This window comes from Carcharodon carcharias, chromosome 21 (assembly GCF_017639515.1).
Source record: "Carcharodon carcharias isolate sCarCar2 chromosome 21, sCarCar2.pri, whole genome shotgun sequence".
In the NCBI taxonomy this organism is placed as follows: Eukaryota; Metazoa; Chordata; class Chondrichthyes; order Lamniformes; family Lamnidae; genus Carcharodon; species Carcharodon carcharias.
The window spans coordinates 67507875-67796232 of record NC_054487.1 but is presented as its reverse complement, the minus strand read 5'-3'; the positions used below and the strand labels follow the sequence as shown (position 1 = coordinate 67796232).

Genomic DNA, 288358 nt, shown 5'->3' with positions numbered 1-288358 from the left:
CAGTCCTTTCTAATTTAATTTCTTTCAGTCAGTTTCGTCAGAAGAGACTAGGTCTCTCGCCTGCTACTATCATCAAGGCTAATTTCACTGTTTGACCTTCATAGTTTACTGTGACTTTACATGCGCTCTAGACTTGTATGTCTTCTCCTGTGTAAGTTTTTAATTTTACATCAGTTCCTTCTAAATTCCCCATGATTCAGGTATTTGAACGTATGCTCACCTATCACCGTAGTGGCTGCTCCAGTATCCACTTCCACTTTGAAAGGCTTCTAATTCACTCTCCTGGTCACTTAGATAGTCTCCGTTCTCCCTACCTTTAAATTATACAGTGAATAGATATCAGCATCTATTACTTCAGGCTTTTCAATACTGTTTATCTAATTGAGTTTTTGCTTTTGTCTGAAAGTCTGCCTGATTCTGTCTTTACAATGTCTCATGAGGTATCCATTTCGATGGCAGAGGAAACATTCAATCTTTTGAAACTGTTTCTCATTACAGGGCCGTCTGCTTTCACCTCTGTCACTATTATGCCATGTTTTTGGTGCAAAGTTTCCTTTCTTAATTTGTCTGCTAGCGGTGGCTGCTTCCCGCTTCAGAACAAAGCTCTGTCCTTTTATGTTTTTTTTGTTGAAGCCCCATGCCCAAATGGAGCACAGCGCCATTTTGCACTTCTCGAATGGCTTCTGAGTCTCGCACTGCATCTTCCATTGCAACAGCGATTTCCATTGCCCTCTGAAAATCTAGATTTGATTCAGCCAACAGTCTCTTTTGAATCATGTTTTTGTTTATACCACACACCAAATGATCTCTCAGCATATCATTGATAGAAGCAGCAAACTCGCAATATTCAGTTAATTGCTTCAGACTCGCCACATAATAAGCAACTGTCTTCCCTGCAGTTCTACTTCTTGAGTTAAATTTAAACTGTTGCATTGTCACCGACGGCTTGAGCTGGGAATGACTCCTTACAAGGTGCACTAAGTCATCAAAACTTTTCAAGCCTGGGGTACTGAGCGCCAACGGATTCCGAATTAGTCCATATGCCTCACTCTCAAATGTGGACAGAATGATCTGGCGCCTCTTCTCCTCCCCCACAATGTCGTTCACCTGGAAGTGGGCAGAAAATTCACCCCGTCGGGTGGGGGGGGGTGGGGGGGGGGGGGGGGTTGTGCAAGGGTGGGCAGGGGTGGGCACAAACCCGATCGGCGCCCTCGATCGGGACCGCGCCACCATTTTACGTGGGCAGGCCAATTAAGGCCTGCCCAGACTAATGCTCACCCAGAAGCGCTGAGCACTCCCTGTGCGGGCGGGGGGCGATTCCCTGAGTCAGGGCCTGAGCTCTTTTGCGCATATGCACGAAAGAGCGCAGAAATCTCCCTGAGGCACAGAGAAAATTTTTATTGAACTTTTAAACATTTCATGAAACCTCATCCCGCCTGTGGATGAAGGTTCCATAAAAAAGGCGAAGGCTGCCTGGGCTCTTTGCCTGTCCGCCAACCTTAAGGTTGGATGGGCAGCTCATTTAATTATTTCAATCAGTTTTTTAACTGGCCTTAATAGGCCTTTGACAGTTTGGCAGAGGGTGCAGCCGACTCGGTTGTGCGCCCGCCGAATTAAAAATCTAAATGACGCGCGGTGATGTCGGGACACCCGCCTGACATCACCGCGCATCATTTTACGCGTTGGCGAGCGGGCCCCGCCCCCGCTCGCCGACCTGAAAATGCTACCCAGTGAGACCTGTCGTCCGAGGTTGAATCAAAAGGCTTCACTCTTCCAAATTGCGGTGTGGTCTGAGGGGATTACTTCAATGCTCAGAATGAAATTTTCTTTTACTTATGGCTACCGTACGAGATACGGCCTGACTTTGATTCTCTCGAATTCTTTTGTTTTTTTACACTTTTTATCTCGTTTTTCCATGGCTTTTTGTGATTTTACTCTCGTCTCCAGTTTGTTGGCTCCAGTGCTCTTGGTTTGTTGGGGCTAAAGGATTCGGGTTGCACACTTCTTTCAGGGTGACCAAGTTGGTACGGAGACAGAGAACTTCAGGAGATCGTTTTTAGAATAAACGTGCTGTTAATTTACAAACTAAACTTTACAGCTATACTTGTGTGCTCACTAAAACTCTCTCTTCACTCATTAGTGACTAACTTAAGACTCTGCACATAGAGATAGCACACTACTCAGCTATTGGATATTAAGATCATGTGCCCTTACATTACATTGCTTGTCTTAAAGGTATTTAAAATATCAGATTACTACAGTTTCCTAAGGGCATTAGTGAAGCAGATGGGCTTTTGCAAGAGGCAATGATAGCTGTCATAGTTACCAATAGATTCATACTCCAGATTTATTAAGTGAATTTAAATTCCACCAGCTACCATGGTATGATGTGAACCCATATCCCCAGAGCATTAGCCTGGGCATCCTTAAATACGGGGCCTTTAAAACAACGTTGCTCAATGTGCAGAATACAACCATGATCCTTGGGTACCTCGTAGGACTATATTGCAGGCTGTCTCCATATTCATCCAAGAGCTTAAAGCATATGTTCAGCACACTAATGATGTGCTTAATTATCATTCAGATTGCTTCATGGAGTTCCTTGTACCAATGATCACCTTGTGCCTTGGGAAGATGCACAGATGTTTTCACTCATTTCTGCAGTGGATCATCTTCATCTCCCAGGAATTGCCAAAGTTTTCTCAGTGGATACTGTTGACATATTGGTTTCTCTAAAATAAATGCTTTTTGGCAGTTACAAAGGATTGCTGGCAAGCATTGTTGAGAGAGATAGAAAGATGGACAGCTCTACTCATCATTGCTGCCCTTGTGAAGTAATTGAATGCCTTGCTGCACTGAAACTAGGTGTTTGGGGCGATGCTGACTGAGGGTGATGCTGCTGGGGGAGAGAAGGGCGGGAGGGGGATGAAGCTGGCACTGACCCTTTCAGACATCTCTGCCCAGGCCTGCTGGATAGTCACCCTAGGTAAGCTCCTGCAGATACTGGAACAATACCACCATCCTTGCACTGCCCTCCTCCAAATCCTCCTGGAAGGCATCCGAAAACACGAGCTTGCTCCTCCACTCATTTCAGAGAATTCCCCCCTTGCAGCAGTGTGACAGCAAAATACAAAAGCAGAGAATTGGGCCTCGCTTTAAGAGGTCCTTCCCTGCTTTAAGTAGGTCCTGGGAGCCCCACCATAAACTGTGCTGAGAAAATCACAGGCTGCCCGCTTCTCAATGTGATCGAGTAGGCAGCCCATCAATACATCACTTCAAATAACATTGTCGAGGGCAAGATTGTTTGCCTGTCAGCCTCAGCCCTGGCCTGCCTGATTCCCACCCTGACTTAATATTGGGGGTTTTGTGCTTCCAGTGGTTTTCATCTGGACCTGCTGTGAGCCTTCTGTCTCTGTTTCCAGTTTCCTTTAGTCACCTGCCTTTTTCCTTAACTCACTCACCATTTTAGCTTTTGCTTGCTGTTATGACTTTTTAATGTCTCCAAAATGCTTCACTTCCTTATCAGCTGCTTTTCTTTGGTGTAGTTTGCAGATTATTCGAGCTACTAACTTCATCCATTGTGATTACAATACCTGGCATGGCCTGATGTCCCCTCCCCCATTTCGATCCGGATTCCCCTAAAGTCCTACATGACTTTCAACTTTCAGTTCTGAAGGAGCGTTCTGCCCAAAGCACTGACTTTTTATTCTCTACAGATACTGACTGATCTGATGTCCATTTCTAGCAGTTTTAGCTTTCTAGCATTCTCAGTGTTTTTCCTTTTTAAGTGCACTTATCAACAGGGCTAACAAGACAACCAGACATGTGTGTTTATGTAATAGAGCAGTTTATAAACCTGCTCTGAGCAAGTCTCTATTCCCCACATGATAGAAGTCTTCAGTCATGGTTTTGAGCTGACAGTTGCTTTTATTGCGCCCACTCTCTAATAATTGGCTAAATTGTTAGATTTTGATACTGTGCTGAAATGGGGTTGCACTTAACCAAACATAAAAATCTAAAACATAAATTTCCTCATAATTTCCCATTTCCTACTTGCTTCAACAAGTTGAGGTGTTGACAAGTGAAAGATGTTCTCCCGATCCATCCTCTATACTACTGAATTATGCCTTTCATGGTATATGATTCTACTAGAATTTCACCATTAACTACTTGCCAGGGTTCATGACATCTCTTGCTGCTGCTTGATGTCAGCCATCTTAGAGGCAGTTCACCTGAAGAACAGTCAATCGTTTAGCAAATCGAGACAAAATTGTGAATAGGGCACCAGTGGGAAATAGCCATTCAAACAAATTGGGGAAAATTGACAAGAAAGAAGGATGCTTTTCTGGATCTGGGTGAATTAATATAAACACTAATAGCCCAACAAACAATAGTTGAATATACTCCAAGATGAGTGGAAATTAAGATGTGTAATAAAGATGTGATCTCTAGAAGGACAAGAGCAGGAGATGTATGAGAACACCGTCACCCTCAAGTTCCTCTCCAAGTCACTCACCATCCTAACTTGATGATATATCTCTGCTCCTTCATCATCATTGGCCCAAAAGCCTGTAACTCTATACCTAATAGCATTGTGGGAACACCTTCCCAGCTCCAGTGGTTCATGAAGAAGGTCCACCAACATCTTCTCAAGGCTAAGTATTGATGGGCAATAAGTGTTGGACTTACTAGTGATGCTCATATCTCAAGAGCAAATTTTTAAAAATTGAAAATTTCCCTAAACTATTGAATTCAAGAAACTATGTGGGGCTGGATTTTACTGGGCCACACCCCCATCCACACCGGAAGGAAAGTCGGCTGGTAGAGGACTCTGATTGGTCAGCAGCTCCAGCAATCCTAGCGCCAATGGCTCATTCGTGGGCACTGCCAGGACTGCAAGCAGGAACAAGAAGAAGGCCCAATGGATCCCGGAGTGAGGTAAGTCTGGCGTATTGGGTGGGGAGGCTTTGCCAGCTTAGGGAGGGGGAGCAGGGTGTTGGGGGTGGTGGGTTATGGAGAGCAGGTGGGTGCGAAGAAAGTGAGGGTACTATCTTAGGGGGCTGCCCCCTAATGCACAAAGGGTTCCCCCCGATGACAGTAACCACCTTCCTTCACACCCTTTTAAAAACATTTTTCCAAAAACGGCCTGCCCACACCTGCCCGACTGCTCACGCTAACTGTATTATGGCATGTACACCACATTATTGAGGTCAATTGGCTAGTTAACAATTGATTAACAATTATTATTTACACATGGCAGGTGGGCCCACATACTGTGTTTTGGGGATGAGCTCAGGGGTGGGTGGGTGGGTGCCTCACCCCACACCTGCACCCCTGCCAAAAATACACTCGGCAGGGGCACATTAAATTCAGTGCTTGTTTTCTGGATTGATTCCAAAAGTAATAAGTACAGGAAAGTTGCAGACATATAACCAATTTTCATCTCCATGGGTGAACCCAGTGGGAGGCAGATACAGTGCACTAATACCTGGTATAGTGGATATACTGAATTATATCGTGGACTATATAGTGGATATAGTCGTCTCAGATATAGTGAACTAGCATCTGTCTATGCCAATGAGCTGGATTTTTCTCTCTGGCCCCATTCATTTTTGAATAATTTTTGGCGAGTGGGAAGCTTTTCCACCGGGCTCCTAAAGTCTGCTATCAATTTTGAGATTTTCTGCAAAACATGATGGAGGTTGGAGTATGCCCACTCATATTTGAGCGAATATATGAAAAATGGGAGAACATTATGAGGTCGGTTTTCATTGCTTTTGTCTGGCATTAACGGGGAATTCAGGCTCAAGTTGCCTCCTGTGGAGATAACTTGGTCTAGGGCCAAGTGGTCCTAGAATAACCTAGAGTGAGTATCTGAGAGCAAGTTATCAGTGAATAAATGCTAAGATAAAAGCAAAAAACTGCGGATGCTGGAAATCCAAAACAAAAACAAAAATACCTGGAAAAACTCAGTGAATAAATGCTGCTTGATACGACTGTTGATGATTCCTTGCAGAGAACATAGAGCTTGAGCACACTCTCCATTCTTATTCTGGAATTGTAAGATTATGTATTTGCTGCATCAATTTTTAAAAATTCGTTCATGAGGTGTGGGCAACATTGGCTAGACCAGCTAGGCTAGGCTAGGATTTATTGCCATCACTAATGTTCAGAGGGTATTTAAAAGTCAACCACATTGCTGTGGACCTGGAGTCACACAAAAGTCAGAAGGTTCCCTTCACTAAAGGGCATTAATGAACCAGGTGGGTTTTTATACAATCAGCAACGGTTTCATGGTCATCATCAGACTTTTAATCCCAGATTTTTATTGGATTAAAATTTCATCAATTGCTGTGGTGAGATCTGAACCCCAGTACCCAGAGCATTACCCAGGGGGTCCCTGGAATACCAGTCCAGTGACAATACCACCTCACCAGTAACTATCCCTGTCATTACTGATCCTTAGCTTAAATGTAAATTGCACTAAGACAAGGTTAATTAAATGATTAAATTTTAATATACATTACTAATGAGATAAACCATCAGGCCTTTCCGAATGTACTTGATATATATTTTGACAGTGAAGGCAACAAGTTCACAGGAAGACCTCATTATACCTAACGTAAATGATATTAATTTTATGAACATTTTTGGCAGGTGGTTTAAAGTACCTTCCAGAGAGGGTCAACAGATGACTTGAACTACTATAATTTGCAAAATTAGCTAAGTCACTTGAATGGCTAAAAATTCAATAGCTCCCGTTTTTCTCATGGGATCATGATACATGAGCAGTCTGTGCCCAGTCCCTTTGAGAAAGGCAGAACACAAATTTCATTTTACCTCCTCGTTTTCATGATTAAAGCATTCAGCAGCGCGTAATCTATGCTGCTGTCTGTTTCAACGTTGAGCAGGGACCTAGGAGAGTGCATAGCTACCATGTGTTTCAGCTACCCTACACCTTTTAAAAGCAGCCTGCCCCTCTTAAAGGACACTTGTTAGAAGGCGCTGCTGCTGACTGTCTGTGGGGCAAGTCGTTGCAAGCAGAAGCGAAATGTGAAGCAACAGGGAAGAGTGCAGTTCTGGGGTTTATGGTGTGGCACTAGAGGCCTCAGTGATGGTGGTTGACAGGAGGGGAAAGGTGACAATTCCACAGGAGGCAAGAAGGCCCCGAAGGAGCAGTCTCAGAAGGGAATGGGAGCAGGTTTCCAGGACGGTCAACTCTCAAGTCTGGCCCTGAGGACCTGGCAGCAATGCTGCTCAATGATCTGACGCGAGTGGTCAAGGTTAGTTAATGCACCTTCAAAGGAACTCTCATACTCACCCCACCGCCAACCTCTCACATTGCTCTATGCACCAGATACCCATTGCTCACCCATCAGCAGTCCCTAGCAATCAGGACTCAGGCATAACATTTGGATACTGCACCTCATTCTCACACAACTGCCAATGAGGCAAGTCTCACAGCCTCCACATATGTGCAGCTGTGGCAGACACAGCATAGTGATACAAAATTACTAACATTCTTCCCCCTCTCTTGCTGGACTTGGCCACATACAAATCCAAGGAAGAGCACACAATGGGCATTGGACACAAATGCCTGCATCTCCTGAGCCTTATGGGGCACTTGATGTGCTGCATTATGGGGCTGGTGACAATACAGCCTATTGCATTTGGCATTGCTAAGAACATTTGAGAATAATAATATGTTCCTACCATATGCCCTTTCTTTACTTCCATTTCCCCTTCATCCTGCTATCTGGTATGAAGTACAAGCTGCTGACGTTGTGACCATGGACGTCTTGCTTTCCACCCCGCCCCACCTTTCCATCAGCCTAACCCTACCCTTCTGATTTTCCGCTTTCAGACACCCAAGACTTGCCGACTGCTCAGCCATAGGACCTCAGGCGGAAGGGAGGGAGAAACCCACATCACCAATGAAGAAGCATTATCATTTACTCTGACACTCTCAGCCACCAAGCTCAGGTTCTGGCACTGCATGAACTTCAGAGGGTGGTATAGGGTCGAGATCAGCATTGTGGTGAGCCACTGGCATGAGTGGAGTGCAGCAAAGCCAGGGGAAAGGGTAGTCTGTGAGCCCGCTCACTGATCACTGAAGGCACAGGCACATTCTGCTACAGGAGACTCAGATGAGGATTTTGATGGAGCAGCCGACAGGCGAATGCACACGAGGCTGTTTGGTACATTGGCAGGCCTGGCAGACAGACTCTTGTCACTGTCAGGTATTGTGAAGGAGACCAGCTCTCTATATGGCACAGGGTTTTATTTGGAGCCCATCCTTTCCACAGTGGAAATGGTGGCTAATTCCTCAACAGCTCTGGCAAGACCGGCCATGATGCAGCATCTGGAAGCCACCTGATGTGCGAGTGCTGCAGTGGAAGCTCATGAGATCAACATAGTGCTGCAGCTATCATCATTACTGAGGATATCTGTGCTGAAAGGGGCTTGCAGGCTCTCACAGTTGACCACCAGCCTGTGCTCCAACTATGACTGTTGAGGTGCCTCGGTGTGGCAAAAGCTTTGCGGTGCATGAAGCTGTTGTCCTCTCTCAGAATGATAACATTCACACTCCCACTACTGCCATTTCACCAGTGCACTTGCTATTCTTTCTCAACCGGCCAGCCCTGACCCCTGCTCCCATGCTCAGGTGGCGCTGTCTAACTTTGGGCTGCTTAAGGATGTCCTGCACGTCTCCTCCACTGAAAGTCAGCAGCCTTTCACCAGCCATGCTGTAGCCACTGGAATAACACTGCACAGGAGCACTAGATAGGCAAATGCACCCAGGCCTAAGGAACCAATGGCTCTGTCATCTTTCTGAACATGGTAAATGATATGTAGTGTTTCCTTATACGAAGAGTATAATAATTTTGATAATTTCTTTAATACGTGAGCCAGGAGTTTTCAGAAAAGTTTGTGGAATGAGCAATACCATAAACATTAAGCACCATCAGTTTAGCATATGAATGTAACAAAAACCTTCTGTTTTTTAATACCTTGAATTTATTTCAATTTAACTAATAACGCATAGGGTGAAATTGATTTTTGACAGTAATGCAAAACGAGTGATACACAATGGGTGGCTTGTTTTATACACCACCCAATTTGAAGCCAATGGTAAAGGAAATCAGGCACATTGACCAATTTCACCCCCACATTCAAACAAGAGACAAAACCATTTATGAAACATCATCGGTGTACTCCACAAGCATCTAAAATGAGTCACCCCTTCGCACAACCATAAAACTGCCATCATTGATTCTTCGGTTACCTCAAAGGATTTAACATTTTTCTTCATCAATGTAAGGACTAGATATTTTTGTGGAATCACTTTCATGGACAGTCTGAAAATAATGCACAAAAAGCAAGACTTCACATATCAATAGATGATTTGTATCGGCATTTGTCACTTGATTTTTGTTCTCCCTGTACCACCTTCAGTTGCAAAGGCCACTTCCACCATCTTTGTTTGCACAATTGGCAGCTTGGTTCAAGAGGGCATAAGAGAGTAGAGTTTATACTTTGGTGCGATCGGTAATTCTGGTACTGTCCCCATTTAAAAAAGTGTATCCTCAATGCAGGCTTCCACTCAAACTCACTCGCATATCATCAAAGGCAAAATCTGCCATGAACCAGCACAACTATAGCAGCATTTGAAATGATATTCTTTATCGAAAGTTGCTTTAAAATATTCCATGGTATATTTAAGAGTGGTAACTTAGTAACGTTTGATTAATACAGACGAAAGTGCATTTACCACAAAAAGTAAGCGTTTTAAGTCAGTGTCAATCCTGCATCTGATTTTAAGTAATTGAAAATGACTTTAAATTAATAAAATAGATATTTTCTAGTTAGGAAAGGGTGCAACAGTTAGTTCTTGTTTTGATTTTAAAAAAATATCATTCAAGATCTTCCATAATGTAGCTGTTAGTATTGTGCCCCAAGTTCCAGCTTAATTCTTCAGAGCCTTCTCAAAGGCCTGTAAGTGCGCACAATCTGTGGAAACTCGCAATGGTGATTAATTCACCCTGGAGGCATGGCCAATTTTGTGGTTGAGATTTGCTTCGAGTGCAATTTTATTTTGAACTAGCACAAAATAGCATAAAAACTTGATTTGCACTGAATGCAATCTGCACTTAAAATTGCGTGATCTCTTGTATCAGTTATATTGATATTGAGGGAATTGCGCTGAAAGAAACCACTACCGTCAAGCAGAAATTCCAGGTCAAGCTGTTTTGTCGGGTTTGACATTCAGGTACAGTTTGACGGAGGATGGAGGATAAGAAATCAAATTCTATGCGGCCAACATGTGAAAGATCTGGAGAACTTTGACATTCAATTTACATACTGGCACGATTGTGACTGACTAAGGATGTACTCAATTCATAATGCATCAGCATATACTGTAACAAATCAGATAGCGGAATTTGTTTTTATATTCTTTCATGGTATGTGGATGTCACTGGCTGGGCCAGTATTTATTGTCCATCCCTAATTGCCCTTGATGAGAGGGCATTTGAGAGTCAACCACATTGCTGTGGGTCTGGAGTCGCATGTAGGCCAGACCAGGTAAGGACAGCAGATTTCCTTCCCTAAAGGACATTATTGAACCAAATGGGTTTTTAAAACAATTGGCAATTGTTTCATGGTCATCATCAGACTTTTAATTCCAGACTTTTATTGAATTCAAATTCCACCATCTGGCATGGTGGGATTTGAGCACAGGACCCCAAAGCATTACCCTGGGCCTCTGGAATACCAGTCCAGTGACCCCGACCTCTCCTAAGAATAAATTATTTATTAAAGCACACTGGTATAATTCCTTTCCTGTACAGTGTAACACACTGTAAAACTGTCCGCAGGTACTGTGGGGACAGCTGACAATAGTTAAGTGGGAGAAGTGTGCCTGTATTATTAAAACCCAGTGTGCAAGTTACACCTTCGTATCTATTTTTGGGCCATTTTTGATGCACACTGGTGTAGCTAATACAACAATGCAATGATGCAAAAGGATTCAACAGGGTAGCTTCAGATAAACTATTTTCTCTGGAGGAATCAAGATTGAGGGGATATAATCTTAAAACTAGAACCAGTTTTAGTTTTTGGACTTCAGAGCTGCCTCAGGGAGATTATTTTGATTTTTTAAAATTTAATAAAGAAAAAAAAAATTAAGACATGTCCCCTCAAGTGCTGGGACATGTCAATGAATTTTATTTAAAATTTTAATTAAACTTTAAAAACCTTCATGAAACCTCATTCCGCCCAAGGATGAGGTTTCATGATAAATGTGAAGGCCGCCTGGGCTCTTTGCCTGCCCCCCCCAACCTTAAGGTTGGACGGGCAGCTCAATTAATCATTTTAATTGGACTTTAAATGGCCTTAATAGGCTTTTGACAGTTTGGTGGGCGCACAGCCGACTCATGTGCACTCCCACCAAACTGAGGGTCTGAATGATGCAAGAACGACGTCACGGCACTTCATTTTACACGTCAGCGAACGGGGCCCACCCCCGCTCACCGACCCGAATGGCCAAAGGGTAATAGAAATCTGGAATTCTTTTCCCAGTTGATGCTGGCACAATTGCAGCTTCAAGACAGCCATCAATAGATTTTTGTTAGCTAAGGGTATCGACTGGTGGTCTTGTGGTGCGGTAGTAGTGTCCCTATCTCTAGAACAGAAGAATCACAGATCACAGAATCACTAAATTGTTACGGTGTGGAAGGAGGCCATTCAGCCCATCGTGTCTGCACCGGCTCTCTGAGCATTTTAACTTAGTGCCAGTCTCCTGCCTTTTCCCCGTAACCCTGCACATTGTTTCTATTTAAATAATCATCCAATGCCCCCTTGAATGCCTCAATTGAACCTGCCTCCACCACACTTCCAGGCAGTGCATTCCGAACCCTAACTACGCACTGTGTGAAAATGTTTTTTCTCACCTTGCATTCACTTCTTTTGCAAAACACTTTGAAATTGTGCCCTCTGATTCTCGATCCATTTACGAGCGGGAACAATTTCTCCATATCTACTCTGCCCAGTAGATCTTGGACACCTCCTCTTAGCCTTCTCCTTTCCATGGAAAACAGTCCCAACTTCTCCAACTTTTCCTCATAACTGGGCCCCACTCCAGGACTTTATGGCTAGGGAAGGTATGTTTATAACGTGGCTAAACAGGTTGATTATCAGCCTGTAAATCCTTCCATTATTTCTACTGGCAGGCAATAAGACCGGGGGGGGGGGGGGTGGGGGGTGGGTTCCTGGTCAGCCATTCTGCAGAAGGCAATGGCAAACCATTGCAATACTTCGCCAAGCATAATCATGGACCAATCCAATGGAAGTCCATTGTCACCAATGCCCTCTTAGGACATGGTACCTGAAGGAGGATGAAGGGTTTCAAGGGGCATGGAGCTACGTTAGGTAAATGGAGTTTGGGTATAGATCAGCCATGGCCTAATTAAATGGAGGAACAAGCACAAGGAGCTGAATTAGCCCTCCTGTTTCTGTGATGCAAAAGGAACCCTCAAATAGCTTTTCTTTTAGCAACATGGCAGCCCAAACCTTTGAACATACTAGTCCTTCTCTGCAGCAACAATTTCATGGCATATTTTAGAAATTACAATAATAACATATTTTTGTAAAATACCAACTCATGAACAGTTGTTTGTTTTTACACAGGTGCATCCCCGGTGAGGAACTTTCTGCATCAGTTTAACTTTTCTCCCAAGCTTCTAGGATTCTCTCTGGTTCTGTTTTTCAAGTTCCTTAAAACTGTCTAGGTGAGTAAAGTGAGAGGACAGTGGGTTGTGCGCATTTTATGGTTTATTTACCTGTCCATGCCAGTGTTACTGGAGGATTACTTTAGAAAACTACTTGTAGAAATATCAGTCACCAGTTAGGGCCAGATTTTCATCTCCCAATGGAAATGCACAATGAGTCATGAAACGCTGGACTTCGATTTTTTGCTGGGCAAACAATTTCCCTCTGCTTTCCCGAAGACAGACTTTTGTCATGCAACCGTTTCGCAGGTCAGGAAGGCCTTCAATGCAAAATACATATACACCCCTTCTGGGGTCAGGGTCCCCACTGTGAGGACCACAAGAAAATTGCAATTCATGTGTTATGTGGGTTTTGGAAGTCCTAAAAAAACAAAAATGCCATAAAGTTTGTGATATTTGGGGGAAGTCAGGGGCAGAGTCAGGAACATTCTGAAAGGTAAGTGTAAAATGTTTTGACACCTTCAAATGTCACTATTCTATCCTGTATTGTAATGTAGGTGTGGTTTTAATGCCATGATTCAGCATAGGCTTCTCTCCTGCAAAGGTTGAGCCTCACATTGACCACCATTGTGTTGTCATGCATTACAGTACTTTTTCCATTGAAGAAAGTGCCATAATGTGCATTAAAATGTATTAAAAGGTTGCCCTGTCAGCCCCTGCTGTCAGGTTTTGTGCTGTGATTCAAATCAACTGACAGCTCTAGCTGTTAAAAAACACATAATTTTGAAAGTTGAACTAGTTCTCTGCACCTGTTCCTCTCTGTTGATTGACAGGCACTCTGCTTTGAAATGGAAAAGGGACACATCCTGTTCTCGGTTTCAGACAATGTAACTGGAAGCTTTTGTTATGCCAGCTGTTGCCACCGTGAATGCTTGGCTGGGTTTCAAAAGTTTGATAATGACTTCAGCTTAGCAGTTGGTTTAGTGATCCTAGAATGATTGACACTTTTAAGAGGCTGTAATGATGGAAATATCTTTGACATGGTTTCTTGTTAGGTTGGTAAACAATAGGCATTTAAAAGATTACAATTCACTTTATACAGGAGTAAGTTTTTGTTTTCTTCCCTCTATCAATGGGTAGAATTTTCCATGTCCATTGGTGTCAGGTGGGCTTGAGCAGACAACATGGTGGAAAGGCCAAAAATCAGTTTCACAATGTTGTGAAACCAGTTTGTGATATCTGGCCAGGAAACTCTCCTGCTCTTATCGCCTGCCAATAAAAATCACGCCGAAGCGTTTCGCAGTGGAACATAAGCGACGTGCACCTAGCGAGCTGCACTTCGTTCTGGATTTGAGGTTTGGTTACTGACTTTTCTTCGAGCAGCGCTCGCAGTTATCAGCGCCAGGCTTCTCAGGCAGCACCACATCACTTTTAGGGGGGCTCACGGGCAGGTCTCTATCTACCAGACCCGCTTTGCAATGGCTCTAGGGCTAGGGCTTGCTTGGAAAGGGGGAGAGGTGGCCTCAGGCAAGGGAAGATCCGGAGGGAGGCATCTGTACTAGGGAAGGGGGGCATCCCAGGGTTTGTGTGGGGACACATGTTGATCTGTGCAAGTGGCATCAAGAATGCAAGGGCTGAGGAGACAGTCTTCAGAGGAAATGAGGCCAGATAGAGATGTGTGTGAGAGAGTGAGTGGTGATGTCTCATGAGCTGGTAGTAAGTAAGATGCCAGTGAATGTGTGATGGACTTGCGAGTATGTGAGTTTAGAGTGATGAGATGGTTGCCTTACCCTGGCAACACGGATGAGATCGTTCATCCATTTACAGCACTGGATGGTGAACCTCTTGTGTGCAGAATTGGCACTGACGACCTTTGCCACCTCCTCCCAAGCCAGAGTGGTGAGACTGATGGGCCTCCTACAGCCAGAATGGGGCTAGGGGACATTACAGCGGGCCACCACAGCGTTCCGAAGGCGTCCCAGGGATGTGTCACTGAATGGAAGAAGCTGTACTCTCCTTGGCTTTTGGGGCCATGTCTTCTCCGGTGCCCTCCTGGGTTGTATACATTGAGAAGTGTGCGAGCAGCTCAGTTTACATATGGCACCCTGCGTGAGGAACCAACAAGATAACGACATGGCAGGCAAATTGGAGGGTGCCTGCCAGTGAGCTGGCATGTTTCCTGTGGCTGCATAATTATCGAGGCGGGAATGGGATGATACAGAATGAAAACCGACCTTTTTCCCACCCGCTACTGCACTTAGTGCAAATCTGAGGTGATTCCGCCCAAAGATAGCGTATTTGAATTCAGGGGTTTATTAAATTATTAGAGGTTTAATTTTCCCAATGATTTTAAAATAATTCCCATTGTTATTGCATGGCTCCTCAGGATTGTACATAGTGCATACAGATGAGTGACAGTGGATGGTGCATGAGGATATAGCGGTGGCATGGAAGTGCCATGGTTAATCTGAGGGGGCATGGACTAACATGGGAGTGGGTGGGTGGGGGTGTGAAGGGGAATGGGGTGGCGTGGGCAATCTGAGGTGTCATGGGGTGGAATTGCAGAGTGGGCACGGTGGGAGAGAGGTGAGGTTTAGGGGGCCTTTAAATAATGTTAAGAGCTGGGCTGCTGTGTTGGAGAACCAAGGCAGGCCTTCTAACCAGCCTAACTCCACACCCACACTCCTCAGGCATTCCATCGCGGCTCACAAACTACAATGTGAGTCTGGTCCCTGTGTGAAAAGACAAAATTCAAGGACGATGTCACTCAGGAGTCGGGTGTGCACATCAGTTGGTGCAAATGTCCGCAGGTCAAGTTTTCCCAGGCTAACAGGAAAATCCTACCCCTAGTCTCCCATTTAATCTCTGCACCAGAAATAGTCCTACATGTACAGGTAAGAGTGCTATATTAACGTTCAGGCTTCTACTAGAAGATTTGTTAACGTGCAAAGAGCTTGCTTTATTTACTGTGAGTTACATATCGCTATTGATTTAACTTACAGTTGCCAACAATTTGCTTTTAAAGGTAAACTAACAATCAATGGCACTTTGCAGTGATTATTATAAATGCTTCAGACACAATAAATATAATTTGTAGGGTTTATTGTAGGATTAGGCTTTCTTTTAGTAATTATAGTACTATTAGAACTTAGTTATCATATCTTTAAATATATCTGTTAACATTGTATTATGTATGAGACATAACTGCAAAGCATGATGGGGAAGCTCAGTTGTGTGTTAGCTAAAGTTTTGTATAAGTGATATGAAATGCTGAGAAGCAATGTAAAATGGTTAATTCAATTAATGCAAAACTTTACCAGAAATGCTTTAAACTGTGGACAACCTCAGGGAAACTTCCGACCCTTTGTCCAGTAAAAGACTGTACTTATACCTCATCCAGTGAAGAGCTGTAGAAACAGGCTCTGTGCATATTGAACATTTTAACATTTTAAGCTGCCATTGTTAGGTAGGTGGCCATGGAGCCATAGCTGCAGGAGATGTGAAAGACAAAAGGCATGAAATGCATAGATAAAAGCAAAATACTGCGGCTGCTGGAAATCTGAAACAAAAACTGAAAATACTGGAAAAACTCAGCAGGTCTGAGAGAATCTATGCACAGAGAAACAGAGTTAACATTTTGAGTCCGTATGACCCTTCTTCAGAGTTCTGAAGAAGAGTCATATGGACGCTTTTTTTATTCATTCACGGGATGTGGGCTTCGCTGGCTGGGCCAGCATTTATTGCCCATCTCTAGTTGCCCTTGAGAAGGTATTGATGAGCTGCCTTCTTCAACTGCTACAGTCCATGTGGTGTAGGTAAACTCACAGTGCTGTTAGGAAGGGACTTCCAGTATTTTGACCCAGTGACAGTGAAGGAATGGTGATATATTTCCAAATCAAGATGGTGAGTGACTTAGAGGGGAACTTCCAGGTGGTGGTGTTCCCATCTATCTGCTGCCTTTGTCCTTCCAGCTGGTAGTGGTCGTGGGTTTGGAAGGCGCTGTCTAAAGAGCCTCGGTGATTTCCTGCAGTGCATCTTGCAGATGGTACACACTGTTGCTACTGTGCATCAGTGGTGGAGGGAGTGAATGTTTGTAGATGTTGTGCCAATCAAGAGGGCCACTTTGTCCTGGACAGTGTCAAGCTTCTTGAGTGTTGTGGGAGCTGCACTCATTCAGGCAAGTGGGGAGTATTCCATCACACTCCTGACTTGTGCCTTGTAGATGGTGGACAGGCTTTGAGGAGTCAGGAGGTGAGTTACTCATTGCGTGATTCCTAGCTTCTGACCTGCCCTTGTAGCCAGAGTATTTATATGGCTAGTCCAGTTCAGTTTCTGGTCAATGGTATCCCCAAGATCTTGATAGTGGGGGATTCAGTGATGATAATGCCATTGAACATCAAGGGGCAATGGTTGGATTCTCTCTTGTTGGAGATGGTCACTGCCTGGCACTCGTGTGGCACAAATGTTCCTTGCCACTTGTCAACCCAAGCCTGGATATTGTCCAGATCTTGCTGCATTTGGACATGGACTGCTCCAGTATCTGAGGAGTTGCGAATGGTGCTGAACATTGTGCAATCATCAGTGAACATCCCCACTTCAGACCTTATGACTGAAGGAAGGTCATTGATGAAGCAGCTGAAGATGGTTGGGCCTAGGACACCACCCTGTGGAACTCCTGCAGTGATGTCCTGGAGCTGAGATGACTGACCTCCAACAACCACAACCTTTGTGCTAGGTATGACTCCAACCAACAGAGAATTTTCCCCCAATTCCCATTGACTCCAGTTATGCTAGGGCTCCTTGATGCCAGACTCGGTCAAATGCTGCCTTGATGTCAAGGGCAGTCATTCTCACCTCACCTCGGGAGTTCAGCTCTTTTGTCCATGTATAAACCAGGGCTTTAATGAGGTCAGGAGCGCAGTGGCCCTGGCAGAACCCAAACTAGGCGTCAGTCATCAGGTTATTGCCAAGCAAGTGCTGCTTGATAGCACTGTTGATGACCCCTTCTATGACTTTACTGATGATCAAGAGTTGACTGATGGGGCGCTAATTGGCCTGGTTGGATCTGTCCTGCTTTTTGTGTACAGGACATAGCTGGGCAATTTTCCACATAGCTGGGTAGATGCAAGTGTTGTAGCTGTACTGTATCAAAACATTAAGTCTGTTTCTCTCTTCACAGATGCTGTCAGACCTGCGGAGTTCTTCCAGCATTTTTTGAATTGCATAGAGTTAACAGTAGCAAGGAAGTGTGAGACTGAAGCCCCTGCAAACAACAGAGACACGAATCCTGGTCATGAGGGCCTGGAAATACATGCTAGCTCAAGGTGTAGCCTTCACAGAACAGGAGTTTTACTTAATATGGCTCAGAGCCAGATCTGGAAAAGGGTAAAGTAAGAACTTGTAAGGTCCCAAAGCAAGCATTATCGAGAAGAAGAGGTCAGAAAATAGACTTCAATCAAGAGATAAGCACCACAGTCAACCGGAGGACGAAGGCTGGTGTCTACAGTGAATGTGAGTGCTACCATTGCCTGTCATTAAGTATTACATTTTTGTACTTATTGTGATACACTTAATAAATTCTGTAAAAGACTGTGGAAATACACTTGTACATAACATGGTCTGAACTGAAAGTCCCTATTAGATTTGCTCTCCCAACTTAGTCTGTAATTGTACTTGACCTAAGTATTACAATTAAATGAAAGCAAACCCAGATCGATCCTACATTATTACTTAGCTTTATGAAATTTTGAAGACAGATGTGAATGTCATATTATTATTTTAAAACAAATGCCCTGAGAAAAGAAGATTTGTTATTGCATTTGGTGACTGAAGATTGCAATAAATATGAGAATGTTATATGCTTTGAAGGCACAAACTGAATATCAGCATTTATTTTTCTAACTTTTTAAATATAAATCAAAACTTCCTTTTCTTGGTTTATGGATACTGCAGTTAAATTAAATGCTCCATCAATGAAGAAACAGTTGGAAGTCATCTGAGTGTAGGCATAATATGTCCATCAATTCACAAAGTGAAGCAAATATCAAATCTCTAACAGTTGATGTAGCACTCATAGTTACGACAACAACTTATATTTGTATAGCATCTTCAACATAATAGAACATCCCAAGGGTCTTCACAAGAGAATTTTAAAACAAAACATGACACCAAACCACATTCGGAGATATTAGGTCAGATGGCAAATGCTTGGTCAAAGAGGCAGGTTCTACAGTGTGTCTAGAGGAAAGCATTGTAGGGAGGCAGAGAGGTACAGGAAGGGAATTCCAGAGCTTAGGGCCCAGGGTGCTGAAAGCACAGCCAACAATGGTGGAGCAATGAAAATCAGGGATGCTCAAGAGGCTAGAATTAGAGGAATTTAGAGACCATGGAGCTTTGTGGGAGATTACAGAGATAGGGAATGGCGAGACCATGGCGGGATTTAAAAACAAGATTGAAAATTTTAAAATCAGGACATTGCTTGACAATCAACATCCAATTTCCTTGCAACTCTAAACTGGAAAAATTAATCAGCAGTGCTGGTGATGAAGAAGATAATCAGCAAGTAACAAACTGTGTAAAATTACACTTTGTAAAATTAAACCGTTCCACCTACAACTGTTCATGCAGAAGTAATTAATTCAATTAGCACATCTGTTTTTATACCAGTAGTTAGATAGCAAAAGGTATAATGCTATGGGGTTTTTTTGTTTCTTTAATCACATGAAATAGTATTGGATATAATGCTTCCATCACACCTCAATTATCCCCTGACACAAGGTGAGGAACAGCATTTGTTTCTTTATTCAGACAGTGCTTCAGGTATAATAGAAATTCAATTATCTAAAGTGGTCTCCCTTCTTCCATTGGTTCAGTGTCATTTAAATGTAGATCAAATAGTACCATCTTTTCTTTAACTAATTTTCATTCAACTATGGCTGTTAGCTTGTACTCTCAATCCTCTTGAGACACATTTTAATCAGCATTTTAAAAATCCAATATACCACAGCTGAAAGATAGATCAAATAATAAGAAATGGATGAGGCATAATGTTCCATTTCAGCAGCATCAGTCTTTACTGATGTATTCAGGCTCAATTATCAGTCCAGACAACGAAGATAAAAAAATAATTTAATAACTTTTTTCATGAGGTGAAGAGTGTATTGAAATTGGCAAATAAAACACAAAAGAAAATGAATTTGAAAACCAGACTTAGACATGCCAAAAAGGAAGTCACCAAAAATATTTGGTTCCCAGTATCACAAGCAACACTAAACTGTTACTGAAATCCTATTTCATATAGTCATTTTGCAATACAGTTCTATGCCATATGTAAAGACATATATCAGCACCTGAGAACCTACCAAAATGACCTCTCTCTTGTTTCTTCTTGGGCACAGAGATGCAGCGTGTATCGGGAATTCAACAATTTATTTTTCTTATTGAAGTGCACATCGGAGGTGGAATTTAATGGCACCCTAATCAGCTGGCTGGGAGGCAGTGGGGTGGGGGTTGTGGGGTGCAGGTGGGGGAAGGCCTGTAAAATGGCAAGGGATGGCGAGGGAGTGTCAGTCAACACCCTGAGGTTGTGAACTTTTATCAGCGGTGAGGAAGGTGGAAGTTGGTTTTCCTATCCAGAGGTCAATTGAAGCCCTTAAGTGGTCAACTTAAGTGGCCTCTTCCAGCTGCTATTGGCATTGTACCAGAGATGGTTGGTCCCTCTGCCAGTAAAACCTGGCAGCCTCCCTGCAGGCTCAATTGGGGAGACCCTTCTAATTGGGCACTGTTGGCCCACAAAGACCTCCCTCCACCCCCAACCCTGACAGCAATGGCCGCCTCTGCAGCAACGATTCCCCTGCCCCCACCAACCACCCAACTCACCAACACCCTTGCTACAACCTGCCTGACTGGTCCCAGTAGCCTCGACCCCACTTACCTTCTTCTTAGGGCAGCGTCCATGCTGCTCCCCTGGGCTGGGCGCAGTCCCAGCAGTAGTCACCGTTCCCAGCCTCCCAATTAGCCACCAGCTCTTGGAAGTGGGATCTGGTCTGGGAATGCCGACAGTAGCTCGTTAGCTACCTGATTGCCACAGAAACCATTTGGGGCTCCCAGAAACAGTTGCTCCCAACTTTCTAGCCCATCATCAGGATTACTACCACCCTGACAAAATCCAGCCCGGAGTTTAGGGGAGTCATTTCTCCCAGTTCTGTGACTACTTGCGCTTGACCTATTTGACTCAAGGGTATCTTTTATATTCTGAATAAAACATTAACAAATTACTGTTATAATATATTTCGGAATTATAATTTATCCCTTTCCAAAATATTTTTTACCAGCTAAAGAGCAGATAAATTAGAGGGAAGTGCTTAAAATAATCTTTCAAATTCTAACTATGTTTAATATCTGAAAAGTTATTCACTGCTTTGATTGCATTTGCAGCTGCAATCCGTTTTAGTAATTTAATTACTAATTCTTTAATACATATTCAAAGCTATGCATCAGTTGTTAATTTTAAGTTGATTTAAATTGCTTTCCCCCACAGACTAAGGGACCAAGGCAAACGTAAGGCTGCAGCATATTTCATTTGTGCCTGTGGTTTTTGTTGAATTCAACATTGTGGTACCAGGATTGATAGGTATTTTATTCCAGCATCAGAATGATATGCTGGACTGGAAAACATCATTGCAGCCAATTTGATTGTTCCAAAAGTTCAATCAAAACATCATGATATATTTTCTGAAAGCCTTACCATCTCAAATATGACCTTGAGGAATTTGTTCCACAAATTAATACCAACCATGAGAAGACTGTTTATTCACCTTCTCCCTTCTCAGCTTCTATCTGTTGCGGTTGCACCAAACAATTTATTAGAGTCCAAATTACCGATACCTCTTACAATCTGGTAATTAGCGAGCCCTCATTTTTCCAGTGCAAAACGTTTAAAACTCACATTATTTCCTCATAACAGAGGTGCTTCTCCTGGATATTAGAGTTGTTTGCCCCCCTCTATACTCTCTACAAATCCAGTTTTACTCATTGTTGTAAAATTGTACATTGTACTTTAAATAGGGCTGAGCCAGTGTTCCAAACAATCATTACAACTTATGGCTCATCCATCTGGCTTTACCATTTAATTCTGGTTGCTTTCTTTATTGCTGCAACACTGAACATTGGTGGTTAACAAGCTGTCCAGCTTTATCCTCACATCCTTCTCTTGTATTGAATTCTTTAGTCCATTACTATGCATCTTAATACTTTGGCTGCTTATTCCCTTTTGCTAGTCTCATTGGCTTTGCATTTTACAGAGTAAACAACATGTCAGTTTAATTATACAATATGTCTGGATGCTTCAGTGTTTGGTACCTAGAACCTCTAGGAAATGGATGCTGTAAAGATCAAATGACATGTAGATGTGAAACAGCCAGTTGAGAAGCTAACTGTATGTGTATCCCAAGAAATTCTGAGAACCAAAATGTGCCACTTTCAGAAATCATCCATCAAAAATATTTCACTGTTCAGTTGACATGTGGGGCTGGATTTTATGCACCTTGGGAGTGGGCAGGAATCAGTTCTGGAAGTCAGTGGCTCGCCCCCTCCAGCCCTGACAAACATTGCGTAATGTGAGAATTGGACAATTAGCGGCCGCCGGGCGGGTTGCTGGCCAACAGTGTTAGGGGATGGTGGTCTGTGCACCCAATGGACCAATGAGGGAGGGACGTCTGGGCATAGAGGTGGCAGGCCGTGACACAAAAGGAGGTCATGGTCACTCATTTAAAGGGACCCTTGGCATGGGACTGTGTCAGGTGCACCAGGGGTCATTGTTTGCAGAGAGAAAGAAATGTCTGTTGGTGATCATAAAACTTTGGAGATATTGCAGGAGGTGAGAGATTTAAAAAAAATATTATGACTGTTTTAACTGTTGGGAAGCTCTCAGGACTTTTGGTAGAGAGCAAATAGTTTTGGAATGCTGCTGAACCGTAACCCGTATGAATATAAACTGTGTATTTAAACATGGAGCATTATCTTTTATTCATTCATGGGATGTGGGCTTCGCTGGCTGGGCCAGCATTTATTGCCCATCCCTAATTGCCCTTGAGGAGTTGGTGGCGAGCTGCCTTCTTGAACTGCTGCAGTCCATGCAGTGTAGGTACACCCACAGTGCTGTTAGGAAGGGAGTTCCAAGATATTGACCCAGCGACAGTGAAGGAATGGCGATATATTTCCAAGTCAGGATGGTGAGTGATTTGGAGGGGAATCCCCATGTGGTGGTGTTCCCAACTATCTGCTGCCCTTTTCCTTCTAGATGGTAGTGGTCGTAGGTTTGGAAGGTGCTGCCTAAGCCATCAGGTTGTACACAATCTGTGTCTCTGATGGCCGAGAGTAGGGAACCAAGTGATGGGGAGGGCAGAAGGTACAGGATGGCTCCCAGGTTTTACAATGACTCTCTGCAAGCCCTCCTCCAAGCTGTATGTCATGGGAGGGAGGTCCTCATGACAGGAAAATGAGACCTCCCAGCCAGAACAGAACAGAATGACCAGAGATCATAGCAGAGAGAAGCAGCTTTGGGGTCATCCAGTGAACCTGGATTCAATGCCGCAAATGCCTGAATGACCTTCTAGGTCAGGGTGTGTGTGTGTGTGTCACCATAATGGATATGTGCACGCATGGAAGGCTTTATAAAGGCTCTATTAGGGGCTTGGTTTGTGTGCTCCCCAAAGGTGGAAGGCAACATGATGCACAAATACCACTCTACATGCCACCAGAGACTAATGAAGGGATTTTTGGGGAGGGGGGGGGGGTGCGGTTGGGTGGTGGTGGAGGGGATGAAGTACAAAATGTTCATCAGTTAGTGTGAACAAGTCATTGTGCAAATTGTGCAGATTTTAGAGTTCTCATAGGCTATACATGGGAGGGAATGATTGTACAGGAGATTAAAAATCATTAAAGGGTCGCACTTTAATTGCAGGAGAAGAGGGGGCACAATGCCAGGGAGAGAAGCAAGACCAGAGGCAGTGTTCCACACTTGACCATCCTCAAACACATCGAGGAGGACATACAGGAGCTTGCAGCGAATGAGTGCAGCTGGTCCATTGGCAGAGGCGAGATAGGAGGATGCTCCGGGATGGTGAGATTGCAAGGGGCATTATTTACAATTGGAAAAAAGACATGTTTAGAAGACTGGGGAGGGGTAGGTGCATGATGTCTGAAATGCTGTTAGGAAAGAGCCTTTGATGGTTTGTGATTTTGAAGGCTCTCATGCGTCTGGGAGTAAAGAATGACTACGCATTGAAAGTGGTAAAATGCAAGCAATGATCAACATCTCACAATGCTTGCAATGATGCCAATGAGGAAGTTTATCTCTGCGTACTCACCTTGGAGGCCTTAACCATCCCTGTTTTTGTCTCCTGCATAGGTGGAGCATCAATTGCTGCTGAAGCAAGCCCTGGGTGGTTTGAGCAGGAAGGGGGAGCCTCAGAGGGTGCAGTGTCACTTGCTCTGCACCCAACAGCAGTGCAGACACTAGCACCTCGGTGTGTATGCGCACCTCAGAACTAAGGAAACCACAAACTGATGAAGGCACATCACAGTCAAACATGCAGCTGCCGGAGACTGAGCAGGCCTCTGGAAAGCAGAGGAGTGCTGGAGGCAAGCAAGATGCTGAGACCCAGTCTGATGATGAGCCCATGGAGTCGTCTGTAAGATGGCAGATGCTGGAGATCCAGCGAGGCGCATGGAGACGTGGCAGAAATACCAGAGCAATTGCGCATTCTGGTACGGACTATGGAGGAGTCCATCCAGGCCATCAGCACTGCCATCACCAGCCCTACAGAATGTACGGCTTCCTCCACTGACAGACTGACGACTGTCATGGAGGGCCAAACCCAGCAGATCACTGAAGCGAAACTGGGTATGCATTCTGCCCTGCACTGCATCACCTTGTCTCTGAGCTCAGGGACCCAGAGCCAGGGTGATATGGGAACAAGGTGCCTGGAATCACATCCAACTCCTGGTCTCTCTCAGGAAAGCTGGGAGGGCCAAATGAATCTCATGGTGGGGGGTGAGCAGCAACCGACACCACCTGTGGACACCTCTCAGAGCGCTTCTGCTGTGGACAGCCTCTCCTCCACCCCTCAGCCATTGGCACAGATAGATTTGTGTGTTGCATTGACAGATAGGTGTCCATCCACTGTGCAGAAGACTCCCATCGCGCCAGGACACACCTGGAGAGCAGAGAACAGCCACCAAAGTCATCGCTGACAAGGGGGCACAATGGTCAGAAAGCTGCCTCCAGTGCAGCAAGGGGTGAGTACCACGCCTCAGCACCCGACAAAGATTCAAGGAAACCCCACACGAATCACACTTAAGGGTGCACATAGGTGAATTTATGATTTGTATTATTTGTACATGTTAGTGCCTTTCTGTGTTCATAAATGATTTATTCTTTCAACACCTTCCAGAAGATCACTAGTTTATTTATTATGTGTGAGAGTGCCCGGGGGGGTTGGATTGTAATGATGCCGCTAATTGAATATGTAATGATGTGCATCCAAGTACATGACATGGTTTGGATGTTTGAATATGCTCAGGATGATGATCTGGTTTTCTCCTAATGAAGAAGAGAGAAGAGGGAAACACTGGCCCAGATGTTGACGTATTTGGGTAGACTCAACTATTGGAATCTTCTCAAGGTTGGAGCCTCGTTTGTCTTGCGCCCATCAAGATGCTCCCTGGCAGGGGCTTGCACATTTTGCTGTAGCAGTTTACCCTCCCCTTCCTCCAACTCCTCATCAGAGGAAGGGTTTGACTCCTGCGACTCATCCTCAGAAAAGGGATTCCCTCTCTGTAGTGCCAGGTTGTGGAGCACACGACAAACAACAGCCATTAGGTGTGTATGAAGAGATCCGCCAGATCAGTCGAGGCATCTAAATCTAATTTTGAGCAGACCTGTGTCATGAACCACTTCTTCAGAGGGTACCCTTTGTCACCCAGCAGCCCTCCTTCCAATTCATCCAGTCGACAAAACATTCCTGGCACCTGGGAGTGTCTGACGATGTAAGAGTCATGGCTGCTTCTCGGGTACTGTGCACACACCTGCATGTCTGGACATTGACTGAGTGGTGCCCCTTTCTGTTAATAGGGGCCCCTGGCTGCCCTGCTGGTGCTTTGATGGTAAAGTGGGTGCAATCAATGACGCCTTGCACCCTTGGAAAACCTGTCTTGGTTGCAAGGCCTCTGGTTCTTTCCATCCCACGAATGTTGTCAGTGGTGAGGGAAATGAATTGCTTGGCTCGGTGAAGGATAGCATCCGTAAAATCCTAAATAGAGTGGTGTGCTGCAGGCTGCATTAGGCCACTTAGGTCTCCAGACGTGGCCCAAAATGACCCTGATGCGAAGGAGTTTCGCGCCACTGTAACTTCCAATGCCACAAGCATGCGGTGGCTACCAATACAATTGCTCTGGGACTAGCATGTCAAGCAGAGATGCCACAGTGGCTTGCAAAAGGCAAAGTCTCCACAGTCACTGTCTCTCCGTCATTTGAGGATATGTCATATGGACTCTATACACACAATTGGCAAGGTACGGCCTCCGCCTGAGTCTATGTGCTTGCTGCAGCCAGCCCTCAGCAGCCCTTGGTCCTCATCATGTTCCTCCATCCTCCAGTTCATGTGGCTCCTGTCTCTGTTCAGCTGGCCTCCTCCCCCTCCTTCCCCTCTCCTCTTCACTGGAGGAGGTATCTCCAGGAGAATGCACTATGCCGATATTGGACTTGGCACCAATGCAGCCGTGATATTAGCTGACATTGTCAACAATTGTGCAGATACTGTACTTAGTAATACCCCTGATAACTACCAAAGGTTCATGCATATCAAAAATCTGCCAAAAATCGACCAACAGCCTCCCCTACAGAAGTCAGGGATAGACCCACCTCCAGCCTTTATATTCGCCCTTTCCAGTATCAATGAAAAAAATCTAGGTTCCCACCTGGCGTGTTTCACGTGCAGACAATGTAATATGAGTTTCAGGGCCGCGGGTTTTGGAGCCCACCCGCCCACCGTATTATTACCAGCTGGCCTGAAAACATCGGGATCGCAATCCAACGTCGTCACGCCAGACATTACGCTTCTGCGGGACCTCAACAGACCGCTTTCAGGGTGTAACATTCAGCCCGTGGCGTTCAGAGGTGTAAAATCGCTATTTTGAAAATAAGACTTGCCAGAGGTTTAAAATTCAAACTGTAAAGTTAATTAAATGAGATATTCATCTAAATTTTCATCTGACGCGGTGGATCATGCATTCGCTCAATTTTCATCCCAGTGGGATAGATGGAATGAAGTAGAATCAAGTGGATTCTACAACAAGCAGGCAATCTCCTCTGACTAGATAACCATCTGTGCTGTGAATGCAAACATCTATACCACTGGTTTCTGTGCAAATGGAACAACTTTATGGAAGCGATGGTTAGTTATTTTGTTTTTTTTTAATAAAAATGTACAATTTTCATTGTTATTCAAGGAAGTGGAATATATTGTTATAAGTCCCCCATCTATGCAGTCACTGTAACACAGCCCAGATCTTCCAATTATTGAATCATAAAATGGCTACAGCACAGAAGGAGGCCAGTTGGCCCATTGCGTCTGTGCCAGCTCTTGTCAAAGAGCAATTCAGCTAGTCCCATTCCTCTGCCTTTTCCCTGTAGCCCTACAATTTTTGGTTTCTTCAGATAATCATATAACTCTCTTTTGAAAGCCACAATTTGGATTTGCTCCCACCACACTCTCAGGCAGTGCATTCCAGATGCTAACCACTCGCTGTGTAAAACCCTATTTCCAACCCTGATCAGACAAAGAAAATGCACACTTATCTTCCCCCGATACTTCAGGGCATCTTCTGTGGGCGGATCCTTCACATCCAACCTAGTGCAGCAAACCCCCGGGGGGAGCAACGCAAAGAGTCCGTGCAGAAACCACGCCCATTTTTATGGCACTAGTTGACTTATTCCGGTAAGAAAAGAGTTTAAATGTCCCAAAGCTTTAACCAGCTACGGAGAGAAGGTATGTGTGTAAGCTAAGTGGGTAAGGGGATAGGGTGGGTGAGGGTGTAGGGTGCTAAGAGGATAAGATGGGCGAGGTAAGGGGTAGGGCGGGTAAAGTAGGCGAGTAAGGGGTAGAGTGGGTAAGGAAGTAGATTGGCAGATGGGTAGGGTGGAGTGGATAGGTTGGAAGATGGGTAAGGTGGCAGGTGAGTAGGTGGGTGAGCGGATAGGTGGGTCAGAGGCTGATTGGGTCAGAGGGGAATTGGGTTGCGGACAAGTCAGGATGAGTCGGGGACTGCTCAGCTTGGGTTTCAGGACAGTTGGGTAGTAAGGGCTGTCAGGTTGGTTGGAGGGTTGCAGTTGGCGGCCGGGGCATTAGTCAGGGGGCAGAGGGGAGTCAGGGTGGTAGTTGGGTGGTTATGGGGTAGTCGGGAAGGTCAGTTTGAGTGATTGGGCCTTAGTTGTATAGTTACCCAGGTGTTAGACTAGGTTTTTTCCTGTCTAACATTTCTGTCCGAAGCCTCAGAGCTGGAGACTTTCATGAAGGGTCTCAGGAAGCAGGGCAATTGCTCACTGGAAGTTCAAACTTCCTGGGCAATTAACCGAGTCCTTGCATCAGGACTCCTGAGGGGTCCCGTAGCACATCTCCCAGGGTATGTTCGGTCTCCAACTATCTGGGGACTGGAAGATTTGGGCCAATAATATTGTTTCTTGCAGACTCAGTTAAATCAATGTGAGCAATGAGTGCTTGAGGCCTTGCTCATTCGTGCTGCCATTGTAAGGCATCAGAAAAATAAACATAATTCTAGTTGTCAGCTTAAATGTGCATGACAATTGGTGACAGAATCTCAATGCCATAGTTTTTAAAGGCTTGACTTCGGTTGCCTCACCTATTAACTGATGTTTCATTAACTTTTCGAATGGGATAAAAAATGATTCATCAGCTCACCTGTAAATGTGATAAAAAATGACTCACAAAGCTACTCAGCTTGATTCCAAAGAGTTTGCATTACAAAATGTGAAGGTTATCAATATCTGATACAATGTCAAATATTAGACAGGGAGATAAAGTTTAGTAATGTTTGTCTCTGTATAATAGCTTTTAAATGTAGGGCCAGTGTAATGATGTAAATGAATGGAATTTCATCTCATTACGTTCACTCTCTGAATATCTAACAACCCAGGTAGATTCTCTAAGATCGCCCAATTCAATCTATCATACAGATTAAAGAATTTATTAAAAGATGTGATTGTGTGATATGATTAGGATCACTTAAGCCTCTTTAGTTTAAATCAAACTCTGGGGGTGGAAGGCAATGCGATATTATGAATATCTTATTAACATTTGACAATTTGTTATGTTTTAAATATATTATTCTGGATGATATGGTCAGTGCAAGGCAATGGCACTTGTTCTTAACTGAATTATCATTGTATTTAATAGTGTGCAGGTTGTCAGTACTAACTGGGGATTTGCTTGGTTCAAGTTGAGTGGGATGCCTGGGGTTACGGCTAAGGGCGCTGCATCCCGCAAGGCGTCAAAACCGTTGCTGACTAAAGACACTAAGAAGTGGAGGAAATCTCGCAAGCAGAGCTATTTCACTTACATATACAGGGCGCTGACCCAGGTCCACCCTTCCACCAGGATCTCGTCCAAGGCTATGAATGTTATGAATTCCGTTGTTGTCAACGTTTTCGAGCGCATCGCCTCCGAGGCCTTGCACCTCATTCACTACAACAAGTGCCACAACAGCTCGGCCAAGGAGATCCAGAGTGCTGGCTGCCTCATGCTACCAGGGGAACTGACCAAACACGCTGTTTCCAAGGGCACGAAAAGGGTCACCAAATACACCAATTCCATTTAGGTCGATCATTCTAAAGATTATAAAAAGGAAGAGAGAAACTGTGGTTGTTGGAGGACATGTATGCTTGTAATCCGGATCTCTGAAAATAAATGCTTACAGATGCATGTAAAGAGTGGCTCCAGTTGTAGCCTTCATCACATGGCTTTCTGGACTATGAAATGGTAGCAAAGGATGGTTGCCCGAAGGTGAAAGTTGGAAACTAAGGAAAAACTTTCAGACAGCAAGTTAAAATCTTAGTGATTATTGTGCCTTATAAGATGAATGACACATGATGAAGAGAATTCTGAGGAAGAGCTTGAAAGCAATGATGAATCTGAACAAATTATACTGGTCACAAGGAGCTTTAGTCCTGTGATGAATGTCCTGTGGTGAATGTGTTAGTCACAGACTCCTTCAATTGTGCAGTACAAGATAGTGCTTGCACCTTTAATAGTATGGGACAGATTGGTTAAAATTTTATCATGATTCACTAAGTAGTGAGGATCAATGTGAGGTTAAGGAACACAAAAGTCCTAATTGCTATAAGTTTGGTGATGACAACACATTGAGGTCACTAAAGACATTTTTAATTTCTTACAAAATAGCTAGAGTAAGCCATTTTATAAGTACCGATGTAGTCGATGCTTAATGAGATAACTATGCTGTTGGGTAAACCTTTTATGAAAAAGGCTCAAATGAAACTTGACATGCAACATGATAAAGCAATTATTCTTGAAAAGTCTGTTGACCTTCAGTTTACCCAGTCAGGATGTTATCGTACTTCCTTAACAAATCTTGAGGTCTCTCACCAGAGCATAAGAAAAGTATGATTAATATCAGGTGATAAGAATCAGAGAAGTAAAGTAAATCAGAGAAAAAAAGTACATTTTCTTAAAGTTACATAGGCAATTTGCTGACCCTTCTTGTCAAAGGTTAAAAATCTGATAATTTATTAATTGTAAAAATGCACTATTCTCTTAACTGTACTTTCCTCAAGTGTGTGTGCATGCGCGTGCGTGTGTGTGTGTGTGTGCGTGTGTGTGCGTGTAGCTGAGTGAGTGATGTAGCATTAGATTTTCAGGGTAAACGTGTGAAGAAACAATCCTCTTTATTTAAACCCATGGAAAGAATGCTGCTGGCTTTTCAAATGGACCACGCACTCAAGGATTAGGAAACATACACTTCTTTTAACACACTGATTTACAGATAGTTAGAGAAAAGAACAGGAGTTGCAGTTCTCTCTCACCCTTGTCCATAACAGAGACTAATAGATTAGTGAAAAGTGTGAAATCTATAAAGTGCATCAGACGGTGCATCATACCACATTGTAAGCCTTCCACTGGCATATGAATTTAACAATGTAGTTGCTGTGGATCTAAAGGTGTCAGACAGAGATAGAAATATTTTATAGAACTGGTAACCAGATTTAGTCTTTCTACAATACTACTTAGGAAGGACAAAAGGGTTATTTTAGATAAAATGATGGAGAAATGGAGAGGAACTGGACTCGGGACACCAGCAAAGTCCTTGACTTATAATAGAGAGGAATTTGCCAATGTGTGAAATTATGAACATCAAGGTCATGAATACTGCAACTGAAAGCCTTTTCAGCTATGGACTTTGTGATAGGAATTACACAGTAATCAATGAAATGGTGCATGAATTTTAGCTGATCAGCTAGACTGCAAGGTGACAACTGCCCATGCAAAGAGTTCACTCCAGATGGTTGGAGGTTATAGTCCCTATCAATTCGTCCACGGGCAAAATCTCAATTTGCCTTTTGTTGTGTGATAGTCCTCCTGTGCTAGAAGGTACTACAATAAGTTCATTTTTTTCCACACATTTGAATGCTCTACACACAGGGAGACAGGCTTTTGTCAAGGCTGAGGTCTCAAAAAAACTCAACCAGCATTGAGGCATTGTATAAGACCACCTGGGACAAACTTCAATTCAGAAGATTTGGTATTCTATAACAAGAGACAAGATTAAATATGAGTTGAATATTCTGGATGATGGCCAAGAAGTGATGCCCATTGGGTGGCAGAATGGCATGAAAGCGTGGAGAGTAAGAAAGCACAGTGCAAGAACTGATAATGAGTCCTAAGTGACCCTTTAGTCAGTAAACAGTCCAAGTAGTAGAGGAAGAGCCTCTGATAATGCAAGAGGAAGGTCTCAGAGTTATAGTACCTTGAGACATAAAAAGCAACATAAAAGCTGTATTTCTGCAGGGCGATACTTTTCAGAGAGGTGCTCCTGAAATCATCAAAAGAGGCAGCAGATGTATAAAGAAAATGATGGAAGCCAAATAAATAGATCTATAGCCTGAATGATGCCTCTGGCACGTGGTATTTTTTGATGATAGATGTCTTGTTGAAAATAGGTTGTGTTCAACTAGAATCAGATCTTACAATATTTTACTGGTATCAAGAAGGAAATCTTTCAGGTATTTTCATAATACAAGTTGATTTCTTATGGGGTACCACCGCAGAATTTGAGAAATGTGCTATTAATATGATTAGAGTATAATTTAAAACTGAGAATCAGGCTTGTGGGGCATTTAAATATATTGGTTGGTTATTAAGCAGAGTAGGCCTGTCAAACTTTAAATCAGCAATCTTATTGAGAGAGTGTTACTCTCATCCCTGCTAGTCGTACGAGGTAATTACAGAAAGATGATGTTAAAGCTAAAGAAGAGACAGAGCAATTGAAGAATTTGATTGGTCAGCTGAACTAGTTGTGCCCTCAAAATAGACCAGATGTTAGTTTCCTCCTCCATTGAGATAAGCTTTCCACATCTGCACTTGATACACTACTTCCTCCTCCCCTCTAGGTTCCTTTTCCAATTGTCCCCTTTCTCTTTTAGTCACCTTTCTGAAGTTTGGTATTCCTGTCTCCACTTGCCAGATTAGAAGTTTAAAACCCAGATTAGAACATTAGTGATGGGGTAGGAGGCAGGAATGGTGGCAAGATGGCATGGGAAGGCAACGGGGCATGTGCCAGAGGTATTTCTGTTGTTATGCCACTTTGCAGGCAGTGGGAAAGGTGGCAGACACACTGCCCACCTGCAGACCAACTGAGCACTTAAGTGGCCAGTTAAAAGCCTCTTCCAGCCTCCGTGGTCCTTTTGCCAAATCAAGGGTGGACAGCTGTTGTCGCTTGGGGAGACCATCCAGTAAGTCAGCTGGCTTCCCAGCAGGCTCTAGGGTTGGTAGAGTGGGGGGGGGGGGGCGCGGTGGGTAGGGGGCTGATTTTTGGCACCTCAAGGCTCACAGAGGGGACCCAGGCTGGCAATGTCCGTCCCGATGACAATGGCGGGCCTGTGTCGAATGACATCCCCCTACTCCTCCACCGGTTGCCAGGGCCTACCTGCCTGGCCCCAGTATTCCCCTATCCCAATTACCCTTCTTCAAGAGTGCTTCAGCCAATGCGGGGCCCTCACCTCACAGCTGCTGCCTCAGCTATGGCCACTGCTAACAGTGGCACTTTTGAGGTTGCGGAGCAGCTGGCCCACTGAATGGGCTGGCAGCTCTTGGGAGGTGTGCCGCTGCCCTAAATATATTAATATATAATATATATTTATATATTATCCCTGGAGGGATGGCAGCCACTTAATTGGTCACCACCTGGAATTTGCCTCCCTGGGTATCTCTGCCCCTTTCAGCCTGCGTAGCACAACTACAACTGCAATAGAAAAATTCAGCCTGCGAGACAGCATCTGATCTGCCGGAGCTAATCTTACATACTGCAGGGAATGTAAGCTTCGGGGCCTTAAGAAACATTCAGGGAATCTCTTGAATATTTGCAAAGTCTATTGGCAGCCAGAATGCACTAAATACTTAAACCTTAGTGGGTGAGAAAGGAGCCCTTCGCAAACTCAGACGGAGACATGAGCAGAGCTTTCCTCCAACACTTAGAAATGTAATTGTTTAGAGAACAGAGAAGTAAGATGGAATGCACATTTTTTTAGACATTCAGATTAAATGAAAGTAGGTTCTGTTTAAGAAGTGCCAAGAGGTCCAATCACCACTGTAGTAAAGTGGAGAACCATGTACCTTTAAGAGAGTGCAAGTGGACTAACCATGCGACAGTACTGACCAATCAATGTACAGCGCAGGCTACTGGTTAACTGTAAGTCTAGAGCTGGAGGTGGTTGTGGGAGCATGCAAGGATTTAGTACTCTGCCCTCTGTTGCAAAAAACAACCACAGTTTGCTCTCATGTCGGTCTCTCTCCGTTATTGATAACGAGCATCAACTAACAAGTGTAAACAAAGGCATGCAATTCGTGTTTATTCAACTAGTGAACTCATAGACTTAAGACATAAAACTGGCAACGAGGATGAAAATAGCAACATTGTAAGAGCCCTGAGTGAGAATCCACAAGATGGGTGAGCAAAACATTAGAAAGAAAATCTGTACTCATGTTGTCAAATAGGCGGCAATCGTAGCAGAAAGCAGTGCTGCAATTTTAAATTTGGAAAAAAAAAGAGAAAAGAAAAGATCCCTGCAGAATAACGATCGCAGAGATGCCGCCAAAACTCGAAAAGAGCGCGAAACACAGCACAGAAAAGCCAACAGCTGCAGAGACACAGTTAAAAAAAAGGTGACTGCTCTTAAAGCAGCAATGCATTTAATGAGGTACACGCAAAAAAAATGGCTACGGACAGAAAATTATAAGAGACCCCAGAGAGAGGGCAACTCTGTGGAAGGCAAAACATGAATCGATCGATGGCAGTCAAGAAAGCTGCGGTAAGCCAAATACCTGAATTCGTCATTAACCGGGAAGTGCAGTCTCCTTGCAGTCGTTCATGATGCTGCGGCTCAGGTGTGTCGATCCATTTGACCCCATTGCAGATGACTGATCTCAGTATGTCAAACGCCTAGCGTTCTTTTTTACCACTAACGACATCATGAGGAGGAAAAGAAGAGGGCGATTCTTTTGTCCACTTGTGGGAGCAAAACACACAGGCTGATCCGCAGCCTCACATCAACTAACACGCCAACTCGAAGACTTTTGACGAGCTAATAAAAATTGTACAAAACTACCTGAGAGGAAAGCCCTCAGTCAATATGCATCGCTTCAAGTTCAATTCAAGGAATAGGCTTCTGGGGAGATAATTGCTGACTATGTGGCCACTTTAAAGGCATTAAATAAACATTGCAAATTCAGAGCGTCCATTAGTGATATGCTAAGAGGCCGACTGATGTGCAAGATTGGAGATGATACTATTCAAAGGCATTTGCTAGCCAAAGCTAATCTAGACTTCAATAAGGCATTATAATTAGCCACAGCCATGGGGAGTGCTGTCAGAAATCCGGAAGCTATAAGAGATGCACAAAATGGCACCGTCCATCTGGTAGGGCAGGACAGACCGGCAACAAAAGACACAAAAACATCGGACCCCACAGAAACATGGGAAACGCCCCCTATGTACAGATCAGTTAAAAAAACAGCAGTACTACAGTGTAAACCCACAAAATGAATGAGAGAAATGCACCTAAGCATCCAGTGGGCGATCGACAATTCAAACAAGTTGAACACTTTTTCTGCTATGGTCACATAATGCGGCATTGCAGAGATAGACTGAGACAGTATTTTAAAGACAAAGCGAGAAATCATGAAATATGTCTCATGGAAGAACCAGAAGAAACAGAATCAGACATCCATTCATTATATAACCTGAAGGTGGGTAGAACCAGTCCAATCCAAGTAACCATTATAGTCAATGGACAACCCATTAGGATGGAAGTTGATACTGGAATGGCGATGTCTGTCATTGGAGAACATACATTCGGATACTTGAGTAAAGGAACTCATCCTTCAAGATTGGAAGTTCTGGACGCTAAGCTGAAAACATTCACAGGTGAAGAAATAAGACCAAAAGGGATATGTCAAGTCATGGTGCAGTATGAGGAACAGCCTGCAAAACTACTGCTATTTGTAATGTCGGGGAGGGGACCGTGTCTCATCAGAAAGAACAGGCTGGGAGAGGGAAACCTTGAGGGCCCACTAAGTTCCCAATTGGAAACCAGAAACATTCCTGCAGAAAAAAATGAGTGCACCAAGGCCCAATGGGAGAAGCCCGTGAAAGTGTTACATCAGGACAGAGTTCAAACTGAAGAAAGCATCTTTTGAAAAGAAAAGGAAAACCTATTGAAGGTCTTTCGTGTGCTACAAAATTCAATCAGCTCCCAATTTGTGCCACTGAAAAGATATGAAGAAGAAAAGGAAGAGTTAAACCTGTCTCTGGCTGAGTTAAGGAATGAATTAGCTGAGAAGGGGCAACGATATGTGATTCTCCAGGAAACTATTAATGAGAATAGAAAAGAATTGAAAGAGCTGAAGCAGCAGCTGCGTAAAAGCCCTGAAGTTTTAAAGCTAGAAGGCCCTGAATTCTCAGAAAAGCTGTCAGAAAACCCAACTATTCAGCTCACTCATGTTCAGCTCGTGCCTGAGTCTAGTCCAGCCAATAGAAAAAGTAAAGAGGAGGCCAAGATGTGGATCAGTGCTACCAAGAAAAGGACATGAAGGAAGAGAAAGAGGAATTATTGACAATCTTTGAAAAGAAAAACAAAAACTTTTTTTCTTCCTTTTCCTCTTTCTCCTACCTTCACATCTCATGCAGCTTACCCATGTGTTGCTTTGTGCTTGTTGCTCTTTATCTGTTTCAGCTTTGGGGCAACACGAGTAAATGTGACCACATGCAGAAGATGGCAAAATCATCCACTGAGGGACATAGTAGACAACTGTCCCCTGAAGAGGAGGTCTCAGAAAAACCAGCCAAGGTTGTTGAACTGCGACGCTCAACTCGTCCGAGAAAGCCTCCTGAGAGATATGATTTGTAAATAGTTACTACTGTAAATAGTTCCCATTATTAAGTTTGTCAATTGTATTTTTTAAGTAAAGGGGGAGGGATATGGTAAAGTGTGTACCATGTACCTTTAAGAGAGTGCAAGTGGACTAGCCATGTGACAGTACTGACCAATCAATGTACAGTGCGGGCTACTGGTTAACTGTAAGTCTAGAGCTGGAGGTGGTTGCGGGAGCACACAAGCATTTAGCACTCTACCCTCTGTTGCAATCACATCTTGTTCTTATGCCCGTCTCTCTCTGTTATTGATAGCGAGCATCAACTAACAAGTGTATATGAAGGAGTACAATTCGACTTTACTTGACTAGTGAACTCATAGACTCAAGACATAAAAACCACTTTGTAAATCAAAGGTAAACCGAGACTGCTGATTTCAAGACGTCTCATTTCATGTTGCTCCTGAGCTGGGTCAATGACCAACTTGCAGTATACATTTATACAAGGACTAGGTCTAAGGTTTCCCAAGCAATGAAATCATGCCACACTATAACTCGGAAAGGATCAGAAGGATCAGAAAATGCTCTAGCCCTGATATTTGTCATCTTGCTGAACGTAAAATTAATTCAAAATCAATAAAAATAGCTACATAATAGTGATGCAGTTGGTAATATTTTATTAAAACGATACAACCATGTCATTTAAACATTTATCAATTGCATAACAGTTTGAACATTTGTTCCAAAAGCTTTTGAATTACCCACTGTCTGCTGTGCATCACAGTTTTTCATTACTGAAAGTCTCCAGGGGCAAAATTTAATCATCCCCCTGCCCGTCCAAAGACAGGCATGGGGATTGCAAAGTGTGATTCATTCCTTCCTTTGCAAGCAGCACATGCATATCCTGCTGCCTGCTAATTTAAATTTAAATTTAGTGTACAGTCCAACACTAAATGTGCTGCTGAGTGGCTGCATGCCTCAGCAGGGGGTCCAAGTAGAGCGAAGCTCACACCATTTAAAGTTAGCATGCACCTCTTAAAGAGGAAGCGCATTCCTGTCTGGAGCAGGTGCTGGAAGTGGCTGTGGAAGGAAGTCTGGCCGCCAAGACCGATTAATAGTGCCACAAGGAGCCAGGAATCCTCTCAATAATTTTGATAAGGCAATGGGAGCTGATAACCATCATTGTTAATGCAAGCAAACCATCACTGAGGACCTAGTGCTGCAAGAAGTGTAATGATCTCACACAACTGATCAATGCCAATGAATTCATTTTCAAACACTATATCCTTTAACTGAACTATTTGGCTCACAAGCTGCTCCATTCACCACCCTCCACATTACTTATTCTACCAAAAATCCCTGCCAATCAAGACTCACATTCATAGTTTCACCTCACCCTCGCTCACTGAGCACAGTTGTAAGTCTCACTCATATATCGGAGTTTGCACATGCTGCCTGCTATTCAACCACAACAGGTGCACCATCTAAACAGGCAGAAAACCACACTTACTGACACAATTTCCCTTCTGTTGGAGGACAAGGTGGCACATCAGCAGCACCTAAGTGATGGGAGCCAGGCACACCTGCATGTCCTCACCCCCACGGGGGGAATGGTGGCTGCCATAATTGGAGCAACAAAGCACTAAGATTGGCAAAGTCACTGAAACAGTCACTAAGGGAGTGCAAAAGGATAATTGGTTGACTTTTATATGGAGTATTTGATGGTTTAACTTTTCTATTTGGTGTGGAATATTTGTTTTGAGGTATGTTTTATTTGTGGTATATGGTATTTGTTTTATTTTAGCACTGTGGCCAAGAGGATACTGTGATAGTCAGCAACAGGGGGAAGGTAAGGGGTGGCAGTATTGGTGAATGGGGAACTGGGATTGCACTGGTACTACAGACAGAGAAGTCAATAAGGAGCAACAAGGGACAGGGTGTGTTGGTTGCTTCATCCCTTCCTCCCCCTCTTTGTCCTCAGCTGTTTGCCGTATACCTGGAGGTAAGGGCTCTGCCCTCATGATGCTGAGATTATGCAGTGTGCAGCAGACTATAAAGAATCTCCTCCACTGTGGTCCAGGCAGTGGGAGTATAGTTTATGCACCCCAATGGTCTGCTCGATTATTTTGTGTGGCGGCCTGGCTTTTGTTGTATACGTACTGCCTATGTGCATGGGTTGCACACCAGAGCCAAGAGCTAAGTTGTCAATGGATAGCCCTTGTCACCCCTAGCTTGAATGCAATTGGTACAGCAAACTAGCACAGAATGGAGACATAGGGCGGGATTTTCTTCTCCATGAACTAAGTATGGTGGGCGATAAAACGTTTTTTCCTTGCCGACCGCAGTGGCATGTTTTCACACCCAATTGTCCACCTGTCGCCTCAGTAAATATGCATCAGCGGGCTGCCTGTGTTTTGGCCACCCCGCTGTACCCTCAGTGGATCCTCACTCTGGATGCCATATTTAAACCGTGCCCGCACACAGATCTTTCAATGTCTGCAGGTCAGGGCTGCTCCAGGCGAGATGGTGGCACCCAAAAGCAGGAAGAGTGCAGCCCCCAAGTTTACTGACGCCTTGCTGGACCATCTTCTGGACACTGTCGAGGCCTGCCCTGACCTTCTCTACCCTGGGGAGATGGCTGGTGGAGGGCAAGGTCACCAACCCAGCTTGGGAGGAGGTGGCTGTGGCAGTGAGCGCCAACTCAGCCCACAGAACAGCGATACAGTGCCACAAATGGATGCATGTAAGTCAACTTTCTCATCTCTCTCAGCTCACACTCTCACAAGCCCCTCGCACATTCACAGGATGACAGACCACAGAGATCCTGCACACGACCAGCACAAGGGCCATCACCACTCACTCTCCCACACACACCCTGACAACTCCATCAGGGCTCACACCCTGTGCTGCTCACGCCTTCGTCCTCTACATGGCTCCACTCAGCACCCACACAAGGCAGGCGTCCTTATCATCTGCCTTGGCATGCTTCCTGCTCAAACTCTCTCTATCTGTCTTAATGCAGGCCAAACTCATCTATAGTGAAGGAGAGATAGCAGGATGCCAGAGATCAGGGTCGTCACCAGCTATGAGGAGTGTGCACGACACCTAGTCGGAGAGGTCCAGGGCCATGTCTGCAGTGACGGTGAGGTCAAGTGAGGGCACTGCACCAGCTGATCCTTTAGACAGTGAGACTGTGAGTGCAATGTTATGTCCTGAAGTCTATTGACATGTACGAAACATCTCTACTCTCTTTCATAGGCAGCACAGCCAATTGCCCCAGGGACACTGGGAGCCAGCCACTCATCTCCAGACCTGACGACGTCTCGGATGAGGATCTTGAGGGCCCACTTGTGGAAGACCCATCACAGTGCTCATCCACACCCACCACTGCAGAGACACACCTAGATCTAGAGCAGGCTCGGTGTCACAATCTGGTGAGTACAGCACAGATTCTGGCCCTCACAGGTGGAGAAAGGGACATCTAAGGTCACTGACACTCGGAGGACTGCTCGAGGCCAGGATTCTGCTTAGTCCCAGGTAGACGGTGAGCCGGTGGACTCGGTCTTAATGCAGGTGTTAGAGCTGCAACGATAGATACAGGAATATCAGCAGGGTTGTCAACTGCATTCTATAGATTACAATGCATGATGGAGCAGTCCATTCATGTTCAGTCTGAGGTAATAGTGCAGGTATGCCAGCACAGAGGTCAACACTGGTAGGATGGTGGCCACCATGGAGACATTGTTCCAGGACATTGCGCCTGGGCTGCACTCCATCACTGCTGGCATTGGTGGCACCCATCAGTGGCTAAGCAAGAGGGGACCAGGGCACCTAGATCTTACTCCAGGTACTCTGTCCTCAAGGAGTCAACCAAGGATCCTCGAGCACTCAAAGGGATGAGGACCAGCAGCTGGACATGCTGGGCCATCCACCCAGCTGACTCTGAGGCTGTCCAGCCGATCCCAATGTGACCCCATGGCCTGCAGCTCCACAGGCTGAGGAGGGTGCACCTGCCTCACAGCTGGAGGCCCAAAGCAGGCCTCCAGGTCTCAGCACTCCAGGGGGCACCTACCAAAGTCATCATAGACAACATGACGTAGCAGTCAGCAGGCTGCCTGTACCTCTGCTGTGGATGTGGGGATGCACCAAGGCATAGCAGTGGGGTTAGGAGGACCAAGAAATATTAGGAGCACAATGGTGGCTAGGGTGTTCACCACATGAATATACTTTCCACCAATGTAAATAGAATTGCACCCATTCCACATCTCTTGTGTATGTATGCTGAGTTGCGTTGTGCTCGATTAGATGTCACACTATGTCCCCTTGCCCCATTTATCGCAGATTTCACATCATGTGCCTCTGGTCGATATTGTGTGCAGCCATCTCATCACAGTGTGTGTCCCTTCTCAGTTCACTAACGACATCAGTTACTCCCCCTCAATGTAATGTGTGCTGGTACAAGGCATCTCGTTGACACGCATTGCAGGTTCAAGTGATGTCCATTCTTGGCTGTGTAAGGTGGAGGCTCATGTGGCTCCCCGACTCATCTACATTGTGGAGAGGTGAAGGTGTAGTGTAGAAGCAAAGATATAGGTGCACATGGAGAAAGGTAATCTTTCCTTGAACTCCATTCTCTCTGTCATTCATGAGGGTTTTCAATCTATATGCCCACACTCAGAAGTCATGTATGCTCCTGCTAGCCTCGCGCGTTGTCAACTCTACATGTGTACATCTGCTAAGCTGACTAATAAGTGTGCAAACCTTTCCACCTCAATGTGCCGGTGCTCTGTCCCTTGTGGGCACCATTTTGTTCTGGTACACAAAGCTACAGCTTTAACTGTTTTGCACCTTGGAACTTCCTTCATAGCGCCCACAAGGCTATTGTCGAAGAGAAGAGATACAGCACTGTCCCATTCATTCTGCTTAGCCTCCCCTCCCCTAAACACTCGCCGAGCTCAGTGATTCTACATCCATAAGGAGATGTGTTGCAGTCAATGGAACCATTGAGCATGGTCTCAATGCTCACATGTTAGCTTGATGGTAAGCAATGCTCAAGGCAGAAATGGCTAGGAGCTGGGATGTAATGCAGCTGATATATGCTCTTTATTATCAATGAAGCAGAACCTTAAGGGCCCCACGGGTGTGTCTGTATTTTTGCCAGGGCTGACCATTATGGGAAACTGATGATGTCGAAAAGGAGGCTTTTTCATATCTGTCTAGGCAAATGTGTGAAGATGGCCATCGTGAGGTGATTTATGTCCACCGAGAGGTCAGGCTAACTGGAGCCCCGCATCCCTGAGAATGGAGGGTCTCAATATGTTAGGGATTCAGGTAATGCTGGGGACTGCATGCTTTGAACAGGCGTTAACACCAGTTGGAGCTCCTCGCCTGCCTTGGCCCAAGTCTAGCCAAGCAGTATCACCACTGAAGTGACAAATAAGGAGTTTTTCTGTTGCTGGAGATGGATCTCCTTGAGGCACTTTGTTAGACTGAAGGTATACTGCCATGAGTCCACTGAGAACTGCAGTGCAACACCTGCCTCTTGTAAGCTGCCGTAGTGATTGGGATGCTGGAGAGACACTTGAAGAGGCAGCACCTTCTGTTGAGTAATGCCAGAACAACCTCTAGTTGGTACCTTATCTCAGCAAGGACACATGTCCCTTAGGCTTCATCATCTTTCAAAGGATGAGGACATGTTAAGCAGAATGTGTAAATACTCAATCTCAGAATGAAGAGGATGATTGAGAAGACTATCTACACCCATGGTGATATGGGTCCATTATGGAGGACACGGGTCTGACAGGATAATCACTGCTACTCATCATCATCCTCCTGGAGTCTGGTGGCTTTTCAGATGCCTGCATCATCTGGCCATGTGCTATGGCTTCTTTCCCTACAGCCTCAGCTTCTTTGACCTCATTGCCCTCATCCCTCTTGTTGTCCTTCTCATCTGAGGAGACATACAGCTCCTCCATCTCAACATCTGGTAAGTCCTCCCTCTTTTGCAGCACTAGATTATGCAGGGCGCAGCAAACGACAATGATCCGTAAGACCTTACTGGATTGCTCCACCAGATCTGTCGAGGCATCGGAATCGCATCTTTAAGATGCCAAAGACCTAATCTACCAATGGTTGGGCAGCAGAATGAGCATCATTTTATCTTCCCTCAGCTGGAGTTTGTGGCTGTTGGATGGGCATCGTCAACCTCAGCAGCCTTTGTCACCAAGGAGCCAACTCGGAATGTTGTGTGACCTCTCGGAGGTGTCCAGGATCTGCGACCTGCTCAAGATGCAGGAGCAGTGACAGCTTCCTGGGTATCTTGCACAAACCTGCATGATGTGTCTGGGGTCACAGACCAGCTGCACTTCGAGCGAGCAGAAGCCTTTCCTGTTGATGTATTCCATTGCCTGTTGCCAGGGAGCTGTCACATGAGTGCACCCTGCACCTGTGGGAATCCAGAAATAGCAGCAAAGCCAAGTGCTCTGGCTGCCTGGCTAGCTTGATCTCTAGTGAAGTGAATGTAATTGTGGGCCTTAGCAAAGAGGGTGCCTGTTACCTCCTGTATGCACTTGTGAGTGGAAGCTTGACAGATCCCACAGAGGTCCAAAGTGGAGCCCTGGAAAGAGCCACTTGACTTTCAGCGCCACTGGCAATGGATGTCCTCCCAGTCCCGGTGGTGTCAATGCCTGGAGAATGTGGCAGATGTGAGCCACCAGATCCCTGGACATGTAGAGGCATCAGCGACACTGCCTCTTGCTCATCTACAGAAAATCCATGTGGCCAGGATTTTACGCTGTGTCCTTTAAATCTCCATTCAGTTCGGCGGGACCATAATATGCCACAGGCTGGAGGGTCTGTAAAATCCTGGCCATGTGACTTCTGTACACCCTCAGTCTTGAGAGGGCCTATGCGCAATGTTTCTGTGAGCCTCAAACTCTGGGTCCGGAGGGGGCCCTGCTGTCCCTTGCTCATCAGGGTGGAACTCCTCCCTTTGTTGAGCCAGGTACCGTCATAGCACCCTTCTCTGCCTTTCCTCCTACCTGCATGCGATGATGCAGGCAACATTAAATGCACCCTGGGGAAACCCGAAGGTTTCCACTCTGCAGGAACATTGAAGGAAAGACGTGACTGAGTATCAGCCTCCAAAGGTTCTCTTTCTGTTGTGACTCGTGAGTGACTGTGGGTTCAAGGGTTTTGTGACAGCCTAGACACCTATTCGGCGATACAATCCTAGCCATCGCATTGACCATTCTCAGTGTCACAGTATGCTTCCCCCGGTCCCATTTCAGACCTACTGCTATGAGATAGATGTGGCCAGGCGCTTGGAGGTCCTGCATTTATTTGAGGCAATAAATTACTCATTCAGTGGACTGTATGACTATATCTTTTGGATTACACATGAGGGCACATGTTCTGTGAGGGGATGAGACTCTTTTATGGGGGGCCTGTGAGTTCCCATCTCTGAAGCTGGCAGCTGCAGGGTTCTGAGGTGGAGTCTCCAAGAAGCTTCTCCTCTTTGCCCAGGTGCCCACTTGTTTTTGGAGGCATTATCACTCTGGGGAATTACCACGATTGATACAATGGACTATTGCAGCGAGATCGATGATTATTATGCATCGGAATTAATCTCACATGAATGCTCTATTACATTGGAGGCTCCATTGAAGGTTGCCTCTATAGTTATTGAGTTGCTTCTAACATATCTCAGATGTGTGTTCCTCCTCATGTGGTAATACAGATCCCAGATGAGGGCACCTTTAATCACACCCTCCCACACCCCACCCAGTGCTGTGATCCACTCCTCCCCAGAAGCCCTAACAGCCCCTCTGCAGCAATGTTTTTTCTTAGTTTCTTTCTGCTGCACAATTGCTGAGGACCAAGATGGTGGTCCTCAGGTTTTATTACCAGACCAGCTTCGACCCTCCCTGTGTGACCTGGGAATCAACCCCCCCACCCGCCCCCATCATCCTGGAGGAGTATAATGTACAGGTTGCCCTCCCTCCAATAACTTTCAGTCCTCCCCCTGTAATCGTTGATCCCATTGTAATTGTGGTTGATGTCCCTGTTTTACCCCCTGAGTCATTTGAGGTGGATGTTCCAGTGCCCCATGTAGACCTTACCACTCCCCGCCTTGAGCCCTGCTTTTAGGGTCACATATAGGGATCCTCCCCATGAGACCTTTGAATGCCCACCCTTACACTACCTGTTCCCCATTTACAGGCTGTAGATGCCCCCCTGACTGTGACTGTACAATCTGTGGCCGAGTGTTATGCCAGAAACCCACCGGAACACTGTGCGTGAGGTGATGACCATGCCCCGCACACTATGCTGGGCGCTACGGACATGCAGTGGACGGACATGCCATCCATTTCCCTGGACAGTGACAAGGTCTGCCTTTGGAAGCTCAGCAATGTAAGCTGAAGCATTTCTTCACAAGCCAAACCTCCCAATTCTGGTCCCGACTTGCTTCTGTCCTTCTGTAACAGACTGTCTCCTAATTCCGGCCCAGCGGATGCTTCCCCCGCCTCCCCAGTCATGTGTCTGAGTGCAACCTTCCCCAGTCCTCCCCCTCCCCCCAAGTCAAGCCCTTGCCCCCCCCCCCCCCAAGCCCCTCCCCTTGCTTCTGTCTTGTCTCCCCTACTGTCACCGCTCCCCCCTTGCCCTGCGCCACAATACAACCCGCCCCCACCTTACTGCTTGTCTGGTATATAGAGCCTTGCCTCTGGACCCCGCTCCCTCACATGAAAGAGTGAAGTGGTACTGCTTGTGAAGCCAGCGTGGAGTCTGAGCTGCTGCAAGTGCTGCGCCAGGCAAGGTAGGCAAATAAACCTCAAAGTCATTGGTGAAGTGCAGGTTGTCACTTACATGCGGTTGTGAATGACACCGGTCTAATTAGATGCTGGCGCAGCCTTTTGATCCAGCGTGGGGGAATGATTCTCATGCGCTGCCTTCATAATGAGCACTCATCATACTCTAACATAGTCAAATAATGTCCCAGACATGGCCTGGCGAGAAAAGGATGCCGCTATTGAGGGCGGGGCATGGACGGTCACAAAGCTGTTCTACACCGACAGGAAACTGACCGTTTTTTTGCTGCCGCGATATTTGTCCCTCCCGCCCACCACAGAACATCCCAGCCATAATGACTGCGGGCAAGACACAGAGCCACTGGCAATGCCGTACCCACTCTGCCCTGAGGCTGCAGTCCTGAAAGTAATTGACGATCTCCTTGAATAAAAGCTGCTGAAGGCATGCTTAGCTGTGTGTGGTTAAGAGAGGGCACTGGCTGAAGCATTGAGCTCCAAATGGCACCACTGGTCTCAAATCAGCAGGTAACGCTGATTGACCTCACAATCTGCCTACTCCGTGTACTTCTGGTGTAAGTTCCCTGCATTCACATTAATGCCTTACCCATCAGGTGTGGCTCATACCCAGAAGCATGCACGTTGTGGATGCCATTTTGGAACCAAAACGGCACCTGTAGCACTGAAAGTATCTGTGCTGTATCACTCAATTTTGCAGCCTCGGTCTTTGAATGACCTCCAACTATGTATTTAATTTGTGTGTCCTACCATTATTTGCCACTACTCAGAATAACTCCACATCATAGAATCATCGAATGGTTACAGCACAGAAGGAGGCCATTTGGCCCCTCGTGTATATGTCACTCTCTGCAAGAGCAACTTAGCTCCTTTTACTCCCCTGCCTTTTCTCTGTAGTCTTCCAATTATTTTTTTTTCCCTTTCAGGTAATTATCCATTTCCCTTTTGAAGGCCTCGATTGGATCCACCTCGACCACACTCTCAGGCAGTGCATTCCAGATCCTTCTCCTTCTGCTTTAGTTGGCATCACAGACTAATATCCGTAATTCTGCCAACATTTATATGGGTAGCGCTAGCTAAACCAGGCATGATCTACTGAGATGGCAGTCCTGATAATGAAAACTCTTAAATGGAAATAATCTAAAGATGGATCTTGAAGATTTCAAGTGATGGATTGTGGCTATTTCCTTTGGCAGCTTGTTCCATTGTGGGATCCTAATCACTTGCTGCATACAAAGGCTTAACCTTATGCTGTCATTGCTTCTTGTACCAATCACAAAATGTGTCCCTCTGCTTCTTGATCCTTCCACCAAGGAGAACAGTTTCTCCCTATTTGTGCTCTGTCCAGACCCCCTCATGATATTAAACACCCCTATCAATTCTATCATCCAGACTTATTGTAGTATTCTTCCTGCAGCCTGATTAGCTTTGTAATGGCTTTTTTATTTCATATAAATTTTGTGCAAAATTAACAATTGGAAGGGGATCTTCTGCATCCCAGTGATACCCAACATGTACCTTAATCACTCTCGTGGCTATTTGCTGCCCGGTCTCTTATCTACTTATTATTCCTCATCTCAATGGCCAAGATTGACCAAGGTCTCCATGGCCGAACCATTAACTTCAATTAATTAATTTTGCTTACATTTTCAAACAGGTTATAACTGGTGTTAAAATTACTAAGATATAAGAAAAAATGCATTTTCTGTTAGGCCCATCATCAATTAGCATCATAGGGCCAAATTTTTACCTCAGTAGGCGGGCATGCGCCTGATCTGCTCGAGCGTAAAATGACACGCATTGATGTTGGGCAAGCATCCCAAGTCAATGCACGTTCGTATGGTATTTCAGTTCGCGGACGCGTGCAGGAATCGGCAGCACACCAGCCGACAATTAAAAGGCCGTTAAAAGTCTCAACAAACTTACATTTTTCGCTGCCTGTCCAGGTGAAAAGGCCAAATGGTCTTTGTACTTTTTTAGGAAACCTCATCCATTTTAATTTCAAAATGTAATTAATAACATGTTATTGATTGAGGGCACATGTTTTATAACATTTTAGGAGCCTTTATTTATTTTAATGAAACAGATAACTTTATTGCAGAGCTCATTTAGAAGCTTGAACCAGGTCCATGCCTAGAAATTTGTTTCTTTTTCCGAAACCCCTTCATCTCCCTGAGGCAGCTCTGTGTCCCAGGGAGATTCTCAAGTATGCACTCACAAGCCCTCCTCCCCCTGTCTGCACAGGCAGCACTGAGCGCTGCTGCTCGCTTTTCACGCTGGGCGGGCCTTAATTGGCATGAAATTGCCTTCCAGCCTTGAATGCGGGCAGTGGTTGGATTCCCAACCAGCCCTGCCCACCCTGTCCACCCCCGCTTGCTCCCCCGCCGAGCATGCCCAACAAGGACTAAACTCTGCCCACAGATTTTACAACCAAGGTTGTATTGCATCCCCTTCTGCCTGTTTTTAGCACAGATTAGCTGCGAACCAGGAACCAGATACCAACCAAAAGAAAGCAAGATTGACATGGTTAGATTTTTGAACGTTTATTTTTCCACATAAGTTTCGTTAAATTATCTCAGGGATAATTTTAAAATCAAGAAACCGGAGGCTATGTAAGAGTCACCACATCATCAGCCCAATCATCTGTGCAAGCCAGGTTTATTCTCTGTGTAATTGTAGTGAGTGTAGGGGCTGTATCTTCCGGTCGGCGAGTGGGGGCGCGGGTCCCGCTCACTGATGTGTAAAATGATGCGGGGTGATGTCGGACGTGCATCCTGACCTCACGGCGCGTCATTCAGACTTTCAGTTTGGCGGGCGCACACCTGAGTTGGCTGCACATCCGCCGACCTGTCAAAGGCCTATTAAAGTACTTGAAGTCATTAATGGACGTGCCCATCCAACCTTAAGGTTGGTGGGCAGGGCGGGAGCCCAGGCGGGCGTATGAAAAAGCATGAAACCTTATCCACGGGTGGGTTGAGGTTTCATGAAGATTTAAAAACTTACAATATTTTAAAGTAGAAGTTATAGACATGTCCCGACTCATGTGACAGTGTCACCTGAGGGGACAAGGCAGGGAAATTTATTCCTCAGCTTACTGAAAATGTGGGCTGATCTCCATGAGGCAGCACTTTGCCTCAGGGAGACCAGTGTGTTCTTCCACACGCATGCACAAAAGAGCGCACTCCCAGCTGAAGGAATCCAAACCCGCCCGCACAGGGAGCGCATAGCACTTCCTGGCAGATGTCATGCTGGGCGGGCCTTAATTGGCCCACCCACGTAAAATGGCAGCGCGCCCCCAACTGGGGGCGCTGTTTGGAAGCTCACCCACCCACCTGCACCCGCTCCCACACTTCCCCCCACCAACGGGGGGAGAATGTCGCCCTAGGTGTAATCTTTCCTACTGCATTTAGGGGTCACGTGATTGCACTGACGAATGAGCCTTAAGCACGGGTAATTCTAGTCAGGGACCTGGTTCAAGCATATTGCTTCTAAACAAGCTCTGTAATAAAGTTATCTGTTTCAAGTAAGAGTACAACACTTTCATTACATTTGGCAACAAGGATAAATAGCTCCGACACTGCACCTCACCCTGTCACTGTGAGTACATAATTCTTAAGGAAAGAAAGAAAAGTTTACTCACCAGTCTTGCCACTCTTTGGCAGAATCAATCCTCATGCAAGAATTCAACGTTGGGCTTTGATTTTATCGGCATATGAGTACACCTTTCTGCACCGTCCTGGTGTGCATCTTGCAAATGCAGAAGCACTCAGCCGCCTTTCGTTACCAGAGAGCATCGTACATGCCCCAATGCCACAAGAAGTTGTGTTTGTGTTGAATTTCTTGGACCCTTCGCCAGTCTGTGTGAAGCAAATAAGGAATGGGACAAACAGGGATCCAATTTTGTCAAAAATCCAAGACCAGGTATTGCAAGGATGGTTGAATGCACCAGTCTCTGAAGAGATGAGATCAGTCCATGCCCCTAAAACAGAGTTAAGTTGTCAAACTGGAATCTTGTTGTGGGGTTCAAGAGTCTTCATCCCTACGTAAGAAAGAGAACCACTCTTGAGCTTCACAGTGCACACCCAGGCATTTCGAAGATGAAGATGCTTGCACAAAGCTATGTCTGGTGGCCAGGCATTGACAGTGACATTGAATACACGGTCAAGCACTGTCTCCAGTGTCAGCAACAACAGAAGTTGCCTGTTTCAGCTTCACTGCATCCGTGGGAGTGGCCTGGTCAGCCCTGGGCTAGACTACATATAGACTATGTAGGTCCACTTTTGGGTTACCATGTTTTTATTGATCATCAATGCACATTCTAAATGGATGGATGTGTATGAAGTTAGATCATCGACATCGTGTGCAACTATTGAAAAGCTGCGCCAATGTTTTATTGCACATGGCCTGCCAGGAGTCATTGTTTTGGGTAATGGTACTGTCCTCACTAGTGCAGAATTTCAGAGATTCATGAGTTTAAATGGAATTAGGCATATTACAACAGCACCATAACATCCCTCATCAAATGGTTTAGCAGAAAGAGCAGTGCACACTTTCAAATTAGGAATGAAGGAATTATCTGAAGGTACTTTAGAAACTCGACTTTCATGTTTTCTTATCAATTATTGCATGACCCCTCATGCAACAACCTAATCCTGAACTGCCATGGTCTAAGGATGTCCCTGATGCCGCAGTTCCTGATCATGTCAATCCAGTGGGAGAATCTCAAGTGGTAGAGCTTTGCCGCTCTAACTGAATTAGAAAACCACATCAGAGACTGACCCCAGAACCTCACGTTGATTGGGCGAGCATGCACCCAAGCCAGAATGCATGTGAAATTGCATGAAATGATATCTGATGTACATCCCAATGCCACCAGGCATACGAGCAAAATTGAGGTCGGCAGGCACGCACGGGATTCAGAGCTACGCCCGCTGACAATTAAAGGGTCAATTAAGGCCATTAAAAACCCTATTGTCCATGATTTTACATTGCCCGTGCAATTTCATACTCATTGCACAGGCAAAACAGGCAGCCCGTTTTTAATAAAACCTCATCAAGGGCAGGATGAAAGATCTGGGGTGAAATATAATAAAAAATGATTTCTGGGGACTGATGTTTTTTTGAGTTCTGCTGTCAGGTGCTTGAATGCGCTGAATAGACACAGGTTGATACATTTATTTTCTTGTCATTTAATCCTGCCCAGGTCTGCAGCTCCCTGAGGCAGCTCCACAGCAGCTGTCTGCCTTCGAGGAGCTCGCTAGAAGCGCTCACCCGCACCTTCACTTTTGTTGGCGCCCACTGTCTTCCTGCCCCCCCCTCGGCAGCGCTGAGGCTTTCTCGGCACGTGTTTCCTGCTGGCTGGCCATTAATTGGCCAGTCGGCGTGAAATTGCATTCGGAGGCCGATTGTGGGCGGAAGGTCATTTCGTGCCTGCTTCACAGCCCACTGGCTTGGCGTGCATACCAAGGGTGAAATTCAGGCCTTAATCTCTAATTGCATGACCTGTGTATATATATATATATATATGTTGTGGATTAATTATATTCTTTGTAAGTAGGAAATTAACAAAAAACTAAAGGGGGAGGAAATGTAGTGATAATAGGTATAAACTTTCCTACTACCTTTAGGGGCCATGTGATTGTACTGACGAATGAGCCCTAAGCAAGGGTAATCCGAGGGGCAGAGCTTTCTAGTCGTGGAGCTGGTTCAAGCATGAGCTCTGTAATAAAGTTACCTGTTTCAAGTAAGGAACCTGTTGGGTGCCATAAGTTCTTTACAATAATGGTGGTACAAATATTGAAATTATTGAGCCATTCACTGACAAAATCACTGTATGAGCAGATGAGCAGATGACAGGCTATTTTTTTTTTCAGAATTGATAGAGGCATGTGACAAGTTTGCATCTGACCATCCAGATTATTCCATCTATATCTAAAATTAATTTTTGGGGTGAAATAGAAGACATTGACACTGGTATGTATGTGGGAGGAATGAAATTTAACCATCTGTGGTATGCAAATACTGTCATACTCCTTGCCAAATTTTTTTTTAAAAACGCACCCAGCTTCATAGCAGGTTCTGGACAATATCAGTGATCAAATTTAGCATTTGGATTATGACCGAATGCACAGAAAATAACGATACAGCCAGTTAGGAAAGTGCAACTGAAATCTTCAAAATAAGTCAAACTCATAGGCCAGAATTTTGCCCTTGGTGGGCGGGCGGGCCCCCCCGGCTTGGCGGTGGGCGGGCAGCCGAACTCCGCCGCCGGGATGGGGCCCGCCGCCATTTTGAGTGGGCGGGCCAATTAAGGCCCTCCCAGTGGCCTGCCTGATGGGAAGCGCTATGCCCTTCTTGTGCGAGGTTGGAGGGATTCCCCATCTGTCAAAGTGCGCTCTTACGCACATGCGCATGAAAGAGCGCACTGCTCCCTGAGACTAAGTGCTGAGTCAGGGAGGGCGCTGAATGTTTAAAAAAACTTTAAAAATAGAGAAAGAAAAACATTATTAACATGTCCCCCTCATGTGACACCGTCACACGAGATGGGACATGTTAATAAATGTGAGCGAAACTTTAATAAACTTTTTAAAAGCTGAGATGAAACCTCATCCCACCAGTGGATGAGGTTTTATCTTTTATCAGAAGCCCGCTGGGGCTCCTGGCCTGCCCGCCAGCCTTAAGGTTGGACGGGCAGGTCTTTCAATGAGCTTAATGATCCCGTCAATGGCCTAAATTGGCCATTGACAGGTCGGCGGGTGAACAGCTGATTTCGCTGTCTGCCCACCTTCCTGAATATTTAAAAGGACCGGGATGACATCGGTGGTTCCTCCCCACGTCATCCCGCGTCACTTTCCTGTCGGCGAGTGGGCCCCGCCCCCAAATAGCTGACAGGAAAATTCTGGCCATAAGTCAAAGCCTCAATTAATCTGGGGTTTTCATAAAGGGTTATAAACGCATAATCTTGGAATTTAAAGTAAACTTGGAATGGCGGACATTGCTTTTTGGGGGCTGATAAGCTCTCCATATAGTACAGGACAAAAAATGACTTTGTTAAGGGCAAATTGTGTTTAATTTGATTGAGTTTTTTGATGAGCAAACAGCTTGTCTTGATTAGGGTAATGTATAGTAGTTAATGTGGTGTATGGACTTCCAAATGATTTGATAAAGTACTTGCCAGCGAAGTTGAAGCCCAGGGAATAAAAATGACAGTGGCTGCATGAATATGAAGTTGGCTGGGTGACAGGAAAGAGAGTAGTGGTGACTGGTTGTTATTCAGTCCAGTGGAAGGTATAGAGGTATATGGGTTGCGGAGTCAGTACTAGGGTCACTGCTTTTCTTGATATATATTAATGACCTACATTGGGTGTACAGGGCACAATTTCAACGTTTCCAGATAACACAAAATTTGAAGTATTATGAACTGTGAGGAGGATGGTGAAAGAATTCGAGAGGACTTAGACAGGCTGATGGAATGGACATGTGGCAGATGTAATTTAATGCAATGAAGTGAGACATTTTGGTAGGTGAGGCAAAACAAAATGAAAAATATAATTCTAAAGGGCGTGCAGGAACAGAGAAACTTACAGGCATATGTGCACAAATTGTTGAAGTTGCCGAAACAGGTAGAGATAGTGATTAAAAAGGCATATGGTATCCTGGCTTTATAAATAGAGGCATAGAGTATAAAAGCAAATAAATTATGATGAATCTTTATAAAACACTGACCTGGCCTCAACTGGAGTGCTGTGTTCAATTCTGGGCACCGCTTTTTAGTAAGGATGTGAATGAGTGCAGAAAAGACAAGTGAGAATGGTTCCAGAGATGAGGGACGTTGGTTACATGGGTAGAGTGGAGAAACTAGGGCTGTTCTCCTTATTAAGGAGAAGATCTGATAGATGCTCAAAATCATGAGGGGTCTGGACAGAATAGATAGGGAGAAATTGTTCCCATTAGCGAAAGGGCTGAGAAGCAGAGGACACCGATTAAAGGTGAATGACAAAAGAAGCAATGGTGACATGAGGAACATTTTTTAATGCAATGAGGTATTAGGATCTGGAATGCACTGCTTGTGGGTATGGTGGAGGCACATTCAATCATGGCTTTCCAAAGGGAATTGGATAAGTGCTTGAGGAGAAAAAAATGGCAGGGTTACAGGGGATAGGGTGGGTGGGTGGAACTGGCTGAGTTGCTTTTGCAGAGAGCTGGCACAGGCACTTCCTCTGGCGTTGTAACCATCCCATGATTCTACATTTTCTTTAACATAACCGCGCATATGTGGCATCTTTCTGAGGGTAACTTGCGAGTGGCCTGTGTGATGCCTTTCAGGCTGCTGCACGACACTGAGCTTACAGGGATCTTAGCCCCCTCCATAGTTTTGCACAGTCAGTTTGGGGGGGACCTCATTAGCAGGAATAGGAGGGCACAAGTACAGCAATGAGCAGATGATAACCTGAAACCCTAATTCTGACCCATCCTTGGTTGTTCCATTGCCCAAAACACCCTCATCACTAGCCAAGTCCTTCTCATGCAACCTCCCTTTTATTAAAAAGGATTGGAAGCTTTTCTTGTGGGCCCAGGAAGAAAAGCAAGAAGTCCATGGTCACACTCCCTGCAACGTCTACTTCATGCTGGAGAGCAGGTTGGGGCTGAGGTGAGATTTTGGAAAGGATATAAGGCAAGACCATACCGTTATCTCGAATGCTCTTGGTGATATCAGATATGATAGACTCTGTCATAGATGTCTCTATGATGTGGAGTAATGTCTTCTCTGGAGATCTCAGGTGATGTAGGTATGCCTGTTCCCTCTGGTTCTGCTGTGCTCCCTCCTGTTATGGGCCACCTTGTTCTGCAAAAGTGAAGGACAGGTATTAGTGATTGGGTTTGGGTAAGGTGCCTGTTGCGAATGAATAGCTGAAGATATAAGGAAGCAGCGAGATGTGGATGAAGGACTAATAGCATTAGAAGCCGTGTGAGGGTGAAGGGGAGCATCTCTGACCCATTAGGCCTGATTGCAACAAAATGGCTGATGGGTGTGTGATATGTGTGTGGTGAACAGTGCAGCATGAGGGAGCAGTTGGTGGTGAAATGAGTAGGATTTTTTTATGAAGGTGCATTCACTGACCTTGGTCACCCATGTGAGGTAATTGAGCTTCTTGCAGTAGCACTGCCATGTCCTTATTGCCAGACTCCAGGAATTGATTTCCCTGGCCACCTGCTCCTATTCCCTTCTCAGGGTTTTCCTTAAGGATCTACTGGCCCTCTGCAGTAACATTACTTTTCTCCCTCTTTGCACCTCCTGTACTAATGCTTCCAGCACCACATTGGAAAATCTGGGAGCCCTCTTTCTAGACTGTTGTTCTGTTAGGGATGGTTCTTCCTACAGCCAACTCTTGTACAGTCATCAGCAGCTTCCATTTAATAACTGCAGCTCCCCTGTAAGAGGGGCAGGCTGCCTTTAAGAGGGGCAGGTTAGCTGAAACACATGCTAACCATGCATGCTGCAGGGCCTCCTGTTGTGCAGCCAGCCTCAAGTGTTTTTATTGCCAGGCTGCATGCTGCAATCACTTAGGACAGCAGAAAGTTTCCTCAATGGGACAGCAGTAGTTATGAATTGCGACCCCCCCCGCCACACCCATAAACAGGTGCAGTCAATATTTAGCCCATAGGATCTCAGCTACTTCAATAAAAGTCAGTAAAGAATTGAATGAATATTTATAATTTATGAAAATTTTGACATTATTAACCAATACAAAGTTTTCTGATGTTAGTCAGCCAACATTTTTCATTCTGACCATTTTACAAATCAAATATTTTCTTTGTTTTATACTTACATCCTCTGACTTTTGGCCATTATTGTCCCTCAGAGGCACCGCTACTCTGTTCTTTCCTGTGTCCTTTCCCTCACCCCTCAAACAAAGGCAGATATAACCTGGAGGATTTACAGTGCAATCCTTTTTTATTAGTGTGACCTAATGGGGACAACTATCTATTCTGCTGATTCATCTCTCAATTCATCTCAACAGTTGCCATAGCAACCGTCTGAAACAGAGTAACTGCAGTAATTATGACAATAAGCTGCATTTTCAACACTTATCAACTTTCCTGGAAGAATATATTTGTGCAAATTATTAATACCTAGATCTACATTATATAAAATTACATAGAATGCAGAGCACAGAAACAGTTCACTCGGCTCAACTACTTTATTCTATTTACATTTTTCAAATTTCTTGAACTGTTATCATGCTACTTCCCTAAATTTGTGATAATTTTTAGTTAAATATATTTAAAACAACGTTAATGATTCATTTTTATAGAACTGTATCATGATGCTATTGTTATAACATTCCAAAATTTTTTACCATCTTTGGCATGTATGTGTTCAACTGATAAATACCTATAATGCAACAAATGAATGTCAAGATCACATTTGGAAAATGATGCATGATATTTATGGTTCCCTTAAATTTGCCAAGCTGAAAGACTGTGATTGATAAGCTGCACTCAAACTTAAATGCATTTTCCTATCAATATTTGTACAGAGAAAATCTACACAGAAGAGAGTAGCTACAGTGGTGAAGCATTGAGGGAAAGTTATAAATATTCATTTGGTTTTATAAATTTGCAGCCATTTCAGTAACATCTATTCAACTTTATTTATGGAATTTTCAATGTTAAAATGCAAGGCCTTGTCAAAACAACTTTATCACTTATGGTGTGAAACAGGGAGCCCTGGAGGCAGCTGAATATGTTCAGAGCTCTTTTTTGCGTTGTGTTATGTTTTGAGTGTAATTGAATGGACTGCACGAAAAAAGCTCTTCGTCAATTATTAAATTAAATTGAATCTTTTATAATTGTCCACATCAGCTATCCTGTTGTTCCACAAGAGCATAAAAAGGTTTTTAATTGTAGCAGGACCATAGGGCGCAGAAAATGCAACACAAAACTAAAAGTTATAGGGGAAGATGGTGGCGCATTCATAATGTCACTGGACGAGTAATCCAGAGGCCTAGGCTAATGCTGTAGGGACACAGTTCAAATTCCACTCCAAATTTTAGTGCAGGATTATAACAGAGAACGGAGACCAACTGGTCTCCTCTCAAAATATTCATTACCAAATTGATGGTTATCACAACAGGACACTTTCATTTGTTAAGGCAGTTTTGTCATTAAGCTGCTTTGATTTACTGCAAAATTTTAGATTAAAGTATGTTGATTATTACAGAAGTAAAAACGCTCTGAAATTGTAATTACTAATCTACTACTTCCATTGATATAGATCAGATATGATAGCTTTTATCAATCACAGTTTACATACACATGTGCAGAGAGTAGATACTTCCTGTCTCCCTTGATGAACTAAAGAAAACATTCCCTATTGTCAAGCATAATGTGCCCTAGTCAGGCTGGATAAATTTCAATCTATAAGGTTAAGAAGTGTTACCTTGGAGTAAATGCTGACTACAAAGGCACCCAGGTTTCACGGTATGCATTGAAGTAATGGTGCTGACCTCAAAGGAAGCTGCTCACAAAGGTCTAGCGAGCTCTGTGCTGTGGCATTCCCCGTTCCTGAAGTTGCTTTGAATCTGGTGCCAAGTCAAGGGGATCTCCAGGTATCCAGCAACTGAGATGTTATCAAGCAGGTGAGTAGGCAAATACATTGAAGTATTCTCACAGACAGCAAAGCAGGATGTTAAGTGCACTGATTATCCTTTACTTTGAATCAAAATTTAATAGAGAACAAAATAAATGATTGGGACATACACATGAGATTAAGGTAGAAATCAAAATATCTCAAGTACACTTAAAATTTTAATTTATTTTCAAAATGTTTTTTTTTATCATAATAGAGAAATTTGGCATCCCACAAGCATAAAATTAGTTTTTCAGGGCCAGTCAGGTTGTTCAGCAGTAAATATAAACGTATTATACTATCAAAAACCCAGTTAAACTTCATTCAATAAGGTGTGACTTTTCTAAAAATTTCTACAGTGAGGCTCCTGGCTTAAAAGGACAATTCCACATCAGTTCAGTGATTTCTACTTGATTGCAGTCTGGGATTTTTAACAGCTCACCATATGGAGAAGCACAGAAGTACTAACAGCAGCTCCTGGACTTCCACATTTAACTGCATCTGTGCATTCTGCAGAAGTTGCTGTTAGTTTTACAGGAATAACAACAGAGAATGCCAACATTTACCATCATTACTACCACAAAATTGGGAACTTGTTTTTTAGGCTCATCTCAGGGCACACAAGGCCTACCAAATAGGTAGTAAATTGGAGGGTAAAAGATAAAAGCTAACCTCCTGGGCACAGATAACCGTTATGAACTAAGTTATTTGTAATGCTACCTGAACCCCATTGTTCTGCTACCTTGTAAATTACTCATATTTTTCAGTCTATAAAGGGGGAGTTGACACCCTTCAATATGTGGTATTAATATGAGAGACTCATTTTTCATGCCTATTATCAGATAAACCAGATAAACTTGGCCAATTTCAATTTGATTGCACTGAACTTGATTAGTTAATCAATGTGTGTGTGCCATCAATTCAGCAAAACAACTGAAAGGAAGCTGTCTGACATGAGAGCAGGAAAAGGTGTGTACTCCAAGCTGTCGATATTTATCTTTTAGTTTAATGCATGTTTGTAGAACAAGAGGGCATGAATGCAAAACTTGTAAGCTCGAAGCAAGGGTATATATCACATATTTTTCCCCACAGAATAAGAGAAATGTAATTTAACTCATGCCTTCAATTTTCATAACAGAAAGCTTGGAACAGCTCACCGACACCAGGGACGAAATGGTAAAGCATCATTGTGGGCTTTTCAGTTTGAAGGCCAGGCCTCACATACAGGTATGAAATTATGTTTCCCATTAAATACGTCCCATCATGTGGCATTGAGCTTGTAGTAGAACAGTAATATCTTACATTTTATACCAATGTTAAATTAGAAAATATCCCAAAGCAACCTACAGATAGTGAATAGCAAGGAAAACAGAAACTAGAAAATAAGGTGGAAGGCATAGCTAAAGAAACGTGTTTTTAAAAATGTTTTTAAAGGTAGAAAAAGAAATGGAGAGGTGAAGACGCCTGTGGAGGGAGTTCGAGACAGCAATACCAATATGGTGGAAGGATCTACGTCAGATGTGAGAGTCCCGATATAGCTTACCAGATTTAGTTCCGTGCAAAAGCAAAGCAAGAAAATGGTGGAAATATTCTGCAGGCCTGGAAGTATCTGTGAACAGAGAGAAGGAGAGTTTCCTGGTCACAGACCTGAAACGTTAACTCTGCTTCTCTCTTCGCAGATTCTGCCTGATGTGCTGAGAATTCCCAGCATTCTCTGTTTTTGTTTCAGGTCTGTCCAACACTGGGTGTCCCCGCATGATAAGTTCTGGGGAGAGGAGGCTCTCAATCACAGAAGCAGAAAGGTGCACTTTAGGCAGCAACGGCCTAGATTATTTTTGTGTGAGCTAAAGGACCACTGTTGCTCCTCCTGACTCCACAAAAATACTTTTTTAAAAATCTAACTTTGATGGCCTCCTTGTCTTGACTAACAGGTTCTACTGAATGAAGCAACCACAGCAGATGGTCTTTGTTATAGGCCATAATACATAAATGAGAAAAGAGGTTATGTTAAACTTGTATAGAATAATGGTTCAGCCTCAACTGGAGTATTGTATCCAGGTCTAGGTGCCACGGTTTCAGACAGATGGGAAGGCATTAGAAACAGTGAAAAAAAAAATCACAAAAATGGCTCCAGGAAGGAGGATCTTGTGTTACGTAGATAGATTGGAGAAGTTGGGGCTGTTTTCTTTGAAGAAGGGAAGGTTGAGAGGATATTTGTTAGATGTATACTAAATCATGATTGTTCAAGACAGAGTAGATAGGGTAAACTGTTCCCTTAGGTGGAAGGATTAAGAATAAGAGGGAACAGATTTAAGGTAATTGGCATGAGGAAAAACTTTTTATGCAGCGAGTGGTTGGGATCTGGAATGTGCTGTCTGAGACTGTGGTGGAGGAAGGTTCAGTCAAGGCAGTTAAGAGGTAATTGGATTATTATCTGAAAAGGAAGAACATGCAGAGCTTTTGAGGGAAGGACTAGTTAAATTGCTCCTTCAGAGAGCCAGCGGAGGCACAAGAGGCCAAATGGCCTCCTTCTGTGCTATAACCATTTCGGGATGGTTTCAGGGTTCGATCTGTACATTCAGACCCTATTTAAATATATTCATGAGGTTCCTGCCTGAGTCAGACAGGTGTCTCAGCTATCTATTAAACCATTGATGAGAATATTCTGATAGTGACGAAAGGCATCTGAAGTTCTGCCATTTTGATTTTAACTCTTGCACCACCCTGACAGGCAGAGAGTGATAAAATCTCACCCCTGACACCCCTTCCTTTAATATGGTATAGGATATGGGCAGAGGAGTTTGGAGCAGTTACATTTTATGAAGGAATGAATGAAGGACGGGAGGTCAGTTGACAAGCATTGTGGCAGTTGCATCCAGAAGTGATGAAGGTGAGTCTAAGAGTTTTAGGGCAGCTATTTCCCCTTTAAGAGAGAATCTTCTGGAGAGCAAAAGGTTCCTGTGATTTTGTAAAACAAAATTGGAAATGTGAAGTTTTGCTAATAACACAGTTGATAACCGAGATAAGCCTTAGGTTAATTTTATGAAGTAATATCAGAAAGTGAAATGAGCCAGAATAAATTGGTCACGTAAAGAATATATCCAGCATGACTAACTTTGATCCCTTAAAGATCTTCAATTTCAACAAAATTGAAGTGTCACAATTGCAATAAGGTACCATAGAGAATGTTGAAAGGTAAGGTCTCTCGTTTTTGAAAAGGGAAAGGAAGTGGAAGACATTCTAAAAACATTCACATTTGAGATAGATTCATAGAATGGTTACAGAACATAAGGAGGCCATTTGGCCTGTCATGTCTGCAAGAGCAATTCAGCTAATCCCACTGTCCTGTCCTTTCCATGGAACCCTGCATTTTTGTTTTCTTCAGGTCCTGATCCAATTTCCTTTTGAAGGTCACAATTGAATCTACTTCCACACATTCTCAGACAATGCATTCCAGTTCCTAACCGCTCGCTGCTTTGAAAAATATTCCATTGCCAATCATCATAAATTTGTGTCCTCTGGTTCTCAAAGTGAACAGCTTCTCTCCATATATGCTTACAGCCCGAATAATTTTGAACACCTCCAACAAATCTCCTCTCAAACTTCCCTCCCCTAAGGACAGCAACCCCAGTTTATCCAATCTTTCCTCATAACTGAAGTGCCTCAGCTCCACACCATATTGGATCCAGAGTGAGATCCTTACGATGGTGCCGTAGCCAATGTGACTCAGGATAAATTCAATGAACTCTTTGCATTGGATGCCGAAGACATGATTTTGACAGTTTTAAAATGTAATGATTGTGTTTCCAACTATTCTTGCAGAATTATTTAATTCAACAAAACGTGACACATTGATTTGAATGACCAGTGTTATATATTTTGTCACATTTCAAAATTGGCAACCACCTAAACCAACAACAGCAGTTTACATTTGATGCTCAGCATATAAGTTGATCCCCATTTTTGGAAGGATTTTTCAAAGCTTTGAAGTTCGACTTAGACAGGACAATCAACAGTACCTGGAAAAGCTCGCTAAGGAAAAGATTTTCCAAATATGTGTTCTTAGTCTGTCACTAATTTGGAAAATCACAGGCATGTTCCTCTGATCTATTATAGATGGAAGATTGTGCGAGTGCATCCAAAATTTCTATTGTAAGATGTCTTTGATAGTCAGGCACAATACAAGACCTTTCCTTTTTAAGAGCAATTCAGGCAATGGAGAAGGAATGCTAGCAGGTCATAAGGAGGGGAACCAATAACAGCCCATTTGGTAATTTTATCTAGTTTCATGCAAAATCCTGGAACTCCCTTCCCAGCAGCAGTATGGGTGTATCTGCACCACATGGATTGCAGGAGTTCAAGATGGTGGCTCACCACCACCTTCTCAAGAGAAATTAGGGATGGGCTAAAAATGTTGGCCTTGCCAATGACACCCACACCTCATGAAAGAATTTTTAAAAATGAGTCCACTAAATGTTGCTTGGTCATGTTTCTGTGAAATACCTTGGGACATTTTACTATGTTGAAGATGCTATATAAATAGCAGTTACTGCGGTCAATCAGAAGAGCCAGTACATGGAACTCGGATATTTGTACCCAACCCTGCCACTCCCATCTGTCCAATACTAGTGGACGTCTAAGGGGCAGCTGAAAACTCGTCCCCACAAGGGCTTGCCTGCTGGCATTAAACAGTGGAAAACTGCGAAACATCGTCCAAATTTCCAAAGCATGTTTCCAGTGGGTAAGGCTGGTAGCACTAAGTTGGAAAATTATCCTGACAACATACCATGTTGGTTATTTCAATGACCTAATGCAGGTTCATCCAATGCATACGCAAGTGAGCAAGAATGATATTTAGACAAGAGGTTGAAATATAATCTCTAATGATTTTTTTTTTCCAGCTTAAAATATTTAGGAAGCAACATAATAAAATCTAACATAGCACAACTATTTGCTATCCAAAAATCTTTAACAATCAGAATCAAAACAACTATTGCTAATGGGTGTAATTGTAGCAAATGGGAGCTTCAGTCTTTGTAAAGGTGGTGCTAGAATTGAAGAGGGAAACTGGCAAAGCCTTAGGAAGGAAACTGCAATATCTGATTGAAGTAATTGTTTGCACCTCAGGAGGGAGGTGATGACTCAGAAACAGGGCAGGAAATGGATCCTGAGATGCTACAATTTCAGCTTGTTAGAACCAGATGTTTCCTATATTTCAAGGATATTAGAGATGTCCATTGTACAATGTTTCAGCAATAGAATAGGATGAAATGGAAAGAAAGACATCAACATCATTCAATGTGCGCAATCATATTGGCCAGGAACCAGCAGAGAGTAATCATGCCATAATTGCATACCGAAACCTAAAATGTGCATAGAGGCTTTAGGGCTGATTTTCAGGCCCATTTGTGGAGTCAGTGGCTGGTGAGCAGGATTCATTACATGACCAGCTGGATAAACTGGCCAGCAAGGATGCTCAGGGTCTATTGTATTTTAATAAAGATGCTAAACTCCTGCATCTTTTGGGTCTGTCAATGGGAGCTCATCAGATTGGGTTAGCAAATTGTATGGCAAAATTCTTAAAAAGCTGCTTACAAACGATGACTTGAAACCTTACAGATAAAAGGCAAAAAAAGCATTACGCTTGCCAAAGACTGGAAATATTTTTAATGCATATTTGAAGCTTTTGAACAGCTTTATCGGACAAGCAAGTGATACGCAACACCCAATGGTTGACAAAATTAATATATAATCAAAGTTTTTGCACTAGCAATAGAGTAATACAGGTACCTGACCCCGAACTAGGGAAGCTCAGGACCAGGCATGTGCCAGATTTGGGGATTTTATGAATTTTGGATCCTGCGTATAATGAAATATGAAAAATAAAGAATCAAAGGGTTTTATTCTAATTGCTATCGAGGGCACCAGCTTCAAATGTAGTCAGTTTTTGGGTCTTTCTCGATTTTGGGAGGGCAGATAAATGGTCCGGTACCTGTATGTTGAAGCCATTGGCTAGCTGGTGAAATGGTGGTGCTGCTGCTATGTGAAGTGGACATGAGGCATTTATCCCTATGTGCCACAGAGGGCAATATACCGTGTAGAAAGAGGAAGCCACGTCCAATACTACACATAGTGGAAAACAGGATAGCTTATTATTTAAAGCCTTGGCACACCCCAGAGTGTATTTCTGTGGGAGTTTTTCCTCTCATCTGCAGTAACTTTGGCAGAAGAGCCATAGAAACCCAGAAAAATTGCAAAAGTTCAGGGTCAAAATCCTAAAATTTCCTATCTAATACCATTGTGAGAATACCATTACCGCAAGTACTGCTCTAAGGAGAAGATTCACCCATCATCACCTCAGGTCATCTATGGATGAGCAATGGAACTGTCTTTAGAAACATCACCCCCATGCTGAGAAAAAGGAAAAAAAACTCATTACTTGGTGTCTGGGACTTGCTGTGAACTAATTGGCTGCCACAATTGGCTACATATCAGCAATGAGTACACGTCAAAAGTATTTCATGAGCTGTTAGCTCCTTGGAAAATGCTACTGATGTGAAAGGCACTTTACCACCCAGTGCTTACATCTTGCCTCCTGTTTTTCACTCAGTCCCACAACAACAAAAACAACCATTAGTATACAATGTTGCAAGCTGTGTTAGAAGACCAGTCTTGGAGAGAGCTTTGTAACATTAGTCACATGTTTGTCACATAGTCTGGGACAGTAGCCTGCCAACACTGACAACAGGCCATGACAGGACAGAGCCTCACAGCATCCTGCATCTCATTCACCAACATTACAATGTTGCAGCACAATTAACACATCCCAGGGGATCCAAGTGGTCGGCTTCAGGAGGTAGTAGAGGCTTTGTCAGAGGGCACTGATGATGGGGAGCAAGTAATTCTCCAAAAAAAGAAGCAGCAATCTTCTGATTTATATCAGGGCACCTCTATGTTGGGAAAATTCAAGAATGCGGTGATAGTAGTTCACCACTCTACACTCATATTACTTGTCAACAGAAATGCAGATGATAGTTGCACCACGTTCCATAAATCTGCACAATGATTACAGTGCAGATGATGCTAGCTTGGTAGGGGGCAGAGTCAAAATATGTGCGTGCAATAGCAACATTGTCTGTCAGTGTTGGTGTCAATCCCATGGCGCAGATTAGTAGCAGGTTCCTCCCAGCATTCGGCACAATTCTGTCACAACTTCCACTGAAAACCTTAGCCTATATAGACACTGCACCTTGTGTTATTCCAGGTATATCCACCTCTGCCTGCTTCTGCAGTCTGGATGATGATGGTAACTAGTTGCAGTCCTCCTCTGGTGCAATCTTACCTGGCATGGCAACCTTCCATTCCTCCTCTTCTCCCTGCAGAAAACATAAATATAGCAGATTCCCATAGGGAAACATATTGTCACAATCTGCAGGACCTATTATAGTATAGAATCATGATACAGCACAGGAGGTCATTTAGCCCATTGTGCCTGTCTCAGTTCTTTGATCCAATTAGTTGCACTCCCCTGCTTTTTTTTCATAGCTCAGCAACGTTATTTCTCCAAGTCCCTTTTGAAAGTTATTGAATCTGCTTCCGTCACACTTTCAGGAAGTGCACGGCAGATCATAACAATTTGCCTCATCATTATTTTTCCTCGTTTTCCTTTCTCCTGGTTTTTCTGCCAGTTAATTTAAATCAAGGTTTTCCTCCGCCACCAGAAGCAGTTTCTTTTTATTTACTCTGTCAAAACTTTCCATGATTTTGAACACCTCGATCAAATCTCCCCTTAACCTTCTCTGCTCCAGTAATCTCAGAACCCATAGCATTAAATCTTTTTCACTAGCTCAGTGGATCAGAAACACTTACAGTGTTCTTTCAAGCCTAGCCTTCATCATTCACTCTCCCTTTAACTGAAGGCTTTACATTATATCGTTGCCCAGTATTTTAGATCCCCATTGTAAATTAAAGGAGAACACCAATCTGCCATGAAGGCTGAATACTGGGATGTTTAACTGACACCATTAAAATGCTGAAATGAAGGGTCTGCCTGTTTACAGCAGGAGCTCAATGCGTCGTGCACAATGCTCATGAGAAACAGCATACAAACAGGTCTTTTGGCCCATCATGTCCAAACTTTGGTGGTTTTCTCCATGTGAGCCATCAAGATTCAACACTGCTGCCTCCAGTACATCCAACGCATTGCACATTGGCAAAAAGCAGATATTCAATACTTCACACTGACACAAGTGCAACCCAACAAAGGGGCAAAAGTCAGTTTTGTAGCATCAGTTGGTTGCAAAGTGACTTCTGAGAAAGAGCCTTATTTCTGATCTTTGCTTTCATCTTTTATTAGCTCTGCTATGCAGCTGTTGGTCTCGCTAGGTATTCCTGCCCCAGCCACTTAGCAGCACCCAGCTGTGCTGAGAGTGGCACAACACCCCCACCAATAATGTGCCAATCATTTCAACCCGGAATCCAATGGGGTAAGCTACAAAGGAAGTGAATCGGTAGGCGGAGTTGGATCATAGGTTTATTGACATATAGCGTTTTTATTATTTAAATTAAAAATAGCTAAATAGACTCACAGTTGCAACCTTTAGAAAATAATCGCATAAGGCTGGGATTTTCCCTAACAAAAACAGAATTACCTGGAAAAACTCAGCAGGTCTGGCAGCATTGGTGGAGAAGAAAAGAGTTGACATTTCGAATCCTCATGACCCTTCAACAGAACTAGGTGAATCCAAGGAAGGGGTGGAATATAAGCTGGTTTAAGGTGTGTGTGTGTGGGGGGGGGAGGAGGGAGGGGGGTTGGGTGGGGGGAGAGAAGTGGAGGGGGGTGGTGTGGTTGTAGGGACAAGCAAACAGTGATAGAAGCAGATCATCAAAAGATGTCACAGACAAAAGAACACAGAGGTGTTGAAGTTGGTGATATTATCTAAACGAATGTGCTAATTAAGAATGGATGGTAGGGCACTCAAGGTATAGCTCTAGTGGGGGTGGGGGGAGCATAAAAGATTTAAAAATAATGGAAATAGGTGGGAAAAGAAAAATCCATATAATTTATTGGAAAAAACAAAAGGAAGGGGGAAGAAACAGAAAGGGGGTGGGGATGGAGGAGGGAGTTCAAGACCTAAAGTTGTTGAATTCAATATTCAGTCCGGAAGGCTGTAAAGTGCCTAGTCGGAAGATGAGGTGTTGTTCCTCCAGTCTGCGTTGGGCTTCACTGGAACAATGCAGCAAGCCAAGGACAGACATGTGGGCAAGAGAGCAGGGTGGAGTGTTAAAATGGCAAGCGACAGGGAGGTTTGGGTCATTCTTGTGGACAGACCGCAGGTGTTCTGCAAAGCGGTCGCCCAGTTTACGTTTGGTCTCTCCAATGTAGAGGAGACCGCATTGGGAGCAACAAATACAGTAGCCTAAGTTGGGGGAAATGCAAGTGAAATGCTGTTTCACTTGAAAGTAGTGTTTGGGTCCTTGGACTGTGAGGAGAGAGGAAGTGAAGGGGCAGGTGTTACATCTTTTGCGTGGGCATGGGGAGGTGCCATAGGTGGGGGTTGAGGAGTAGGGGGTGATGGAGGAGTGGACCAGGGTGTCCCGGAGGGAATGATCCCTACGGAATGCCGACAGGGGGTTTGAAGGGAAGATGTGTTTTGTAGTGGCATCATGCTGGAGTTGGCGGAAATGGCAGAGGATGATCCTTTGAATGCGGAGGCTGGTGGGGTGATAAGTGAGGACAAGGGGGACCCTATCATGTTTCTGGGAGGGAGGAGAAGGCGTGAGGGCGGATGCGCGGGAGATGGGCCGGACACGGTTGAGGGCCCTGTCAACGACCGTGGGTGGAAAACCTCGGTTAAGGAAGAAGGAGGACATGTCAGAGGAACTGTTTTTGAAGGTAGCATCATCGGAACAGATGCGACGGAGGCGAAGGAACTGAGAGAATGGGATGGAGTCCTTACAGGAAGCAGGGTGTGAGGAGCTGTATTCGAGATAGCTGTGGGAGTCGGTAGACTTGTAATGGATATTGGTGGACAGTCTATCACAGAGATTGAGACAGAGAGGTCAAGGAAGGGAAGGGAAGTGTCAGAGATGGACCACATGAAAATAATGGAGGGGTAGAGATTGGAAGCAAAATTAATAAATTTTTCCAAGTCCCAACGAGAGCATGAAGTAGCACCAAAGTAATTATCAATGTACCAGAGAAAGAGTTGTGGAAGGGGGCCGGAGTAGGATTGCATTTGGATTTTCCATGCCCACCAGTGTCGGGCATGTTCAGTGGGGAGACAGTTCAGGCACAGCCATTGATATGATTGGATTCAGGCTTCCAGCTTATCTGCCCACTCAAGCAACGCAGAGGCATCAAAGTGCCACCAAGCGTTCCAGGGCTTTTCACTCCTCTGGCACAGACTGCAAACTAATGAGCATTTTAGTGGACTGCAGAACAGTTGTATGACTGGGCACATTGTACAATCTCCTTACTAAAGCTGGCCATGGAGCATTCACTGGTGGAAGTGCTCACAGCCCCTTGCAATGTCGGCATCCTGGTTTGGACCAGCCTCCCACATGGTTCAAGCTAACAGCGCAGCCTTGCAGTGAAGAGGAGAATACCTGCGCCTGAGCTTGGAGCACAGCATGCAGTCCAGCGGGCGAAGCTGTTGCCAATCAGTCGGATGGATTGGCACAGAGGTGGGTGAGGTCTCAGGCAGCCATGCAGTGCACTAAACTCTGGCCATCCAAGCGGTGGCCAGCACTCTCCAGGTTAAGGGGCCTTCGGACTTAACCAGGACAACTTCTCTATATATTAAAGCTTAACCCGCACATCTCTCTCTTTCATCCTGCAGGAGGAGTACATCAGGATCGTGGAGCCTGGTGAATTAGCTGTATGCCTATGCCTACAGAGAGCGAAGACAATGGGGGAGAGAACGACTGATGTTCCTGGCTGCACAGAGGGAGGAGCAGCAACCTCAGGAAGAAGGGGCGGCTGGGGCCAAAGAGCCACAGTGGGCTATTGCTGGTCAGCGCCTAGTGATGCCCAGGGTCTACAGACACTGTCTATCATTCCTGCAGATGTCTGAGAACCAGTATCGCTGAAGACTGCGCATGTCTAGGGAACTGGTTGGTCACATCTGCCAGCTACTGCAGGATTTGGTGCCATGGGGACTTGGAGGGCCTTGAAAGTGACAGTAGTGCTCAATTTCTAGCTCCTTTCAGTGCTTCACAGGTGGCCTCTGTGGGATCTCACAAGCCTCCACCCACAAACGCATCCATGAGGTCACGGATGCCACCTTTGCGAGGGCACACAGCTTTGTGCATTTCACCTGGGACCAGGAGAGCCAGGATGCAGGAACGACTGGATGTGCCCAGATCTTGGGTTTCCCACAGGTGCAGGGTGAGATTAACTGCACTCATGTGGCGTTCAGATCTCCATCACAACACACAGTGGACTACATCAACTGCAAGGGGTTCCACTCACTGAATGTGCAGCAGGTATGTGACCACCAGAAACCCATCCTGCAGGTGTGCGCACGGTTTCCAGGGAGTGTGCATGACTCGTACATCCTCAGTTGATCACAGATCCCTGGAGTCTTCCAGGGTCCACAGAAGCTGCAGGGATGGCTCCTTGAGGATAAGGGCTACCCACAGAGGCCGTAGCTGATGATACCCGTGCAGCGGCCTCAGACTGCAGCAGAGCAACGGTACAATGAGGCTCATGCAGCAGCTCGCAACTTGGTGGAGCAGACCATCGGGATGCGGAAACTGAGGTCCCAGTGCCTGGACTGGTCTCATGGAGCCCTGTAATATAGTCCACAGAGGGTGTCACACATTGCCATCATCTGATTCGCCCTTTACAACCTGGCACCGGAACGGGGAGAGAAGCTGGGCTGAGGAGGAGATGGAGAAGCTGGAGGTCACCTCCAATGAGGAGGATGCCGATGGGGTTGAGGGTGAGGAGGTCCTCGACGGTGACGATGATGGGGATGAGGCTCTTGCACTGCCTAGATGAGGCAGGCGTGATAGATTTGTGGAGGATGATGACAACATGCCTCGAAGAGATACCATAGATCCTCACGTTGCATCTGTGAATGTTTGACTCCATTCTGGCTTATGGCAGCATGAATACCCTCTGTGAGAATGCTCCTGTCATGGAGACGCAGTGGAGGCCCAAATAGTCGCTCGAATCTAGAAGGATGATGACGACATGCAGTGGGGACACTCCATAGATCTTCACATAGACTCTGTGAATATCTGACTTCTGTCTGTCCAAGGGCAGCTCGCTTGCGTTCTGTGATTAGATTCCTATCATGAAGATGCAGCCACGAAACTTTAGAAGCATCTGATCCTTTGTCTGCCTTCAGCACCTGAGCAATTCAGGAGCACAGCGTCACTGGTCACAGATGCTGAAGAGATGGGGGCCAGTCCCATCTTAAAAGTGCTGAGAGCACACAGAGAGAATGATGGAATTCTGTGATGCCTGCCCACTACATTCTGGCAGCAATGACAAGAACCATCGAGGTGCAGGCATCAGTAATGTATTCAGTGTGTTTGAAGTCGGACCATCGCTTTGGCCTGAAGGTTGTATAGAGCATAGGGAAGAGGCCCTGGACTGTGACACCTGCCTTTATCTTGTGCAGAAAGGTTTCACATCTGAGTGACACAAACACTGCTCATCAGAATAGGGAGTCATAGGCAGGGAGATGTTCTTGGGAGTTTATTGACAATAGTGAACATTATGTACAAGTGGTTAACACCTGTTTCCAAACTGTGCAAATAATTCTTCTTAACTTTCCTAACCCTGTCACTATGCCTTGGTGCTCTCTGGACATCCACAGCAGAGGTGGAGGCAGCCTGCTGACTGCAATGCCCTGTCTGCGATGACCTTGGTGGACATCCTTTAGAGGGCTAAGACCTGGAGGACACTGCTGTGTGGCAGTGGCACCCTCCTCGGCCTGTGGAGCTGGAGCTGCTGAGGTCACAGGAAGAGGGGATTCGGATGAGCTGGACGCTCCCGGAGTCACCTGGATGGATGCCCCAGGGTGTGCACCTGCTGATCCTCCTCTCCGTGGGTGCCCAAGGGCCCCAGGCTGGTTCCTTGAGGAGAAGAGATAGCTGGACTGAGATCCAGCTGCCCTGCACCCCTCACGCGTACACACTGTTGGAGGCCAACTATGACATCAGCGACAGATTTGAGCCTGCGCAGCAGAGCAGGAACAAAGTCCTGGACCAAGGTCTCCATGGCGGCCGCCATCCTGCCAGTATTGACGTCGATGTGTTGGCATGCTGGTGCTATCACCTCAGCCTGAAGACGGACAGACCCCTCCAATGCCTTGCAATCTGAGGAGTGCAGCGGACATCCCTTCCTGATGTTCCCTCGCTTGCCTTTGCAGCTTCAGCAACTGTGACATGACCAAGTCCAGAGGCTCATCATCTGACTCGGACTCAGCAACGTTCTGGCCTCCAGCAGTCCTCCGAGTGCCGGGGACCTGGGAAGTCCCTGCAACCGCCTGCTGTGGATTAGACAGTGCGATGTTCTCACCAGATTGTGATCCCGACGTTATTCTAAAGCTAGGTCCCACCGAGGTGTGTGTCTCTGAGCTGGTGGAGGGTGTGGGTGAGAGCTGTGACGGGACTTCAGGGAGGGTGCCTCCAGATTCCTCTTCAGAGGTTTCTTTGGGGCTTGATTGGAGGCCTTGGGTCATGGACTCCGTTGGCTGTTTCCCAGATGTGCCTGCGGAAGCAAGAGAGATAATTAGTGTATGGCAGTGGCCTTTGAAACAGGACACATCAGTCAAGGCATGGTTGTTTGATGTATGTTGCATTGCTGGATCCTCACTTGGTAGAGCACTGCAGACCTCATCGTCAGAACAGGAACGGTCCAGATCGTCACCGGCCAGTTGGATAGCTCTGTTTTCAAACTCCCTGAGGGCCTTGATTTCAGGCGTTCCTCCACAAGTCTGCACCCTTCCCTGTGCTAGCTTGTCCTGCATGAATAGAGATGGAGAGAGTGTAAGCAGGACGCTTAGCGGACCAAATGCTAAGTATGCCTGGCCTGTGTGGGTCGTGAATGGTCCCATGGATGGGATAAGGACAATGACGGTGAGTGCGAGAGAATGAATGGTGATGTTCCTTGAATGAGCAGTGAGTGAGATCCCTGTGGGTGTGTGAATAGCTTGTGAGTGTGTGAGTTGAGAGTGATGAGAAGAGTGACTTACCTTGGCGGAACGGAAATGATCAGCCATCCTCCTGTAGCACTTGGTGGCTCTCCTCTTTTGAAGGCCATTAGTGCTGACCACCGCTGCCACTGCCTCCCAAGCCTGGTTGGTCACGGCACTGCCCATCCTGCGGCCAGGGTGGGGTTAGAGGACATCCCGACGGGCCTCCATGGCTTCCAAAAGGCGTTCCAGTGACCCATCGCTAAACCTGGGGGCTGCAATCTTTTTGCCTTTCGTGGACATCTTCCCTGCAACAGCTGGGGGCTGGAAGCACTGAGATGTGGTGTGCACAGCAGGACTTTAAGCATGGTGCCTGGCGTGATGAAGCAGCAAGGCGATGGCGAGCGAGCGATGACAGCCTGCCCCCCATCAAAACGACGTGTTTCCCGGGAATGCATAAAAAACGTGGTGATTTTGGGACAATATGGCAGGAAAACCCGCCATCGCAGCCAACGGGTGAAATGTCGTTTTACCTGTCTGCTACTGCACTTAGAGTGGAATCATCCGAGATTTTCACTAAGTTTCCACGAAATGTTTAATAATTGCCATAACAGTGTCCTTATCAAGCCTGTTTAATATTAGTATCCTGCCATATACAGAAAATTCAATTTGCAAAACAATATTTACTCTTACTGTCAGCATTAGTAGCATTGAAAAAAACACAAAATTGGTGGAATATTAGCGGACAAAACAATGCTATGCACCACTTTTAATCTTTAAATTTCATTTGAGACATATAGTAAAGCATGTAAATTCCTTTGTGGATTATGTTAATTAACTGGGTATTATGTAAAGAACAGATCCTCAGTTTGCTATTTAAAATGTTGCTAACCTGTTTATGGGTTCATGATTCTGTTAAAATAATGTACAAAGGAATTCCACTGCCTAAATGTTATTTTATGTTTCATTGGGCCATGTTTACTGATTTTTTCTTTTGTAGGATGGATATTCTCACAGTGCATAAGTAAGGGGGCATTCTAGCCAAATAATCTCAAAGGCACATTTTCAGCATTGTCAGTCATCACCTCAGAAGCATCTGTACAGATGAGGGAAGCTATACTGCTCATCTAGTTCATTTTGCACAGAAACCTAAGGTCCTTCTATCACAGCATTTAACTCCCTCTTGGACAGTCCGAGAGATTCTTCCTCTGCTACCCTACCATGGAGACATCCAGATATTGACCAGGCATCGCATGAAGAGATGCTTCCACACATCGGTCCTGATTGTGCTGTTTATAAACTTATATCTTAGTTGCTTTTTCTTTCAGCTGCGACGTAATGCTCCAAATAGCATTCCACTTACTCTATCACATCCCACTCTACATCCCTCTCATTTGCCTTGTTTCTTGTTATTCTGGGAATTCTTACTTAAAAATCTTAGTTACATAAGGGGAAAGCTTCAATCCGACAATCTCAGCGCACGGCTGGAGTGTCTGTGTGACAATGATGTCAGTTACGAGGGTCAAACTAAAGTCCTAGGCCATCGAAACATTTCTACCTGCAGGGTTGTTTACTCCAATCAGAGAGAAGCTTAACTCATGAGCTTAACTGGGCACCAACTAAGTGGATGCTTGGCTGGCAAAAGGTCAGGGGACCATGTGCTGTAGATGCCCTGACCACCACATTCAAACGATTACCTCTGGCTTGCACCTATTGCAAGCACAAGTCACCTGCCTCCTCGGAGGAAGCCCTGGGCACTTTGGTGCAATACAAACAGGCCCAACATCAGGGGGCCTGCCTCTAATACTGGGGCACAAGGGTCTGTACTCGCTTTTGGGCACTGGAGCTGTGAATCAAGGCCTACCCGCGCCTGTCCCTGTTGAGGGAGGCAGCTCACAATGTTGCATCTTTAATGGACATCTCCTAACCCCTGCACCACCAACCTCTCATGCTGTTCAACGCACCACAGTCCCATCGCTCGCCCATCTGCGCTCCCTAGCAGTCAGGACTCTTGCCTAACATTTAAATATTCCACCTCAGCCTCACATGTCATCCAATGGTGTCAGCCGCACACACAGTTCTCACTGCTTCCACATACCTCCAGCTATGATCAGTGCACCACCGCCACTCACATTCAACCTCTCCCTTGCAGGAGAAGGGTAACCGATACCCAAGTGCCAGTGGTAGGGTGGTTCACAAGCCTGTATCCTCTCTCAGGATGATGGCATTTGTGTCCTACCACGGCCACTTGGCCAGTGCTCCTGCTGTTGCCTGTCAGCCAGCCACCCAGACTGCTGATGTCCATGTCAAGGTGGCGCAGTCTGCATCCTTGCCCTGAGGTCCAGGGTTGCTCAAGGGTGTCCTGCACAGTCACCTGCAGTCTCCCCCAGTGAAAGTCAGCAACATTTTACCAGCCTTGCAGCAGCCACTGGAGTAGCACTAGGACAGAGAAGGGCATCCGAAAGCAGGCTCTAAGAGAACGCAGGAAGGAGAATGGCTCATTTTTTTGCTTATATAATTGGATTTATTGCTTGATAAGGCTGTTCAGCAAGGTTTTTGGTGGTGGTTTTTATTGTACGATTCTGATCAAGAGGATTCTGTGATGAGCTGTTGCAGTCAGGTGTACTGGAGAAATGGTAGTAAGAGAAGCTGTCCTAAGGGAATAGGCAATCATGGGGAGCCCATCACACAAAGGCATCCCAGATGCCTCCTCCCTACCTCTGCCTCTTTCTCCCTCCACACAGAGCTTCTCCTGTCCACAGCTCTGCTCCATCTCCCTGTTGTGTTGCAGGGCAATGGGCACTGTAATTGTAACCCCCATTCCAGCTGCAGCCTTTCTTTGTGTGAAGAGGTCACCAAATCCTCGGGCCTCCCTGTGAGGATGCAACACTCCCTGCCTAATCTAGCAATTTACCCTCCAAAACACTCCACAATACTGCCATAAACTTTGCAATACCAGAAACTAGTCTAAATTACCTTACCTGAAAGTTGGATAGCTAGTCATTTAAATAGCGTTAGTTGTATGGGCTGGGAGTGTGGGGTCAAAAGGAGCAATAACTTTTGCAACTGAATGTGTCTTTTTGTGAGTGACAAGCACATGTATTGAGTGGACCTGTGTAGTCCATTGGAAACACAATCAAATCAGATGGACAGGCTGTTTGATATCACAATCTGGGAAGTTTCGAGCACTTGTATGGCATACCTGTTCGAACGTCCTTTCCAGCATGGGAAACTACGTGGACCATGCCAGAAGTGACCAGGAGTGCTGTGCGCTCCCATTGAAGGCTTCTGGAGCTTTGCCCCCAGCAGTGTTACATCTGTAGCATGGTTCCAGCTCAAGCACTCTTTGAGCACAAATCACTGGAAAATTGGTCCTAAATGTCCTGAGATTTGCATAGAATTGATATAAAATAGCAATTAATTTAATTAGAGTGCTCAAGCTAACTCAGACTTCTGTTAATATATCTATTACTTATTATGTACAATTAGTATGACACATTTATATTTAACTAATTGAAAAATTATTCTTATGCCAAGCAAAGGTTTATGAGAATTTGAAATGTAACACTGCAGCGATGATTTCAGCTGAATTAATCCGGACATTTCAGAGGGAATTGGAAAAATATTAAGGAGCAGGGAATGGAATTTGAGTAAGTAGTCCTGATGTAGAGTTGGCACTGGCATGGGCATAATGGGCCAAAAATAAACTTATCTATGTGCTGGGATTGTCATTGATTAACATTACCACATCACAAAATATATAGTCAATTGACCAGGACTGTTAACTGGGAAGGAACTGAGTGCCTGTAAACGATGAAGATGAATGTCTTGTTGTATTTAAGATGCCGCTGTTGGGATAAAATAAAAATAAAAAGACAAATGCTGGAAATCCAATCTCAAAGTTTGGATGAACAGCCTGCTGCAGCCGAAATGTTCACCTGAATTTTGATTTTTTTAAAAAAAAATTCAGGTCTATGCAATGCCAGCATCAGATTAATCACGTTTGTGAAACAACTCCAGCATAATGGATAGCAGACATTATGCTCCAGGGCTTGATTCTTTACCACCATCAACTGAACTTGCCATCTGTTATAAATTTTCAAAAATGTGTTATTTTTTTGTAATATTTGTATAAACCAAAAGAAAACTCACCTCATGATGAAATTCAGATGTAATGAGCTGAGCAGTAGTGAGTTCTAGAAGCCCTGATTGGCACAAACAAAATGCAATCACAAGTGTACCATATAACTCTAATGAAGTGACAAGAACTTTCATTTGATTAATATAAGGAATTAACATATCTTGATTAAATTAGAGAGAAACTGCACAGCGAGTAAATACTGTATTTGGAATTATTATATTGCACAGTACAATTCAAACATTGTGAACTGCAAAATGCAGCATTGAAATACAAAATACTTTTTGTATATGTTGAAATATGGGCACTGGTTAGCTCCGTTGGCTAGTTGGCTGGTGTGTGGTGCAGAATAGGGCCAACATCACAGGTTCAGTGCCCTTTCTGGCTGAGGTAGATGTGGGTGCCTCCTCTCTCTGTCTCTGAGAGTAGAAGGCAATGGTAAGTCACCACTGACAAAAAGTGCTGAGGGGAAAACAGCTAATGGTGAAGCATCAGCAGACAATGAGCACAGATGACTGAATATTGGAATATACTGGGGACACTGTTACTAACCTTTGCCCACCAGGAAGCATCTATTCCTGAAGTGCAATAGTTAGGAACATAGGGATAAAGTTAATTACACCAATTGCCTCCCTTATAATTCTTCAGGGGCAATGGTGGACTGCAGTAGATACTGGCCCAGTGTTGCTAGGGTATTAAGGTAGGAGATGGCATTCCCAACCCCTCCCTCTATTTCCTAGAGCAGATACATGGGACATCATACACCAAATCACTGTGAAAATTTGTCACTGTGCTGTGCTAAGACACTGGCTAGGACTGGATATCTGAGGGTGACCCAGCAGCAGCAAACTGATGATCAGAATAGAAATTTTTTATGTTTTTGCCAACTTACTCCTGGATCTTTGACAGGCAAAGAAGCCATTGACCAGCTAGGATTAAAAACAGGAAGTGCTGGAAAAACTCAGCAGGTCTGGCAGCATCTGGGGAAAGAGAAACAGAGTTAATGTTTCAAGTCCAATTTTACTCTTCTTCAGAAGCCATATTGGACTCAAAGCATTAACTCTGTTTCTCTCTCCACAATTGCTGCAAGACCTGCTGAGTTTTTCCGACACTTTCTGTTTTCATTTCAGATTGCCAAAATATGCAGTATTTTGCTCTTTGCGCAGGATTACACCTGCAGGCCTCTCATTCCTGGAGCTGCAAGCCTCTTTCCTCCCATAGCCAGTGGAAGACCCTGCCAGGGAGTGGGCCTGCATTGAGATGAGTCTGGGCCAAAGTACTGTTACATTTAATGCCGCACAAGCTGGACAAGTGCTGCACATTTCAGGTCAACTGAGCCAGACTGGTGTCAGGAAATATCACAGCCAAGAAAATTAGCCTCTGGATGTCGGTAATTTTCTGATGAATATATTAACGGCAAAGAACGTCACCTGATGACAGTGTTGGAAACTTTAGAGCAAAAACCTTATCTTTATCTTGAATCTAGCTAACTTATCTTGCATTATGCAAAGCAAACAATGGCACCTTAAAACCTTGTCACGTCCAAGCTTCCTTTTTTTTAATATTGCCGAACTGCATGAATAGTTTGGCTTAGTTTGTTGTTTTTAATTAGTTGTGCTGCTATTGTTAAATTAGGACAATCACAGGCATCAGTATGAGGAAATGTTAACAATTATCAAACACAAAGCTCTGGCATTTAATAACAAGATTGGACGTGAACATGTCTGTTTGTACATGTTAGGGCATATGAGTGTTTGTTGCAGCTTTGCCTCACAATTCAAAAACCTGTAGATGATTTTTCTGTCATTAATCTCCTTAGCTGGGGCTGATTTTTTGGATAAACTTTGAATTCAGATTCAAATTGCTCCAGAATTTGGATTATTTAAATCTGAATTTAACCTTGGAACAATAATTGATTGGAATGGGCAGAGGTGTGGAAGACTATTTAAAAAAAAATTGACAGGACCATAAGAAATATACATCACAAAAATACAGGATGGACCATTTGAGAAAAACACATCATCATCGAGAATGGGGATTGAAAACTTTTGCCGACCCACTGGGCAAATTAGAAAGTGCAAAGAACATTTGTAAACTATGTGCAGCAACACAAATGTAATTATTTCAGCCCCGTTTTAATCTATAAATTGACAATTCCCCTCACCCACTGAATTACTTACTGGACAGCTGGCATCTTTAAGTAACCATTGAAAGAAATATCACAGATAGACATCCCCACCTTCAGGAAATGGACATTATAGGAAAATTTCCCTCAAATCATCATGGAAGTTGATGCCATGGGTAGTTACCAATATACGACAGAAATGTGGATACTACACTAGACTGCCACAGACATACAATGCACTAAACATCACTATGAAATTCAAATCTAAATATGCACATTTTGTTTTTAATCACCTGCTATTCTTTTACTGCCATGCAGAGACATAAAATTGGAAGGACAGTCAAGCAAAAATTGTGTTGACATGCTGCATGATTAAAAAAAAAATTAGGCAGCTGAAATTTATTTAGGGCTGTGGGAACTTCCAGCACAGAGGGAGGCCATGTGGCTCAATGTGTCAGTGTTGGCTCATTGCCAGCGCTATCCAAAATGAATTCCACTGCCCTGCTCTCTCCTCATAACCCTGTATCTATCTCAATGTAATCTCGCTGCCTCTGCCCTGATCTCATCACATAGCCCCATATTATCCCAAATTAATCTCCCCCTTAGCCCTGCATCATCCCAAAAATAATTCCATTGGTCTAGTCCCCCCGTACCCCATATCATCGCAAACTAATCCCATTAGTCCACTCCCCCCATACCATGTATGATCGCAAATTAATCCCAGCGCCCCAGTCTCTGCTAAAGCCCCATATCATTCGAAGATTAATTGCTCTGTCTCACTTTCTCCCCATTGCTCAGTATCAATTCGAAATGTATCACCAACAGCTTAAAATTGCACAGTGCCTTTAATGTTGTAAAACAATATTTGACCTGAAGCCACAAAAGGCATGAATTTTAAGACTGACGTCAGGGTGAAGAGCGTGTCTGGAGCCTGCATTTGCTGGCAGCAGGACCTGTTGGGCAATTTATCACAGGCCATCTCCAGGTTGGCAGGCAGAGGGCTTGCCATCTAATTAAGGATGGCGGCTGGGCTCCTGATGCTGTTGGTCCAATCAGAGGCCCAGCACCTCTGAAGCCTCAGCAGCCCCACTGGGTGAGATGGTCACTCTACTGAGGTAGGTGAGAAACCCCAGGAGCCAGCTAAGTTTGAAAAGGATATTTAAAATAATCAGGCTTGGGCAAGGGTCAAAGGGGAAACCCCTCTGGGGAGACGGTGGAGGCAACGGGTGGCTGCCTTCCCTGCTTACGGCCCCCTTTAGTCCATCGAGCTTCTGGCTCCAATGACTTCCCGAATGATTTTAGCTAGTGGCCTCTCTATGTGGCAGGGGTGATGTCATGCTCTCAGCAAAATGCTGATGGCACCGTACAAAGACCAATAATTATGTCAATTGGCTTTCCACCTTCTTGGCGTGGGCAGCCTCTCTGCATCCGGTCCCACTGCTGGTAAAATGCCCTGGTACCAGGACCACATTGGTGCGCCAATCCAACGCAGCTCCCTACAATTTTACTGGCCCCTTGCCTCCTAGTCTGCCTCCTGAGGACCAGTAAAATCCTGGGGATTAGGAGAGAGAGGTAGGATTTTAACAGCATCATAAAGGTGGAGAGATAGATTTATTCAAAATGTATGTATTTCTACATAAAAGGTATGGTAGGTGTCTGGAAGTTCTTCAATTTATATATGCTGATATGCAGAGAGGCATTTTAACAAATAAAGGATTGGGGGTGTGGTTAAAGTCCTAAATAGCTGATTCCGAACCCAACCTGTTGGATAGAGGCCAGGCAGTATGTGGGTGACTAATCTACTCCCAAGGAGGCTCATGGTACCTTAACTATAATAAGAAGCTGTGGGCCTCATGGTCATTCCGATTTTTGAATTCAGCAGTTGCCAGCTGAGTTTCCTGAGCCTAGGATAACCCGGCAGTGACATCCCGGTGAGGACTTGGCGGATCCAGGAAGTGGATGCCATTACATCTACTGCCTGAATCCAGTGCATCTATCTGAGGAACTCCCATTACTGGCCACCTCCCCTCACCTTCCCCAAGAGGCTCCTATTGCACCTCACCTCCTGCCACACCTCCCAAAACAACCTGCCCTAAAAGGTGTCGGTTACACCCGTCTCAGGCCTCAGGCTTCCTCCTCAGGCCTCTGATTCCATCCTTTCCCCGGGCTTCACTCCCCATGCCAGGACTTGGAATTTTACCACCTCCACACACCTCTGATCCTCCATGCCCCCAACCACCCACCCAGGCCTCTGATTCCAGCCCCGTCCCCAACCATTACCCTGAATTGCCTGATTGTCTGCACCACCCTCCCTGTACTGATCCCTCCCCTGCACCCCCACAACCCACTGGCTCCCCTTCTGCAGACTCACCTGGTCTGGTGGCCTTAACCTCTCAGTTCCCTATCAAATTGGAAGCCAGCCTGTCAATATGGTTGACTTCTGGGTGGAGCACTGATCAGTGACATCACACACATGCTGTGGAGTTAAAATTCCACAACGTGATGGGGAATCCTGACTGCCAGTTTCATCATGACTTTCTGACCCATCCACTCTCAGTGGGCCAGCTGGGTCCAGATCATATCCAGACCATATTTATTTTAATGTTCCATGTCTATGTGCATTCACCTATCCAGAAAAAGAAAGCAACAACAAAAAAATCCTTGCTTGCTAAATTCCATGTCAAACATCTTATCATTAATTATTATCAAACGCAGATTATTATCAATCTTAGATTTTGTGCTACAATACAGTAATTATTGCATAATATCTAATCTGTGGCCTCTTATGCATCTCCAAGGCTGCCTTGACCCTATGCTCCGGAATTCCCTCTCTAATCTCTCCGTCTGTCCACCTCCTTTAAGACCCTCCTTAAAACCCACCTCACTGAGCAAACTTTTGATCACCTGTCCTAATATTTCCAATGCAGCTCAGTGACAAATTTTGTTTGGCCACACTCCTGTGAGGTGCCTTAGGGCATTTTACTATGTTGATGGTGCTATGAGTGCAATTTGTTGTTGATTTCTGGCAATCAAGGAGTTTCCTTATAAAGAACTGCAAGTAACTTCCTGATGAATTGTGATAATAATGTGCTGATCATTAATCTTCTGTGTGAATTTCACAGAGGCTTTAATGACCAGGAGTATCCCTGTTAACAACTCTTGCCCTCACTAAACTGGTCCCAGTTTAGAAAAAAAGTGATTCCTAAAACGTTGTACAGCCAGTCTAATCTTCTATGACATTGCTCATAGATAAAAATTGCATGCCTGTCATTTCTATTCTTCCAACTTTTATTTTTTGTTTGGCTTCTTTCTTTCTATAAGCCTGCTCTTCCATGTGTGTCTTGCTCTCTCCTTTATGCTTGAAAGAAGTGTGTTGAGGCCTGAGGTATGAAGCTGAGACATTTATGGGCACATGTGGGTTTAGAGAGCTGAAACCAGAAAAGGACAGGGGTTCTCCTTAAATTTGTAACTTCTTTGTGTTCAGTTACTAATTGGATCTGGACTAGCTGTGCTGGGTTTAAAAAGGCTCATTGTCAAATTGGGTTTGGAAACCAGCTGAATTCCTGAGTTGCTCCTTTGCTTAGATTTTAGAAGCAGCATGAGCAATGTCAGGGAAATCTCAATATTTTAATCCATCCCTTCAAAACTATTCTTGGTCTGCATCATTTTGCACCACCAAATTTGCAGAGTGGGGTTTGAAGCCAAGGGTACCAAGATGGGGACAGAGGTTTTTTGTGCCCGTTGGCATCGGGCATGTTAGCTGGCATGAGCAGACAATATGGCGAGAAGGCCAAAAATCGGTTTGACGATGTCCGCTTTCCCTGCCATCAGATGTTGGGAATCTCATTGTAATGCATCAGCATATCATTATAAGGTCAGCCCGTCGGACTCATCCCCCACCCCGTTGGATTGTTCACCCACGTCGGTGGGAAAACACTCCGACATTTAGCAATATCACATATAAGGCGTGCACTCGGCAGGCTGCACTTTGTTCGAGGACTTGAAGATTTGTTTGCCTACCTTGCTTCAGGCAGCACTCGCAGTCATCAGCGCCAGGCTTCACAGACAGCACCACATCACTTTTAGTGGGGCTCACAGGTAGGTCTCTACCTACCAGATCAGCCGTATGTGAGTGACTTTTCGATGGCTGCTGGGCTAGGGCTTGCTTGGGGAAGGGGGAGAAGTGGCCTCAGGCAAGGGAAGAGGATTCAGGACAAGAGCTGTACTGGGGGAGGAAGGTATCCCAGGGTGTGTGTGGGGGCACATGTTGATCTGTGCAAGTGGTCTCAAGGTGGTGAGGGCTGAGGAGGTGGTCTCCAGAGGAGATGAGGCCAGGTAGAGATGTGAGGGTATGTATGTGACAATGGATGGTGATGACGTTTGAGCTGGCAGTGAGTGAGATGCCAGTGAATGTGTGATGGGTTTGAGTGTGTGAGTTTAGAGTGATGACATGGCTGCCATACCCTGGCTGCACGGATGTGATCATTCATCCTCTATCTGCATTGAATGGCCAAACTCTTCTGTGCAACATTGGCACTGATCACTGTTGCCATCACCTACCAAGCCGGAGTCGTTATGTAGCTGCCCCTCCTGCGGACAGCGCGGGGGTAGAGGGCATCACAACAGTGCTGCACGGCATCCAAAAGGCGCTCAAGGGCTGCAGTCTTCTTGTCTTTCAGGGCCATGTCTTCTTTGCTGCAGCCCTGGGGCTGGAAGCACTGAGTGCAGGTGTACTTTAAATGTGGTGCCTGGCGTGATGAATCGGCGAGGTGATGGTATGGCAGGTGAATCAGAGCCCACCCAACATTGAAATGGCATATATCCCAGAAATGCTTAATTAATGTGGTGGGTTTGGGACGATATGATGTGAAGAGCCACCGCTGCAGCCGGCGGGTAAAACGTCATTTTACCCGCCCACTGCCGCACTTAGTGCAAATCTGGGACGATTCCACCCAGGGAGTCAGCTAGTTTGAAGAGTGATGAGGGGAAACAGGACTATTGACTTGATGGTAAGATAAAAATCGCTTATTTTTTATTATACTTCTGTCCTCTTATCCTTCATACATGATTATGTAGTTTAATATTATTCTGATCACCTAAAACATAAAATCACTGAGGGAGGACTGCCAGATAAAAGAAACCAACCATAATTTAACTGCCAACAGTTTACAAAGGGATTCAGCATGTTGAGAAGACAAGTCAGCAAACACCTTCAATTATCAATTACTTCTCCATTGCATTTAGTGCCGACTGTTTTTGGTGTTAGTTTTCCTAACTGGGACAGGGATAAATAACCAGAACTAACCTTCCTGTCACTAATTTTGCTTTCTGAGAATCTCTCTGATGATAATTTATTGCTATTACAGGCAAATAAAGTTATATTGGATTGGCCACCCTTTATACATCATTCCCAAATTACTTTTCTATTTACTTAGCCTATTGCTGAAAGTTGCAATGATTCTCTCTCACTTTGTTCAGAAAATCGTTCCTCAGCGGCAATTCAGTACCTCAATATTTTAAACACTGTTCATCATGAAACTGTTTCCTGGGGCAGAAAATATGAAATAACCAACTGGATTATCACAGTCAAGTTTTGGAAGTTTCAAAGTTTTTGTCAGTAAATTAAATTTATAGCTGACAACAACACAATAAATCTGGGGCAATTCAAACATCGAACTAATCTGCAAAAATGAAAATGTAGCAGCATTCTTGTTACTCCAGTTATTATTTAACTGATGTATCATCATCTCTTTTGCTATACAGCTTGATTTCCTGTGTAACTGAATGAATGTGTTTGCAGCTCCTACAGCACAACTTATATGTCGAAAATATCCATAAAGTTGTAGTGGTGGCCACCCTAACAAGTGATTTATTTATTTCATGGAAAAATGGCTTATTTTAATTGCATCTCAGAGGAAAATTTCATAGTACTAATGTGAGGCCCAAATAGTGTCACCACCACCCCCCCCCCCCAAAATTAAAAGTGATAAAAAAAAGCTTCACTATCTCGCAACGTAACTGTGATCTGAAAACTTCCAAAACATAACTGGGTCAATACTCTACTAATTAATGGAAGGTGAACACAATCAAAAGAGAACAATTGATCCTGGTCAGACCTGATCGTTGTATCTCCCAGCACAGTCTTTAATATGATTAATCAATCTATAATTAAAATTAGTTATTAGTACCTTCTTTAAAGCTATTATCACTGATATTTTGAGAGTCTGTATTTTGAAAAAGATCTAACCAAGTCATACTTAGATCATAGGAAGACGTTTCGAGTCCTCATGACCCTTCGACAGTTCTGTTGAAGGGTCATGAGGACTCGAAACGTCAACTCTTTTCTTCTCCGCCGATGCTGCCAGACCTGCTGAGTTTTTCCAGGTAATTCTGTTTTTGTTTTGGATTTCCAGCATCCGCAGTTTTTTTGTTTTTATCATACTTAGATCATGATGAGCTCAATTGTTCAACCCATTTTATAACTCACATATTACACTGTACTATTTTAATTCCACCATGAAGGTAATAGAACGTCCTGACTATTTAAATCCAGGTATCTATCTTCCTTTCAGTTATGCCAGAGAAAATCAAGGCACTGAAAAATAAATCCTTTAGGAACTACATTGCCAACAATGAACAAGAGATCTAAACTAACCAACTGGAATGGTTTCTTCAGTTACAGCCATGGCAATAGCGACAAAACCAATTATTTTGCTTTGAGATATCACATCTTACTCATCACATTACTGTAAAGTGTCACTTCACTAAAACACTAGTGTAAGTCTATCTCAGTTTTATTTCTATTTTTGAATATATTCTGATGTAAAGAAATAAAAATATATATTTCTGTCACTGCCTCTTGATAGTTGACTTGTAACACACTTGCAGTTGTTCATGCATACACCATTTAGTTCTACTTGCTGGATAAACACTGTACCAAATCGGCCTCTAATGTATATCCTCTATTTATATTTTGGCAGCGCTATGATTTATTTTTTGTTTTAAAAAGGGTTACGGTTAGTGCATTGGGTCCTCCACTAGTTTATGTCACCTGATGCTACAAAATAACAAGTTAATTTCATAAGATTACAGCACAAAATGAGGCCATTCAGCCCTTTGTGTCCCATCTTTCAGAAATAGGACTATGCAGTTCAGTTAATTCAAGTCACTAACAAAGGATGGCATATTCTCATTTATCTTAACACTACTATGAATCTGAGACAAATAATTTAAGGATTTGTAGACTGTACCCAGATCATGTACATTACAGACCACAAAAACATACAGTAAATTAAAAAATAAATGTTTAATATGTTCATATGTTCACAAACATAAAATATTGAACAATAACAATAGGTTGTAACAAAATTGCACAAAAATATTTTATATTAACGACTTCACAAAAATAGCAGAAAATAATTCAAGATGGATATGATTAAATGCCAGATGATTTTTAAAATTTTATTTTATCCAGCAGTGTTTCCTGTATTTGCGTGCTTGTACATGTCTATAGCACTAAAGTGTAGACTTATTGCAGGGAACAGAGTTAATACAGAAAAAAAACATTGCTATTATCAATGATATACATGTTTATATACAGTTTCAGTAATGACCGATTTCAGCATAACTAGATTCTGCCTCAGTAAACAGCCAAAGCACCCCATACCGCATATACACAATATTTATAATTAGCTCATCCACTTTACCACTTATTCACTTCATTGACAACTGATTTCAGATACTTACATTTTTAAAATGATATTTTAAATCAATTTAAGTCTTACCAGTGACACAAGCTATGCTTAACACAACTTCATATGCAGCATTTGTCCAGAGAAATCCTTATTATGGCTAAAATCCCTTTACCTTTTCAAAAGTCTAAAATCCTTGATACCAGTATAACACTGCAGTAAGTAACAGCAGCACCATTATTATATTAAATCCATTGCTGAAATCTTTAAAATAAATATATTTTCTGATGATGTTAACAAAATTGAACAATGTACATCTCTAAATATCAGAAATGTATATTTCCATTGATACATATTTTACAAGAAGTTATCATGCAGATCATGCTTATTGGAATAGAACTATATACACATAGTAACTCATCTAGTTAACAGGTACATATATAAGTTGATAATTAAGACATGAATATGAATGTCCAGTATGGTTTCAGCTAAACCAGCTAGGCATTTCTTGTTGGATTGAAATGTTACCCCAGATGATGGATATGTTACCTCTTTTCATGTTTGTGCCTTCCTGAAGCCATTAAGAATGAGCGCTTGTCTCTGCTTGCGTGTAACCAGTAAAGACAACATCTTTGCAGTTATCTGCATGTAAACAATTGGAAACACTCAGTTCTATACACTTCATTACTCATCTGCTCTACAGAACAGTAATAAATCCCAACATGCAGGACAGTTGGCCAATGTTTTGGTCAGCAAATGGTGCAATACACACATATATCCAGAGCCATCCATGTTCCAGAAAGTGCACATTGCTTGCAGACGATGAGACAGAATGTTCCATGCAAATGATTTAACCCAAGCCACATTGTGTGGACTCAGACAGAAGTCAAGACATCTTCGAAATGGATCAAAGTCACAGAAATGAAGTTCCAATGGAGTGAAATCATTTGGAAGCACATGTTTGTATTCAGTATCTCCCTGAAAAACACTTGTCATTGAACATAGTGGCTAAGCAGATCTTCTAAATGCCCTTAGTTTGCAATGGTAATGCAGTAAAATTAACATAGAAGCAAGAAGCATTACTTTGCAAAGATTAAATGCAAAGGTCAGAAACTTCAGCTATTGCAGTATCTTTATATTTACAGTTATATCATGCAGGTTTTAAGTCTTATTAGTAGGTCTACACTTAAAGCTGCTGTCTTAATTATATTATAATGCGGCAGAAGTTAACTTGAATAAATTATTCTATGCTTGTTTACAATATAGATGGAATGGGAGATCGAGAACGTCTCAGGGGACAAGGTGAGCTGTAGGGTGAAGCTACTGGAGACAGTCTTAGAGCATTACCAGCCAAGCCAGCTATGTTGTTTAAGCTTCTGGACTTTTCATATCCTTATACGGAAAGAAAAATGCACAGATATCAGTTTGCATCAGTTAACAGCCATGAAAACAACATTACAAAATGCAGTGCAATCAAAAGTGGTTTTCTTTACGACAAGCTGGTTTGTTTATAAACTGTCACATTAAGAGTGAACTAGGGTTCGTAGCTCCTTCTGTGCTAAAATGCATTAATGAATGTGCTAAAATTGTGCAGAGAGCAATTTAGTACAAACATATTAACTAACGTGCTACAAGTAGAGCACAATGGAAATTACATGTCTAGCTGTCAAAAGGACACTAAATATTAGTAGTAATTTTTATAATATGGTTAATTCTGACCACTGGATTAAATATGGTCAACACATAGAAACAGAAAGGCACTTACAAATTTAATAGCTTTTGGAATAACTTCTTTGTATAGAAATTAGAAACATATAGTTTGCATTTTTTACTTCAAAAATATACTGAGGTAAAGGCAAATAGGATAAACAAAATTTGTTTGGCTAAGGATACTTTGCTATTTTAAAGAATCAATTTAAGTAACAAAACACAGCTTTAAGGTTAAATATTAATGGTGAACTACTAGAATATGTCTGTGCTAATTGAGGCATTGATGGACTTATATGTGTGAGAACTGACTGTAATTTGATTAAATTTTAAACATACACAAACGCACACTTAAAAATGTATACCAGGATGTTCATTAGCTAATGTATTACAAGAAAAATGACTGCACAGGAAAGTATGATATGAAAAATGCACAACATTTTCTAAATTAGCTTATGCTATTAACGTCAAAACTTTTTTTTAGATGTCTAAGTAGAATTGCATACCTTTCCTGATCCCTCCATCAGTATTACACGCATAATCACCCGTTGTCAGCAAGAAACATGTTCCCCCTCTTCTGTTTTTGTCCCTGGTGCTAGACCGTCTGATTGGAAGCCTCTCTTCAGGTGATAGTGGCTGGTCACTTCCTGCACTCTCTTCACCTGACAACACTGTTCACATCACCATTCTATTTATTGTTTCTGAATGCATACACTAGTTCATAACAACAGTCCACAGTCTGATTTCATAACAGAGACATGCAAGTTTATGGATGATATGGCCTTTTGAAATCCTAATTTCTTATCAATAAACAAACTAATGAGGCATGGCAAAGCAGCGAAAATGCCAAACACATTAGGTAGAGTGATGAGGTGCTCACTGGGGAAAAGGATTCCTTCAAGTTATTAAATGAATGTGCATATTCACATATATCTCAATGCAGTTGCAAAGAGAGAACTGACACCATGCACTACTGTTGCAAATACTTATTATTATATAGACCATTCCTTCTCAAATGCATGAATACATCATGAGCACAAAAATAACAATATCCCTCAGTACAGCAATCAGCAAGCTAATATTTATAGACTGGAAGGCAGTCTCCCAAGAATGTTGGTTTCATTTGATTGTACTAAAATCTGGTGTTCGGTAAACATGCTATGTTCCATTCTCCTTTCATCCAATGACAAATTTGATTATGTTGATATCTTGCTTGTATAGAATTTTCACGAAAGAACATTTTAAGATGGTAAATAAAAATGATATATTGTTTAAGTTTAGTTGAAAATGTACAGTTAAAACATAAAAGTTTGTTGCTGAGACTTCCATGTAAATGCGATGAGAAAATATATTTTTCAAAACATAACACATTAACAGAGTGCCCGAGAGATCTGTGTGGCAGGTTTATATCAGTCTTACATTTGTTTTCAAGGTTGTATTTAATTTTTAGTTACGCTTTAAATCAGATGTAACCAACATTCTTTGGTATAAGAAGAGCTAGTGTTACATTCATTCAAAATTCTCTAGGATTCTTGATAGCTTATATAGAACTGGAGGGTCACCTCTTCATCTTGTGTGGGACTGCACAAGGTTGGCTGGGCACAGAGCATCAAGGAAGCTCATGTAATGGAGTCAGACCATTAAATAGATGGAAAGTCAAACAGGTTCCAAATGTGCATGGAATCATCTTCAGCAGATATCCCTCTATGTTTTTCATCCCAGTGATCATTTATACCTAACATGGAAATGCACTTTAAGACTTCCATGTAAACTTAAGGGGAATTAAGTTCATTTTGGCAGCATTGCAAAGTGGGAAATAACAATTAATCAGAAGCCTGTTTGTCATTCTGCCCATGTTTTCCTTTCCATGCCATGCTAAGTCACTACTGCCAATTTTATGTTAATTCATCCAAAGTGAATTTTATAGCCCATTTTTCAAGCACTGAGTGTAGGCACAGTTGTTGTTATTTTGCAGTTGATGATATTCTAGATTTCAGAACCAACCTTAACATTAGTGTGATGTTTTGCAGGAATAAGTTACACAAAATCTTGGGTCATCTCTTAGAGCAGCAAGCATTTCTCAGCTTACCACAATTGCACAGTGGGGAGGGGTCTGGACCTACATGAATAATTTCAAACCTACTTTGCTCGGCCTCTTTGGCCCTGGGACCCCAGTTTACCTTTTGAAAGGGGACTTTTGACTTTAAAACAGGCAGATGTAAAATTGGCATAAAAACCACAAAAAAAAAATGCTGAAAATACCCAACAGGTCAGCCAGCATCTGCGAGGAGGAACAGTTAACATTTCAGGTGGATGACCTCCTCCTCAGTCCTGATGAAAGGTCATCGACCTGAAATGTTAACTCTGTTTATCTCCATAGAAGCTATCTGGCCTGCTGAGTATTTCCAGCAATTTTGTTTTTATGTTAGATTTCCAGCATCTGTAGTATTTTGTTTTAGTATAGGTGTGAAATGGCACCCAGCTATAGGCCCTTTCAAAATGGTGCTGGCTACAATGGTGGGGTTAACAGAGAAATAAGGACACCAGCCCCATTTTGAGGCTATCTACACCATTAATGCCAAGCACAACAAGTCATAATCACAACTGCTATGTATATAGGTATCAAGTACATTAAGACATTTCTTCATTTGCTGTATATGTCTCATAACATTGCATAGTGGATTTCAATCCAGCAAATAATTTCGCAGCCTGCAGAAATTTTTTTTTTCACAAAATAGTGAAGCTGCACTTCTTTAATGACAAAGATATCTTTGAAACTCATTCCAGGTATAGCTGCATATTCAACTGCAAGGCACACCATGGGCGGTTTTCAACATCCTCTTGATATGGACATGAGGTTGGCAGAGAGTGTTTGTGCTGAGTGGCCAAAGCAGCCGCTGAAATACAGGTATGAAACAGGAAGAACTGGCACCTCCTGGTTTCCCAATAATAAGCATTAAAACTTTGCTTGGCTATTTTTTTTAAGGAGCCTTCAACTGTCCCTCTAAGGACCCACTGATTGGACCTCTCAATGCCTGGTACAAAACTGCAAAGGGTGCATAGTGCACACATACCATTTACAACTGGAAGTGGAAACCCATAACCGTTGTTGGACTTGATGTGGATGTTTAAGCAGCCTCCCAATGGAAACATGTGCAAATTGCAACAGGTGGGCCTTGCGTACCAACAAAGCACCTGAAGCACGACCTCTATCCAGTTTTGCCGGCCTCCAATTTTTCAGGTGAAGAACAGATGGATAACAATGAAAATAGCCTGTCTCCCATCCCAATATTGAAATTAAGGCTAGTTTCCTTTCTTTTTGAAGAGATGAGTTTCGATAAATGGGGCTGTTACTAAAAAGTAACATTTGGTCAAATATTGATTTAATCCCATCAAATCTATGTTGTTGTTTTCATAGGGATACTGGGTAAAATGCTGTTCATCACTTAGATATTTCCATTAGGAAGCTTTAATTGGGCCTGAAATGATCAAGTTAATTATTTTAGACCAATTCTATTGTATAGACCCATGTACTGTGTCTTGCTCGTGACTGAGGTTAAAAAGTTAGACAACGTAACTTTTTAAATTGACAGCTGTACGCTCACTTTTCAACTACATTGAGTGGACCGGTCAACTTCCAGAGATTACCAGGTATATATCTTCCATTCTCTGCAGGTTTGTCTTACCTGTTCTGTTGCACTCCAGCTTATCTTTCCCAAAGGGACACACATCACTTTGAGTGCTGTTGCAAGGTGTATTCAGATCTGTTTTGCAGTAAGTTGGAGACCCTGCTTGAGGAGCTTGAGAGATGTGTTTCTTTCTCTTTCTTGGAAGCTTCTGTTTTGCCATGGCCAGTGAATAGTACATTCCAAAATTATTGACAATAACAGGTACAGGCATTGCTATTGTAAGCACACCTGCAAGAGCACAGAGGGCTCCTACTAACATGCCCGACCAGGTCTGAGGATACATGTCGCCGTATCCAAGTGTTGTCATGGTGACGACTGCCCACCAGAATCCAATAGGGATGTTTTTGAACTTGGTGTGGTGGCTGGCTGTTGGGTCATTTGGGTTTGCTCCGATTCTCTCAGCGTAGTAAATCATTGTAGCAAATATCAACACACCCAGAGCCAAGAAAATGATTAAGAGTAGAAATTCGTTAGTGCTAGCACGGAGAGTGTGTCCAAGCACTCTTAATCCCACAAAGTGACGGGTTAGCTTGAAGATTCGCAAAATTCTGACAAACCTTACCACCCTGAGGAAGCCCAGCACGTCTTTTGCAGCCTTTGAGGAAAGTCCACGGAGTCCCACCTCCAAGTAAAAGGGTAAAATTGCAACAAAGTCAATAATATTTAGAAGATTTTTGATGAATTCAAGTTTGTCAGGGCAGAATATAATTCGAACTAAAAATTCAATAGTAAACCATACTACGCATACACCTTCAATGTACGTCAATGCCGGGTCTGTTTCAATCTCAAGGTGTTGGATTAATTGAGATGAATTCCCGTTTATTAAATGTTCTGTTTTGTTAACAATCTTGTTAAATGCCTCATGTGTCTCGAGGCAAAAGGTGGTGATTGAGACGAGGATGAACAATAAGGAGGCAAAGGCAATAAACTGAAAAAGAAAGGACAAAAATGCAATTATTTACATTTTAAATAACAGTTTCAAGTGAGTGTTTTTAGTTAAAAAACCATAAACAGACAAAAGTATTCAGCAATAATTTACACTAATTAAATCTGTAGATGGCAATATTTTTACATCTAATATTAAATCTTTACAATATTCACTCACTGATGAAGAAACCATTAGTACTATATACCTTCTCACTTTATTTTACAAGTAACAAGTCAAATTTGAGTGCATGTAATTTCTTTTCAAACTAAGAATGCGGTACTGCAGATGAATTGTAATCTTGTATAATCAGTTTACAATCACAGCCTCAATTTACAGTACACGGATTTACAAACTTCATTACGGTTGTTCAATTTCATTTTAACCATTTCAACACTACCAATTGCATTCATGCAATCCAATATCTAAATACCTTTTTATAATCTATCAACATTCAAATGAGGTGTGGTTTCTCATAATCTGCCTTACTGATGCCTTTTGTGCTAAAGGTTTCGGAAACATTGGCCTGAATTTTTAGCTCGGAGGGCGGGCATGATCAGCGGGCTTGCTATTGGCCAGGAAATGGACTGCTGACCGCAAATGGCTCCCGACTGCGATTTCATGCTGCCTGGCCAAGTGACAGCCAGCCAGCGTGAAATGTGCGCTGAAAAGCTCAGCGCTGCCGGGGTGGGGCTGGGAGGAGGGCGGGCAAAGAGGTCACCAAGGGCAGGGGTGAGCCACGAAAAATTGGAGATAATTGCACCGTTAATGGGCTTAATTGCCCACTTAATTGTCGGCGGGCGCACTTCCAACATTTGCGCGCTCCCACCGAGTGAAATATCGTGTGAGTGTGCGATGGCGTTGGGACGCTCGCCCGATGTCATCTCGAGCAATTTTACACCTGACTAGGTCGGGCACACGCCCACACGGGGGATGTAAAATCCTGCCCCTTGTTTGTATTAGCACCCATTGTACTTTATACTTACAAAAGTATGAGCCTGTATCAAAGCAATGATCTGTAGAAATTCTCCTTGTTGTCCTTTTAATTTGACTACTTCTACCACATAGCAATGCCTGTTTGGATGACTAGGTTTTGGAAGAGGCAGCAGGCTACAATGATTTTGGAGACCTCCGGAGAACTATATACATCCACCTTCAAAACTTTTGCTTCATTATTCTGATAGTCTAATCAATCATGATCCTGTTGGACAAGTATTAATATATTGTTCCTCAGATGTTGCTTATGGCTATCCCAAATGAGTCACAAGCCATGACTAAAGGTGGTAACCCATGAGCACCCACCTGTCTTTTCTTCTTGGCCCTTTAATTAATGCTGGTACAACTGAAGCTTATAAAAGAAAGGAACATGGCAGTTGCTAGGATAGCAGTTAATCAAATGTACAGTTTTATGACAGTTGTGACAGATGAGCTGCACATTAATGGAGCCCAAACGCTTTCTTTAAAGGGATTAGATTAGTTTATACAGCTACAGTCCCATACTTTGAGGACACCTGCTACGCTGCATTATTCTACATTGAGTTGGCATGGATGAGGCATGGGGAGTATGTCGGGGTGTGGTGAGAAGGTGAGGAGGGGTGAAGGCTGTTTTCTGTTTTATTCTTTTTTCTTGAAGCGCCAAGTCCAGCCTTTCATGCAGCACCTGTGGCTGCCTCCGCACTGGTTCTGGGTGGCGGGCCTGACTCCCGTTAACACCTGCTCCCTCGAAAATGGAAACTGGGACAGCTAGGGCACTTTCTCCCGAGTCAGGTTTGTGGAGTTGGGAATTTTCCCGACTCTGCGTTGCCCGACTCGGGAGCGAAAACCCAGGCCCGGGACTCCACTGCTTTTCCATCAAGTGTTCCTTTCTGTGGAGATGGTAGCTTCCACCTCAGGTGTATAGAAAAGACATCTCATTTTATCAGGGAATGAAGCTGATTTTAGGCCAGTTCTGCACTGCTCTACTTTTTATTTAATTCCCATGGTGTCCATTACTGTCAGCCATTGGAACACCATAAATATGTGGGTTTTTTCCACGAGGAACAAGAGGGAGTTCAGTGGAGAGATGCCATTTTGGTATTCTGGGTCCATCTGATTGCAAGCTCATTACTTCAGCTAAAAACACAAGGGCTTATACCTTGTTTTGGAAAATCATTACCCCTGTCCCCAAAGGAATTTGGGAGAGCGGGTGCAATGGTGCAAATAAGATATATGAAGATCTTGCTAATTATAAAACTGGCTAGAATTTTGGAATTGTTTAATCATAATGGTACTGAATGAAGGAAAGGGTACAGCAGTAATCAAACATCAATTCGGTTTGATTGTCTGAATCCATCACAATGTCACTGACCTTACCTACAATTATTAGAGCACCTATCTGTCAACGAACATGGAGAACTGCCTTCACATAGTCCATGCCAGCAGGAAGGCAGAGGCAGAGTATAGGCATCCATTGAGAAAGGTACCTGCAGTAAGATTTAGCAGAGGAGGGGCACAACCCGTGATGATAACAATCAACATTTGGGCATGTTCCAATATTACCAATGGGGATGATACTAAGCCATGATAAAGAGGAATCCAAACTCTCATCTGCCTCATTCCCCACTGCCTCATTTCAGTAGCCATCAAGCAATGGGTTGGATGCTGAGATGCTCTGTTTCATCTATCAGTACAGTGAGTTCCCTTTCTCTGCAATTTTTCCTATAATTTCTTCATCATTTTTCCCATTAGCCTTGGCAAAAGTAGTGAGAAGTCTATTGAGCCTTTTCTCAAGGTTGTTAAAATATTTGTTCCAATGTTCTGATATTTCTGCTGAATTGCTTGCATCCGTTTACACTTCACTTAAACAATTTCAATTTCTGGGTGGCCAATCAGTGGAGTGAGTTGACTGGAGCCTCACTTGAGTCCGACTGGTGAGCTGCAAATGTCAAATGGATGGCTCCTCAGTGTTAAGCCACAGGAAAGGCTTTAGGAAGTTAGTGACAGCTGCAGGTAGGGTAAGGGAGGCAAAGTCAAAGGCGGTGATCCTGGGCAAGCTGTGGTCTGTAGTGAGCAGCAGCACTTGCTCCTTCAGTCTTTACAAAAATACAAACTTTTGCACCCATCTCCTGACTCCCACTTAGGCCAGTCAGCACCAAGATAAAAGAATCACACTCCATCCATGTGTACCTAAAATAATGGCAATAGGGATCCTAACTTCATCATCAGGATTCTGATTTGCATTGGTAAAATCCCTATCACCTATTTCGAGCAATAGCTGGGGTAGGCCCCAGTCAAAATGGTGGCAGCCAAAGCATAGCATGATGGGGCACTAAAACTACCAACACTATTTTGAGGCCCTCACTGCCCTGTTCAGTCAGATTTGATGAGTTACAATTGACCTCAGGTGTATTCTAAGCAAAGGTCCAAAATTGCACCTGCAGTTGTGAATAATTTTGTGAATGGTCTGACTTACGAAAATTGAGTGTTATTATTACATCACCTTTCTGGCAGGATTTGTACCCGTTATTAACTATTTGAAACTGGCTTATACCACTGAATGGAGGTCACGCTGCTATTCAGAACTCCGAGGGCAAATTGACCATTTTATAAATTCCCTGACATTAGGAGCAGAATAGAAATATGGTCTACAAGTAGAGAAATGTTATATATCTGATAGTCTGAAGGACATTTGACATAAATGAGGAAAAACCATCCAAGCAGAAATTGCAGCCTGAAGCAAGACTGTAGTCATTGCCAGCCTCCTTGGAAATAATAAGATGATGTTTAAAGGCAAAAATCATGGAACAAGAGGCATTAACAGTGATAGAAATGAGTGCAGCTAAATTGGATGAAACATCGGTGCATATTAAAAATCTAAAAATGGCAGTGTGTGATTATGAGACAGAGGACTGTGCCTTTGACAAGAATTTGAAGTAATGAAAATTTGAGAGAGAAAGAAGCTGAAACCACTGAATGCAAAAACTAACAATCGGGCGACTCACTATAAATCATTCCAATGGGGTTCTCAGAAGGAGCAGAAAAAACACCAATACACTTGTATTGGTAACTGCATCGGTGATTTCAAATCCATCTGCAGTGTGAACTATTGGATACATGCAGCTTTACAATGGCAAAGGCAGGGGGCAGTTTATATGCCATGGAGGATATGTTTGTTGCTGTTGGGATGGGAGGGTCTCACTGCCCTCTGCAGGCTTAAAGGGAAAGAACAATTCACAGAGAAATGGCAGGCAAGAGAAGTCAACGAGGCCCCATGACCAGCGACAAGACGATGAAGGATCAGTTCACTCACACCAGCTTTTTATTGGTGTTAGTGTTGCCAGGGCATGGGGCGGGGAAGTGTTTTACTTGTTGCACAGTTGTGAGCATGTGTCGGTAGGATCTACCAATCTGTCGCGCAGAGGATAGTTTATATAGTTGAAAAATTTGCAATTCAAGGCAGAAGATTCAGTTTCTTCCCAGAAGGCAGTTATATCAAATCATTCAGAAATGTAGCCAGCATCTTCCATTCTGGAGTCTAAGTTCGGGGGCAGGTGTGGAAGTGAGAGTGGTTTCTATTGTGGGGTGGGTACACACGATCTTGTGCTGTTAAGCTTATTACATACGTGAGGAGCATGCTGATTCTCATGGTGGGGCGGGCAGGAAATTGCCATTCCCACCATTACCTCATGGGGTCAAGGGTCCAGGTGCTATATTTAAACGGCACCTGGACAGCCTGCACTATCACTTCCACTCGGCCACCATTCCACCTTTCTCCGCTAACCCTTACTTCCTCCCTTGGTCATCCTCCACACAACTTGCACTGCCACCACCCACCCTCAAGCATAGGCTGAAATTTACAGATAACCACCCCCCCCCCACCCAAAGAGGACAATGCAGCGGCAACTCACCATTAAGTATGGAAAACGTCTACCTCGCTATGTGATCGCCACTCATGTGCAGTCGTGAATGTGAACGTGCTAATTTCTCACTGGCGGGGAACTTAATTGCTAATGTCCATCTTGCCATCGGGAAACTGATTTTTGGCTACCCGCCAAATTAGGTTCCCCCAGGCCCATCAAACCCCGCTGCTGGCAGGACCGGAAGATTCCACCTGTAGCTTCTATTGGTACATCAGATGTGAAATCTATACTTTTAACCAAGATGGCAACTAGACTACACTAGTGGTCAGGCAGTTCTTTGATGATAGCGACAGGAGGAAATGGTGACTGCAACATATCTAAATGTTTGACACAGTGGTCATTTTGTATTTTACTGTGTCAAAAAGAGTAAAAAAAAAAGCAAAATACTGCGGATGCTGGAAGCTCTGAAGGAGAGTCATACGGAGTCGAAACGTTAACTGTTTCTTTCTCCACAGGTGCTGCCAGACCTGCTGAGTATTTCCAGCATTTTCTGTTTTTATATATTAAAAAAAAGATTTTGTGCCTTTCATGACTTCAGGAAGTCCCTAAGTTACAAGCAGTGAACGTAAGAAATACTTTTGAAGTAATTTTGAAGTGCAGTTACAAGAATAAGGAAACAAAACAGCCGGTTTTGAGCACAGCAAGGTCGCTAGCAATGTAATAATGACTAGCAAATGACTGCAAAATCCAATCAGTTTCGAAAATGTGGGGATCACAATGAGAGACCAAACCGTGCCTATCCCTTCCAATGCAGGCAGTGTATAATCTTCACACTGCCTGTCCATTATCATGATTGTAGCATGCAGCCTGCATTAAGCATGCTGCTGAGTGGCTGCAGTGGGCTCAAATTTGTGAGAGGCTAGCAACATTTAAAGAAAGTCTGAACCTTTAAAACAGGACGTTCAGTTTGATGGCAGCAGGTGCGTGAAGTGGCTGGGAAGGTAGATATTGGCCAAAACAACAGGGAAACCACCCCCCCCGCTCTTCGTTCAAGCAGTGTCATAGGATCTTTTATGCCAACTCTAGAGTACAGACAAGATCTTGGTCTAATGACATATGTTCAAGACAGAATCTCCAACAGTACAGCATTCCTTCAGACAGCACAGCACCCCTTTAGTACTGCAGTGGAATGTCAGACCAGATTTTTGTGCTCAAGTCTCAGGAGTGGGACTTGAACCTATGGCTTTCTGATTTAGATGTGAGACTTTTACCACTAAGCCAAGGCTGAAAATATGGCTTGGAAGCCACAATTCATTTCTGTGGTAAAATAGGACTATTATATGAGTGAAGAATTAAATACAGCCTCATCAAAGGGACATATAAACATTAAGATAAAAGCAAAATACTGCAGATGCTGGAAATCTGAAACAAAAACAAAAATTGCTGGAAAAACTCAGCAGGCCTGACAGCATCTGTGGAGAGAAAGACAAAGTTAATGTTTCGAGTCCCGCTGACTCTTCTTCAGAACATATAAACAGATTGTGCTTCCCAAACATTTACAGATGTCATTGTTAGTTTGTGGACATTTTCTGATTCTACAATTTTCCTTATTATTTAGATTTTCTCCCTGTACATCACTTTCAAAACTGGAACAAAGGAACCTTCATTTATATAGTGCCTTTGGATGCCCCCAAGCCAATGAAATACTTTAGAAGTGTAATCAATGTTGTAAAACAAGGAAACATGTGCACAGCAATGAAATAAATGATTGGACAGTCTGTTTTAGTGGTGTTGGTTGAGGAATAAATATTGGCTAGGATATCAGTACAGTTCTTTTGCTTTTCTTTACAGGATCTGCTATATCCATCTGAGAGTGCAGATAAGCCTCAGTTTATCAGTTCATCCAAAAGACAATGGGTTGGATTTTTGCTGAGTCAGGCAGACTCCATAGGCCTTTAAAAATGATGGGCAGGACCCAGATGCAGATGGCCGGCCTCCATTTCTAGCAGGAATCACAATGAATCACACAGGTGAGAAACCTGAACTCAGCAGGGCCATTTTAAATTAGCGCTGAGTTCAAAAAGACCTTATTTTCTCTATTGCAAGGACTTAACACACAGTATGGGGGCACAAATTTATGGAGAAGATGTAAGCAATCTTGAAAAGTGGATAAATTCTGCTAAGTATGATGATCTGAAATTATTTAAATCCCCAGTCCATTACACATGAAAAAAACAAGCTGCAGCTGTCAATTAGAGTAAAAAAAAGAAACAAATGCTGTTAGAGTGCATTGAATGACAGGCCATCTGGTGTACTTTAGAAAAGAAACATTCCCATCCATTCCTGCAGTTTCAGTAGAGTGCATTATTAACATTTCCAAAAGATTGTTAATGTAGCTGAGCCCATTATGAATGTCTGGCTGAGTTACAAAAGCTCCAAAACCTCTTAGCTGAGGGACTGACTTCACATTTTGAATGACAGTTTTAAGAGGCTATTAAAAGATTTGTTGTCTTTGTTGTAGTTACTGAATTTAAGTTTGTTTATTTTTATAACAGATTAACCACTTGAGGGGATTTAAAATCTTTAAATGGGTTTCATGAATGAGAGTTTCTTTTCTACATCAAGTATGTATGGGTGTGAGCTCTCTTAGATTGTTAGAAGTTTAATTTGTTTTCATCTCCACATGGATCCTGAGGTCTGCCCATAGTGAATACTTGGTGAGTAGCAAAGGAGGTGACATGGATGGTAAGTTGTGGCATGGGACTAAGTGTGGGGTGATGGGGTAGTGATGGGTAAGGGCTACAGGGGTTAACAGCCTTTTATAAAACTGGATCAATGTCTCAGAGAACTGAGGTGGTTTTCTACCCAGTCTGCCTTGGAACCTGCTACCTTTGTGGTTGTCTCCAAACTGCCTCCAGAGCTGGCAGGTCCAACTTGATTTTGTCGCCACCCCCACTGGAGCAAAAATCATGCGTGCAGGGGTCATTTCCATGGAGATGGTACTGCCGAGTCGGAACATCTCCAGACTCAAGCTTCCTACCTCCATGGCGAAAAATCAGCCCAATATCTTTGATAGTGCAGCACTCCTCAGTACTGCAATGGAGTGCCAGCGTAGATTGTGTGTTCAAGTCTTCGAACCTTCTGATCCACAATCATATGGGCTACCACAGAAGCAAGGCTGGTAACTGCTGCTCAGATTTCTCAAATCTCTTCTCATAATTCCTCTGACACTTCCTTCCATCGTAAGGTCAGGAGTTAGGATGTTCACTGATGATTGCACAATGTTCAGCGCCACTCGCAACTTCGCAGACACTGAAGCAGTCCATGTCCAAATGCAGCAAGACCTGGACAATATCCAGGTTTGGGCTGACAATTGGCAAGTAACATTCGCGCCACACAATTGTTAAGCAATCTCCAACAAGAGAGAATCCAACCATAGACACTTGATGTTCAATGGCATTACCATCACTGAATCCCCCACTACCAACATCCTGGGGGTTACCATTGACCAAAAACTGAACTGGACTAGCCATATAAATACTGTGGCTACAAGGGCAGGTCAGGGGCTAGGAATCCTGTGACAAGTAACTCACCTACTGACTCTCCAAAGCCTGTCCACCATCTACAAGGCACAAGTCAGGAGTGTGATGGAATATTCCCCACTTGCCTGAATGCATGCAGCTCCCACAACACTCAAGAAGCTTGACACCATCCAGGACAAAGCAGCCCGCTTGACTGGCACCACATCCACAAACATTCATTCCCTCCACCACCGATGCATAGTAGCAGCAGCATATACCATCTACAAGCTGCGCTGCAGGAATTCATCAAGGGTCCTTCGACAGCACCTTCCAAACCCATGATCACTAACATCTAGAAGGACAAGAGCAGCAAATAGATGGGAACACCACAACCTGGAAGTTCCCCTCCAAGTCACTCACCATCGTGACTTGAAATATATCACCGTTCCTTCAATGTTGCTGGGTCAAAATCCTGGAGCTCCCTTTCTAACAGCACTGTGGGTGTATCTACACCACATGGGCTGCAGCAGTTCAAGAATGCAACTCACCCCCACCTTCTCAAGGGAAATTAGAGTTGGGCAATAAACGCTAGCCCAGCAAGTGAAGCCCGCAACTCTAGAATGAATAAAAAAAGACGAGGCTGGATTTTTGCTCCCAGGGCCCGGTCAAGTCATTGGGATGAAATGCAAGTTGGGAACCCACAGATGCTGATGACAGGACACACAGGCCTAGAGGCCAATTGTCTATTCAAGGACATGAGCTCATGAGTCTGGAGGCCGTCCAGCAGTCACTGATCAGCAGCCCCACTGTCAGAGATGGGCACTACTTAAATATGTAGGTTGGCGTGAGGGAGCCTCTATTCCTGGTCGCTGCAAATGGAGTAAATGAGAAAGTTAGGTTGGGTTGGGACTGTCAGGCATGAGGGGAAAAGCCCTCCTGCAGTGAACAACATTACTGCCATGCCTTCCACATTGAATGGAGCCTCCAGCTGCAATGCCTATCTGGCCTTCCCCTGGGAGGCTGCCACCATTTCACGATGGCCTCCTGTTGCAAGGGGCTTAATTGGTTACCTGCCTACTATTCCCACTGTTAACCCGAATCCTACATTATCCCATGGAGGTGGGAATGTGTTGTGAAATTCCTCGTGATGTGTGCCTGAATGGCCAGAATGGGATAGAACATGCAACACCATATCACTATTCAGTTTGAGTATAATTTCTTCTAACTTGTACTCGACTGTCTTGGCTATATATTCAAGAATTTTGGTTACTTTGTTGGTGCTGCTCTGCCATGATTGGATATGGTGAGCATTGAATCCACTAACACATTTACATCACTTTCAACTTCTCTATTATTTTGATATTATCATGGAAAATAGAAATCATTTTAGTATGCAATACTTTACAGTTGTTCATATTATGCTTCATTTACCATTGTTCCATCATCTTTTGGATCATTTATTTTAGTGCTGTGAATTGTGGATATTTGTCTGGCCTAGTTTGTAAGTCTTTAGTCATCTCCATATAAACAAATGCTCATTCTGGTTTGTTAGTATCTGCAAAGAGTTGCTGAATGCAGGTCGTTAACGTAAATTCGAAACAGGAGGAAAGCTCCATTCAATGTCTTTACTGCCCTGATGTAACACCTCTCAGCAAGTATACACTGTTTCTTATCCTTCAGAAAACTTCTGATCTTTTCTCAAGTTTCATACTACAGACTATAAGAGTCTACAGAGGGATAAAGACAGGTTCAGTGAGTGGGCAAAAACTGGGCAGATAGAATGTGAGGTTATGCATTTTGGCAGGAAGAATAGACGAGCTGAATATTATTTATATGGAGAAAGACCACAGAAAGCTATAGCACAGAGAGATTTGGGAGTCCTCGTGCATGAATCCTAAAAAGCTAACATACAAGTTCAGCAGGTAATAGGGAAGGCAAATGGAATATTGGCCTTTATTCAAAGGGAATGGAGTATAAGAATAGGGAAGTCTTGCTAAAACTATACAAGGCACTAGTTCGACCACACCAAGAATACTGTGAACAGTTTTAGTTCCCTTATCGAGGGAAAGATACACTGGCATTGGAGGCAGTCCTGAGGAGGTTCACTAGGTTGATCCTGGGTAGGGAGGGATTTTCTTATGAGGAGAGGTTGAGTAGGTTGGGCCTGTACTCATTGGAGTTTAGAAGAATGAGAGACAACCTTATTGAAACATATAAGATTCTTCGGGGGCTTCAGAAGGGAGATGCTGAGAGGTTGTTTCCCCTTGTGGGAGAGCCTACGACCAGAGGGCATACTCTCAGGGTAAGGGGTCACCTATTTAAAACAGAGATGAGGAGGAATTTCTTCTCTCAGGGGGTAGTGAATCTATGGAAATGGGTTGTAGAGGCTGGGTCATTAAGTATATTCAAGACTGAGATAGACAGATTTTTAACAAGTAAGGGAATCAAGGGTTATGTGAAAAAGGCAGGAAAGTGGAATTGAGGATTATCAGATCAGCCATGATCTTATTGAATGGCTGAGCAGACTTGATGGGCTGAATGGCCTGCTTCTGCTCCTAGATCTTATGGTCTTATACCGAATCCCCATTGCCTCGAGCTTAAGAAGTAATCCTTTCTTGTGGACCTTTTCTGAATGCTTTTTGGACCTTCTGCTGGGATATCAAAATAACAGAAAATACTTGTGAAATTATGTTGATTTCAGACCAAACTCTGAAATGGCAAACCTCTCTCATACCCTCACAAGATTAATTAGACCTTTAAAACCCTGTAACGGAGATTCAATAATAACTCATTGATAAGAGAAAAAAACCACTAAGATAATCTAAAAGGAAATTAGTGGATTGCTGTCTGCCAATTTGTGGAATCAGATGTTGCCATCTGGGAAATTCTCAGGGGGACTATAATTAGCTATGCAGCTGGAACAAAAGAGCTGGTGGTTTAGACATAAATATTCCAGAGGAATATATGAGAGAAAAGGATGCAGGGATTTGTTTTAACAAATCAACTTGGTTTGGCCCAAAAATTCAGGAATTTGTATTTCATATGACCTGCCCATTATTTTACAAAATGAAAGCTGGAATCAGCTAGAGATCTTGAGGCAGTTAACAATTTTAGAAACAGATTTAATAGGACAGCTGGACATTGTCAGATAGAACCCTGAGGAATCTGAGAGTGTTTGAAAAGGTGAATTACCAGTGTTATAGCAGTCTGGGATGTCAATGGCTAAAGTATTTAGCCTAGAAATTTGGACGCACAGCAAGGTAAAGTTGAAAACATCATTAACAGTAAAGCTTAGTTATACTGAACACAGCTTGCAGCCACTTTGAATGATCAGAATCTGACTTCTAAACCAACAAAATTTTTGATACTGCAAATTCTTAGGACAATTGTACGGTGTTCCCAAGGTCCACTCCTAGGACCACTACTTTATTTTGACGGTGTGACAGACAGTGAGGGTGATACCAGTCAACTGCAACAAGGCATGGATAGGCTAGCAGAATGAGCAGACATATGGGAGATGGAATTAATATAGAAGAGTGTGAGGTGATGCATTTTGGCAGAAGAGTTAGGGAGAGGCAATATTGAATAAATGGCACAGTTTCAAAGAGTGTGGAGGGGCAGAGGCACCAGGGGGTTCATGTCCATAGATGGTTGAAGATCGAGGACACATTGAGACGGTAGTTAGCAAAGCCTGTGGGATCTTGGACTTCATAAATAGAAGCACTGGCTAAAATTTTTCCGTCGGTGAGTTGGGGGTGGGGCCCGCTCACCGATGTGAAAATGACGCGGGATGACATCAGGGGGAACCCGACCCATTTAAATATTCAGGAAGGCGGGTGGACAGCGAAATCAGCTGTGCGCCCGCAGACCTGTCAATGGCCAATTGAGGCCTTTGACAGGATAATTAAGCCAATTAAAGGCCCTGCCCATCCAACCTTAAGGAACCCCAGCGGGCTTCTGAAAAAAGATGAAACCTCATCCACTGGCGGGATGAGGTTTCATGTCTGTTTTAAAAAACTTTAATAAATTTTATGCGACATTTATTAACATGTCCCATCTTGTGTGACATTGTCACATGAGGGGGACATGTTAATAATTTTTTTTATTTTTTAGGTTTATAAAACTTTCAGCACTCTCCCTGAGGCAGCACTTAGTCTCAGAGGGATGTGCGGTCTTTCATGCGCATGCGTGAAAGAGCGCACTTTGACAGTTGGGGAATCCCACCCCCGCACAGGAAGCGCATAGTGCTTCCCGTCGGGTGGCCCGCCCACTTAAAATGGTGGCGGGGCCTGTTTTGGCGGCGGCGATCGGCTGTCCGCCCACTGCTGAGCCGGTGGGGCCCGCCCGCCCATCAAGGGCAAAATTCCGCCCACTGAGTACAAAGGCAGGGAAGTTATGCTGAATCTTTATGAAGCTCAACAGGCCAGAACTATATTATTACATCCAGTTCTGGCCACCATACTTTAGGAAGGACATGAGAGTCCTTGAGACAGTGTGGGAGAGGTTTACTAGAATGGTTTCAGGAAAGAGGAATTCTAAATAAAAGGGTAGGTTAGAGAAGCTGGGGTTGTTCACCTTGGAGCAAAGAAGGTTGAGGGGAGATTTGAGAGAGGTGTACATGATTATGTCAGGCTTAGAAAAAGTAGACAAAGGAAAGCTGTTCCTATTAGCTGAAGGTAAAAGGATGGGGGTGGGATGGGGGGAGGGGTCCTTGATCCTGAGTTGTGATGTATCACAGCTTTAAGGTTTTGGAAAAAAACATGCAAGAGGGATGTGAGAAAGAATTGTTTTTTACATACAAGGACCTGGAACCATGAAGATGGTGGAAGCACAAACGGTGAATGATTTCAATCGGAAATTGGATGAGTGCTTGAGGGAAAAAAACGCTCAGGGTTATGGGGATAAAACGGGAGGAATGGAACCGGTTGGGGCTTATCCTACAGGGAGCCAGCATGGCCTCTATGGGTCAAATGGCCTCCTTCTATGCTGCAATGACTCTATGACCCAAGTGGTAATGGTATCACTAAAAGGCTTCTAATTATGCCGAACTAGTCTAAAGGGGTTAAGTGCAAAGGATCCTGAAGATCCTGAAGAAAGATTTGCAGTTCTTAATTCAGAATAATGTTTGGATCAAAAACGATGAATGAAACAAAAACAGTAACATTCTTTTTATAGCTCCAGTATTTGAGCAGCACATTGAAAGGCTCAGTCAAGCAGAGGTTTAATCAGCTGACTGAAGTGTCAGTGAGCACTGAGTAACATTGCTCATTTGTACAGTGTGTATCTTGAGGCTGTGTTTCTGCTGCAGGCCCCCACCATCTGTCACAACTTTGATGGAAGAACCTCAGAAACCCTGGAAAACAGGGTAAACACTGATTTCACAGTGGGTGGAATTTAATGCCCTCCCCTGTGCAGGTTTTGTGGTTGTGTTCATTTAATGTGGCGGGTGGGGACCCCACCGCCTTCCTATCTCCACCCCAATTAAGTTCATGGCGGGAAGGCCCGTGGACAGCTTTACCACCCCACTGCCAATTGAGACCCTTAAGTGGGCAACTAATGTCCACTTTAAGGCCTCATCCCACCCCAGCTGGTATTAAGCCAGTGGAGGTAGGGACCTGGCGATGCAGGGAGCATGACAAACAAACCCTGCCGAGGTTGCTTGCAGGATCTCAGGGGATCCCTCATTCAAAGGCACACAGCGTCTGATCGAGGGCCCAGCTTCGGGAAGGTGGTGCCCACTGAGAGCTATTCCCTCGTCCTTGCTGCTGATCCCCCTACCCCCATGACACGCTTCCCTCCATTAATCACCTGTGGCCTGGGATCCGGCGATGATGCTAGGCCTCAGGTGGGTGTCGCACTGGCAGTAGCCACCGCCTCCCCATGGCACTGCTATTCAATAGAGCTGCCAGTCTCTGATTAGCTGGCAGCTCTTTGTGGGTGGGACTTCTGTCCCTGGGGTCCTTGATCCTGGGGAAGGCCCACCGCTGTCCAGTTAAGTGCCTACATGGCACTTAATACAGCAGGTTTTAACTTAAAGCAGGCAACAGAGGGCTCTCATCAGCTATCCAGCCAGTGGATGAGACCCCCATCAAGTACAGCCTTGCATTTCTGGGATTCCAGTTTATGTTGTTTTTCTAACTGCAATTTCGGTTTACACCTTTTTTTTTGCTATTTCTATGACCCTCCCGCCAAAGTTACAGTGGATGAAGGGAGATTCCCCACACAACCTTTGTATGTCACTGAAACTCATTCAACATTAACTCAATCCTGACTACTATTAAACAAATGAATACAAACAAACAGGATTATTTTCTTCAATACATCTATTTATATGTCATATTTAAAGTTTAATATGGAATTCCCGGTGAAAATGTTCATAAAGAATGCATTGCTGGCTACATTCATGGTACAATTTATAGAGTGTTCACTTAGAAATAAATTGCTTTCAAGTGAAGTAAATTTTATTCAATAGTTATACATTCTAGTACAAAGGAATTGGGTGAATAACCAATTTATCTGTTTTTGGCAGTATTGATTGATGGAAGAACCAAAGCAAATAAACAACTTTCTGTTTCCCAAATTCATGTGAACCACTGGACCAGATAAAGTCTCAGTTAAACGTCTTGTCTAAAGATTTGGCATTTTTTATTGGTTCTCTGTGAATCTTCAGCAGGTCTACATCAATAAATGTGGCAACAAGTACTCCTACATTACAACAGTGACTACACATCAAAAAAACTACTTCATTGGCTATAACATGGTCGTGAAAAACTCTGTGGGCTGGATTTTATGGCCCTCCCACCCACCGGCTGAGTTTTCGGTGGGGGGGGGCCGTTTGGGTGCACACAGAAAATATGTTGGATGGCTAGCTGACTGCCTTCCTGCCCACCCTCAACCGGGTCCCCATAAAGTGTGTGTGGGGGGGGGGGGAAGAGTGGGGGGAAGGTGAGTAAGGCGCCCTCTAGCGCGCCACCCTTAGGCCTATTGAGGTTCTTAATTCATAATACAATGTCATAATACACTGGGTACTGGCAGGTACCAGGCTTACCAGGGTCCAGTGTCAATCTTCAATCTCCATGGGCCTTCTTATAGTCCTGTGTCCAGGACTAGGCATGCAGATAGAGGATGAATGATCTCACCCTTTCTCTCTCTCTTCCCCTCTCTCTCTCTCTAGAGAGGTCGGGATTTTCCATGCCCGTCGATGTCGGGCATGTTCGGTGGCATGAGCAGACAATATGGTGCGATCGGTTTCACAACAGCGTGAAACCAGTTTGCGATCATTTCCTGCCATTGGATGTCAGAAACCTCATCGTAAAACATCTGCATATCACTTTTAGGCCGCCATCCCACTGAAATCATTCCCCCCCTTTGTTGTCCGCCCTTCCCGCCGATGTGTTTCACAACAGCACATAAGGGGCGTGCACCTGGCGGGCTGCACTTCGCTCGAGACTCCAAGGTTTGTTTGGCTACCTTGTTTTGGGCAGCACTCGCAGTCATCAGCGCCAGGCTTTGCAGGCAGCACCTCATCACTTTTAGGGGGTCTTATAGCATGTCTCTAACCACCAGATCAACCATAAGTGGGTGGTTTTTCAATGGCTGCAGGGCTAGGACTTGCATGGGGAAGGGGGAGAAGTGGCCTCAGGCAAGGGAAGAGGCTGCAGGGTGAGGGCTATACTGGGAAAGGAGGGTAACCCAGGGTGTATGTGGGGCACATGTCGATCTGTACAAGTGGCCTCAAGATGGTGAGGGTTGAGGAGGCAGTCTCGAGAGGAGATGAGGCCAGATGGATATGTGTGAGCATGGGTGGTGATGTCCCTTGAGCTGGCAGTGAGTGAGATGCCAGTGAATATGTGTGAGTTTATAGTGAAGAGATAGTTACCATGCCCTGGCTGCATGGATGAGACCATTCATGCTCTATAGGCATTGGATGGCCAACCTCTTCTATGCAGAATTGGATACAAAATGGTGATCGCCACTGCCACCACCTCCCAAGCCTTGTTGGTCAAGCCGCTGCCCATCCTGCAGCCAGAGCAGGGGTAGAGGACATCATGCCAGGCCTCCACGGCATCCAAAAGGCCTTCCAGTGACGTGTCATTAAACCTGGGGGCTGTAGTCTTTTTGTCTTGCGTGGACATCTTCCCTTCAGTAGTCCTGGGCTGGAAGCACTGAGATGTGTGCCCACGCCTGGACCTTAAACATGGCGCCAGGCGTGATGAAGCGGCGAGGTGATGGCTGCTGGGTAAATGAGAGCCCACCCGCCATGGAAATGGCACGTTTCCGGGGAATGCATAACTAATGCAGCGGGTTTGGGATGATACAGCATGAAAACCTGTTATTGCAGCTGGCGGGTAAAATGTAGTATTGCCTACCCGCTACTGCACTTGGTGCAAATGTTGGAAAATTCCACCCAGCAAATTTAGTACATGACTGACTGATGTTGGTGGTACATCATCATCTACATCATACATCAGCAAATCCCATCTGTTAACCATTTATACTACACCTCAGCCAAAGTATACTATCCTACTTTTCACAAGGACAGGAAACTATGGCCTGGATTTTCACCATGGTGGACAGCCTCCCCACCTTGGTGAAAATCCCAGAACTAGCTGAGAATTTTAAGTCCCACCCCAGAACCCGGAACTTACCATCTTTGCAGGGGCAGGACTGGATTCGGGCTGAGGTCCATGCAGGTGTGATTCGGGGAGGCAGTAGGTCATTTAAGTCACCAGCTGACTCCACTGCAGTGGGAGTTTGGAAGAATGGGGGTATGGAATTTGGAGTGTGCCGAATAGAAGAGGTAAGAGGTGGTCTGAACTTGGTGGGTGTGTTTGATAGCTAGGGTATCCCTTTGGAGAGGTAAGGCACCCTTTGGGAGAGTTAACACACACTTTAAGAGGGGTAAGGCATCCTTTAGGATTATTAAAAGCGAACATGATTATGTACTTTTTACACACAAAATCATTGGAACTATCAAGCTGTCAAGGAATTGCCCAGCTGTCCAGAAAATGTTAAAGAGCTGTCCAACTGTCAAACCTGTCAAACCTATACAGGAATTATCAAAGCTGTTAAACCTACCAAAGTTATCCAGGAGGTGTCAAAGCTATAAAGGAACTGTCCAAGGATACTAGATGAGTTGTCATGGAAGGGTAAAGGCAAAGAATGTTTGGAGGTGGCATGGATAGGCATGAGTTGGCATTAAGTTGGCATAGGGGATTTGGGGCAATTGGAGTTGGGTAGAGGAGCACTAAATTGGCACAGGGGCATGGGGGCCATGAGGTGTGGGTGGGGGAACATAGGTTGGCATAGCAGGTATGAGGACCATAGGAATATAGGTTGGCATAGCAGGTATGAGGACCATGAGCATCATGGGTTAGCATAGGTTGGCATGGATGGGGAATAGAGTATGCTTGGAAGTAATTTGGGATGAGGGGTGAGGGCTGGAGGAATTTTTAAAAATTATTTAAACACAATACCTGGGCACAGAGTCATTCTTTGCACCAAGCCCACCTCTGCACCCGGCAGCCTGCACCTTCGTTCAGGGTTTGCCCGCCCCGACTTCTCTTTAAGCCCACTCCTGCCCTCCCACCCCACCTCCGACAATGATCGAAAATTCAACTTGCAGGCTGACAGTTTTGAAGGTTGGATTCAACGAGCTGGAAGATCCCCCAACCCAGTGAACTCAACCAAGGGGTGAAAATCTGGGCCTATGTCTTTCATTATTTACATTGCATTTCTGTAACTCCCTTCTTTAAAACTTCAGATTTTACCTAGCTCCAACTCCTACTCTTCCCCTCCCCAAGTCACAGTCCTGGAGAATTCAATCTCCCACAATATTCTCGGCTGTTAAAGAAGGTGCCTTGGAGTTATGAGAGCTTTCTTCTGGATCCGGTAGGACCTCATCATCTGCAGAATAGGTCCGCACTTTAGCAACATTGCTTGGAAACACAGTGTAGGTTGCAAGATGACTGAACTGTAATGACAATGAAAGCTTCTCAATGAAAAACTGATCCAAAGGAGAAGACTGAAGAGCATCAACCTTTGGGCCCTCTGGAAATAGAAGAGAAGAACTGAGGACATTTTGAGGAATTTGTTGCTCCCTCAAAGCAGTCTGGGAAAGGCCTTTAGAAGAAGAATAATCTTAAACTCCAGGGAAGATTGTCACAGCTGTATCATTCACTGCTGTATTGCAAACTGAAAAGGCATTGCAGATTCAAGGTTTCACTGAACTTACAAGATGAAAGGGAAAAAAAACGACCAAATTCCTGTAAGACTGTCAGGAAAAGAAGGAGAGATGATTTCCCAATGATATTTCTGGAGAACCATCTACTTTGTGTAGGCAGTGGTTAGAGAGCCACACTTCTCTTTATGTGAGGTTGCTCCATTATGGGCAATGGGAAGAACTGCTGAGAATATGGAGACATGACAGTGTCAACTTCTGTCATGAGATGAATTTCCTGTAGACAATTAATTCAGGGATAAGGTTGTTGTATAGGATTCTACAGTTTCAGAAATGTTCAAGATTCTGCTACAGCTTCTGTGCTGACCTCCAGCTCTGGAGGGAAAAAGGCTTTCAGCTGGGACTGAAGTAAGGGTGTTAATTGACTTTCACCCTGGGAAGGTACCAGTTCTTTTTTTAGTGTGACCCTCTATAGACTCTGACATGGACTCAGGCAAGGCATTCTCTGTGGAAGACTCTTCATGAGCAACAAAAGATAGGCTAAGCAATACATTGTTAGGTTCAGTGGAACAAAGATCTGAATGCTGCTCAACCAATAGAAACATAGCTAGCCACCCAGCAGTATGTCCCACATGCCTGAACCACTACCCACCACCCCCCAACCCCCAGCCTCCCAGCAAAATCCAGCCCTATATAGATGCAATTTTTACTTTTTCTTTCTACTGATTATATCTTAATTAAATATTGCTTAAATGCTATTACAAGACTATCCTTCGAAATAGGGAAACTACAGGCTATATAAAACATATTTTCTTTTTCTTAGGAACAAAATGGTAACAGGATCAATGCCTTTTTGGTACACAAAGAAACTTTGTCAGCATTCATATTTTCACACAACATGTCTTCAAAAATGACGTTCTTTTAATTTTGCACTGATAAATGTAATACAGTAAGAATTACAGAAACACATGTAAAATAATAATATTATTTAGTTTCATTGTTGTGTTGGCAATATCCATAAAATTGGTTATATATGCTAAGGCTTTATGCATGTTAATTTTCTTGAAGCTAGCTGAATGATGGTGAAGGGTACTTTATGGAGTTCTTTTTTTTGAATGGGAATCATAACTTACACAAATGTCTCTTTCACATAAGATTTCACAGTAATGGGTAAAAAGTTTGTTAGGCTTTGCATTATTTTTAATTTTGGTGTAACAATATTTCTACACTATTCAAAAGATATAGCCTTTATAGATTATTCTAAAATGACTTTAATTTTATGCATTTTTATCATATAACATATTAAAATGTCATTAATTTTTGGAGAATATCTTACAAAAGGTATCACATGAAATTGAGATGCACAATTTGGAACATAAATACTGAAATGGTTAACTAAGTTAGTTCACACAACTTAAGACTTAACTAGGTTACGTATTGAAGTATCATCAGTATTATTTATATCTCACAATGAAGCTATTAATAAGCTTGTAAGTTAGTTGGAGGTACACTTTATTAAAAAGTACTTCATCCTAATGCTTTGACATATGATGAAAATTTTTATAATATATTTAGAGTATTTTGTCTTTCAGTGTCTTTTGAAAGAAAAATGGTAATGATGGTACAAATTACAGTACTGCGTGGAAATACATTATAACACATCCTGTATTTAGTCTCCATCTACTGTCCTTACATGACCTGGCATCCATCTCTCCATAATGTTATATTTAGCCCATCAATGAAAGACAACTTGAAAGAGATGGCTCCTGGCACTAAACAACACATGCTCAGAAAGATGAATGATGTGCAGAAAAATGACAAAGTATTTCTGCCTTTAATAATTGACATTTCTAAATTTAGATCTTGCAATTTTTATTTTTTATAAAAAATTTCAAGTCATCTGATATTGCTTCACCAAGCAAAAAGAAAACCAACAAAATGTACTTTAGCAGAGCAAGCAGCATATACTTTGTCTCTGTTATGTCCTTTCATTTTTTTTTATCATTTTAACCACAGAATGATAAAATTGACAATATAGTTTTGAAATAAAGATGTAGTTAGTTCTTCACAAAGCAATGGCTGTATAATTTGATAGAAGGCAGATAGAGATCTAATGAACTGATGGGCTCTGGGGTGTCATATCTGCTGATAAGCAAGGCAAATTGTTTTCAAAAACAAAACATTTAGGAGAAAAAATACAGCAACATTTTGCTGAGAGCAAATTCCTGCGGTGGTGTAAAGTGAGAAATTTTAATTTGTTTCTTTAAAGTCAGTCAAGGAACAGATAATGTGTGTCGAATGACTATTTTAAACAGCATGTTTCCCTACAACTGTTAGGCACCAGCTCCTTCAGGCTGATATATGAAAGGTGCATGGTGGGTTTTACTGATTTGCTGAAAGATTAAGATACAAGATAATATTCGCTATATCATTCATGACACTGTGTCATTCTGCTCTAATTGGCTGGGTTGTCCCCTCAACCCCCCGCTGTAAACCACTGATTTCTGTTGCACATGTTGCATTGTAATAAATAAATAAATAAATAAATAACCATAGTTCATAAAGGGCCATAGGCATCTCTCTAGGTATCAGAAAGACATCTAGGCAATTTACAATTAACTAACTGTAGATTTTAACCTCCAAAAATGGGTGGATTCTAGTAAGTCATTTGTAAAAATTTTTAAAATTTCTAACCCGATCTCAATTGTCTCCGAACCACTTTGGTATTTAATGGAGGAAGAACAAGGGACAGGCAGCTAACCTACCCCAAGGAGGTGGATTGACAATTGAAATATTTGCAGGTTTAATAGTAACCGTCTGGGCTTCCCAGGTCTGAGCAGCTGAAGGAAGGTGAGGACAACACTTCAGTAGGTTAGAAAAAGCTGAAGTTCTTCTCCCCAAGCCATCAAGAACCACATATCCCCATCAGGTCAGACCTCCACCCATACAAAGACCCGTGGGGCTGAAGTTTGCCCTCCCTCAACTCTTGGGATCAAACACCTCCTGGGATAGGGCAACCACTTTGAATTTGACCCCCTCCCACCGGTATTGGGGATAAGAACCCCTTCCTAGATCGAACCATCCCTGAGATGGTATCCACCCCCCAACGCTGCTAATAGAAGCAGCAGGCTCCCTACCTGCTTCTGCAGTCTGCTCTGGAGTGCTCTCTGCCTGACTGGAAATCAAGCTTGTCAATGAGGCTGACTTCCAGGCAAGAAACCTGTTAAAGTGAAAAGTTGCATGTTGAGGACTTTGTGGACAAAATCCGTTTCACCTACACAACCCTGTCAATATTGGGGCCTACATCTTTAGTTGGATTAATTTTGTATCCTACGTTACCTGATGAGACAAGTTTAGTTACCCAACTAGCTGATGTGAAACCAGGAGTCCAAACTAGGAAAATAAATGTTCAGGTAGCCTTTTCATTGATCACTCAAGAGTTAAGCTGTAAGATGAACCCTGAACCTGTGCTAATTAAAGGACCATTCCACAATTTGCCAGTAAGATGGAATGTGCTGCCTGAGAGTGTGGTGGAGGCAGGTTCAATTAAAGCATTCAAAAGACTGTTATATGAAAAGGAAGAATATGCAGGGTTACGGGGGGAAGGTGGGATAAGGGTACTTGGTGAACTGCTCATTTGCAGACCCAGTGCAGACACAATGGGCCAAGTGGCCTCCTTCTGCACTGTAGCAATTCTGTGATTCTGTAAGTTACATTATTTTTAAGATTCACGTAACACACAGGGGCAATTTTAACCATTATTGTTTGGACTAAGGAAGCGATTGTCTGCTTGTCATTGAATCAACCTAATTTCCATTTCTAGTGATCTGAGAAATAAGCCAACAAAACACGCCAGGAAGTTTTTAAAAAAAGTTTGCTTTTTGTCTCCTGTCACCATTGCCATTCCATTTGGGTAGCTGGAATCCAAGTTGTCAAATAAAGTCAAAGAAAGGTATGCACTAATGGACAAATCATCTCCTTTAAACAAAAAAAGAATGATCCTGGGCAATGTGGCTTGTGCTGTTATCACTATAAACTCAGTCAGGTGGAATTTATGATACTGTTGCATTTTCCATTAGAAAATCTCCAAGGGGAAATCAGACTTTTCCTCAGATGTTCCTGGGCATTTTGTGTTGCAACAATGGACTAGTGCAATGATGAGCAAGTTTACCAATTTATAAGCCTTTTATTTGTCGTAGTGTAGAGAAACCTGACAAATATTTAACTGTAAATTGGAATCTGTCAATATATCCTCAGTAACATACCCATCCCCAAACCTTCACCTATCCACCCCCCCCGCCCCCCCCACCCCCGGCCACCGAAGGCAGTGGTTTCTGCTGGGGTTGGGATTTGTCACCTCGCCAGTTCATCATTCTGAGTTCAACTGAACAATGTGCGTCCACAAGCAGTTTGATGCGGCCTCAGGTTTTTGAGAGTTTAGGATCGAACTAGGACAAACCTGCTGCTGTCCCGTATGGCATCCACACACACACGCGGTTTCCAATAGGAATTCTGGATTGAAATCAGGGGTGGGAAACCAACAAATGAATAACTTGAAAAAGAACTGGCCTTGGAATCAGGTGCTCTGCACTACAAAACCAAACGCTTTATCCTGTTCCTGTATCAGGAGGTATTCCTTTGGTTGCAATCATAAATAATGTAATCTAATGATTCCCAAGGAGCAAGTCGGAAGTCTGAAGAATAACTTAGCATTTTGAATTAAATTAACAATAGCTGAGTGGAGAGCCAGTAGTTTAAAAATGCTTTTAAATTTTAAGCGTTATTTAATGTAATACATTTTAAATATTGTATGACATTATTTGAACACATTCAGAAGAGAATGAAAAATTAATTTTTAAAAAATAATCTCATTAAAATGAATGAGTCTACTTATACCATTTTAACAAATAACCAAGTAGTTTCCAAATGATGGTCATCTTAAAATGGTTTGGCGGTGAGGGGATGGAGTTGCAAAGATCTGCAAACATGTCTCTGAGTATAAGTGCCAAGGTAGATCCACCACGAACCTCCACTGCTTAGTCCAACAGATATTCCTCATTACTATTACAATAGAGGCTGCCGACAACTGGGCTATCACCTGATAAAGGTGGTCGTAAACTGTGGCTGGTTTCTCAATTTGGGCAAGTGCCAGCTTCACCTCCACAAAGTCAAGAGAGTTGCTCTCCCTGTAAAGGGCCAACAATACCAGTTTTACAAGATCGAATCTTCAGCAGCTCAGGCCATGACCTAGGCCAAAGTGCATGTGTGAGGTGCACATCCATCCAGTGCTTCCAGTGTTTTCTGTGGCTACCAAGAGATCGGAGGTACAGGAAATCTAGACAGTGGGGCCGGAATTTAATCCTCTCCTCTCCGTGATGAGTTTGGTGGCGGGGGGCAGGATCCCACCTGATCTCCAATTAATTCCATGGTGGGAAGCTCGTGGATGGCCTTCCTGCCCCAATGCCAATTGAGGCTCTTAAGTGGGCAATTAATGCCCAATTAAGGGCCACATCCCACCACTTGTATTCGCCTGGCAGCAGGTAGGGGACTCACCAAGTGGGAACTCCAAAAAGTGCCAGCTTCCGGGAGGTGAATCCCTCATTCAAAGGCACTCTGTGCCTGATTTGAGGGCCTGGCATTGGGAAGGTGGTGGGGTCCTGCTGAGAACCACCCCCTACCCTTGTTGCCGACCCCTATCCTCCCTCCCACCGTAACCCCCACCCTGTGATCCCCCTCCCGGCATCACTAACCTGTGGCCTGGGTCCCTTGGCAATCCCGAGCCTCAGGTGGGTGTGTTACTGGCAGCAGCCACCGCCTCCCTGATGGTGCTGCCAAGCAATGAAGCGCTGCCTGTTGAGTGCCTCATTGGCACTTAATGCAATGGACATTTCTGAAAAGAGGTGATGCCAGCAGGCAAGATCCTCATTACTTACATTATATGTTCTGCCTGGGAATTTCCATTCCCGGTTTCCCACCCACCCACCTCCCCTACTAATTCAGTAGGCATGATTAGGGTAGCCTGAGGCTCTTGCCTTTTACAAGGTCCATAGCGTTCTCAGGTCCCATCTATTTTCTTATTTATTATTTTCACAGGATGTGGGTGTCGCTGGCTGTGCTGGCATTTATTGCCCTTCCCTAATTGCCCTTGAGAAGGTAGTGGTGAGCCTCCTTCTTGAACCGCTGCAGTCCATATGGTATAGGTACGCCCACACTCACAGTACTGTTCTGGGGGGGAGTTCATTCCTTTTAGGGTTTGTAGTGGTTTGATACAACTGAGTGACTTACTAGGCCATTTCAGAGGGCATTTTAAGAGTCAACCACATTTTAAAAGTCAACCTAATTTGTACGCTTTCCTACCAGAAGGCCCACTGATTTTTGGTCCTACAAGTTTCAGTCCCTTAGCATGACTCAATAGACAAATACGCTATGGAATATGGCACTTGGCCATATCAACCTAGACAATTCCAAGTTTAATCACTAGTCCATTGAGTTAGCTGGTCTCAGCAGAGGCAGTGGAGATAGGAGGAGATTGGATGTAGTTTACATACAACCATTGTTCCGTATATCTACAGCCAAGATTGGGGAAAATGTTAGCTAGGCTTTCCGCTCCTGTTTGCAAACCCAGAACATTTATTGGGAGGCATCATACAAAATGGCATTATGCTCCTTTGTCACGTCCTGACAGCCCCAAGCCAAATAAAGCTGCATGTGGACACTCATTGTTTAGCTGAACTCAGGAGAAACAGTATTTGGATGAAGAACTGGTTTGTTGCCAAAGGCCAAACTCCAGCAAAAGGCACTGCCAGTCAGGATGGAAGGGAAGAATTAGGGACGGGTGTAAGGGGTAAAATATTGAACAAAGGTTTACTCCCTGACACCAATTTGATGTTAACTGCTTATCAGTTATTCTTCACAGCAACAGTGCAAAGGCATGTAATTGGTGAACTTGATTCTAATTGGTTCATGGTGGGATGATAAAATGGCCAGGAACATCTAAGTTTAATTTTCTCTTAAAATTAATGGAAAGTACAACAGCATCATAAATTCTACCTCACTGAGTTCATAGTACCATCAGCACATCAAAGCCACATTACAGGCAGATCAATCAATATTTTTGCTTTTTATCAGAAAGATCTACCACATTGCTTGCGTACACTGTAAACTTTTGCAGCATCACTGTCAAGCACCTACTGTGATTTGACATTTTTTTTAAAGAGTATTTCATCACACGGAAAGAATGTAACTTTGTATGTTAAAACAGAAAAATAAAACCTCCAGAGATGTGTTTATTATGCACAAGAAAAACACACATATATTAATAAATTATAATGTGGTTGCCCAGGAGCAAGTTACAACTCTCATCTAAGAGTTCCAAATGAAATTACTGGAAGCTGAGAGAAGAGCTGGTAGTTTTAAAAAATGTTACTGTTTAGAAGCTAATTTATGTAACATCTAAATGCTGGGATATGCCTATTAAGAACATTGGGGGAAATGGTGGTGCAGTGGTAATATCACAGGACTGTAATCCAGAGGCCCAGGTTAATACTCTGTAGGAGATTGGTTCAAATCCCACCATGGCAGTTGGTAGAATTTAAATGCAATTAATAGAATCTGGAACTTAAAGCTTGTGGTAATGGCCACTGTGATAACTATCATCTGATGGTTGTAAAAAGCCATCTGATTCACTAATGCCCTTTAGAGAAGGAAATTTGCCATCCACACCTGGTCTGGCCTGCATTGTGACTTCAGACTCACAGCCATATGGCTGACTCATAACTGCCCTCTGAAATGGCTGTGTAAGCCACTCAAGGGCAATTAGGGATGGGCAACAAATGTTGGCTTGGCCAGAGATGCCCACACCCCATGATAGATAAAGAGGAAAAAATAATCACTGCTGACTCCCAAGTATGCTTTGGCTCAGTGGGGGTGGGGGCAGTTCCTAATTTTAATAATTTGGGTGGGTGCCTGTATCATTGGGTTGCTTGTCGGTGACACTGTAAAATGTAACTGAGAATATCTCCTTGGTGGATGGAAGGCCACTGGATTATTGCTGAACAACCCGCTTTATAAAGAGGAAGAAGAACCTTGCAAACTGTTGAATTTTGCAAAGGTGCAAGTCAATGTCTGAATAGTTTTTTTTATGCACTTCCTTCCTTGCTATGTCAATATTACAATACCTCACTTGCTCTTATTTGTTCTGTCCTCCCCAAATTATTATAACTAGAGATGTTTAATTTCCTCTCCTGCCCTTGGATATTACATCAACTTCAAATTATTTGAAATAAGCAAGTAAACTGTTCACAGATTACTACTGCAATTATACCCACTGAGAAGTGGCAATAAGCTTCAGGACTGTTAGAGATTTTGAACGGAATCGGTACTGTGACATTTTAGTTTAATTACTTCAAGCTGTGGGGCTAAACATTAGATTTCCTGAAGTCTGTAGGGGTCTGTAAGCCTGTAGCAGTAGAGATTAAGAATTTCATGTGCTGAAAGTGCTTCAGGCATGTATCGTATTAGAAACCAAATGGTCGGTTTAACATAGGGGGCAAGGATGCAGCCTAGGAAGTGGCCAGCTATCCAGGAGGGGCAGCCGCGTTTAATGGTCAGATAATTCTGCAGGACAGACTGTATCCAAATCCAATGGGCAAAGCAATCAAGGGCACAAATGAGTCAGTGAGGGAATGGCTCCTTGCATAAATTGTGGTCAAAATTGGGGAGAGGCTGGGTCCTGGTGTGTGGAATGTGTTTGGAGAAGAAGAGAAGCTTAGGGTAGGGGAGGCTGAAGGTTCCCTTTTTGGGCCTGAGGAGTAATCTTACTCTTCCTGACCCACAACTGGTTGAAAAAAAGAGATGGATCATCAATTGCCAGGCCAGGAACACTAGTCTGCATTGCTATTTTTATATTACTTACAAGTATCCTGAATATGTACTTGCACAAATAAACTCAATATTGCAGTTGAAAGTAAAAGCTGAAACTCATAGAAATACATAGCAGACTTATCAGTATCTCAAAGAGGAGGGTGAAACCATTTCATGTAGAATCCCTTCATCAGAGCCACTGAAAGACAGATTCTTCCTGAAGCCTTAATGTATATTTTGTCATTTCAGACACTGATGCACCTGCTGTATATTTCCAGAATCTTTGCTTCGATTTCAGACTTCACAAGTTTGTACTGTTTTCCTCTTAAACATATCATTGCATCTCCTACATATGATGGTAGAACATCTTTCAGTTCTGACGCATACTTCCCATTGAAACAATAACAACTTGCATTATGTAGTGCTTTTAACATAGTGAAACATTCCAAAGTGTTTCTGCAATTCCATCCTCGCATTTGAAAAATAACAGGCCTGTTCCCTGCAATAATGTTGACATGTTTTTGTAAATCATAGGAAAAAGACAGCACGGAGCTCCCTCAGTCACTTTAAAAAGTGTACACAAAAGTACCCATCATGCCAGATATGAAAATTAGTGAACCGTTGTAGGCTTGAGTTCATTAATTGCATTGTTAACAGTTTTGACAATGGCTTGGAAGTATTATTGCTGACGCAGGCGGCTTGATTCCTCAGGTGTTTGTTGCAATACACTATCCTCATGTTAAGTGCACTGAGTAAAATTCACAGACCTTCCAATACCCGCAAAAAGAGGGAGTAGAGTTTAACTCTTATTTAACACCTTCTCGCTTTGGTAAGAGAAAATCAACCCTCTCTAATACTTAGCTGTGAAATATAACACATTTAAACAAAACAATTAAATGATTTCTACATCATACAAGTTGAAATCCATCACTGTACTATTTTTAGTGCACTGTTTGATGTATTTCATGGCAATTTTCTATGCTTTATTTTGACAAATTCATCAAATTATTTATAATAAGCTTTGATTCATCAGAGCTTCTAATATTGTAGCTCCAAAGAAGATTGTTATTTAAATCAGAGTTAAAGCAATTTTACAATCGCGCAGAACATGCATCGACTGTTCCAAGATTATAAGTCTTACATATATCAGGTACAAACTTATGTAAATCCTTTTTTCTCTTTTCTCACTAATTTTCTTCCCTCCTCTCTGTGATGTATTGACTCATTTGCATTATGAATCATAAAACGTAAAGTCTTCTCCGTCACTTCACCATGTTATTCCTTTTCTTCATTCTTTCACAGGGTGTAGGCATTGCTGCCGAGGCCAGCATTTGTTGCCCATCCCTAATTGCCCTTGAACTGAGTGGCTGACTTATCCATTTCATAGGGCAGTTAAGAGTCAACCACATTGCTGTGGGTCAGACCAGGTTAGAATGGCAGATTTCCTTCTCTAAATGACATTAATGAGCCAGGTGGGCTTTCATGACAATCAAGGATAGTTACATGGTCATCATTACTGAGACAAGCTTTTATTAATTAAATTTAAATGCCAGCATTTGCCAGAGTGGGATTTGAACCCTTGATATTAGCCTGGGTCTCTGAATTACTAGTCCAGTAATATTGCCATTACACCACCTTTCTTTGCAAGCAATGCTGGTGAATGTTAACTATGTGGAGAATCACAACCAAGTTTTCTCCTGTCTTCACTAAATGGTGTACATATGACCCTCCAAACTCAGTACCTCTGAGGCCAATTGCAGTCGCTCTATCACGGGTCTGGTTATAGCTCAGACAAGACTGGGACTGAAACTCATTTTCCCAGTCTGTTTGGTTCAGCTACATTTGGATAAACTTGCTGTACCTTTGGGGAACTTGAGTTTGAAATTTGATGGTCAAAATATTGTTAGGCTGGCTGACACAAAAATAAATTAATATTGCTAACTAGTTAGTAATTTTTTAAATTCTTTCACAGGATGTAGATATCGCTGGCTAGGCCAGCATTTACTGTTCATCCCTAATTGCCCTTCAGAAGGTGGCGGTAAGCTGCCTTATTGAACCGTTGCTGTCCAAGTGGTATAAGTACACCCAGAAAGTTAGGGAGGGAGCTCCAAGATTTTGGCCCAGTGACAGTGAAGGAACGGCGATATATTTCCAAGTCAGGATGGTGTGTGGCTTGGAGAGGAACTTGCATGTGGTGGTGTTCCCATGCATCTGCTGCCCTAGTCCTTCGAGGTGGTAGGGGTTGTGGGTTTGAAAGGTGCTGCTGTAGGAGCCTTAGTGAATTGCTGCAGTGCATCTTGTACATCATACACACTGCTGTCACAGTGAATCGCTGGTGGAGGGAGTGAATGTTTGTGGCTAAGGTGCCAATTAAGCGGGCTGCTTTGTCTTGGATGGTGCCGAGTTTCTTGAGTGCTGTTGGAGCTGCACTCATCCAGGCAAGTGGAGAATATTCCATCACACCCCTGACTTGTGCTTTGTAGATGGTGGACATTTTTGGGAAGTCAGGAGGTGAGTTACTCTGCTCTGAATTGCTAGCCATTGACCTATTCTTGTAGCGACAGTATTTATATGGCTGGTCCAGTTTAGTTTCTGGTCAATGGTATCCCCAGAATGTTGATTGTGGGAGATTCAGTGATGGTAATGCCATTGAATATCAAAGGGAGGTGGGTTGGATTCTCTCTTGTTGGAGGTGGTCATTGCTCAGCAGTTGTGTGGCAAAAATGATGCTTGTGACTAGTCATCCCAGCCTGAATGTTGTCCAGGTCTTGCTGCATATAGGCACGGACTTCTTCAACATCAGAGGAATCATGAATGGTACTCAACATTGTGCAATCATCAGCGAACATCCCCATTTCTGACCTTATGATGGAGGGAAGGTCATTGATGAAGCAGCTGAAGATGGTTGGGCCAAGGACACTACCCTGAGGAACTTCTGCAATGATATCCCTGGACTGAGATGATTGACCTCCAACAACCACAACCATCTGCCTTTGTGAATGGTATGACTCCAACCAGCAGAGAATTTCCCCCCTAATTCCATTGACTCCAGTTTTGATGCCACACCTGGTCAAATGCTGCCTTGATGTCAAGGGCAGTCACTTTCATCTCACCTCTTGAGTTCAGCTCTTTTGTCCATGCTTGAACTAAGGCTGTAATGAGATCAGGAACTGAGTGACCTTGGTGGAACCCAAACTAGCATCAGTGAGCAGGTTATTACGGAGTAAGTGCCGCTTGATAGCACTGTTGATGACACTTTCCACCACTTTGCTAATAATTGAGAGTAACTGATGGGGCAGTAATTGGCCATGTTAGATTTGTTCTGAGTTTCATGGACAGGGCATACCTGGACAATTTTCCACATTGCCGGGTAGATGTCAGTGTTGTAGCTGCACTAGAACAGCTTGGCTAAGGGTGCTGCTAGTTCTGGAGAACAAGTCTTCAGTACTATTGCTGAAATATTGGCAGGGCCAAAAGCCTTTGCAGTATCCAGTGACTTCAGCCATTTCTTGGTATCACATGGAGTGAATCGAATTGGCTGAAGACTGGCATCCATGATGCTGGCAACTCAGGGGGAAGCCAAGATGTATCATTCACCCAGCACTTCTTGTTGAAGATTGTTTCAGTGAAACATTGCAAATGTTTCAGACTTATCTTTTACACTGGTGTGCTGGGCTCCCCCCATCATTGAGATTGGGGATATTTGTGGACCCTCCTCCTCCTGTTGGTTGTTTAATTGTCCACCACCATTCAGGACTGGATGTGACAGGACTATAGAGCTTCAGTTGTAGGCTCACTTAGTTCTGCCCATCGCTTGCTGCTTTTGCTGTTTGGTATACAAGTAGTCCTGTGTTATAGCTTCACCAGATTGACACCTCATTTTTAGCTATGCCTGGTGCTGCTCCTGGCATATCCTCCTGCACTCTTCCTTGAATCAAGGTTGATTCCTAGCTTTCTGGTAATGGTACAGTGGGCAATATGCCAGGCCATTGAGTCCCACGGTGCATCATGGATGCCCAGTTTTAAGTTTTGTTGAAAAAAGAGGCATGTCTAATCTTTTCATCTTGCACGCATCAGGGCATTCGCAAGAATACCAATACAAGGGGGAAACAACAATTTATGCTGTCTGTGAAGAGAGTGCTGATTGGTTGGCAAGTGGCATTGTACCAGTTAACTGCCAAGCATTGTTTGAAATTTAAACCAGACATCTTGACCCTGATTGGTCAAGGCATTGCCTTGAGGAATGAGTCAGTGAATGGCTGTTACTTATTTTGTTTAGCTGAAACGGGCACAATGTACATATACGTTCTTTCTGTCTGCAAAAAACAGGGCCTTGTGGATTAATATGCGTAGCTTCCAATACGTGCCACACCGTGAGCATGACTGACAATCTTAAATTGTTTGTCAGCGCAATTCTTAGCACACTGAGGATTATTTAGCATATGTTCTCTAATTGTGGAATCACATCTAATGTTTGACACTGTGTTTTGAGTTTTGCAAGCACGGGCTGGCTGGGCACAGTCTGTACCCTGCCTGTTGCGAACAGTGGCTGGGACATCCTGTTTGATATGATCCGCCAGTCTTTGCGATGTATGTCCTATATACCTAGCATTACACTGGCACTGAAATTCATATACCACATTATTCATTTGTATGGTAGGCAGAACGTCTTTTTGGCTTGACGGCAGCATCCTGTTAGTGGTGAACACCACTCATGTGCTATACATAGTAGCACAAAATGATCTATCTCTTCCTTGACGTACTAGTTGAGAAATCTGCCAGGCGGTTCTCTACCATGGTCAACTGCAAGCCTACCTTTACTGGTCAATATATTTGATGGGATTCTTACAGTTCCACACCTATAAGATTGGGCCTGAGCTATTTGCTCACTATGCAAGCTTGATGCTGAAATAGGGCACATCGAAGGCATCCTGCAAGATAATGGTGACCCTGATCAGGTAATTTTGCTCTGTATATCACGCAGCTTCATGTATGGGCCTAAGGCCATCATCTTTGGCCTTGAAAAGTGCCCAGTTTACCTTAGATTACCCTAGAAGGGCAAGGTATCTCAAAAATTTGAGCAACAAGTGAAGTTAGCTGTTTCACGCTGCTACTGTGTAATAGCAACACAAATGGTATTCATCACTAAACAGGATGCTGACATCAAGCCAAAAAGACGTTCCACCTAACACACAAATGAGTAATGTGGTATGTGAATTGCAGTGCCAGTGTGATGCTAGGTATGTAGGCCGTACGTCCCAAAGACCGGTGGGTCATATCAAACAGCATGTCCCAGCCGCTGTCACAATGGGCAGGGTACAGCCTGTACCCAACCAGCCAGTGCTTGCAAACCTCAAAACACAGTGTCCAACACTAGATGTGATTCTGCGATTGGACAACATTTGCCACATAATACTCAATGCGCTAAGAATTACGCTGACAACCAATTTAAGATTGTCAGTTGGGCTTGCAGTGTGGTGCATTTACATGTAATGGAAGCTACATATATTAATACACAGGGGCCTGTTCTTGGCAGACAGAAAGAACATGTATATTAATTGCGCCTGCTTCAGCTAAACAAAATAAGTATCAGTCATTCCTCAGTGAAATGCCTTGACCAATCAGGGTCAAACTGGCTGGTTTAAATTTCAAACAATACTTGGCAGTTAAGTGTTACTCACCATTTCTGATGCATTTCCCTGACAAAACCACTTGCCAACCAATCAGCGCTTTCTTCACATACAGTATAAATTGTTGTTTCCCTGTTATACTGGTATTCTTGCGAGGGTCCTGTGAAGAGCAAAGTGAAATGCTTCAACATGTCTCTTTTTTCAGCAATACTCAAGTTCTGTACTACCAAATGACAGTTTTAAGTTGCTAGATCTGTTCAAAATCTATCGTACTTAGCATGGTAGTTGTGCCACATAACAAGGTGGACGGCATGTTCAATGTGAAGATGTGACTAATATATCAATTGCACATTGGGTAATCTAGAAAGAAAAAGAAGACTGGCATTAACGTAACACCATTAATTTCCACAGGATGTTTCAATGTGCTTTAAGTACTTCAGAAATGGAGTCACTTTTGTAATATAGCAAATGTAGCAGCCAGTTTGAACACAGTAAGCTCCCACAAATAGCAATGTGATAAATGGCCAGATAATCTGTTTTATGTGATGTTGATTGAAAGATAAATATTGGCCAGGACCCTACTCTTCTTCAAAATAGGGTTATGGGATATTTTACCTCCACCTGAGAGAACAGATGGGGCAGCTTTAATATCTTTTCCAGAAGACAGCACCACTGACAGTGCAGCACTCTCTCAATACTTCACTGAAGCATCAGCTTTTGATTTTCATTCTCTTGTGAATGATCAAAGGTAACAAAAAATAGGAAAGATGGACGACTTCCAAGATCATTTTAAGTACTCCTTAAGTAAAGGAGAATAAAAAGCCTGAAAGAGATTTGTAAATTGTTGCAAACAATGACTGGCTTATTTCCAGTCTTGAAGTTCACAATTTGATTGGTAAAATAATGGTGATTTAGGAGTATAACGTACTCTATGAATTAAACTGGTGAGTGCGTTATTTCTGCTTTCAGAAAAGTAATAGTGTGGCAATGGTAATTTCCAAAATTTCTTTTTGATATCTGGTTGGTCACATTTTTAGGGGCTTTGCCAAGTGAGTGGTGCATAGACCACTCCAATGGCATGGGCTAGAGTCATGTGCAGACAAGATAGGAATGGCAGGGTTTCCTTCCTGATGAGTGAACCAGTAGATTTTTAATTGTAATCTGGCAACATTCATCATCAATTTTGCCTGAGGCTAAAATGTATTCAATTTAATTTGCACTCATGACCTTGAGTTTTTAGTCCAGTCCCATCACTCTTTGAATCACAAAATTGTCACAGTGCAGAAGGAAGCCATTCAGCCCATCGTGTCTGCATCAGCTCTCCAAATGAGCCATTCACCTAGTGCCATTCTCATGCCTTCTCCCTGTAACATTCTTCCTTTTCACTAGGCAACAGTCTAATTCCCTTTTGAATGTTTCAATTGAACCTGCCTCCACCACGCTCTCAGGCAGTGCATTCCAGACCTTAACCATGCAGCATTCACCTGCTGTGTGAAAACATTTTTTCTCATAACGCTTTTGCACCTTTTGCCAAAAACTTTAAATCTGTGCCCTCTCATTCCTGCTCCTTTCACAAATGGGAACAGATTTTCACTATCTACTCTGTCCAGATCCCTCATGATCTTGAATATCTCTATCAAATCACCTCTTGGCCTTCTTTTCTCCAAGGAATACAGTCCTAACTTCTCCGATCTGTCTTCATAACTGCTTATCTTCATAACTATCTTCTTAACTGAGACCCAACGCCTAAATGATGAGGTGGGGCAGTGGCAGAGAAGGGAAGAAAAGGAAGCAAACCCTGCACTCTGGATCTCACTACATCATTGGACATCCTCCCCCATGTGCCCAAATATCTGTGATCGAGAATTGGTCTGTTCACATCAGGGACATGGCAGAAACTCAAGACCCTGAATAAATGTAATGCTCGAACCGAGGGACAGCCAACGACTACGGCACTATCGTGCTCCGACTGTTCTGGTGTTAAACCTTTTCTACTTAACATGTTTGTGAGAGTAAATATTTCTAATGCATGATAACACACAGAACTGGCATTAACACCCTTTTTAGGTTGTTAACTGGTGGTTAAGCAGAAATTAATGCATAGTGTGTGGGTTTACTCTAGATTTTTTTAATCCCACCTAGTATTATTTTCTCCTATTCAAAGATGTTGCAACAACACCAGAGTAAGATGACTGAGCTGCAATGGTGAACAAAGAACATATCAGATAATGGACAAATCATTTGGTGATCGCTGCAGTACAGAGCCTACATCAAAACTAATACTAGATACTGCAGAGAAGGAAGCACAACAAAAGCAGGAAATCACAGCCCAGGAATTTTAACAGCATAGTTGGCACCATTGCTGCTGGATCTTGTTGCAGTAGACCTTTAAGGATGTCAGCATGTCTCCGTAGGTATCACTAGAAGGGAAATGATGTGTGCATTATGTTCCAGTTTTAGTTTCACTTTTGCTTTAAGTAGCAGAGGAAACAACAGCTCCTAGTGCTCCAGTGTAAGACTGTTCTCATGTGCCTAGTCTTAATAAATGAACCCAATCCCTTATGAGCGATTGGGGCCTTGTGTCTTATACAGCAAGTAAGCTCGAGGACTTGTACCATTATAAGAAGACAGCAGATCTCAGCAAAGTTCAATACAAAAGGAGGCTGGTCCTTGAGGGATCTGACCTCAGTTTTTCATTAGAACTAGACCATCAGCCCTGGAGCAAAATCAAGATAGTATCCGCTGCATGGCCATTCTACACTTTTGAATGCTTCTGAGCACCAACAAGAGTCACAGTGCACAAATACATGACCGGGGTAACAGTTTTTTTTTCTCTTTTGTCACTTCTCCCTCACACTCAGATAGTACACAACCTTTTATCAAAAATTAAGCAATTTTAGGATTTGTATTCTGGCAAGTGTTGGTGCTAATGCACACATGTTAAGGGAATCAGGGCTTCACAACTATTTCAGGAAAAGACAAAATACAAAGTTGGCTTCTGGGAGATATGTACTCCCAGTCCAAACATGGCTGTCAACACCAATGAAGGGCCTCACAAGAATGGGGCTACAGTGATGCTGCATTTGTATGACTGAAATATAAAGGAACAGACTGCTGACAAAAACATTTCTGGTGTCTGGGCCACACTGGTGGAGCCTTACAGAATCAGCAAGTTGTGAGAATAAAGGTGTATTGCATGCAACACAATGTTGCATCAAAACAGAGCTGCAGTAAGGCAAGCTAATGGATGTGGATGGGGGGGTGGGCGGGACACAAATCCCTAAAACACTTCAGCCAGTGTCTTATGTGTCACAGAAGCGATGGGAATTGATCTTTTTTTTTACCCTTGCCACTTACACAAAGCACTTTGTGAAAACGCAATAGGATTTAGAATTTTGTCTGTAAATTTTAACTAAAACTGTTCTGCATTCTTAGATCGCACACAAGACTAAGTGCATCTTTTCTTTATCATAGTAATAGGGGAAACATCTACATTAGTTAGCTAGGAAAATGTACAATTACAAAAGCTACAAGTGTTAGAGTGCATTTCTGGCATTTCTTTAACACGATTTACCACTGTGCCATCCTCCTGTGCTTTTTGGCTTGTTTGTATCAGTTAAGTGGGTTTATCAGTGGCATGGATCACCAGCTGAGACACAGTGCCGCCTATTGAAGGCCATACACAAAGGAATAAACATTATGCATTGCTTGACATAATCTTGCAGAGAGAAGCAAAGTCTGCACTGCTGTGTACACATTATTGGGTTTAGTGGAATGAAATGTTAAATACCTTTCGAGCTGATTGTGGAAAAGCAGAGCAAACCAGTTCCATCTGTGCATGTCCTTTCTCATGTTCTGCATCTAAGTGGTAGACGATTTAAGGCATTTTATGGGGAAGATTCCTGAGAGATCTTCTGTGGACCGGCTTGTTATTAAAATGTATACTTACCCCTCAGTGTGATGGGAGCTGCCTATATAGTTGGAATAGCCTGCTTTATTCTAGCTGTGAGATTTACATGCTTCGGGAGAACTTCCCTTGTCACTTTCCCAGAAACATTTTTAGATGAGACTGCCAGCAACTTACGAGTCATCTGTTCCTCTGCTTCTAGTTATATGATACTTCTGGACTTTGAGTCTAAATTGCAATCACTGATCTCTGTGTGCAAAGATTCTTGCATTTCTGCAAGGTCTCTGAATCTCTGCTTGATAATTGTCAATGGTAAGTTACCAGAGGTTGAAAAACAAGGTTTTTATTTGACAGTGGACCTCAATGTCTCCACACCAACAGCAGCAGCACTCCTGATAGCTGATCCAGCTGTGGTCACACACTTAAAGAATCACCTGTTTCAACACATGTAGGTAGCATTTTCAATGGAGTGAAACTTTCCCCAGGGAATTCACAGGAGTGATTATCAAACAGATTTTGACACAATAGCCACATAAAGCGATACTGGGATAGGTGACCAGGAGTGTGGCAAAAAGGAATGTTTGAAGTAGTATCAAAGGAGGAGAGAGCAGTGGAGAGGCGAAAAGGTTTAGGGAAGGAATTCCAAAAAAGGCTCATACAGTTGAAGACACAGCCGCCAATGGAGAGCAAAGAAGATGAAGCATATTCAAGAAGCCAGAATTGGAGCAGCACAGAGATGTCAGAGGTTGTAGAGATATCAGAGGTTGCAAAGATGTCAGAGGTTGCAGAGATGTCAGAGGTTGCAGGGATAGGGAAGGGAGAAAGCATGGAACGATTTTAAACCAAAAAATGAGAATGCTAAAATTGTGAAGTTGCCGAACAGGGAGCCAATGTAGGGCAATGAACACAGCGGTAAAACAAGCTTGCTGTGAGTTAGGATTTGGGCAGCAGAATTTTGGATGAGCTCGAGTTTATTGAGGATATCAGGGAAGCATTGGAATAGACCAGTCAAGTAGTAACAAAAGCATGCATGAGAGTTCCAGCAGCAAAAGAGAAAGGCAATGTTATGGAGATGGAAGAAGGCAACTATGGTGATAGAGAGGATATGTGGTTTATTCAGAGCTTTGATTTTAATGCAAGGTTTCAAACCTAAATGGAGAAAGTCAGTACTGCAGCATTATCAGAAGCTCTCCACATCACTCAAATCACTTGAGGAAGCCTCACATATTAAAAGGCTAATTAGTGAATTTGACAATGGTAACATCGATTCAGTCACTGACCATGGTCGAGGAGGAGCAATCTGCTGGATGAAGGAGTGCTGGCCATTGATATGCAGGATTATAACATTGTCTCAGGTTTTGTTGAATTGTTCCATGATTCTGATCTCAAAGAGCCATAGAGGGTGACATTCCTATCCAGAGTTCTTGAATGTGTTATTACCTCCCAGGTCCATGCCCACCTTTCCTGCAAGTGCATATTTGAACTCCTTCAGCCAGGTTTCATTTACATTTTGCTCCTCAGTGACATCTTGTGAAAACGCAACTTCTAGTTTCACATGCACACTGATGACACCCAGCTCTAGCCCACCACCATCTCCACTGCCGCTCATTTATCACACTGACCATCTGACATCTAGTATTGGTGCAACTTTTTTTAATTAAATATTGGGAAGACCAAAGCCACGTCTTCAGTCCCTAACACAAATACCATTCCCCAGCCATTAACTTCATCCTTCTTCTAAACCACTAGCTGAGGCTAATCCAGACTGTTTGAAACATTGGTGTCCTATTTAACCCTCTGAGGGTTAACCTTGCATAAAAGACAAAGCTCTGAATGAACATGTGGCACTGCCATGTACACTGTTCTTCCAGTTACCTTTGCTTAAGCCAGCAGCAATGTCTAAATGTCAGTGTCCTGTGTACAGCTCTTAGTGATTGCCTTTATCTAGCAGGTAAACAGATTTTAATTGTTGCTCAATCCAGTCAGTGCTGCTTCCTGAAAACTATCTTTCTGCAAAAAGAAGAATATGCGTTGCTGGACATAATTTTGAAAAGAGAAAGAAAGTGCCATCACAGTGCACATATTGCCAAAATTAAATTAACAAAATTAAATGCAAATATCTTCCAAGCTGAACATAGGAAGACAACAGGCACTTTTATGTACCCAACTTATAGCCTGTTGCAATAATTCTGAAATATCCTCATGACTTTTCCTTTGTCCTCTTTCAGCAAGATACTGGCTAAATGGAGATGAATAGCCCTCTTATGAAAATTATTCAAGCAAGCGCGGTTGATACCTGAAATCTCCTTAAGTACGCATCAAATCTGCAACAATGTCGTTTTCATGGCTTTAGTGTCCAGTTAGAATGGCAGTTCTCTCCATAGAGAAGAATATGGTGTCAATCAAATAAAATTGATCCTCACCTTTGGATTAAGCACCACTGGCTCTTGGATTAAAACATGAAGCCAGATAGGGTAAGTTCAGATATCATTGTGCTTTGAAACTTCTCAACAGTGTTACTGATTTTTATAAAATTCCTTTGTGCTGAGTTTATATCAGTTACTATTTTGAGGCACATATCTGTTTACTTATATTACATGCAACAAAGGGCTTTATATTGCCAATTGGCCTTTGAATAGCTAGGTCACCTGAAGCTGCACCTTCTTTATGATGTCAAATGTTGTTTGATAATTCTTCTATGAAGTGCCTTGGGACATTTTACTACATTAAATGCACTATATAAATTTAACTTGTTGTATTCTGGAACACTTAAGGTCATTCATTTTTAATTGGAAGCACAAAAGTTATTAGAAGCTTTTCACTGGTTTTAGAAGGTTTTACAAAACCTTCTTCCAAATTTAGAGGAGATAAAATATAAAGTTAGGAGGTTCACAAAAGGCTATAAAAGTTTTAAAATAGAAGTAGAGAATGCAAAGTGTGCTACACTAGCTAATTTAATACAAGACAGGGGTGTTGTGAGGGGGAGAATTTGACTTTCAAAAGCAGATGTGGGATTGTTGGATTCCTCATGGGAAAAAAAGGGGCTATCAATAAACATTGTGACAGAACCTTTCATGGGGGAATCAAGTGAAATCTCTCGATTTCTCCTGTAGCCAGTCCACCACTTAACCACAAGACAACATGCTGTCTAATAGCCAATTGAGAAAGTAAAGTTTGTGCAAGGTCAGCCAAAGATGAGAAGAAAGATAATTGGCAAAATGAAGATGACCTGTCATTGCCCAACTCCAAACAGAGAATGAATAATTATCTGATGCTGCAGCCGGCCAACCACTTGGGAAAGAATGCATGATTTTTATGCTCAAATTACCAAGAGTCAGGGAGCCCATCAGTGATACATTGATCAGAAACAGTAAACTTAACCTAGCTGAGTCTGTACTGTAATCTTGGGCTTTGAATCTATTTTTATATAGCTATTAAGCAAAACCCAGCTAATGCTAAGATATTAGGTCTTGGAAAATTTCTCCCAATATCTCAGAATGAAAAGAAATTTGCTAAGTAACTGTGTAAGAATTACACATAATTTTCAAGGTTACAGGGTCATTGGTAGGCTTCTAGTTTTAGGACTCTCTTGATAACAGCAAGCGAGTGTGTGTGTGCTGCTTTGGTTTCTGTCCATAATGGATGGAAAGTGGATGGAAAGTACACATGGGGCTGAATTTTTCAACCCGCGGGTGGGCATGAGCCCGGCCCGAAAGGGAGTAAAATATTGCGCGATGAAGTCAGGTGAGCGTCCCAATGTCACCGCGCACTCATGATATTCCTCTTGGTGGGTGCATGCGAGAGGCGGCAGTGCGCCCGCTGACAATTAAATGGCTTATTAAGGCCCTTAAGCAATTAATTAAATTGAATTTTTCGCTGCCCATCCAAATGTTCGTTTGGCGGACGGGAGAAAAGGCCGAGCGGCCTTTGGATTTTTGAGGAAACCTCATCCACGGGTGGGATGAGGTTTCCGATGTTAATTAAAAACAAAACGAAAAGTTTTAAATCTCATTTCTAACATGTCCCTGCTCATGTGACAGATTGTACCTTAATTTTAAAATCTTTATTTTTAACGTTAGGAATCGTCAGCTCCCTGAGGCAGCTCTGTGCCTTCCGGGAGGTTTCAGTGAGCGCGCTCGCACGCATGTGATGACTTCCACGCTCGCCCTCCTCCTCCTCCCACCCTGGCAGCGCTGAGCGTTTCAGCACTCGATTCACAATGGTTGGCCAATTAACGGCCAGCCAGCCAGCTTGAAATCGTGGTTGGGGCCCGCACACCACGCCCGTCTATGAGGGGAAAATCCTCCCCATGATCCTTGCAGTCGCCTAATGTATATAAAGCCCCATTAATGGCAGGGGAGGGGGGTCTTTAAAACTTTGACACTAAAAGATTTGGGCAGTGAAGTTTACTTTTGAGCTTATGGTCATTTAAATTCTGTTGAATAGCATTAAGGAATGAGTTTTAACATGGGTTAGCAGATGGGATTGGGGTGCGTGTGGAATTAAATGGGGAAAAAAATCCTAGCGTGTTGGGAAAACAGCTCCAGCTGGCAACTTCCAGGGTTTACTGAGGGAGCACAAGGGACAGGAAGCCAACCCACCTCTTGTGAGCCGGGTTGTTTTTTTAAATAGGTTAATGAGGTTAAAAGTCCCAGATTTAACCTGCTCTGCCGGTTGAACTGTGGCTGGCTGGGTTTCCAGGGCCACGGGTAGCGCAGCATCTGCAGTGAGGCAAGGGCAAGCTTGGGGAGAAGGTAAGTGTCTTCACAGTGCTCCCTGTGAGCCAGCAAGAGCAGGAGCGCTCCCCCTCAGCTCCTGAAGCTTCCCCATCATCAGACCTCCCCGTACAAATCACAGCCAACTTCCCCAGGGTAAGAACTCCCCCCTGGGATTGTATCCAGCTGTAGGGTAAGACACTCCCCAGGGTTGAGGATCAGACCCCCAGCCCCTTGCAGCCTTTGAGATTGGAACTGGGAATCAGACTGGGGAAGCCGACAGGGGTAAAAGTCGCACCTTGTTGAGTTAAAACTCCATAGCATGAGGGGAAAGCTGGATTTCTGGGTTCCCTGCGTACTACTGGACCACCCCACCATCTCCCCACTGCCAGCAGGTCGGCAGGTATAAAACTAGTTCCTAGGTATCAATTCAATTGTACTGTAATTACTAATGACAAGACATATGATAGTTTCAGTTGTGTTATTATAGATATAGCTGATTGAAATAGTATTAGTAGCTTATCTCAGTCAACGAGCAGTATTTGAATCCTCTGGCAAGGAATTGTTTAACTAATTCATTGTGTTCACTGACTGTGTTTTAGACAAATGCAGTTCAACTACTGTATCTTTAAGGTTTCATATATAAAACCCTGGGGATAAATATTAAATGTTGATTTAATTTTCATCATATCCATTATATTCATATGGAAGAGAGGAATGATTCATCTTATACCATTCAGTTCATGCAAGGTATATCTGATGATTTCTCACCACAGTATTTCTGACAAAAGCCAGGATTTTTCAATGCTTCTGTCCAATTAATTGGTGTAAACAGGGTGAACGTGATCAAAAGAATTGGACGGAGTTCCTTTATTCTGCTCCTTTTGCCCTTGCCCTATTTTCCATTGTTACTTCCAGCTAAGTATTATTTGCCGATGAATTATGCACAGATGTATTAAGAAAATCAGAGATGCATTGTTTGCTAGAGTCAGTAATTTTATCTTCCCAATGGGCAATTAATGGCAGTATGACAGCCTACAGCTACGTCATGGAGCGGTAGGATTCTTGAAGGTCCAAGGAGTCATAGATTGCAGCCAAAAGGTCCTATATATAGCCATGTTCATTGGCAGTCCCTGTGTCACCAGGGAAGGATTCCACTTTCCCCATGTGCTGGGTCAACGAATGCATCATAGAATCAATGGGCGCTATCTTCCACACTTTGAAAAATTTCAGGGGTTGGGCCGATTTCCTGGACTCAACACAGGTGGGTCAGGGGTACACTGTTGGGGGAGCCTTCTGGGGGGCAGTCAATTAAAAGACCGCCTTTGTATTTATCATCCAATTAAGGACAGTGGGCAGGTTAGAAGGCCTGAAGTTCTGAATAGCCTGCAGCCCCACTGGGAGAGCTGGATCCTGCTGAGGGAGGTAGGGAACTATGAGGGAACCTCAAAATGGAGGCGCCCTCTGAAGCCTTCTGAATCTTGAAAAATAAAAGTGACGGCAACTGTCAGGTCACTAGAATGGAGGGGGAATATTTTCATAGGGTTGCTTCTGGCCACGGCTGAAGCCTTCTCATCCTAGAGGCTCTGAGATGTGGGGATTGGTAGGAGGCATCGATGGTCCCCCAGCCTGCCACCATGAGGCTGCCTCCAGGTACCTGTCACTGCCACATTTACCTAGCCTCCCGCAAGGTTGCTTGGAGGCAGGAATATAGCGGGAGCAGACTCCAGTGTACTCTTTTCTAACTTTGTTCCTGGTCCTGCCTCCAAACCCACCTCCGCGGGTTGATGAAGATTCTGCCCAATGTTCAAAGCGAACTACCACAATGGATTCAGGAGAGTTCACCATGAAAGCACTATTTGATCCAGAAAGGCAAGCTTGGGTGGCTTCTCAGAGACCAGTGCTTTTCCCTGAAACCATGGCTTACTATATCTAGAAGGTATCCCAGAACAAAAGTTGAATACCAGCATAATGAGGATCATTCATAAAACATGTTATTAATTGTACATACTTTGGTATGTTGAAGGTGTGCTTCTCGCACTTGCACCTATATAAATACGCCTGATGTCTTTCCACGTAATTCAGCTAGGATCTCAATAATCGCAGCTGTGTGCTAAAAGCTGCACAATTTTTCTTCATGAAGAGGTCCCACATGGAGGCTCCAGGGAAGGTAGGCCCCAGTGGGCAACAAGACAGTCAAGAAGAGGAGTAGCAGCAATATAAAGAGAATGTGAGGAACATTCATTCCACTTCCATATAGGTTATCCCTCGACTTTATATCTGATCACTGCATTAACAATCCTGCCAGCATCTTTCACCCTACCTCCTCAAAGATATCATTACCTATATAGAATTATCTCTGTGCACAGTAGTTGGTTAGTTCCTATTGATGTCACCTGCATAAATTTTACTTCAACGCTGCAAAAACAATGGTGCAGACACATTAACTTTAGCGTTGTCATTACTTTAAGGCAAACTGATATTGTGTATGTGCCTAGTCCTTTTTAACTCATTGCTTTCCATTTGTGTCAGTGTCTAGGCTCTAAGTTCACAATGTTATGTTTGTGTTCCTTACTAGATGGTATCTCAGAAACAGGATTTTGGCTGGTGGGTACTGCTTGTAATTGGAGCCTCTTGGAACTAAGCTGATCTTTGAATCATTGTAGCCAAGTCCTGAGGTTGGCCTGCTCCAGGCAATTTATTGGCCTGGTTAGGAAATTGGCTGAGCGAAAGAAGATTGAGAGTATGGATAATGGGCAAGTACTCTAACTGGCAGGATGTGACTAGTGGTGTCCTGCAATGACTTATAAAGGATTAGGCACAGATTCTTGATATCCTAACTGGATTACATTGAAAGACTTCAGGATGCAAGTGCGAGAAACACACCTTCAACATGCCAAAGTATGTACAATTAATAATATGGTTTATGAATGATCATGAATGGCAGAGCCTCAACTATTCACTGTATTCATTAACAACTTAGATGAAGGAAAGCATTATGAGCCGTGTAGATGGAAGCATAACATTACAAAAAAAAAACTGATAGATAAAGTGAATGGGCAAAACTGTGGCAAATGGATTTCAATGTCGGCAAATGTGAGATCACCTACTTTGTTCTGAAAGGGACAGAATAGGGTTTTTTCTAAATGTAAAGAGCTAGAAACAGCAGAGGTCCAAAGAGACTAGGGGTCCAGGTATACCGATACTAAAATATTATGAACAGATACTGGAAATATTCAAGTATTGAAAGTACCCCTCCCAAAGCCTGTCCACCATCTGCAAGGCACAAGTCAGAAGTGTGTTGGAATACTCCCTACTTGCCTGGATGAGTGCAGCTCCAACAACACTCAAGAAGCTCGACACCATCCAGAACAAAGCAGTTCGCTTGATCGGCACCCCATCCGCCATCTTCAACATTCACTCACTCCACCGCCAACACACAGTAGCAGCAGTATGTACCATCGACAAGATGCAGTGCAGCAACTCACCAAGGCTCCTTAGACAGCACCTTCCAAACCTACAACCATTACCATCTCGAAGGACAAGGGCAGCAGACACATGAGAATACTACCACCCGCAAGTTCTCCTCCAAGCCGCACACCATCCTGACTTGAAAATAATTTGCCGTTCCTTCACTGTCGCTGGGTCAAAATCTTGGACCTCCCTCCCTAACAGCACTGTAGGTGCACGTACACCACATGGACCGCAGTGGCTCAAGAAGGCAGCTCATCACCAACTTCTCAAGGCAATTAGGGATGGGCAATAAATGCTGGCCTAGCCAGTGATGACAAATCACATGAATGAATATAAAAAAAAAGGCTAATGGAAGGCCTGTATACCAAGAGGACTAGAATACAGGGGTGAAAGTCGCATTTCAGCTATACAAAGCCCTGGTTAGACTACACCTGGAGTACGGTGAGCAATTCTGAGCACCATACCTTGAAAAGATATATTTGCCTTGGAGGCAATGTAGCATGAATTTACCTAAATGATACTTGGACTCGAAGGGTTAAGTTAAGGAGAGTTTAAACAAATTTGGGTTGTAGTCACTCAAATTTAATAGTTAAAGAGTGATTTGATTGAAGATTTCAAAATATTAAGTGGAACAGATAAGGTGAATGGAGAGAATAAGGTGAATGGAGAGAAACTATTTCTGCTAGTTAGGGATTCTAGCGGGCACAGGCCAAACATTTGAACCATTATTTCGGGAGTGAAATTAGAAAACACTTCTTCACACAAAGGGCAGTAGAAGTTTGGAACTCTCTTCCACAAACAGCAATCAATGTTAGATCAATTGCTAATTTTAAATCTGAGATTTTTTTTTGTAAAATGTATTAAGAGATATGGGACAAAGGTAGGTATATGCATGGAGGTTGCAGATCTGCCATAAACTTACTGAATGGTGGCAGAACAGGCTCCAGGGATTAAATGGTCTACTGCTGTTCCTAAGAATTTGGGATAAAAGTGCACTTCTAGTTGAAGGATGTGTGTATCAAAGACAAGGTACTGCCTCACAATGAGGTACTTGCGCAAATGTCTTTTGGAAGTCCATGTGTACATCAGCCTCCTGACTCTCAATAACCCTCTCTGTTACCTCACCAAAAACTCAATCAAGTTAGTGAAACACGATTTCTCTCTAACAAATTCCATGCTATCTTTCCTTAATTAATCCACACCTATCCAAGTGACTTTTAATTTGGTTCCGGATGATTGTTCCTAAAAGCTCCCCCACCACCAAGGATAAACTGATTGGCCTGTAGTTTCTAGATTTATCCCTGTAACCATTTTTGAACAAGGGTGTACCATTTGCAATTCTCCAGTCCTCTGACATCACCCCATTATCTAAGGAGGATTGAAGAATTATGCCCAGTACTTCCACAATTTCCCCTCTGATTTCCCTCAGCATCCTCGGATACAAACCACCTGGCTTTGGTGACTTATCAACTTCAAGTATGGCCAGCCTTCCGAATACCTCCTCTTTTCAATTTTTTGGCCATCCAGTATCTGTTTCACTATAACTTTGATAGTATTTTCTTCCTTGATAAAGTCAGATCCAAAGTACTCATTTAGCATCTCAGTCATGCTCTCTGTCTCACGCATCGGTCACTTTTTGGTCTCTAATTGGTCCCATCCCTCCTCTCACTACTCTTTAAATATTTATATGCCTATAGGAAACTTTTGGATCCCATTTTATGTTAGCTGTCAGTCTCTTCTCATGCACTCCCAGCTTCTTATTTCCTTTCTCACTCCCCCTCTGAACTTTCTAAATTCAGCCTGGTTCTCATTTGTATGATCAACTTGACATCTGTCATTTGCACCATTCTCTATCTTTTTTGTCATCTAGAGAGCTTAGAAAGGCAAATGGTATATTGACTTTATTACCAAAGTATTGGAGTATAAGAGTAAGGAAGTCTTATGATAATTGTATAGATCCTTGTTGAGATTACACCTGGGGCAGAATTTTGCCCTTGTCAAGCAGGCCTGGCGGGGGCTAGCGGGTTGGTCAGGAAGCTGACTGCTGCCTGCGATCGGGGCCAGACTGCGATTAAGGCCCACCCAGCGTGAAATGCAAGCTGCAAGCGGCAGCGCTCAGCGCTGCCCGTATTTGGGGGGGTGGGGGTGAGGAGGATGAGCATGAATTCCGCCCATGCGCGTGGGTGCGCGTTTGAAAATCTCCCTGAGGCACAAAACTACCTCAGGGAGATGAACAGCTTTCAAAGTAAAAAATAAAGATGTTAATAATGTTACAAAACACGTCCCCTCATGTGATTTTGTCACATGAGCAGGTACATGTTATTAATTGAATTTTAAAATTTTTATTTCAATTTTATTTGCTGTTGGAAACCTCATTCCGCCCGTGGATGAGGTTACCAAAAAAACGCAAAGGCCCCTTGGCCTTGTTGCCTGCCCGCTGACCATAAGGTTGGTCGGGCAGTGAAAAATTACTTTTAATTACCTTTTTAATGGCCTTAATAGGCCACTTAGTTGTTGGTGGGCACGTTGATGACTCCGGTGCGCGCCCACTGCCCAAAATATCTGGATGCTTGTCTGACGTCACCATGCTCAGTTGGGTTGGGCATGCGCCCACCTGCCGAGCTAAAAATTCAGCCCTTGGAGTATTGTATACAGTACAGTTCACATTATCTAAGGAAGGGCATACTTGCATTGGAGGGAATGCAACTGAGGTTCACTGGTCTCAATTCTGGGATGAGATAATTGTCCTATGACAAGGGATTGAGTAGACTAGGCCTATATTCCAGTGGCAGCTGTGGGTTAGTTGGAAGCACTCTTGGCTCTGTGTCAGAAGGTTGTGGATCCCCACTGCAGGACATGAGCCAAAAACCAAAGCTGACCCTTCAGTGCTATACTGGGGGAGTGCTGCACTGCTGGAGGTGCTGTCTTTCAGATGAGACTTAAAGCAAGCACTCTCGCTTGGATGTAAAAGATCCCATAGTGCTGTTTTCAAGAAGAGCAGGGGAGTTACCTGCAGTGTCCTGGCCAATATTTATTCCTTAATCAACATCTCAAAAACAAATTATCTGGTCACTAACACATTGCTCTTTGTGGGAGCTTGCCGTGTGAAATTGGATGCTGCGTTTCCTACATTACAAACATGCCTACCCTCCAAGAAAAGTGCCTCATTGGCTGTAAGATGCTGAGCAACATCCTATGGTCATGAGAGGTGCCATGTAAATTATTTCTTTATACTCCTTAGAAGAAGAATGAGAGGTGACCTAGTGTTTTTTAATTCATTGGATGTGGGTGTCGCTGGCAAGGCCAGCACTTATATTACGCATCCCTAGTTCAGAGGGCATTTAAGAGTCAACCACATTGCTGTGGGTCTGGAGTCACATCTAGGCCAGACCCAGGTAATGATGGCAGGTTTCCTTTTCTAAGTGAACCAGATGGGCTTTTATAACAATGGTTTCATGGCCATCATTAGACTATTAATTCCAGATTTTTATTAAATTCAAATTCCACCATCTGCTATGGCAGGATTCAAACCAAAGTCCCCAGAGTATTACCCTGGGTCTTTGGATTACTAGTCCAGCAACAAGACCACTAAACCATCCTTATAGTTGAAACATATGACATTCTAAATGGGCTTAACAGTGCAGATGCTGGAAAGAATGTTTCCACTGGCTGGGGAGTCCAGAACAAGGGATTTGCCATGAAGGACTGAGATGGGGAGAAATTACTTTACTCAAAAGGTTGCGAATCTTTGGAGTTCTCTAACTCAGAGAGCTCTGAGTGCTCAGTCATTGAGTACATCCGAGACAGAAAATAATGGATTTTTGGGTACTTAGGGGATTAAGAGTTATGGGGGTAGTATGAGAAACGGGAGTTGAGGTAGAAAATGAGCCATTATATTATTGAATGGCAGAATAGGTTCCAAGAGCTGACAGGCCTACTCCAGCTCCTAATTTTTATGTTATGTTCTAATTGATCTGCCATGTTTACCATGAGTTATAAAACATACTGTTCTAAATCACATTGGCATTCATAATAAATGTGTTCATGGGCAGGATATTGAGGTCGGCGAGCGGGGGGCAGGGGTCGCTTGCCGACGTGTAAAATGATGCGGGATGAGATCGGGCAGAACTCCCGACGTCACCCCGCCCCATTTCAATTTTCAGGTCAGCGGGGGCGCAGCTGTGCACCCACCGACCTGTCAATGGCCAATTGAGGCAATTTAAAAACTATCAGAACTGGTTAGAGGATCTGCCTATCCAACGTTAAGGTTGGTGGGCAGGCTGGGAGCCCTGATGGGAATTATGAAACCTCATCCACGGGCGGGATGACATTTCATGTAGGTTTTTAAAAATGTAATATAAGTTTAATTAAAAGTGATGGACATGTCCCCACTCATCTGACAGTGTCACATGAGGGGACGTCAGGGAAATTTTATTTTTTTATACTTCATATTTTTCAATTTGGCGCCGATCTCCCTGAGGCAGCACTTAGCCTCAGGAAGATGAGTGCGCTCTTTTGTGCACATGTGCGAAAGAGGGCACTCTCGGCTTAGGGAATTCCACCCCCCCACCCCCGCCCCCCCCCCCCAACCACCCCTGCACGGCGGATGTCACGCTGGGTGGGCCTTAATTGGCCTGCCCATGTAAAATGGTGGCAAGGGGGGCCCGCACTCGCCCACTCCTGAACATTCCCTCCGACGGGGGGGAAAGTTCTGCCCCATATGTTTGCATGAAAATCCTACTCTAATCAGATCAAGGCGTCTGTTCAGATTTTGGACAAAAGAATTTGACATGAATGTGCTAATGCAATTATTGCATTGCATAATTTCAACCTAAAGTGGGTGGCCCAATATTTAGGTAACTGTAACAAGATCCATGGAGTCAGACAGAGATTCCTTCGTCACGGTATTCTGGCTTACTGGACGCAGCAAATGCAGCCAAATAAGCCCGTTAGCTTTGGTAGGATGAAAGGGAGAACACCATCAAAGCATAACTCAGGCTACAAACAATTAGGTAAAAATATTGACAGGCAGATAAATAGAACCAAATAAAACAGAAGATTTCTGGTAAATATAGACTTTACAATTCTCCTCAAATTCACAAATAACAAACTTAATTCCCCTGCTGTATATAAAAGTCACCTTTGAAACAGTTCCTTTACATGGCCAGTTCCTTTGATTAGCTTTGTACCTCTGAGATGATCTCAGGCTGATTTCCAACTTGCTGCAAAAGCATCTCCAATGCTCCAAAATCCTTTGAAGATATCCCAGAACAAAGGGAATGTGAAATACATATTTCTCCAATACAAGCAGATCTGCCAATCAAAGACATAATTTAAAAGGTTCCACAGGATGTTGAATCCAAAGGATATTTATTAGGTAATTCTCTCAAACAGGGGCTCTCAACTGAGAGTCCACATCCCCTGGGGGTCAGCGAGGAGACTTCAATGTGTCCACCAACTCTCTCATTGTTTCTAAAATGATTTCATGTTGGCTTCCTCTTGCTTTCTATGTGATGATCACAGGGGATATATCTGTCAGTGACGCGGTTCCCCAGAACCGATTATCTTTCTGTGGACAAACGCGGGGTTTAAAGGATTGACAAACCGCCCTGTCAAGGACGAAGGTCTCAGACAGATTTCAGCGTGTGTACATAGAAGAGACTAAGAGGTCCGTTTGTGCAGACGCAGCTGCAGCCAGGGACACGACATTACTGGTCCAGCTGCGCCTTCGCCTTTCAGCATCCCGTGACTGCGGGGAGCAGCGAGCATCACTCTTGTAACCTGCTTATTAAATAAAATGATGAATTCCTGAATGTGTTAGGGTGATGCAAGGGGAATCATTGAGTATCTCACTCTGACACCTGCCATAATGACAGTGTGCATGTTTTTTGCAGCGAATTTCATTTTAACTCAACACACTAGTCTAATGCCCATGAAATGATTTGCCAGTCAGCCTGTGTAATGCGATAGCGGGCTAGTTGGCTTCAATCGGACTGCGATGTCAGAGGCTATTGATTTCATGGGGACAACTTGACAGGCATTGGAGTGCAATCTGTTTGATCCCTTCTCGAGAGACGCAGCTGATGTAAAAATACATTTCATTTGGAATAACTGCATCACCTTTCCTGATATTATGATCGCTGGTTCCTGATCAAATAAGCGACAGGCTGTAAAACATTAAACTATAATTTTCTGCTTTAAAACCACAAACCGCCTCCCCGAGCGGCCAGCCCCATTTTTGCAACCACCAGTTTCGTTCTCAGATATTAACAGGGAACATTGTGATGTTTAGTTCGGCTGGTTTGGTGTTTCAGCAAGATTTCAGATGTGAGAAGCGGAGTCTCCATTTATCATTGGGAGACTACCGCAAGGCATGGAGATTTAAATAGTTATTGAATTGGGAAAGATTACTTGATACATGCTTGGTAGTTATTAGTCATTTAAAAGTTCCAAATTGCTAATACACATAATAGATAAATTTAATGCCCTCTATTGCGGCAAGTTTGGTGGCAGGAGGGCATTTGGTCAGTGGGGAGGGTGGCAGCTGAGGACTCCACTGCCTTCCTACTATTTCCCCGATTAAGTTCGTGGTAGAAAGGCCAGTGGGGCCTCCCTTGCTCCAGGCCCCACTTCCTCCCCGAGCCCCCAGCAAACCCCCCGCCGCCGCCGCCACCCGCCCGCCATCACTCACCTTGCGACCTAGGATCCGACGATGATGCTCGGCTTCGAGTGGGTGTAGTACCAACAGCAGCCACTGCCTCTCCCAGTAGCGCTATTGTTCAATAGAGCTGCTAGCCTCTGATTGGCCAGTAGCTTTCGGCAGGTGAGACTTCCGTACCCAGAATCCTTGATCCTGGAGCGGGGGGTGGGGGGAGACCTATTGCTGCCCAATTAAGTGCCTGAGTGGCACTTAATGCGGTGGGCCTTCCATAAAAGTGTTGACACGGAGTTCTCACTGGCTCTTCAGACAAATTAAATGCTGCCCAATGTGTCCGGTTTATCTTAACAATGCCAGTGCAATTAAACTTACAAAGACAAGTAAATTTATTAAATAAGTCAGTTGCTTATTTGTCATATTTTCATTAAAAAGGTACAACATTAAGAATCCTGTTAAGTGTTAACGTAACTTTTTGTTTCTAACACAGATCAAAGCTTATGTGTTTTAGGAATTTGAAACCATAGAGATGGAATGGCTATCCTGCAAATCATTTAATTCTCCCTAATGTGTATATCCTGACCTCAACATGCCTTAATTCATCAAATTCATGGACGACTTATTATTTGGAAAGAAATTCTATCTATGAAAACAATAGTCAATTGATTTGTTCTAATGGTTGCCGGAAATTTTGGTGCCTGGCGTGGGGAATGTTCCAGAATTATCGCTAAATAATGCCAATATTGTCATGGTGTTGCTGGTTCACAGATTTATTTATATTTTATTGAATTAACTGGCAGGCTGCATTTGGACCTAAACGATATATCTGCTTTTTATAAGTCGATTCATGGGCCGGAATTTTGCAGGCCCTTCCACCAGTGGGATTTTCTGGTCCCACCAAAGTCAATGGACTTTTGAACAGCTCAATGCATTTTATGGCCCTGTCCCCGCCACAATGAGGCGTAAAATTCAACCCATAATGTTGTTAAATGAAGTATCAAGGGAGTATTTCTTCCAGGTGAACTGCTTAAAGGGTCATACCATTTGTAACTCTTTCGAGTACAAACACGTTTCCATCTGTTCCTATTCAGATGAAGTTACATTGTTTCATAGTTTACCATTGTGAGATTTGAACTCTTGATCTTGGGGTTACAAGCCCAGTACCATAACCACTTGGCTATCATACCAGAACTAAATATGGAATGCTTCACGAATTTGCGTGTCATCCTTGCGCAGGGGCCAGCTAATCTTCTCTGTATCGTTCCAATTTTAGTATATGTGCTGCCGAAGCGAGCACTCAGACCACTTGTACTCAGGCTTTACAAAAGTGATTGATCATTTGGAGCACAGAGGGAGGTCAATCAGTCCCTTGTGTCTGTGCTGGCACTTTGCCTAATTGTATAATTGATTTTTATGCAGGGAAAAATATATGTGTAATGGCTGGAGGTGGGGTGGGGGTGGTGGGGGAACGGGTTGAGGTCCATGGAACTTTTGTAACATGGGAGGCGCAACTGAGAAGTGAAAAAAGTGAGAAACCCTGCCGTGAGTCATGCCGGTGTCATCAGTAACACTTTGAACTTTAGGGAAATCCCATCATCTGAAACGTTTATATGATCCCTCTCATTCTCCTGCCAGATACCCAAGGCTAACAAAACATCAGTTACCTACTTGAACTAGCTGTGAACTGCAGGTTGACTGGTATTGTTGATATTCCCTATGACAGCTTGAAATTAGCCAGCCAAATATATTTCCAGGGTTGTGGAGGCTTTGTGAGCCATTGGCGTACGGAACTCAGCAATGATATTGGAGGCCAATCTTTTATTCACTATGGGAAAGCAATTTCATCGTTCTACCTCCCACACTCTCTTGCTTTCAAATGCATCATTAGCACTCAGCTTTGTACTATGTATTGGCTGACCCCCAACTGAAGTTCTTATTTTTTTTGGTTTCCACCACAACCCCTTGCAAATTGCACTGAGATATTCTTTCAGGTAAGAAATGTCAAAGCAGTATAAACTGTTTCTTTGTATCCAGGTTCATTTACGACTTTACAGACTTGAAAGGGCAGGGTAGTTTTTTTTTTATTCATTCACGGGATGTGGGCTTCGCTGGCTGGGCCAACCTTATTGCCCTTGAGAAGGTGGTGGTGAGCTGCTTTCTTGAACCGCCGCAGTCCATGTGGTGTAGGTACACCCACAGTGCTGTTAGGGAGGGAGTTCCAGGATTTTCTCCCAGCATCAACGAAGGATATATTTCCAAGTCAGGATGGTGAGTGACTTGTAGGGGAACTTCCAGATCATGGTGTTCCCATCTATCTGCTGCCCTTGTCCTTCTAGATGGTAGTGGTCATGGGTATTTGTCATTAAAAAAAAATAGTGGGAATACACAATAGGCCAATCACCATCTGTAACTAGAAGAGAATGGTTAACATTTTGTGTGCAGGTTAAATGTGTGTGAGAATAGCAAGTTAAAAAAAATTAATAATGTTGCCTTCTATCACACAGAAGCATGAAATGGTTTTACTGTTGTTTTAAAGAGGTAAAAAAATGATGAAAAATATACAAAGGATTTCTCAGTGAGGTAATGAAAAGATGTGAAAATAATTTATTTTCCCGTTCTGACAAAGGGTTCGTACACAACACATTAATCAGATGGTAATGAGCCTGCTATATACTTGCACCCTTTTCTGTTTTTATTCCCATCTGGATGCTAAGCCTTGATATGATTGCTTTTGTCAAACAAAGTCATTGATCTTAACAAATGTTTAATTTGACCAGAGTTACAACTGTGTTAAAATATTATCTCAGGCACTGGATTTCACACTAAGTTAACATTAAGTTAAAGTCATTTATGGCAGCCATCAGGTTAACAATCTTACATGTAGAGATAAGAATCAAAGGGCTGGACTTAAACTTTTCAATCCACTAGCAGTGGGACAGCATGGCAACATGTCAGAGACCAGGAGATTTCAACAGCGCATTTATCAAGGGCTTTTTAATGCCGCCGCTGCGTTTGCATCTGACTTCCGGGTTTCCCAATTAATTAACACGAAAGGGCGTGAAGACAACCAGCATAAGTCTATTTCAGTTCATCTAATTAAAGGGACCCTGCGAGGATGAAACTTTAAGGATTGTCCAATTATTTAAATAGAGCAAGAAACTGCAGCAATGGACTCGCAAGATTGCAACAATACAACACTTCATTGATGTCTCCCTAGTGATGATGGTGTGGCTGTAACGGCCCGTGGGGAGATTCTGTTCCTTGCCGACAGAAGGAAAAATCCAGCCAAAGATAGCATATTTGAAGATCGCTGAGGGGATCAGCAAACATGGAGCCATATTCCTGGATACAAAGCCGGAAGAGTTTTAAGACAATATCAGGAATGGCAAGTGGCTTTCCACATTCAAGTATGTGCCACCCCCAACCTGCCTCACTCTGCCTGCTCAAGCCCACTCCTGCACATTACTCTTCATAGCAGCTTAACTTGAAGGTGGACCTATACTTCATCATACCCCCATCTGACCATCTACCACTGACATTCATCCTTATCCTACTGTAATGTCACACCTCAATTTCACATCAATGCCTCACAGCGATGTTGCTTAAATGTTGCTCATCCATCCACTCAACACACCCCATTACCCCATTACTCTCACCCATGGGTCTTTTCTTTCTCTCCTTGCAGGGAAAGGGAGCGCAGAGCACCTGGGAGAGGCAGAGCATCAGGGCTCGCCCTCCAGTCATCTCCATACTGACAGCTGCAAAGAAGGATCGAGGCAATGGAGATGAGCTGAGACTCAGTGTGCCTGACCATTGGAGATGGAAAAATCTGCCTGCTGACAGAATTAAATATCATGTAGCCACATGACATACAACACTCACTCATGTTGACTTGATGATCAGCAGCCAGTGAAATATGAGCACATTTACTATGATGACTTATTATCTTCCTTCCTCGACAGTATAAATTATGATAGGTTCTTTGCGGGCTCTAAGATGTAGAGGACATTGGTCAAGAGCTTCTCGGCAATCAGAGCAGGGATCTGAGCAGTCTGCCTCTATTGACGCTAAAGGGTTGCACCATGTGGCAGTAGGAGAAAAAGGAAGGGTAAAGATTTGCAAAGGTAATGTACAAGGGTGTTTAACACAATATTATGACTGTTAGGTTTCTGTTAATTTTTCTGTATTGTTACAAAAGTATATCAATTTTCATAATATTATTCTGGTTTATCGTAAAGTAGGTTTATGGGTGTGAGTGTCAATGGTTCTGTCTATGTGATTTAATTACATTTGGAGTCAGATAGACTGCAAGCTTGAAATTATCAAAAGAAGTTAGGTGTAGAAATGCACTTGAAATGCCAATGAATAAACATGGATGGGGTCTTAGCATGTAATGTGTGAAGGGAATTTGCATTTTTAGATAAGTGAAGGGGTTGTTTAGATTTCAAAGGGATGTTAGGATGTTTACATCTAGCCAGGTAATCAAGGCTGAGCAGTGTGGTTATTTTTCCCAAAGGTTCCTGACAATATTGGCAACATAAAAGATTTTTATATTATGGGAAAGGTAAAGTTCCAAAGACATATGGAAGAATGGAATTAACATATTAAAGAGAGGGAGAAACATATTTAAAGGCGGATGAAAGGCTATGTTCGGGGGCTATGTAAGATCTAACAGCAGTGTGTGAAACAGCCTTCGGGAAGCCTACAGCCATGTCTGTAAAAGTCTGCTGTGTCCAGTAACTAAAGTTGGAGAAAAGCCTTTGAGGAATTCCACTGTCAAGTGGGTAATTTGGTAACTTGCTGGTTTGCTTTTTAAATTTAAAAATCTATTTTGGACTGTTGCCTTAAAGGGGGTGTGTAATTTAGAGTCAGGTTAATTAGGAATTTTAGGATTTGGTATAGCATTAAGTAATTGTAGTCTTATGTATGTGCTGGAAATCTTTTCTTTTGTTAATAAATATTTTAATTTAATTTTAAACGTCTCTACAGGTCTTAGTGGACTCATTACTTCTGAATTCAGTGCATACATCATCTTGTAATAAATACAAATTACAAAACCATTGTGATAGCATGGTCAAGTTTTCCTTGTGGACTTGGTCTGCACACATCATCTGCCACAACCATAACAGTATGATTAAAGTTATTAATTTGTTTCATTTTCCTGCATTTTTTCCTGCTGCCTGCCCAGTAGCCTTCTCACTTATGAATAATAAGTCAAGAATTAAAGACGAGCAATGTGTGTCAGAGATGTTTTGTTGATTGTCAGATTGCTTTGTGTTGAGGGATGGGAGCCAACTGAGTTCAGAATTTGGCTGCCAGACATGTGCACTGCCTCAGTTTAAGTGAAACATGCCTGACTTAGGTTGCCCCAGATATCCTGGGCAGCTATCTGCCATTGCTGCTAACCGCACCACATCAAGACTCTTTTCCATCTGCTCCTCATGTTTCTTCTCCTCTTCTGAAGATACAATCGCTCAGCACCTTCTTCCTCGTGGAGCTCCAGTCCTTGCTACTTGCAAGGCATAGCACGTCATCATCATTCTGGCTGCCTGGACTGGTGCATGCTGAAGGGTATCCTCAGATCTGTCTAGGAAATAAAGTACATCTTCAACATCCTGACTGCGTGTTCAATGACATTTCTCATGTTCAAGTCGCTTGGGTTGTATTTGTCCTGGACCTCACAGTCTGGGGTTCAACTGGGTGTCATCAGCCAGGTTTTCAGACGGTAACCTAATCCTGCTTCAAGGCATGAAGAGCTGAAGGAGGCCTGGCTGGTGCAGAATGAAAGCATCATGGCACCTCCCTGGGAAACTTGCACAGACATGCATGATGGTCTTTTTTGTGGTTGCACACAAGCTGCACATTGATGAAGTGTAAGTGACAAAGGCTCCAGTAATCTGGGCACCTTGATTGTTACGTGTGTGCACTTGATGACCCCCCTCGAGCTGTGGGAAGCCAGCCAGAGCAGCAAAGCCAGGTGCCCACAGATTCTGACTGGCTGCATCAATTAGTAAGTGCACTGCAAAGGCCCGGCCCTGGCAAACATGGCATCAGGCACCAGTGAAATGCACTTGTGGGCAGCAGATTGTGCAATCCTGCTGATCCCAGGAAAGAGTCAGCAGCAAAGAAACTAAGGGAGATGGTGACGTAGACAGCCCTGGCAATGCAAGGCACCTGGTCAATTGGCAGCAGATCTTCTTCCAGAGAGCTGCAAATGTCTGCAATCACCCGACACAATGCTTTGAGCTCCCTGAGGTACTGGTGCTCAGTCATTTCTGGAAAAGTGATCTTCTGCTTGTAAACCTTCTGTGTCTAGATTTCTAAAAGGAAGGAAGTCAGACCGATGGATCAATCAGATCCATAATATCTGATGTTTGATCCTGCTACTCAGGAAATATTTTTCTCCCATTTTTCTATGTCCATTATCTCCTGCTTTTAGTCAGCCGCTTGAGTATAGAAACTGCTGTTTCATGCTTTCTGTATAGACATTCCTCCCTGAGGCAGACGAGTCAAAACCCAACAGATCTCATCAGAGAGATCACAAATGGAACCAGGATCTTCCAAATATGCAGCAGTACTATTCATCTATTAGCAAAAAAAAACCCACTTTTGCCATGGCTCCCATTTTTAACAATCTAGTGAAGGGTAAAGGGTAAAACTTTTAACCTGAAGAATGTGTAACCCAACATTAAAGATGTCAATGTCTTTGCAAACTCTGCTGATTTACATTATAAAGTGAGGACAAACTCCTTGTGGCAGAAGGAAAGAAGGGAGCAAAATAAAATACTAACAAACAAGAGAAATTATACCAAAGGAAAAAAGCAGGTTGAAATATTTATATTAAAAAATTAAAATAGGCAAAGAGGTAAGATGGTTTAAAAATGACAAGGGCTCTGAATGTTAGCGGCAAAACGGCCACAGATTTTATTCAAAATTGCGCTAGTTTTTCAAATTGATGTTATGGTTCAAGTTTCAGTGCAAACCAATATGCATAATCAGAGATGTAAAATCATCCATGAACCAGCACAACTGAGCAATATTTCAGAGAATAATTTTTTACCCTCCTTGTCTTAAAATATATTTCTTGATGTATTTAAGAGTGGCAGCCAGGAGCAAATTTACTAATACAGCTGAAAATGGCTTTAACACAAAAATAGGTATTTTTAATAAGAGTACCTAGTCAACCACCTCTGAGTAACCTAATTTTAAATATCTGAAATTCACTTTAAAAAACTATAGAGAACAATTTGCTTGTTTAATTGTTGTACGCTAGTCAGTTTCTTAGCAAATTATTTTTTCTTAATATTTAAAAACTTTGGAAGGTGCCTATTAATACATTTGCACTTAAAAAAATTGAGGAACCTCCTCAGGAGGCCTCAAAAAGGCATGACTGGAGTCATAGGGCTGGATTTTACAGGGCACTCTAGTTGTTGTTCCGCCCAGCCCCCCAACCCCGGCTGCAAAGTCAGGAGTCTGTCGACTGCCCTGCCTCAATTAAATGGCCGATCGTCCATTAAGAGAGTTGAGGTAGGACTTCCACAGGAAATTGTGGGCTGCTGTCCGGCTGTACATCTTAGAGGAAACATTGGTATTGGGTATTGCAGTGTTTCCACAAGGCCGATTCAGCCCCATCAGCCTTACCTTCTCTGCTGAGTTTCAGGAAACCGTGGAATATCCCATTAAATTGAAAACTGAGTTGAAACATTGCTCCAATTGAGTGATCAGCATATGCTAATAGTAACCCACCCCTCCTGAGGCATTTGTGCATCCACAGGGTAGCACCCTCCAGTTAAATGCTGAAGTCAGCAGGTTGCCTGATGCACTGACATTTTTGTCAGTTTTAATCCCCCCACCCACACCAAAATCCACTCGCTCCTCCAAGTTAACATTCCCTACACATTGTTAAAATGATAGAAGAAGCCCAACTAGACAAAAAAGTAGTTTTCATTTTCACATGATGCAAAATGTAAATTTGCAAAGCAGAACTGCTACTGTTTTGATATTCATTTAACCAATTCTGTCACGTGCAGACAAATTAATTGAGAACATTGTCACCTGGTTCCTTATTCTCAATCAGCATTCTTCTTAGACTAACCTATTAATGTGAAAATTCTGCATAATCCTTACATTTAGGTACAAGAGTTATTGTTAGAACTAATTATAAATTTGCTTTTAATACCTAGCTCTCCACAAGGAATAACTTCAATAACTAGATTAGCACTGCACAAATATTTAATGTGAAATACCAGTCTGGCTTGAATCCAATTACCAGCAAAACAAACTCATTGTAATGAATGATTTCACCGTGGTACTTAAATAAACAAATTAGGTAATTATCATTTTAAGAGTACAGCGGTACCCCTTTATAATTGTTACCTGCCATATTGAAAGGTTATTTCAAATGGGGCTTCAATCTAAAGGAAAGTACTGTAGGTGGGCTGAATGGTTTCCTCAGTGAATTTGTTGCACTGTAGCTGGAGGAAATGTGAGCACTGATTCTTTATTGTTCTGGTTTGTGGGTTTAAATGTTTGTGTTTTTAGCGTTACGTCACTGTCACAGCCAATTTCTTTCACAAAATGCATATTTTTTTCCTGGAACTTCTATTTATGTCCCCTCCTGCCCTCTAGCTCCATTACAAACTTATGGTGGTCTGGCTCCTTGGGAGATGGAGATGAGCGGGGCGGAAAGCCTGTCTCTGTGTTCTGCCACTGCATCCAAGATTTTTTACAAATCAATTAAACATAAAAACATCCCTCCAGCCCTCACCCCTTACACCCTCTCACCTCCCTCCACACACTCCCCATGTCCCATCCATGCCAACCCATGCCACCTCATGTCCCTCTACCCACACCCATGACCCCTCATATCCTCCATACCAACCTATGCCCCTCTACCCAGCCCCATGGCCCTTCATACCCTCCATGCCAACCTATGCCCCTCTACCCCATGACCACTCATATCCTCTATGTCAACTTATGCCCCTCTACTCACCCCCATGGGCTTTCATACCCTCCATGCTTATGTCCCTCTACCCATCCCTCATGCCCCTTATAGCCCCCATGCCAACTTTATGTCAATTCATGCCAATCCATGCACCCACCCTTTGTCCTTACACCTACCATGCCAATGCATCCAGTTTCCACCATAGGCAGACCTCAGGGCCCATGCTGAAATTAAAATAAAGTTCTAATTGTTCCTGTGAAAATGGTAGGTGCCATGCCTGGGGGGCACGGACTCTGATTTTTGGCATCTTCTGCTATTTTCTGTCATTGCAAGAATCCAGGCCTGAGTGTCTATTCCAGATTTTATTTAAAAAATTACATTCTCATTCATAAAAACCCATTCGCTACATTTACAATCTTTCAACTACATCCTTATTAAAAACAAATGTTTCATTAAAGTGCTTAATCCCTTGTAAACACAAATATTGAAATTCATAGGGCAGAATTTTGCCCTTGGTGGGCGTGCAGGCCCCACCGGCTCGGCGGTGGGCAGACAGCCGACCCCCGCCGCCGAAACGGGGCCTGCCGCCATTTTGAGTGGGCGGGCCAATTAAGTTATGCGCTTCCTGTTCCGGAGGTGGGGGGGGAGGGAAGAGAATCCCTAACTGTCAAAGTGCGGAAGAGCGCACAGCTCCCTGAGACTAAGTGCTGTCTCAGGGAGATTAGTGACAGTGTACAAAACTTAAAAATAGAAAAATAAAAATATTTTTAACATGTCCCCCTCATGTGACAATGTCACACGAGATGGGACATGTTCATAAATATCACATAACATTTATTAAAGTTTTTAAAAAAGAACATGAAACCTCATCCCGCCAGTGGATGAGGTTTCATGTATTATCAGAAGCCCACTGGGGCTCCTGGCCTGTCCCCCAGCCTTAAGGTTGGACAGGCAAGTCTTTAATTACTTTAATTATCCTGTCAATGGCCGTGACATTTTCCCGTCGGCAATCAGTCACATAGCACTAATGCACAGTGAACTAGCAAGATACAATTTTTAAAAATTAGCCCAGATAGCTTTCCAAATATTTAAAGGGCAGATGTTTTAATTGTTTTGACAATTTGACAATTGCCTTTGACAGTTCATTTTGACACGTTCAATAATTGTTTCTGGCAGTTTATTTTGACACTTTTCACAGTTCCAATGAGCTTGACAGTTACTGAGGTTATGCACTTTTTATCTGCATTGATGCCTACTTTTAACAATCCCAAGGGCCACCTTACCTCTCCCAAGAGGAGCCTGATCTCCCCCAAAGATGTCCCAGGATCGCATCCAAAGGGGTACCTTACCTCTCCAAAAGGGTACCCCACCTCCCTAAAGCACTCCGCAAAGGTCAGACCTGCTCCTACCACGTCTTACCCGTGCACATTGTGTTTCAGATACCTGGGTCACTAAAATTAGACATGAGTGGTGGCGGCTGCTGATTTATATGGGCAGCTGCCTCCGTGAAACGTGCATGCACAAATCCCGACCTGGGCCTATTCCCGTCCTCAGGAAAATGATAGGTGCTGTGTTCGGAAGAAAAACTTCCAATTTTTGGCCTCTTCCATCATTTTCGCCATGATAGAGAGGCTGTCTATCATTGTGGAAAACCAGGCCTAAGTCATTGCATAATGAGTTTCCCCACTGATAGATATTTTAAAGGCTTCATAGCTTACTTACCATTCATATGATGTAAAATAAAATAATCTCAATTTAGGCTGGGATTTTACGGGCATCATTTATGGGCAGGACCGGAAAATCCTGGCCTGAGTATTGACCCTAGCATTGATCCCTTAAAGGTTGGAGGTGAAGTTCTTTAACATACAAATATATCAGCCTGTTTGAAGAGGTGACATATACAGGAGACAATTTAAATATATAAGTGTCAGCCATGGCTCAGTGGTGGGTCGCTCACCTCTGAGTCAAAGGGTTGTGGGTTCAAGCTGTATTTCAGAGGCCTGAGTGCAAAATCTAGGCTGACAGTCCATTGTAGTACTGAAGGACATTGCACTGTCAGAGGTGCCATTTTTCAGACAAGAGATTAAACTGAGACTCTACCGAACCTCTCAGGTGGATGTATACCATTATGAAGAACTGGGGAGTTCTACCTAATTTTCTAGCCAACATTTATCTCTCGACCAACATGACTAAAACATATTGCTGGTTATGGGATCTTGGAGTTTGCAGATAGGCAGCTATTTTTTCCTATATTACCATAGTGAGTATCCTTCAAAAGTACTTATTTGGTTGTAAAACACTTTGGGGCATTCTGCAGTCATGAAACAAATTATATAAATACAAGGCTTTCTTTCCCTTTTAAATAAATGGTTTGAAAACTGCACACAATGTTGACTCAGATACCCCATTTGTGCTCCCAACAGATGAAGCACAGTGCTGAGGTTAACAACTTAGAAGGTGGTGCACTTGGGCAGGACAAACAAGGCACAGGAATACATGATGAATGGTAGGTCCCTGGGAAGTACCAAGGATCAGAGGGACCTTGGTGTGCATGTCCCCCAGCCCCTTAAGGTAGCGTGACATGTAAATAAGGTGGTTAAGAAGGTAGATAGGATACTTGCCTTTATTAGCCGAGGCATATAATATAAGAGCAGGGAGGCAATGCTGGAATGGTATAAAACACTGGTTAGGTCACAGTGAGAGTATTGCATGCAGTTCTGGAATTCGCATTATAAGAAGGATATGATTGCACCAGAAAGTGTGCAGAGGAGACTTACCAGGATGTTGCCTGGGCTGGAAAGTTTTAGTTATGAGGAGAGATTGGATAGACTGGGGTTATTTTCCCTGGAGCAAAGGAGATTGAGGGGGGACATGATTGAAGTGTATAAAATTATAAGGGGCATAGATAGGGTAGACAGGAAGGAACGTTTCCCCTTGGTGGAGGGATCAATAACCAGGGGGCATAGATTTAAAGTAAGGCGCTAGAGGTTTAGAGGGAATATGAGGAAGAATGTTTTCACCCAGAGGGTGGTGAGAACCTGGAAGGGTGGTAGAGACAGAAACCCTCATAACATTTAAGAAGTATTTGGATGTGCACTTGCAATGCCAAGGCATACAAGGCTATGGGCCTAATGCTAGAAAATGGGATTGAAATTGGTACTTGTTTGACCGGCACAGACTTGATGGGCCGAAGGGCTTTTTTCTGTGCTAATGACCTCTATGACTCTATAAATTGCAGAAGATGCAAATCATGGAGTCTCTTAGATTAGGTTTGGAACTCGATCAATGAAGCATCAGTTCATTTTATCTATATAGCCTGACAATTTGTACATAAACCTCAAAGTAGTAATTCAACCCTATTAGTGTCTACTAGACAGTTTCAATGATTGTAAGTGCTAAAAAGGGCTTATTTATATTGTTAACCGGATCATTAGATGATTGTGCCGCACTTAAATGTCAGCAAAAAGCATATATTTTTATTTAATTGCAAAGGGAAAAGTAAAAGAACAATTAAGTACTTGTACACTTAACCCCACATCTTTTGATCAAAGGAAATAGTTTCTTGTACACCAGCAATTTCTTCATGGATATCACTGGATCCTACAAGCAATTCAAAATACTGTATTGTAGCTAAGGATCCTAAAAATATATTCTCCAAAGAAAATACGAAGGTAAATGAATTTTCAACTTTATTACATGAATAATTAGACTGAATGGTTACACTGCAATCACTGGATATCTCCCTGGATGGCCCTTCTGGTTAAGAAGGTAGCTGGGGATCTGGGGTATATATGTCAGGAAGGTCCCAAGTGACAAAAGCATAAAAACAAAAAAACTGCGGATGCTGGAAATCCAAAACAAAAACAGAATTACCTGGAAAAACTCAGCAGGTCTCGCAGCATCGGCAGAGAAGAAAAGAGTTGACGTTTCGAGTCCTCATGACCCTTCGAAGTGACACCTGGTTGAAATGTGAATATGTGGATGGAGATAGACTAAGCTTAGCTGTGATGTTTGACCCAACCACCAGTTCAACAGCCTGGTGCTATTCACTGCCTGGGGTATCACATTAGAAAAAATGACAAGTTACTGGAGACCATCTGATGCTCTTTTGAATCACAAGCCAGCAAAGTGGGAGTAAGGGCAGGAAGAAAAATGTGCAAAAAAGAGGAAGGAACAAATGTCACCTGGAAGAAACCTAGAACTCCTGTTGGAGTAGAACTTGCTCTTTAGTTCATCAAATATATATAAACCTGCTAGAGTTCAAAGTTATTTATCACCATTAATATTATTATTTTATTCCTGTGTACTCAAAAATGATGCAAATTGTACTTTCCAATTGTGTGGGAGTTAAATCAAGATGAGAAAACTGTTGTAGAGGGGTCGAGTTGCGCTATTAGTGATAGAGTTGATCTGCAGACACTTCTTGGGTGGAAACATTAAGTTTATTTACAATATACTCAGCAGCAACTACATGTGTGCTTTCAACTCCAACTCTATCTCTACGCTGAGGTAGCCTGCACTACTCTCCTATTGGTTACCACAGATCACATGATCATGCCTAACAAGTATTATTCTTAAAGGTACATTACGCACTAAATAAAACCACAATTACTTCATTCCTCCCCCTTTAACTCAGTTATACACATTATATTTACAAGTACATATTTTTCAAGACAACATAATATTTACACTGGGTAAGGAATTTACAAGTTCAGCCTGTCAGGTGGTTTCCCGGTACGTGTGGAATGTTGCAGCTCTACAACTTCAGATTTTTTGTGAGGAACCTCCTTTTCTGGAATTGCCTGAACATCAGGTGCTTCGGTGTCACTTGCAGTTCTGTATCCTCAACTCTTACAGGAACATGAGACATGTCAGTCCTGGATTGAGTATTCTTAACAGGAAATGCAGACCCGGTCATGATCACTGGTGATTTGTTTCTCTCTTCCTTAAATGTTCCACATGTTTATGAATGATCCGACCTTCCACCTCCATGGGTAAGATAGAGGTCCAGTCACCGCACTTATTTTACCCGGTAACCACTTTTGGTCCTTCCCTGAAATTGTTCACATATACCAGCTCTCCCATGGTAAATTTTCTCCCATGACAATGCCAGTTGTATCTAGTTTTCTGGCTTCCCTGACTCCTTTCCATCTTCCCCTCTAAATTTGGCATTATTAAACTCAATCTTGTCTTGAGACAGCATTTCAAAAATGACTCTGCAGGTGTGACACCTGTTGTTGTGTGAGGGGTAGTCCTTGTAATGAAAAGAAAGAGTTGCCAAGGAATCGCCAGCTATCCTTTTCATGCTTGCCTTGAACACTGAACCGCCCTTTCAGCCGGTCCTTTCGAGGAAGGGTGGTACGATGCAGTTTAAACATGAGTGATACCATTCAGGCTGATAAACCGTTGAAACTCAGCAGGGTCCACCTGGCCATTCCCATGATTTTAATGGAGCTGTCATTGGCAACTTTTGCAGTTGCTGACATTGCACACAGTGCTTTACTAAGCTCTCTAGTTCACCATCCATCCCAGGCCACCATAGGTAGCTGCATGCTATGGTCATCATTTGGGAAATTCCTGGATGGGTGCTATGTAGCTCAATTAAAAGTAGTTCCCTTCCCTTTGGAGGAACTATTACTCATGCTCCCCACAACAGGATGCCATCCTGGCTGGTTATTTCATATCTTCTGTTGAAGTACAGTTTCATTTTGTCAGATAGGGGCTCCTGTGACCAACCATGTAGCACTTGTTCTCATACCTAAGATAGGACTATGTCCTGATTTGTCCAGTCTCTGATCTGTCGAGTAGATACCGTTGGGGAATCTAAGAAATCTAACAGTAAAACAAGTTCCTGTGAAACTGGGACGTGCTATTCATTTTCCTGTAAAGGTAAATGACTAAGGGCATCAGCGTTTGCAATTTAATTGCCAGGCCTATGTTTGGAAGTGTATTCGTATGCTGACAAAATTAAAGCCCATCATTGTATTCTTGCTGAGGCTATGGGTGGTATAGCCTTGTCCTCACTAAACAGTCCTAGCAATGGTTTGTAGTCTGAAATGATTGTAAAGTGGCAGCCGTGTGTGCACTTTTCCACTGTGGTAAGCGTTCTTGATACATAGCCTACTAGCCATTCCTTGCCATCATCCATCCGATGAAAGAATACCGCTCCCTCTCTGTAGGGAGATGTGTCACATGTCAGCACCAATTCTTTTGTCTGGTCATAATGCACTAATAGATTGAGCGAGTGCAACAATTGTTTCCCCTTTATGAAAGCTTCTTTCTGGGTCGCCTCCCAAGACCAACATTGTTTTCTTTTGAGCAGAGAATGCAGGGGGCCAGCACTGTAGGCAAATTAGGTAAGAAACACCCATAATAGTTGATCACTCCAAGGAATGATTTGAGGCGTTCTTTGGCACAGGTGCCTCTCTTATGGCCCTTGCTTTCTCCTCAACAGGTGGAGGCCTTGTGAATCTACCCAGTGACCCAAATAGATTACCTCCCTCACTTGGAACACGTACTTTTCTGTTTCTAAACTCACTCCAACTTGCAAGAAACGTTTTAAGACTTCTTCTAAGTTTGCCAAATGCTCTTTTTCAGTAAATCCTGTCACCAATACATTGTCTAAGTAGACTACAACCAGGGACAGTGCCTGCAGTAAGCGTTCCATTGTTCTCTGAAAGATGGCACAAGCGGAGGAGACACCGAAAGACATATGTTGATACAACCCTTTGTGGGTATTAATTATGACAAATTCCTGGGAGGCATTATCCAACTCTAGTTGTCGATAAGCATGACTCATGTCAAACTTGTGTACGATGTCTCTCCTGCCAGCTTGGCATACTGATCTTCGATTTTTGGAATGGGGTGCCTGTCTAGCTTAGCTGCTTTAATAACCACCAGTTTGTAGTTTCCACAAATTCGGACACTTTGGTCGGGTTTAAGGGCAGGGGCTATGGGTGCTGTCCATTCTGAGAACTGAACAAGTTGTATAGCGCCCAGTTTCTCTAGTCTGTTCACTTCAGTTCATTGTCGCAGGACACTTTGCACTGGTCTTGCCTTCATGAAGTGAGGGGTTGCTTCTGGATCCACATGAATCTTGGTCTGCAGACCCTGGGTTTTCCCCTGTTCATTCTTAAAGGCAGTGGCGTACTTTCTAAGTAGCTTTGGTAGCCCACTTGCTCTCAACTGGAAAATTTCAGTGCATTCTAACTTAATCTCCTTTGACCAATTTCACCCCAGGAGGCTTGGCCCTTCACCTGCTAACGCCATCAATGATAGCTTTGCCGATGAGCTTTCATAATGGACAGTTACTCTACTTATGCCTTTTACTTGAATGTCTTCACCTACATGTGTTTTTAGCTTGGCGTCTGTTTCTTCTAAACTTAATTAGTGTTCACCATTATTCAGGTGTCTGAAGGTATGTTCCCCAATTAGTGTAATGGAAGCTCCCATGTCCAATTCCATTCTAACAGGTTTGCCATTTATTTTCACTGTGACAAGTATTGGTTCTGTCTTTCCAACTTTCAGATTAAACAACGAGTAAGGCTCTTCTACATTGTAGATTTCATTGGGCTCCTTCTTTAGTTTACAAGCCTGCTTGAATCTTTCTATGCATTGCCTCATCATATGTCCACTTCTATGACAATAGCAGCATTCGATTTTTTTAAGCTGCCAATTGCTAAAAAAACTGTTTGTTTCCAGCTCTAATAAGATTATTCTTTGATTTTGCTGCTAAGTTATTTTTCTTTATCCTTTGGCTAGCGGGGGCTGTTTCCTGCTTCTTGGCAGAGGCTTTTTCATGCCTTTTTCGGCTGCGGTTCCCCTCCCGATGTGGAGGACGGCACCAGTTTGCACACCCTGTGTTGCTTTTGAATCTCTTACTGGGCTTTCCATGGCCAGCACTATCTCTAATGCCTTCTTGAAATCCAGATTCACTTCAGACGATAGTCTTTTCTGAACAGTGTCCTCTTTCACACCACACACTAAACAATCTCTGAGCATGCCGTTCAGAGTCGTACCGAACTCAAAATGTCCCATTAGCTGCTTCAGATTTGCCATATAGCATGCAACTGTCTCACCCGGGTTCATGAATTAAACCTGAACCTCTGCGTCATGACTGAGGGCTGTAGGCTGTGGCTTCATGAGGTCCACCAATTCATCGAAATTCTTCAAATCTTGGGCACTGGGTGCCATCAAACTTCAAATCAGACTAGGTTTTACTCTGACAAGTACACCAGAGGATCGCTTACCTCTTCTCTTCATCTGTGATCTCGTTCCCTTGAAAAAAAGAATGTGAGGTGTTCTATATATTGAGACCAATCATCTGTGGCTGGTTCATGAGGATCAATTCTCCAAAATTGTGGCATTCTGAGAAAGGATAACTTCTTCAGTTCTAACGGGGCTTACTACTTACAATCACTGGGCAAGATACAGTGCCGATTTCTTTTTAACTTGATTTCTTCTGTTCAATCCTGTTTTATCCTTGTCGCCAGTTTGTGGGAGGGGGGCCGAGTTGTGCTATTAGTGATAGAGCTAATCTATAATTACTGTCAACACCATTTTCCAATTCTTGCTTCACTAGGTATAATTTTCTCCTGTTAATGCATTGAAAATTGTGGGTACTTTGGGCCTTCATTTCTGATGTATGCTTCTGGTGGATAAATCTCGAGAACATGGACTCATGAAATTATTAGCATTACCTTTACCTTAAGAGAAGTTGATAGAAATGTTTTTCATTTTCAGCAATAATGGCCAATTTCGGGCAGGCATGCAAGAAAAATATTCAGTATGCACCAATGGAGAAAAAGTTATTTTCAGTGTTTTTTAAACAGTAACAGGCAGTGATACAGTTTGTTGTCCATTTATTAGTGACACATAAGGCAAGGAATACAAAGTTGCTGTCTGCAATTAAATGTCTCTGGGATGTCAGCCTGGCTGATAGGGGGAGAGGAAGATAAAATGGGGTATGTGACACAAAAGAAAGGTTCGTCCATCTACATCCTATGTTAGAAGCAATGGCTAAGAGTTAATCAAAGATAAAAAAAAGTCATCAATTTTTATTGCTGAATGGCTGTCCTAAGTATTAGAAACCAATGGATTTACCTGATGGTGGAGCAACTCATTCTTTAGAATTTTTGTTGTATATTTGATGATACATTAGAGAAGGAGGCCATTCAGCCCATCGTGGCCTACTCCTGCTCCTAATTTGTATGTTCGTATGTATGTTCACATGGGTCTGTGCCAGTTCTTTGAAAAAGCATTCCAATTAGTCTCCCTCCCTCCTCCTTCCCCTTACTAATGTGATAATTTCCCCTTCTAATATTTATCCAATTCACTTTCAAACGTTACTGTTCAATCTGCTTCCTCCAGCTTCTCAGGCAGTGCTTTCCAGGTCAGAATAAGCTGCTGAATCAAAAAAATGTCCTAATGCTGACTTTGGTTCTTTTGACAATCACCCTAAATTTGTGTCCTCTGGTTACCGACACTTCTGCCACTGCAAACAGTCTTTCCCTACCTATTTTCATCAAAATCGTTCAAGATTTTGCACACCTCTATCAAGCCTCCACTTAATCATCTCTGCTCTAAGGTCACTAAGTAATTTAAGTTCCTTATTCCTGCTATCTCTCTGGTATTTTCTGCACCCCCTTTAAGGCCTTAACTTAAGGCCTTCCTAAGGAACCTTCGCTTCTAGTAATAAAGCTGAGGATCCCATATGCTTTTATAACAGCTTTCTCAACTTGTCCTGCCACCTTGGAAGATTTGTGTACCTATAACCAACCCCACATCTTTCAATAGGTACACATCCATTAAAACTGTACCATTTAGTTCATGTTGATTCTCTTCTTTCTTCCTATCAAAATGTAATGCTGTAACCAGAACTGTACACAGTGCTCTAACTCCAGTCTGACTAGTGTTTTATATAGTTCTAGCATAACTGCCCTGCTCTAATATCCTATGTCTTGACCAATAATGAAGGAAAAAGTCCATTATGCTTGCAACACCACCTTATTTACCCGTCCTGCTACATTCAAGGATCTGTGGGCATGCACTCCAAGGTCCCCCTATTCCTCTACACTTTTCAGTATCTTACCATTTATTATTTATTCCCTTGGCTTCCCAAATGCATTATCTCACACTTCTCTGGGTTGAATTCCATTTGCCTCTTTTCCACCCACCTGACAAGTCCAATATCTTCCTGCAGTCTATTAATTTCTTCCTCACTATCAACCATACAGCCAATTGTCTTATGATCTGCAAACTTGATTGATCATGCTCCCTTCATTTAGGACTTAATTATTAATATATACCACAAACAGCAAGGTGCCCAATACTGAACCCTGCAGAGCTCCATGGGAAACAGCCTCCCCATCACTAAGACAGCCGTCAACCATTATCTTTCGCTTATCTGAGATGATTTTTCCAATTTCCCTTGTATCCCATAAGATTCTAATTTTCTGACATGCCTTGTGAGACCTTGTCAAAAACCTTGCTAAAATCTCTGTAGACTACGCAAATCTGCTACCCTTATTACCACCTCAGAAAATTCAGTCAAGTTAATTAGGCATCACCTTCTCTTAACAAATCTCTGCTGATGGCCCTTGATTAAATTGAGCCATTCTGAATGATGATTTAGACTGGCTCTCTGAATTTTTTCCAATAATTTGCCCACCATAGAGGTTAGCCTGACTGGCCTGTAACTACTTGGGCAATCCTTTCCTCCCTTTTATCATTCACTGTCCTCCAGTCCTCTGACACCATCCCTTCAGCCAAAGAGGATTGAAAATGATGGTCAGAGCCTCCACTATTTCTCTCTTTGCTTCTCTTAGCAGTCTGGGATAGATTTCATTCGGGCTTTGTGATTTATCAACCTTCAAGGATGCTAAACACTTCACAATTTCCTCTTCACAATGTTTATGCCATCCAATACTTCACACCTCCTCCCTAACTACTAGATAAAAACAAAAAACTGCGGATGCTGGAAATCCAAAACAAAAACAGAATTACTTGGAAAAACTCAGCAGGTCTGGCAGCATCGGTGGAGAAGAAAAGAGTTGACGTTTCGAGTCCTCATGACCCTTCAACAGAACTGCTGAAGGGTCATGAGGACTCGAAACGTCAACTCTTTTCTTCACCTCCCTAACTACAATGTCTCTTTCGTCTCCCTCTTTTGTGAAAACAGATGCAAAATATTCACTAAGAGCCATGTCCACATCTTCTGCCTCCACACACATTACCTTTTAGATCTCTAATAAGACCTACTCTTCTTATTCTCTATGGATTTATGAAACTACTTTGAGGTTTTCCTCAAATTTACTTGCCAATACATATTCATGTCCTCTTTTTGCTGTCCTATTTTACTTCTTAGTTTCACTCCTACATTTTCAATACTCCTCCAGGCTTTCTGCAGTTTTGAGCTCTTTACATCGGTCATAAACTTTCTGTTTTCACCTTATTCTACTCTGTATAGTAGTTACCATCTGGTGGAGGAGGTAGGAGGTTCTAGATTTGGGAAATTCATTCCTTTAAGTTTTGCGAACATATTGTTCTGAGCCCTCTCTATCTCCTGATTGAATGTCTCATGTTGCTCGGACATTGCTGTACCTTCAAGTAGCTGATTCCAGTCCACTTTTGCCAAATCACATCTTAGCTTCGTAAAATTGGCTTTTCCCAAGTTAAAAGCTTTTACTCTTAGTCTATCTTTATCCTTTCCCATAATTAGGGCAAATATAACTGAATTAGATCGCAATCACTAAAACGCTGTCCCACTGACACCCCTTCCATACGCCCAGATTTTTTCCATAAAACTAAGTCTAGACCTGCCCCCTCTCTTGTTGGGCTTGCTACAGTCTGGCTAATCCTGAATGCAATTTAAGAATTCTGTGTCCTCTATACCTTTTGCATTGAAATTATCCCAGTTAATATTAGGGTAGTAGAAATCCCCAACTATCACTGCCTGGTTGTTCCTATACTTCTCAGCAAATTGCCTAAATATTTGTTCCACTACCCCTTTTATGTCTTGAGTCTATGAGTTCACTAGTCCAGTAAACTCAAAATGCATGCCTTCGTATACACTTGTTAGTTGATGCTTGCTATCAATAACGGAAAGAGACTGACATAAGAACAAACTATGATTGTTTATTGCAACAGAGGGCAGAGTACTAAATCCTGCACGCTCGCACAACCACCTCCAGCTCTAGACTTACAGTTAACCAGTGGCCCGTATTGTACAGTGATTGGTCAATACTGTCACATGGTTAGTCTATTTGCATTCTCTTAAAGGTACATGCTTCTCCACTTTACCACAACCCTCCTCTGACTGTTTGCAGGGTGGGGTTAAGTGGGGGGCACTATAGTGTAGTCCCGTAATTGTGATGGCCCCCTTTTTGTTCCTCAGGTCATCCCATACGGCCACATTTGATGATCCTTCTAGCCTCCCTCCTTCTTTAACCAGTATTGTGACACCCCAAATCTTTTTTAACCCCTTTCTCCCTTCCATCTGAAAACGCTGTAATCAGGAATGTTGAGCTGCCATTTGTGCTCTTCTTTAAGTCACATTTCAGTAATGGCTATGATATCATACTTCTAAATCGATTTATGCCTTTAGCTTATCTGCCTTACTCATTAGACTTGTTGCATAGAAGTTTATATGACTAATCACTGAACAACTCATTTGTTATCTATTTTCTAGCTCTTGCTTCTTTGACCTTCCACACTTGCTTACTAATTTGCCTATTTCCAGGTTTGCTTCTTTCCATTTTGAACCTATGCTCGGGTTCTCATCCTCCTACCTCTGCCCTCTGCCACAACATGAACAAACCTCCGCGGCATGACATTGGTCCTGGCTCTATTGAGGTGCAACCCACCCAGCTTGGAAAGCTCCTGCCTCTCCCAGAAACAGTCCTAATGCCCCTGGAATCTAAAGCCCACCTTCCTGAACCACCTCTCCAGCCACACATTTTGTTGGATTACCTAGGATATATGGCAGAGAAACAGAACATTCGGTCCAACCAGTCCATGCCAGTGTTTATGCTCCACTCGAGCCTCTTTTCTCATCTAAATGTACCACCATAACCATCTATTCCCTCTTCCTCATATGCTTGTCTGGTTTCCCCTTAAATGCACTGACACTATTCACATGAACCAATCCCTGTGGTGGTAAAGTTCACATTCTTATCATCCTTTGACTAAAAACGTTTCTTCTGAATTCCCCATCAGATTTCTTGGTGACCTCTTATATTGATGTTGTGCTCTTCCTCACAAGGCTGGGGATCCTAGAACATGGGTACACACTCTCAGGAAAAGGGGTCGTTCATTTGGGACTGAGATGAGGAGAAATGTCGTTACTCAAAGGGTTGTGAATATTTTGAATTCTCTGCCCCAGGATGTTGTGGATGTTCTATCGTTGACTATATTTAAGGCTGGGATAGACAGATTTTTGATCTCTCAGGGAATCAAGGAATCTGGGGAGCAGGTGAGAAAGTGGAATTGATGCCCAATATCAGCCATGAGCATATCTAATGGTAAAGCAGGCTGGGCAGGCTCTATGGTTTGCTCTTGCTCCTATCTCTTGTGTTATTGTGTGTTCTATAGTTCTTTCACCTTCCTGTAATTTGTCTTCAAATAGCTCTCTATCTGATAGCCTATAGTATATACCCAGCAGCATAATGGCTCATCTATTATTCTTCAATTATAGCCAAAATAGATTCTGTCTTTGATACCTCAACTACATCATCCCTTTCCAGTGCTGTAATCGTTTATTTGATCAATTCTGCCACACTCGATTTTTTTCTTCTCTATATTTCATAAATAGCTTGCTGCCAGGAATATTAATCTCCCAGTAATCTCATTCTTTGAGACAGGTCTCTGTTATTGCCACTATATCATAGTCCCATGTGGCGATTTATGCCTGCAACTCACAACCTTATTTACCACGCTTACCATACATCTCGCACCCATCTTAGATTGTCTCACATTCGCTCCCTGCCTGATTCTTCCCATTTCTGAATGATGTTTTTCCTCAAGTGCTACTAGTCTATCCCATTCAGTGCATCTTGCTTCTGCTCTCAAATGTTTCATTCTGCTTCTCTTCTCCCTGCAAAATTAGTTTCACCCCTCCCCCATTGCACTTCGAAAATCCCTGCAAGCACATCCATCCCAGCTATGTTGAGGTGCAACCCACCCATCTTGAATAGGCCTCCCCCTGGCTCCAGGGCTGGCTCCATGTCCCAGGAATCTGAAGCCCTTTCTCCTGCACCATTTCTCCAGCCACACTTTAATCTGTTCGATCCTGCTTTTATATACTCGCTATCACGAATACTTTGTAAGATAAAGATACTCCACATAAATTGGAAAATTGTTAAATTCAGTCATATTATTATACTACTGACATTGGAATTATAAATTGGCAATATTGTTAACTCATTTACTCTTAGAAAACATTAGAAGAATAGAAAGAATTTTGGAACTTCAATTACACCAATGAACCTTCATGTATTCGTCAATCAAGTCTAACATACTTGGTGGATTAAGTTTGTTTCACCAGATGAACATAAAGATGGCTCATAGCTACCAAAAGCAAAATCTATTTTAGTTTCTTACTAGAAACTGCACTTCTGCTGGTATTCGCATTGTCCTGAATTTACTTCTGACATCATTTCTTGCTAATTCTATCCTCTGCAAGCAATTCTTGTCCCTGCTTGCAATAACTAGGAGGGTAGACCAGTCATTACAAAATGTACTCTACATAAAATTTTCCCTCGCTTAGTCATATCAAATGATTAGAGTTGTTAATTCCAGTTCAAGGCTGGTGTTAATTCTGGGCAAACCAAATCCAGGGGATGAATAACTCAAAAGCACAGCATTTAGAACAAGAGATATTTAGAACAAACTGTCACAGTTTGTCACTTACAAAAGAACAGTGAAATTGGACTACTGCAGCTATATGTTGAGCAAGCTCAGCTTTTTCAGTCACACAGTTTACCAGTTACCATCAGTTTTTACTGAAGACTGTAAGTAGTGTGTCCGTACTACAGTTTAATTTCTAAAGCTAAGGTACTTGATTATTAAACATTTTTGCAGTTCCTCATACAACTTGCAAATTTTTAGCTTCAAGAAACTGCAGTAATCCAAAGTGCTCTTCAGAATTCCCATCTGAACCTTGAACTCCCAACTTGAATAAATTTCAGTAAAATGACTGCTTAGGACTATCTATTTAAAATGTAGAGAAATAAAAGTATATAGAAATTTAATAATTTCTATTTATTATTTATTGTATTAGCAAATTACACAATAAATACAATGGTGAGATATTGTACCAGTCCAGATGAAGACTCCTGGATCTAAGGAATTTACATGCAGCTGATGCTTGTCTCCAGTAGGTAGACTAATCAAGCAATACAGCCTTACCTAAGGCCTTGTTCATCCTGCCTTCTGGTGCGGGCAGATTTGGAATGATTGATAGATCCAGTTGTCCTGGATCAAGTGTTGCAGGAATTTACTGATACACTTCACTTTACAAAAAGTCCAAACACTTCTGTTATAATTTGCAGATGAAGCCATACCAAAGATCAGAAGAGTGACAGTCTAATATGACAATGGCAGCTTTCAACTTCTATAGTTTTGGCTTGTCCATTGTTTGTACAAATCTAACAAACATTGGCCAGCCTAGAATATATAACATTTTTAGCAGGTTAAATCTGATTCATCAACTAAGTAGACAATGACCTGAAACAAAAACATAAAATGTTGGAAAAACTCAGCAGATCTAACAGCATACGTGGAGAGAAAAAAAAGAGTTAATGTTTTGAGTCCTTAACACTCTTCATCGATACGTCAACTGGTTTTGTTTCTCTCCACAGATGCTGTTAGATCTGCTGAGTTTTTCCAGCATTTTCTGTTTTTGTTTCAGATTTCCAGCATCTGCAGTATTTTGATTTTAGACAATGACATGGTTCCTTTCATGTATTTGTTAAAAGCTGGAACGTGCTTGCTTCTTGGTCCCCTCTTATTTACCATCAACATTCCAACCTTCAGAAGGATTATCTACAAGCATACATGACAAGCTAAACAAAACTAACAAAACATTATCATATACTTCAAAAAAAGTGGTTTACTGCCTCCCCCCCACCCCCCCCACCTCTTCCATTGTTTGCAATGCAGGCAGCATGCAGTCTGCTAATCTGAAAGTTTGCAGCATGCAACCAGCACTAATTGTGCTGCTGGGTAGCTGCAAACCTGAGCAGGGTGCACAAAATCGTGAGAGGCTAGCATGAGGCTAGCCTGTACTGCTTAAACCCAGCCTGCACCTCTGAAAGGAGAGGGACATCATGGCTGGAACAGGTGCCAGAAATCATTGTAAAAATTATTTTGACCGTAGAACACTCAATAGTAGCACAGCATGTCAGAGTGCGGGCTCCCAAGATTTTCCAATACTGCACTAGAGACCTTTATATAACAAGTGCAGAGGAGGAGAGTTGTAATCTATCCACAGAAGGTCAGGAGGCCCTCTGGACTAAGTTTGTAAAAACAGTGGGATCAGATAGCCATGATGGGCTATGTCAGCCTTCTAGCCTCAAGGACCTGGATGCTGTGCTGCAAAAAGGTCAATGACCTCACACAAGTGGCCAAGATCAGTGAATGCATCTTCAAATGCCATTTCCTCAGCCACTGCTCAATGTCCCACACCCTTATCACACCTACCGACAATTTCAATCAATCAAGACTCATACCTGACATTCATAAGCTTCATCCACACAACTGAGCTCTGCAGCAAACCTTACACACATACTTCACAGCGTGCACCCACTACCAGCTATTCATCCAGGGCAGCCACATCACTCAAACATATTTCACGACACTGACTGACACACTTCCTTCTTTCTTGTAGGAGAAGGTGGTGCGTGACTAGATCCAGCAGCATCTAACCGAGGGGAGGGGGCGGGGGTGGGGGGTAGGCACAGCTACATGTCTTCAACTTGATGGAACAGACACTCACTCTCCACCACTGGAGTGCCATGACTGAGGCTGTGCCTAGTGGTGGAGCTGAAACCATCAAAGGTGACATTATCCTTATGCATCCACCTACTACTGTTCCAGCAGCCAGTCCTGCTGTGTGTCACCTCTGCTCATTCTCCCTGTCAGGCTGTAGTCCAAGAGGGATGACTATTATCCATGTTTGGGAGCAAATAGTATATTCGGAAGCCTTGAAATCAAGGCAAAGTCATTCAGCACATGCCACGCCATTAGCATTGTAGACATTAACAACTTTAAAGAAGTCTGGAAACCGTCAAATGCTTCGACAATTGCAGCAAGAGCCAGTCGAAACCAACCCACAACCAACCTGAAACTAATTGACAACCCCTGTAAATAGCATTGGCGGTGGAGTGGGGAGGGGTCCTTTTTGCTGTGGAACAAATCTTCAGCTGTTCAAGGTTAAGCAAGGCCATTATCTGGACAGGTCAACTCCAAACTGGCAATGCTGTCATTTAATTTCTGTTACACACCTACTGATGTCACAATCTGCTTACTCTGCATATATCCGAAAGACACTCAATAAGGGGAATTATACCCACTTAAAAATGGCGTCCAGTGCAGTTTGCACTAAAAGTCTGCCTGTGTGCTGCAGACACCGGTTTGGAGGCAGAACAATACTACTGGCACCAAAAAAAAATGATGCAAAGAAGCAAAGGGCAGAATTTTACGAGTCAGCAAGCGGGGGCAGGGTCCGCTTGCCGACACGCAAAATGACTCGCGGTGACGTCGGGTGGAATTCCCAATGTCACCGCGCCCCATTTAAATTTTCAGGAAGGCGGAGGCGCAGCCAAATCAGCTGCGGGCCCGCTGACCTGTCAATGGCCACTTGAGGCCATTGACAGAGTCAATTAAGTAATTAAAGGACCTGCCCGTCCAACCTTAAGGCTGGCAGCCAGGCCAGGAGCCCCGGCGGGAACTAGAAAAGAAATTAAACCTCATCCACGGGCGGGATGTGGTTTCATGTAGGCTTTAAAAAATTTTAATAAAGATTTTGTAAAAATTATGGACATGTCCCAACTCATATGACTTTTTTTCCTAATTTTAATATTTTTGAAAGTAGAGGCAATCTCCCTGAGGCTGCACTTAGCCTCAGGGAGATGAGCGCGGTCTTTTATGCACATGCACGAAACAGCGCACTCTTGATTTTGGGAATCCCCCCCCCCCCCCCCAACCCACACAGGGAGCCGACCATGTAAAATGGCACCACGCCTCCGATCGGGGGTGTCAATCTGAAGCGTGCCTGCACGCGCCCGCCCATTAACATCCCTCCCCCAACAGGAGGAAAATTCAGCTCCGAATTTCACAGCAACAGTCTCAAGAAACTACTAGAACAAAAAAAAACCCTGAAGAAGTAAGTGAATTTTTTTCTTCTGCCAGGGTCGTCCTATAGTGGAGCACATATTGGGAAATTATATTTAGACAGCTCATAATTTAATGCCTATTCACTTTGGCACTTTCAATGACATCAAAGACATTTTCTTCAAATGTTGCAAAGTGAAAAAAAAAAACTTCAGGTTGTGCTTTGCTTAATCGCTATTCATTTTGTAGTCTATTAGTCAATTATTTACTATTGAGCTCTTATGTGACACAAGAGCTTTCTCAAAAGCCCTTAACTGAAGGGTAGGAGTTGATATTCTGTTATTGGCCTAAATCTCTGAGGACTGCCTGTGATTACTCAGATGAGTATTATTATAGAACGCCCTGAGAGAGCTGACTCAGAGGTTTCTGGAGCATCCAACTGAAAGATGTGTAGATCATTTTTTGTTTTGTTCTGTCAAAGGCGACATGAATTTGAACAGCACACTGCAACACAGTATTGACCTGTTGACAAGGTTTAGTCATCTTGTTGGGGAGGGGAGAGCTCTTATAAAATGACTTGCAATTATGTAGCACTTTTCGTAACCTCAGCATGTTCCAAGGCATTTTGCAGCCAATGGGGTACTTTTGAAATGTAATTCTTGTTGTAACATGGGAAACGTGCCAGCCACAGCAGGGTCCCACAGATAACAATGTGATAATAATCTGTTTTAGCAAGGTTGGCTGAGGGACAAATATTGGCCAGGATGCCAGGGCTTAATCCTTGGCTTGTGCAGAGTTATCATTACTTAGACAACATTTATCTCACAACCAGCATCACTCAAACAGATTATCTGGTGTTTTATGTCATTGTGATTTGCTTTAGCTTTGTGTAAATTGGCTGCAGTGTTTTCCTACATTACACCAGTACACCTCAGAGGTGCTTTTTGATTGTGAAGTGTTTTGGAATATTTTGAGGGTGTGAAAGGTACTGCATAAAGGCAAAACCTTTCTTTCATCTTTCTCTATGTCTTTGTGCTCCTGTATATATATATATATACAAAAATCTAAAATGCTACTGATGTTATTTATGGCTTTATGTACTCTACTTGCAACATGCAAAGTCTTGTTAGCATTTCCAAGCTCCATTACGGAGATTATTTTCGGCATTTTGAAAAATCCACCATCCTTGTGATTGGGGAGCATGTTGATAACCCTGTGCTCTGTGGGTATGAAGTCATGCCATGGGTAGGTAATGGGTTACTCCCAGTCTGCAACAGAGACCTGCATCTGATTGCAACATTACTTTAAGTTCCTCAAGTCATTATTGTGAATAGCCCGCTTCATTACCTCTCATCTTCACTCACCTTGGTATAATTACATGTTTGCAACAATTATATCCAAGGGTTCTTTCTTTCGTGTAACGGTTTTGCGTTTGCCTGCTTTCCAACAAAAGCTATTTTTCTGAATTATATCGTTTCCACTTTGTGTAGGTTAAGTGGCATATCAGCAAGAAACCACTGCAGGCATCTATAATCAAGCCAAATATGTTACTTAGTTGACTATATGTTTGGGCTGAAACTGGAAAATTTGATTGGAGTGATATTCGGTAAGTCCAGCCTCCCGCAGTGATGTCGGGACATCTAGTCTGGACTGGAGAGGAACTTGCAGTGGTTGTGGTAGTGGGGGCGGAGCATGGTGTGGGGGAAGGATCCATTTTCCTAGGTCCACATAGGTATCAACGATATAGATAGAACAAGGAAAAAGGTTCTTCTTCGTGGGTATGAGCAGCTAGGGACTAAATTAAAAAGCAGAACTGCAAAAGTAACTTCACAGAACTTCACTGAATTTTTACAGCTTAACGGGGGCCATTTGGCCCATCATGTCTGCACCAGCTCTTTGAGTGAGCAATTTATTAGTGCCATTCTCCCACCTTTTCTCCGTAACTCTGCACAATGTTCCTTTTCAAGAAAAGGAGCTGGAATTCTACCTGAGGAAGTTCAGAGCTTTGAAGTGCCTTGACACTGAAATTAGTGAAATTATGGTGAGCGGACTGTCTATAAATCTGTGATATCTATCTTTCATGTATCTGATATTTAATGTGCAATTTATTGTTTATATTTACCACAGTTTGACCACAATTCATGTTCAATTTATGTTGATTTTGGTTTGATTGGTAAAGTGAAAGTTATAAAAGTGAAATCTTTCATTAGTTTTCTCATTGGGTCATTCTGTAAATTTGGTTCCTTCGGTTTGTTGGTTTTCACAGTGATCGTAACAATACGTAATCTCTGGATTATTACCTGAGCCACAAGCAAATTGGCATAGTGTAAATAAAATTAGGGAGTTGAATGTGTGGCCCAAAGATTCGTGTGGGAGAAACGATTTTTGATTCGTGGGGAACTGGCACCAGTACTAGGGAAAGTGGGAGCTGTACTGATGGGACAGTCTTCTCCTGAACCATACTGGGACCAATGTTCTGGTGAGTTGTATAAACAGGGCAGTCAGGAGGGCTTTAAACTGAATATTGGAGGTGAAGGTTCAAGTGAAAGAAGATGTAATAAAGGGAGAGAACAAGACAAGACAGCAAGGTAGCAATAAGGTTAATGATAATCACAGCATGGCAGGGAGGGACAGAGCATACAAATAAAAGGGACAATGGCAGCATGAATATAAAGTTGGCTGAGTGACATGAAACAGAGAGTAGTGGTGAATGGTTGTTTTTCAGATTGGATGAAGATTACAGAGTGGAGTTCCTCAGAGGTTGGTAGTAGCACAATTGCTTTTTTTAATCTATGCTAATGACATATACTTGGGTGTGCAGGGCACAATTTAAAAATATGCTGATGACCCAAAACACCAAAGTACTGAGAACTGAGAGGAGGATAGCGATGTGAGTACATAGACAGGCTGGTGAAATGGGCAGACACATAACAGATGAAATTAAATGCAGAGAAGTTTGAAGTGTGTTGCAATTCCCATAGAGAAATTGTAATCCAAAATAATCAGATTAACTGAATGACTCTAAATGAAGAAATTACCAACAAGTTTTTACTTTTTGTAGATTTTACTTTAACACGAGGCAGAACAAGTGCAACTTGCACATTTGCCCCCAGCAAATGATATTTCAAACTAAAAGGTAAATAATAAAAGGTAAATTTCACTTTAATTAGTCAACACAACAGAGATACGTCTTATGCAACGACACCTGCATCATTCCCCATACAAATGTGGCACCATCTGCAATCTCTCAGTCTTTCCAACTCGGCCCCTGCTATGTAGGGAGTCTCGCTTTCCTACTTAATTGATTTGGCTCTCAAGTCGTGTTCACCAGCAGCTGATTTCCATCCAAGATCCCCAAATACGGTTAACACCTACAAGGCACACATCTCTCACTCAAGTCACATCAGTCCTGATGGCGTAGGTCTCCTTTTCAGCCAATGAGCCAACAATACCAGTTCACAATCTGGCCTCTGATACAAACTCTCAGCTCCTTCACTTCCCTGAGCTATTCACACCATTTTTAGGTTTCAGTCCCTTTTAGCTCAATCATACACCACTTCCACAAGACCCTCTGGAATTCTATTTTCCTCTTTACTGCCAAACAGAAAAACAATCTTTCTGTAAAGAGCTCAGCTTGCTCCTATATACACCAAAAGTTTGATAACTATGTCCTGTGCAGCCTTTCCATTTCTTCCCCCTTCCTTTCGTTTTTTTTCCCAATAATTTATATAGATTTTTCTTTTCCCACCTATTTCCATTATTTTTAAATCTTTTATGCCCCCCACCCATACTAGAGCTATACCTTGAGTGCCCTACCATCCATTCTTAATTAGCACATTCGTTTAGATAATATCACCAACTTCAACACCTCTGTGTTCTTTTGTTCTTTTGTCTGTGACATCTTTTGATGATCTGCTCCTATCACTGCTTGCTTGACCCTACAACAACACCCCCCACTCCACTTATCTCCACCCCGCTCCCCCCCACCCCCACCCCCACCCCCACCTTAAACCAGTTTATATTTCACCCCTCTCCTTGTAAAGAAAAATCAGTTCTGTTGAAGGGTCATGAGGACTCGAAACATCAACTCTTTTCTTCTCCGTCGATGCTGCCAGACCTGCTGAGTTTTTCCAGGTAATTCTGTTTTTGTTTTGGATTTCCAGCATCCGCAGTTTTTTGTTTTTATTCCTGTGTAGCATTTCTTTGTGTCTGCATCTGTGTGCTGAACACCTTAGGTATCCAACTCTCCTTTGCATTTGCCAGCCACAGGACTTCTGGTCTTAACTTCTTTCCTGTTGGCACTGCTTTGAGGTCAAGGGTCAGATCACCTGGACCAGTATTTCTTATTATCCAAAAAAAAATACAATTGATCCCTATACAATTGATGCAAACTCTTAAAAGTCATTTTCAAACATTCTTAAAACTAATTACAGTTTGCACAGGCATTTTAAAAAATTAAAAAAAAATCTTACTGTACTGCTTCCGGGTCCAAGGTAATCACAAGTGATACACTTTGGTAGGAAGAAAGAGGAGAAGCAATAAAAAATAATGGATGCAACTTTAAAAGGGGTGTAGAAGCAGAGAGACCTGGGGGTGTATATGCACAAATGTTGAAGGTAGCAAGGCAGGTTCTGAAAGTGGTTAACAAAGCATATGGAATCCTTGGCTTTATAACTAGAAACAAGGACATTTATAAAGGCGAGCGTTTATAAAACATTGGTTCAGCCTCAACTACACTATTATTTCCGATTCTGGGCATCACAGTTTTAGGAAGGATGTGAAGGCATTGGAGAGGGCGAAGAAAAGATTTACAAGAATGGTTCCAGGGATAAGGGACTTCAGTTATGTGGATAGATTTGAGAAGCTGGGATTGTTCTCCAAAGAGAAGACCAAAAGGAGATTTGATAGGTGTGCTCAAAATCATGAGGAGTCTGGATTGAGTAGACAGAGAGAAGCTGTTCTACTTGGCAGACAGGTCAAGAACTAGAGGACACCAATTTAAGGTGAATGGTAAAAGACCCAAAGGCGATGTGGGAAAAACTTATTTTATGCAGCAGGTGGTTAGGATCTGGAATTCCCAGCCTGAGAGTGTAATGGAGGCAGATTCAATCATAGCTTCCAAAAAGGAATTGGATAATTATTTGAAGAGAAAAAATTTGCAAGGCTATGGGGAAAAGGCTAGGGAGTGTAATGAGCAGAGTTGTTCTTGCAGAAAGAAGTATGGACATGAAGGGCTCTAACCATCCTAAGATTTACTCTATGAATTAGTCGCCTTTGAAATCTAGCCAAATGCACTATACATCTGCATATGTCATATATGTGTGTGTGTATGTACATACATATATATATATATAGTACAGTGGTCTTGTTTCTGGAATTTGAAACAGGGTAGGAAGGAACAGTCTGTAACCATGGCAATAAGAATAACTAGATTCAATAATTAAAGAGTAATGACATTAGCAAGGAAATTCCATAAATACATTGCAGCTTTTTGACCACATGTCCTGTAGCACACACTTCAAGCAATAACATTTAAAGCATTTAGGCTCTTATTTTAGCAGTGATTTAAAAAATGTAATCAATTTAACTATTTAATTTCATATTTTTATGCATATTCAGAAATAATTGAAAAATTTAAAACATAATTTAAAAATATGACTCCTTGAAGTAATTGAACTTTTGAAGCAACTACTGTTAGAGAATTTGAATTGATAATAAATTGATGATTAGCACAGATTCTGGGTTTAATTTTGACTATTTTACAACGATATTAAAAAGATTTATCTTAATTAAATGTCCATCTGAATTGTGAGAACTTGTTGTTGCCACCGAGGTTAATTTTGCACTGGCAAACTAAACAGATTACTATTACTCATCCTCCTTCCTGCACCCTCAGGCACCAGATCATGGCTCTGAGTTGCTCATATTCTGTATCTAGACAAGAACAAAAGAAAACATGCGACTATGAAAGACAATATGATCCATCAATCCTATTCTACAGACCATGTGCCACCTATTCTAGCATGGGCTGCTATTTAACCTGCTGAGGAAAAGCATTGCATAAGTGCACTTTAAACCAAAAGATAAATTAAGCCAGAATTTAAAATGTTATCCATTCTTACCACTCCACTAATCAAATTGCTTTATTGTCCTCCACAAACATCTCCCTCTCAATGTCTCAGGCGCACACATAGCTTCATGTACCATAGAATATTTCATCACCAAGTCTATGTTAACCTTCAATCAAATTCTCAAACAGATTGTTATGCATCTGGTTATTCTAAACAGTTATTTAGGAAGCATCAATTACTTTCAATTGGACTCTGTTTCCCTTATATAAAATCTCTAGAGGAAAATCGTTTCTTCTAGAAATATCCCAAGTACCTCATGAACAATTAATGAGTTTGAAATGCTGTTCAAAGTAGGTATACAGTCATTTAACTACAGCAGTATCCCATAAACAACAATTAAATAATTACTTCATCTATTCTTTGAGGCAACCGGATAAAAATAAAATGTCCTATACACTGGTCAATTATCAAATAATGCCATGGAAAAGGAAGACGCTTGGTTTAATGTCCTAGCCAAAAGGCATCAGCAATGTGTTTAAATCCTTAGTACAACTTGAAAAGAAGATTTTCAGAGCCAAAGGAGAGAGTTTTATTAACAGAGCCAAACTAGTCAATGTCATTACATTTCCTTTATTTGTCTGATCAGCAATTTCTTTCAAAGAATTGTTTATGATAGCCAAGTAAAACCTGCTCTTTATAAATCCATCCTGATTGTCCCCCTAGTAACTCACTACATGACATTTATTCCCATCCCTTCCACTTCCTATTGCCAAGACAGAGTTCAAGCCAGCTAACTAATAAGCCATTTGTTTCATGAGCTTTATGATATTTAAAAAAAGAACTTAGGTGAAACCTTATCTAATGCCTTTTAAAAATCAATGTCAATTATACCTGAGTAAATTCAAGTAGGATTAGTAGCATTTCCCTGCCGGGAGTGTCTTTTCATGAAACTAACATTTTTACATCCACTGGACTGTCATTAGTTTATTTATCTCAAAGAGCGCAAGCTTAATAATAATAGTAGGAAAGCTGCTAGCAGTCATAATGCGGAAAAGCTTAGTGAGCAGCTGGAGGAACAATCAGGATGGGTTTAAAAAGATCAAGCTTTACTTGATCATCATAACCAATTCCCTGAAGAAAATTACTGAACAGACAGGTAAAGGAAATGCAGCAACATTGGGCAGAATTTTTCGCTCGTGAACCCGAGATGCTCCAGAGTAAAATCGCACACGATGATGTCAGGTGAGTGTCCCGACGTCATTGCGCACTTGTGCGATATTTTGTTCAGCAGGTGCGCACGGGTGCTAGAGTTGCACCCGCTGTTAATCAAGAGGCGGTTAAGGCCATAAAAAGGTCAACTAATGTTGATTTTTCATTATCCACGCAATTTCGTGCTCGTCACACAGGCAAATCTGGCAGGCAGCCAGCCAACAATTTCGAAAACCTCATCCACGGCGGGATAAGAAGAGTCAGCAGCGTTGCCAGTTTCAGTAGTGAGGAGTTTGGTAGATATTTTGCTGCAGTTGACTTATTGGTATATGGTGGCTTCACCTCTGTTTGAGTCTTCATCATTAGCATTTCCAGGCTTCATTTCAGGACTCCTTGATATCTCCTAGGACCCCGGAGAATTCAGACCATGTGAACTCTTCCAGGTATCAGACAATCTTCTGTTACACTGGTAATGGGGATTGTGGTCTCAGCTGGAGGCACCTCCTCCTCTGAGGAAGAAAGGGGCAGAAGGGAGAGGAGGCCGGGTGTTCTTATGCAACTTCCAGAGGAGCGACCTGTGAGAGGAGAGGCGCAGGCACAGGGAGCAGGACCAGCTGGCAGTCCAAGGCGGAAGGGGGCACAGAAAGTACCACTATCCTCCTGCCACGGTTTACAGGTGGCAATGCAGCTACCTTAATATGTCTGAGGTGCAAGGCCGAAGGAGGCCGTCTCTCAAGAGAGACAGTGACCTCCATCTGTCAGATGATTGAGCCTGAGATCACCTCCAACTGTGCATGTGGACATCCCATGCCAGTGGCTCTGAAGGTCACAGTGGCCCTCAACTTCTACGCCTTTGATTCTTTCCAGAGGTCAGTGGGGGATCTTTGTGGAGTCTCCCAATCAGCTGTCCACAGTTGCATCAAGCTGGTGACAGAAGCTCTGTTCAGGTGTGTACTGACCTTTAATCTTTACTGTACGGACGAGGCCAGCCAAACTTAGTGAGCCAGAGGCTTTGCAGCGATTGCTGGGTTCCCCCACATCCATGGTGCAATGGATTGCATACACTTGGCTATTAAGGCACCAGCGGGTCAGCCGGGTGCCTCCGTTAACAGCCATGAATGTCCTAAGTATGCTTCACTTTTTTAATTTAATGTGGTGCAGGGTACACCAGTATGTAATGCTGGATGTGGGCGGCATGCATACCCTTATGGATCTCTGCCAAATCGTTCTGCACATTGCACTGGACATCCAACATCTGCCGCCTAATGGACAACTCCAGAGGCTCATCATCTGCCTTCAACTGAGCATCGTCCTGGTCTCCAGCAGTCCTCTGACTGCCGGCGCCCAGGGCAATCTCTGCCTCTGCCTGCGCCTCAAGTGAGTGTGAAGTGTCCTCACGGCTGTGCACCGACATTCTAGCTGAAGATCTAACGCCCAACGAGGTGCAGGTAGTTGTGCTGGTGGCTGGTTCACAAAGCAAGTGTAAGCAGGTGCAAGTGGAGGCTGGCAGTCCCCTGGAGTCAAGGGTGGGTCTTCGGGGTCCTGTGAATGGGTGCATGGTGGCAAACCTAAGGGAGAAGAAGAACATGTCATAAGTTTAAGTCATCACAATGTCACTGTGCATGCCAGGCACTCTGGTGAGACCATGGAGATCTGCATCATGGAGCCATCGTCTTTCAATGATCAATGGGGAATGCAGTTTTGAGGCTCCCATCAATGATGAGACTACATAAGAATGTTTGCACCATCCGAAACTCTCACCTCTGTGCAGTCTTACCTTTGTCTGACACCCCAGACTCTCCGCGGTCAGTTGACCGAGGTATTTGGCGCCTCTCCAGCTCCAAGGTGTCCTGCTTGTATCTGGTTAGGGTTAGGAGGCTAGTGGGGCCTACGCCGGTCCACAGCCTTTCAATATTGTTATGGGCCGTCTTCTCCTGAAAGGACAGAGGAGCATGGATTAATCCACTCTCTACCTGCAGCACCACTGCAGCCTTGCCAACCCCACCTGAGGAGCGCCTTGCAGGGCACATCTGAGTGATGGTCCTCGAGCTGCAAGGCACTCAGTCCCAGCAGCCAGGGCTCACCCTCTTGACCAGCTCCAGCGTGATTGACAGTTGGCACCCAGACTCTAACACCCCTGAGCTCCACGGGTGGACGGCCACACTTTAACAGTTCACCATGCTGATCCATGCCAGCATGGGACTCACCCTTCCTGAGTGCAGCTGGTCATTAAACCACTTGTAGCACTGGACCCAGGTACGCCACATTAGATCATGGATCATGGGTGCTGATCAGCACTGCCATCTCCTCCCATGCCCTCTTTGTAAGGTGTGGTGTCCTCCCATCTCTGGGGTCATGGGTGACCCTCCTGGTAGCCACCTCCTCCAGGAAGACCGCGAGGCACTCATCAGAAAACCGGGGGGACGAGTGCCCACCCGACCAGCCCTCCCACCTGGCATCTGCAGCCGCATTGGAATCCATTGTTTTTGATCGCCTGCTGACAACACCGAAGATGTCTTCGTCTCTGGCAGCCTTCCAGGGCCTGACTCTGCCGGTTTTAAACTGGCCGCCAGTTTACCATCGGACCCGACAGGCCCTCACCCCCGTCCACACCTTCCTGACCATTGGGGAGTCGCTGTTCATGCTCGGCGGGCCTTAATTGGCCTTCCAGCGTGAACTCGCGGGTGGTAGGGCCCATCCTGGGCGGTGGGCCATTTCCCGCCCGCTCCCGGGCCCACTGACCATGCCCGCTCCTGGGCCCACTGACCACGCCCGCTCCCGGGCCCACTGACCACGCCCGCTCCCGGGCCCACTGACCACGCCCGCTCACCGAACTCAAAAATATGGCCATTGATATGTTTGGAATTCAAGAGCTACATAACAGATATGTTATAAAAAACCAAGGTAATAAAGTTAAAGCGGTGGCATGGATCTTAGGTGGCTGAGAGTCAGAGAACAGCGAATATGAGCATCATCCCACAGCGAAGAAATGTAGAATCTCACATCACTTTCAAGTACATGGGTCAGAATTTTCCCGTCGGCGATTTGGGGGCGGGGCCCGCTCGCCGATGGGAAAATGATGCGGGAGGAATCCCCAACGTCATCCCGGTCCATTTAAATATTGAGGAAGGCGGGCAGACAGCGAAATCAGCTGTCCGCCCGCCAACCTGTCAATGGCCAATTGAGACCATTGACAGGATAATTAAGCCAATTACAGGCCCTGCCCATCCAAGCTTAAGGCTGGCGGGCAGGCCAGGAGCCCCAGTGGGCTTCTGGTAATACATGAAACCTCATCCAATGGCGGGATAAGGTTTCATGTCGGTTTTTAAAAACTTCATTAAAGTTTATGTGCTTCTTATTAACATGTCCCATCGCGTGTGACATTGTCACAAGAGGGGGACATGTTAATAATTTTAATATTTTTCTATTTTTAAAGATTTTTATACTGTCAGCACTTAGTCTCAGGGAGGCGTGCGCCCTTTTGCGTGCATGCGCGAAAGAGCTCACTTTGACAGGTGGGGAATTCCTCCACCCCTGCACTTCCTGTCGGGGGCCCCATTTCAGCGGCAGAGTTCGGCTGCCCGCCTGCCCGCCGAGCCGGTGGGGCCCACCCCACCCATCAAGGTAAAAATTCTGGCCATAATTGAGCTGGTAATAAACATAGAGGATACTTACTGCTGTTCCTTCACTGTTGCTGAGTCAAAATCGTGGAATGCCCTCCATAAGCAGCACTATGGGTACACCACATGGTCTTCAGCAGCTCAAGAATACAGCTCATCACCACCTTCTCAAGGGCAATCAGGGTTGGGCAATAAACGCTGGGCTTGCCAGCAATGCCCACATCACATGAACAGATGAAAAAGAGGATAACATCAAAGTTGCAGATAAGGGGGAATGGCAAATTGTGACAAATAAGACACTAGTGATAGATCAGGACAATGGGCAGTTATATAGCAAATACAGTTAAAAAAGACAAACACTAAGTGTGAAAAAAGTGAATGGAAATATGTCTTAAATGATAAAATTTTCAACTGGGTGGAGGAACTGTAGTAACTGGAGGTATAGCCTCTCCTACTTTCTATCCGGGGTCAAATGATTGTTCTTGGAGGTCGCGACCAAGGAGCCTTAAGTGTGGGTAATCCAGGGGAGGGTGGGTGGGATTCTATTGCTGAGGACCAGGTTCAAGCCTTTCGCATCTGAAAAGCTCCCTGTAATAAAGTTAACTGTTTCTTGTTGAAACCTGTCCAGTACATCAAGTCATTACAGGAATATAACAGTCTAAGGATAGATACATGAAGGATTACATGTGGCTAAGTTTAATATATAAATACAAAATAAAAAAGCATGGAAATGGCAAAATGCAGTTTCAGTAGGATTAATTTGTGTGAAAATTGTAGGTGCAAAGACTGCGAATGTTTGCTGACTAAGATTAATTGAAGCAACGAAGAGCGACATTGATCCAATGGTTAGGTTGAGAACCTTAAAAAAAGTTATCAGTGGAACTTCCAATTTTGGCAGCAATGTCAAACTGGCGAAATCAGATCGGCCAATTGTACATTCTGCCTGCATTTCCTTTCCATCGTATTTAATAAGTTGAAATTTCCCAGTTTCTAGGTAGTGGCTTTGAAAGAGGAGGAGCTGGGGGTGGAGTGTGGAAAGCTCAATGGAATCATAATGGGACAAATCTGCCTCTGTATGTTTTTCCCAGAGGTGGGCCGGGCTCCCAGCGGTGACAGCTATCCACCTGGCAGAGCCATGGCGGGTACTTAATAGGGCAATCAGACCCTATTCTGGCAACTGGTTGAAATTTTCCTGACACTGCATGAGGCCACACTGTATCAGGAATCTGGCAACGCGTCGGAGGCAGCTTCACAGGGCGAGGTCTGAAATTAGACATATTTTGAGGCCATTTGCCTCAAATTAAATCACACTGCTCAGATCTCCCCGACAGAAGGCCACCACAGCCATTTCATGGGGACTGATGCGTCCACGAACACTGTACCTGCTGCAATATCAGGCGACCCCCATCTTGCTGAAAACACCTACATGGCACTACCGATGCTCCTCCTGCGGGCCCCTCAGCTGCACACGTGCTTCTCCATCAAGTGCTGTTTCCAGCAGGCCTGCGGAGCTAGGGGAGAGAGTAGCGATGGGAGCCGGTGGGGCGGGGATTGATGGTGCTGGAGAGGAACGGTGGGCTATCACAGAACCACAGAATTGTTACAGCGCAGAAGGAGGCCATTCGGCCCATTGTGTCTGCACCAGCTCTCTGAGTATTTATGGGGGCGGGAAGGGTGGAGTGGTGGTGCTGGAGAGGAGCTGCGGGTGGCATCATAATTGTGAAGCCACCATGCCATTACCTGGCCCGAAAGACACAACCAGCACTTATATAGCACCTTCTACATTCCCAAAATGTTTCACAGACAAACAGTTACTTTTAAAGTCGAGTCACCGTTATGTGTACAGCAACTTCTCACAAAGCAACAAATGAGATAAAAGGCCAAGTCATTTGTTTTGGTTTGAGGGATAGATGTTTTTCAAGGTATAGGGGAAAACATTTTGCCCTTCTTCAAACAAATCAAAGCATTTTTTGCATCCACTTGAAGAAGCATCATGTGTCAAGTGAAGGTGCTAATTCTACGCAGTAAGCTCTATTTAAATATTCTACTGAAATATTAGCCTAGCTGATATGCTCAGTTATTGCGTGCTCAAGTCAAATTTGGGCCTACATCCGTATAACTGAGGAGAGAAAGGCCAACCACTGAACCAAGCTGACACTGCAGATATTTGAGGGTAGACATTACTGTCAGTAATGTTGTCATGTGAATGGTTAATTATTTTCTCCTCTATTTTAAAAGAAGCATTAGCCCTTTTTCTTCAAATGGATTAAAGGCTCCATTTAAATGATAGTGAAATGATTTTGACTCAAGTTCATTCAGTATTTATATAACTTTGCTACACTAATAGCTAACCTTTAGTTGACCTGCCTTTACTAAAAATTACATTTGCTCATGTCCGTGATTCAGTGCTTGATCACTGTAAAGGATGCATGGAAATATTGTAGTCCTGCTAGTTTTGCCTCTCTTATAATTCCATGAATGCTGCTGTTGAGTGGTATTAGAGAAATTTCTATCAGCTATCAAAGATGGTTTAGCGGCCGCAATCTTGCCTGTGTCAGTAGGTTGTAGGCTCAAGTCTCCATTACGCAGCAGGGAGAGGGGCACATAAAATATAACGGGTGGCTAGCCCACTGCCTTCCCACCCATCCCTGGCCTGGTCCCCATAAAATGGTAGGTGAGCAGATGCCAAAATTGGCAAACCAACTGCCTTGTTTAAATGAATAACTAACATTAATAATTAATGCCTTAAAATGTGTGAATATGTTTTTTTTAAGCAAGCCGCTTAGAAGGTGGGGAAGGGGCTACATCCTTTGGGGATGGGGGGGTACTCAGTACATATTGGGGGCATCCCCCTCCCAAGATGTTACCCCTGTTTTGTTCCTCCTTGCCTGGCCTCCAAAACCCACCTCCCTCACCCTCCCCTCCCTAAGCTCCCCAATCCCTCCCCATACAAAACCCCCGACTTAACTCCTCGATCCATATACTCTCCATCGTAAGGTCTACTTGCAGTCTCAGCACTCCCCATGTGGTAACCTGAGGTGTAATACACCTTTAAGAGAATGTGAGCAGATTGATCACGTGACTGTAAGACCCAATAGCTGTGTAGCGCGGGCTACAATGTTAATGTTGGTCTAGAGTAGGGTCTGATTGGAGAAACACAAATCTCTCTCTCTCTCCACCCCCCCCAGACACATTAAACCAGCTTATATTTCAACTCTTTCTTGCACTCAAACTCAAGTTCTGTCGAAGGGTCATGAGGACTCGAAACGTCAACTCTTCTTCTCCGCCGATGCTGCCAGACCTGCTGAGTTTTTCCAGGTAATTCTGTTTTTGTTTTGGATTTCCAGCATCCGCAGTTTTTTTGTTTTTAAACACAAATCATGTTGGTGCTCTGCTGTTTGTTTAAATAAATAGTATATGCTTTATTTCATATTGGTCTCTGTGTCTGCAGTATATTATAATCAACTCACCCGCCGACAGATAAGTGTGCAACCGGTTAGTGAGCACAGCAATCCCATTGTAGAACATAACAACTGGCGATGAGACAAAACACCATCAGTTGACGACACCAAGGAAGCCACAAAAACTCAACTGAAGTGAATCAGCTGTGCCTTGCAGACTGATTGTAAGTACATTACAATTATGAGCCCTCGCCATTGTCATCGGAGTTATCTCCTTCCAGTATGGCACAATTTGGCCGCATTGAACCATTTGATCAGGCCACTGGTTGCAATATAATGAATACCTCACAATTTTCTTTTTGGCCAACGACATATCGGGGGAGGAGAAGAGGCAGGTGACCCCCTTATCGACATGTGGCAGTAAAAAGTACGGCCTAATTTGTAGTCTAAAGGCACCCAACGCCCCTGATTCCAAGAGCTTTGATGAGTTGGTGAATCTTGTGAAAAGCCACTTTCAGCCGAAATCCTCGGTAACAACGCAGCATTTTAAATTCTTTTCGAGTGTTGCCCCCCCCCCGGCCCAGAGAGACAGTTGCTTGCTATGTAGCAGCTTTGAAACAACTGACAGAACAGTGTGAGTTCGGGACATCGATTAATGACATGTTAATTGTGTGTAGGATTAATGAAGACACCATTCAAAATAGGTTGTTGTCAGAAACAAATTTAGACTTCAGCAACGTGCTGGAGTTGGAGCTCACAATGGAAAGCGCAGTCAGGGACTCAGAAGAAATCAAGGGAGCACAAAATGGCACCATTCTTCATGTTGGGAGGGAGGCACCGACTAGAAATGGCGCAGAAGCACAGGGTTCTGCGGAAAGGCAGAAACAGCTGCCATTAACAGACCAGCAAAAAGCAATGGTTTAATGGATAAAAATCACATTAAGAATAGCAGAATTGGAACCAGGCAGCCTGCAGACGAACAACAATTTAAAAGAACCGAGTATTTCTACTGGCATCTCAATGGGCACATTATGTGATATCGTAAAGAGAGATTGAGGCAAAATTTCAAACAGAAAGGCAGAAGCCGCGAAATTTATATAATGGAGGAACCAGAAGCAACAGAGTCAGATATTTACCCGATACACAACTTAAAAATGGGTAAAACAGCCAATCTACGTGACAGTAGAAGTCAACAGGAAACCCATTCAAATAAAGGGGGATACAGGCTCATCCACAACAGTCATAGGGGAGCACACTTTTAAATATTTGAATGAAGGAGACCACTCACTAAAGCTGGAAAACTCAGATGCTAGATTAAAAACATATATACTGGCAAAGACATACGAGTAAAAAGTATATGCAAGGTCCCAGTACAATATGGAAGCCAGCTTGCTAATCTTCTCCCTAATAGTGACAGCAGGTAGAGGACCGAGTCTCCTCGGAAGACATTAGTTAAGAGAGATCAGTCTTGAGGGATTACTGAGATCTCAATCAGAAGCAGGAAAAGTTGCTGTTTGGAAAAAGGAGGATGTAACGACTCAACAGAAGGAACTCATAGAGCTGATGCTTCAGGACAGAGTTGGAGTTGAAGTCAGTGACCTCCAAAAAGAAAAGGAAAACCTGTTGAAGGACTTTTGCATATTGCAAGATTCCCTCAGATCCCAATTTGTACCACTAAAAAGGTATGAGGAAGAACAGAGAGAATTCCGCATAACTCTGGTTGAGATGAAGGATCAATTAGCCAAGAAAGCACAATAATACTTAATTCTCCAGGGAACAACTAACAAATAGAAAAACAGACTGGAGGAGCTGAAGAATCAGCTGCGTGGAAGTCAAGAAGCCTTAAAAATAGAGACCCCTGAATTTTCAAAGGAGCTGTCAGATGAGGAAATACTGGAAGACTCAACCACCAAGTTCACCCAAGTTGAGCTCATACCTGAGCCTAGTCTGGCCAATAGGGAAGTTGAAAATAAGCTGAGATTAAAGTCAGCACTGCCAAGAAGAAAACCCATCAAAAGAAGACACGTAAGAAGAAAAAACCAAATTACTAATAAGGCCCTGAAATTTTTTTAACACAACAGGAAGCTGAACATTTCATGTTAAATTTAGCCATGCCCAACATCCTGATTCTCAGAGCCTGCCTTACAGTTGTCCTTCATTTCCTTGAACTTGGGGGGGAGGGGCAGCAGGAGTGCATGATTAGGCCCAAAAGAGGGTGAAAGCATTCCCGTTGGAGTTGATACCACAGGTAGAGGGAACTCCTATTGCTTTGGAAGTATCTGTAGGACCCGTTAAGGTTGAGAGAGTGGAAGGGGCAAACTTACAGGTTCCTACGGGGGATCCGAGTGGACAGATAACTCCTGAGAGGGAGGCCTCAGATAAACCATCCGAAATCATACAATTATGATGGTCGACATGTTTGTGAAAGCCTCCTGAGAGACTGAATTTGTAAATAATTTATTTATGTAAATAGTTAATATTATTATAAAATGTACTTTCGAGTAAAGGGTGGGGGGGAATGTGGTAATCTGAAGTGTAATACACCTTTAAGAGAATGTGACTGTAAAACCCAATAGCTGTGTAGCACAGCTATCATGTTAATGTTAGACTAGAGTAGGGTCTGGTTGGAGAAGCACAAATCATGTTAGCGCTCTATTGTTTGTGTAAATGAATAGCATGTGCTTCATTTCATATTGGTCTCTGCATCTGCAATATATTGTAATGGACTCACCCGCCAACAGATAAGTGTGCAACCGGTTCACAAGCACAGTGATTCCATAGTAGAACATAACATCCCACTGCTAAGCTCTGGCACTGCTGGGACTGCTAGAGGTGCTAGCCAATCAGATTGGCTGGCAGCTCTCGAGGGTGGGACTTCCCCTCACTGAGGTGAGCAATACCCTCACCATGTAAAATTCAGCCTTATGTCCGATGCACTAATCCAATTTTTTCTCCAGCTGTTCCCCTCGCTAACCCCTTTCCACTCGCTTACAGATGTCTGAACGCTGACCCGACAGGACCATTCTGCAACATGGCTGCTTTGCCCTGGCATCTTTTTTTAAAATTAATTCTTTAATTTGAAAAAAAATTACAGTCATAATGAGTAACCATACAAAAAAATAGCTTACAGTACAGCAAAAATCCAATGCACTTACATTTGGAAGAGAAAGAGAAAGAAAGGAAAACAGAAGTAGGAGGAAGAAGATGAAAAAGGAAAGAGAAAAATAACCCTCCCCAACCCCCAAAAAATAAATAAGAAGAAAATCAACAACAATCATAGGTCAGATATAGTTTCACCTGTTATAATACATACAACCTAATTAGGGATAAAAACAAAAAAACTACGGATGCTGGAAATCCAAAACAAAAGCAGAATTACCTGGAAAAACTCAGCAGGTCTGGCAGCATCGGCAGAGAAGAAAAGAGTTGACGTTTCGAGTCCCCATGACCCTTCGACAGAACATGAGTTCGAGTCCAAGAAAGAGTTGAAATATAAGCTGTCGCTTGCCATTTTAATACTCCACCCTGCTCTCTTGCCCACGTCTGTCCTTGGCTTGCTGCATTGTTCCAGTGAAGCCCAATGCAAACTGGAGGAACAACACCTCATCTTCCGACTAGGCACTTTACAGCCTTCCGGACTGAATATTGAATTCAACAACTTTAGGTCTTGAGCTCCCTCCCCCATCCCCACCCCCTTTCTGCTTCCCCCTTCCTTTTGTTTTTTTCCAATAAATTATATAGATTTTTCTTTTCCCACCTATTTCCATTATTTTTAAATATTTTTAAATCTTTTATGCTCTCCCCACCCCCACTAGAGCTATACCTTGAGTGCCCTACCATCCATTCTTAATTAGCACATTCGTTTAGATAATATCACCAACTTTAACACCTATGTGTTCTTTTGTTCTATTGTTGGTGACATCTTTTGATGATCTGCTTCTATCACTGCTTGTTTGTCCCTACAACCACACCACCCCCCTCCACTTCTCTCTCTCTCCGACCCCCTCCCCCCCCCCCCCCCCCCCCCCCCACAACCCACCCCACACACACACACCTTAAACCAGCTTATATTTCAACTCTTTCTTGGACTCGAACTCAAGTTCTGTCGAAGGGTCATGAGGACTCGAAACGTCAACTCTTTTCTTCTCCGCCGATGCTGCCAGACGTGCTGAGTTTTTCCAGGTAATTCTGTTTTTGTTATGGATTTCCAGCATCCGCAGTTTTTTTGTTTTTATCTCTGTGTTTAATTGACTGCCACTGCTCTTCAAGAAATGCCTACCTCCTTGAAGAAGTTCTGTTCTTTTCTGCGACAAGATTTCCATTCCTCTCTTTTGCCTTGTTCACCTTCATTGCTTTCCATTTCCCTCCTGGTGTTTGACAAGGTGTTTACTAAAACCCGCTTTCACAGTCATATCTCCTTTCTCAGTGACTGTCTCCATCTCCGACTTACTCCACATGGATTTCAACTGAAATTCCACCCCTCATGTTTCGAACCCACCCAGGATTACAGGTATCTCCGGGACATAAAACGTTTCTCGGACTGCTGTTCCCGTCACATTCTGAAATCCACACTCAGTGCCATGCGCCGCCATATGAACACACTCGACCTCTCCCTCCAGCAGCACCGCCGTACCCTTTCTCAAAGCTGCGCGTGCCCCCAGTTTCATTTTATTCTTCGGCTCATCTTTTTCCCTTTCTCTCAAGTGCTAAGGAACGCAAGCTCCAACAACTCATCGACACCAACACCCAGCTAGGACCCTCCACCCCTGCCTGTTCCTCCGTCCCCACCCCATCTTCCAATCCCGGCCCCAGCCGTGTATTCACTATACCCCCTGACATTCCCCTCTCCGATGCTGAACGTTCAGTGCTCAGCAAAGGACTTAGTTTCATACCCTTACGCCCTCACCTCAATGAATTTCGGGCTCGGCATGATGCTGAACTCTTCTTCCGCCGTCTTCGTCTCCGGGCTCACTTCTTTGGGCAGGAGTCCTCTCCCAGTTCAACGGATCCTTTCACCCACCTCCAATATTCTCCCTCCACCTGGACCCCTCCCTCTGGATTCTTACCTTCTCTTGATCTTTTCATTGAGAACTGTCGGCGCGACATTAGTCGTCTCAATTTCTCTGCTCCTCTCACCCATTCTAACCTGTCTCTCTCTGAACTTACTGCACTCCATTCTCTCAGGTCCAACCCTGACATTGTCATCAAACCCACTGACAAGGGTGGTGCTGTTGTTGTCTGGCGCACTGACCTCTACCTCGCGGAGGCTGAGTGTCAACTCACAGACACTTCCTCCTACCTCTCCCTGGACCAGGACCCCACCACTGAACATCAAGCCATTGTTTCCAGGACTGTCACTGACCTCATCTACTCTGGGGATCTTCCTCCCACAGCTTCCAACCTGATAGTCGCCCAACCTCAGACGGCCCGCTTCTATCTCCTACCCAAAATCCACAAACAGAACTGCCCCAGTAGACCGATCGTCTCAGCTTGCTCCTGCCCCACAGAACTCATTTCTCATTATCTTGACTCCCTTCTCTCTCCCCTTGTCCAGTCCCTTCCCACCTACATCCGTGATTCCTCTGACACCTTACGTCACATCAACAATTTCCAGTTCCCTGGCCCCAACCGCTTCCTCTTCACCATGGACGTCCAATCCCTCTACACCTCCATCCCCCACCAGGATGGTCTGAGGGCCCTTAGCTTCTTCCTCGAACAGAGGCCCGAACAATCCCCATCCACCACTACTCTCCTCCGTCTGGCTGAGCTTGTTCTCACACTGAACAATTTCTCCTTCAACTCCTCTCACTTCCTCCAAATAAAAGGTGTGGCTATGGGTACCCGCATGGGCCCCAGCTATGCCTGTCTCTTTATGGGGTATGTGGAACATTCCTTGTTTCAGTCCTACTCCGGCCCCCTTCCACAACTCTTTCTCTGGTACATCGATGATTACTTCGGTGCTGCTTCATGCTCTCGTCGGGACTTGGAAAAATTTATTAATTTTGCTTCCAATCTCCACCCCTCCACCATTTTCACGTGGTTCATCTCTGACATTTCCCTTCCGTTCCTTGACCTCTCTGTCTCAATCTCTGGTGATAGACTGTCCACCAATATCCATTACAAACCCACCGACTCCCACAGCTACCTCGACTACAGCTCCTCACACCCCGCTTCCTGTAAGGACTCCATCCCATTCTCTCAGTTCCTTCGCCTCCGTCACATCTGTTCCGATGATGCTACCTTCAAAAACAGTTCCTCTGACATGTCCTCCTTCTTCCTTAACAGAGGTTTTCCACCCACAGTCGTTGACAGGGCCCTCAACCGTGTCCGACCCATCTCCCGCGCATCCACCCTCATGCCTTCTCCTCCCTCCCAGAAACATGATAGGGTCCCCCTTGTCCTCACTTATCACCCCACCAGCCTCCGCATTCAAAGGATCATCCTCCACCATTTCCGCCAACTCCAGCATGATGCCACCACCAAACACATCTTCCCTTCACCCCCCCTATCGGCATTCTGTAGGGATCGCTCCCTCCGGGACACCCTGGTCCACTCCTCCATCACCTCCTACTCCTCAACCCCCTCCTATGGCACCACCCCATGCCCACGCAAAAGATGCAACACCTGCCCCTTCACTTCCTCTCTCCTCACCGTCCAAGGGCCCAAACACTCCTTTCAAGTGAAGCAGCATTTCACTTGCATTTCCCCCAACTTAGTCTACTGCATTTGTTGCTCCCAATGTGGTCTCCTCTACATTGGAGAGACCAAACGTAAACTGGGCGACCGCTTTGCAGAACACCTGCGGTCTGTCCGCAAGAATGACCCAAACCTCCCTGTCGCTTGCCATTTTAACACTCCACCCTGCTCTCTTGCCCACATGTCTGTCCTTGGCTTGCTGCATTGTTCCAGTGAAGCCCAACGCAAACTGGAGGAACAACACCTCATCTTCCGACTAGGCACTTTACAGCCTTCCGGACTGAATATTGAATTCAACAACTTTAGGTCCCCCATCCCCACCCCCTTTCTGCTTCCCCCTTCCTTTTGTTTTTTTCCAATAAATTATATAGATTTTTCTTTTCCCACCTATTTCCATTATTTTTAAATATTTTTAAATCTTTTATGCTCTCTCCACCCCCACTAGAGCTATACCATCCATTCTTAATTAGCACATTCGTTTAGATAATATCACCAACTTTAACACCTATGTGTTCTTTTGTTCTATTGTTGGTGACATCTTTTGATGATCTGCTTCTATCACTGCTTGTTTGTCCCTACAACCACACCAACCCCCTCCACTTCTCTCTCTCTCTCTCCGCACCCCCCCCCACCCCACACACCTTAAACCAGCTTATATTTCAACTCTTTCTTGGACTCGAACTCAAGTTCTGTCGAAGGGTCATGAGCACGCGAAACGTCAACTCTTTTCTTCTCCGCCAATGCTGCCAGACCTGCTGAGTTTTTCCAGGTAATTCTGTTTTTGTTTTCAACCTAATTAGGGCCAGTTATATGAAAGTAGAGAGCTGTCGTTCCTCAACGTAATCGAGAAAGCCTGCCCAGCTACATAAAATCCACCAGTGGAGCCTCTTATGGTGTACTTTATCTTCTCAAGTTTCAGATTCTGCATAAGATCACATGTCCAATTACTAAAAGAAGGCGGGCAGACTGTTTCAAATTTAATAGAATAATACATCTAGCCACTAATGTTGAAAAGGCAAGTGCATCAGTCTGAATTTTTGCCAGAGAGTTGCGATTTGGTTCCACTCCAAAGAGTGCTGAAATAGGGCAAGGTTCAACGCTGCTAAATATGTGAGAGTGATCTAAAAAAATTCGTTCAAAGCAAAGGTGATTTAGGACATGACCAGTACATATGGATTAGAGAAGCTGGGGCAGTATGATATTTATCATGGGCTGGAAGAAAATCCGGATAAGTCTTAGACAATTTCACCTTGGATAGATGGATGTGATGTAAGATCTTAAATTGTAGCAGCCCATGTCTTGCACATACAGATGAGGAACATACACGAGAAAGAATAGACTTCCAGTTATCTACTAATAAGTCTGAGTCAAAGTCTTGCTCCCAAAGAGTTTTTAAGGTAGAAAGTGAAGGGTAGTGTAATGAAAAAAATTAGAGAATATAATTCGGAAATGAACCCCCTTACAAAAGGATTTAGCTCTAACATAATGGGCAGAAATTTGCACTAAGCAGGCAGGTGCACACCTGCTCGAGCATAAAATGACATGCATCCCGACATCATCGCACACTCGCACAATATTTCGGTCGGCGGGCCTGCTTGGGAATCGGCAGCGCACCCACAACAATTAACAGGCCCATTAAGGCTATTAAAGTAATAATTAACTGAAATTTTTCGCTGCCCATCCAATCTTATGGTTGGCGGGCAGGCGAAAAGGCCAAGCGGCCTTTGGATTTTTTAAGAAACCCATTCCACGGACGGGTTGAGGCTTTCAATAGCAATTAAAAATTAAATCAAATTTTTAAAGTTTCATTGATGACATGTCTCTGCTCATGTGACAGAGTCACATGAAGGAACATGTTTTCAACAGTGGCAATTTTTTTTATTTTTGTGTTTTTAAATCTTCAGCTCTCTGAGGCAGCTCTGTGCCTCAGGGAGTTTACATTGCGCATGCATGACCTTCCGTGCTCACCCTCTTCCTGTCCCCACCCCAGCAGTGCTATAGCACCACTGCGCGCGTGTCACACTGGCTGGCCGTTAATTGGCCAGCCAGCGTGAAATTGATGTCAGGGCCTGATTGTGATCGCTCTCGGGCCCGCCCGCCAAGCCTGCCCAACAAGGTAAAAACCCTGGCCAATATCTATCGGTGATTCAGAGGGCAATAAAGGATGAGTGATCTTTTTGTGCACAAAATCTCTGATTTGTAAATAGTGAAAGAAGTGGGGCAGATCATATTTCTGAGAGAGATAGTCAAAAGAAGCAAAAATGTGATCAATAGATAAGTTAGCAAGGGTTTTGATGCCTCTCTGGTGCCAGACTTGAAAGGCAGAATCTTCTAATGATGGTGGAAATGCTTAGCATTAATAGGGCTGTATAAAGAGAGAAATTGCAGCCCAAAGTGTGTTCTGAACTGGGTCCAAATCTTAAGTGATTGCCTAACACAGGGTTTGAAGAAAAGTGACTGGGAAAGGAATGGAGGAGCACAACAGAGCAGGCAAAAATGTGGATTGACAGGAGGCTGCCTCCAATTGCACCCATGCTAGACTGGCCACGTCCGAATGAAGCCAAAAAGAAATATTATGGATATTAGCAGACCAATAATAAACTGAAAATTTGGCAGTGTCAAACCACCTAAATGCTTGGGACTTTGTAGTAAAGTTTTACGAGTTCTGGGTGTTTTCTTATTCCAAATAAAGGAAGGAATTAGTTGGTCTGTTGCAACAAAAAAAACGCTTGGGAATAAACAATGAAATGTACTGAAATAAATGTAGAAATTTTGGCTAAATGTTCATCTTTACAGAATTCATACAGCCAACTGAAGAAAAGGGTAAGCTAGACCAACATGCTCAGTCCTGCTTCGTACGTTCCAACAAGGGGTCATAGTTGAGCTTAAAAAGGTCTCCAAGGCATCAAGTATCTAAAATTCCTAATTATTTAAAACTGTTCACTGAGACCTTGAAGGGGAGGGAAGAAAGAAGGTATCTCTATGCAATAGAGTTAATAGGGAAAATTTCATTCTTTTGCATATTTTTAAAACTTGCAATATGGCCAAATTGCTCAAGAATAGAGAAAATATGTGGGAGAGATGAGGCCAAATCAGAGGTGTAAAGAAGCAGGTCATTGCTGTATAGGGAGAGTTTCTGCTCGACTCCACCTCCTATAACACCCTGCAAATCTCCACAGGATCACAGTGAAATTGCCAGGAGCTCAATAGCAAATAGCGAAAAGTAGGGAGGAAAGGGAACAGCCCTCTCTAGTACCCCGATGGAGGTCAAAGAGTTTAGAGTGAATATTATTTGTACTTACTGAAGTAACCGGTGAGGAATACAATAGTTTTATCCATTTTATAAAAATTAGTCCAAATCCAAATTTTTGAAGAGTGAGAAGGTAAAAGTTGTAGTCCCATTCCACTCTATCAAAAGCATTTTCTACAACCATAGTTATAAGAACCTCCGGGAGAGGAGTAGTTGAATGTGTAAAAATAATACTGAAAGGAAGCCTTAAATTAGAGAAGGATTGCCTGCCCTGTATAAAACCTGTCTGGTCAGGAGAGATAATAGATGGAAGGACAGGTTCAAGAAGGTGGGCTAAGACTAGCATATTGACACTGCACTTAGACCATTGTGAACCACAATGCAGAGGATCCTTATCCCTCTTTAAAAGAATAGGCAAAGATGCCTTGCGCAGCATAGGATGGAAGCTTTAGAGAGAAAGCATTCTGAAACCAGAGACAATAATAATGGAGAAAGCTGTGATAAGAGTGTTTTTATAAAATTCTATTGGAAATCCATCAGGCCCTGGTGCCTTAATACTTTGCATGGATTGAATTGCCTTTAGTATTTCATCTTGGGAAAGGGTACTTCTAACGCATTCATAGACTCAGACATTAGAGATGGGATGTCCATAATATCAAAAAATTGTGAAATAAACCAAGATCTGAAAAGGAGTCTGAGGTATATAAAGTGGAATAAAAAGGTTTGAATTGATCATTGATCTCCTGATGATCAGTGGTGGTTGATCCTGTTGGAGTGGTGACTTCAGCTGTAAGCTGAGAGGAAGCAGACTGGCGAAGCTGGTGAGCCAGGAGCCTAAGGGTTCTTTCACCATGATCGTAAAATCTACCACACGATCTACGTATAAGCTTTTCTGTTTGTTTAGTGGAAAGAAGATCAAATTTAGTTTGTAGAGCCAGACTCTGTTTATACAATACTGGGATAGGTGCAATAGCATACTGCTGGTCCACTAAGAGAATTTGGTTAATCAATTGGGACAATTTTGAGGTAATGAGTTTGTTAAGTTGAGCAGCATATGAAATTATTTGTCCATGTAAGTAAGCCTTCAAACTCTCCTCGACAGTAGCAAAGGAAATATCTGGAATAGTATTAAGTTCTATAAAAGTATTTATTTGCGAGGGAATGAATTCAGTTAAATCCAGGTTTGCCAGAAGAAGAGAATCAAGACGCCATGGTGGACGAGAAACAGGTTGGTAATGGAATTATATTGCTAAAACTAAGGGGGCATGATCAGAGATCACAAAACTATTGTATGCGCAAGATTGTATTAACGTGAGCGGCCTCTTGTCAAAGAAAAAATAGTCAATACATGAATAGGTGTGGTGAACAGGAGAGAAAGAAGAGTATTGTCTTGCTGGTGGGTATAGAAAACGCCGTGAGTCTACCAGTCCGTGTGTATCCAGAAATGACCTGATGGCTGAGGCTGATTTTGATATTGGAACAGGTTTTTTTGCATGAGTGATCTAAAGTTGGGTAAAGAACACAGTTAAAGGCTCCTTCAAGAAGTAAGTGAAATGAGTCTAAATCAGGGGTACGGAAAATAAGAAATCTGAAATGAAACTGTGATCATCCCAGTTGGGTGCATGTACATTAGCTAGGATCAGTAGATAGTTAAAAAATTAACCCAAGTACTACAACACAGCAGCCATTAGGGTCAGCTATAACCTGAGAGTGAACAAACGGAATGCCTTTATGGATTAGAATTGCCATACGTCTTGCTTTATTGTGAAAATTAAAATAAAACATCTGCCCAACCCAACTCTTCCACATTGGAGAATGGTCAGATGTATTTAAGTGAGTTTTCTACTGGAAGGCATTGCCCACTTTCGAATGATGTCAATGAGAGAGAACATTATTTCTTTTAACTGGGTGATTTAGACCTTTGACATTCCAGGTGATAAAATGGATTGGACAACCACGCTGCGAGGTCTTAATATCAGTGGACATTATAATAATAAAAGCATATCAAAGCATATGGCCCCCATAGGTTAACCATTGCAAATAAAGGATTAAATATTTTTCAACCAGAGCTTATCTACCTAAAGAATGTTAAAAACTGACCAAAAGGAAAGTATTTATGTATATTTGGAAAAGAATAAGAAAAAGAGAAAAAATAAGAGAAGAAAAGGGAGAAAAATAGAAGGGGAAGAAGGAAAGAAAAGCAGAATCTGTCCAAAGCAACAGTTTTATAACACAGTACTCAACAAGAGAGAGAGAATATAAAGAGTGATCCACCTCTCAAAGAATTCAATTGCACATATGGTTAAATGTAAAAAATAAACATCCATACGGTTAATGGAAAACTTCCCACGATTAGTGCAGTTTGAATGTAAGATACAAAAAGATTGGTATTACCAACAAAACTTACTGTGTAACAGAACCATCATGCATAGTTACCTAATTAAGCACTGAGTACCATTTTGTCCTGGGTGAAGTCACGATATGACTAATGAAGAAAAACTACAATTGTGTCCTTGAAAAAGGTTGAAGCTTCTTGCGACGTGTTGAAAATCTTACTCACTCCGTTGAAAGTTACATGCAGGTGAGCAGGGTGGCGAAAGCCATATTTAAGTCCGGCTTCACGAAGTTGGGCTTTAACAAATTTATATACTCCACAATGCCGGGCTAGATCCACTCTGAGGTTAGGGTAGATGAATATCTTGCTTCCACGAAAATATAGTTGACCCTTTTCTCTAGACAGATGCATAATTTGCTCCTTCACTCCATTGTGATACAATCTTAGTATTAATGGCTTTGGGGGATCACCATGCTGTGGCCACAACACTAAAGAGCAATGGGCTCAATCCACTACAGGCAGTGAATCAAAACTCTCCTTGCCAAAACTACCAAAAGAAGTGCCTCAGTAAAAGTTGTAGGGTTTCCCTGTTCCACACCCTCGGGCACTGAGAAAATCCTTAAATTTTGTCTTCGGCTGCGATACTCCAACAACAATTTAGTATTTTGGGCTTCCAGCTGGGTGCAGCGGGTCTCCAGAGCTGCAGTTCTGTCGCTCGAGTCAGTAGCTGATTGTTCAACATCCCACAACCTATGATTGAAGGAGGCGACAGAGGCTTGTAGAGTAGCAACAGAGGAATGCAGTTCCGAATGGAGTCCAGCAAATTCAGCGAGAATCGTGCTCTGCAGGTCAGTCAGTGTGCTGGCAGAATTAAATTCAGCACGGGAAGCTGCCATGTTGTTACCAGCTGTAATAGCGGACACCGCAGCTGATAAAGCACCAGGTCCGGCTTCATTCTGATTGCATTTGCCTCTGGCTTTAGGCATTTCAAATGTATGTTGAGCGTCAGAGCAAACCCCAAAACGCTGACAGTCAAAAAGCTGAACGTTTTAACCCGACATCAGCAAGTTCCACAAGGATAAACTTCAGCCACCCCTCACTCCATTCCCATCACATGACCACTCCCATCACATGGCCCGACACTCCCTCTCTGCGCCGGCCTCTTTAACCTGCAACTTTTCATTCTGCCACGTGGAGAAAGAGATACAACCCTGCCTTATCTCTGAAAGCAGCCACATGATGTATATACACGTATCGCACCCTCTAAGGGGTGCAGGGCAATACTTAAGTCTTGCGGTCTGTTTCTCTGTCAATTGCAAATCCCAACCCCTATCCTCTGCCTGCAAGATTATGAGAGTTCACTGAACTGGCAGAGCCAAGGGCTGGGCCACCATGTAATAGCTTACTCCAACCCTACGGCCTCCTATTGAGACACAGTAACCTTTGCAACTTTCTCCATTGTGAGGGAGCACCTAGAAGGACTATTAAGTTAAGATCTGGAGCAAACAAATCATAAAGTAAGCACTGGGATGCTAAACCTGACCCACGCACATATACGTGTCACTTTTGGGCAATCGATATTTGATTACACTCCAGTTTAAGTGCGTACATAGTCAATGTCCTTTATATAGTGCTGGATAATGGCTCAGTAAAAAGAAAGAAAGTGGTTGATGGTGTTGCAATGCAGGTGAGGCTGTATTTGGACACATCTTGATGAAGATGTGAAGATGGCCACTAATGCTTTGGAAGGATGGACTATGAGTGTAAAGGTTTTATTTATAGCAGCCTGTCATCTGCAGATGGATGTTTTTTCCTGTCCTATATCCTTTTGCTTGTTCTCCTCCAGCTGCTCCATGCTTATGATTTGTTAAATGGCAAAGTTGTGCAGCAAGTAACTGGTGACAGGTATAAAAGACTCTGCTGGATTGAACTGGAGCATGCACTCTAACTTGACTTGCCATCTGGAATATTGCTTCAGGACGATCATCACATGTCTTCTTATACCATTCATGACAGCATGCACCTCATTGTAGCTGTGTTCTGCTGATGTAAACTGCCATGTGACTGGTGTCATAAGCCATGATTCTAAATGCCAACCTTCGCCAGCCAGCAGCCAAACTTGCACTTTCTGTCTGACACAAATAATGGAGGTACCAATGAATTTCTCATAATGGTGAAAGAATAATAGTCCTTGCTGTTCCTGAAAATGCTCATTGTGGACCTACATGAGTTCAACCAATCATGCCTTAGACTCTGGGGAATTCTGTTGCTGAGAAAGACTGCACAGCTTTCTTGTGCTGCTGCAGATTTTCCATAGAGAATGTGGGGAACTGGTTTTTGCAAGCAGTGCAATAGTGATCTGCTTTACACACCTGAGCACTGAGAAATATGTGACTGGTGTCCCAAGTGACACTGTGGAAGGATCCAGCTAAAAATTGAGGGACATAAAAACTTTAACAGTCACTGGCATACCTGCAACATGCAACACAACTAAGTTATAATTTAACTTGTGAAGTACAGACTCAAAAGGCATAGTATCTCAGGCAAATCCAGGTATAGTGCTGCTCCATCTAGAGGTACGAGCAGGAAGGGAACAACGATAACGATAATATGTATATCTCTTGTTAAAAACATTATCTGCAGAATTATCTTCCTATGTTATTCCTTGTCTAAATAACATAAAATCAAAGGATTCCTCTTAATATTTATGTTATTTAGAGGATACCCATGCTGTTAGTGAAGTGAACTAAAAAGGACACCATACAAATGGTGGTATCAAGGTTAATCCTAACAAAGTGATGCTTAAAAAAAGTTATGCTCCATAAACCCTTACTATTTCTTACTCTAATGCTTTCTGTTTCACATAATCCTTTGTGCACCTTGTTTATCCTTCCTAATGTTATACACAGGTTCCCACCCCCCTGCCAATTTAGTTTAAACCCTCCCAACAAAGTAACAAATCACCCCGTGAGAACATTGGTCCCTGCTCTATTTCGGTAGAGTCTATCTCTTCTGTAAAGGCCCCCTCCCCTAGACTCCATCCCATGTTAATCTAATTAAAATGATAATTGTATTGTGATTTGTAGTCACTATTATTGAAAAGGAAAAAGAATGAACCCAATATGCAAAGAAGCCTAGAGAGTGCAAGACCTCTTTAAAATAAGTCTGGTGAGCTGAAGACACTGACTTCTCTCCAAGACAGCTCTCCAAAAAAGGAAGGATGAACATTGAAGTGCTGCAGTGCCTAAAGGAAGGCAATTAAGGTGGAGGGTAAGCAGTGGCTGGTGCCAGCCCAGAGAGATGGTATGGAGCCGGAGACCTTATCTTACTGATGGTGGCCAGCAGTGATTTCTTTGAACTGGAAAAGGTGAATAAGTTTCCAAAATGGATCCTAACAAGTATTATGCAGATTAATAGTATACTCGGGTGGCCTATTTTCAGTTTTAGGCTGATCCAGAGCCACCTCTATAGTATCTGAATCAATATGGCATTGGAAATGTTACCAGCACTGTTCAAGTATGGCAAGTTGTCCCCCTAAATCGGACCTGTATATCCTGGTTTTCTACTCAGAAATTGGCTGCTATGGTCCAATTTCACCTTCATATCTTGATTTCAAAGACAGAATGATATAGTCACCGATGCTCATTCAATCTCCCAAAAAATGACTGAAACTACATTTTATTTTTTTAACATCAAGATTCCTTTTGGACACTTCCTTCATTAATTTAATAAATGCTGGAGAAAAAATGAACCTTGATTTACGTTGAATTTTGTATCTGGCTTTCTCCTTGTGTGATAATTTGGAGAAGTGAAGCAATGCCTACAGTTTGTATTTAATATTTTTTATTTATTATGACTTATCCCAACTTCAGGGTTAAAATCATGAGGCCTGGTTGAAAATTATGGTCTGGTCCTTTCGCAATGCTGTGTAACCGGCTGCGGGTACAAATGCAAAGAACTCATCTTAAAATGTATGGAAGTTAATTATTAAGTTGGTGTGGAAATTAGGGCCACATTCCCATGTTAATTTTCCACTAGCAATCGTTTAGTATTTGATAGTTGGCAGTGTTTAAAATTACCATACCAAACAACTTTGAAAATTCAGCCAACACTAATCTCTCTAAAGCAGACACTCTAAAGATTGACAAGTTTCCCTAATACCTTTTCCCACTCTGACACATCACAAGCCAATTATGTTTAATTTCATGAAAAATCACTAACTCAGTTACCTGGTTTAACTCAGTTTAACTGGTCACAATTTCAACACTAGGCTTGACAAAACTATAGTTAAAAATATAATTGTCAGATGAATTGAAGATCTGCTAGGGAAATTTTAAAGTGATTTTGGCTGTAGTTGTACTACTGGTTTGAGAGCAGTAATTTCATTGTGCAAAACAAACCGGCCAAACTCAAACTAGTCTGTAGATCGCATCAAGCTTGCAATTTACATTCTGTTATTCTGGAGAGATGGCCTGTAAATCTGTGTTCAGCCACATATTTACTGTTAGGAGATTGTGGGTGGGAACCTCAACTTTCTCGTAACCCTTGTGGTCAGGAGATCTAATGGATTATCTCAACATCCTTTATGCCTGGCTTTACTACAAACTGGGGCCATATGCCAACCCTATGTAACCACAAAGTTAATGAGAAATAGCCTTCTGCGTGAGGGCCTTACACTATTTGGATTTAATGTACACGGGAAATAGAATAGCTCCAGAAGCCAGTATTATATTGTCGTTTTTGCATCGATCTACACCTGATGTGCACATCAGTGCAATAATGTGGCAAGACTACAGCATAACTTTTTTTTTATTTATTGCATGTGGGCATCTCTGGCTAGGTCAGCATTTATTGCCCATTGCCGTTGGTCAGGCCAGACGAGGACAGCAGATTTCCTTCCCTAAAGGACATTAATGAGCCAGATGGGTTTACAACCATTTCATGGTTATCATCTGACTTAGATTTTTTTTTATTGAGTTCAAATTTCTCTATCCACCATGGTGGGAACTTGAACCCGGGGCAGGCTTTTCCGCTCGGCGAGTGGGGACAGAGCCTGCTCGCAGACACATAAAATAACGTGGGGATATAACGGACGTGCATCCCAACGTCACCCCGCGTCATTTAGATTTTCAGTTCGGCAGGCGCGCAGCCGAATTGGTTGCGCGCTTGCCAAACTGTTGACAGCCTATTAAGGCCATTAAAAAACTAATTAACACGATTGATGGACCTGCCTGTCCAACCTAAAGGCTGGTGGGCAGACCGGGAGCCCAGGCAGGCTTCGGAAAAAACAAGAAACCTCATCCACGGGCGGGATGATGTTTCATGAGGGTATTTAAATTTTTATTAAATGTTTAAATAAAAGTTATGGATCTGTCCCAACTCATATGACAGTGTCACGTGAGGGGACATGGCAGGGAAATTTTTTAATCACCTTTATTGAAAGTTTTAAATCGGAGCCAATCCCCCTGAGGCAGAACTTTTAGGCCCGCCCACACAAAATGGCGGTGTGCCCCCGACCTGGGACGCCGATCGGAAGCACGCCCACTCACCCACACCCGCTCCTGCACTTCCTCCCCCCCCCAACCCCAACAGGGGGGGAAATGTTGCCCCAGGTCCCCAGAGCATTACCCTGGGTCCCTGGAATAACAATATAGTGACAATGCTACTACACCACTGCCTGAAGATTCAAGTTTGTAATATTTTGTCCTGGAGATGGAGATCTTTGGTGTCCTGGCAACATTTATCTCTCAATCATCACAAAAAACATATTCCAGTCCATGCCACATTGCTGTTTTTGGGTGTTTGCTGTCTGCAAATTGGCTGCCAAGTTTCCTGCATCATAACAACGACTACATTTCAAAAGTACTTGATTGACTGTAAAGCACTTTGTGAAATCTGATAGTTATGAGAAGTGCTATATAAATGCAAGTCTTTATGGTTAGTAAAACGATATGCATAATAAAACAGCAACTGCAGATTTCTAGAGCTAACAGTATGATATAACCCAAATCATTTGTATTTATTCTTTATTTTTTTTTAATGATCAATTGCTTTATCTACAGATCCATAAAGACAACAAGATAATTAGATATGGTACTGGCTTCCACTGACACAATCAGCTAGTAAAGAAAATTGTTTTGTGAGAAATTAGTTGGGGTCCATTTTTCAGCAACGTGCTGCAAGTATCAGCCAAATAGCCAGTACAGCTAAGGCTCAGCTGAAATTGGGACTCATGCCTCATTTTATTAGTATAGTTGAGCCTCTGTCAAATCTCCAGAGGTAGCTCAACCAGGTCAGGGATCAAATTTAGGACTGCTGGCTCTCAGGTAGGTCGGGATGGAAGGCGAATGAGCAGGGAGCAACTTGTGGGTCGGCAGTGATCCTCTGGAGTGCTCCTTCCAGCTCAAGGAAAGGTAATTAAAATAAAACTACTTATGACTTGATAAAGGCCACTTCTGAGATTACAGCAATCTCTTCAAAACCAATTTTGCTCGTCTCAATGTTGACAAATGTTGCTGAGATGTCCTTAATGTGGCATTAAACCACTAAAGATGATCACTTGGGATGTCTGAATGTTGTCTAAAATCAATAGGGTGTCAGACATATTTCAGACAACCTTGAGGCACAGGACATAGCCCTAGAACATTGGTCTTTTTTGTCCGTCTTTTGCAAGGAAAAGCGCACACTAAAGACTAATTTCTACCTATGCCACATGGCAATGAGCATTTATAAATCAGAAAATATTTTTTAAAAGTAGACGAGGTAGAATCTCTCATAATATGAAAAACTGAAATGCTTAAGTAAAAACTACTTACTACATCATAACAATATGATTTAAAGCAAAGCAGAGAGTCAGCTGAGGGGGGATTATTTGCAGCAGAATATAAAATTGAATACTTTGGAAAAGTTGAAATTTATGAGCAATTTGTTTTAATGTTGTTACACTAGGTCTTCAGTATACCTGAGTCACTGTTAGATGACATCAGCACCATTGTGCTAATAAGTGACACGTAAAAAGAATGATTAATTGATTGGTGTGTTTAATTCTAATTTAAATTATCATTACATCCTGAATAATAGATATTGGACAGGGCACTGTAATGCTACTTCCAATCCAGAAGTGTCACTGACATCATAAGCCATGATTGCAACTCAGGTGATTTATGAACATAAGCAAAACCCCTTTCATTGAATCAGAGCTTCAATTACATTTAGATAAGTGGCCATAATGTGTACTTCACTACATTTTTTTTTACTCTAACATGGTCAACTTTGCTGCTGAGACAAAATTGGAGAGAGGATAGAAGATGTAGCAAAAGGTTTAAAAAAAGGTTTTGATTGTATAATTGGATAGGTATGCGGAAAACTAGGATTCAAAAATAGAATTAAGAAAGTGAGGTAAAAGTATACAATAAATGGAGTCAAATTAGAAAAAGGACCTGCAAGTACATACAAGCAGAGGAAACAAGCCATTTGGTCTCTCAAACCTGCTCCATCATTCAGTAAAATCATGGCCTACTCTTTGACCAAAAGTTCACTTTCCTGCCCTATTGCCCCATAATTCCCTCAGTGTCCAAAAATCTGTCAAACTCAGTCTTCAATATATTAAACTACTGACGACTCCTCTAGGAATTCCAAAGATTCACGACCCTCTAAGTGAAGACACTTGCCCTCATCTTAGTACTAAATAACTGACCCCTTATCCTGAGATTGTGACCCCTAGTTTTAGACTCTTCAACCAGGTAACACAGCTTCTCAGCATCTTCCTTGTCAAGTGCTCTAAGAATCTTATGTTTCAATGAGATCATCTGTCATTCTTCTAAACTCCTGAGAATATAGGTCCAGTCTAGTGAATCTTTCCACAGAATAGAATCTCATCCCAGAAACCAATCTAGTGAACACTCGTTGCATCCTCTCTAAGGCAAATATATCGTTCCATAGGTAAGGAAACCAAAACTGTAAACCATACACCAGATAAAGCAAAATACTGCAGATGCTGGAAATCTGGAATAAAAACAGAAAACACTGGAAAAACTCTGGTCTGGCAGCATCTGTGGAGAGAGAAACAGAGTTAACCATACTCCAGGTATGGTCTCACCAAAGCACTGTATAACTTCAGTGAGGTGTCCTTATTATTATACTCCAATCCACTTACAATAAAGCCTAACATACTATTTGCCTTCCGAATTGTTGCTGCTCCTGCATGTTAAATTTCTATTATTCATTCACAAATTGCTCTGCATAGCAACACTTTTTAGTCTTACCTTTTTTTAAATTCTGCTTTTATATTCTTCTTACCAAAGTGCATAATTTCACATTCTACCACATTATACTCCAACTTCCACCTTCTTGCCCAATCGCTTTGCCTGCCTCTATCTTTCTGCAGCCTCTCTGCACCTCCTCACAGCTTACCTTCCCACCCAGCTTTGTATCATCAACAAACTTAGATACATTACACTGTGTCCTGTCATAGATAGATTATAAATAGCTGAGGCCCAAGCATTGACCCTTGCGCCACGAGTTATAACATGCAGCTTGAGGAAATCTGTCAAATGTGTAGCAAATTACACAATGAGTTTTCTCTCTCAAAGTTAAGCTATAACTGAGGCTGCATGCCAAGCCCTTTAGAAAATGCCTCTTTTGAAGCTTTACATGCAGCAGGGTACACCTTATTACGGCATTTCGAATTGGGAATATTTTTATATAATTTCAAAGGCTAGTCTAGAGAGTAAACTTACAGTAAAAATCGTTGTATGATAGATATCATTTACTCACAGAGTTGCGGAGAGGACACACTTTAATTACTCTTCAGGCTTTTGATGTTTTATTTGTACTTCTCTGCAAATAAAAGGAAAAGCAAACCTGAATGGGAGGGGGGCCCATTAACCTTAAATTAGATTGTGTTAGATTGAATAGGCTGAACATATTAGGGACCGGGAGCAGAGAGGGAGTGAGCCAGAGTGAAGTTTGGTGCATTCCCAAAGCTCAGAGTCCTGCCTTTTGACCTGTTATCCTTTCTACAGGCTCATTTCAGTGAGAGTTGGTAGCATGCTCCTTTCTGAATCCCAAAGTTCGGGGTTCAAGTTGCACTCTAGGCCTGAGCAAAAAAAAAAATCAAGGCTGAAACTCTGGTGCAGTACTGAGGGAGCATTGTGCTGTTTTTCAGATGGGATGTTGAACTGAGGTCCCATCTGCCTGCTTGGATAGATGTAAAGGATTCCATATCTGAAGAAGAGCAGGGGATCCCCAATATCCTGGTCTATTAATCAACATCACCAAAAAAAATGATCATGTGGTGGTTATTGCTTTGCTGTTTGTGGGAGTTTGCTGTTTGTGGGAGTTTGCTGTTTGCTGTGTGCAAATTTGCTACTGCATTTCCTATGTTACAACAGTGATTACACTTCAAATATTTCATTGGCTATAAAGCACTTTGAGATGTCTAGTGGTCATGAAAGCAGGAACCTATAGACCAGTTAGCCTAACTTGTCATTGGGAAAATGCTAGAATCCATTATTAAAGAGGTAGTAGCAGGACACTTAGAAAATCGTAATACAATCAAGCAGAGTTAACATGGTTTTGTGAAAGGGAAATCATACTTGACAAATTTATTAGAATCCTTAGGATGTAACTAGCAGGGTGGATAAAGGGGAACCAGTAGACATAGTATACTTAGATTTCCAAAAGATATTCAATGAAAGGATACAACACAAGAGCTCATGACGTTGGAGATGGTATATTGGCATGGTAAAGAATTGGCTAACTAACGGGAAATAGAGAGTCTGGATAATTGGGCCATTTTCAGGAAACTATCTATCGGGGTGCCATAGGAATCAATGCTGAGGCCTCAATTATTTGCAAACTGTATTAATGACTTGGATGAAGGGACCGAGTGTATGATAGTCAAATTTACTGACAATACAAAGGTATAAAAGCATGTTGTGAGGAGGATACAAAGAGTCTGCAAAAAGATGTAGGTAGTTTAAGTGAGTGGGCAAAAATTTAGCAGATGGAGTATAATGTGAAAAAATATGAGGTTTCCCACTTTGGTGGGAAGAATAGAAAAGCAGAATATTATTTAAATGGAACAAGATCACAGAATGATGCAGTACAGAAGGATTTGGGTGTCCTCATAAATGAATCACTAAAAGTTAGCATGCAGGTAAAGCAAGTAATAGGGAAGGCAAATGGAATGCTGGCCTTTATTGCAATGGGGGATGGAGTATAAAAGTACCAAAGTCTTGTTAAAACTGCACAGACCATTGGTAAAAATGCACCTAGAGTACCGTGTGCAGTTTTGGTTTCCTTATTTAAGGAGGGATAAACTTGCCTTGCAGGCAGTTCAGATAAGGTTAATGGGTTGATTTCTGGAATTGTCTTATGGGGAAATGTTCAGTAGGTTGGGCCTATGCTCATTGAAGGTGGTCATATTGAAACATATAAGATTCTGAGGAGGTTTGACAGAGTAAATGCTCAGAGAATGTTTTTCCTAGGAGAAGATGAGGAGGAATTTTCTCCCTCAGTGGGTAATTAATCTTTGGAATTCTCTACTTAGAGAGAAGTGGAAGCTGGGTCACTGAATATATTAAAGGCTGAGTAGACAGAATTTTGATCTACAAAAGGAGTTAGGGGCTATGAGGGGGAGGGGGGCAGGAAAGTGGAGTCAAATCCACAAGCAGATCAGCCACAATCTTATTGAATGGCAGACCAAGCTCAATGGGGTGAATGGCCTACTCTTGATCCTATTTCTTATGTTCTGATGTTAGCAGATATGCTGAGGTACTGCCAATAGCAGTAGATGAAGCTGCTACCTCTCAGGATGAAGCCCCATCTGTCTACCTGCATCAACCGTCACTGACCCAAATAACAGGCAGGAGTATCCAATTATCACAACAGCACGCAACAGGAATGTATTTTCAGACTTCCCCTGATTTGTCCATAGATCAGATGCACTTCTGCTCCTTATACAAAGTTGATTATTTTAAATTATCGGACAATTCTTTTTTGAACTAAAGTCTCACCTTGCTGTCTCATTTATCTTAGTTACTTCAAATTAATTACTGGATAATTACTATTTTAGCATAAAAGTGACCTTGAATTATTGGTAGACTAAAGTGTGCCTCATAAAAATCCTTGGTTGCACGGGACTTATATCTTCACTGCCAAGGCTGAAGAGAGTGGTCTTGGTCTGCTGATGTCTACCAAACTCCCGTGTCTTTACTGAGAAGCAGATTGCTAGCTCAATGTATTCAGACTAAATCGAAGTCAAAATTATTTACTGTTTAAATAATATACAGGAGCAGAAAGATGTATCACATTATTGAAAGTAAAGTACTGAAAACAATACAACTGGAAACAGTCCACCTGAGGTTACAAAGCCCTGATCAATCTGCATTTGTTACATAGCTCAATATGGAATTTTTGGATAAAACTGCCCTTTATGGGTTTTCAAAATGCGATGTAGTATATCAGTGACACAACCTGTTAAGTCATAGGCCTGAATTTTCAGCTTGGCAGGCGGGTGCAGCCGATGGGCCTGGGATCGGCTGGGAAACGGATTGCCGACCATGATCGGTCCCCCGACTGCGATTTCACACTGGCTGGCTAATTCATGGCCAGCCAGCGAGAAATGCACGCTGAAAAGCTCAGCGCTGCCGGGGTGGGCTGGGAGGGGGGTGGCGGGAGGAGGGTGCGCGATGATGTCAGCGCGGACATGGGTGAGCGCTGACAGAAAGTTCCCCGAAGGCAAAGAGCTGCCTCAGGGAGCTGAAGACCTGAAACAGCAAAAATAAAGGTTTCAAAGGCTAAAAAAAAGTGTCCATGCATCACAATCAGGCACTTGAACATATAGATTATAAAAAATGGTGTCCACAGATTTCTATTTTTATTTGATTTAATAATGGAAACCTCATCCCGCCCCTTGGATGAGGTTTGCTGAAAAATGTAAAGGCCTCCTGACCAATTCACCCGTCCACCAACCGTAAAGTTGGATGGGCTGTGTAAAATGACAAATAATTGCGATGTTAAGAGAGTTCAACTCTCCAGACAGAACTAATACTGAATAACAAGAGTTGGAATTGATTGCCATGGGAATCCTTTTAAATGACAACCAGGCCTTTGAAGTCAGTTCCTGTACATGATGGGATGGGCTGTTGACCTCCAGATGTCACCATCGTCCTATAAGTATATCATTTTGGTGGTTCAGAAATCAGAATAATTGAAATTTGCCTATTCCATGGCCTACCAACCTGAATAGATTCTGTGGAAACTACATTTATGGTGGGGGGGGGGGGTTCTCTCTTGTTCATCACCGGGAAAATCCTGATATGCATTCGCATGAATTGTCTGCTTCCTGTGGTTGAGAAATCCTCCCAGAGACAGCATGACTTTAAACCTTAAAGAGGAACCTCCTGCATGGGGCAGGATTTTTACCTTGTCAGTCAAGTGTGGCGGGCGGGCCCAGGAGCAGTCAGGAAGCTGACCACTGCCCGCAATCGGGCCGCGACATGGAGTTCACTCTGGCTGGCCAATTAACACCAGGCAGCGTGAAACGCGCGCTGCAGCGCAGGGCTGCCTCAGGGAGCTGAAGATTTAAACGCTCAAAATGAGTAAAAGTTTCCACTGTTAAAAACACGTCCCCGCACGTGGCAGGGACATGTTATGAATGAAATTTAAACATTCTTATTTAATTTTGAATTGCTGTTGAAAACCTCATCCCACCCATGGGTGAGGTTCCCTAAAAACCCCAAAGGTCGCTTGGCCTTTTCGCCTGCCTGCCAACCGCAAGGTTGCTCACCCGATGTCACTGCGCGTCGTTTTATGCACGAGTGGGTCGGGCGCGCACACGCCCGCTCAGCGAAAAATCCCACCCGTGGCGTTTGTTGCCAAAAAATATTGTAAAAATGTCGAGGATAACACCAGGAACCCTTCATTGCATTCATCGACCAGACCAAAGCATTTGACTCAGTAAATGGCGAGGTTCTCTGGATTGTGCTTCAAATATTTGGATGTCCAAAAAACTTCATCACAACCCTGCAACTGCTTCATGATGATGTGACTGCACCTGTCTTGAGTGGGAGATGTGAAGCAGATGCCTTCAAAATCTGGATCAGGGTCAAAAAAGGCTGTAGGATAGCCCCCATAATATTTACAATCTATCTGGCAGTGGCTATTCACCTCATTAAAGATCAAATGCCCTATGGCGTCAGTATTAAGTACCATCTAGATGGAAGACTCTTTAACCTCAGTCACCTCCGTGCCAAAACTAAACCAACCACCACAGACATATGTGATCTACAGTCTGTGGATGCCTGCTGTGTTGTAGCCCTCTCTTCGCCAGATTTGCAAGCCACTCTCGATCTCTTCAATTCTGCATACAAGAAGCTGAATGTGACCAAAATAAAACTCATATCAACCCCCAACTGGTCAGCCAAATATTCCACCTCTCATATATGTTGAAGGAGAGACTCTGGAATAGATTGAGCACTTCCTATACCTTAACATCCACCCCTTTCAAAAGGCCACCATTCCTGAGGAGATCCAACAGTGGAACAGTTGCATCAGCACAGATTTCTACAAACTACAGCAGCAAGTGCTGGCAACAAAAACCTCCACAAGTCAATAAAAGTCCTAGACTGCAGAACAGTTGTCATAACCACACTCTTGTGCTGCAGTGAGACTTAGGGCTGAATTTTCCCCCCATTGAGGGGCTTTTGCGGGGTCAAGTTGGAGCAAGTGTGAACCTGATCGACACCCCCGATCAGGTGCGTACCGCCATTTTACGTGGGCGGGCCAATTAAGGCCCGCTCAGCGTGACGCACTCTCTGCGCGGGCAGGGGGGTTCCCTGAGTCAGGGCATGCGCTCTTTCACACGTGTGAGCAAAAGAGCGCAGAAATCTCCCTTAGGCATGGAGGTGCCTCAGGGAGATTAGTTTAAGCTCTGGAAAATTTAATAAAGGTGAAAAAAAATTTTAAGGACATGAAATTGTCACATGAGCTGGGACATGTCCATTATTTTTTTCAAAATTTTTTATTTAATTAATAAACCCCCCTTGAAACCTCATCCCAACCGTGGATGAGGTTTCATGAAATATGCGAAGTCCACCTAAGCTCTTCGCCTGCCCACCAACCTTAAGGTTGGACGGGCAGCATTCTTAACAACTTTAATTACTTTGTTAATGGCCCGAATAGGCTTTTGACAGTCCGGCCCTGTGCGCCCGCGAACTGACAATCTAAATGACGCGCGGTGACATCAGGACGCCCGTCCGACATCACCGCGCATCATTTTATGCGTCAGCAAACAGGCCCCGCCCCCTGCTCACTGACGGGAAATTTCTTCCCCTAGACTGTGTATTAGCAATACAAAGGAGCGTTAGAGAAATTCCATCAGCAATGTGTTTGCCACATTCTCCGGATTCAATGGGAAGACAGTTGAACAAATGCTAGAGTCCTTCTTTAGGCCAGCTCCATAAGCATTCAGGCAAAGCTCCTGCAAAGTGAACTTTGATGGATTGAACACTGTGTCTGGATGTCCGAAAAGCATCTCTCCACACCAGGCCCTGCATTCTCAACTCTCAAATGTCCCATGTTCCAGCGGAGGGCAAAGGGAACGCTTCAAAGACATTCTGAAGCTCTCCTTGAAATCTGGCATCACTGAAATTAATGACTCGAGGGGAAGAGCATGCTACCAATTGTTCAAAATGGCAACAACTTGTCCATCAAGCTCCTTCATGGTTTTGAGTGACATCATCTGAATTATGAGGCAGAGTGGCAGCAGAGAAAGAAAGAAAATGAAGCAAATCATGCACTCCAGATCCCACAACCTCGTGGGACATCCTGCCCCATGTGCCAAAAGATCTGGGGGCCGAGGATCGGCCTGTTCAATCACATGAAGACACATGGCAGAAACTCATGACCTTGAGTACGCATTATCCGCGAATCGAGGGACAGCCACTGCCGCTACCACCACAGACATATCTCATCAGTGAACAATTCAAGCAGCCAGTCCTAGTCATCAAGTAACTTTGGCTTGATTATTTATTTATTTAGTTCATTCATAGGATGTGGGCTTCGCTGGCTGAGTCAGCGTTTATTGCCCATCCCCAGTTGCCCTTGAGAAGGTGGTAATGAGCTGCCTTCTTGAACCACTGCAATCCATGTGGTGTGGGTACACCCACAGTGCCATTAGGAAGGGAGTTCCAGGATCTTGACCCAGTGACAGTGAAGGAATGGTGATATATTTCCAAGTCAGGGTGTTGAGTGACTTGGAAGGGAACTTCCAGGTGGTGGTGTCCCCATCTATCTGCTGCCCTTGTCCTTCTAGGTGGTAGCAACCATGGGTTTAGAAGGTGCTGTCTACAGAGCCTTGGTGAATTCCTGCAGTGCATCTTGTAGATGGTACACACTGCTGCCACTGTGCATCAGTGATGGAGGGAGTGAATGTTTGTGGATGTGGTGCCAAACAAGCGGACTGCTTTGTCCTGTACGGTTTCCAGCTTCTTCAGTGTTGAGGGAGCTGCACTCATCCAGGCAAGTGGATCCATCACATTCCTGACTTGTGCCTTGTAAATGGTGGACAGGCTTTGGGGAGTTAGGGGGTAAGTTAGTGTTGCATGATTCCTAGCCTCTGACCTGCTCTTGTAGCCACAGTATTGATATGGCTAGTCCAGTTTAGTTTCTGGTCAATGGTAACCCCCAGGCTGTTGATAGGTGGGGATTCAGTGATGGCAATGCCATTGAACATCAAGGGACAATGGTTGGATTCTCTCTTGTTGGAGATGGTCATTGGCTGACACTTGTGTGGTGTAAATGTTACTTGCCACTTGTCAGCCCAAGCCTGGATATTGTCCAGGTCTTTCTGCATTTGGAAATGGACTGCTTCTGTTTCTGAGAAGTCAAGAATGGTACTGAACATTGTGCAATTATCAACGAACATCCCCACTTCTGACCTTATGATGGAAGGAAGGTCATTGATGAAGCAGCTGAAGATGGTTTGGCCCAGGACTCTACCCTGAGGAACTCCTGCAGTGCTGCCCTGGAGCTGAGATGACTGACCTCCAACAACCACAACCATCATCCTTTGTGATAGGTATGACTCCAACCGGCAGAGAGTTTTCCCCCTGATTCCTATTGACTCCAGTTTTGCTAGGCTTGATGCCACACTCGGTCAAATGCTGGCTTGATGTCAAGGGCAGTCACTCTCACCTCACCTCTGGAGTTCAGCTCTTTTGTCCATGTTTGAACCAAGGCTGTAATGAGGTCAGGAGCTGAATGGCCCTGGCGGAACCCAAACTGGGCATCAGTGAGCAATTTATTGCTAAGCGAGTGCCACTTGATAGCATTGTTCATGGCCCCTTCCATTACTTTACTGATAATCAAGAGTAGACTGATGGGGCGGTAATTGGCCGGGTTGGATTTGTCCTGCTCTTTGTGTACAAGACATACCTGGGCAATTTCCACATAGCCAGGTAGATGCCAATGTTGGAGCTGTACTGGACCAGCTTGGCTTGGGGCATGGCAAGTTCTGGAGTACAAGTCTTCAGCACTCTTGCTGTACTATTATCAGGGCCCATAGCCTTTGCAGTATCCAGTGCCTTCAACCGTTTCTTGATATCACGTGGGGTGCATCGAATTGGCATGTGTGATGCTGGGGACCTCCGGAGGAGGCCGAGGTGGATCATCCATTTGGCACTTCTGGCTGAAGATTGTTGCGAATGCTTTAGCCTTGTCTTTTGCATTGCAGTGCTGGGCTCCTCCATCATTGAGGATGGGGATATTTGTGGAGCCTCCTCCTCCAGTGAGTTGTTTAATTATCCACCACCACTGGATGTGGCAGGACTGCAGAGTTAGATCTGAACCATTGGTTGTGGGATCGTTTAGCTCTGTCTATCGCTTGCTGCTTATGCTGTTTGGCACGCAAGTAGTCCTGTTTTATAGCTTCACCAAGTTGACACCTCATTTTTAGGTATGCCTGGTGCTGCTCCTAGCATGCCCTCCTGCACTCTTCATTGAACCAGGGTTGATCCCCTGGCTTGATGGTAATGATAGAATGGGGGATATGCCAGGCCATGAGGCTACAAATTGTGTTCAAGTACAATTCTGCTGCTGCTGATGGCCCACAGCACCTCATGGATGCCCAGTCTTGAGCTGCTCGATCTGTTTGAAACTTATCCCATTTAGTAGGGTGGTAGTGCCACACAACACAATGGAGGTTATCCTCAATGTGAAGGCGGGACTTCGTCTCCACAATGACTGTGCGGTTGACTCCTACCGATATTGTCATGGACAGATGCACCTGTGGCAGGCAGGTTGGTGAAGATGACATCAAGTATGTTTTTTCCTCTAATTGGTTCTCTCACCACATGCCGCAGACCCAGTCTAGCAGCTATGTCATTTAGGGCTTGGCCAGCTAGGCCGGTAGTGGTGCTGCTGAGCCACTCTTGGTGATGGACATTGAAGTCCCCCACCCAGAGTACATTCTGTGACCTTGCCACCCTTAGTGCTTCCTCCAAGTGATGTTCAACATGGAGGACCACTGATTCCTCAGCTGAGGGAGGGTGGTACGTTGTAATCAGACCTATTTCCTTGCTCATGTTTGACCTGATGCCATGAGACTTCATGGGGTCCAGAGGTGATGTTGAGGGCTCCCAGGGCAACTCCCTCCCAACTGTATATCACTGTGCCGCCACCTCTGCTGGGTCTGTCCTGCCGGTAGGACAGGACATACCCAGGGATGGTGATGGTGGTGTCTGGGACATTATCTTTAAGGTATGATTCCATGAGGATGACTATGTCAGGCTGTTACTTGACTAGCCTGTGAGACAGCTCTCCCAGTTTTGGCACCAGCCTCCAGATGTCAGTAAGGAGGATTTTGCAGGGTCAACAGGGCTGCGATTGCCATTGTCGTTTCCATTGCCTAGGTCAATGTCAGGTGGTCCATCCGGTTTCCTTTCTCTTTTGTGTCTTTGTAGCGGTTTTTTACCATTTGAGTGGCTTGCAAGGCTATTTGAGAGGGCATTTAAGAGTTAACCACATTGCTGTGGGTCTGGAGTCACATGTAGGCCAGACCAGGTAAGGATGACCAATTTTCTCCCCTAAAGGACATTAGTGAACCAGGTGGGTTTTTACAACAATCGACAATGGTGTTGTGGTCATCACTGGACTTTTAATTCCAGATTTTTATTGAATTCAATTTCCACCATCTGCCGTGGCGGGATTCGAACCAGGTCCCCAGGGCAATATCCTGGCTCTCAGTATTTCAGAGGCATTGACACCAAGAAAATCCACTCAGGACAGAGATTTTGCATTGCTCCAGTTTGATAGGGCAGCCAGTTATGTGTATTGGTCAGTGTTGCCAAAGAAATAATGGGGGTAATTTTCAACGCTGGCTATTGCAGGTAGCTAGTAATAGAGAATCTAGCACTTGTGCATCCCAGCCAAATTGAGTGGTGTGTATAACAGGTAACCAATCCACTCACGCTTATTTTCCTCTTGACTAAAGTTGAAAATTATCCCAATGGCTTTCGCCCAGCAATATGGTTAGCTGAAGCCAATTTTTAAATCACATTTACCCTGTTCAATTAATTATGAGGGAGAAAGAAGTAGAAAGATGCGCTGATAGAGCTAAATGAAGAGAGGCAGGAGAAACACCTGCATGGCCCAGTTAGGCTGAATGGTCTGTTTCTGTGCTGTAAGTTCTATCAATATAAGACATGGATAAAATATAATAAAGAAATCTCCAATTCTGTCACAGACCTCAAAAATCACAACATTATGACAGATCTAAAATTTATCATTCGTTCATTCAACAATGATTGTATTGCTACCGCAACAGGTCAACAACCATTCAGGTCATTGACTCCTCTCCAAGAAGCTGTAACAAGTCTAGTTATTGAGTCAGCTATATTATTTCATACATAAAGTTTTATAGGACCACAAAGAAATTATTTCAAATTACTTTAATGCCTTTTACAGAAATATTTGGCAGGCCTTTGCATGATCTAATTCTGGAGAAAACTCTGCTTGATTTTGAAGATTTAAAATATAAACACAGTAAAAATATTAAGTGCTTTTCTTTATAACTGACTTCTAAAATAAATGCAATATCTTAAACTTAAAATGATTTCTTTTGTTCATAAATGATGGTATCTACAGAAAATGATTAGCAACCATTCAGATCATCAACTCCTATCCAAGCAACTGTAGCAGTTAATAAATTAAGTATACAATTTCATGCATCAACTTTTTGCCTCTTTCAATAAATTTTGATATAACCTTTGATGCATGGATATCTAATTAGCCTGAAACTTCCATTATCTTTTCATATTGTTTGATAGTGACAACTAATGTAGATAAACTATTCCTAATGAAATTTGTGCGTCCCCTCAAAATAAATTGAACGTCACTTATCAGTTTGTCATTGACTGTCTTCGTCATATCAGGAATTACCCTTAATTTTAAACTTTCCAAACTATTGTGAATGCAGCATTATCACTCAAATCTGATCTCTTGATTGAAATCCTAAAATAAACACTCCTTGTAACATAATTCCTAGCACTGTGCACTGCATTATTATTGTTACATTTCTTTTCACAGATAACAATAAAGTAGTAAAGATATTCTAAAACTTTTCAGTGTTTGTCAAACACTGGACCCTCAAGGGTAGACTTTATATTGTCTGGCACCTGGAGAATCACTATTTCTTTTGCAGAGCCACAAGAAAATAAGTGGGCTACCTGCATGGGAGTCCCCAGGATTTCCTGCAGTTTCCCCAACAAGTGTATCTGGGCCTGCACTTAGAAAGTGTACTATAATAGAATCATAGAGTAATATATCAAAGCATTCGGCCAGTCATGTCTGTTACGAGTCTTTGAAAGTGTCGGATGAGCATAGGACTATCAGGCAGGAGAGGGGGTTTTTGGCCTGCCACTTCAATCTGTGATCCCAGTCCATGGTTGCAACACCAGTGGAGTGACTGCAATCCCAATCCATGGTTGCAACAGCAGTGGAGTGACCCTTGTGGAAGGTTATTGCAGTGGCCAATACCCAGATTCATATGAACTGAAAGGTCTGTAAGGGTATGCAGGAATCTTTGCGAAGTGCGCAGCCCAGACCAGATTTAAACCGATGCCTGAAGACCAGCCAGATTAAGAAAATAGCTCAGTCGTGGGGAAAACAAGGGTAAATGCCTGCAGGAAGATGTAGCAATTCTCAGCTGTACTATATCTCTTGGTCCCTCATTGGGAACCCATAGAGAAAAAATAACCCCTTACATTGTCTTTACTCTTCCAATATTACATGTTAATTATATTTAAATCACTAAGATGTTACATGGTAAAATAAATTAGAATGCATTTTTCAATCTTTGGAATTTAGACTTGAAACTAGCCCAAATCAATTGGATGAGCCTATATTTTTTTACTTGAGGAACCAACAAGAAATGAGTTTAGGCAGCCACATTTAGCCATAGTTTTGTCGATATTTTAAAGACATCATTGATAATATATGTGCCAAGAGTCTGAAGAGAGGTGAATGAGGAACCAATTTATAAAAAGGGAATGATACTCCCAGGAGACTATGGGCCTTTGCCACAATATTGTTTAATGCAAATTTTAGACAGAATTTTAATTGGCCATAAAGTCCACTCGCCTGGCATGAGGCTGCTTAAATGTATAAATAAGGATCATATGCTAGTTCCCTACCCAATGATTTTGACATAATTTGCATTCAATCATCATTTATTTCCTCTCATTTGACATCAACTGTGCTCAAAATCAAACATTTAGCCATCATTTGACATCAATGGCACTCAGAAACAATCATTTAGCTATCATTTAACATTGTAAGTAGCGTAACTGACACCATTGTCATCAATTGCTCCAAACAACAGTGCTCAAACATTTGCGATTAGCAAAATCACATATCTTAAGCATTCTGACACCAAAAACCATCATAGAGATTGTTATCCATATTTCTGAATATCTACAGCTTGAAACATAGCAAAACTAAGCTAACTTAGAAAATGCAAACTCTGTTTTAACATATGTTTTGATCAGCTAGTTTTATGTCTTTCTTCATAACTTATACCTAGGGCAGCACCCCAGGATCTCACTCCCATTCCCCCCACCACCGCCCCCCTCCACCACCACCGCCCCCCACCGGATTGCAATGGTTTTCTCCCCCACCATCCCCCAGAGCAATTTTCTTTCCCAGCACCACAAACTCCCCTTCCCCGCCCCAAAGATTGCAGCAGTTTTCTTCCCATGTCCCCGCCCTTTCTCCCCTTCTCCCTCTCCGTTCTCCCCATCCTCTCTTCTCCACCCTCTCGTTCCACTCTTTTCCCTTCCCTTGCCCCCACTGTTTGCCCCTTGCCAACTACCACCACCCCCCCCTCCCCGCCCCCTCTCTACAGCCCCACCTCCCCACCAACTGGAGAGCTCAGATTGCAGGGCCGGCTGGAACTGGAAGTGATGGTGAGGTCAACTCTGCTGCAATTTTCCAGCTGGCGTGGGACCAGCAATTGAACCAGCAAGGTGGTGTGGGCCCCGAGACTGGGGAGGGTGAAGGGTGGGGGGGCAGTGCAAGGGGTGGGGGGACAGTGCATGATGTAAGCCCAAGGCTGGGGTGAGAGGACAGAGTCATCGGGGGGAGGAGAAGCTGGGCTGCCAGAAGGAGATCATCGGGGGTGGGGGGTAGGTAGGGGGAAGGGAGTTACCAGGGAATGCCGAGGTGGATGCCAAGGGAGGCACCAGGGATGCTGAGACTCAAGCTGATCATCCCATATCCTGCATGTTTTCTTCCCAGGACAGCAATTAATGAATGAATAAAATGAATTAAGAACTGATGGGGATCTGATGGTCCTCTCAAGCATGTGTTGGGAAAGAATTTTTGGACTAAATCAAAAATCTGAATAAATTCAGCTATTATTTTTGTTTCCCTGTATTTTTCAACGCAAGTTACTAAGTGAGCATACTTGCTGCCTTTGAGTGCATTTGATAGCTTTGAGTGCATTCAATGCCTTTGATGCACTTGATGCCTTTGATCACACCTGATGTCAAAGATGGCAAAATGCTGCTGACTGCATGAAAAATTCATTCCAAAGCAGAACATTTGATGTCAAATGATCGCTGATGGTTTTAGAGTGCATTTGAATGTAAAAAATTATGTCAGAATTTTCTGGCAGGGTGTTGGATCCTGAATGCAATTCTTGGATACAAATGCGCTCTGCACACCGTTCCCATGTGCTCAAGGTGCAAGTGTTGCATAGCCCATCTAACGGCCTTTAAAGTGATTGCTTGGGCTCACTCAGAAAACAGCTGAATGAATTTTAATTTTACTTTTGTGGAAGCAGGAGATCCTCGGAGGCCCAGAGGAAACCCCAGCCCACTGCTGGCCCTCCCCTAGATCACCTCTGTACAGCACCCAGACCTTCCGACAATCAGCAATCACAGCTTACCAGTAGCAGTTAACTGAAGCCCCCAGCCTGAAAATTCTTTGGGCGTCGTGACACTATTTTGCTCAGTGGGAACTAATTTCTCGAAACCATTCTTTAACAGGTCGTAGGCCCGTACTTTACTTGTTCAAAGTGCCTAATGTTTTAGGTGTCCACCCAGAATGCCTAAAAGATGGGTCCCACAAATTTGGAAGTATGAGCAATGCCTTTGCAGATTGGATGAAGGCATCACGCTGCTAAATTGGGGTAGTTTGTACCTTTTATATGCCCAAAAAATGTACATAATGTGACAATTTCTACCCCACTTTTTAAATAGAGGTTTTCCCTTTTTCTTCCTCTTCACTTAACTCCAAGCATTCTCCTTCAGTGAATATGATAAAATTGTCCAAAGCACGGCACTTCAATGACAGGCAATAGTGCTGCTCTGTAGTGGTGATGAAGACTGATGAAGTATTGAGTAAGTCAGAATCTGTTTACCTTTGGTCATCCATATTCTAATTGATGTTAAAATAATAACACTTCAACTAGCAACTCTACTGCGAATGAAGCTCGTATCATTTGTTTGTTGTTTGTGTTGATATCTGGTTAAATAATCAATATTCCAACATTTAGCCAAAATTTTGTTCAACAACACATTTTGATTCATCACTGTGCAATTTATAACAATGCTCGTTGACTTACATTTATTCCATGCAATGCCATTTACTGATTGTTGGTGTGACACAATGTTTCACAATAGTTAAAATCAAACTGTTCAAACCTTGTTTAATCTTGGCATGCATTACTTAGCTTTGGGGTTCACCTTCATGTTTATTGGCTCAATTCTCTGCTCTTAATGCAAAGTAGTTCAATCTGAATTGTCTAATATTTTATTTCTTTAGCACTAAATTCCAACTTTATTGTGTTATTTACATTATTAATTGATTTCTTTTTGGTGTTAAATTGAGTCATTAGGATTTGACTATGTAAGGTGATTCACTTGTCTTGAAGCTATTAATGTATATAATATTTTGGAAAATATTTTTCTTTTAAAATAGAGGTTTAGTCTGCAGGTGTGTCTTAATTGGATTAATGCCACCTAGTCTGGGTGCTTTGATATGTACTAGTTTTGATATGGAAGAGTGATAGCATGCATTTGTATTTTTTGGATAGAGCATTCAAGAAGAGGGGTGAAAACTTGACACCTTTCTAGCAGATTCCAAGCCATATGTTTGTATTACTAATAAAATTGGTACTGTGAAAGGGGTTTCATTGTTAAAAGTTGAAGTTCAAAGAAGCTGATGAGACAAAGAGAATTTTAATTCAATCAGTGATGGTAGGTATAACTTCAGCAGTTTTCGGGTGTGCAGGGCAGAGACAATGTGAGATCAAAAGGCAGCTGCAAGCCTGCAACTAGCTCCAAAGCAACCAAAATGAAATAACCTCATTTTGAATTCGTAAGGTGTAAATGCTTTGCCTGATGTTTGGTTAAGTCTATGGGTTACTGTTGCCTTACTGGAGATTAGTTTGGGAATTTGTTAAAAGTTATGATAGTACTAATCTGTAGCCATGTGTGTGTGTGTATATATATATATATATATATTTAACCCGTGTAAATTAATAAAATGTTTCAATTAGTTTAATGTAAAACCTCAAGAACTGATGGCCTGATTCCTGAATTTAGAGTTGCATCTCAAACATAACAGTTAAAATTATAGGTTATGACAGTTGTTTAAAGTTTCCCCCTGGGGTTTTTAAATAACTCCGCTTTACCAACTGAACATCAAAACTGTACTCAAATTCAGAAACTGATGTTGCACTTGGCCATTTTAGTCAGAGCTTTCTAATCATAAACTCGAGGATTACCGTGCTTATATGAAAACTCTCTGGCAAATTTATTCTCATTGTTTCATAATGAATAAATGTCAGTAAGTTTGTAAGTCATTGTTTCTATGACAATGTCATGAACAAATGATGTGGCAAAGCATTTGACATGATTCGTTTATTTGTAGAGAATGCAAAAAAAAGACAAACTTTTTATTGCAAAGACAGTGAGTACCCTTCATTGAGTATTGCATTTAAAAACTTTTATTTGCCTTTTGGTGATTTTCTGGCGATTACTTTTGATAATGAGTACAATCATAAAATGAACTCCCATAACACATCACTCTGTATAATACCTGTGTACCTCTGATGCTAATTTATGATTACAGCTATCAGATCACTGTCCTTTGTGCTTACTTGTACACTTTACTCCATAAGCTATTTTTACTAGGAAATTAAAACTCCTCTGTATAAAGTATAAAAATTAACAATGGTGAAAATAGTTTTTACCCGTGTTCTATTCTCAGTCTAAGAAGTGCTTTCACATTCACTTGATGAAACCATTTCAGTGAAGGCATCCTGCTAACAGTTCACAAGCACTCATGTCATTTCAAGTCATTGCTGAAACCCTCTATTCTATTTAAAAGTAATGAAGCAAGGGGTGTATGTTGTTTTCAAGACATATTCCATTCCGCGTCACATTTTAATATTAGTTTCTTCTAGCTATGTTTTCTGATTATACCAGGCAGCGGAGAAAAATCCAAAACATTTTTGGCATCTACTTTTATCAATACTGGGTCAATGTGACAACTAAATCACTATAATGAAAAAATACTTCTTTCAACAAAATTTTGATTTATTAGAAGTGTTCATACATAATGTAAGCAGAGAGCTTTCCTGGGAAAAGTGAAGGCATGAGAATGTGTGTGTATTCACCCTCACAAAATCGTGGCTGAGAAAATTGTCACTGCAGAAAGATTTAAATAGAGAGCCACAACACCAGGGAAAGCTACGAATGGTTTCAATGATATTCAGAACAATTCAGCACTCATGTAATTTCAGAACTTCAATATGCAAACTCTAATCTCACAATGATTTGGGATCATAACGTCTGATTTTAGCTGAGGCCAAGCAGCAGGCATTGGGTCTACAGTGAGCTCACAAAGTTCACCCAGCTCGCCAATATGAGACCTGCATTTTAATTCCCCAACCTGAAGTTCGGCCCATTTGAACTCAATGTCTCATTTATAAACATCAGGCCTAACAGATCCTCTGAACCTAGCTGGTGTCAATGACAACAACAACTTGTATTTATACAATATGTTTAATGTGATAGGACATCACTAGGTGGGTACTTCACAGAAGGGTTGTCAGTCAAAATTTTAACAAACCGCATAAAATTAGAGCAATAAGGTTAGAGCAAATGGACACAAGCTTGGTCAAAGAGGTGGTTTTTAACGAGTATCTTAAAGCAGGTAAGCTGGGGGATAGAGAAGCAGAGAGGTTTATGGAGGGAATTTGAGTTTAGGGCTGAGGCAGCTGAAGGCACAGCAACCAATGATGGAGCAATTAAAATCAGGGATGCTCAAAAGGCCAGAATTAGAGAAGTATTGCGCAGCAGGAGAAGATTATGGAGATAGAGAGGGCAGAGGCCATGGTAGGATTTGGAAACAAGTGAAAAACGAGTAAAAATCAATTTGGTAGTACAGAACTTGAGTATTGCTGAAGCTGAATTCTAAGCTTTTCGTCTTGCACTCATCAGGACACTGGCAAGAATACCCATATAAGGGGAAAACAACAATTTATACTATATGTGAAGACAGTGCTGATTGGTTGGCATATAGCATTGCCATGGAGAATGCACCATTGATGCCATGCAGTATGGCAAATCTGCGTGTATTGGAAGCTACATATATTAACATACAGGGCCCTGTTCTTTGCATACAGAAAGAACATGTACATACATTGTGTCTGTTTCAGCCAAACAAAATAAGTGACAGCCATTCGCTGACTCATTCCTCAGGCCAGTGCCTTGACCAATTAGCATCAAGCTGTTCTGGTTTAATTTTGAAACAATGCTTGGCACTTGAATGAAACCGGATGGAGCACCCAGTACCGACTTAGGCGCCGGAAAGGACCACAGCAAAGTCAGCCCTGTCAACCCTAAAAAGTCCTCCTTATTAACATCTGGGGGCTGGTGCCAAAATTGGGAGAGCTGTCTCATAGACGAGTCAAGCAACATAGTTGTCCTCACAGAATCATGCCTTACAATGTTCCAGGCAACACCATCACCATCCCTGGGAACGTCCTGTCCCAACGACAGAACAGACCCAGCAGATGTGGCAGCACAGTGGTATACAGCAGGGAAGGAATTGCCCTGGCAGTCCTCAAAATTGACTCCGGACCCCATGAAGTCTCATGGCATCAGGCCAAACTTAGGCAAGGAAACCTCCTGCTGATTACCATGTACAACCCTCCCTCAGCTGATGAATCCTCCATGCTCCTCCATGTTGAACATCAGTTGGAGGAAGCACTGAGGGTGGCAAGGATGCAGAATGTACTCTGGGTGGGGGGCTTCAATGTCCATCACCAAGAGTGGCTCGGTAGCACCACTACTGACCGAGCTGGCCAAGAGCTAAAGGACATAGGTGCTGGACTGCGTCTTCTGCAGGTGGTGAGGGAATCAAAAAGAGGGAAAAACATACTTGACATCATCCTCACCAACTGCCTGCCACAGGTGCATCTGCCCATTACAGTGTCGATAGGAGTGACCACTGCACAGTGTTTGTGGAGACAAAGTCCCACCTTCACATTGAGGATACCCTCCATTGTGTTATGTGGCACTACCACCCTGCTAAATGGGATAGATTTCAAACAGATCTAGCAACTCAAGACTGGGCATCCATGAGGCACTGTGGGCCATCAGCAGCAGCAGAACTGAACACAATATGTAACCTCATGGCCCGGCATATCCCCCACTCTACCATTACCATCAAGCCAGGGGATCAACCCTGGTTTAATGAAGAGTGCAGGAGGGCATGCCAGGAGCAGCACCAGGCACACCTAAAAATGAGGTGTCAACCTGGTGAAGCTATAAAACTACCCCATGCCCACGCAAAAGATGCAACACCTGCCCCTTCACTTCCTCTCTCCTCACCGTCCAAGGACCCAAACACTCCTTTCAAGTGAAGCAGCATTTCACTTGCATTTCCCCCAACTTAGTCTACTGCATTCGTTGCTCCCAATGTGGTCTCCTCTACACTGGAGAGACCAAACGTAAACTGGGCGACCGCTTTGCAGAACACCTGCGGTCTGTCCGCAAGAATGACCCAAACCTCCCTGTCGCTTGCCATTTTAACACTCCACCCTGCTCTCTTGCCCACATGTCTGTCCTTGGCTTGCTGCATTGTTCCAGTGAAGCCCAACGCAAACTGGAGGAACAACACCTCATCTTCTGACTAGGGACTTTACAGCCTTCCGGACTGAATATTGAATTCAACAACTTTAGGTCGTGAGCTCCCTCCCCCATCCCCACCCCCTTTATGTTTCCCCCTTCCTTTTTTTTCCCAATAAATTATAAAGATTTTCCTTTTCCCACCTATTTCCATTATAAAAAAATTAAAAAAAAACCCCACTAGAGCTATACCTTGAGTGCCCTACCATCCATTCTTAATTAGCACATTCGTTTAGATAATATCACCAACTTTAACTTTAACACCTCTGTGTTCTATTGTACTATTGTCGTTGACATCTTTTGATGATCTGCTTCTATCACTGCTTGTTTGTCCCTACAACCACACCACCACCCCCCCACTTCTCTGTCTCTCTATCTCTCCGCCCCCCACACACACACCTTAAACCAGCTTATATTTCAACTCTTTCTTGGACTCGAACTCAAGTTCTGTCGAAGGGTCATGAGAACTCGAAACGTCAACTCTTTTCTTCTCCGCCGATGCTGCCAGACCTGCTGAGTTTTTCCAGGTAATTCTGTTTTTGTTTTGGATTTCCAGCATCCGCAGTTTTTTTGTTTTTATATCTATAAAACTACTTGCATGCCAAACAGCATAAGCAGCAAGTGATAGACAGAGCTAAAAGATCCCACAACCAATGGATCAGGTCTAAGCTCTGCAGTCCTGCTACATCCAGTTGTGAATGGTGGTGGACAATTAAACAACTCACTGGAGGAGGTGGCTTCACAAATATTCCCATCCTCAATGATGGAGGAGACCAGCACATCAGTGCAAAAGATAAGGCTGAAGCATTCGCAACAATCTTCAGCCAGAAGTGCCGAATGGATGATCCATCTCGGCCTCCTCCAGAGGTCCCCAGCATCACAGATGCCAGTCTTCAGCTAATTTGATCCACTCCACATGATATCAAGGAACGGCTGAAGGCACTGGATATTGCAAAGGCTATGGGCCCTGACAATATTCCGGCAATAGTACTGAATAGTCCATACCTGGCCGCGCCCCTAGCCAAGCTGTTCCAGTACAGCTACAACACTGGCATCTACCCGGCTATGTGGAAAATTGCCCAGGTATGTCTTGTACACAAAGAGCAGGACAAATTCAACCCAGCCAATTACCGCCCCATCAGTCTACTCTCAATCATCGGTAAAGTAATGGAAGGGGTCTTCAACAATGCTATCAAGTGGCAGTCCCTTAGCAATAACCTGCTCACTGATGCCCAGTTTGGGATCCGCCGAGGCCACTGAGCTCCTGACCTCATTACAGCCTACGTTCAAACATGGGCAAAAGAGCTGAACTCAAGGTGAGAGTGACTGCCCTTGACATCAAGGCAGTATTTGACTGAGTGTGGCATCAAGGAGCCTAAACAAAACTGGGGTCAATGGGAATCAGGAGGAAAACTCTCCAATCAGGAAGATGGTTGTGGTTGTTGGAGGTCAGTCATCTCAGCTCCAGGACATCACTGCAGGAGTTCCTCAGGGTATTGTCCTCAGCCCAACCATCTTCAGCTACTTCATCAATGACCTTCCTTCCATCATAAGATCAGAAGTGGGGATGTTCACTGATGATTGCACAATGTTCAGCACCATTCGTGACTCCTCAGATACTGAAGCAGACCATGTCCAAATGCAGCAACACTTGGACAATATCCAGGCTTGGGCTGACAAGTGGCAAGCAACATTCAGGCCACACAAGTGCCAGGCAATGACCATCTCCAAAAAGAGTGAATCTAACCAATGCTCCTTGACATTCTATGGCACCATCACTGAATCCCCAACTATAAACATCCCATTACCATTAACCAGAACCTGAACTGGATTAGTCATATAAATACTGTGGCTACAAGAGCGGGTCGGAGGCTAGGAATCGTGCAACGAGTAACTCACCTCCTGACTCCCTAAAGCCTGTCCGCCATCTACAAGGCACAAGTCAGGAGTGTGATGGAGTACATCCCACTTGCCTGGATGAGTGCAGCTCCCACAACACTCAAGGAGCTTGACACTGTCCAGGAAAAAGCAGCCCACTTGATTGGCACTACATCTACAAACATTCACCCCCTCCACCACCGATTCACAGTAGCAGCAGGGTGGTACCACCTACAATATGCACTGCAGGAATTCACCAAGGCTCCTGAGACAGCACCTTCCAAACCCACTACCATTCAGAAGGACAAGGGCTGCAGATGTTCCCCTCCAAGTCACTCACCATCCTGACTTGGAAATATATCACCGTTCCTTCAATGTCGCTGAGTCAAAATCCTGGAACTCCCTTCCTAACATCACTGTGGGTGTACCTACACCACATGGACTGCAGTGGTTCAAGAAGGCAGCTCACCACCATCTTCTCAAGGGCAAGTATGAATGGGCAATAAATGCTGGCCCAGCCAGTGAAGCCCACATCCCGTGAATGAATTGAAAAAAAGTTAACTATCAGTCACCATCAGTAATGCATTCTCCATGGCAACGCCGCTTGCCAACCAATCGGCACTTTCTTCACATGCAGTATAATTTGTTGTTTTCCCCTTATATTGGTACTCTTGCGAGTTTTCTGGTGAGCGCAAGACGAAAAGCTTAGATAAGTCTCTTTTCTCACCAATACTCAAAAATCAAGGTGTTGCTTTACCAGGAGCCAATGTAGGTCAGCCGGCATGGGTAAATGGGACTTTGGTATGACTAAAAACATGGGCAGCAGAATTTACAAGGGGTAGAATGTATGTATCCATATAGTCAAGAGTCAACAAAGGATATGGGTTTCAACTGCAGGAAAGCCTGAGGCAAGGGAGGAGTCAGGCAGTGTTATCGAGGCGGAAACAGTGATGGCACGAGTATGTGATCGGAAGCTCATCTCAAGATAAGGACTGATGGGAGTGGAGAGGCCACAGCTGTGGAATCATGGGAATGAATCCTGGCTGACAGGTTTATGGACTGAAGGGAGTAGTTGGTGATCATGGTAAGGGGAGGGAAGAGGGAAGCCCAGGACCAGAGAGGTCTTAAGTTTTCTCATTGGAGCAGGAAGAGCAGGAGTCAAAATCATGTACTTTCTAGGCTCTCTTCTGGGCCTGCAGCCTATTTGCGTTCAGTTTCCCTGATGACACAGACACCAGCCGTCAATTCCTTGTGATAAGATATTAAACAAGTATCGGGACTTAACTGATATCATCAGACCCTAACTTCTCATTCCCCTGTCTGGGCTTAGGGCTTCACATGCTGTCCAAATTAAGCCTGTTCAAATGACATGTGGTGCAAAGTCGACAAGAAGACACTCTTCTCTGCAAAATCTTGCGATAAATTCAACCCAACATGTTCCCAACTGATGGAAGGAGTTGTTAACAATGCTAGCAAGTGACATTTACTCATCATTAACCTGCTCATTGATGCTCAGTTTAGGTTCTGCTAGGACTGCTCTGCTCTAGACCTCATTGGAGTCTAGGTCCAAACATGAGCACAAGAGCTGAATTCCAGGAGTGAGTTGACATCAAGGTGGCATTGGGCCGAGTAGGGATCAAGGGAAAAGTTCTACGGTTGATCTAGCACAAAAGAAGATGATTGTGTTTGTTGGAGGCCAATCATCTCAGCCCCAGGACATCACTCTCAGGGCAGTGTCCTAGGCCCAACCATGCTTCGCCTTTGCTCCATCATAAGTAACACTGTTTGTTAATGATTGCACATTGTTCAGTTCCATTTACAATTTCTCAGATAATGGGTTAGTTAATTAACATGCAGCAAGACCTGAACAATATCTATAATATTCTTGGTCTCGTTGTGCTAATACAGGATATTTAAGAGTCTGCTGAAGTAAAGAAAACATTATTAGAACATCTGTTACTGTATCTACATTTTGCCATAAGTCCTACAAGAGAAAGCAATATGTTGTATCACTTCTTGTGGTGATGTATGTTTGGAGAAGTGACTTTGTGCACTGTGGCTTGCCATAGGTATGTGACCTCTGATGTCATCCTTTACGTATAAAGGCTTGAGAGCAGAAGCCATTTCATCCACCACTTGGAACAACGCACTCTCTCATTAGCATATTACACAGTTAGACTTAACTCCTTATTCTAAAATATCCAGGTGTGTGCTAATTTGTATCAAGAAAATGATAGCAAGGCTAGCATTTATTGTCCAAGCCAAAAATACTGTGGGAACTAAGCAAGTCAGAGACTGGGAAATCTGCAGCAAGTGGCTCACCTACTGACAGTCCATAGCCTCATTACCAACTGCAAGGCACAATTCAGAAATGCAAAGGAATACTCTGTACTTCCCTAGGTCAGTGTGACTCCAACAACACTCAACAAGCTCGACAGAACAAAGCACTCCATTTACTAACTTAATGCCACATACTGTGGCTGCAGCATGTGCTATCTGTAGAACTTCTCCAGCAGCAGCTTCCAAAACCGTGGTCTTCACCACTTAGAAGAACAAGAGAGCAGGTGGATTGAACCAGCATTTCCCCAAATCAAACACCGTCCTAACTTGGACATATATCACTGCTCCTTCACTGTCACTGCATCAAAACTCTGAGAGTCCCTACCTAACGGCATTGTGGGAGCACCTTCGTCAAAGGGAGATGGTAGAGACGGGGGGAGATTGGGGAAGACAGTGGCATAAGATAATGTCACTGGAGTAGTAATCCAGAAGCCCAGGCTAATACCCTGGGGACATGGGTAGCTTGTGGAATTTAAATTCCATTAATAAATCTAGAATATAAGCTAGTTTCAGCAATGGTGATGATGACACTATCATCGATTGCTGTAAAAACCCATCTGGTTCACTAATGCCCTTTAGGGGAGGAAATGTGCCATCCTTACCTAGTCTGGCTATGTGACTCCAGACAGACAGCGATGTGGCTGGCCCTTAACTGCTCCGTGAAATGGCCTAGCAAGCCACTCAGTTCAAGGGCAATTAGGGATGGGCAACAAATGCCGGCCTAGCCAGCAACGCTCATGACCCATGAAAAATTAAAAAGAGACAGCTTTCATCAGTTCAAGGAGAAGGCCCACCACCATCCTCTGAAGGGCAACCAGGAATGCCAGCCTTGCCAGTGATGCCCACATCCTGAGACTGAATATAAAAAGTATATATTTCAAGGTTTGCTGAAAAGATATATTGGTCAGAAAAACAGAACATTAAAAACCTAACCTTTTCCTGCTTACACCTAATTCAAATCCATCTAGACAAATAAAATCAATTGCTGTCAGAAAGGCCATGAATAGTAAAGTAAGCATCACAGAAATGCCACATCGTTACAGTTGAGATTTTGTTCCAAGCTTGAGCTAATACAAACAGAAGGCTGGATTACACCTTACTTCTGCCCATATCCATTTACAGAGCATCATATCATAAATGGATACAAACAGTAATAATTATTCAATTCCCTACAGTTGCCATCCTGTCACCTCTCTTGGGTGAGACTGCCAATTGAATCCTAACTCGTGCCAAAGCTGATGCAGCTTTGTGCTATCGGCCCATGCCATTAGGAACTGAGCTGAAATTATCCTGAGTGGAACACGTGCGACCAGCAGGAAAAAGAGCTTTTTGTCCTCGCAACATCTGTGAATGAGAACTCAGGCCAGTGATTGGAAAGAATGGTATCCACCCTTATTTAACCTAATCCAATGCTGATGTTAATTATTTAAGATTGCCAGTTCAAGCTGAACTCCAGGACTCCAGCAATTGATTTAAGTTGATAGTTCATTTGAGTACTAAGGCATTGTTACATTGTTAGGAGATGCCATCTGAAGGATTGGATGTTAAACCAAGGCCTCTGTTCTACCTGTTCAGGTGGATGGAAAGGATTCCATGGCAATTAGTCAGAAAAGAGCAGGCAATTGTTGTGGTGTCCTGGACAACAGTTATCAACATGATGAAAAGATTAATCTGGTATTCATTCCCTTGCTCTGTACAAAAGGCAGCTGAGCTTGCCTACAAAACAATAGTGACTTCTTTCCAAAAGTAATCCATTGGCTGTGAAGTTTTAGGGATGATATGAGGACATGAAAAGCGCTATAAAAATTGTAAGTCATTTTTCCTTTCTGCTTTTGTTTGAGTCTGAGAAATTTCCACATCTGTTATTCAGTGCCATACCACACAGTGAGCTTTAACTTACCAACTGAACAATGGGGAGGAGAAGCAGAAGATAGTCCATTATTAAGGTCAACGGAAAATATTCAAACTACATCCTCCTTGAAGGCCTCCCATTGCCCACTTACTGTTTTACTTGCTCCCAATCCACCTGAACCAGATTCCTTTACAACTCATCGAAACTTTCCTTCCAGTTGTGTACCTTCACACTTGATTGCTTCTTGTCCCTTTCTTAAATTGAACTCTAAACCTATTGATATTTGTGATCACTGTTTCCCACTTCTCTTCCATTGAAACCATCTCTACTTACCCTACTTTATCTCCCATCACTAGTTCAGGCACTGCTTCCTTCCTCTTTGGAAACATATTCATCAAAAATGTTCTCCTGTGCATAATTCAAGAATACAATCCCACCTTGCCCTTTGCAATGTTTTTTTTTGCCCTACCCTTCACTGGGGTAATTAAAAATGCCTATTATGATGGTTGGATTGTTTTTACATCTTTCCAAAATGCACTTGCAACATTGCACTTTTATCTCCTCCCACTATTTGGTGGTCTATGGTGTACATCAAGCAGCGTGGCAGCACCTCTTATGCCCCTTAACTCTAACCAAAGAGATTCTGTCTTTGAATTCACTGGCACAGCATCCTTTCCCAGGATTTTAAGTGTCTTTAGTCAACATCCTTCCTTTTAATCCTTCCATATTCCCCTCCGCAAAGCAAACAGGGAATTAGATCATATTAATATAATCATTCAATACAATGTGAAGGAAATTATTCTGTCATTAGCTAGCACATTGGGGTTTTTTAAATTCATTCATGGGATGTCGACACCATTTATTGCCCATCCCTAATTGCCCTTGAGAAGTTGGTGGTGAGCTGCCTTCTTGAACTGCTGCAGTCTATTTCAGAAGGCATTTAAGAGTCAACCACATTGCTGTGGATCTGGAGTCCCAGGCAAGGCCAGCAGATTTCCTTCCCTAAAGGATATTAGTGAACCATGTTGTTTTTTTTTATGACAATCAATTCATGGTCGTTATTAGACTTTTAATTCCACACTTTTATTGAATTCCAATTCCACCACCAGCATTCGAACCCAGGTCCCCAGAGCATTGCCCTGGGTCTCTGGATCACTGGCCCAGCGACAATACCACTACGTCACTGCCTCCCCCTCTGATACATGGAATACTGCACTCAGTTTTGGTTCCCTCACATGGTGGGTGATATAGCAGCCATAGAAAAGGATCAAAAGAGAGCTGTGAAGCTGATCCTTAGCTTAAGTGCCTTAATTATTCAGATAGAATTAAACAGATGAATTCATTTAATTTAGAGCAGCATAGACTCAGAGAAGACCTGAGAGAACTATATAAAATAATGAAATTGTTGGATTGCATGCCTCATGATAAAGTATTTCAGTTTGACAAAATGGGGACGTGTTTAAACTATGCTGGAGTATATAGGCATGAGTTGGTGATTCTTCTTTTTCCAGAGAGTAGTGAGCCTCTTGAATGTGTTGCCACCTTGCACAATATATGCTGACTCTATGGAAATCTTCAACAGAGGGTTGGACCAGTTATTAACTGAGGCAGAGATAGCATGATATAGAAGAGAAGTGGATTTACAGTTAATGTCCGCATGGTCAATGTAATCTCCTAGGCTGGCTTCATCATCATGGGGTAAGAGGAGCTTGATTTTTTTTTCCTTCATTGTCCTTGCATTTTTCAGTTTTAGTTTGCCTCTCCCAGGAGATTAGATACCTGTGAGGGATTAGGAAAGGTCTATTCATAATGTTCTAGCCACCATGAAGGTGGGGCAGGCTTGATGGGTCAGCTGTTTTCTCCTTGCCCAGCATTCTCATATGTTTGTAGACATTAATCATAGCCAGGAATGTTAAGTTCCCATTTCTACCCTTCTTTGAACCAGACTTCCACTATTGTCACTATATCAAAAGCCCATTTGGCAACTTATGCCTGCAGCTTGGCCGACTCCGGAGGTCCCCAGCATCACAGATGCCAGTCTTCAGCCAATTCGATTCACTCCACGTGATATCAAGAAATGGCTGAAGGCATTGGGTACTGCAAAGGCTATGGGTCCTGACAATATTCTGGCAATAGTACTGAAGACTTGTGCTCCAGAACTTGCCGCACCCCTAGCCAAGCTGTTCCAGTACAACTCCAACACTGGCATCTACCGGCCTTGTGGAAAATTGCCCAGGTATATCCTGTACACAAAAATCAGGACAAACCCAAAAGCTGAACTCCAGGAGTTAGGTGAGAGTGACTGCCCTTGACATCCAGGCAGCATTTGACCGAGTGTGGCATCAAGGAGCCCTAGCAAAACTGGTGTCAATGGGAATCGGGGAAAGCCCTCTGCTGGCTGAAGTCATACCGAGCACAAAGGAAGATGGTTATGGTTGTTGGAGGTTGATGATCTCAGTTCCAGGGCATCACTGCAGGAATTCCTCAGGGTGGTGACCTCAGCCCAACCATCTTTAGCCGCTTCATCAATGACCGTCTTTCCATCATAAGGTCAGAAGTAGGGATGTTCGCTGATGATTGCACAATGTTGAGCATCATTAGCAACTCTTTAGATACTGAAGCAGTTCATGCCCAAATGCAGCAAGGCCTAGGAAATAACAAGGCTTGGGCTGGCAAGTGGCAAGTAATATTCGTGCCACACAAATGTCAGATAATGACCATCTCCAACAAGAGGGAATCCAACCATCGTCCCTTGATGTTCAAAGGCATTACTATCACTGAATTCCCCCACTATCAGCATCCTGGGGGTTATCATTATCATAAATACTGTGACTACAAAAGCAGATCAGAAGCTGGGAATCATGTGGCGTGTAACTCACCTCCTGACTCCCCAAACCTGCCCATCATATACAAGGCACAAGTCAGGACTGTGATGCAATACTTTCCATTTGCCTAGATGAGTGCAGCTCCAATACCAGTCAAGAAGCTTGACACTATCCAGGACAAAGCAGCCCACTTGATTGGCACCACATCCACAAACATTCACTTCCTCCACCATCGACATGGTGGCAGCAGTGTGTACCATCTACAAGATGCACTGCAGGAACTCACCAAGCCTCCTCAGACAGCACCTTCCAAACCCACGACCACTACCATCTAGAAGGACAAGGGCAGCAGACAGATGGTAACACCACCACCTGGAAGTTCTCCTCCAAGTCACTCACCATCCTGACTTAGAAAAATATCGCCATTCCTTCAATGTCTCTGGGCCAAAATCCAGGAACTCCCTCCCTATGAGCACTATGGGTGTCCCTACATTAAGTGGACTGCAATGGTTCAGGAAGGCACCACCTCCTCAAGGGCAATTGCTGGCCTAGCCAGCGACACTCACATCCCATGAACTAATAAGAAAACCTCGCCAGACTTGCTTGTTGTGGCCTGTACATTTACACACATGCACTCCAAACCTGCCTTCAACATTTCTCCCTTATTTGATCACTCTTTTCTCTGGACCCAGTTTTATTGTAATGCTGTTTGCCTCTACAAGTCCTTGATGTGCCTTGTTCCTGCTGTCTGATTCTCCCCACCTATGAAATTATTTTAAACCCATCCCCATAACGCCAGTTAACGTCCTTACAAAAACATTGGTCTCAGTCCTGTTCAGGTGTAGCCCAGTCACCTTGTACAAGTCCCTCTTGACCTAGGTTGGTCCCAATAAACAGAAATCTAAAACATCCTGTTCTGCATCATTTCTCCAGCCATGCATTAAACTGCTTTAACTGCTCTTCTTATACTCACTTCTGGTTACCCCCTTTCCCCCACAGAATACTCAAATACTCTGCATCCCTTTGTGACATCTTCTACTCTGGCACAAGGGAATGTCACAGCATGTGAGTCTCACATCTGTGGCTGCAGAAATGACTGTCTCTCTGCCTGACTATCAAATCCCGGTTGAAAGACATTTACAATTTAGTGTGAGCCCAAGGGTAGTTTTGTCTTGTGAACAAATATCTATTAGATCTGAGATTGTCTAAACTTACTTCATATATGATCATTACAGTTAGCAGAGAGAGGAGTCTTTCAAGTCATCTGCTTCTCCTGGATTTCAATCCAACTGTCCATGTAACTCAGTGTCACACCTAGTCCCCAACTGAAGAATTTATCATTAGATTAACTTCTAAAAGGAATTACTGCCTTGAGAACACTCTGACATCTCATTTTTGTGTGTAATATTTCCTTTCTGGATTAGTTGTCTTCCTTTTTTTAACTGGTGACAAGTACTATTATGAACACTGGGCACCATAACTGGCACATGATGTTCGAATACTTGTTAATTAATCACAACAAAATTAGCAATACCAATCTACTGTTCATCTGTGGGAAATAACACTGTCAAGGGACATTATGCCACCATATAAATAGTTAAACTGCAATTACAGATACTTAATCTTCTACATCAGAATAAACATCAATTTTAAGCTTGCATTGACCTCAACAGCTAGAACTCCAGCTTGACTTTAGAATGAAAGGTAGGTATGAAACAAAATGATTTAAGATTTTAAAACTGCTGAGGATTTTGGCTTATCTTTTAATTCAATTTCCACTAAACTTAACTGTCATGCAATTACTTGTATTATCAAAGTATATATTTTCCCTTGTTACATTTCTCTTTTATGTGCTTTATCTTAATATCACGGAATATAAACAATAACTGAAACAAATTTCGGCAACTCTAAAATTGTCAAGGTAGATTATTATTAAACACTAAGGTTACGTAACCAAGCCAGACACAATGAAAGTTTATGCTATGTTCTTCTTTAAATTTTCATTTTAGTACTCCTTATGATGGTGCTGGAAAGGGGAACATTTTCTCTTTTTGACATACCCAATAACAGCATTGATCTTTCTCAACTGAGCCATTGCATGAGTTCAAAATAAAAGAAACTCTTCTTTGCTCTGTATCAGTGAAGCTCCACGATAAGAAATACACCTCATTGACCAGTGGGTCACATTGCTTTCTCCATATCAGCCACCCGCCCAGCCCCTCTGCGATTTCTAATTAGTGCTGTGCTCTGAACCAGTTTGCACCGTGGGTCCACACCCAGTAGTACGAGGGTTCAAGCTGCCCAAACTAACTTCATACAGGATTCTTGCAGCCCCCAGGTCGAAAAAACTTCCATTCCATCAATCAAGCTGGATTCAAGCCTAAGTTTCAGATGTGGAAAACAGTGTGCCAGTCCCCTATACCATCCAGTTGCATGCCCCTCTCATATCGCCACTGCAGTCAATACTATGTTAACATATTTATACAGGCTATGTAATGACGAATCACAGGACACTCTTATTTTATCCCATACGTTTCCTTACTTGTTCATTCACAAGCAATAAAGCAGTAAGTGAGTCATTGTCAGTGTCTCAAGTATGATACCGATCATGTTTCTTGGCACCTCGTCATGTATGCATGTTAAACAAATAACTAAGTTGTCAAAAACTAGATGTTATTTTAATTTTAACTCGGAGCTATATGGATTACAGTGATTTTAATGGCATCACTGTGACAGTTTTTATTCACAGCACCATCTGTTCTCATGGAGCTGATAGCACTGTGTAATATATATTGTCATTTAAGAAACAATAACATTAGAATATGAAAAGGATTACCAAGTAGTAATTTAAAGCAGTAAGGCTGCAAGTTGTTTAAATGGCCCTTAACTGACCTACCTTTCCACGCTGTTGAATAGATGTGAAAATGTAATTAGTGTTTTGCTTTTCTACAGATAGTTTTTGGATTGTTGAATTCTGGGACTCAGCAGCAATAGTTTAAGAATGCTATCATACTCTTCAACATCAAATTAAACTCATTCAACCTTTACCCACCGTACCTTTGTATTGGTTCACGTTACACTATTGTTTCATATAGCTGATATGATCATTAAGGATTACATAAAATTTGATCATTTACAACTCTACTGATAATGCTTTGCTCTGTCAAATGTCCAGTTACTCTAACAGTCTCAATAAATACACATTTGCAAAAAAAAAAACCCCACCATTTCATTTGCCCTTGCTTAATTTACATGTCGGTGAAATAAAACTGCAGTTTCTAAACTATACACAATCTCATGGGAATGTTGACAAGCAACTTTTTAGTAACTACATGCCTACACCAAAAGCCACTTTCTTCTTATACAGCAAATCCCACAAGAATTTGAAGGAGCTCTGGGTTAAACAATGAAATGAACTGTTAACATTGCAACCAAAATTAAAGGTTGACTGAACACTTGTGATTACAAATAAAGATGGTATGAAACAGGAACAGAACACAGAGATACATGTATTTATAGTGGCCAGTTTGCTACTCCATTTCTTTTCCATTTTTGCTGCCCTTACATAAATCCCATTAAAGGCACATTAACTTTGGTCTTCAGGTTCCATTTACTTAAGTTGAGAACAAGCGTGTTGGCAGCAGTCCAGACAAGTAGCTAGAACAAGTCCCTGTTACTCCATCTACCCTGCTTGCAGCTAATTTACTTCAAATAGTTTATTGCTACTCAGGCTGGCAAAAGCCAGGGAGTGGCTTTCCACAGGAATCGGTGCTGGGGCCAGCTTTGTCCACAATTTACGTTAATGGTTTGGACTCTGGAATTGGAAGCACAATTTCAAAATTTGCAGATTGCACCAAATGGGGAGGTATAAGGAAGAGTGTGACAAAAAAGAGGAAGGTATTAATAAGCAGAATAGGCGTGCAATATGCAAATGAATCTCGATATAGATAAGCACGAGATAGTGCATTTTGGTCGGATAAGGAGGACACAAACTGCTTGGATAATGGGAGTCCAAATGGAATGAGGAAAAAAGGGATTTAGGGGTACAGACCCACAAATCACAAATGTAGGTTAAGATGGACATAAAAAGCAAGCCAAGCACTAGGGAGGATAGAGTTATAAAGGTTACTTATGTGAAACTTATACCAAACCTTATTTAGAGTCATGTACATAGTTCTGATTTCCATATTTTAAAAAAAAAGATATGGGAGAAGGTGCAAAATAAAGAATCACAAGGAAATTATTGGAACTGAGAGGCAAAACACCCCAGTAAAGCTGAACAGTCTGGGGCTCTTTTTTCTAGAAAAGAGAAGGTTGAGGAGGTGACCTGATAGAGGCCTTTAAGACAATGAAACAGTTTGATAGGCATGGGGCTGGACTTGGTGCTCACCACCCTCCCCATCTCCGGATGGGTTGGTCGGAGACGGGGCCGTAGAACTGGGCACCACATCATGGGCACTGTTCCTGGCATCTGCAGGCTTCCCCGGCTGCAATTTTACCAGCAGTTCGGTGGTTGGGGGCTGGTGGGAGGCCTTAAGGGGCCCGTCAACCTGTGCGCCCATTGAGGCCCTTAGGAGGACAAATAATGGCCACTTAAAAGCCTCCTCCCACTGCCGCAGGCAAAGGACCACACAAAGTGTGCAGCCTGACAGCTTTCACTGCTCAGGCTGGTGGCCGGGCAAGGGGAAGGGGTACATTATTTATGCATTTATGGATCCCCTGCACTCATCAGAGGACCCCCCCCCTACCCCCCAGTGTTTCCCCTCCTCTCCTCACACTGTCCACCCTGGCCCTCGCCCTGGCCTGTTAGCCTGGTAGCAGCAACCACCCTCCTTCCAACCACTTTCTTTATACCTGGCTCCACCAAAGATTGCTGTCGAGGATTGCATGCATTCCCAGCAGTGGCCACGGTTCCCAATGGCGCTACTGGGATGCGAGAACTACCGGCCATTTGATTGGCCAGCAACTATCGGTGGGCAGGACCTGCTTCCCAGGTAGGTGTGGATGTCTCTCCTCAAGTCAGTTAGCAGCCCAACAGCTGTTAAATGACTACAGGTTGAGCCGGCAAAGCAAAGCAGGCTTGTCCCTACCTTTTATGCCAGTGGGTGGGAATCTCACCCCGCCACACCCTCTCACTCCCACCAAACCCTTGCTAAAATCCAGCCCTCCGAGAAAATGTTTCCACTTTTGAGGACCCCAATACCAGGTGTCATAAATACAAAACAGTCATTAATAATTTCATTTGGGCATTCAGGAGAAACATCTTTACCAAAAGAGTGGTTAAAATGTGGGACTCTCTATTTCAAGGAGTGGCTAAGGCAAATAGCATCGATGCATTTCAGGGGAAGCTAGACAGACACATGAGGGAGAAAGGCATAGAGTGATAGTATGAGATGAAGTAGGATGTGAGGAGGCTCCTGTAGAGCATAGATGCCTGCATGGACCAGTTGAGCCGAATGGCTTGTTTCTGTACTGCACACTCAATGTACCTGATGCGCTTGAAGTTGTTAAGATGATATTTTACTGCATATTAAAGTGAAACCTAGAGGAACCTGGAGCAAATTGGTCTCTGATTTTTTTAGTTTAAATCACTGCAATCTTTATGGACCGGTTTAGTTTAAGTAAGCTGTAGTTAAAGTGTGTGATCTGTAAGGGTCATATCCCTCGTTGTAACCAGACAGTTCTGCACCATGTTCTGCTCCTGTGGGGCACCAACAAGTTGATCACCATTTGCCAAGTCGGACAATATGACATCGATGTTTACGTTTCGAAGCTAAGTGGGGAGCTACTTTAAGGAGCATAAAGCCATGATGCACTCTACGCCAGATAACATTTGTGGCAATCAAAGAGTCCTTTGATTTCCATGGAGCAAACAGTTTAAAAACAGTTCCTAAAATAGTACTGAAATATGTGCGTACATATATCTATATAAACATTACAGTATTCTGAAAGGCTTGTTTTTTTTTCTTCTTATCGCTCAGGAACGTTTGACTCACCGGGATACACAAGCAAGGCAAGAGACCAGATTTCAGTGCAAAGGAGATACTGGTCGCCATGGCAACCAGAACAGCAGCTGTGCGGCCAAGCGAAGCGGGAGCGAGAGGGAATGGGAAGAGAGAGAGAGAGAGAAGCAGCGCCTGATTGCTGGTCCACAGGGTCCTAGTCAATCACATCAACCCCCTCTCCTTCCACCCAAATTAATCTGAAAACGGCAAACGGCTTCCTCTATAATCCATAAAAAATGTGCAAACGATGAATAGAAGTGTGGTTTTCCACCACTACAGTTGACTAAAGAATGGTTATTCAGCCAATCGTTGCTAATTTTGTTGCAATTATATAACCGCGAGTCATTTATTTACTGCAAGAACTGCTTGGAATTAGATGAGTACCAACCACTGATATCCCAAACAGCCGCCAGACGTTAACCCCATTCGCTGGCAGATCCTTATCTTAGGGATTCTATTGATATTTCATGCATTCCCACTCGCCCTCCTGGTGAACGTGGTGTGTGCTAGTCCCATTGTTCCATTTCCCGGAACAGTAACATTGCTACCATGTTCACAGGGTAGGGGGGGCGGGGCTGATGGCTACTTTGCATTCTCCACCGACACGAGTACTTTTCCTCAGCATTGATGAATTCCAGGGATGGATTAGTATAGTTCTGCGATGTTTGACACTGAAAAGCGGTATTCCCAATCCATATCCCAAACCAATCACGGTTCATGCCAATTGGAAAAGACCTTCCCAGAAGCCGTAATTGTCAGTGGACGTGATTAAATCGGGGGAGTGGGGGAGTGAGGGGGGAGGCGTGGGGGGGTTAGTTCTGATAATATCTCAGGACAACATCCTTACTTCGGATTCACCTACGCATAGCACATTTCGGTCAGTTACCACAAATGGTAATGCCATTATATTGTTTTGAGCTCTAGAACTCCCCATTGCCTCATAATACTTTAGGAAAAAAGTTCTTTGGCTTAACTTTTGAGATATTGGTGTTAGTGTCCATTATTTATGATTAGCTCTTCATTATATAATGCACCAGTTTTTCGAACTGGAGTTGTGTGTGTGTGGGGGGGGGGGAGGGGGGGGAGTGAAAAAAATTCCTTCTAACCACAGCACACATGACAATAATCTGACTGAACTAAATAATGGTAAAACAGAGTTCGCATCCTCTTCTTGCTCGTCTCATTGCAACAGGCTGTCGTTACTACTCTGTGTCTTAGTCTCTAAGCCTTTTTGCTAGGAGTAATTTACTAACCGAGTTTATGTGCATCTATAAGAGGAGCTCCTTATAATGATCATTGTGCAGATTTGTCCTATAATTACTACCTGTCTTCCAGTGAGTCTCATGTGGGTATTGTGATCGTTCTATCCGTCGCTGAAACAATTCAAGAAATTTTCGCTGTCTTAAAGACGATTTGCAGTACACCTTTAAAATGAGCTTCTAAAGTAGTTGTAATCATTGTCAAAAATAAAATGACTGCGCGTATCATAGCGCATTAAATCAGTACATGCTGGCTCGACCACTCAAACACTACTGTGTACGGTAAAGTGCTCCAAATATAGCTGGTACAGACTATGTACAACATGAAACCAATACAGAATGCCACAAACTGTAGTCGAAAATTGCACCACTGGTGGGATGTCGGGGGGCGGGGGGTGAACAATAACATTGAGCAATTGTGAACTCTCGAAGCTATGCATGTTTATTGAAGTCATGAATAGCCGTACAACCTGTAACACTTTCCATTCAAGAAAAAGGATAATCCGGGGTAAATCATGGCCCTGTTCAATTAGATTTCCTCTAGCTCAGTGTTGTTAATCTCCTCTTTAAAGCACTGAGAACAAAAATAATAATTAAATGAATTGATGATAATAAGGGGAGGTGAAGCGTGGGTTCCTCTCCAAAACTTGGGATTCTTTCATTCAACCCTGCCTCTCGTTTCTTACCCTCGCAGCTCTCGAAGAGTAGGGATCTTCAAAGAGCGCCCAGATTCTAGGCTGCCACCTCTTCCAGCGGCTGATCTTGCCGGTGCCGCCGGGGCTGCACTCCTCGATGCCCAGTCTCTTGTTGAGATCCGCCTCGTCGTCAGCGTCCGGGGGCTCCCCGCTCAGCAAGTCGGGCGCCTCGAAGATGTCGAGCGCTTCCTCGGCGTCCCGGTGTTGCCTGTAAGTCATCCAGCAGCACGGCTCCACGTCCGTCTCGTCGATGCCCCAAAAGGCGAGCTCCTCTTCGAAGAGTGGCCCGCACACGTCGGCCGGGCAGTGCAGCTTGCCCGTCCGGTAATAGTTGAGGACATAGGCGAACACTCCCGGGTGCCGGTCGAAGAAATACTGGTTAACTCGGGGGTCATGTTCGGGGATGCTTTGCCCATCGGAGTCGGCGAGCAGGGCCAGCCGGGTTCCGGGCAGGGTCTTTAACGTTGTCCTGTAAGTTTCGTGCCGAGTTCCGCCAACGTTGAGAACTATCCGCTCATTGTCCTCAATCTTGCCCATCTCTCCGGCTCAGACATGACTCGGAAAGGGAGACCCGAAGCTGTGAATTGTTTTTTTTTTGGGGGGGGGTGGTGTTGGGTTAGGGTGGGGGGTGGCTTGGTGTTGGGGTGTTGTTGTTGTTGTTGTTGTTTGCTCCTATTAATGCCTTTCCGCCGCGAACCGCCACCGAGTGGCGGGCAATGTGGATGTTTCGCCCCCTTTGCGCCGTTCCCATTCGCCGCTTTGCAGAGTGAGGCGGGCAGGTGAAGTCAAACGGAATGACAGTTCTGCTTAATATTGATCAGTCACCTCTTCTCCCTCCCCGGGGATGCAATCGACCTCTGAGAGAGAGAGAGAGAGAGAAAAAGTGATCGTCTTGTTTCCAGAAAGTACGTGACCATATTCTTTCCTTCCACGAAAAAGCACCAGGCAACACCCTGCTCCCGACAACCGCGTACAGCTTCTGTGCTGAAAGCTGGTGTTTTTTTTTAACATCTCTTCCCGGTGTTGTTTACCAAACTGCCTTTGAAGGTCGCTGAGGATGAAGACACGGCTGGAGACAAACGGACAGGCATTGTGTGTGTTTTTTTTTGTCCAAAAATAAATAAATATCCGTGTAGTATTGACTACGCAAAGACCTCTTAAGTCCTGGTGGCATCTGGGCTGTTGTCAAAAATAAAACTCACACACACACACACACCCCCCGACAACTTGCTGGATTGTGCACCTTTGGCGTGGCATTTTGCGATTGCAGCTTCAGGCACGGATCTTGTTCATGCCTTCCAGCTTTCGGCTTCTATTCCATTGAAGTCGAAATTTCACAAGGTTCCTTTCACAGTCTCAGTCGATGCACGCGTATATATTTTTTTTAAAGGCGGCAGTACCTCTCCCCTTTGAACGTCGGCCAGCGTGAATCATAAAAAAATAAACCTCAAGCTCCCGATTCACAAAAAAAAACACACACACATAGCGGCGATTCGTTTGAGGATTCTTTGAAAACATCAGTTCAAATGACAATATGTCTATATAGCTTTTGGAGTTAGTGCATCTTAACGGCTCAATGTCTATATATGTATTTTTAAAAACATGTCTCAAATGCCTCCAGTTAACCCTGTAACATTTTCAAGTCTCATCGATCACTAATAGTGTTAAACTTTGCGCTTCTTTAACCATCGATAGTTGCCAAGGTTGAGGGTGCCTGTTTGAACGGATTGAGATGAAGCGGCCTCTAGCTACAGGTGCCAACTCGCAGCAGCCGACACTCATATCGCAAGAGAAGACCTGTATTGTAATTTTACTCACTCTACAGCAATCCCCCCACCGCTCCCCCCCCCCCCCACCCCCCCACCACCCGAATATACTTGCTAGAAGAATTATTTTTAATAGGGGCCATTCATTCAACAACATATCCATTAAAATTGTGTTGAAATTCACTAATTTACATCACAATGTGCCGTCAGGATGTATTAATAACTTCCCCTGCTGAAGAACTAAAATACAGTTTTAAATACAGTTGTTTGCCAGCACTCGGAGGACGATGAAAGGAAACCTCATAGATTGTTGCTAAATATGTAAACAGAATGTGCAAAGAAGTGGGAAGTGTGACATTAAGGCAGCAAGTCAGGTCTCAATGAGTCCTTGGGTATTCAAAAAAAAACAAGCACTGGAGGACTTGGATCTAGGTCGATCATTTTGTGCTTCTGCAGCTTTTTTAGTAGTTTTTTTCATTCATGGTAATAAGGATACGGCTTGTTCTTTTCTGCATTATCACAGGGCCATTGCTTCCCCTGTAGTTGTGAGGTATAAAGTCCCAGCGCCCCTGATAAACAAAAAAAAAGAACGAGGAAGAGAATTATTTGCACATACTGCCTTACCGGTGCAGGAGGACCGCTCTACGATATGTAATGTAGAATTTATTATTCTCTGTCTGAGGTTTACCTGTCTCCCGTTAAGGCTCTGTGTCTAGTTGCTGTTAAGCAAACACTGGGTGAAATCAGAGAACAAGCCTGGGTGTTTTTTTTTTGCTTCTATTTAAAGTGTAGTTGGGAAGATTACTCCAGCGTCTGCCTTTGTTCCCTTTATATTTTTTTTTTAAAGTGTTTCACAGAAATCTGAATGTCACACTCAAAGTATGATGGAGAAGGTGCCCCAAATGAGAGATGTATATTAACCTCACTTAAAGCCAGTTAATGAATCCTGACCAGGGGCTTGACGGCCTCAGACCTTTCTAATAAGCAGAGGACGGGGTTGACTTACCAACGAATCAGCATTCTTGCCTCTTGCAGTATAAATTGTTATGATCATTTGAAATTTGATATACTTGCATTTATCTTGATGTGTACAAGTCAAAAAGCCTCAGCAACATGTCTTTCTTTTCAGCAATATTCAATACAGCACTTTTTCTGGATGGGATACTCCTGCCCCCTTGCTTTTTGGGATTGTTAATTGATTCCTTTGGTGAGTTGCTGCCCCGTTCTTTTCAAAACTACTAATGTTGTCCCATTCTTTAAAAAAAATCTTAACACATCCATTAAACTCAATTATTGCCCATTCTCTAAGCTCCTGTTTCCCTTTAAGGTCTTTGAATGCACTACAGAGCCAAGTCCATTTCTCTCTCAAACCTGCCAGTTGAAGTTCCTTTTGTCCAGCATTCACCATGCTTAGAGCTTCAAGACCACCATGGTCAAAATCGCAAATTATACCCTTCTGCAATTTCAACAGGAGTATCATATTTCTCCATATTCTATTTGAACTTTTGGCTCTGATGACCACAGCATGTCTTTTTTAATGTAGTTCCATCAAGATCATGACATTTTGTAATTTGATTTCCTTCAAAGAATCATAGCATATTACCGGAAAAACTCCCCAAAGTTACTCACAACTACACTTCCAACTCAATTCTGAGCCTTTGTCCTCCATTCCACAACAATGTAGCTGTTGATTTGCTCAACCACTCCATAAATTTTTCACATGATGCCTTTGTTTCAGTAAAGCCTTTATTATTTCCCTTCACAGTGATTATGTGGTATAACCGCATCCTCATTCTTTCAAGCCCTAGGAACACAAACTTAAACATACCTGTCAATCAATTCATTTAGCTATTGTTGTGGCTAGGTGAGAAGGTGTGAGTAGGCTCCCTTCTATTCAACCTTCTCAGCTGGTCCAACAAAGGTTTAAGTTTGTTCCTCACAAGGATATGCCTTTTCTGAATCCAAACTATTTAAGCAGTGAACAATTAGGAGCTAATCAAACAAGGTTTTTGTGAGTCAAAGTAATAGCAAATTTATTAACCACTAAGCTCAAGAAAAAAAATAATAAAAACACAATGTCTCACACACACAGATGTCAGGAATAATGGAGGTTAGAGTCTAATAAAAAAGTTAGAAGAATAAATGGTTGTGTCCTTTGCTTGTCCTTGAGGTGTGGCAGCCAATTTGGTTTAGCTGGTTTCGTGGATGCGGTCAGATGTAGAAGATGTTGCAAATATTATGAGATCTTGGTTCACTAGTAGGTTTCTGATAGTTGACTTCTCAAACCGGTTAATACACTTGGTCCAAAAGAGAGGAGAAAGCACAACTTTTCAGCCTGTTTCTTCTGCTGAAAACTTTCTTGACACCACCTGTGTCACTTGCAATTTCTCCTCAGTGACGGCGGCCTGGTGGGTTATACTTCCCCCATTGTGCGTTTCCAAGAGGTTTTGACTGGGTCTGTCTGAGGCAGCCATTGTTTCAATGTCCATCACTTAGCATTTTAATGTCTAGTGATGAGTTTCAATGGGTCTGAAGATTTGTTTGTATTTCACCTTCACTTTGGAGGGTGGCCTGGCATTTTTAAAGCATTTTGCTCTGTCGTGGTTCAAATTTCAAAGTTTGAATTGTAATTCAATGTTGGAACTTTCCAGAAACTGGTAAAGTGCAATACCAGACATTAGGTGAATTGTGGCAGCCACCTTTAGTCAGTGTCTTTAAACGTCCTTTTTAACCAGTTCAGTATATGCTCGGTAAGCCAGTGAAACTACAAATTTATCACTAATGCACAAGTTTTATTACCGTGACACTATCCATCACCAGTTGTGGCTAGACCATATAAAGCTCTACCAGGCCTCAGTGTTTACCAAAATCAACCACTACTCTAGAATCATAATGAGCAACAAAGGTAACTTTTAGCATCTTTTCTACCATACCAACTGATTCTATAAATCCATCTACCTTGTCTCTTTACTCTAATTTCAACAGTAAGACAGAGAAGCTCATAGATGTCTTTATCCTTAATGTACTTTCCATCCAGTCAGTTGACTCTGCTGCTTCTTATCTTTTCCCTTTGCCAACCAAACCACAGAGTCCCTTATCCTAACCCTGAACACCCATCTATCTCTAATTTCTCTCCCATCAGTCTTCCTTGCCTCAAATGAGCTTATTTCATGCAGGAGAACCATTTCCTGCTCCTGCAACCTTATTGCCACCAGAATGTTAACCACCTTAGTTTCCTTCATGGCTCCTTTGCCAACTGATGTTGCAAATGCATCTTTTTCAACAAGCACTGTCCCCTCCTCTTCTCAAAATTACTGTCATCTCACTTTTCCAAATATCCACCTTTAGCCCCACTTATCCTTGCAAATAATTACTTTAGCTCTGACCTTTCTTTTCTCTCCAAGTTTCTTGCACATGTTACCTCCAAATCCTTTGATCAAATCTATCCATTCTATTTCTTTCTTTCTCGTGCCCTTGAAATGACCCATGACCAAAGTTACAATCATTTTGACAGTAATCATGGTACATGATCCATCCTCATTCTCTTCAACCACTCTGCAACCTTCAAAATTGTTAAACATACCATTCTCCTTTAACACCTTTCCTCTTTTTTCCAGCTCCTATTTTCGTTTGGACCTTGGCTTATCTACGCTTATCGGTCTAATTACAGTCAGAGCAACTCTACCTATGCCATCTCCTCCCAGCACTACATCATCATTTAGGAACCCCCCTTGGGTTCCTTCCTGTGTTGACCCCTCCTCTTCCTCATATATATGCTGCCCCTTGAAAACATCATCTACAGCAATGGAGTCAACAAATGACATGAGCCTTTGCACCATCTCTTCCTCTCTCTCAACACCTCCTCTGCCTCTTTGCTATCAGTCTTGGTTGACCTACATTTTACATTGTCCATACCCTATTTGCAATAAGTCTAATTCATTTCCTACGTTACAACAGTGAGTGCGTTTTAACAGTGTTTCATTGCTATAATGCGCTTTGGCACAGCCTGTGGTTGTGAAAGGTACTATATAGATGTAAGCCTTTTTTTCCCTTTCCAGCATAATAAACTCCCCCCAAAATGGTGAAGAAATGGCTGAAATACACTTGCGTTCCCATTATTTCATCTTTCAAATAAACTTCTGCACACTTACCTATTACGCATTGCCTAATTACCATGGTCGGCCAGTTCACACAAGCGTAATTAAGAATGGATGTGCTGTGCACCAGGAAATAGAATTAGGATGTCCCTGCCCTCAAATTCTCATTCACTTGAAGCCTTCATCTATATTAAGTAAGTGCTCCTCCTGCATCTTTTTTTGACCCCTAGAGAGTTAGCGTAAAACAGACTGGAGAGTCTACGCATCTCAGTGTCACTGCAGAAATTTGAGGAAGCAGGGAAGAATTAAATAAGAAAAGATTGAAGTGCTATAAAAAGCCACACTGTAATCAGATAGACAGCAAAGAGTTATTCCCCATATTATATGCAGGTTGTTAATTTAAGTAACTGTGGTGTTTATTTCTCTACCTGCCACAGGCAAGAAAGCTGCTATTTACTCTCTAGAACAATCACAAACATATATTTCACTAGATCTGGAAGGTCTCTGACAACAACACCAGCAATTTGTATTTATATACTGGATTCCACCCTACCTATGCCAATTTTATCCCACCATTGGACCTCTGACTTTAAGTCTGGACTCCCTCCTGTTGTTTCCTTTCTCTTCCCTGATTATTACCACAATATATCAATACAAATCTTGCTATGTAACCAGGTCTTTGTAATTTGAGGTTCCCTGTGTCCCTTCATATTTGTGTTTTGGCTGCTGCCCTGGTCCCAAGTCCATTACTTCTATTTCCTCTTTTTCTCCCCTTTTTTCCTATAATTTTTATGCTTCCTAAGCTCCTCTCTCCTATCATCTGGCCTCCTTTCATTTCTTCCCTCTGGGCACTCTGCCTTTCCAAATCCATAACCCAACCCTTCAGCACTCCTCAATCTTTTTACTCTGCTGCTCCCATCCTGTGCTGGACTCATCCTTACGTAAGCTTCCCTGTGTACCTCTCTTGGCAGCCTCTGAAGGGCCCATCAAGATGATCATTTCTGCATCCTAATGAGCACAACTCCAACTGTTTCTTTTTACTGTCTCCCTGACCCTTCCACTTAGCACACCCATTGAGGGTTAAGTTTTCCATTCATTCATTCATCCCAATGTTAACCCTATGGACTCTGCTAACAGATTGGCTATCACCACCCCTCTTCGCATCTCCCTCAAGAATGTCTGTTCACTTGTGACCAAGGCCCTTTCTATCCATGAGCTTATTATGGATGGTTTCACTGACCTCATGGCCATAAAACATGGTTGATGGGTAATGATGACTTGTCCTTTAATGAAACGTCCCCTCCTAACTATAACTTCCACGATTTACTTCAGCCAAACCACTGTGGTGACAGCTTGGTTGTTATCGCTAAATCAAATGCTGGTCTCTCCTCCTACTCTCCTTCTTTCAAGCATCTCACCCTATTCCACCCCTCTCACTTCTAATTTAAAATCCTCTTTCTCTTCTCGCCAACTAAATACAATGCTGTGTTTCTCATTGAGATATTTTCACCGATTCCCTTCTTCAGGCTCTGCAGTCCTGAATGGCTTCTCATCCTTGGTGATTTCAATCTCCACCTCAACTCATCATGCCCTCTTCGTCAAAGGTCATCGCACAATGCATTCTGGTTATTGGAGATATTAACTCAGGATCTGAGAGTAAGGCCACTGATTTCTCTTAATAGCAATTACTATTGTGTACAAACCTAAAACCCTTTCCTCCCTTTAACAGGGTAATATTACCATATCTCATACATCAGCTGTCTTGTGCCATTTGGCATACACTCCTCAACTGCTAACCTTCATCTAACTTGCTCAATCCAATTGCAAATGAAAATGATTTATAAAACTTGTGAAAAGCAGGCCACCAGAGGGACACATTCCCAACTTCATCCACCTCACAGTCTACATGGAAAAAGACATGCAGTTCATAGGGAGCTACATTGTTTTTGCTGTGGGAGATGTCAAGGTTCCGGCAATAATGTTGGTGCCAGTTTAGGGACTGAACACCTAAAGCATCATGGTAGTATATCTATGTAACATCATACAGCCTCAAGCTTCCTATCTATCCTCTGGTCTCCTTAATCCCAAGGGGGTAATATTCAATGGTTCCTGCCTTGAATCTTCTTTTCCTATATGTCTACCAGACCAGTTGGATTTGGGGTTGATTGGTACTGAAGGAGGAAGATGATAATGGTGATGAATACAAATAGAGACTCCTGTGAAATAAGATGAGGGAGAAAGGGAGGACGGTCATGAGTGAGATGAATTTGGACCCAAGCCCATCCATGAGTTCCTGCATGGACCTGTCCCCCTCACCCCATGTCGTTCACCCTAACCCCATCAAACCTGACCCCCGGGCCATTTGCTTCTTTACTCCCATACACCAGTTCAACACCTTTGCCCAGAAAGAATTCCTTTTAGTAACAATGTGGGGCTGCGTGATTCACAGAGCTTGAGGGAGTTGGAAAAGGGAGTTGTGGATGAGGATGTGCAGAGGGTGAGGAGACTATTGCATATGACTTGGAGTTGTGAGACCCAGAACTCGTGCACTTGTATGGTAGGAAGGCTTTTCAAGGAACATCTACCATGTACAGCTCTGACATCAAGCTACAGATGTGTGGCAATTTACACGTGGAACTCTTGTCACTGTAGTGTTATTTGAAACAATATCAAGGAAAATTTCTTTGTTGCAGTCATCAATAGAGTGTATGGTAGTTTTAGAAGTGGCCAGGACCAGTTTGTACCTGCATCTCCATGGAAACACAGACTGAAGCACTGGTGGCAGCAGGGGAGAGAGCAGACAGCAACCTGCATGCCAGCTTTGAGATCATGGCAGCTGTAATACATGTCGCTGTCTGTCAGCACTTTCTGACTCTGATAGCTGTCATCCCATTCATTACAGAACTAGGCCCAGTGGAAAGATGATGGTTGGAACCTACTTGATTGATAATGTCATCTCTCATGATAGTAGGACGTGCACACATCTGATCCTTCCCCTCAGACCATCTCAACAATTAAACAAAGAACAAAGAACAAAGAAAAGTATAGCACAGGAACAGGCCCTTCAGCCCTCAAAGCCTGCGCCGATCATATTGCCTGTCAAACTTAAACATTTTGCATTTCCAGGGTCTGTATCCCTCTATTCCCATCCTATTCATGTATTTGTCAAGCTGCCTCTTAAACACCACTATCGTACCTGCTTCCACCACCTCCTCTGGCAGCGAATTCCAGACACTCACTACCCTCTGTATAAAAAACTTGCCCTGCACATCTCCTCTAAAGTTTTCTCCTCTCACCTTAAATCTATGTCCCCTAGTAATTGACTCTTCTACCCTGGGGAAAAAACTTCTGACTATCTACTCTGACCTTGCCACTCATAATTTTGTAAACTTCCATCAAGTCGCCCCTCAATCTCCATCGCTCTAGTGAGAACAATCCGAGTTTCTCCAACCTCTCCTCATAGCTAATAACCTCCAGACCAAGCACCATCCTGGTAAACCTCCTCTGCACCCTCTCCAATGCCTCCATATCCTTCTGGTAATGTGTGACCAGAATTGCACATAATATTCCAAGTGTGGCCTAACCAAGGTTCTATACAGCTGCAGCATGACTTCCCAGCTTTTATACTCAAACATTGGAGGCTACACCAGATTGAGTTCTTTACAAAGATGCAGCCCCAAGCAAGTTGACAGGAGAGGAGGGATATGTCTGTCTAATGACCCTTTAATAGAACGTGAGCAGTTAACCACCTTTCATTACACTGGCCCTAAGGTTGTACCTTGGGGCGGAATGGTCCCAGAATTGCACTAAGTGCAGTAGTCGGCATGTAGAGCAACGTTTTACCCACTGGCCGCAATGGCGGGTTTTCGAAGCGTATCGTCTCCTTCCCGTCTCATTATTTATGCAGTCACAGGAAATATGCTGTTTCACTGGTGGGCTTCCTCTGATTTGCATGCCATACCATCACCTCGCCGCTTCCTCACGCTGGGTGCCGTATTTGAACTGCGGTGGCACGCACAGCTCTCTATGCTTGCAGCCCAGGACTGCTGCACAGAAGACATGGCCCTGAAAGGTAAGCAGAGTGCAGCCCACCGTTTTCCTAATGCGTCCCTGGAACGCCTTTTGGACACCATAGAGGGCTGCCCAATGTCGTCTACCCCCACTCTGGCTGCAGGAGGCCCATCAGTGTCACCATTCCAGCTTGGGAGGTGGTGCCAGTGGTGGTCAGTGCCAACACTGCACAGAAGAGTTGGCCATCCAGTGCAGGAAGACGACAAATGATCCATGCTGTCAGGGTAAGGCAACAATCTCATCACTCTAAACTCACATACTCACAAGGTCATCAGACCTTCACTGGCATCTCACTCATTGCCAGTTCAAGGAACATCACCACTCACTCTCCCACACACACCCTCACATCTCCATCTGGTCTCATCTCCTCTGCAGACTGCGTTCTCAGTCCTCATTATCTTGAGGCTGCTTGCACAGATCAACATGTGTTCCCACACACATCCCGGGATACCCCCTTCCCCAGTAGAGCCCCCGCTCTGCAGCCTCTCCCCTTTCCTGAAGCCACTTCTCCCAATCCCCCAAGCAAACCCTAGCCCTGCAGCCATTGAAAAGCCACCTCTACCTTATGGCTGGTCTGGTAAGTAGAGACCTGCGAGACCCCTAAAAGTGCTGTGGTGCTGCCTGTGAAGCCTGGCGCTGATGACCGTGAGTGCTACCTGAAGCAAGGTAGGCAAACGAACCTCAAAGTCCCGAGTGAAGTGAAGCCAGATGCACGTTGTTTATGTTCAGTTGTGAAACATGCCGGTGTACAATCATGCCAACGTGCCCAGATGATCCAGCATGGGGGAATGATCCTAGCAGGCAGGCAAGATGATGAGATGCAAATGCATTGAGATTAGGTTCCCAATGTTGGATGGCAGGAAAGGCTATTGATGGGCGGAGAGGACAATTGGTTTCATGGCAGTAGTAAAACCGATTTTTGGCCTTCTTACCATATTGTCCACTCACACCCGCCATGACCCCCAATGTCAAAATTCAGACCTAGGATTCATAGTAGGACAGTTTAAAGAAAGACACATTTAGACACCACGGAAAGCATTGTGTTAAGAAAGATCAGGCTGACTTGTGTTCACTTTGGACTTGGTTATAGTAAAATTGAACATGCACCTGCATCCTTATTTGTTGTTCATGGAGGTTGGAGTCAAAAATGGGAGGGTGCACTAATTTGCTGCCGATATGTTTATTCATGTAACAATCCAATTATATGCCAGCTTTATTTTTCTTATTTTTTTAAATTCATTCATGGGATGTGGGCTTTGCTGGCTGTGCCAGCATTCATTGCTCATCCCTAGTTGCCCTTGAGAAGTTGGTGGTGAGCTGCCTTCTTGAACTGCTGCAGTCCATGTGGTGTAGGTTCATCCACAGTGCTGTTAGGAAGGGAGTTCCAGGATTTTGACCCAGTGACAGTGAAGGAACGGCGATATATTTTGAGGTTAGGACGGTGAGTGGCTTGGAGGGGAACTTACAGGTGGTGGTGTTCCCATGTATCTGCTGCCCTTGTCCTTCTAGATGGTAGTGGTCATGGGTTTGGAAGGCGCTGTCTAAGGAGCCTTGGTGAATTCCTGCAGTGCATCTTGTAGAAGGTACACACTACTGCTATTATGCGTCAGTGGTGGAGGGAGTGAATTTTTGTGCATGTGGTGCCAATCAAGTGGGTTGCTTTGTCCTGGATAGTGTCAAGCTTCTTGAGTGTTGTGGGAGCTGCACTCATCCAGGCAAGTGGGGTGTATTCCATCACACTCCTGACTTGTGCCTTGTAGATGGCGGACAGGCTCTAGGGAGTCAGGAGGTGAATTACCCATCGCACAATTCCTAGCCTCTGACCTGCTCTTGAAGCCACAGGATTTATATGGCTGGTCCAGTTCAGTTTCTGGTCAATGGTAACCCCCAGCATGTTGATAATGGGGGATTCAGTGATGATAATGCCATTGAACATCAAAGGGTGATGGTTAGATTCTCTTTTGTTGGAGATGGTCATTGCCTGACACTTGTATGGAGCGAATGTTACTTGCCACTTGTCAGCCCAAGCCTGGATATTGTCCAGGTGTTGCTGCATTGGGCATGGACTGCTTCAGTATCTGAGGAGATGCGCAATCATCAGTGAACATCCCCATTTCTGACCTTAGGATGGAAGGATGGTCACTGATGAAGCAGCTTAAGGTGGTTTGCCGAGAACACTACCCTAAGGAACTCCTGCAATGATGTGCTGCAGCTGAAATGACTGACCTCCGACACAACCACAACCATCTTCCTTTGTGCTAGGTATGACTCCAACCAGCGAGAGCTTTCCTCCTGATTCCCATTGACTCCAGTTTTGCTCGGACTCCTTGATGCAATACTCGGTGAAATGCGGCCTTGATGTCAAAGGCAGTCACTCTCAGCTCATGGGATGTGGGCACTGCTGGCTAGGCCAACATTTATTGCCCGTCCCTAATTGCCCTTGAGAAGGTGGTGGTGAGCAGCCTTCTTGAACTGCTGCAGTTCATGTGGTGTAGGTACACCCACAATGTTGTAGGGAGAGATTTCCAGGATTTTGACCCAGCGATAGTGAAGGGGCAGTGATATCTTTCCAAGTAAGGATGGTGTGTAGCTTGGAGAGTAACTTCCAGGTGGCGGTGGTCCCATATGTCTGCTGCCCTTGTTCTTTTGGTCATGTATTTGGAAGGTGCTGTCTAAGGGGGCTTGGTGAGTTCCTGCAGTGCACCTTGTGGGTGGTACACACTGCAGCCACCATGGAAGGACTGAATGTTTGTGGATGTGGTGCCACAAACATTCAGCTCAGTGGTAGCATTCATATCTCTGAGTCAGAAGATCATTGATAAAACTCCCGTTCCATAGACTTTAGCATAACAGCTGACACTCCATTGTAAAGCTGAGGGAGTGCACTATTGACCAGCTCAATGGGACTGTCCTCACTTGCTTCCATGCCTACTATCCAATCATAGCTAGAAACATCCACGCAGCAGGTCTTTAGGAGATAGGTGGCAGGGCTGCCCAATTGCCTCACTAATGAAGCACACTTTTCTTAAACATGTCTTCTCACTCAGGTCCTCATATGACTTGTGCTGCCTCTATATAGGGATAATTTTTGCTGGGTCCATCTTTCTTAAATGCTTCATGGCTTTACTTCATTCTATCCTCCTCCTCCTCCTCCTCCTCCTCCTCCTCCATGATAATAGCATACAAGGATATGCCCATGGGGAATACCATCATTGTTCCTGAAAGCTTCACACTGTGAATGGGGGCTGATGAAAATTTTCCAAAGTTGTCACACAGCCAGAAGCAAGTCTGGGTCTGTTTAGGTAGAACGCCAAAAAAAATGCTCCAAAATATCTTTCTCAGCTTCAAAAATTGCTACTGACATTCTCAATACTCTTCAGACTTGCAAACTTCACACATCCATCTGTCCCAGTTGATTGTCAACACAGCTGTGAATTACAATTCTCTGCTGCCCTTAACCCAAGTGCATTGTGAGTACATAAGCAGGAAACTAAGGCAGAGTGCCACTAGCCCACATAACAATATTTGTAAATGAGCCTCCTTGAGATAGGCGGGTGGGTCGCAGCAAGTGTCAAAAAGCACAAGAGGAGGAGGAATCAGCTTTGGAGCAGAAATCCTGGCTAAATTGTTTTCTTCCCATTTTCCATCAAATGTTTTACTTGGTCCTATTGCACGCTGGAATTATATCAAAATGGCATGAAATTTTTGAGTTCACATTTGTACCCTAGATCACAGGTTACTTTAGCACAACATCCTAGGTGGTCATTGATAAAATGAACAGCTTTTAGGCTAAAGGTGATCCTTCTCCCATCTTTACTCAGCAAATCTTGTAATTCCATCACAACTATTTCTGCCTCAATGATATCAAAATTACTGCGGCCATTTTCTTCTGAGCCGTTATTCTCTTCATTCAAAATTCTTAATAAGCTATCCCACACATCTTATTCCTTGTATCCTTCCCTCTCTCTGTAATCTCCTCCAGACCTGCAATCCTCTGAGATAACTGCGCTTATCTAATTCTGGCCTCATCAACATCCCCGATCTTAATTGCTCACTATTAGTGACCGTGCCATCAGCTGCCTAGGTCATAAGCTCTGGAGTTCCCTCCTTAAAATCTCCACTTCACTACTTCTCATTCCTTGAAACCTACCTTTTTAACCCAACTTTTGGCCATCTGCCTTAATTGTCCGAACATTGCCACCGTGTCAAATTTTGCTTCCCAAAGCACTTGGGACATTTTTTTATGTTGGATCATTTTCATTTTTCACTCATCAGGGTAATGCACAAGACCAATCAGAGTCAACCTGCCCAATTTGAAATTAAACAAAGCTTGGCAGTTAACTATCAGTCATTAGTTAACTGGTGCAATCTCCATGGCAACGTCTCTACCAATCAGAGTCCAATTGCCAACCAATATGCACTCTCTTCTCATGAAGTATAAATTATTGTTCCCTTTGCTTTTGGTATTCTTTGGTGAACTGTCCTGATGAATGGAAGACAAAAAGCTTCGACAACATGTGTCTTTTTTCAGCACTACTCAAGTTCTGCACTACTAAATGACATTTTATTATATTAAAGGTGCTATGAAAATGCAAGTTGTTGTTGTTGCAAGATCAATATTAATCATGCTATGTCCTACCCTAATGTCTGAGAGCCTTAAAATTAATCCAAGGGTTTGTCATCTAGATTATCCTCTTCCTCTTACAAACTTCAGGTTTTAAAATTTAGCTTGACATTGATTAATAACTAATTTCTTAATTAATCTCATTATCTTACCTTCACGAAGTCTTACATTATGGACCATGGTCAGTCACCTGGTTAGCAACCAAATTAAACTTTAGGGAAGCTTGGTATAGGAAGCTTTTTGATAAATCCATTCAGTGGCTCAGACTTTGAGATTGTAATGATGGCAAAACTGTCGGCGTTCACTGTTATTACAACTGTGAAATTTGCAGCAACTCCTGGTGTCAGCACATGAGCAGTTAAATGTGGAGATCCAGAAGTTGCTGCCAGTGATTCTCAGGGCATGTTGTTAAGGACCTGTAGAAGGTAAATTTTAGAAATCACTAAACTAATGAGAACTTTTCCTCTTACGTAGTTTCACTGTAAAACCCCCGAGAAAGATATGCCTTGTTACTGAGGCGCAACTGGGTTTTTAATGACATAGTACGCCTTAGCTACTGCTGAACAGCATCTCTGACCCTAAAAATCTCATATTATATTTGTGGAGCATCAATTTTTCCACTATGATGCAAAACCCATAGTTGTTTTATTATAAATTTTTAAATAATCGCTTGGTCGTGCAGAATTTAAGTATTGTTGAAAAAGACACACGCCGCCAAAGCATTTCATCTTGCATTCAATAGGACAGTTGCAAGAATGTCAAATTTCAAAGGGAACAACAAGTTATATTCCACAAGAAGAGGGTGCTGATTTGTCAAGGCATTATCAATGGAGAATGTCCCAGGGAGCTATTGTCCCCCGGGCTTTTGTTTAATTTGAAGAAGGCACAATGACTGGACACAATCTTTTTTCCTGCAGCGGACAGGTCTCTGTACATGAATATATGTAGCTTCTCACAAGCATAAGTTTTTGTGAGCATAACTGAAAATCTTAAATTGATTGTTAGTGTAATTCTAACATACTCAAGATTGTTTAGTAAGTGCTGTCTAATTGCGGAATCACATCTAATGTTAGACATTATGTTATGAGTTCTGCAGGCACAGAGTGGTTAAGTATGGCCTCTGCTCTGCCTATTGCAAACAGCCAAAGGGTCATACTGCCTGATATGATCCACCAGTCATCAGGATGCACATCCTATGTACTGGGTACTGAAATTCATATAGCACATTACTCATTTGTGTGGTGGGAAGAAAATCTTTTTGGCTTGACAGTAGCATCCTGTTGGTGGAAAATACCACTCATGTTAATACTGCATAGTGGCTAGCTTCACCAGTTGCTCAAACTTTTGAGGTACCCTATCCTTCCAAGGTAATTTGAGGTAGACTGAGCACTTTTCAGGTTTGAAAGTGGCAACCATAGGTCCATTCGTGAGTGCACACAATACATAGCGAGGAACCCCATTGCTGAATAATCCAGACTGTCCAAAAGTTTCAATAACAACCAATTTAAGATGATTGGTCAGGCTTGCAATGTGGCTCACTTATGCTTGCTAGAAACTAAATATATTCATATGTAAGGATCTGTCCTCTGCAGGCAAAAGGAACCAAAACAGGCATTGCACCTTTTCTAAATTAAACAAAAGCTTGGGAGATAATAGTCCCCTAATGCATTCTCCATGGCATTGCCTCGACCAAAAAGAGTCATCTTGTTAACCAATCAGCACCCTTTTCTGATGTGGCATAAATTGCTGCTCCCTTTGAAATTTGGCATTCTTGCATCTGTCCTGATGAGTGGAAGACAAAAAGCTTCAACAGCATGTCTCTTCTTTCAGCAATAATTATTTTAAGGTTGTTTATGATATTTCAACTTATAATGTAAATGTCACAATCTTTATTTCATTCTCTATAAACTTTATAAAATGCGAAGGATACTCAGTACCTTTTACTTCCTGGTTTGCTGTCCATGAGAACTCTTCAATATGATTGGCTGCTTACCCTGCTTGATGACATCATTATTGCTGGATGCTGAGAGATCCCCTTGTTTTGGTGCCAGATTGAAATTGGTGCTGGGAAAGATGAAATCCAAGACCACAGAAAATTGCTGGATCTTTGTGGGTAGTTTTCCTTGAGGTCAGTGGCGAATGCTGTCACTTTGTTGCTGACTGCAAATCCTGGGCTAGTGCCTTCACAACACTGGAGGTTTCACAACAGTGTTGTTGACCTTCCAAGTGTTTATCATGTAATTGGAAGGTTAGGGAAAGAGTCCAAATATTTCATACACAGCAGTCTAGCTGTGGTATTCTCCATGATATATTTTGCCAACAGAAAATCTATTACACCTTGAAATAAATCTTCAGATGTCCAACTTACTTGTGATAGTGACCATCTTTCTGAGCTCCCAGTGGAGTGGTCACCAGTCAGGCCACTAAAGTAGCTATTCCATTTTTTAAAAAAAATGCCAAGTGATGCAATTGGTTAGGGATTTGTTGTTTCACGTCAGAAACCTAACTGAATTTGGCTTTAAGTAGCAGAATGGAAGCTTCCTTTCCTTGTCAGCCGTAAAGGGCCTAAATGAAATTAATTTGGGCTGTCTAAAACTAATTCCAAGTTCAGGGCACCAGTCTACAGCACAATAAACAACAGCCAAACAGGGTAATTGAACCACTGCACCCACTGAATCAATACAACAGCATTATCACAGTGATGTTGCTATTCCATTTGCAGGCATTTACTTCAAAGTACTCGGAAGCATTTTTTAGTCATGCAGTTAATTGTGCACAGGTTCATTGGAGGTGGACCTCTCTGAAGATATGAAACACATACAGATTGTACCCATTACCTGAGCTAGTAGTTGATGAACTCTTTCACTGGCAATGATGGTGAATAGGAAAGTGCTTCACAGATCTCCCTGCTAGCAATGCTCAAGTCATCAAATGCTGTGAGGCTAGAGTTCTGTGTTCTTCCGAAAATAGCTTGTATATTATTTGTAATTGCTTGTGAATGTGATTCTAGCTGTAGACCATTCAGTGCCTGCATGATCATAGTATTTTTTTGTATTCTTTCACAGGATGTGGGCATTGCTGGCATAGCCAGAATTTGTTACCCATCCCTAATTGCCCTTGAACTGAGTGGCTAAGAGCCATTTCAGTGGGCAGTTAGGAGTCAACCACATTGCTGTGGGTCTGGAGTCACATGTAGGCTAGACCAGGTGAGGATGGCATATTTCCTTCCCTAAATGGCACTAAGGAACCAGAGGGACTTCTACAGCAATCAGTGATAATTTCATGCTCACTATTACTAAGACTAGCTTTCAACTTCAGATCTTATTCATTGAATTTAAATTCCACCAGCTGCTGTGATGGGTTTTGAACCTGTGTCTATACACATACGATTTTGGAAGAAGCTGAAATGTTTTTTCTTAATTATCATTTTATAAATGTGTATAATTATTTTTACCATGGAAAAAAATTAACATTCCATGAATGTAAATTTAGTTTTTCAGGGCCAGAGAGGTTATTCATTCGTAATCATGAACTTAATAAGCTGTTAAATGGCCAATTACACCTCATTAAACACAAGGTACCATTTTCAAGGGTTTTATAGCAAGACTGTTAGCATAATATGGCAAGTTCTTGCCAGTTCAATAGTTTCTAATTGACTGAAGACTAGGGCAACTTCAACAAGGCACCCTAGGAGAAGCATATAATCACTGACACTAACTTTGGGATTTCAGCATTTAACCATGCATGTGTGGACTCTGGAAGTTGCTGTCAGTTTCAGAGGAGTAATAATGGCAAGTGTTGACTATTTTGCCATCATTACCATTGAAAAAATTGGGGGACTGTTTTTGGTCTTTATCAGTTTAACTATTTGGTAAAACTGGATGGAACAAACATAGTGCACGCTCCACCCAGTTGTCTTCCGAAATGGTAATAGCAGTGGGGGTTGTATTGGTCCTTGATTTGCTTCTTAAAGGGGCCTGCTATATGAAACGAGGAGGTGATTTGGCTGCTGAGTGGTAGGCCCCTTGTGCATGGCATCAGTGAGATCAAGAGCTGGAACGAGTGGTTAAGCTTTTCTCTGTGTTTCTCAGGGTACTACTTCCCAGTTTTGTTTGGCAGAAATCTCCCCAATACATTAATTGCAGAACAACTAACAATCTCATCTATCTTTTTTCCTTGCAATTTTTCTCTTTCACCTCATCCTCTTGCTGGAGTACAGTTCCAGGTGCCCCACATTACCATACTTTGGCAATGCAGGTTGACAACTGGTAGGTGTTTTGATGATTTAGTAGTTACCGGAAACATTCATTCAGCAATCAGAGGCATTTGAGAAACATTTTTGAAGCATACTTGTGTTATAAAGTGAAATCTACAATTGAGGGAACATAAATATAAAATAAAAACAATAATCACTTCTTTTAATCAAATGGAGTTCTGAGATTTCAACTGTACAATACTACCAGTGCTTGGAAGGTAGGTCATAGACATGATTGGATCAACCTACACCTAAAACAGATTATTTGGTCATTTATCTTATTGCTGTTTGTGTGACCCTGCCGTGTACAAACTTGCTGCCACATTTTCTACAACATAGTAGTGATTACAGTTATAATAAGAAATCCAGAAGTATAGTTGCAGTGTGGTTGACTGTTAAATGCTCTCCCAAATAGCCTAGTAAGCTGCTCAGATACATTAAACTGCTACAAATTCTAAAAGGAATGAAGCCGGAGGGGTCACCCAGCATCGACCTAGGTACTGGGAATGACAACAGCAAACCCAGCCCTGTTGACCCTGCAATGTTCTCCTTACTAACATCTGGGGGCCTGTGCCAAAATTGGGAGAGCTGTCCCACAGATTAGTCAAGCAACAGCCTGACATAATCATACTTGCAGAATTATACCTTATAGATAATGTCCCAGACTCCACCATCACCATCTCTGGGTCTGTCCTGTCCCATGGACAGGACGGACCCACCAGAGCTGGCAGCACAGTGGTATACACTCAGGAGGGAGTTGCCTTGGGAGTTCTCAACATCGACTATGGACCTTTTGAAGTCTCATGGCATCAGGTCAAACATGGGCAAGGAAACCTGCTGGTTACCACCTACCATGCCCCCTCAGCTGATGAATCAATGCTCCTCCATGTTGAATACCACTTGGAAGAAGCAATCTGGGCGGCAATGGCACAAGATGTAGATCCGGTGGGAGACATCACCAAGAATGTCTCGGTAGCACCACTGCTGACTGAGCTGGCCAAGTCTTAAAGGACATGGCTGCTGGACTGGGTCTGCAGATGGTGAGGGAACCAACAAGAGTGAGAAACATACTTGACCCCTCACCAATCTACCTGCTGCAGATGCATCTGTCCATAACAGTATTAGTTGGAGTGACCAACATACAGTTCTTGTGAAGACAAAGCTCTGTCTTCACATTGAGGATACCCTCCATCATATTGTATGGCACTACCACCATATTAAATGGGATAGATTTTGAACAGATCTAGCAACCCAAGACTGGGTATCCATGAGGACTATTAGCAGCAGCGGAATTGTACTCAACCACAATCAATCACCTCATGGCTTGGCATATCGCCCACTCTACCATTACCATCAAGCCAGGGAACCAATTTGGGTTCAATGAAGAGTGCAGAAGGTCATACCAGGAATACCTAAAAATGGTGAAGCTACCAACACATGACTACTTGCATGCCAAACAGAGGAAGGAGTATGTATTGGACAGACCTAAGCAATCCCACAACTAATGGATCAAATCTAAGCTCTGCAGTCCTGCCACATCCAGTTGTGAATGCTGGTGGATAATTAAACAACTATGAGAAGAAAGAGGCTCCACAAATATCCTCATCCTCACATTTGGACTGAAGCTGTAATGAGGTAAGTAGTTGAGTGGCCCTGACGGAACCCAAGCTGAGTGTTAATGAGCAGGTTATTGCTGAGTAAGATAAAAATAAAAAAACTGCGGATGCTGGAAATCCAAAACAAAAACAGAATTACCTGGAAAAACTCAGCAGGTCTGGCAGCATTGGCGGAGAAGAAAAGAGTTGACGTTTCGAGTCCTCATGACCCTTCGACAGAACTTGAGTTCGAGTCCAAGAAAGAGTTGAAATATAAGCTGGTTTAAGGTGTGTGGGGGGGAGGGGGGGTGGGGGGAGAGAGAGAGAGAGAGGTGGAGGGGTTTGGTGTGGTTGTAGGGACAAACAAGCAGTGATAGAAGCAGATCATCAAAAGATGTCACAAACAACAGAACAAAAGAACACATAGGTGTTAAAGTTGGTGATATTATCTAAACGAATGTGCTAATTAAGAATGGATGGTAGGGCACTCAAGGTATAGCTCTAGTGGGGGTGGGGAGAGCATAAAAGATTTAAAAATATTTAAAAATAATGGAAATAGGTGGGAAAAGAAAAATCTATATAATTTATTGGAAAAAAACAAAAGGAAGGGGGAAACAGAAAGGGGGTGGGGATGGAGGAGGGAGCTCAAGACCTAAAGTTGTTGAATTCAATATTCAGTCCGGAAGGCGGTAAGTGCCTAGTCGGAAGATGAGGTGTTGTTCCTCCAGTTTGCGTTGGGCTTCACTGGAACAATGCAGCAAGCCAAGGACAGACATGTGGGCAAGAGAGCAGGGTGGAGTGTTAAAATGGCAAGCGACAGGGAGGTTTGGGTCATTCTTGCGGACAGACCGCAGGTGTTCTGCAAAGCGGTCGCCCAGTTTACGTTTGGTCTCTCCAATGTAGAGGAGACCACATTGGGAGCAACAAATGCAGTAGACTAAGTTGGGGGAAATGCAAGTGAAATGCTGCTTCACTTGAAAGGAGTGTTTGGGCCCTTGGACGGTGAGGAGAGAGGAAGTGAAGGGGCAGGTGTTGCATCTTTTGCGTGGGCATGGGGTGGTGCCGTAGGAGGGGGTTGAGGAGTAGTGGGTGATGGAGGAGTGGACCAGGGTGTCCCGGAGGGAGCAATCCCTACGGAATGCCGATAGGGGGGGTGAAGGGAAGATGTGTTTGGTGGTGGCATCATGCTGGAGTTGGCGGAAATGGCGGAGGATGATCCTTTGAATGCAGAGGCTGGTGGGGTGATAAGTGAGGTGGGGTGATCAGCTCCATTGCTGAGTAAGTGCTGCTTGGTAGCACTAACCATCTCCAATAAGACAGAATCCAATCATCTCCCCTTAACATTCAATAGAATTACCATCGCTGAATCCCCCACTATCAACATCCTGGGAGTTGCCGTTGACAAGAAGCTGAACTGGATCAGCCATACAAATACTGTGGCTATAAGAGCAGGTCAGAGGCTGGGAAGTCTGTGGCAAGTAACTCACCTCATGACTCCCCAATGTCTGTCCACCATCTACAAGGCACATGTCAGGAGTGCGATGATGTATTCTTCACTTTCCTGGATGAGTGCAGCTCCAACAACAGTCAAGAAGCTCAACATCATTCAAGACAAAGCAGCCTGCCTAATTGGCACCCCATTTACCACCTTCACCATTCAATCCTTCCACCACCAATGCACTGTGTGTACCATCTACAAGGTGCACTGCAGCGACTCACCAAGACTCCTTTGCCAGGACCTTCCAAACCCACAACCTCTACCATCTAGAAGGACAAGGGCAGCAGAAGAATGGGAACACAACCACATTCAAGTTCTCCTCCAAGCCACACACCATCCTGACTTGGAAATATATTGCCATTTCTTCACTGTCACTGGGTCAAAATCCTGGAACTCCCTTCCTAACAGCACTATTGGGTGCACCTACATCACATGGACTGCAGTGGTTCAAGCAGGCGGCTTACTTCCACCTTCTCAAAGGCCATTAGGGATGGGCAATAAATGCTGGCCTAGCCAGCGAAACCCACATCCCATGAAAGAATTTTTAAAAACAATTACACTCCAAAAAAACACTTTATTGGAAGTAAAGCACGTTACACTATCCTGAAGTCATGAAAGGCATTATATAAATGCAACTCCTCATGATCAACTATTGAAAAATCGCAGTGGAGTTTCAGCCCCCACCGAGACTGGGCTGAGAGGCAGGTGGGAGCTAAGAATAACCCTGCCTGTCAATGTCACAGTTCACTGACTCCATTCTGCCTCCAGGCAATTTTTGCAGAGGGTGAGATTGGAGGGATGGCAAGGCTGCCCTCCTGCATGTGGCATTAAGAACCACTTAAAGCCAATTGAAGTAGGATGATTGGCTTCTTCCAGTCAGCTTCCAGGTTCCCGCAGATTGCAGGGGCCAGTTACATCCCTGAAGGTGGCCTCTTGGTGGCAGAATGCTGGTGAGTGGGAAACAGTGCTCCAGCCAGGCCAAGAGGCCCTCCCTGCATACCTGGGTGTGAAAGCATCCACAGGCAATCCTGTAGAGGGGTTCCACCACCACAGTGTTGGCCTGGCTGCAAAAGCCTTTTTCAGTTCAGCTTTAAAGGAGTTGCAGAGCGGGTGCCTCCATTTTGAGGTGCCCTACTTACTGTGCATCACAACTTGGATTTCCTCCAAGCTGGATGGCCTCTGGTTGGCTCTGTAGCTTCGAGAGCCTGACCGCTGTCGATGATTGGCGAGCCCGTCTCCAAGCTAATTAATTAGCTGCCCCTGTGAAAGTTACAATGAGGGTTTGGGATCTGGAAATACCTCTGACCCCTGTTTCCCACCCTCAAAAGTAAAATCCTGCCCTCAGCTTTGGCCCTTTCTCATATAAATGCCAACAGCAGGAAGGGAAACAAAATTGTGCTGCTCTTAGATGTAGCGAGGTACAAACACTGGGGTAAATTTTTGTTTTCACCACATGTTGGGGGTAAAGGATCAGTACAGTCAGTACAAATTGCTCACCTTTATAGAATCAACTCTGTTGATTCAGTGGAATGAAAATTGAACAAGTTCTTTAAAGGCCAAGTGATTCAGTCCAACAGATTACCACCTAATGCTGAGAAGCTAAAAATTTATTCCACTGCCTTTTGGAAGGAACTTATGATTCTGCTACACATAATCAGCAGGGAAATTCCTCTTTTGAATCAAAAGACAACAAAGAGGAAGAGAAATAAAAGGCGTGGGGTGAACAGCTGTTGCACATCTGAGTACCCATTCAGTGCTTACCATCTACCGGTCAACTAGTGATTAATGAAACCTACCACTCTTACCTGTGAGACTGCTTCTTTATCCAGGTTCAAAAGCTTGCCCTTCTCTGTTGGATAAACCTATGACAAAAATGAAAATACCATTGAATCTCTGAAGGATGCAGTCTAAATTCAGACTGCAGTGGAAGGTTAACAATGAAAGAGCAGAAATGCTCACCATAATTTTCCAAGAGTATTTTGAATCACTACTGTGCAAGACAGTGATGAATATCACTTGTTAGTCAAAAAGAGAGGAGGGGGAATAACAAGAACACCTTGCATTTTTCTGGCATCTTTAATGTGGTAAAATGCCTTAGGGTTCGTCACAGGATGTTGTCAAACACAATTTGACAGGGAACTAGATAATAGGTGATCAAAAGCTTGGTCAAAGAAGTAAGTTTTAAGGATAATCTTAAAGGAGGAGAGATTAATAGCGAGGCGGGGAGGTCTAGGGAGGGAATTCAACATCTTAAAGATTTAGGCAGCTGAAGGCAAGACTGAGCCAGACAAAAAGAGATGAGGCAAAATGAAGCAACAGTCTGTTACAGTTTGAGTGATCTTTTTCTGACTCCCAGAAAAAAGACTATTCTCATAGGCTTTTGCTCCTTACGAACTAAGCAGTACTTGATGCACACGCTATCTGATGTGTAACGTGCCTGAGGTGAACAACAAACCTCTGATTCTGCTAATAAGATCCCCAGAAATTTTATGAAACGTCTCTTACTCTTTTGGTCACTCCAACTGATGATCGAATAACACTGCTCCGACTCTATGGGCGGAATTGTAACAACTTTAAAAATAATCACAGTCCACAACCTTTTCCCGGTCCCGATCCTGGTCTTGCTGACAACCTCCTCCCTCAACCCAGTACGATCTCCCTAGAGACGGCCTCTGCATCCGCAGTCAATTAAGGCCCAATCAAAGGGCTTCTAGCCACGAAAAGGGGGCACTGGCAGAGGTGGCCTGCTACCAGTGTAGGAGGGCGAGCATTCCCCACCTTGAGGTGCCCTCAGAAGACATCTCCATCGCTGAAAATGAACTGTGGCCACAGCTGCCATGCCTCCCCTATGCTATGGCTCGCTGATCCCTGCATCTCCAGTGGTGGGGGCAGGAGGCGGCAGGGGTGTCGGGGGGTGGGGGGCATTAGCGTAGGAGGCCTTGTGGGCTCCCTGGCCAGCTGCCCACAAGTCACCACCAGGCACCTGTCAGACTTTGGCCTCAGTAGGGGGTGCCCATCTCCCACCAGGAAGACCCCAATGGTGTCCCTAGTGTCCCCACAATTGAGCACTTAAAATATGCAAGTTGACTATCTGCTGCTGCTGTCGGGTGGGTAGTCCTTGCAGCTTTCAGCCTGCCTTTCGAGGCAGGAATTCATCAGCCCACCGACCCAATACCCTCCCATCCTACCTACCTCTCAGTCCTACTTTCAAAGCCAGCCTCAGAAGGATAAATAAGTTTCCACGTACCCTATATCTTTGACTAATAGCTACGCATCAGGTTATGAAGAATGAAAATTAAATCAAAGCCCGGTTCTCACTAGGTTAAAGTAAATTAAAATAAAATTTCTCTCGCAACTACTTTTAACTTGCGGCAAATTGATTCATTTCCTGAAACTTTAATTATTGAACAAACAATTATTAGAAGGTATGCCAACATTTATAATATATACTACCTATGTGAAGTTGTCTTACTAAAATGATATCTTCCTGCCAGTGATGGTACTGTAACATCTCAAATATCATCGTGACAGGTTTACATAAGCAGTTTCTGAGATAAATGTGGACATTACAGCTTATAAGAAGTGTGCACAAATGTAAGATTATTAACACATCATTAGTGGATCTCCCATGGTGCTTCTTACAGCGAATAGGATGCCTCAGAAGAGCCTTACATTAAGACGTATCAGTGTTGATCGTGAACCTAGGTTTTGGCAGTACTAGGATGTGCACTCTGTTGCTGGCAGCATTTTGAGTTTCTTCCAAGGCTCCGAGAGCACTCAGAAGGAGATTCCCACATATTAGTCAGGCCTGGGAGCTGGAATTATGGGGAAAGGGATCCTTGTAATTAGGAAATAGTGAAAGAGGAAGTCTGTGGAAAATGCTTCCTAGGTTCAATGGGACTTGTGGAGCAGGGTGGGCTTAGACAATAGGGGGATATGGACATAGTAGGGAGAGCAGGTCTTAAACCCTTGTGGGAAGGATGCAATTGGTCCTTTTTAAACAATCAGGCCTCACTAAAAGTGTTTTCTTGCATGCCAGCCTTCAAATATTTAAGTGCAGTTTTTTTTAAGAACTAATGGATCGAAAATATTGGGCTGCATGTACACAATATCTTGATAGGCATTCCAGGCTTCTGCTTGAAGTGCACTGGTAGTGACTTCACTGATTTAAATGGTCATTAAATTTAATCACCTCATAAGCTACACAAAGTTCACATATTTCTCACAGAGAAATTGCTGAGGCTCAAAAATGATTCAGGAGATGATTTTTAATTTATTATTTATAATCAAAAATCAATGATTCATGGAAAAAAATCATTCCCTATAAACAAACTGCTTTCCTTCCAGATCCTCTGCAAATACCATGATCAGCTGATCATTGTTCCACTGCTGCCTCTCACATGGTAACAGCTGTTTCTTAAAGATGTGTCACTTTTGTTTTTCTGTAAGGACCTCAGAATAGAACAGTGCAACCTTTTATCTATGTAAATTCATAATTTGGCTGAAATAAAAAAGTTTGAGAAAACAATTCCCAGTTTGTTTGGTAGCATTTCAGAAAAAGCAAAGCAGCTTTCAACACCCTTCCCCATTCCTCCCCACCGTCCACCTCCCCCCGCGCCCCCCCCCCCCCCCCCCCCCACCCCACCTCCACACCCCCAACCCCCTGCAAATTGAGGGGACTCCTGATGATGCACACATTGCATTCTGGAATATTCTGCAAACTGTGCATACTCAGAATGCATCGATGTTATTGAAAGCTCCCTTCCAACTGGATGCTCATTGAAACCTAGGTTTTTAAGACAGACTTTCAAGTGAAGACATAAGGGAGGTATTGCAATACATAATTCATTAGAAAAACTCAACCACTTTATTATGAAGGAAAGTGTGTAATTTTTGGCAATATTTATTTTCTTAAATCCTGATGTTGGAAGTTAACATCCACAGTTACTGAGAAAAATATGCTAGATTAAAAAAAAAAATGACAAATCTGCTCTATAACACCAACTGGTGTGGAATTGTGGAATTGTGGAATCACAGTCTGTCATGTTAATGAGAGAAAAAAAATTATTTAAAAAGTGGCACAATAGAATGTCTCCAGATGTGTGCACAATGAATTTGGAGAATAAAAAAAACACAGACATTGTTGACATAGGGCTTCTGAATGAAAAGAAGACAGCCCGTACTGTTTATAATAATATATAGATAGAAAAGTTGATCTCGTGCATGTTGCAAACAGGGAGTGAGTGATTACAAACTTTAATCTTCAGAGGAAGGGGGATTGGAAAGCAAGGGAAATCATTTGGACCAGGATATAGAGGTGTAATTCAGCCCTAATTTAAAAGTCATACATTTTTATATTGATTATAAATTCCTGTTTTATTCACAATGGAAACTGCCTATTTTAATCTGTCATAAAGTAATTACACACTTCCACCAGTTGTGGCACTGTAGCGCCTGCACTGGGGGCAGACTAATTATAGTTCAACAAGTTGCGCTATTTACATTATACATGAAGGCATTAAAAAATATACTTGGAACAATACACAGAGTTCATGCAGATCTAAGACTTTTAATATTTTTATAAAAAGGGCCTTAGTTATTTACTCGCTTAACTTAGTTCCTCCTGTTCCATGTGGGACAATGGGCAGCAAGGCTCTGTCGCCGGCCCCGCTCCATCACAGCTTCTTTCACTGCAGCCCAGGTGGTGCCCTGCTGTCAGAGGGCTTCCTTAAATCCACATTAGTACATGTATTTAAACATCCCCAAAACTTAAGGCCCACTCCTAAATTGATCACATAATCTAGCCTGATACTTCACTGCAGTACTGAAGGAGTGCTACACTTTTGGACGTTCTGTCTTTTGATGGGATCCTTAAGTGAAACCGCATCTGCCCACTCAGGTCAACATAAAAGACTCCATGGCACTATCTGAAAAAGAGCAATGGAGCAATGTCATGGTCAGTAGCTAACCCTCAATCAACATCGCCAGAACAATTTATCTGCTCGTTTACTCATTGGGAGGTGTTTCTATATGGAGATTGTCAGTTATGCTTCCCTGCCTTCCATCAATGAGTAAGCTCCAAAAAATGTTTAATTGAACGTGAAGAACTTTGAGACATCCTGAAGTCATGAAAGGTGCTATTTAATTCCACGTTACTTTTTCTTCTTTCCAATTTAGGCAAATACAGCAGCTATTTACAGCGCTATCTCATTAACAGCAATCAGATGATTGACTAACTACTAATTTCTTGGATCCATGGGATCTTGAACATCCACTTGAAAACAAGTAGAGAAGAGCTTTGTTTAAAGGTGTACCAAAGAACAGCACTTTCAACAATACTTTCCATCATGACTGCCTTGGAGAATAGCTTCATCTATGTGAACATGTATTTGAATAAGGCTTGAAATCAGAATCTTCTCACTCAAAGGTGTTATGTCTGAATAAACACTGGAATTGTTAGGTTAATAACTAGCTGCTTTTATTTCCAGCCCTTCAAGAAATTTCATCAAGTATATATAAAAGAGAGTACAAGAGATACCTTGGCTTGCAATTAGTGCAATATACTTACTCCTATCAGGGGCCTTCAAGCATTTAGTTGCAAGTCCATAGGAAAGTACCATACATGTCAAAAAGACAAAGGTGCTTCAAACTGATTAACAATGTAATATAACGTATAATGACTCTACACATGGTACATTCTTTCTTGATGATGAGAGAACAATAGTCAAGGAAGACTGCTATTAGAGCATTATTGTCTAGTAGGCATTCAGTTCATTCCTCATCTACATTCTCCATATTAACTTCCTTTCTGAGTTAGAACCATAGAACTATAGAAAAGTTATGGTGCAGAAAGAGGCCGTTCAGCTCCTCGTATCTGTGCCAGCTAAAAAAAAGAAAAATAAATTAGCTGCTCATTTTAATCCCACTTTCCAGCACCTGGTCCATAGCCTTTCAGGTTACAGCAGTTCAGATGTAGATCCAGGTACCTTTTAAATGAGTTGAGTGTTTCAGCCTCAACCACCAATTTAGGAAGTGAATTCCAGATGTTCACCATCCTCTGGGTAAAAAAGGTTTTGCTCATGTCCCCTCTAATCCTTCTACAAATCACCTTAAATCTATGCCCCCTGGCAATTGATCCCTCCGCTAGGGGAAACAAGTCTTTCTTGTCTACCCTATCTAGGCCCCTCAATAATTTTGTATACCTCAATTAGGTCACCCCTTAGCCTCCTTTGTTCTAAAGAAAACAACCCTCCAATCTCTCCTCATGACTAAAATTTCCAAGCCCTGGCAACATTCTTGTAAATCTCCTCTGCACTCTCTCCAGGGCAATTATGTCCTTCCTGTAATGTGGTAACCAGAACTGTACACAAAATTCCAGCTGTGGTCTAACCAGCATTTTGTACAGTTCCATCATTACATCCCTACTTTTGTATTCAATACCTCGCCCAATAAAGGAAAGCATTCCATATGCTTTCTTGACCACGTTGTCCACCTGTCCTGCCACCTTCAAGGGTCTGTGGACATGCACTCCAAGGTCTCTCACTTCCTCAATCTCTCTCAACAACTTCCTGTTTGTTGAGTATTCCCTTGCTTTGTTTGCCCTCCCCAATTGCATTACCTCACACTTTTCCGGACTAAATTCCATTTGCCATTTCTCCACCCACTCAACCAAACTATTGATATAATTCTGAAGTCGACAACTATCCTCTTCACTATCAACTACATGGCCAATTTTTGAGTCACCTGCAAATTTCCCAATCATGCCTACCAAATTTAAATCTAAATCATTCAAATACAGCAAACAGCAAGGGCCCCAATGCTAAGCCTTGTGGAACACCACTGGAAACCGTTTTCCATTTGTAAAAACACCCATCGACCATTACCCTTTCTTTCCTGTCACTCAGCCAATTTTGGATCCAACTCGCCATCTTCCCCTGTATCCCATGAAATCTCACTTTCCTGACCAGCCTGCCAAGCGGGACCATATCAAATGCCTTACTGAAATCCATGTAGACAACATCCACTACACTACCCTCATTAACCCTCCTTGTTACTTCCTCAAAAATTCTATTAAGTTAGTAAGACACGATCTTCCCCTGACAAAACCATGCTGACTATCCCTGATCAATCTGTGCCTTTCTAAGTGACAGTTTATCCTGTCTCTCAGAATTGTTTCCAGTAATTTGCCCGCCACCAAAGTCAAAATTGAATACAAAAGTAGGGATGTAATGATGGAACTGTATAATTTTCTGGCCTATCCCTTGCACCCTTCTTAAAGAACGGTACAACGTTTGCAGACCTCCAGACCTCTGGGACTTTGCCTCAGTCTAGTGAGGATTGGCAAATGATCCTCAGAGCATCCATTATTTCCTCCCTGGCTTCCTTCAACAGCCTGGGATACAATCCATCCAGCCCTGGTGATTTATCCATCTTCGAGAACGCCAGTCCATCCAGTAATTGTCGTATCTAATATTTCATACTCCTTTTTAACTAGAATGGCTTCATCATCCTTGTCCTGAGTGAAGACAGAGACAAAGTACTCATTGAGAATCCTGCCCATATCTTTTGCATCAATGCATAAGTTACCATGTACATCTCTGATGGGGCTTACCTTTTCCTTAGATACTCTCTTGCTGTTAATGTGCTGATAAAACATCTTAGGATTTTCTTTGATTTTACCTAACAATATTTTTTTATACCCTCTCTTTGCTTTATTAATTTCTATTTTTACTTCACCACTGTACTCCTCTAGGATTTCTATGGTATTAAGTCTTTTGTGACTGTCATAAAATTTCTTTTGGGCCTGTATGCTTCTGGATAACCAGGGGGCTCTAGAATTGGCAGGACCGCCCTTTTTCTTTGTGGGGACATGTCTACACTGTTCCCGTAGAATCTCGCCTTTGCATGCCTCCCACTGATTTGACAGATTTTCCTTCTAATTGTTGTATCCAGCACTTTCGCCAGCTCGCCTCTCAGCTTTGTAAAATTTTTCTTCCCCCAATTTAGAACTCCTACTCTTGTTCTGCCTTTGTCCTTTTCCATAATGATGCTAGATCTAACTATATTATGGTCACTATCCCCAAAATGGTCACCCACTGTTACTTCATCCACTTGCTCAGCTTCATTTCCTAACACTAAATCTGGAATTGCACCCCCTTTTGCACTGCACCTGCCTCCCCCACAACCGCACCCCCCCCCAACCCCTCCCACCAACCCCAACCCCCCCCCCCCCCCCCCCCCCCCCCCCACCCCCACCACCACCACCACCCCACCAGCTTTGGAGGTGCCATCTGGCAATTCGTCAGAGGCTAGGGATCTTGTGATAAGTAACTCATCTCCTGACTCCCCAAAGCCTGTCCACCGTCTAAAAGGCACAAGTCAGGAGTGTGATGGAATACTTCCCATTTCCCTGGATGAGTGTAGCTCCCACAACACTCAAGAAGCTGGACACCATCCAGGACAAAACAGCCCGGTTGATTGGCACCACATTCATAAACATTCGCTCCCATCAACGCACAGTAGAAATTCACCCAGGCTCCTGAGACAGCACCTTCCAAACCCATCTAGAAGGACAAGGGCAGCAGATAGATGGCAACACCACCACCTGGAAGTTCCCCTCCAATTCACTCACTGTCCTGACTTGGAAATATATTGCTGTTCCTTCACTATCGCTGGGTCAAAACCCTGGAATTTCCTTCCTAACAGCACTGTGGGTGTACCTACACGGACAGCAGCGGTTCAAGGTGGCAGCTCACCATCACCTTCCCATGGGCAATAAGTGCTGGCCCAGCTGGCGAAGCACACATTCCGTGAATGACTGAAATCACAATTTGTAAATATAACGGACCATCTTACGTCTCCAGAGAAGGACTTGAACCTACAACTTTCTAAATCAGTAGCAAGAACACTACTGAGCCACATCAATTTTAGTGCAATATCTGAAGTAAGTTGCTTGTTGATCTTCATTGAATTGAGTTAATTAAAAATAGTCTTCAGTGGAGGAAACAAGCTGAGAGCTGCTATCTCCCTCGTTCTCTTTTGGAATAAGTGTGTCACCCGGTTCAAGAAGCCAAATCCACCAGAGACCTACCAGTGAACCGAGATTTCATAATAATTGTAACATCTTCTACCTCTGACCATCCAAGAAACCAACTAACCCAAATCGGCACCAACATTTAAAATCTTTGTCTCAAGGATAACCAAAGGACACTTAACCGTATGTTCTTTTACCTTTTTAATTGGACTATAACTCGCCTTTTTACTGATACGTGTGTGTGTGTGCATGTGTGTGTGTGTTTCGGGGTGGGGATAGGCACAGCGTGCCTAAAGACTGCATGAGGGCCGAATGCTTCGCATCGTATTTTTATTATTTTTCTCAGGTTTAGTGGTTAATGAATTTGATCTTTCTTTGACTCAAGATAACTTGTCTGATCGGCTTCTTATTGCTCACAACTTAAATAGTAAATACATTCTGATTTGGACAAGGCATATTCTCATAAGAAAGAAACTTAACCCTTTAACTGAGGAGGTTCACCCCTCCTCACCTGGTCATAACATTAGTCCAAGCCTAAATGTTGCCTAAGTCTTGCTGCATATGGACACGGACCTCTGCAGTATCTGAGGAGTTGTGAATGGTACTAAACACTGTGCAATCATCAGCGAATATCCCCTCTTCTGGCCTTATGATGGAGGGAAAGTCATTGAATAAGCAACTGAAGATGGTTGTGCTTAGGACACTACCCTGAGGAACTCCTGTGGCTATGTCCCGGGGCTGAGATTATTGGTCTCCAACAACCATAACTATCTGTTGTGCTAGGTATGACACCAACCGGTGGAGAGATTTCCTCTGATTCCTATTGGCTAAGGTAAGGTGCCCCCAATGCCAGTTTCATGCCCAGTTAGCAATTTGCAAAACTATCCCATTATGTCACAGCTGCAAATTATCCAATTCAAAGAAGCTCAACAAGCAACTTACTTCAGATCTTGCAGTAAAATTGATGTGGCTCAGTTGCGTTCTTGCTTCTGATTTAGAAAGTTGTGGGTTCAAGTCCTTCTCTGGAGACATAAGGTGGCCCTTTATATTTACAAATTGTGATTTCAGGTTTACCTCTTAAATTGTGTCTTCTAGTATTTTTACATATAATACATAGATATTTTATATATATTTATACTGCATTTTATGTATGCATTATATTCCACTGTTGTATATAGAAAGTGGATCTAAAATAGTCAGTGTGATTCATAAAACCCGCAACATATATGCACCTCACCCAAGCGGCTAAGCCACTTAAGGGTAGACAGCGTTTCAGTTGGCTTTTTAACCAGTCAAGCCTAATCCTATTCCCATCCAATATCTGAGTACAACGGTCTCCAACTCTTGGTGACTAGGAGAAGAAATCATGGCCCAATTCCTCCCTTTAGTCTTCACTTCAACAAGGGCCACTGACACCAAATGCAGTGCGCTAGCTTCTGTCAGGTCAGCTGACTTCCCACAGATCAGGATTTCTAGCTGGTATCTTCTAGTCTTTCTGCTCCACGGGACTACCTTTGCCTACTTAGCCATTGAAGGAGATCAGAAAGCTGAAACGCACAGTGTAACAGTTGTGTTAAAAGAGAAGCAGCAGGGATCAGAAACTATGAGAATCCTGAAAGAGATAGCAAACTGAATAAAATATGAATCAGCTGACTATCAAATGAACTAATCGTACAGCACTTCAACAAGAGAAGCCAGACAAAATGTACACAAATAAAAAGCAATACCTCAAAAACTACATACAATTCAATAAGAGAGAAGGCAGAAATGCAACAGAAGATACAAAAAGAGAGGTGAAAATTTTAAACTGCAGCAACCTAAGTCAAAAAGTAAAGAAATTTGAAAGACCAATACTGCCAAGTGTACAACTTGTATCGATGTAGCACTCATCTTCTTAAAGGATGCCTTTCAGCACTTTACAGGAAGTAGAGGGCAACACTGAGAAGAGAACAAGCCTGTATGAGCAATTCCAATTGAGAGAGGGCTCCCTCCAGTGGCTATGGTTTGTTCTAATAATGAATGATTAATTTAGCATTTTCTGCCGAAAGGTAAGAGAGATTGCTAGTCTGTCCTGGTTTGTCTGAGCTCATTTTGTTTGTGAAAGCCTAGTGGAAAAAAAAAGAGGGCTAATTTTAACCCGATGTGAGCAGGACGAGCAGCGAGTCAAAATTGTTTTGTGGTTTGCCTCATGGCCTTTTCTGGGAAGCTTTCCCTCAACTCATTAGTAACTCAGGTCTGACTCAAGCAGGTTACTTCAAGACTACTTTATTTATATTGGGTGGAATTTTCTGCTCCGGAGACAAAGTCCGGTGGTGGGCGGGATAAGCGACTTTCCCACTGATCTGCGGGTCAGGTTCCCACACCCGATCTTCCACTTGAAACCTCATTAATTAGGCATAGACAAGCTGCTCGCTGAATCACATGATGGGGTAGGCACTGATTCATCTGCCTGCCATCACCACATGGGATCAAAGTTCCGAGCACCATAACACCACCCAACCACTCATGTTACTCTTAGCAGCCCAGCTATGTGGTCAGAAATTCCAGAGTTGGTTTCAAGGAAGAATGTGCCAAGGTTTAGCTCTGGCTCCCGGAAGGCTTTAATTAGAGGTGCCCAACAGAAAGGTTCTTTATCCCAGGGATGGATCCAGGAGGTCGACCAACCTCACCTCACTGGCTTAAGAGGCAGTCACGAAGGAGATCATTTCTGGGGGCAACCACCAGAGAAATACCATTCAGTGCAGGAAGAGGATGAATGATCTCATCTACACCACCAGAGTAAGGCAACTCACTCTCTTTAAATGGTATTATGCACTCAGAGTGCCACACAACTCAGGGATCTCACACAATATTAGATATCAGCATTGAAAGCCTATTCACCAACATCTCATCTATCACCTTTCACAAACTCCATCCTCAACCTTACTGGGGGAGGGCTCAGCACACATAGCAGGCATGTATGCTCCCAACCTCTGCTCCATCTCTTGTCATCACATTCCATCCCTTTGCCTTCAGGCAGACCACGCTTACCCACAGCAAGAGGGAGAGATCCCAGACTGGAGGAGAGATGGCTAAGATCCAGGAGCCCTCCAAATTCGAGGAGGATGCCATGGAGTTGCCAGGCGAGGACAGCGACCGCTCCTTTGGGAAAGATGAGATCCTTAGGCTCCCAGCAAGTCATGATGAGTCCTCCATGACGTTCACAGTCAGTGACATGCAATGTTGTATTCAGCCTGTTCATAAGCTAAATCTATCTTTTATCTCTTACAGGCAGCAGCAGGCTCAGATAGACCAGCACAGCCTACATAAGCTCCCAGGCCACCTTGGAAGAGGATGATGAGGATCCATTTGAAGATGACCCTCCACTGCATTCACCAGCACCATGCACCAGTGCAGAGACTCACACCTGAGTGGGTCACACACTAGATTAGGCTCGGGGTCACATTCTGGGGAACATCTCCACAGCGATCAGAGGCAGTGACAGCTCAGGTCTCTGGCACTAGGAGGGCTGCTGGAGATCAGCCAACCGCTGAGCCCAAGTCAGATGAGGAGCCTCTGGAAGAGGCCATCGCTAACATGCTGAAAATACAAAGACAGGAGCAGAACATCAGGCAGAGTTGCGAGAGGCAGTTAACAGACCAGATCATTCTGTTTGATGCTGTGGCTCCAACATACTTGTGCCTTGAGGTCACCGTGGGAAGGGTTGCAGATGCATTGGAGACTTTGGTCCAGCAGACCCTGCTGGATTTGTGCTTGGACCTGAACTCCATCATTATAGGCACTGGTGGATCCATCAGTGGTTAGACGAGAGGGGGTGCTGGGCACCTCGACCTCACTCCCGGTACTCCCTCTCCTCAAGGAGTCAGGCAGGATCCCCTCGGGCACCCACAGGGTGGTGGACCATCAGCTGGACACCCCAGGGCCAGCCACTTAGGTGACCCCAAGACTGTCCAGCTGATCCCAATCCCCTCTGCCTGTGACCCCATCACCTCCAGATCCACAGGCCGTGGAGGGTGCACCTGCTTCACAACAGGAGACCCAAAGCAGGCCAGGGCCCTCCAAGTCTGGGCCCTCCAGAGGACGCCCGTCAATGTCATCACAGACAAGAGAGTGTCACAGTCAGCAGGCTGCCACTACCTCTATTGCTGATGTCATGGATGCACCTGGAGGTAGCAGTAGATTTAGATAAATTAAGAAATGTTGACCTTGCTATAGGGGAATGGGTGTTTACACACTGTACATATCATGCATCTTTCTAAACACATTTGTTGCTCATGACAATGGTCTCATCATTTGAATGTGTCGTGCACATGCCTCTATGGCCTCTTATTGCGAGGGTGAACCAACTCATACTCCGTTTATGGCTGCCTTTGGGTGTCAGATTCATGTGATTTTTAGTGTGCTCATGTTAGTTACTAGCCTCTTGAGTGATGTCCGGGAGATATGTGCAGCTCTTTCCTGAAAGTGTCTGTATTTTGAGTGTGCAACATTTATTCCTCACAAGATACCATGGAGTTATGTGTGCTCATGTGCATTGGAGGGTCACCAGTAATGGTGTCTCATCAACAATGAGCTGTCATAATTGCTTGTTTCAAAGCACAAGACTTGCAGCCATGATGGTATCTCCAGCCATGTGTACATCTCTTATTGCTGCAAGAAGTGTCTCAGTCAGGAGGCCACACTATATCAAGTCCAGTAGACACAAGGTTTGCACTGGAGACCTGCCTTCCACTTCCCAGAGCAGCTACATGCAGCTTCGGCTGCTGGCCTTTCCAAAGAGTAGGGCCTAGTGATACATGAGGGTTGCAGGTCCAAGGCCGTACGGAGACCTTGCTCTCGATGTCACTGCTTGCAAAGGCATTTCCGGGCGCTAGCATGGCACTAAGAGACAGGAGGTATGCGCTCGGTTCCCCTTGCTTGGACCTTACTCCTGCTGGAGCCTTGTGGCTATCAGTGTGTCATGGGCAAGGCTTCCACGTTGTGCCACGTCGAGGGCATCATCGCGTGGGAGGTAGCCCCCGCCGGCTTCCAGGTTCCTTCCCTTCCAGGTCCTCATCATCCGAGGAGTTTTCAGCCTCCTCCATGTCTCCCTCTGGCAAGTGCTCTCCCCTTTGAAGCACCAGCTAGTGCACGGTGCGCCAGACTACAATGATGTGGGACAACCTCTGTGGAGAGTGCTGCAAGGCCCCACCTGAGCGGTCCAAACATTGGAAGCACATCTTCAGGATGCCAATGGGCTGTTCATTGATGGACCTTGTCACAGAGTGCACCGCGTTGTATCTGTCCTCTGAGGCACTTTAAGGACGATGCACGAGTGTCATGGGCCAACTTTTCTGTGGATACCCCTTATCACCCAGCAGCCCAGTACGCAGTGCGGCCCTTTGAATACCTGAGGCACCTGGGCGTGACTCAGGATGCATGAGCCATGGGAACTCCCAGGGTACCTGGTACAAACGCTCATGATGTGTTTCTGATGATCGGACATCTGCTGAATGTTAAGTGAGTGGAACCCTTTCCTGTTAAGGAAGATCAGAGGCTGCTACCATGGAGCACTTAAAGTGACATGTGTCACTTTATGTGCAACTTATGTCACTCTTAATGTGTGCAACCAATTGCACCCTGCACTCTAGGGAAGCCTGAGATAGCTGCAAATCCAAGAAATCGAGCAGCCTGGTGAGCATCATCCATTGTGAACTTCACATAATGATGAGCCTTACAGTAAAGGTCATCCATCACCTCCTTGATATATTTACATGTTGAGGACTGAGAGATGCCACTTAGGTCCCCTGTGGATCCCTGGAACGAATATTGAGTATGGTGGTGACCTTCAGGGGCACTGGCAGAGGATAACCTCCCAGTCCATGCAGCATTAGATCCTACCACAGAATGTGGCAGATATGAGCCACCACATCTCTTGACAAGTGTAGACATGCACTGCACTGCCTTTCGCTCATCGCCAAATAGGAGAGGCGTCTTCGGTAAACCCTTAGTCATGCCAATCTCCTCCTCAATCTATGATTTTTATTGGGGCTTCCCTGGACCAAGGACCTCAGGCCAGGCTCCTCTTGAAGTTGAGCAGGGAGGCACCGGGCATTTCTTCTCTTTCTCAATCGGAACACTGCCATCAAGAACAGAGCATTGAACGCGGCCTCCATCCTGCATATCTCCTACTTCCTGTGTACAGAGAGATCCAGCTGATCAACTATGTTAGACCTCCCACTCACAACCAGAAAGCCATTGTCATGCCCTTGTGATCGGTCTGCGCTATTCGCCTTTCCCTGTTCCAGCCTTGTAGCTGAGGTGCTACCTCACAAATCTAGATGCCTTAGAAAACATTCCAGCAACTACACATATCAATCCCATTGAGGTTGGAAAGGCCTGAGGACAGCCATGTTACGTTCACCCTTGTTGAAGGCACTCTCATGATGCCTGATTTGATGAGGCTAATCTTTTGGAATGAATGGATGATTTTTGGCCTGGGATTCATGCCCAATTTGACAATATACTTTCAGTGATCACTTTGCAGATATCTAGCAGCTGTGCTCCATTAATTGTTGACTTCCTCTTCCCTTCGCACACTCCTCTCTTTAGACGCTCACATTGATCACCTTAAATGTGACCCCAATGACTCTTGCAGTTTCACATTAAAGCGCAAATTGTGTCAGTGGTCCCAAATCAACATTCTCAATAAAGTGTTCGTGAGTTCTATCAAGTGAGACTTCATCTCCATGTTGGCAATCTAGAAGTATGAGAGTGCCCCCTGCAAGGGCCCCCGAGTCCAGCTGAGGCCTCCAGCCCCTCCTGTGGAGAGTTTTTTCTAGCTTCAATTTTAAACTGTGTCATTACTTTGGGGTCTCAAGATGGCGGTGCTGCATTTCTACTTCAAGACCAGCTTTGACCCTCCCCCTATTGCTGTTTGTGTCCCCACCGATCATCCTACGATGTGCAGGGGGACCTCTCTCCGGTTATTCTGCAGCCTCCCCCAGTAACCCTGGAACCCGTGGTTATTGTTGTGGATATTCCTGCCCTCCCCACTGAACTCATCATTGTTGATGTCCCTATGACCCATGTGGACCTCACCCCTCCTCCTCTTGAGGTTGTGTGCACGGTGATATACATAGACGACCCCACCCACTCCCCCCAGGAGAACTTTGAGTACGCCTCCTCTTTATTACATTTTACCCTGACCATCCCAGCTGCAGTCAGGTACTGAGCCAGCCACCCCCAACACCACCGAGTATAAGGGAATGACCACACCCTGCACACCAAGCTGTGCCTGATCCCCAATGAGCACACTGGCCTTGCCCCTCCCTCGAGTGGGACCATGACCTGTGTGCCTTGCATTGCCCTGTAGCATAGCCCGCAAAGCCCGCAAAGCCCCAGGACTGCCTTTAATCTCTCACCCTGACTGTGTGGTACACAGAGCCCCAGGACTGCCTTTAACCTGTCATTCCAACCTTTTGGCCTCAGTCCCTGGACTATGACTCTCTGTCACTGAGCTCCACGGTTCCTTCAGGACTGACCACCACACCATCTCCCTCCCACCCTCCATGAGTCTCTGTGCAACCCGTCCCTCCTGTACCACACTAACTATCCCCCTTTCATGACCTAGAGTCCACGTTCATCCACTCCTATTCCTGCCAATTGAATCCAACTCACCCCCACTTCTGCGACTCCGTTCTAGTTTTCCATGTTGATCTCCAGCATTCCCACCCCCAATGTTCCCCCTGCCTGCCATCGTTCCCCATTGTTTACCTCACCACCCAACCAAGACCAAACTCCCATGCACCCTTCACCCTCATGACTCTACCATTTCCCCCCACACCCCCGGCCACCATGCTGGTCGCTGTTTTCGAACGCAGTCCTGCCTGAGACCTGAAACACACCATGTGTGCTCTCCTCAAGGAGAAGAACAACAGCCACTGTCAGCAGCCCTACCTCACACCCGAGACACTCACTGTGAGCAGTCCTACCTCACACCCGAGACACTCACCATGAGCAACCCTACCTCACACCCGAGACACTCAGCGTGAGCAACCCTACCTCACACCCGAGACACGCACCGTGAGCAACCCTACCTCACAACCGGGACACTCACCGTGAACAGCCCTACCTCACACCCGAGACACTCACCATGAACAACCCTACCTCACACCCGAGACACTCACCGTGAGCAACCCTACCTCACACCCGAGACACTCACCGTGAGCAACCCTACCTCACACCCGAGACACTCACCGTGAGCAACCCTACCTCACACCCGAGACACTCACCGTGAACAACCCTACCTCACACCCGAGACACTCGCCGTGAGCAACCCTACCTCACACCCGAGACACTCACCGTGAGCAACCCTACCTCACACCCGAGACACTCACCGTGAGCAGCCCTACCTCACACCCGAGACACTCACTGTGAGCAACCCTACCTCACACCCGAGACACTCACCGTGAGCAACCCTACCACACACCCGAGACACTCACCGTGAGCAGCCCTACCTCACACCCGAGACACTCACCGTGAGCAACCCTACCTCACACCCGAGACACTCACCGTGAACAACCCTACCTCACACCCGAGACACTCACTGTGAACAGCCCTACCTCACACCCGGGACACTCACCGTGAACAACCCTACCTCACACCCGGGACACTCACTGTGAACAGCCCTACCTCACACCCGAGACACTCACCGTGAGCAACCCTACCTCACACCCGAGACACTCACCTTGAGCAACCCTACCTCACACCCGAGACACTCACCATGAACAACCCTACCTCACACCCAAGACACTCAACGTGAGCAGCCTTCTGCATACCCGAAGCACCAGCCATGCATAGCGCAACCAGGCACCCCCACCAGTCTGGCCTAACACTGCAACTTTGCATCGCTGACAACCCAGAGCAGTACTGTTGCAGATAGGCTTTGAATATTGCATTCACTTCGAAGTGACAAGCGAAGTGAAGGTGGACAGCTGCACACCACTTACGTCTGACTGTGATTCAGACCGCTCTAACTTCCCACTGGCATGGCATGTAATTGGGAGGGGGAACGTGATCCTGGTAGCTTGTGTTTTTAATGAGTATTCATGACATGCTAATGCGCGTCAGTGGGAAATCTGGCTGCCATCAGCCTGCCATGAAAGTGGTGAGGGGAAATTTCCAACTTGTTCTCCTGCCAGTGGAAACCTGACTTCTGGTCTCTCTCTGGGTTTTCCACTCCCGCCTGCCATGAACCCGCCACTGGCGGGACCAGAAAATTCCACCCAGTATATGCACAATATAAGTATGTGCACTATGTACGTGATGAGCTACTAGGTAAACATATCTCTCTTGCGTACTGACTATTCCATCTGCTCTACAGAGTCTGTAGCTGCTAGAGACTAGCACATGACTGATGATGTGACTGTTACATCATGATACACTTACTATCTCATTACCATAACTATTAACCCATTGTGCTACAAAAACTCTGGCAACATAGAACTAACAAAAAAAATAGAATGATTTACAACCACCTTGTCCACTCCATTCTTGTGTTCAGTGCCTAGCTCACAAAGAAAATCTGGCACCATTTCTAAAGCCCCTTTCACAACTGTCGAGCATCCCAAAATGCTTTGCAGTTAATGAAGTGTTTTTAGGAACATAGGAACAGGAGAAGGTCATTCAGCCCATCGAGCCTGCTCCGCCATTCAATACGATCATGGCTGATCCCGCCACTTCAATACCTTTTACCCACATTATCCCCATAACTCTTTATGTTATTGCTAATCCAGAATCTATCAATCTCTACCTTAAACATACTCAATGGTTGAGCTTCCAGGGCCTCTGGGGTAGAGAATTCCAAAGATTCACAACACTCGGAGTAAATAAATTTCCCCTCGCCTCACCTCACCCCTCACCTAAGTCACCCCTTATTTTGAAAGTATGTCCACTGGCTCTGGACCCCCCCAACCAGGGGAAACATCTTATCTGGATCTGCCCTGTCCAGCCCTTTAAGTATTTTGTAGGTTCCAATAAATTTGAAACTCTAGAGAATACAGGCCCAGTTTCCCCAATCTCTCTTCATAAGACAGTCCTGCCATCCCGGGAATAAGTCTGGTGAACCTTTGTTGCACTCTCTCTAATGCAATAATATCCTTTCTGAGGTAAGGGGACCAAAGCTGCACATAGTACTCCAGGGGCAGTCTAACTAAGCTTCTATACAATTGAAGCAAGACTTCACTACTGCTGTACTCAAATCTGTTTGCAATAAAGGCTAACATTCCATTAGCCTTCCTAACTGCACTTGCATGTTAGGTTTCGGTGACTTATAGACAAGGACACCCAAGTTCTTTTGTACATCTAAACTTTCTAACCTCTTACCATTTAGGAAATACTCTGCACATCTGTTCCTTCTGCCAAAGTGGATAACCTCACGTTTTTCCACATTATATTCCATCTGCCATTTTCTTGCCCACTCACTGGGCAGAATTTTGCCGTCGGTGAGCAGGGGGCGGGGCCCACTCGCCAATACGTAAAATGATGTGGGATGATGTCAGGTGGAGCCCTGACGTCATCCCGCCCTATTTAAATTTTCAGGAAGGCGGGGGCACAGCCAAATCAGCTGCGGGCCGGCCGACATGTCAATGGCCAACTGAGGCCATTGACAGGATCAATTATACAATTAAAGGACATGCCCATCCAACCCTAAGGCTGGCGGACAGGCCAGGAGCCCCAGTGGCAAATAGAGAAAACATGAACCTCATCCACCGGCGGGATGAGGTTCATGTAAGGTTTTAAAAAGTTTAATAAAGTTATTATGTAAACTATGAACATGTCCCATCTCACGTGAGGGGGAAATGTTAGGGAGTTTTTTTCCCCTATTTTTCAAAGTGTCAGCGATCTCCCTGAGGCTGCACTTAGCCTCAGGGAAATGTGTGTTCTTTCGTGCGCATGCGTGAAAGAGCGCACTGTCGCTTTTGGAGAATCCCAGAATCCCCACCCCCCCCCCCGCACAGGAAGCCAGACGTCATGCTAGGTGGGCCTTAATTGGCCTGCCCACGTAAAATGGCACCAGGACCTGCTTACCCAGCAGGGATCGGCTCCCTGCCCGCCGGAGATTTGGTCAGGCCCGCCTGCCTGACAGGCAGAAAATTCTGCCCACTAAGTCTGTCCAAATGCTCCTGTAGCCATTTTACATTTTCCTCACAAAACACATTCCCACCTAGCTTTGTACCATCCGCGAACTTGGAAATGTTACATTTGATCCCCACATCCAAATCATTTTTATATATTGTGGCACTTGGGGCCCAAGTACTGATCCTTGAAGTACCTCGCTAGTCAAAGCCTGCCAACGTGAGACTGAGCCATTTATTCCTACTCTCTGCTTTCTGCCTGTTAGCCAATCCTTAATCCACACCAGCATGTTGCCTCCTTTCCCATCTGCTTTTATTTTGCTAATCAACCTCCTGTGAGGTCTTTATCAAAAGCCTTCTGAAAATCCAAGTATTCCACGTCCATCAACTCTCCTTTATCAATTTTGTCAGTAACATCCTCAAAAAACTCCAACATGTTCGTCAAACGTGATTTCCCATTTGCAAATGCTGACTATACGCAATCAGATCATGAATATCCAACTATCCATTTAATCATCCTTTATAATAGATTCAAGCATTTTCCATACCACTGATATAAGGCTAACAGGTCTGTAGTTCCCTGTTTTCTCTCTCCCTCCTTTCTTAAATAGCGGGGTGAAATTTGCTACTTTCCAATCTTCAGGAACCATTCCAGAATCTATAGAATTTTGGGAAATGATCACCAATGCATCCACTATCTCCATAGAAACCTCTCTCAACACTCTGGGATACAGAATATCAGGTCCCAGGGACTTATCAGCTTTCAGTCCCATTAATTTCTCCAGTACAACCTTCTTACTTATACTAATTTCCTTCAAATCCTCATTGTCCCTAGTCCTTTAGGTCTCTAAATCTGGGAGATTTCTTGTATCTTCATCAGTGAAAACAGACACAAAACAATCATTTAGCTTCTCTGCCATTTCTGTATTCCCTATTATGAATTCTCCCCACTCTGCCTGCAATGGACCCACATTTGACTTAGGCAAACATTTCCTTTTTACATATCTATAGAAACTTTTATAGTCTGTTTTTATGTTCTTTTGCTTGATTACATTCATATTTTATTCTCCCTTTCTTTACCTGTGTCTTGGCCTTCCTTTGCTGTATTCTAAAAACGTCCCAATCCTCAAGTACTTCAGGCAACTTCATAAGCCTTTTCTTTTAATATTATTCAATCGTTAACTTCCTTTGTGAGCCATGGTTGACTGACTTCTTTTGGGATTTTGCACCTTCAAGGAATGTATAGGTGCTGTAAACTATGCAATAGTTTTTTGAAGGCTATCCATTGCCAACGCACAGTCATACCTTTTAGTGTATTTTTCCAATCCACCTCAGCCAACTTGTCCCTCATGCCTTCTTACTTCCCTTTATTCAACTTTAACACCCTTGCTTCAGAGTGAACTACCTCCCTTTTGAGGTGTAGTCAGTGTTGTAATGTAGGAAACGCTGTGTCCAATTTGAACACAGTAAGCTCCCACAATTAGCAATGTGATAATAATGTTGACTTCAAGCTCAATTCTCTGGAACTCATGACTTTGTAACTCAGAAGTGAGAGCCCAACCTCTGAGCCACAACTGAGCGGAGCAGAACCAGGAGAAGGCTGAGAAGATGAGTTAATTTTTAAAAAAATATTTCCTTGGTGGGCCAAGATGAGCAAAAGTGCATCCCCTGGACTCACAAGGGAACCTTGAGCTTCTCCTACCTCAGGCTTTCCCCTTCTTCAGACTTTCAAGAAACTATCATATTTTTCCCAATATTATTGTGAGACATTTTAAAGCAGGCTTACATTTGTGTGTATGGTTCTATGTGTGCAACTAATTTAATTAAGCTAGAGATGATTAGACTGCAAGGTTTAAATTATCAAGGAAGTGAGGTGTAAAACAGGTATTTAAAAATGGAGATGAGTAAGCTAAGGGTGAGGTCTCAGCAAATACGATGTGAATGCAATTTGCATTTTTAGATAAGAACATAAGAACATAAGATAAGAACTAGGAGCAGGAGTAGGCAATTCAGCCCCTCGAGCCTGCCCCACCATTCATTATGATCATGGCTGATCTCATTTCAGCCTCAACTCCAATTTCCTGCCCTCTCCCCATAACCTTTCAACCCATTACTAATTAAAAATCTGTTTATCTCCTCCTTAAATTTAGTCAGCGTCCTGGTATCCACTGCGTGCTAAGGTAGTGAATTCTACAGATTCACGACCCTTTGAGAAAAGTAATTCCTCCTCATCTCTGATTTAAATCTACCACCCTTTAGCCTAAAACTATGGCCTCTCATTCTAGAATGCCCCACAAGGGGAAACATCCGCTCCACGGCTACTTGTCCATCCCCTTTAGCATCTTATATATCTCAATTAGATCTCCTCTCATCCTTCTAAATTCAAGCAAGTATAGGCTTAAACTGCTCAATCTCTCCTTGTAAGACAAGCCCCGCATCTCTGGAATCAATTTAGTGAACCTCCTCTGAACCGTCTCAGTGGAAATACATCCTTCCTCAAATAAGGGGACCAAAACTGTGCACAGTACTCCAGGTGCGGTGTCACCAATGCTTTGTACAGTTGCAACAACACTTCCCTATTTTTATACTCTATTCCTTTAGCAATAAATGCCAAAATTTCATTTGCTTTCCTTATTACCTGTTGTACCTGCATACTAGCTTTCAGCGATTCATACATGAGGACACCCAGATCCCTCTGCACTGAAGCATTCTGAAGTTTCTCTCCATTTAAATAATAAGTCACTTTTTTATTTTTCCGACCAAATTGGATAACCTCACACTTATCCACGTAAACTCCATCTGCCAACTTTTGGCCCATTCACATAACCTGTCCATATCCATTTGTAAATTTCTTATTTCTTCCTTGCAACTTACTTTCCCACCTATTTTGGTGTCATCTGCAAATTTAGTTATCTTGCCTTCTACCCCTGAATCCAAGTCATTATTATAGATTGTAAATAGTTGGGGCCCAAGGACCGAACCCTGTGGCACCTCATTAGTTACTGCTTGCCATCCAGAAAAAGACCCATTTATCCCGACTCTCTGCTTTCTGTTGGTTAGCCAATCCTCTACCCAAGCTAATATATTACCCCTAACTCCGTGTGATCTTATCTTGTGTATTAATCTTTTGTGCGGCACCTTATCAAAGGCCTTCTGGAAGTCTCAATATACTACATCTACAGGATATCCATTATCCACTTTGCTTGTCACTTCTTCAAAGAACTCTAGCAAATTAGTCAAACGCGATTTACTCTTCATAAAACCATGCTAACTCTGATAGATTACATTTTGACTTTCCAAGTGTCCCATTACTATTTTCTTAATAGTGGAATCCTGGATTCCAACAATTTCCCAATGACAGATGTTAACCTAACTGGTCTATAGTTTCCTACCTTCTGCCTCCCCCACTTTTTGAATAAGATAAGTGGAGAAATATTTGATTTTCAAAGGGTCATGGAAAATGTTTACCACTGGCAAGATAAATAAGGCAAAGTGATTACGTTGATTTTCCCCAAAAGTGCTGACCATAATGATAACATGAAAGATTTTTATGTTCTGGGAAAAGTAACTTCTAAAGGCAAGTTGAAACAATGGGATTTACAGATCAAAAAGGGAGAAAAATATTCAAAGAAGGATGAAAGGCTGTCTGAGGTGCGGTTGTGTGTGATCTTGAAAGGTGGCTGTGTAACACAGAGTTGGGGAAAAATGCCTCCAGCCACCCTGAAGAAGTTTGCTGTTCTAACAATCAACGTTGTGTTAAAAGCCTTTAGAAGCCCAATGGGTGTTTGTGCTAATATTGCTGGATGACTTTATAAATT

General features: G+C 43.4%; 1 protein-coding gene, 1 long non-coding RNA gene and 1 other non-coding gene across 5 annotated transcripts; 1 reads left to right on the top strand and 2 right to left on the bottom strand.

Annotated features, from left to right (window-relative positions):
• Positions 1-58026: 58026 nt before the first annotated feature.
• Positions 58027-239647, top strand: LOC121293198. 2 transcript variants are annotated; one of them, XR_005946459.1, is made up of 4 exons: positions 58027-58090; positions 86234-86269; positions 89462-89582; positions 239507-239647. It is a non-coding gene; the product is annotated as an uncharacterized LOC121293198 (long non-coding RNA). The 2 variants fall into 2 exon arrangements; XR_005946460.1 differs by lacking the exon at positions 239507-239647 and adding an exon at positions 146756-146840.
• On the bottom strand, positions 85318-242458 carry LOC121293197 (potassium voltage-gated channel subfamily C member 2-like). 2 transcript variants are annotated; one of them, XM_041216008.1, is made up of 4 exons: positions 241476-242458; positions 90361-91291; positions 87181-87345; positions 85318-85609 (listed from the first exon to the last, which is right to left on the bottom strand). In XM_041216008.1, exons 1-4 carry the CDS (start codon positions 242019-242021, stop codon positions 85548-85550), a joined length of 1704 nt encoding a protein of 567 aa, XP_041071942.1. In that variant the 5' UTR covers positions 242022-242458; the 3' UTR covers positions 85318-85547. The 2 variants fall into 2 exon arrangements, with proteins under 2 accessions (XP_041071942.1, XP_041071941.1); XM_041216007.1 differs by lacking the exon at positions 85318-85609 and adding an exon at positions 86223-86359.
• LOC121293459 lies at positions 144262-144367 on the bottom strand. Its single transcript, XR_005946538.1, has one exon. It is a non-coding gene; the product is annotated as a U6 spliceosomal RNA (small nuclear RNA).
• Positions 242459-288358: the final 45900 nt, after the last annotated feature.

What these genes read in the sequence shown, in the direction of transcription:
- LOC121293197 (XM_041216007.1), bottom strand. Translation starts at nt 242,021, where the DNA reads ATGGGCAAGATTGAGGACAATGAGCGGATAGTTCTCAACGTTGGCGGA. An exon ending in ACTCTTCGAGAGCTGCGAGG is followed by an intron (nt 91,292 to 241,475) that starts GTAAGAAACGAG and finishes TTTCTTTTTCAG; the next exon opens with TTTATTGCCTTTGCCTCCTT. An exon ending in GCTGGAGTGCAACAGAACAG is followed by an intron (nt 87,346 to 90,360) that starts GTAAGACAAACC and finishes TGATGTGAACAG; the next exon opens with TGTTGTCAGGTGAAGAGAGT.